Genomic DNA, 288,358 nt, shown 5'->3' on the forward strand with positions numbered 1-288,358 from the left:
TTTTCTCATTTGGACTGACCATCGCAATCTGGAATACATCTGGGCGGCGAGGAGACTGAACCCTCACCAGGCAAGGTGGGCTATGTTCTTTACCCACTTTGTTTTCACTCTATCCTACAGACCAGGTTCCCAGAACGCTAAGGCAGACGCACTGTCCCGTATGTATGACACAGAAGAGCGGTCCATGGATCACACTCCCATACTTTCAGCCTCTTGCCTGGTGGCATCGGGGTGTGGGAGCTGGATGCGGACATCGAGCGGGAGTTACGCACAGAGCCCAATCCCCCCCAGTGTCCAGCTGGGCTCCTGTACTATCTGTCTGCTGTCTGCGACCGTTTGATCTATTGAGCCCATATTTCACCCTTCTCTGGTCATCCTGGGATCGGTCGGACGGTGCGTTGCCTTAATGGGAAGTACTGGTGGTGAGGGTTTATGTTTCCTCCTGCTCGGTGTGCGCCCAGTGCAAGGCTCCCATGCAACTGCCCAGAGGGAAATAACAACCCCTACCCGTTCCACAACGGCCGTGGTCGCACATGTCGGTGGATTGGTCACAACTTGCAGACTTGTTTACGTGTTGCTGTGCGTTTTGTTGCCAATCTTACTTTTTAATTTAATTGTTTAATTACTGTTTATATTTTTAGTTTTTCCCTCACTCAACTTTTTTTCATTCAATTTTTTCATTCCGCTTTATCTGGACATGGCTCGTCAGAACCTCCAACAGCCGAAGCTAAGTAGTAACATTAACATGATGCCTTCTAATTGCAGTCACTGTACTCCTAATAGACAGGAGAACGATCGCCTTACGACGAGGATAGCTGTGCTGCCAAGCCCAGCTTCAGACACAATCGTTAGGCAAGGGTAATTTCAGTGTAGGAAAGGATGAACAGCATCTGTGCCACCAGTAAGTACAGATAGTAACATTAGTATAAATCCCCTCACACGGTCCCCGCAGCCGGACAACTTTCTCATGGCTTCTGGAGGGAAATGCTGTAGGAATGCTCAACCGGTTTTCCCCATTAAGCAGCAAGTCTGAGGCCGAGCCTTCTCTTGTCTCTACTCCTCCCGTTACGGGGTCTGAGACGTCGAAGCTTCCCACCATTAGCTCTGACAAATTGAAAACCCTAGTCATTGGCGACTCCATTACCCGCAGTATTAGACTTAAAACGAATCATCCAGCGATCATACACTGTTTACCAGGGGACAGGGCTACCAACGTTAAGGCTAATCTGCTGGCTAAAGCTAAAACTGGCTAGTGTATCGAGTATAGAGATATTGTTATCCACGTCGGCACCAACAATGTTAGGATGAAACAGTCAGAGGTCACGAAGCGCAACTTAGCTTCAACGTGTAAATCAGCTAGAAAGATGTGTCGGCATCGAGTAATTGTCTCTGGCCCCCTCCCAGTTAGGGGGAGTGAGGAGCTCTACAGCAGAGTCTCACGACTCAATCGCTGGTTGAAAACTGTTTTCTGCTGTAGGTAATTGGCAATCTTTCTGGGATCTCACCCACAAAAAGGACCAAGCCTGGCCTGCTGTGGAGTGACGGACTCCATCCTAGCTGGAGGGGTGCTCTCATTTTATCTACAAACATAGACAGGGCTCTAACTCCTCTAGCGCCACAAAGAAATAGGGTGCAGGCCAGGCCAGGGTGCAGGCCAAGACCTCCTCCATTCCTGCCATTATTGAAAGAGATTGTGATACCTCACACCTCAAGGTAGGGCTACTTAATATTAGATCCCTCATTTCAAAGGCAGTTATAGTCAATGAACTAATCACTGATCATAATCTTGATGTGATTTGCCTGACTGAAACATGGCTTAAGCCTGATGATTTTACTGTGTTAAATGAGGCCTCACCTCCTGGTTACACTAGTAACCATATCCCCCGTGCATCCCGCAAAGGCGGAGGTGTTGCTAACATTTACGCTAGCAAATTTCAATTTACAAAAAAAAAATGACGTTTTCGTCTTTTGAGCTTCTAGTCATGAAATCAATGCAGCCTACTCAATCACTTTTTTATAGCTACTGTTTACAGGCCTCCTTGGCCATATACAGCGCTCCTCACTGAGTTCCCTGAATTCCTATCGGACCTTGTAGTCATAGCAGATAATATTATAATTTTTGGTGATTTTAATATTCACATGGAAAAGTCCACAGACCCACTCCAAAAGGCTTTCGGAGCCATCATCGACCCAGTGGGTTTTGTCCAACATGTCTCTGGACCTACTCATTGTCACAGTCATACTCTGGACCTAGTTTTGTCCCATGGAATGAATGTTGTGGATCTTAATGTTTTTCCTCATAATCCTGGACTATCGAACCACCATTTTTTTACGTTTGCAATCGCAACAAATAATCTGCTCAGACCCCAACCAAGGAGCATCAAAAGTCGTGCTATAAATTCTCAGGCAACACAAAGATTCCTTGATGCCCTTCCAGACTCCCTCTGCCTACCCAAGGATGTCAGAGGACAAAAATCAGTTAACCACCTAACTGAGGAACTCAATTTAACCTTGCGCAATACCCTAGATGCAGTTGCACCCCTAAAAACTAAAAACATTTGTCATAAGATACTAGCTCCCTGGTATACAGAAAATACCTGAGCTCTGAAGCAAGCTTCCAGAAAATTGGAACGGAAATGGCGCCACACCAAACTGGAAGTCTTCCGACTAGCTTGGAAAGACAGTACCGTGCAGTATCGAAGAGCCCTCACTGCTGCTCGATCATCCTATTTTTCCAACTTAATTGAGGAAAATAAGAACAATCCGAAATGTATTTTTGATACTGTCGCAAAGCTAACTAAAAAGCAGCAGTCCCCAAGTGAGGATGGCTTTCACTTCAGCAGTAATAAATTCATGAACTTCTTTGAGGAAAAGATCATGATCATTAGAAAGCATATTACGAACTCCTCTTTAAATCAGCGTATTCCTCCAAAGCTCAGTTGTCCTGAGAGCACAACTCTGTCAAGACCTAGGATCAAGAGAGACATTCAAGTGTTTTAATACTATATCTCTTGACACAAAATAATCATGGCCTCTAAACCTTCAAGCTGCATACTGGACCCTATTCCAACTAAACTACTGAAAGAGCTGCTTCCTGTGCTTGGCCCTCCTATGTTGAACATAATAAACAGCTCTCTATCCACCGGATGTGTACCAAACTCACTAAAAGTGGCAGTAATAAAGCCTCTCTTGAAAAAGCCAAACCTTGACCCAGAAAATATAAAAAACTATTGGACTATATTGAATCTTCCATTCCTCTCAAAGATTTTAGAAAAGCTGTTGCGCAGCAACTCACTGCCTTCCTGAAGACAAACAATGTTTACGAAATGCTTCAGTCTGGTTTTAGACCCCATCATAGCACTGAGACTGCACTTGTGAAGGTGGTAAATGACCTTTTAATGGCGTCAGAACAAGGCTCTGCATCTGTCCTCGTGCTCCTAGACCTTAGTGCTGCGTTTGATACCATCGATCACCACATTCTTTTGGAGAGATTGGAAACCCAAATTGGTCTACATGGACAAGTTCTGGCCTGGTTTAGATCTTATCTGTCGGAAAGATATTAGTTTTTCTCTGTGAATGGTTTGTCCTCTGACAAATCAACTGTACATTTTGGTGTTCCTCAAGGTTCTGTTTTAGGACCACTATTGTTTTCACTATATATTTTACATCTTGGGGATGTCATTCGAAAACATAATGTTAACTTACACTGCTATGCGGATGACACAGAGCTGTACATTTCAATGAAACATGGTGAAGGCCCACATTGCACTCGCTAGAAGCCTGTGTTTCAGACATAAGGAAGTGGATGGCTGCAAACTTTCTACTTATAAACTTGAGCAAAACAGAGATTCTTGTTCTAGGTCCCAAGAAGCAAAGATATCTTCTGTTGAATCTGACAATTAATCTTGATGGTTGTACAGTCGTCTCAAATAAAACTGGGAAGGACCTCTGCGTTACTCTGGACCCTGATCTCTCTTTTGAAGAACATATCAAGACTGTTTCAAGGATAGCTTTCTTCCATCTACGTAACATTGCAAAAATCAGAAACTTTCTGTCCAAAAATGATGCAGAAAAATTAATCCATGCTTTTGTCACTTCTAGGTTAGACTACTGCAATGGTCTAAATAAACTTCAGTTAGTGCTAAATACGGCTGCTAGAATCCTGACTAGAACCAAACAATTTGATCATATTACTCCAGTGCTAGCCTCCCTACACTGGCTTCCTTTCAAGGCAAGGGCTGATTTCAAGGTTTTACTGCTAACCTACAAAGCATTACATGGGCTTGCTCCTACCTATCTCTCTGATTTGGTCCTGCCGTACATACCTACACATACGCTACGGTCACAAGACGCAGGCCTCCTAATTGTCCCTAGAATTTCTAAGCAAACAGCTGGAGGCAGGGCTTTCTCCTATAGAGCTCCATTTTTATGGAATGGTCTGCCTACCCATGTGAGAGACGCAAACTCGGTCTCAACCTTTAAGTCCTTACTGAAGACTCATCTCTTCAGTGGGTCATATGATTGAGTGTAGTCAGTTTGTTATATCTGGAGTACTTCTCCTGTCCTATCCGGTGTCCTGTGTGAATTAAAGTATGCTCTCTCTAATTCTCTCTCTTTATTTCTCTCTCTCGGAGGACCTGAGCCCTAGGACCATGCCTCAGGACTACCGGGTATGATGACTCCTTGCTGTCCCCAGTCCACCTGGCTGTGCTGCTGCTCCAGTTTCAACTGGTCTGCCTGTGATTATTTTTATTTGACCATGCTGGTCATTTATGAACATTTGAACATCTTGGCCATGTTCTGTTACAATCTCCACCCGGCACAGCCAGAAGAGGACTGGCCACCCCACATAGCCTGGTTCCTCTCTAGGTTTCTTCCTAGGTTTTGGCCTTTCTAGGGAGTTTTTCCTAGCCACCGTGCTTCTACACCTGCATTGCTTGCTGTTTGGGGTTTTAGGCTGGGTTTCTGTACAGCACTTTGAGATATCAGCTGATGTACGAAGGGCTATATAAATACATTTGATTTGATTTGATTTGAGAAGGACTAAGGTACGAGACCTTAAACAAATAATCTGGAATAACCATTTCTGCAACGAGGTCAATAAATCCAAGTCACAGATTCAAATAGTTTAGAAATATGTATGCCATTTATATATGCATTGCTTAAGATTAATTAATTGATTAATGTACCTGCGAAAACATAGATATTGGAACAAACAATTCTAAAACTCAACATGTAATAGAGCATGCTGGGAAATATGATAATGATGGGCATGTTTTTGGTTGAACTTGTAACACAGGTTATTTTACACCACTGAATGTTAATTTAACTACAGTGTTAATTTAACTCTTGACTCAACACTAGAAATGTGACACTGAAAAATCAACACTAGTTAACGCTGGCCAATTTTCTGTGTGCTATGAAGGTGAAACATCTGCAGGTTTTCATACATTGCAATAACATTTTAAAAATCTGAAGCACCATAGATGTCATGTCAAGAACCCCACACTTAACTCAAATGTTCTTTATCAGGAAAAGCTATCCAAGGAACCTTAAAACCTCTACAGGATCGGTGTACCCCCGCAGGATGGTTGAGCTAAAATGTGCTAACGTGACTAGCATGACGTTGTAAGTAACAAGAAAATTTCCCAGGGCATAGACATATTTGATATGGGCAGAAAACTGACATTCTTGTTAGTCTAACTGCACTGTCCAATTTACAGTAGCTATTACAGTGAAAGAATGCCATGCTATTGTTTGAGGAAAGTGCACAGTTATGTACTTGAAAATGTATCAATAAACCAATTAGGCATATTTGGGCAGACTTGATACAACATGTTAAACAGTAATGCAATGGTTCATTGGATCAGGATAAATCTTTACACATATACTGCTGACATATAGTGGCCAAACTCTAAATTGCATCTAAACTGGAATAATACATTGTGGCCTTGCTCTTGCATTTCAAAGCTGACAAAAAAACCCGTTTTTTTCTTTGTGTTATCTTTAACCAGATATAATGTGTTATATTCTTCTACATTAATTTCACATTTCCACAAACGTCAAAGTGTTTATTTTCAAATGGTATCAAGACTATGCATATCCTTGTTTCAGGTCCTGAGTTACAGGCAGTTAGATTTGGGTAGGTCATTTTAGGCTGAAGAAGAACCATTTAACTACCTTTTTTTCAGTGCACAGAGAGCGCGTCATGTGGGCTCCGTCTGTTCCAATATAAATATTGAAGTGTTGTTGTATTGAAATAAGCTCAATGATCGGACGAACGCGGGCCAATCAGAAGCCCTCAGATCAGTACACCTTCTTTTCAGAAATCATTCATAATACCGATGCGTCAAACGTTTTTACGAGGACCCTGGTATAAATATGGCTGGAGTAGTTAGTCATTTTTTCAAAATGAAAGGATAGAGACTAAGGAACAGAAACGAATCCTGGTTATGTGTCCTTTACCTAACCTTTGATAACTACTTTTATTCCTTGTTCTATATTTAGTCTACCAGACTCTCCGTGTACAATGAGTGGATTATTTCTGAAAAATGTATTGGTGTCAGCAGCGGTATGTTGCTCGGTGCTGGTCACTGCGGTACTGGGGTCTCTGTTGGGGTCCGCGGTGTTAGCTCAAGAGCCGATCCGATGCGCCCCGTGCGCGCCGGAGAAGCTGAGCGAGTGTCCAGTGGTGGCGCACGGCTGTATGGAGGTTCTGAGTGAGCCGGGTTGCGGATGCTGCCTTGTCTGCGCCCTGATGACGGGGGAACTGTGCGGAATCTACACGGCGCCGTGCGGGTATGGACTGAGGTGCACCCCAATACCCGGCGACCTCCAGCCGTTGCACTCCCTTATTCGCAGCCAGGCGGTGTGTATGGCGAACCCCGAGCCCGAAAGGAGCCCAATTCCCCCAAACCCAGGTATTCAAACCCATATTGCAGAATGCTTATACATTGCATATATGTCATATATCTGTAATAGACCTATGATAATAATAGCCAATGTGTTTTATCGTTTTAATAGTTGATTGATAATGATAGGCTAATAATAATTAGATTGCATATTATTCATAATTTACAAATGTATTTGTGCAGAAGTGCAATACTGTGATTTCTGCTTTTCCCCTTCTTGACACTCTCATTCCCTCTTTTCTCTATCTGCCGCAGTGTCAATCGCCTGCTTCACGATCAGATATCCTGTCATCAGAAAGGCCTTCGATCCCCCGTCTGCCGCGGACGCGCAGGAGAGCATGAAAGCCAAAGTTAGCGCAATCAGGAAGAAACTGGCGGAGCAGGTGAGCGGTCATGGAACATTTATTAGCCGTTTTGCAACTATAATTCAACATGCTTAAAACTTTTGTAGTCAAAGCATGTTTGGCTGGTGGGTATTAAGCGTCATACCGCAAGGGGGCGTTCGAGTGCCTTTAAAGTTTGTGTGTGTGTGTGTGCACGCGCGTGCGTGCGTGCGTATGTGTGTTCTTCAGCCTACCTATGACCTATCATGGAAATATTTGACTAAATAGGCTACCAGTGTTTTGCCACAACAGGCCTTGACTGTGTGGGTTGATAGGATAGAACAGCAGCTCTAGATGACTAGTGAGATACTCTATCTAGTATGTCACCCATGTAGCCTGTTCAGAGTCACATTTAGAAGCGAATGAACATAGATAAAACACCTAAAATAAACAAAGTCCCCAAATATACAGAAAGTCCCCATCTCAAGTAAGTGACCCTCCTTCTCTCTCCTCCCAGGCTCCCTGTCAAGTGGAGTTGCAGAGAGCTCTGGAGAAGATCGCTGAGTCACAGCAGAAGCTAGGAGACAATCTGACCAGGTTCTACCTGCCAAACTGTAACAAACACGGGCTCTACAAAGCCAAACAGGTAGAGATATACCTTATCTGTGTGTGTGTGCACTTGGCATTGGTGCGCAATTCATGATTCCTGTCAGTGTGAAATAATCTCACCTGGTTGTGTGTGTGTGTGTGTGTGTGTGTGTGTGTGTGTGTGTGTGTGTGTGTGTGTAGCCAATATTGTGCCAACTACAGCTCAGATTTGTATAGCAGTGTTTACACCTTTGAGCACATTCAGCTATATTCGCGTTGATGTCATTGCCTTGGCGCAGCGTGACTATACACGTGTGTCTCTCTGTGTGTGCTCCTGTACATTCGTGTCTTAGAGTTGTTGTGTGCTTACCTCGTACTGTAGGTTGAGGCTGCACACAGATGAGGGTCATAGCACATCTGAACAGGTGGTTAGGTGGAGGTGTGTTAAATTGTGTAAAAAATACCCAGGGATTCTAATCTCTTTCTCTCGCTCTTGCTCTCTCTCTCTTTCCTTTTCTCTCACCAGTGTGAGTCGTCTCTTGATGGACAGAGAGGCAGGTGTTGGTGTGTGTCCTCCTGGAATGGAAAGAAGATTCCAGGATCCACTGATCTGTCTGGAGATGCAGAATGTTCTGAAGAGATCAACCACTGATGCAGAACACACACACACACACACTAACACACACACACGCACGCACGCACGCACGCACGCACACACACACACACACACACACACACACACACACACACACACACACACAGTAAACCACTGATTTTCTTTAGATACTTGTTATTTATTAATTGTCCATGGCGGTGTTTGATATTCAGGTACACACTATCACTGTGGAACTGATGTCCCCTGACCCTCAGCCCCGGACCCCTGACCCCCAATCCATGAATCCTGACCTCGTCCCTCCCCAACAAAGAGAAAATCAATTTTTTTCGGAAAAGGAGATTTTTATATTTTAATACATTTTAACTCTACAGCCTTACTTATTTCACATTATGTACTGTATGTATTCATTTGTAATTGTATTTTAATATTTATATAATTTAGCCTTATTTTCATTATTATTTTTATCGTTATTATTATGTGTGCATTATTATCAGTGTATAAAGTGTATATATGTATCGACGCCCTGAGTTACTCCATGTTGCTCTGGGCCCGGTTTTCCAAAAGCATTTTAAGGCTAAGTTCATCTTCAAAACATTCATAGGAGCATCGTTACATTTCTGCACTGTTTCTCAAAACTATCATTACTAAAGTTGCACTTGAAAAAACACTCATTATTTACCGACTGCCTCAGACCACTCATAGAACATCGTTGGATGTGTTTTTCACTTTATACACAGAAGAGCTCTGCTAAACATAGAATCAAGATGTTTATCTGTCTCTCTGTGACCGTCGATAACTTCACAACGAAGTTGACTACAAATAGAAAGTTGCCAATGTCTTTGCCATTGTTACAAACAAGCAAGCGATTTAAAGATCCTTCAAATGAAAACCCGAGATGACTGCGTTAAAAGATAAATAGCCTTCCTACAGTATATTCTACATAGGCCTATATTTCAATGATATTGAAATCTATTGCATGTTCATTCAATTGAGTTTTGCTTTGCTATTTGGTACTTTTTGCCTCAATATATCTCATGATAAGTAGCCTAACATGTGATCTGCCAAATCTTGACAGTGCATTATTAAGGGAAAGGGGAATAGTGAGTCAGTTGTACAACTGAATGCCTTCAACTGAAATGTGTCTTCCACATTTAACCCAACCCCTCTGAATCAGAGAGGTGCGGGGGGGGCTGCCTTAATCAACATCCACGGGAACAGTGGGTTAACTGCCTTGCTCAGGGGCAGAACGACAGATTTTTACCATGTCAGCTCGGGGATTCAATCCAGCAACCTTTCGGTTACTTTATAGGGTAAGAATTAGAATGAGCCACTAGGAGCTGATCCGTTGTCAGTATTTTGGAATAATTATAATGACCTTGGTCATTGCAGGAAAGATGCATCCTTAAAACTCTCATAAGCCTAAATTCCATCGCTATCTGGAAACTGGGTCCAGGTCTTTTGGAGTTTGTCTGGTGGTTTACTTTTGAAACGAACCAAACATAAACAAAAGCACTGTGTGACCCAAATTCCTTTTTGAAGGATTTCTAAATATCATGTGACTTTTAATAGTTTTTTATGTTCACTGACATGGTTTTGTTTGTTTTTATTTCTGATATGATTCATACATGATGACACTCGGCTACATCAGTGAATGCAGAAAATGACTAATTTGGACATTCTTACCTTTCAAGAAACTTAGTGTGGGTTTTGCAGAATTGCATGATGGGTAATGCTCCTGCATTGTCCCTTGTTCTGACGGGTGTCTACCTTGACCTACCTCTCTTTACTGACTGCCATCACTGTTCTTTATATAACATGAACGCATTATGAGAGAGCGAGAGAGCAATTATTCCAAAGTGACTGACTGCTCACTCATGTATATACACTTTTGTAATTGAGATGTGTAAAAAAAAAATGTATTTAATTAAAATGTTTAACCTCAAATATGTTATTTTGGTCATTGTGTTGCCAAACAAGACTACAATGAAAATAAGCCTTCTGGCTTTGTGTTTTTATCCTCAATCATTAATGTATGTAATGTTGTCTTTGGCTGGAGCAGCCTACTATTTCTAATGATCAAAGACATTCAATCAATAATCAATCAGTCTTTATGCTCCCTTACCAGAAGCCCTGTTTATACCTGCCGTTAACATGCGTCCTTTGTCCTGATTTTGTCCTGATCTTGACATGATCTTGTCTGTTTACACTTCTAAGATCTGATCACAATCAGATCACAATGCATCTTTTAATCATCTACTGACAAAAATGAGGACACAATCAGTGTGGACAAGATCCGTAAAAAAGGCTGCATGCTTGAACCAGGTATAAATAGGGCCAAAGAGTCATAGCTCAGCCCTGCCCGTCCGCGCTCTCTCTCTCTCCTCTCTCTCGGCCTTTTGACCCGCTCTCTGTTTGTCTTGGTTGAATGCAGGTTGAATGGTTGAATGCATTTTGTCTTGGTTGAATGCATTTCCCTCAACGTCCCCAACGTGCCCACTGCCAGCCTGCCTGGCACCACCACATTCATTTAAGTTTTTTACAAATTGACCTATCGCTTTGTCTATCGTTGTTGCCACATTCCAGGGCTGAAGGAGAGAGAGAGAGAGAGAGAGAGAGAGAGAGAGAGAGAGAGAGAGAGAGAGAGAGAGAGAGAGAGAGAGAGAGAGAGAGAGAGAGAGAGAGAGAGAGAGAGAGAGAGACGAGAGAGAGAGGGCGAGAGACAGGGATTTGATGAGAAAAACAGAACCTCTGAACCTTTTCATCAACTATCAAAAAAAATTCCTCTGGTCATCTTTTTGGTTGCCAACTGTTTCCCCATCTGCTTGAACATGTGATGTACACACTTTATTTAATGTAGGCCTACATACTATAACTCTGAATTAGACCGTATTGAGTGCTGAATGTACTACTCAGCTCTCTGAGGTAATATAGCCTGACTCGTAAAAACGCCCTCAAGCCATTCAACAGTAAATACAAATTGTGTTAATTTTTTATTTAAAAAATACATTCAATATACATTATATTTGAACAAAATAATTTTCCATTCTCAAATGAAAGAATAGCTGTGTGATTTTCTAGTTTAGTAACATGAGAAGCTTTTATTCTTTAAAGAATCAAAACTCTTTAAATGATACAATTTGAATAAATAAATACATTTTTAAAAAAAAGTACAATTACCCGTGAACAACAGAGATTCTTATGTGACCAGTGGACCCAGACTGAGACAGAATGGCATGGCGTGCACGTTGGCGTGCACAGAGAGAAGTAGTGGAGTTGTGACCGACTGACTGACAGAGTTCCACTGGATGACAGACCCATAGGAAAACACAACAGGATTGGGTTTAGTTAGCCACATTGTCAATTCAGGAAGTTAACATTTTGAAATGAACATTTTGCTCATTAAGAACTTTAGAATACTGTATTGAGTGCATTGAAACAATAATGACCCCAACTCTGTTATACACCTATTAGACAGACCTGAGTGCCTGAGTGACTGACTGATAGTTACCGTGGGCAACAGACCCAGAGATATATGGAGTTTACAAAATAATGATACTGCTGAGAAACAGAAGAGATAGTGTTAATTAAAATATAAACATTAATTAGTAATTATACACTGAATCAACTTCCACCTTGTGGTAGGGGAGAGTGGGGTAAGTTGAGCCATTTTTTTTTTTCATTCACTTGAATGTAATCACACATTAAGGTAAATATATAGTATTATTTCTTACAAAGCTATCTACATATATTTCAGGATGAAATTCATTTGACTTGGTAAAAATCTGTTTTTTTGGACGTAACTTGCTCACCACTTTTTCCATGTGGTTTCTTCCTTCACAGACTCCATGATCACCTCTTCCTAAATATTTGTTCAAATTATTAATTTTGTGTATATTTTCCTAGAAACTAGGGTGGTTCAACTTACCCTTTGGCTAGTCTTACCCCAATCTCCCCTACTATTCGAAAGTCACTGAATCCTTTATAAGAAAATAAAACGTAGTTTGGATCAGCATTTAATTATTTATTAGATAAATTACTTCTTTATTTACTTTATTTTATGTACAGTACATACAGTGCCTTCGGAAAGGATTCAGATCCTTTGACTGCTTTCACATTTTGTTAAGTTACAGCCTTATTCTAAAATTGATTAAATGCAACCATTTTTTCAGCAATCTACAGACAATACCCCATAATGTCAAAGCGAAAAAAGGTTTTTAGAATTTTAGCTAATTTATTTTTAATACATGTACATAAGTATTCAGACACTTTGCTATGAGACTCGAAATTGAGCTCAGATGCATCCTGTTTCCATTGATCGTCCTTGAGATGTTTCTACAACTTGATTGGAGTCCACCTGTGGTAATTTACATTGATTGGACATGATTTGGAAAGGCACAAACCTATCTATGTAAGGTCCCACGGTCCCAGCAAAACCCAAGCCATGAGGTCGAAGGAATTGTCCGTAGAGCTCCGAGACAGGATTGTGTCGAGGCACAGATCTGGGGAAGGGTACCAAGAAATTTCTGCAGCATTGAAGGTCCCCAAGAACACAGTGGCCTCCATCATTCTTAAATGGAAGAAATGTGGAACCGCCAAGACTCTTCCTAAAGCTGTCTGCCCGGCCAAACTGAGCAATCGAGGGATAAGGGTGGTGACCAAGAACCTGATGGTCACTCTGACAGAGGTCTAGAGTTCCTCTGTGGAGATGGGTTAACCTTCCAGAAGGACAACCAGCTCTGCAGCACTCCACCAATCAGGCCTTTATGGTAGAGTGGCCAGACGGATGCCACTCCTCAGTAAAAGGCACGTGACAGCCTGCTTGGAGTTTGCCAAAAGGCACCTAAAGATTCTCAGACCATGAAGAACAACAATATTCTCTGGTCTGATGAATCCAAGATTCAACTCTTTGGCCAGAATGGCAAGCATCACATCTGGAGGAAACCTGGCACCATCCCTACGGTGAAGCACTGTGGTAGCAGCATTATGCTGTGGGGGTGATTTTCTGCGGCAACGACTGGGAGACTAGTCAAGATTGAGACAAAGATGAACGGAGCAAAGTACAGAGAGACCCTTGATGAAAACCTGCTCCAGAGCCCTCAGAACCTCAGACTAGGGTTAAGGTTCACCTTCCAACAGGACAACAACCCTAAGCACACAGCCAAGACAACGCAGGAGTGGCTTCGGGACAAGTCTCTGAATGTCCTTGAGTGGCCCAGCCTGAGCCCGAACTTGAACCCAATCGAACATCTCTGGAGACCTGAAAATAGCTTTGCAGCAACGCTCCCCAGCCAACCTGACAGAGCTTGAAAATGGAGACTGCAGAAAATGGGTGAAACTCACCAAATACAGGCGTGCCAAGCTTGTAGCGTCATACCCAAGAAGTCTCAATGCTGTAATTGCTGCCAAAGGTGCTTCAACAAAGTACTGAGTAAAGGGTCTGACTACTTATGTAAATGTGATATCTGTTTTTTTTGCAAAATGTTCTAAAAACCTGTTTTTGCTTCGTCATTATGGGGTATTGTGTGTAGATTGATGAGGGAAAAAAGTATTTAATCAATCTTAGAATAACCTAACAAAATGTGGAAAAAGTTAAGGGGTTTGAATACTTTCTGAAGGCACTGTACGTCTATTCAGACACATAGCTTCCTCACCGTTAAATGAAGTGCTCTGACAAAATGTCATATAGTACCAGCGGGTAGGTTGGTTTGAAGTTGTTGTTGTTGTTTTTTTAAAGTTACTTTGTAGCTGATTCAGTGCAACCAAGCTACTGGGCTAGCATTCCTTCTTATGCACTCTCCACTGTTAAAGTCTGCACCTGAAATGCCATCCAAATATGGTGCCATTTTGGACACAGGATATGTGAAAGCGCAATAGAGGAAGCAGGAAGCATCTCTATGAGAACCACGCCCCTTTCCTCAGACCCCCCTGTCTGCTTCTTGAGTGCGTATTTGGTGCTGTGTCCATCTTGTGGAGTTGTTGGCATAAGATCATACAAGCATCTCCAAGAACAATATAAATTAAAAGAAAACACCCTTTGAATTGAATGTAAATTCTGAGGAGTGCCGTTTGTTTATTAGGCTGAGTAAGATCACTGTCTGAAGTCCTGGTGTAGCATATATATATATATATTTTGTTGTTGTTGATTGTAGTTCTTGTTGTTTTGTTCTACAGTGCTATAAACCTTGTCAAATGTTGCCTCTATGGAAAAGGTACTGCATTATTGCTATGCTATGGGAGGCAGGTAGTCTAGCGGTTAGAGCTTTGTGGTAGTTTGAAAGGCTGGTAGCTTGAATCCCCAAGCTGACAAGGTGAAAATTCTGTTGATGTAAACAAGGCACTTAACTAATTGATCCGGGGTTGCCATTGATAATGGAAGACCTGGCATTGACCTCACACTCCGAGGGTGTCTCAGGTGGAGTAGGGATATGCAAAAAAACACATTTCTAATTTCACGTGTATAATACACACTTGTATAATAAACAGGACAAACATAAGCACCCACCTAATTATTTATAATTGGTCCAAATTGGTTGGTTGGATGCAGCTGAAGTGCTTTAAGTGATTGTGCTTGGGCTCGAAGAATGGGGACCTATTGAAGAGAGAGCAATCCAGTCTCACCGAGCATGCCCAGTCTAAAGGACCCTACAACCAGCCATACTCACCATAAACAGGAAGAGGACTGCAGATAGAGGGACCAAGTTGTTATGACAACAATGCTGGCCCTATTTCCTGACTGGAGGAGTGACGGTTTGGCAGCTAAGCTAGGCTCGGCTAACCCACCAGCTAACTAACCAGACCAGACTCCAGGGCTGAATGGTGGTAAAACTATGTGAGCACCTATGAGGACTGCAGAAGGCAAAGGAAGGACTATGGGAAAGGGGGGGATATGGGTTAGGGATGGGGGAGAGAGGGCGGAGAGGGTGAGGGGGGCAGTGTGGGGTTTTAAGGCACTGTTATTGGGCACTGTCTCCATTCGTTCCCCCCTAAACCTGTAAATGTGATGCAGCACATTGGGTTGGACAGCTGGGTGCTTTGGAGACAGTGGGGAAGGCCAGTGTTGTCCAAGATGGCATGAAAGAGATCAGAGGCTGGCCAAACCATAAGCCTTCACTTCATAATGATGGACCCTGAGAAAGAGGAGGAGTTTCAGCATGACAGGATGGAAGGGAGCTGGATTTGGGTTTGGGTGTTCTAACATCTCTAAACTGATCTTAGTGAAAGACAGCATTTACACACGCATACACACACAAACACACATACACACATTGAGTTGGGTCACAGTCACTCACACTTTAAATACAGTGGAAAAGTCCCTCCATCTCTCTCTAAAAGAATAGTGGAGATGATTAGTTTCTCTCTCTTGTTTTCATACAAGGTGAAGAGGTTCCCATAGCACAGAGCAGATAGCTATAGACGATGGACAGAAGGCTTGGCCTATAGGCTGTGCTCCACCAGTCTTCTCACTCCCTCCCCCCTCTGCCCCCCCCCCCCCCCCCCTCCCTATCCGGCAGTCATGTGACCTGAGGTCAACGCTCTTTTGACTGTGCTTTTGTGAAGGGCCGGAGTGAAAACAAGTCTCTCTCCTATTCCTCTCTCCTCCTTGCTTCGTTCTTTCTCTCCATCCATCCACTCTCTCTCTGCTTCTCATTTGTTCTCCAGGTTGTTGCACTGGGATTCTCCTCTCTCCTTTCCATCGTAGCTGGGGAGAGGCTGACCGTACTTATCCACACACCAGCAGTAACCTCGCTTCCTCCCTTTGGATGGACGGCACTGCAGAGAGAGAGATAGAAATAGAGTGAGAAATAAAGAAAGATAGAGTTACATTTAATTCAATATAACAACCAACATTCTATCATATAAAACGACCTTTCAACTTTGACAGACTAGAAAGGGAGTTTTTTTCTGTCAGATGTGTGCAGCCTTCAGCAAGCTGTATCTCATAGGCAGGTAACACCCGTATGGGAAGGACTAACACACTAACACCATTCAACTAGCCCTGGCAGCCTAGAAACACTCCAAGGGTGAAAGAGGAGAGAGGTATAGAGAGAGAGAGAGAGAGAGAGAGAGAGAGTAACCTCCTGCCAAATGTATGACCATATTAGAGACACATATTTCCCTCAGATTACACAAATCCACAAAGAATTGGAAAACAAACCCAACGTTGATAAACTCCCATATCTACTGGGTGAAATACCCCAGTGTGCCATCACAGCGGCAATATTTGTGACCTGTTGCCACACGAAAAGGGCAACCAGTGAAGAACAAACACCATTGTAACACAACCCATATTTATGTTTATTTATTTTCCCTTTTGTACCTCAACCATTTGCACATCGCTACAACACTGTATATAATATGACATTACAAATGTCTTTATTCTTTTGGAACTTCTGTGAGTGTAATGTTTACTGTTCATTTTTATAGTTTATTTCACTTTTGTTTATTATCTATTTCACTTGCTTTGGCAATGTTAACATGTGTTTCCCATGCCAATAAATCCCTTGAATTGAGAGAGAGAGAGAACCTTTAGAGAGAGGGGGAGACCGGCAGACAGGGTAAAGGGTAGAAAGACACAGGGGATAGGGGGAGAGAGGGACGAAGTAAAGGGGGTGAGGACAGAGAGAGGGTAAGAGGACAGAGAGGGGAAAAAGGACAGAGAGGGGTTGAAGTAAGAGGACAGAAAGGGGAAGGATGACAAAGAGAGGAAAGGACATCGATTTGAAACAGATTAGCGTTTTCACGGAAAGCACATCAATTGTTGATCCAACACAAGGTGTCAGAAAAAAAGGATGCGCCCCCCCTCAACGTAAAACATATTTTCACATGACCCTCATGGTAATGACTGGAGCGGAATCAGTAGAATGGTATCAAATACATCAAACACGCCGTTTCCATTCCATTTGCTCCGTTCCTGCCATTATTATGAGCCGTTCTCCCCTCAGCAGCCGCCACTGACTACATGACCATGTGGACACCTGTTCGTGGAACATCTCATTACAAAATCCTGGGCATTAATATGGAGTTAATCAACACTTTGCTGCTATAACAGCCTCTGCTCTTCTGGGAAGCCTTTCCACTCGATGTTGGAACATTGCTGCGGGGACTTGCTTCCATTCAGCCACAAGAGCATTATTGTGGTTGGTCACTGATGTTGGGGGATTAGGCCCCCAACATCCCAAAGGTGTTGTTCGATGGGGTTGAGGTCAGGGCTCTGCGCAGGCCAATCAAGTTCTTCCACACCGATCTTGACAAACCATTTCTTTAATGACCTCGCTTTGTGCACGGGGGAATTGTCATGCTGAAACAGGAAAGGACCTTCCCCAAACTGTTGCCACAAGGTTGGAAGCACAGAATAGTCTACAAAGTCATTGTATGCTGTAGCATTAAGATTTCCCTTCACTGGAACTAAGGGGCCTAGGGTAAACCATGAAAAACAGCCCCAGACTATTATTCCTCCTCCACCAAATTTTGCAGTTGGCACTATGCATTCAGGCACCATGCATTTGGCCAGGTAACATTCCCCCAAACCCAGATTCGTCCGTCGGACTCCCAGATGGTAAAGCAGTGATTCATCACTCTAGAGAATGCGTTTCCACCGCTCCAGAGTTAAATGGCAACAAGCTTTACACCACTCCAGCTGATGCTTGGCATTGAGCATGGTGATCTTAAGCTTCTGTGTGGCTGCTCGGCCATTGAAACCCATTTCATGAAGCTCCCGACTAACAGTTATTGTGTGGATGTTGCTTTCAGAGGCCGTTTGGACCTTGGTAGTGAGTGTTGCAACCGAGGACAGACAATCTTTACCCGCTACGCGCTTCAGCATTCGGCGGTCCTGTTCTATGAGCTTGTGTGGCCTACCACTTCGCGGCTGAGCAGACCTGCTTATGAGCAGACCTACATAATTGTCAAATGGCAGCCATGGATCGATCATCATGTCACCAGACTAAGACCCTTGATATTTATTGAAAAGAGCATCAACCTCATGTGATGTTCATCATAACTTAATCTGTAGCCTAATAAACTGCAAGCTTTCCCATGATGTGGTGTGATACATTTTATCAGACATGTAGGCTACTTGACTCGCATGAAAAGGCTGGATGGAAACCTGGTACATTTTTTGAGGATGCTGGAATTATATTTTGGACGAACGTGTGCATGCCTACAGGAGACTTTTGAAGTAGCCTGATCAAAATAAAATATGTTTATGCCACACATAAAAGGTAATTTAAAAAAAAGTTTTAAAAAATGTAAAAGCTAAATATTTAGGCTATATTGTAGCGGTAGGTTCTAGGTGCATGAGGAACAGCTGCTCGGATTGTTCCGGATGACTGTGTGATAACGATATCGGTAGCCGATGTGAGCAAGATCTTTAAACAGGTCAACATTCCCAAAGCAGCGGCGCCAGACGGATTACCAAGATGTCTACTCAAAGCATACGCGGACCGACTGGCAAGTGTCTTCACTGACATTCTCAACCTCTCCCTGACCGAGTCTGTAATACCTACATGTTTCAAGCAGACCACCATAGTCCCTGTGCCCAAGGAAGCAAAGGTAACCTGCATAAATGATTACCGCCTGTAGCACTCACGTCAGTAGCCATGAAGTGGTTTGAAACGCTGGTCATGGCTCACATCAACAGCATCATCCCGGATACCCTAGATCCACTCCAACAGATGACATAATCTCAATCGCTCTCCACACTGCCCTTTCCCACCTGGACAAAAGGAACACCTATGGGAGAATGCTGTTCATTGACTACAGCTCAGAGTTCAACACCATAGCGCCTACAAAGCTCATCACTAAGCTAAGGACCCTGGGACTAAACACCTCCCTCTGCAACTGGATCCTGGACTTCCAGATGGGTCAACCCCAGGTGGTAAGGGTAAGCAACAACACATCTGCCACGCTGATCCTCAACACTGTACTCCCTGTTCACCCATGACTGCGTGGCCAAGCGCGACTCCAACACGATCATTAAGTTGGCTGACAACACAACATTGGTAGGCCTGATCACCGACAACAACGAGACAGCCTATAAAGAGCAGGTCAGAGACCTGGCCATGTGGTGCCAGGACAACAACCTCTCCCTCAATGTGATCAAGACGAAGGAGATGATTGTGGACTACAGGAAAAAGAGGACAGAGCACGCCCCCATTTTCATCGACGGGGTTGCAGTTGGGCAGGTTGAGAGTTTCAAGTTCTTTGGTGTCCACATCACCAACAAAACTAACATGGTCCAAGCACACCAAGACAGTTGTGAAGAGGGCACGACAAAGTTTACTCCCCCTCAGAAGACTGAAAATATTTGGCATGGGTCCTCAGATTCTCAAAAGGTTATACAGCTGCACCATCGAGAGCTGGTTGCATCACTGTCTGGTACGGCAACTGCTCAGCCTCCGACCACAAGGCACTACAGAGTGTAGAGCGAATGGCCCAGTACATCACTGGGGTCAAGCTTCCTGCCATCCAGTACCTCTATACCAGGCGGTGTCAGAGGAAGGCCCAAAAATTGTCAAAGACTCCAGCCACCCTAGTCATAGACTGTTCTCTCTGTTACCGCACGGAAAGCAGTAACGGAACGCCAAGTCTAGGTCCAAGAGGCATCTAAACAGCTTCTACCTCCAAGCCATAAGACTCCTGAACATCTAATCAAATGGCTACCTAGGGGTTAGGGTTATTTACACCGCTGCTACTCTCTGTTGTTATCATCTATGTATAGTCACTTAACTATACCTACATGTATATATTACCTCAACTGACCGGTGCCTCCACACATTGACTCTGTACCGATACCCCCCTGTATATAGTCTCGCTATTGTTATTTTACTGCTGCTCTTTAATTACTTGTGACTTTTATTTCTTATTCTTATCCATATATTTTTTAACTGCATTGTTGGTTAGGGGCTCGCAATTTCACTGTAAGGTCTACATCTGTTGTATTCAGCGCATGCGACTAATAAAAATCTGATTTGATTTGATTATCGCATATTGAGCAACAGCTGTCCTGGTTTAGGGACACCAATCCCGTAGAAGTTAACTCTGTCTTGAACTGCATTGTTTGTTAAGGGCTTGTAAGTAAGCATTTCACGGTAAGGTCGCATTCGGCCCAAGTGACAAATACGGTTGATTTGATTTGATCTGAGAGCGTGTGTTAAGCTTTCCTGAATAACTGGGCCGGCTGGGAGGATATGTGGCCACATTATTGTAGGACGACTTGGGAGAATGATGATTTGCAACATTCAGTATCAGAAGTTAAAATACCGCCAGACTGGCCCGCTATTGCGCCCATCTAGACCGTACGAACTGTAGAGAGTCGACCCACGGCTGATCCAAATCGACTGAAACATTGAAATCAAAAAGCTTTTGCGTCGTTATTCATATGACACTTTCACTGCAGCCTAGAATGTTGTGCTCACATGAAAACAATAATGCAATCATGTGTTGCATTTTGCTGTTGCAGGCTACTATAGTCCAGGTAGGAGAATTGTATAGTGCCTTAAACAAGATCAATAGGGGAGCTTTTTGAACTGTGTGTTTAATGTCTTCTCTGTACATTAATGCGCAAATACGCACCTGGCGTGTCCGCAGCCTATCAGCTATTCCTATTTGTTCCTGTTGATTCATGTTAAAAAAATGTACGCAGCTTTGAATATTGGTATGTGTGGTATGACTGCTAGTTAGTCTACTGCAGATCTGGACCAACAATCCACCTACCACTATTGTCACTATGAGGGCAGGATAGACCACTGGCAGACTGTACTGACCTGTGGTATAGTAAAAGTTAGCACATTGAAAAGCGTAGTACATAAGGGAAGTACCAAACCACATTGATATAGGAGAGGAGCATGCAAGCTGATGAGGACATTTGGCTAGGATGGAAGAAATTAACCAGGGAAAAAATGCACAACCCTCCCCTGTGCCCAATGAAAAAAACACACAACCCTCCCCAAAGCAAAACAAAAAAGTTTGACAACCCTCCCTATTTTTGACCAACTCTCTCCCCCAGTAAATTGCGATCTGTCCCTAATGTAATAATAACACCTTTTCTCCACAGCCACCTGCCAGACTGTGTGTGTCCTATTGCTCCACTCCTTTCTTCCCCTGTTTGCTGACCTCAATTTATCTCTCTCCTCTCCACCCACCCTTATTTTCTCTCTCTCTCTCTTGCCTTTCTCAACTTGGATGTTATTCAGAATCGTGTGCAAGCCAGGCTTCAGCAGAACTCAAACATCACGTTCACGAACAAGAATGTGTGTGTACATGTGCGTGCGTGTGTGTCTCTATTTTTCTCTGAAAGGATCTGTGTATCAGGCTTGCAGGGTGCTACAGTAAGGGTTTTATTCAATCTGTAAAGCTGAAGAGTGGCAGATTCTGCGATACAAATGTAAAAGTAATTTTCGATTTAGCGGACATATAGAGCGAGGAGAGGATACGGCGTGAGCGACTGAGAGTGAAATAGTGTGATGGTAAACATGGAGTTGCTATAATATTTGTGAGGGTCAGTTGGAGGGCCGTGGGGAAAGGAGCACTGCTATTTTGGGCATCTGGCACAAGCTCAAAATCATCTGGAGCTGATTATGGCCCCCCCACACAAACACAAACACACCCACACACACACACAGGTACTTAGCCAGCCAGCCAGCCATTCAGCAAACCAGCCAGCCAGCCACCCAGTCAGTCAGTCAACTACCAGCCACCCACTATCCAATCATCCAGCCACCCACCCATTCGTCAAGCCCTCCAGTAAGCAAGCCAGCCAGTCAAACAGCGAGTCAGACACCAGCCAGCCAGCCAGCCAGCTGAGCACTAGGATCAAAGACTGGAAAACAAATTAAAATACCTGCACCAACTACAGGACTCTGTCTGCTTCTGAAATTGCACCCTATGCCCTGTATTGTGCATTACTTTAGACCAAGGCACTATAAAGGGAATAGGGTAACCCCATACTCTCAGTACTGTCATCTCGGCCCACAGAATGTCCTTCCTTCCCATCATTCCTTTCCCTCTTTTTCTCTTTCACCACAGCTCTTCCTCCCCTTCTTCCCTGCCTTGCTCCTCTCCTCTCCTCTGGGGCAGGTCCTATTTCTTCTATGACCAGCGGACGAGACAGGGGAAGAGAGCTTAACATTGTGTTCCTGAGATGGTTAATGATGATGGAGTCCTGGGAATGTGTGTGTGCGTGCGTGCGTGCGTGTGCATGCTTATGTGTGTGTAGTTGTGTATGTGTGTGAGTGCGTTTCTGTGTGTGCATGCATGCATGTATGTGTAGGGGGAGGATTGTGTCACCCCCCTCCCCCCAAAAATATACTATAGTATACTATGATATAAATACTATAGTATTCACTGTAGTGTTTTTGTGGACTTTACTGTCTAGTCCAAAATACTACAATGAATACTGTAGTATACTTCAGTATACTGTTTATACTTTAGTATTTACAGTTAAATATAGTATAAATAATGTAGTGTTTTGGTAGATTGTAGTATACTGTAGTATTTACTGTAGTGTTTTGCAGACATTACTGTAGTATTTACCATAGTGTTTTTGTTTTATTATCTTTGACATAGAAGTGGAGGCTTTCTCCTTCAGTATAAATACTAAAAGAGTAAAATTTCGATAAACGATAAGTAGGTAGGATAGTACAAGCACTTCCGCTCTTTTTCATAACCTGTAGGGAATACAATATATGGTATATACTGTACATGGCATGTAGATTTCTCAGGTATGGGTGGCTCAAATTTCAATATGGGGAGGGGAATGGGTAGGGTACATGTAAATAATATACTGCAGTATTTACTATAGTAAAAGTGAGTGTAGTGTTTTTGCGGACTGTAGTGTTTTGCTGATATTGCTGTTGTATTTACTACAGTGTTTTTTTGTGTGGAAAATACTGTAGTATTTACTGTAGTATTTTACAGTATAGTAAAACATTATATAGCAAGTACTATACATGCTTAAGGGATAATACAGTGTGTAGTATAGTATTCTACAGTATACAACACTTTACCATAGAATTCTATGGTAAGTACTGTAGTATTCGTTCATGTGGCTCAGTATGTGGGAAAGAGAAAGAAGGAAAGAGAACGAGAGTAAGCGAGTGTGCACGTGTGCATTCCCTACTTGCTTGGCTACCTGTGAGTTTCCATTCAGTCTCTGTTTCATCTGTGAACTATTAGCAGAGTCATCTCCACTAGCTAGCATGTAGACTTTCTCTCTTTCTTAGTATCTTCTACCTAAACCTCCCTAGCCCAGCTTGATCCCAAATGGTACCCTATTCCCTATTAAGTGAACTACTTTTGACCAGGGCCAATAGGGATCTGATCAAAAGTAGTGTACTATATAGGGAATATGTTTCCATTAGGGACAAACTCCCTATATGAAACAGACTGAGGGAAGAGGAGGAACTTTAACAATGAAAAGGCCAAAAAAGGAATCACTTTATTTTCCCTTGGAGGAAAGATGCTGGCATGTTTCAGTTCTTCAGCCTAAAGACTAAACTTATTTATTGGCACTGCCTGTGAAAGAGCCTGCCTGTCTCCCTCCTTTCCCCATAATGAGTCTGACCCTGAGTGGGGATTCATAGACACTAAACCCTAGCACCTAAGCCCTAAATGCTAAACTCTACTCCCCTGAGCCCTAGCCACTGAGACCTAGCCCCTGAGCCCTAACGGTGTACACATGGCCGATGCTAACAGAGCACACTTCATCCACCCCACACATTCATAATGCTGCATTTATAGATGTGTGTGTGCATGCGTGTGTGCGCGGTCATAATGCTTCCTTTATGGGCGTGTGAGTGTGTTCTGTGCGTATATGAGTGTGTGCACTTATAATGCCCTTTTTTGGGCTAATAGCAGCGCCACCGAGCGTCACGGACATTAAAAAGAGCCTGGCTGACCACAGGGTAAACACAGGCTCGTAAAACATGTGTGTGTGTATGTGTGGGTGTGTGTGTATATATATATATATACAGATATATATATATATATAGATATAGATATAGATATATGTATATATATATATATAGATATATGTATATGCGTGTGTGTGTGTGTGTGCATGTGTGTGTGCATGTATGTGTGTGTGAGTAACTCCCTGGCCCGCAAATGGCTGCAGGATATTGCTTTTCTAAATAAAGCTGGGCTAATGAGAGCCTCAGTGCAGCTACTCTGAAATGAGCACAGAGCACAGGCATACATTCACAAGTAAAGGACTCACTTGCCACAACCAAATCTGCCTATTTCTCCAACACCATAAGGAATGAACAAGGAAACCCAAGAGTGCTCTTCTAAACACCTCTCTCACAATCACCACCGACCTCTGTGACAGTTTTCTAGCCTTATTGGGGGACCAAAAAAAGCTGATACCGATTAATCAGACGATAAAAAATAAAAAATAAAGTATTTGTAATAATGACAATTACAACAATACTGAATGAACACTTATTTTAACTTAATATAATACATCAATAAAATTAATTTAGCCTCAAATAAAATTAAACATGTTCAATTTGGTTTAAATAATGCAAAAACAAAGTGTTGGAGAAGAAAGTAAAAGTGCAATATGTGCCATGTAAAGAACGTTTAAGTTCCTTGCTCAGAACATGAGAACATATGAAAGCTGGTGGTTCCTTTTATGAGTCTTCAATATTCTCAGGTAAGAAGTTTTAGGTTGTAGTTCTTATAGGAATTATAAAAGGTATTTGTATTTCATATACCTTTGACTATTGGATGTTCTTATAGGCACTTTAGTATTGTCAGTGTAACAGTATAGCTTCCGTCCCTCTCCTCACCCCTACCTGGGCTCGAACCAGGAACACATCGACAACAGCCACCCTCAAAGCAGCGTTACCCATCGCTCCTCAAAAGCCACGGCCCTTGCAGAGCAAGGGGAACAACCACTCCAAGTCTCAGAGCGAGTGACGTTTGAACGCTATTAGCGTGCACCCCGCTAACTAGCTAGCCATTTCACATCGGTTACACCAGCCTAATCTCGGGAGTTGATAGGCTTGAAGTCATAAACAGCTCAATACTTGAAGCACAGCGACGAGCTGCTAGCAAAACGCACGAAAGTGCTGTTTGAATGAATGCTTACGAGCTTGCTGGTGCCTACCATCGCTCAGTCAGACTGCTCTATCAAATCATAGACTTAATTACAACATAATAACACACAGAAATACGAGCCTTGGATCATTAATATGGTCGAATCCGGAAACTATCATCTCGAAAACAAAACGTTTATTCTTTCAGTGAAATACGGAGCCATTCCGTATTTTATCTAACGGGTGGCATCCATAAGACTAAATATTCCTGTTACATTGCACAACCTTCAATGTTATGTCATAATTACATAAAATTCTGGCAAATTAGGCGGCCCAAACTGTTGCATATACACTGACTCTGCGTGCAATGAACACAAGAGAAGTGACACAATTTCACCTGGTTAATATTGCCTGCTAACCTGGACTTCTTTTAGCAAAATATGCAGGTTTACAAATATATACTTCTGTGTATTGATTTTAAGAAAGGCATTGATGTTTATGGTTAGGTACAGTCGTGCAACGATTGTGTTTTTTTCGCAAATGCGCTTTTGTTAAATCATCCCCCGTTTGGCAAAGTTGGCTGTCTTTGTTAGGAAGAAATAGTCTTCACAGAGTTCGCAATGAGCCAGGTTAGCAGGCAATATTAACTAAATATGCAGTTTTAAAAATATATACTTGTGTATTGATTTTAAGAAAAGCATTGATGTTTATGGTTAGGTACACATTGGAGCAAGACAGTCCTTTTTCGTGAATACGCACCGCATCGATTATATGCAACGCAAGACACGCTAGATAAACTAGTGATATCATCAACCATGTGTAGTTAACTAGTGATTATGATTGATTGATTTTTTATGAGATACGTTTAATGCTAGCTAGCAACTTACCTTGGCTTCTTACTGCATTCGCGTAACAGGCAGTCTCCTCGTGGAGTGCAATGTAATCAGGTGGTTAGAGCGTTGGACTAGTTAACTGTAAGGTTGCAAGATTGAATCCCCGAGCTGACAAGGGAAAATTCTGTCATTCTGCCCCTAAACAAGGCAGTTAACCCACCGTTCCAAGTTATGAAAACTTGGAATCGGCCCTAATTAATCGGCCATTCCGATTAATCGGTCAACCTATACTATCTACCAACAGCTGCAACAGTCTGCCCCTTCATCTGCTCCCCCCGACAGGACTACCTGACTCACCTCCTGTGAAAAGACTTAATGCATTCTCCCTTGTCAATGAAACCACCATTACTCTTTTCTAAATCCAAAACCACAACCTGCTCCCTTGACCCCATGCCCTCTGCCTTAGATAAGGAATGCCGCCCTGTTCTCTGCCCCCTGGTGGTCAAGATTGTGAATGCATCCCTCACATCTGGCATTGTTCCTACTCTGAAAACAAAGGCTATAACTCCCATTCTGAAAAAACAGGGCCTGGACCCTGAGATCCTCACCAACTACCGGCATAACTCAAACCTCCCCTTTCTCGCCAAAGTGCTTTGAGAGAGTGGTAGCATCACAAATCCAACAACACATGGCCTCTCATAAACGCACACTCTTAAAGGGAGTGCTCCTAAACTCTGTTTGTTACCTGTATAAAAGACACCTGTCCACAGAAGCAATCAATCAATCAGATTCCAAACTCTCCACCATGGCCAAGACCAAAGAGCTCTCCAAGGATGTCAGGGACAAGATTGTAGACCGACACAAGGCTGGAATGGGCTACAAGACCATTGCCAAGCAGCTTGGTGAGAAGGTGACAACAGTTGGTGCGATTATTCGCAAATGGAACAAACAAAAGAACTGTCAATCTCCTTCGGCCTGAGGCTCCATGCAAGATCTCACCTCGTGGAGTTGCAATGATCATGAGAACGGTGAGCAATCAGACCAGAACTACACGGGAGGATCTTGTCAATGATCTCAAGGAAGCTGGGACCATAGTCACCAAGAAAACAATTGGTAACACACTACGCCGTGAAGGACTGAAATCCTGCAGCGCCCGCAAGGTCCCCTTGCTCAAGAAAGCACATATACATGCCCGTCTGAAGTTTGCCAATGAACATCTGAATGATTCAGAGGACAATTGGGTGAAAGTGTTGTGGTCAGATGAGACCAAAATGGAGCTCTTTGTCATCAACTCAACTCGCCGTGTTTGGAGGAGGAATGCTGCCTATGTCCCCAAGAACACCATCCCCACCGTCAAACATGGAGGTGGAAACATTATGCTTTGGGGGTGTTTTTCTGCTAAGGGGACTGGACAACTTCACCGCATCAAAGGGATGATGGACGAGGCCATGTACCGTCAAATCTTGGGTGAGCACCTCCTTCCCTCAGCCAGGGCATTGAAAATGGGTCATGGATGGGTATGCCAGCATGACAATGACCCAAAACACACGGCCAATGCAACAAAGGAGTGGCTCAAGAAGAAGCACATTAAGGTCCTGGAGTGGCCTAGTCAGTCTCCAGACCTTAATCCCATAGAAAATCTGTGTAGGGAGCTGAAGGTTCGAGTTGCCAAATGTCAGCCTCGAAACCTTAATGACTTGGAGAAGATCTGCAAAGAGGAGTGGGACAAAATCCCTCCTGAGATGTGTGCAAACCTGGTAGCCAACTACAAGAAACGTCTGACCTCTGTGATTGCCAACAAGGGTTTTGCCACCAAGTACTAAGTCATGTTTTGCAGAGGGGTCAAATACCTATTTCCCTCATTAAAATGCAAATCAATTTCTAACATTTTTGAGATGCGTTTTTCTGGATTTTTTTGTTGTTATTCTGACACTCACTGTTCAAATAAACCTACCATTAAATTTATAGACTGATCAATTCTTTGTCAGTGGGCAAATGTACAAAATCAGCAGGGGATCAAATACTTTTTTCCCTCACTGTAGGTGTTCCTTTTGTACTGGTGGGAAAGGGCAGTGTGGAGATCAATAGCGATTGCATTATCTGTGGATCTGTTGGGGTGGAATGTACATTGAAGTGGGTCTAGAGTTTCTGGGATGAGGGTGTTGATGTTAGCCATGACCAGCCTTTCAAAGCACTTCATGGCTACATACGTAAGTGCTGTGGGACAGTAGTAATTTAGGCAGGTTACCTTGGTGTTCTTGGACACACGGACTATGTTGGTCTGCTTGAAACATGTATGTACTAAACGATCAGGGACAGGTTGAAAATGGCAGTGAAGACACTTGCCAGTTGGTCAGTGCATGTTCGGTGTACACTTCCTGGTAATCCGTCTGGCTCTGCGGCTTTGGGAATATTGACCTTTTTAAAGGTCTTACTCACATCAGCTACAGCGAGCATGATCACACAGTTGTCCTGATCACACAGTTGTCATGCATGCTTCAGTGTTGTTTGCCTCGAAGTGAGCATTGAAGTCATTTAGCTCATCTGGGCAGCTCGTGGCTGGGCTTCCCTTTGTAGTCCATAATAGTTTGCAAGCCCTGCCACATCTGACGAGTATCAGAGCCAGTGTAGTAGGATTATATTTTAGTCCACTTTGCCTGTTTGATGGTTCGTCTGAGGGCATAGCAGGATTTCTTATAAGCGTCCGGGTTAGAGTCCCGCTCCTTGAAAGTGGCAGCTCTACCCTTTAGCTCAGTGTGGATGTTGACTGCAATCCATGCCTTCTGGTTGGGGTATGTACGTACAGTCACTGTGGGGACGACGTCATCGATACACATATTGATGAAGCCGGTGAGTGATGTGGTGTACTCCTCAATGCCATCAGATAATTCCCTGAACATAATCCAGTCTGTGCTAGCAAAACAGTCCTGTAGCTTAACATCTGCAATAGCTGACCATTTATGTATTGGTACTTCTTGCTTTAGTTTTTGCTTGTAAGCAGGAATCAGGAGGATAGACTTATGGTCTGATTTGCCAAATTTGCTGGCAAGGGAGAGCTTTGTTTGCATCTCTGTGTGTGGAGTAAAGTTTTTTTCTCTGTATTTACATGTGACATGCTGGTTGAAATGAAGTAAAATTTTTGAAAGTTTTCCTATATTAATGTCCCCGGTCTTTTCATGTTTTCTTATGGCCTTATACAGCTGAGTGCAGTCTTAGTGCCAGCTGTCCGGGTGGCTGGTCTCAGACGATCCTGCAGGGGAAGAAGCCGGATGTGGAGGTCCTGGTTGGGCCTGGTTACGCGTAGTCTGCGGTTGTGAGGCCGGTTGGACATACTGCCAAATTCTCACATTTTGTTGAAGACATTTTATGGTACATAAATAAATATTACATTTGCTGGCAACTGCTGTGGTGGACATTCTTGATATGCCACACCTGTCAGTTGGATGAATTACCTTGGCAAAGGAGAAATGCTCACTAACAGGGATGTAAACAAATTTGTGCCCAAAATTTGAGAGAAATAAGCTTTTTGTGTAAATGGAAAACTTCAGAGATCTTTTATTTCAGGTCATGAAACATGGGACCAACATGTTACCTGTTGTGTTTATATTTTTGTTCAGTATACTTTTCAGATTCAAATGTTGTAGGGTCGTCCCAAGGATCCCGGATAGCATGGAGCTTTACATTTTGGCTACAGACGTCTCTGAAATGTCACTTCCTGGTGACCTCTAGGGTCAACAAAAATCGTCAAAAAATGAATTAAACATTTAGTTAACCTTTTGGTTCACTATTTCATGACTGACATTGTACATTTGCACATGTAAAATAACACAAATAGCTATTAAGAAGCCAGAAGAACACTTGGCTGTCACCCAGAAGTGATGTCAGACTAACCTCTCACCTCTTCTCTGCAGTCAAAATGAAAGCAACTGGTTTCTGTCTGTTAATTTGTTGTGTTTTAAAAGGTCTCTAACGTGCCAATGTAAATACAATGTACTGTAGATCACATGGCAAACTGCACAGTTAATTACCATAAAGTACTTAGCTATAAATGCTTTCTAAATATATTAGACTTTACTTTGACTGCATATAATTCATACATAGACCCTTCATGTGTGCGTTATAGACCAGTATGACCAATTTACCCCTAATTGGTATGTGGAGGAGGGCTGTTGATGATTTCCTAAAGAATTAGGATATGACCCTCAACTACACGATTTGATAGGTAAAATTTACCCTGAGGATTCAACCCTGTGGAGATCTTCATGCACCATCGACCTCAGTGAGAAGGAGAAAGTAAGTCACAGGCTTATTTCAGGCAATGGGGGAAATGGGGCTAGTATGCTACAGTGCATTCGGAAAGTATTCAGACCCCTTACCATTTTAAACATTTTGTTACGTTACAGCCTTATTCTAAACTGTATTACATAAAAACATTTTGTCATCAATCTACACACAATACCCCACAATGACAAAGAAAAAACTGGTTTTTAGAAAACAGAAATACCTTATTTACATAAGTATTCAGACCTTTTGCTATGAGACACGAAATTGAGCTCAGGTGCATACTGTTTCCATTGATCATCCTTGAGATGTTTCTACAACTTGATGGAGTCCACACAGGGGCGAAGGTTCACCTTCCAACAGGACAATAACCCTAAGCACACAGCCAAGACAACATAAGAGTGGCTTCGGGACAAGTTTCTGAATGTCCTTGAGTGGCCCAGGCAGAGCCCGGACTTGAATTCGATCAAACATCTCTGGAGACACCAGACAATAGCTGTGCAGCAACGCTCCCCATCCAACCTGACAGACCTTGAGAGGATCTGCAGAGAATAATGGGATAAACTGCCCAAATACAGATGTGTCAAGCTTGTAGCATCATACCCAAGAAGACTCAAGGCTTTAATTGCTGCCAAAGGTGCTTCAACAAAGTACTGAGTAAAGGGTCTGAATACTTATGTAAATTATATGATTTCTGTTTTTTTTTTATATATACATTTGCTAACATTTCTAAAAAACAGTTTTTCCTTTGTCATTATGGGGTATTGTGTGTAGATTGATGAAGAAAAACCCCCCAATTTAATAAATTTTAGAATAAGTCTATAACGTAAAAACATTTAGAAAATGTCAAGGGGTCTGAATACTTTTCCGAATGCACTGTATATCAGTATCATTTTGTAAACGTGTTTTGGCCTTTTGCCATATTCACTAACACTGGTATGACAGAAGCAGACTTTTGAGAATAGTCATAATGATGACACCGCTGTCATTGTAATGATGCATCCATTAAGATACCTACATATGAGCACTTGTATAGCATGACATTAATGTGCTATAGATGTGCTATGGATATATTTGGTTCATCTTTAATAATGCAGTTGGGACCTGTTATAACACATTCCTGAAATGCTTACAGATGTGTAATAAATATGTTATCGATATGCTGTCAAATGAAATCGTTGCCTGTTTCTCTCACATATTTTGCAATCTGTCGATGTCCTTTTGCTATGTATCTCTCTCTATCACAAATGCTTTTTTCTCCTGGTCCTTTCCTACCCCACCTGTTGAATGATTCCCTGTGCCTCAGAATGCATGGCCAAGGGGTGGCAGCTCTCTCTCTCTCTCTCTCTCTCTCTCTCTCTCTCTCTCTCTCTCTCTCTCTCTCTCTCTCTCTGTTAATTGTAATAATAATAATAGATTTTATTTAAGCGCTTTTCATGTCACTTTACATACAGAAGAAAATCAGTAGGATGAAAAACAATACAATCACACATTAAAATAAGTAACTATATAAAAATACACTAAACGTAAGCACAGACTAACCAAGGAGACCACTACACATTATGACAGACTAACCAAGGAGACCACTACACATTATGACAGGTTAACCAAGGAGACCACTACACATTATGACAGGTTAACCATGGAGACCACTACACATGATGACAGGCTAACCAAGGAGACCACTACACATTATGACAGACTAACCAAGGAGACCACTACACATTATGACAGGCTAACCATGGAGACCACTACACATTATGACAGGCTAACCAAGGAGACCACTACACATTATGACAGGCTAACCAAGGAGACCACTACACATTATGACAGGCTAACCATGGAGACCACTACACATTATGACAGGCTAACCAAGGAGACCACTACACATTATGACAGGCTAACCATGGAGACCACTACACATTATGACAGGCTAACCAAGGAGACCACTACACATTATGACAGGCTAACCAAGGAGACCACTACACATTATGACAGGCTAACCATGGAGACCACTACACATTATGACAGGCTAACCATGGAGACCACTACACATTATGACAGGCTAACCATGGAGACCACTACACATTATGACAGGCTAACCAAGGAGACCACTACACATTATGACAGGCTAACCATGGAGACCACTACACATTATGACAGGCTAACCATGGAGACCACTACACATTATGACAGGCTAACCAAGGAGACCACTACACATTATGACAGGCTAACCAAGGAGACCACTACACATTATGACAGGCTAACCATGGAGACCACTACACATTATGACAGGCTAACCAAGGAGACCACTACACATTATGACAGGCTAACCAAGGAGACCACTACACATTATGACAGGCTAACCAAGGAGACCACTACACATTATGACAGGCTAACCAAGGAGACCACTACACATTATGACAGGCTAACCAAGGAGACCACTACACATTATGACAGGCTAACCATGGAGACCACTACACATTATGACAGGCTAACCAAGGAGACCACTACACATTATGACAGGCTAACCAAGGAGACCACTACACATTATGACAGGCTAACCAAGGAGACCACTACACATTATGACAGGCTAACCAAGGAGACCACTACACATTATGACAGGCTAACCAAGGAGACCACTACACATTATGACAGGCTAACCATGGAGACCACTACACATTATGACAGGCTAACCAAGTAGACCACTACACATTATGACAGGCTAACCATGGAGACCACTACACATTATGACAGGCTAACCATGGAGACCACTACACATTATGACAGGCTAACCAAGGAGACCACTACACATTATGACAGGCTAACCATGGAGACCACTACACATGATGACAGGTTAACCATGGAGACCACTACACATGATGACAGGCTAACCATGGAGACCACTACACATTATGACAGGCTAACCATGGAGACCACTACACATGATGACAGGTTAACCATGGAGACCACTACACATGATGACAGGCTAACCATGGAGACCACTACACATGATGACAGGTTAACCATGGAGACCACAAAACACGACGACAGGTTAACCTTGGAGACCACTAAACATGATGTCAGACTAACCAAGTAGACCACTACACATGATGACAGGCTAACCATGGAGACCATTAAACATGATGACAGACTAACTATGGAAAAGAACTACACAGAGAATAAGCTAAGACAACAGTGAATCTGGGTAGGCCTGCGTGAAGAGGTGTCTCTTTAGTGTGGACTTGAATATGTGTATGGATTGTGAGGTTCTAACATGGAGAGGCAGGGAGATCCAGGTCAATAATGTACTGTACAGTTGACCGGGGCAGCTCTAGCAGGGCAGACATTTTACAAACTGACTTGTTGGAAAGGTGGCATCCTACAACAGGTGCCACTTTGAAAGTCATTGACATCGTCAGTAAGGACATTCTACTGACATTGTTTGTCTATGGAGATTGCATGGCTATGTGCTCGATTTAATACACCTGTCACCAAATGGTGTGACTGAAATAGCCGAAACCACTCACTTGAAGGGGTGTCCAAATACTTTTGTATATATAGTGTATCATTCTTGTGCAATTTATATCTATAGACTACCTTGAGGTATTTTAGGCTATCTGGCATTAGTGTGTAAGCTTAAGGGCCTAACTGTACACGCACCAAATAGCCTACACACCAATCGCCAAATGCTTTTGTGAACAGGCAGAAAACGTTAGCGTCATCCACGTAGGCAAAAAAGATAACGTCAGAGTATAATTCAAGAAGAGAAAAGCTGCGAAACGGAGAGTTGAAAATAAAGCTAAGGGAGAAAAGTAATTCCAGAAAAGTAATGTTCAGGAAAGATTTGGTGAAGTGGTAAAAGAGGATAATGGTAGTGTCGGCTGTGTTATGTGTGATGAATGTGAGACGCTATACAAATTCGACAGTCACAAGACTTGGACTTCAAATAGGGACGTTCAAGGGAACTGTAGCCTTCTGTTCAGATGGGTTAAATGGAAACTGAAATCTGACTGTAGGTCTATAACCTCTCACATAGACTTAACATTAACTCCTACAGAATTAAGCATTTCTTGCAGTAAAATGATACGCCAAATGTTAGCAAAATGTTGACTGGAGAACAGAAGTGGAAAGATATGATTTCTTTCTTTCAGCATCTTGAGAGAATGCGAACGCTCAGTTAGATACCGTCTGTAGAGGTGCAATCTTATCAGCATCACAAACGCTGATTGTATTTCAACCACTTAAAATAAGCCTCCAAGCCAAACTGCAATCTTATCAGAAACATGTTAGGTCGTTTTCACAGCTTTCTATTTCCTTACAACTCGTGGACATTTTTCAGAGACAATCTTTGACTTTTTTTTTTATGTTATTGCATTTTCTCCCCAGTCCCAAACATCTGCTCTGCGAAAGACGATAACAGATAAAATTTACTGATGTCAACTACATTGAAACATTCATTCTTTTCATCTGGTGAGCAAGGGTTTATTTAGTCTTCTAGGGCAACATATAATGACAGAAGAGAAGCGGCACATATCTAATTATAGACAAGTTGACTAACAAATAGCCTACAAAAATGTTGAAAATTAAAAGCAAAAACTAAATTGGGCAAAATAAATCCTGCACCCCCTGTCAAAAAATTGTTCCGCAGTCTTTGACTGTACCCTACTGCACATTTTCTATATTAGCGGGTTTGGGTTGGGTGCGGGCCTCAGATTTTCACTTCATCACATACTGTGCATTTGGAAAGAAAGCAGACAACTAGACTTTTCCACATGTTGTTATGTTACAGCCGTATTCTAAAATGGATTCAATTGTGTTTATTTCCTCATCGATTTACACACAATACCCCATAATGACAAAGAAAAAACAGTTTTATTGCAAGTTTAAAAACTGAAATATCACATTTACATAAGTATTCAGACCCTTTATTCAGTACTTTGTTGAAGCACCTTTGGCAGCGATTACAGACTTGAGCGTTCTTGACGCTACAAGCTTGGCACACCTGTATTTGGGGAATTTCACCCATTCTTCTCTGCAGATCCTCTCAAGTGCTGTCAGGTTGGATGGGGAGCATCGCTGCACAGCTATTTTCAGGTCTCTCCAGAGATGTTAGATCAGGTTCAAGTTCGGGGTCTGGCTGTGCCACTCAAGGACATTCATAGACTTGTCCCGAAGACAATTTTGCGTTGTCTTGGCTGTGTGCTTAGGGTCGTTTTCCTGTTGGGAGGTGAATCTTCACCCCAGTCTGAGGTCCTGAGCGCACTGGAGCAGGTTTTCATCAAGGATCTCTCTGTACATTGCGCCACATATCTTTCCCCCGATCCTGCCTAGTCTCCCAGTCCATGAAAAAGATCCCCACAGCATGACTTCATGCTTCACCGTAGGGATGGTGCCAGGTTTCCTCCAGATGTGATGCTTGGCATTCAGGCCAAAGTGTTCAATCTTAGTTTCATTAGACCAGAGAATCTTGTTTCTCGTGGTCTGAGAGTCTTTAGGTGCCTTTTGGCAAACTCCAAGCAGGCTGTCATGTGCCTTTTACTGAGGAGTGGCATCCGTCTGGCCATTCTACCATAAAGGCCTGGTTGGTGGAGTGCTGCAGAGCTGGTTGTCCTTCTGGAAGGTTCTCCCATCTCCACAGAGGAACTCTGGAGGTCTGTCAAGAGTGACCATCAGGTTCTTTGTAACCTAACCAAGGCCCTTCCTCACAATATCTCAGTTTGGTCGGGCGATCAGCTCTAGGAAGAGTCAAGGAAGAGTCTGGTTCCAAACTTCTTCCTTTTAAGAATGATGGAGGCCAATGTGTTCTTGTGGATCTTTAATGCTGCAGAAATGTTTTGGTAGCCTTCCCCAGATCCCTACCTTGATACAATCTTGTCTCTGACCTCTACATACAGTTCCTTCGACCTAATGGATTTTTGCTCTGACATGCATTGTCAACTGTGAGACCTTAATACTACTTTTAAAAATCCATCTTTCCAGAAACAAGTCTCTCACTGTTGCCGCTTGCTATATGCCACCCTCTGCCCCCAGCTGTGCCCTGGACACCATATGTGAATTGATTGTCCCCCGCCATCTATCCTCAGAGCTCGTGCTGCTAGGTGACTGCTAGGTAAAGAGTGACTTGCTTCACACCCCGGCCATCCTACAATCTAAGCTTGATGACCTCAATCTCACACAAATGATCAATGAACCCACCAGGTAAAACGCCAAATCCGTAAATACGGGCACCCTCATAGATATCATCCTGACCAACTTGCCCTCTAAATACACCTCTGTTGTTTTCAACCAAGATCTCAACGATCACTGCCTCATTGCCTGCATCCGTAAAGGGTCTGCAGTCAAACGACCACCCCTCATCACTGTCAAACGCTTCCTAAAACACTTCAGCGAGCAGACCTTTCTAATCGACCTGGCCTGGCATGCTCTTCAACCGATCGCTTCCCGCACCTGCCCGCCCGTCCAGCATCACTACTCTGGATGGTTCTGACTTAGAATATGTGGACAACTACAAATACCAAGGTGTCTGGTTAGACTGTAAACTCTCCTTCCAGTTTCACATTAAACATCTCCAATCCAAAATAAATCTATAATCGGCTTCCTATTTCACAACAAAGCATCCTTCACTCATGCTGCCAAACATACCTTTGTAAAACTGGCCATCCTACCGATCCTCGACGATATCATTTACAAAATAGCCTCCAACACTCTACTCAACAAATTGGATGCAGTCTACCACAGTGCCATCCGTTTTGTCACCAAAGTCCCATATACTACCCACCACTGCGACCTGTACGCTCTCATTGGCTGGCCATCGCTTCATACTCGTCGCCAAACCCACTGGCTCCAGGTCATCTACAAGTCTCTGCTAGGTAAAGCCCCGCCTTATCTCAGCTCACTGGTCACCATAGCACCACCCACCCATAGCACGCGGTCCAGCAGGTATATCTCACTGGTCACTCCCAAAGCCAATTCTTCCTTTGGCCACCTTTCCGGTTTGAGAAACAGTCGCCTCACAAGTCCTCAACTGGCAGCTTCATTAAATATTACCCGCAAAACACCAGTCTCAACGTCAACAGTGAAGAGGCGACTCCGGGATGCTGGCCTTCTAGGCAGAGTTGCAAAGAAAAAGCCATATCTCATACTGGCCAATAAAAATAAGATATTAAGATGGGCAAAAGAACACACACACGGGACAGAGGAAGTCTGCCTAGAATGCCAGCATCCTGGAGTCGCCTCTTCGCTGTTGACGTTGAGACTGATGTTTTGCGGGTACTATTTAATGAAGCTGCCAGTTGAGGACTTGTGAGGCGACTGTTTCTCAAACTAGACACTCTAATGTGCGTGTCCTCTTGCTCAGTTGTGCACCGGGGCCTCCCACTCCTCTTTCAATTCTGGTTAGAGACAGTTTGAGCTGTTCTGTGAATGGAGTAGTACACAGCGTTGCACCAGATCTTCAGTTTCTTGGCAATTTCTCACATGGAATAGCCTAAATTTCTCAGAACAAGAATAGACTGACGAGTTTCAGAAGAAAGGTCTTTGTTTCTGGACATTTTGAGCCTGCAATCGAACCCACAAATGCTGATGCTCCAGATACTCAACTAGTCTAAAGAAGGCCAGTTTTATTACTTTTTTAATCAGTACAACAGTTTTCAGCTGTGCTAACATAATTGCAAAAGGGTTTTCTAATGATCAATTAGCCTTTTAAAATGATAAACTTGGATCAGCTAACACAACGTGCCATTGGAACACAATAGTGATGGTTGCTGTTAATGGGCCTTTGTATGCCTATTTAGATATTCCATTAGAAATCAGCCGTTTCCAAAACATTTATTTAATCAATATTAAAATAAGGCTGTAACGTAACAAAATGTGGAAAAAGTCAAGGTGTCTGAATACTTTCCGAATGCACTGTATAGTCAGGTGGTTGCAGATGGGTTATTAGCAATTGCGGTCGGGTGCTGGTGAACAAACAGCTGACCCTCTCACACACACACACACACACACACACACACACACACACACACACACACACACACACACACACACACACACACACACACACACACACACACACACACACACACACACACACACACACACACACACACACTTCCATGACTCTACTCCCTCCCTCCTTCCTTCTTTCCATTCCTCTCTTCCCATTATTTCTAAACCCCCCCTCCTTTCTCCTTCTCTCAGTATTGTCACTCCAGTCTAGACTGTTCACACGGTCTCCTCTTCACTGTATTTTCCGGTCTTAAATGTCTGGAACACACCATGACCGCACATTCCCCTCGATTGGTATACCACAACACCCCTGCCGGCTCGCCCGTGCCTTTAGCACTACCCCCTAATCCCTACTCCCCTCTATCTATCCACACTGAGGGGGGCAGGAGCTGGAGCTTGACTTAACATTTACAGATTCATATAAACTCCCACCCAGTCATCTGAGGGACACATGTTTCTAAGAGAACATCTTAGTAGGACAAAGGTTAACAGACAGAGAGGCCAGGCTATAGAAGCTACAGAGAGACCATGGGAGACAGAGAGAGGCCAGGCCACATAGTACTCTTAGCAGGGCTCTACAGTAAGACTATTTTACACGCTTATGCACCTAAAATATACCTGTTTGAACTGAGAAAGTAAAGTTAGAGCACGTGCGAGTGGTGATTTATAGCAAAAACAATTGCAATTAGATATTTTCAAAGTATTTCTGCCATTTTGCTTCATAGGTGTTAGCTAATCACACAAAGAACTACGATTCCAATATAGCTATCCCACCTCGAGCAGCAACAGTTCCTGGGGGGCTTTGCGCACCGTGAGTGAAGTGCTGAAAGATTTATTTTTAGAAGCGCACAGGCATAGAAGTTGGTCAAATTTATACGAAAGTCTACTCGAGTGTGAATTTGTCCTCTTGACTATGTACATTGTTTTGTTAACACGCTAGGTGGTTTTTCAATGTTAGTTTGAGCTTGCTCAACTGCTAACGGAGAGAGACATTGGAGAATCTCATCTCTCACAGTCAGTAGTGATGTGAAGTTCGTGAACGATTTGATCTTTTCAATTACTATTTTTACTGACTAGAGTGTTATGATTCGTTTTTCTAAGTGACTCGTTTATTTTAGTTGTACAGCAGGATTGCTGCTCCAGAGACGTGCTCCGACTGTCTGTCATATATGCCCGCAGGAAAACAGATCACGCTGCAGACAGCATAGAGAAGAGAAATACATGTTTAGAACTGATAATTCATCTCATGGTGCAAGAATGAATGCAATTCATTGATTATTGAATGTTAAGATGGACATAGTTTTGTATAACCAAAACATAAACAGCCTCTGCTCAATAAACTCAAACTTAAGAATGAATCATTTGGGGGGCTGAAGTTAGTGAACTATATTTTGCTTATCACCCTCATGGCAGTCAAGCAATGCATTCTTCCAACAGTCGTTCACAATATAGTCCAGTTGCGGCCACAACTAGACCTCCTTTCAAATATATCAAGAAATAATCGTATTTGTATGCCTAGCAATCAACAAATGTGGCCTACATTGTTTAAAGCACACTTTTACACTTGTCTCAGTCACAAATGACAGCTCTAATAAGCCCCCTATAATGAACAACGTGAACGAGAGGCTTGTAGAATCATGACTCTATAGAGTTTTCAGATCATCATTCGCTGATGGGGGGGTCCTGCGTGCTCTGGGCATTACTAACTCAAATGAACAAAATGAGTCGAAAGGTTTGTTCTATTGACTAAACGAGTCGAAAACTGAACGAGTTAGTAAAAAGAGTCAAACTTCACATCACTAACAGACAGACATGCGAGTCCCACCGTTACCATGGTAACGGCCCGCCCATTAAAGTGGCAGCTAAACATTTTTGTCTCACGTAAGTGACTCAAATATTTAGTATATTGAGCAGTCTTCCTCAAATACTTTCATTGTGCTCCCAAATTTATGTATGTGCTCCTTACTTTTTCAAATTAGGAACGCAAGCTCCTTGTAAAAAAAATCAGCATGGATCCCTGACTAGTAGGTTACTGCCATAGTGGCTACAGCCCCAATCTAACCACACTCTCTCCAACCAAACCAGATATATACTGAGCATCGAAATCAATTCACATATCCAACTGTTATACATGTCACTGCATGTACTGTGTGTGTGTGTGTGTGTGTGTGTGTGTGTGTGTGTGTTTATGTGTGTGTGTGTGTGTGTGTGTATGCCCTTATACATCTATATATGTGAGCGCATGTGTACAGTCATGGCCAAAAGTTTTGAGAATGACATATATTAATTTTCACAAAGTCTGCTGCCTCAGTTTGTATGATGGCAATTTGCATATACTCCAGAATGTTATGAAGAGTGATCAGATGGATTGCAATTAATTGCAAAGTCCTTCTTTGCCATGCAAATGAACTGAATCCCCAAAACACATTTCCACTGCATTTCAGCACTGTCACAAAAGGACCAGCTGACATCATGTCAGTGATTCTCTCGTGTGTGAGTATTGACGAGGACAAGGCTGGAGATCACTCTGTCATGCTGATTGAGTCCGAATAACAGACGGTAAGCTTCAAAAGGAGGGTAGTGCTTGGAATCATTGTTCTTCCTCTATCAACCATGGTTACCTGCAAGGAATCACGTGCCGTCATCATTGCTTTGCACAAAAAGGGCTTCACAGGCAAGGATATTCCTGCCAGTAAGATTGCACCTAAATCAACCATTAATCGGATCATCAAGAACTACAATGGGAGGGGTTCAATTGTTGTGAAGAAGGCTTCAGGACGCCCAAGTAAGTTCAGCAAGCGCCAGGACATCTCCTAAAGTTGATTCAGCTGCGGGATTAGGGCACCACCAGTACAGAGCTTGCTCAGGAATCGCAGCAGGCAGGTGTGAGTGCATCTGCACACACAGTGAGGCAAAAACTTTTGGAGGATGGCCTGGTTGACAAGGTGAGCGCTACCATCAGTCCAGTGTCATGCCAACAGTAAAGCATCCTGAGACCATTCATGTGTGGGGTTGCTTCCCACCAAGGGAGTGGGCTCACTCATAATTTTGCCTAAGAACACAGCCAAGAATAAAGAATGGTACCAACACATTCTCCGAGAGCAACTTCTCCCAACCATCCAGGAACAGTTTGGTGACGAACAATGCCTTTTCCAGCATGATGGAGCACCTTGCCATAAGGCAAAAGTGATAACTAAGTGGCTCGGGGAACAAAACATAAATATTTTGGGTCTATGGCCAGGAAACCCTCAGACCATAATCCCATTGAGAACTTGTGGTCATTCCTCAAGACGTGGTTGGACAAACAAAAACCAGCAAATTCTGACAAACTCCAAACATTGATTATGCAAGAATGGGCTGCCATCAGTCAGGATGTGGCCCAGAAGTTAATTGACAGCATGTCAGGGCGGATTGCAGAGGTCTTGAAAAAGAAGGGTCAACACTACAAATATTGACTCTTTGCATCAACTTCATGTAATTGTCAATACAAGCATTTGACACTCATGACACTCATAACTCCATAGTAACATCTGACAAAAATATCTAAAGACACTGAGGCAGCAGACTTTGTGAAAATTATATTTGTGTCAGTCTCAAAACTTTTGGCCACAACTATATGTGCGTGTGTGTGTGGTGCGTTCCAATGGTGATGTTAAAGGGGGTTATAATATGACTCATTCCATTTCTCAGAATCCATTTGTCAGACCTTCTGCCCCTGGGAAGTGGGATGATAGGGGTATTTACTGGGTTGGATGGTGTGTGTGTGTGTGTGGACCACCCCCCTCCCTCCGTCCAGTAGGCTGTTGCATCATATCCTCTCCGTATGGATAATACATTATGTTATAATATGTATTGTCATTAAATGTAATGTATTTACAATTGATATGAAGCATATTGTATGCCCAACACAGACCCAGCATTCTGCAAATATTGGATGTATTTCTACTCCCTCTATTCTCCGTCGGTGTATAGACCATGGGTGGCCGACGTCTGTCCCGCCACAGACATTAAGAACAACACCAGTGGTAGTCTCTGTGTTTTCTCTAGTGAGACCTCCCATCGCCCTCACCAAAATACTTGCTTTCTTTGCTCTCCACCAGATGCATGCCAGCCATACTCCTCCTCCACCACATCTAGTGTCACACACAGGCTCAGACCACACTCACATCCTCTCTCTCAAACACACACTCACTTCAAGGGACATTTCTAGAATGTTCTACCTAATATTCATCATCTCAGCACCACCCCAACATCAACATACTGTATGTGAGAAATGGTTTCTATGTTTTGTAGTAAAAAAAGATGGAGGAAAATAAGTGTTCCAATTGACATCATCAAACAATTAGTAGACAATTAGTAGGCAACGCCTACTCATAATGAATTTGTCATGTATTGTCATGTTGTGTCTTGTCTCTGTCCTTTCCCTTCACCCTGTCTCCCTCTGCTGGTCGTTGTTAGGTTACCTTTTCTCCCCCGCTTTCCCCCAGCTGTTCCTTGTCTCCTCTAACTACCCATTCACCCCGTTTCCCACCTGTTCCCTTTTTCCCTCTGATTAGGTCCCTATATCTCTCTCTGTTTTTGTTCCTGTCCTTGTCGGATTCTTGTTTGTTTGTGTCATTCATGCCTGAACCAGACTGTCGTCATGTTTGCTGTAACCTTGTCCTGTCCTGTCGGAATCTGCCGGTCCATCTGAGCCTACCTATGTTTGGTAATTAAAGAAGCTCTGTGTAAGTTGATTCGCTTTTGGGTCCTCATTCACGCACCATAACAGAAGAATCCGACCAAGAATGGACCCAGCGACTTCGGATCCTCTCCACTCAGCCGTCGGGATCCAGGGAGCGATGCTAGGCAGACACGAGCAGGAATTGTCTGCTGCTCGACATGCCGTTGAGACCCTGGCCACCCAAGTCTCCAACCTCACAGAACAGGTTCACCATCTCCGCCTCGATCCACCGGCCACTTCCAGGGCTTTCGAATCTCCGGAGCCCAGAATCAATAACCCGCCGTGTTACTCTGGGGAGCCCACTGAATGCCGCTCGTTCCTCACCCAGTGTGATATTGTGTTTTCTCTCCAGCCCTACACTTTCTCCAGGAGCACTGCTCGTGTCGCCTACGTCATATCTCTCCTTATTGGACGGGCTCGTGAGTGGGGCACGGCAATCTGGGGGGCAAGGGCTGAGTGTACTAACCAGTATCAGGACTTTAAGGAGGAGATGATACGGGTTTTTGATCGATCTGTTTTTGGGGAGGAGGCTTCCAGGGCCCTGTCTTCCCTATGTCAAGGCAATCGATCCATAACTGACTACTCTATTGAGTTTCGCACTCTTGCTTCCTCCAGTGGCTGGAACGAGCCGGCCTTGCTCGCTCGTCTTCTGGAGGGTCTCCGCGTAGAGGTAAAGGATGAGATTCTCTCCCGGGAGGTTCCTTCCAGCGTGGATTCCTTGATTGAACTCGCTATTCGCATTGAGCGACGGGTTGATCTTCGTCACCGAGCTCGTGGAAAGGAGCTCGCGCTCTCCGATGCCCCCCTCTCCGCATCACTACCATCTTCCTCTGCCGGCTCGGGAGCTGAGCCTATGCAGCTGGGAGGTATCCGCATCTCGACTAAGGAGAGGGAACGGAGAATCACCAACCGCCTCTGTCTCTATTGCGGTTCTGCTGGTCATTTTGTCACTTCATGTCCAGTAAAAGCCAGAGCTCATCAGTAAGCGGAGGGCTACTGGTGAGCGCTACTACTCCTGTCTCTCCTTCAAGATCCTGCACTACCTTGTCGGTCCATCTACGCTGGACCGGTTCGTCAGCTTCCTGCAGTGCCTTAATAGACTCTGGGGCGGAGGGCTGTTTTATGGACGAGACCTGGGCTCGGGAACATGACATTCCTCTCAGACAGTTAAAGAAGCCCACGGCCTTGTTCGCCCTGGATGGTAGTCCTCTCCCCAGGATTCAGCGTGAGACGCTACCTTTAACCCTCACTGTTTCTGGTAATCATAGTGAAACCATTTCTTTTTTGATTTTTCGTTCACCTTTTACACCTGTTGTTTTGGGCCATCCCTGGCTAGTTTGTCATAATCCTTCCATTAATTGGTCTAGTAATTCTATCCTCTCCTGGAACGTCTCTTGTCATGTGAAATGTTTAATGTCTGCTATCCCTCCTGTTTCCTCTGTCTCTTCTTCACAGGAGGAGCCTGGTGATTTGACAGGGGTGCCGGAGGAATATCACGATCTGCGCACGGTGTTCAGTCGGTCCAGGGCCACCTCTCTTCCTCCACACCGGTCGTATGATTGTAGTATTGATCTCCTTCCGGGAACCACCCCCCCCCGGGGTAGACTATACTCTCTGTCGGCTCCCGAACGTAAGGCTCTCGAAGATTATTTGTCTGTAGCTCTTGACGCCGGTACCATAGTCCCCTCCTCCTCTCCCGCCGGAGCGGGGTTTTTTTTTGTCAAGAAGAAGGACGGGTCTCTGCGCCCCTGCATAGATTATCGAGGGCTGAATGACATAACAGTGAAGAATCGTTATCCGCTTCCTCTTATGTCTTCAGCCTTCGAGATCCTGCAGGGAGCCAGGTTTTTCACTAAGTTGGACCTTCGTAACGCTTACCATCTCGTGCGCATCAGGGAGGGGGACGAGTGGAAGACGGCGTTTAACACTCCGTTAGGGCACTTTGAATACCGGGTTCTTCCTTTCGGCCTCGCTAACGCTCCAGCTGTCTTTCAGGCATTAGTCAATGATGTCCTGAGAGACATGCTGAACATCTTTGTTTTCGTTTACCTTGACGATATCCTGATTTTTTCACCGTCACTCCAGATTCATGTTCAGCACGTTCGACGTGTCCTCCAGCGCCTTTTAGAGAATTGTCTTTTTGTGAAGGCTGAGAAGTGCACTTTTCATGCCTCCTCCGTCACATTTCTCGGTTCAGTTATTTCCGCTGAAGGCATTAAGATGGATCCCGCTAAGGTCCAAGCTGTCATTGATTGGCCCGTCCCTAAGTCACGCGTCGAGCTGCAGCGCTTTCTCGGCTTCGCGAACTTCTATCGTCGTTTCATCCGTAATTTCGGTCAGGTGGCAGCTCCTCTCACAGCCCTTACTTCTGTCAAGACGTGCTTTAAGTGGTCCGTTTCCGCCCAGGGAGCTTTTGATCTCCTCAAGAATCGTTTTACATCCGCTCCTATCCTTGTTACACCTGACGTCTCTAGACAGTTCGTTGTCGAGGTTGACGCGTCAGAGGTGGGAGTGGGAGCCATCCTTTCTCAGCGCTCCCTCTCTGACGACAAGGTCCACCCATGCGCGTATTTTTCTCATCGCCTGTCGCCGTCGGAACGTAACTATGATGTGGGTAACCGCGAACTGCTCGCCATCCGGTTAGCCCTAGGCGAATGGCGACAGTGGTTGGAGGGGGCGACCGTTCCTTTTGTCGTTTGGACTGACCATAGGAACCTTGAGTACATCCGTTCTGCCAAACGACTTAATGCGCGTCAGGCGCGTTGGGCGCTGTTTTTCGCTCGTTTCGAGTTCGTGATTTCTTATCGTCCGGGCTCTAAGAACACCAAGCCTGATGCTTTGTCTCGTCTCTTCAGTTCTTCAGTAGCCTCCACTGACCCCGAGGGGATTCTCCCTGAGGGGCGTGTTGTCGGGTTGACTGTCTGGGGAATTGAGAGGCAGGTAAAGCAAGCACTCACTCAAACTCCGTCGCCGCGCGCTTGTCCTAGGAACCTTCTTTTCGTTCCCGTTCCTACTCGTCTGGCCGTTCTTCAGTGGGCTCACTCTGCCAAGTTAGCCGGCCACCCTGGCGTTCGGGGTACGCTTGCTTCCATTCGCCAGCGTTTCTGGTGGCCCACCCGGGAGCATGACACGCGTCGTTTCGTGGCTGCTTGTTCGGTCTGCGCGCAGACTAAGTCCGGTAACTCTCCTCCTGCCGGCCGTCTCAGGCCGCTTCCTATTCCCTCTCGACCGTGGTCTCACATCGCCTTAGATTTTGTCACCGGACTGCCTTCGTCAGCGGGGAAGACTGTTATTCTTACGGTTGTCGATAGGTTCTCTAAGGCGGCTCATTTCATTCCCCTTGCTAAGCTTCCTTCTGCTAAAGAGACGGCACAAATCATCATCGAGAATGTTTTCAGAATTCATGGCCTTCCGTCAGACGTCGTTTCGGACAGAGGTCCGCAATTCACGTCTCAATTTTGGAGGGAGTTTTGCCGTTTGATTGGGGCTTCCGTCAGTCTCTCTTCCGGCTTTCACCCCCAGTCTAACGGTCAAGCAGAACGGGCCAATCAGACTATTGGTCGCATCTTACGCAGTCTTTCTTTTCGCAACCCTGCGTCTTGGTCAGAACAGCTCCCCTGGGCAGAATACGCCCACAACTCGCTTCCTTCGTCTGCGACCGGGCTATCTCCTTTTCAGAGTAGCCTCGGGTACCAGCCTCCGTTGTTCTCATCTCAGTTCGCCGAGTCCAGCGTCCCCTCCGCTCAGGCTTTTGTCCAACGTTGCGAGCGCACCTGGAAGAGGGTCAGGTCTGCACTTTGCCGTTATAGGGCGCAGACTGTGAGAGCTGCTAATAAGCGTAGAACTAAGAGCCCTAGATATTGTCGCGGTCAGAGAGTTTGGCTCTCCACTCAGAACCTTCCCCTTAAGACGGCTTCTCGCAAGTTGACCCCGCGGTTCATTGGTCCATTCCGTATCTCTCAGGTCATTAATCCTGTCGCAGTGCGACTTCTTCTTCCGCGATATCTTCGTCGCGTCCACCCGGTCTTCCATGTCTCCTGTGTTAAGCCCGTTCTTCGCGCCCCCGCTCGTCTTCCCCCCCCCCCCCATCCTTGTCGAGGGCGCACCTATCTACAGGGTCCGTAAAATCTTGGACATGCGTCCTCGGGGCCGTGGTCATCAGTACCTAGTTGACTGGGAGGGGTACGGTCCTGAGGAGAGGAGTTGGGTTCCCTCTCGGGACGTGCTGGACCGTGCGCTGATTGATGATTTCCTCCGTTGCCGCCAGGTTTCCTCCTCGAGTGCGCCAGGAGGCGCTCGGTGAGTGGGGGGGTACTGTCATGTATTGTCATGTTGTGTCTTGTCTCTGTCCTTTCCCTTCACCCTGTCTCCCTCTGCTGGTCGTTGTTAGGTTACCTTTTCTCCCCCGCTTTCCCCCAGCTGTTCCTTGTCTCCTCTAACTACCCATTCACCCCGTTTCCCACCTGTTCCCTTTTTCCCTCTGATTAGGTCCCTATATCTCTCTCTGTTTTTGTTCCTGTCCTTGTCGGATTCTTGTTTGTTTGTGTCATTCATGCCTGAACCAGACTGTCGTCATGTTTGCTGTAACCTTGTCCTGTCCTGTCGGAATCTGCCGGTCCATCTGAGCCTACCTATGTTTGGTAATTAAAGAAGCTCTGTGTAAGTTGATTCGCTTTTGGGTCCTCATTCACGCACCATAACAGAATTAAAATCACGATGCATACCAATGATGTCATTGGAAACACATCTTCCTGTATCTTTTTACTACAAAACATAGAATATCGCCATTTTCACATATTATGTTGATGTTGGGGTGGTGCTGAAAACGATAGATATCAAGTTGACATTTTTGAAAATGTTCTTTAACAAATTAATTTGCTGTTCCTACACTCTAAAAAATGCTTGGTTGTTTGCTTGACCCAACTGCTGGGTTGCAGGCGTTGGGTCATTAGCTGCTGGGTTGTTTTCTTGAAAAACTTTTGGGTTATTGGTGCTGGGTTATTGAGATATGATCCAATGGGTCAGATCAAAAGACTGGAGGCGTAGTTTAGTTGGGGCGTGGCCTTTAGATAGCCACCCATGAGCGTAAATGGGGGGCGGCAGGGTAGCCTAGTGGTTAGAGAGTTGGACTAGTAACCGAAAGGTTGCAAGTTCAAATCCCCGAGCTGACAAGGTACAAATCTGTCGTTCTGCCCCTGAACAGGCAGTTAACCCACTGTTCCTAGGCCGTCATTGAAAATAAGAATTTGTTCTTCACTGACTTGCCTAGTTAAATAAAGAATAAAGAATTTTAAAAAATGTCATTCCTGTTAAGCTGTTCTGCTGTATAGTCATCACATATTAAGATCAAATGTGTATAACCCCGCTGCTAAGGCAACCCAACATAACAGTACAAAAAAACAACAACTGATGGTTAAATCACCCATGTTTGGCTAATCACCCATGGTTGGGTTATTCACCCAACTGTCTGGGTCAAAATAACTAAGCGTGTGTTCTGGCCAATATTTACTCAGTGCTAGGTTAACCAAATAATAAGATGTTTTTAAACCCAGAATTGGTAAGAGTGTAGTGAATCAGCAGTGTGCAGTTGTCGCTGTAATACCTGGTTATTATTTATGTTGATAATACTATTGATGTTTCTGTTTCTGTCAAGGTACTGTCAAAGAATGCATTGGGGGCCTGGGCGAGGTTTCTTTTTGAAGCCTGTATAGTGAATGTGTGTGTGTGTGTGTGTATAATACTTAAAGCAGAGCGAGACTCACTTGTTTTTTCTTGTAGAAGCCTTTTTTGTCACAGTTGGGGATGCGGACGCCTCTGGGGATGAGCACATTGGAGATTTTAAGACTGTTCAGAATGCTCTCCATCTCTCTCCTGCATGGGCCCTGCATACACAGCACACAACACCTCAATAGAACTGTACTATAACCATACTAACACTGTACTAACAGTACATAACACCTCTATAAAACTGTACTACCACTGTACTAACAGCACACACCACCTCTATAAAACTGTATTAACACTGTACAAACACTGTAGCAACACAGCACTAACACAGTACTAACACTGTACTAATGCAGTACGAACACAGTACGCACACAGTACTAACACTGTAGCAACACAGTACTAACACTGTAGCAACACAGTACTAGCACAGCACTAACCCAGTACTAACACAGTACAAACACTGTAGTAACACAGTACTAACACAGTACTAACATGAGTGTGTGTCAGTAAAGTATGGGTGTGTGTCAGTAAACAGATGAGGGGAGGGGGTGGGTCTGTGTGTCAGTAAACAGGTGGGTCTCTGTATGGTATGTGAGAAATAGGTGTGGTAGGTATTAGTTAAGTATCTATATCCATGCTGCTAGACAGAGTCATTACTTACATATTCGGTCTCCCTCTTGTCCTCCAGAGAAAACCTGGGAATGTTGGCTTTGACTCCTCCAGATGCTGACTCCATTTTGTAGCTCTGGCTCTTCTTATTCTGCTCCTTCTTGATCACATCCAGCTTGGGTTGCAGCGGCGGTTTGGCCTCTATCGCCACTCGGTGTTTGCCGCCTCCGCCTCCGCCTTCAACAACAACCACACCCACCACCATGGTAGTCATCACAGTGACATTGGTATGCCACTCTTCCCCCGCCACCACCTGCTCCCTGCCTGCGTTCTCTGTCAAAACAACAGGACATGATGTCATAGTTTCGAAATTAAGTCCAAAAAGCTTGATGGATAATTTGTGTTGTTAGATTGTCATAGAATATGACCTTTGTACTGGTAAGAAGATGGAACACCATTATATTAGGAAAAGTTTTACTGAGATTATGGTGCTTTCGGATGCTATCAGAGTTTTCACATATACAATTGAAGTTGGAAGTTTACATACACTTTCATTAAAACTAGTTTTTCAACCACACCACACATTTCTTGTTAATTAACAAACTATAGTTTTAGAAAGTCGGTTATTTCATTAATTTTGATTTATTTAACTTTTATTTAACCAGGTAGGCTAGTTGAGAACAGGTTCTGATTTGCAACTGCGACCTGGCCAAGATAAAGCAAAGCAGATCGACACATACAACAACACAGAGTTGAACTAACATACAATCAATAATACAGTAGAAAAATATATATACAGCATGTACAAATGAGGTAGGATAAGAGAGGTAAGGCAATAAATAGGCCATGGTGGCGAAGTAATTACAGTATAGCTGTCACGCCCTGACCTTAGAGAGCCTTTTTAATTCTCTATTTGGTTACGTCAGGGTGTGATTTGGGTGTGCATTCTAGTTTGTCTATTTCTTTGTTGGCCGGGTATGGTTCCCAATCAGAGGCACCTGTCATTCGTTGTCTCTGATTGGGGATCATACTTAGGCATCTCTTTTTCCCACCTTAAGTTGTGGAATCTTGTTTGTGTGTAGTTGCGTTCTGCACTGCATATAGCTTTATGTTCGTTTTCTTATTTAGTTATTTTTTGGTGTCATTTTAAATAAATAAAAAATGTAAGCTTACCACGCTGCACCTTGGTCTCATTCTAATGACGGACGTAACAATAGCAAATAACTTGTTATGGCTGGGGGCAGTATTGAGTAGAGTGGATGAATAAGGTGCCCAGAGTAAACTGCCTGCTACTCAGGCCCAGTTGCTAATATATGCATATTATTAGTAGATTTGGATAGAAAACACACTGAAGTTTCTAAAACTGTTTGCATGATGTCTGTGAGTATAATAGAACTCATATGGCAGGCAAAAACCTGAGAAAAAATCCAACCAGGAAGTGGGAAATCTGAGGTTTGTAGTTTTTCAACTATTTGCCTATCGAATATACAGTGTCTATGGGGTCAATTGCACTTCCTAAGGCTTCCACTAGATGTCAACAGTCTTTAGAACCTTGTTTGATGCTTCTACTGTGAAGGAGGGGGGAATGGGAGCTGGATGAGTCAGTGGTCTAGCAGAGTGCCACGTGAGAGTTAGCTTGAGTTCCATTGTATTTCTGAAGACAAAGGAATTCTCCGGTTGGAACGTTATTGAAGATTTATGATAAAATCATCCTAAAGATTGATTCTATACATTGTTTGACATGTTTCTATGAACTGTAATATAACTTTTTGGACTTTTCGTCTGAACTAAGCGATCGCGCATTGAGCATTTGGATTACTGGGCCAAACGAGCAAACAAAAAGGAGGCATTTGGACATAAATTATGGACTTTATCGAACAAATCAAACATTTATTGTAGAACTGGGATTCCTGGGAGTGCATTCTGATGAAGATGATCAAAGATAAGTGTTTCTAATGTTATTTCTGACTTCTGTTGACTCCACAACATGGCGGATATCTGTACGGCTTGATTTGTTGTCTGAGCGCTGTACTCAGATTATTGCATGGTGTGCTTTTTCGGTAAAGCTTTTTTGAAATCTGACACAGCGGTTGCATTAAGGAGAAGTGTATCTATAATTCCATGCATAATAGTTGAATCTTTTATCAATGTTTATTATGAGTATTTCTGTAAATTGATGTGGCTCTCTGCAAAATCACTGGATGCTTTGGAACTACTAAACATAACGCGCCAATGTAAACTCAGATTTTTGTATATAAATATGAACTTTATCGAACAAAACATATGTATTGTGTAACATGAAGTCTTATGAGTGTCATCTGATGAAGATCATCAAAGGTTAGTGATTAATTTTATCTATATTTCTGCTTTTTGTGACTCCTTTCTTTGGCTGGAAAAATGGCTGTGTTTTTCTGTGACTAGGTGCAGACCTAACATAATCGTTTGGTGTGCTTTCGACGTAAATACTTTTTGAAATCAGACACTGTGGTAGGATTAACAACAAGTTTATCTTTAAAATAGTGTAAAACACTTCTATGTTTGAGGAATTTTAATTAGGAGATTTATGTTGTTTTGAATTTGGCGCCCTGCACTTTCACTGGCTGTTGTCATATTGATCCCGTTAGCGGGATTCAAGCCATAAGACACTGGAATGGTAGGGTGTGCAGAAGATGAATGCGCAAGTAGAGATACTGGGGTGCAAAGGAGCAAGATAAATAAATAAATACAGTATGGGGATGAGGTAGATAGGATGGGCTATTTACAGATGAGCTGTGTACAGGTGCAGTGATCTGGTTAGGACATCTACTTTGTGCATGACACAAGTAATTTTTCCAACAATTGCTTACAGACAGATTATTTCACTTATAATTCACTGTATCACAATTACAGTGGGTCAGAAGATTACATACACTAAGTTGACTGTGCCTTTAAACAGCTTGGGAAATTCCAGAAAATGATGTCATGGCTTTAGAAGCTTCTGATAGGCTAATTGACATTATTTGAGTGCTTCTTTGCTGACATCATGGGAAAATCTGAAGAAATCAGCCAATACCTCCAATTGTAGACCTCCACAAGTCTGGTTCACCCTTGGGAGCAATTTCCAAAATCCTGAAGGTACCACGTTCATCTGCACAAACAATAGTACGCAAGTATAAACACCATGGGACCACACAGCCGGGGTGGCAGGTAGCCTAGTGGTTAGAGCATTGGACTAGTAACCAAAAGGTTGCAAGATCAAATCCCTGAGCTGGCAAGGTAAAAATCTGTTGTTCTACTCCTAAAAAAAAAGCAGTTAACCCACTGTTCCTAGGCCATCACTGAAAATAAGAATTTGTTCTTAACTGACTTGCCTAGTTAAATTAAGCTAAAAATAAAATATTGCTCAGGAGCTAGACATGTTCTGTCTCTTAGAGATTAATGTACTTTGGTGCGAAAAGCGCAAATCAATCCCAGTAACAACAGCAAAGACCTTGTGAAGATGCTGGAGGAAATAGGTAGTATCTAAAGGAAGTATCTAAATCCACAGTAAAATGAGCCCTATATTGACATAACCTGAAAGGCCGCTCAGCAAGGAAGAAGCCACTGCTCCAAAACCGCCATAAAAAAGCCAGACTACGGTTTGAACCTGCACATGAGGACAAAGATTGTACTTTTTGGAGAAATGTCCTGTGGTCTGATGAAACAAAAATAGAACTCTTTGGCCAAAATGACCATCGTTATGTTTGGAGCAAAAATGGGGAGGCTTGCAAGCCGAAGAACACCATCCCAACCGTGAAGGACGGGGTTGGCAGCATCATGTTGTTGGGGTGCTTTGGTGTAGGAAGGACTGGTGCACTTCACAAAATAGATGGCATCATGAGGATGGAAAATGACGTGCATATATTGAAGCAACATCTCAAGACATCAGTCAGTGAGTTAAAGCATGGTCGCAAATGGGTCTTCCAAATGGACAATGACCTCAAGCATACTTCCAAAGTTGTGGCAAAATGGCCTAAGGACAACAAAGTTCAGTTTTGGAGTGGCCATCAAAAAGCCCTGACCTCAATCCTATAGAAAATTTGTGGGCAGAACTGAAAAAGTATGTGCGAGCAAGGAGGCCTAAAAACCTGACTCAGACTAGCTCTGGAAAGCTTGTGGAAGGCTACCCGAAACATTCGACCCAAGTTAAACAATTTAAAGGCAATGCTACCAAATACTATTTGAGTGTTTGCAAACTTCTGACCCACTGGGAATGTGATGAAAGAAATAAAAGCTGAAATAAATCATTTTCTCTACTATTATTCTGGCATTTCACATTCTTAAAATAAAGTGGTGATCCTAACTGACAGGGAGTTTTCACTAGGATTAGGAATTGTGAAAAACTGAGTTTAAATGTATTTGGCTGAGGTGTATGTTCTCTTCCGACTTCAACTGTACATCTACAATCATCTATAGAACATAGCAGGCTCACAGCAAGAGAGAGAGAGACAGAGAGAGAGAGAGAGAGAGAGAGAAACTGAAACAGAAAGTGAGAGAGAGTTAGGGAGAGGTAGAGTAACGTCAAGGGGCAGAGAGAGTGAGAGAGCAAGACAGAAGGGGAAGCAGAGTGAGAGGTAGAGGTTGAGCGAGAGAAAGAGAGGAACTCAGTCGCTTATATTTATAGACCATGTCTCTGGCAAAGATTCCTGACAAATCGTTAAAGACAGAGCAGAGGAGAGCCCAGACCACCTGTCTTGACCAGAAGGGGAGAGAGTAGGGGTAGAGGAGGTGGGAGGGGGGTATAAACACCGGTCTCTAATCCACCACATGACCAGGGTCAGCCATCAACCACAGGACTTCACAGTCGCAGGACCCCACTAATCAACCGTTGAGTTCTATATTTCTCTCTAAATTTCTGCGTACGCCATTTCTTAATCTGCGTATGTACAAAAAAATTGAGATTTATAAACTTGGATCACGCCATACATGTGCATGTTTCCAGTTATAAATCAGACTGTCACGTTCTGACCTGTATTTCCTTTGTTTTGTATTTATTTAGTATGGTCAGGGCGTGAGTTGGGTGGGCAGTCTATGTTTGTTTTTCTATGTTTTGGGTTATTTCTATGTTTCGGCCTAGTATGGTTCTCAATCAGAGGCAGGTGTCATTAGTTGTCTCTGATTGAGAATCATACTTAGGTAGCCTGGGTTTCACTGTGTGTTTGTGGGTGATTGTTCCTGTCTCTGTGTTTGCACCAGATAGGGCTGTTTAGGTTTTCGCACATTTATTGTTTTGGTAGTTATTTCATGTATAGTGTCTTTATAAATTAAAGAACATGAATAACCACCACGCTGCATTTTGGTCCGCTTCTCCTTCACAACAGGAAAACCGTTACACAGACCTGTTGTAAAACTGTGCACGTGTGAACCAGCATTAAAACAATGGAAAACACCCTCCATTCACCTTTTATGGTGACAATAATGGCCTTTATTTGATGTATAGGGCTAATTTGGAACTATCGGGTTTCTACAGTGCCTTGCAAAAGTATTCGGCCCCCTTGAACTTTGCGACCTTTTGCCACATTTCAGGCTTCAAACATAAAGATATAAAACTGTATTTTGTTGTGAAGAATCAACAACAAGTGGGACACAATCATGAAGTGGAACAACATTTATTGCATATTTCAAACTTTTTAACAAATCAAAAACTTAAAAATTGGGCGTGCAAAATTATTCAGCCCCCTTAAGTTAATACTTTGTAGCGCCACCTTTTGCTGCGATTACAGCTGTAAGTCGCTTGGGGTATGTCTCTATCAGTTTTGCACATCGAGAGACTGAATTTTTTTCCCATTCCTCCTTGCAAAACAGCTCGAGCTCAGTGAGGTTGGATGGAGAGCATTTGTGAACAGCAATTTTCAGTTCTTTCCACAGATTCTCGATTGGATTCAGGTCTGGACTTTGACTTGGCCATTCTAACACCTGGATATGTTTATTTTTGAACCATTCCATTGTAGATTTTGCTTTATATTTTGGATCTTTGTCTTTTTGGAAGACAAATCTCCGTCCCAGTCTCAGGTCTTTTGCAGACTCCATCAGGTTTTCTTCCAGAATGGTCCTGTATTTGGCTCCATCCATCTTCCCATCAATTTTAACCATCTTCCCTGTCCCTGCTGAAGAAAAGCAGGCCCAAACCATGATGCTGCCACCACCATGTTTGACAGTGGGGATGGTGTGTTCAGCTGTGTTGCTTTTACGCCAAACCTAACGTTTTGCATTGTTGCCAAAAAGTTCAATTTTGGTTTCATCTGACCAGAGCACCTTCTTCCACATGTTTGGTGTGTCTCCTAGGTGGCTTGTGGCAAACTTTAAACAACACTTTTTATGGATATCTTTAAGAAATAGCTTTCTTCTTGCCACTCTTCCATAAAGGCCAGATTTGTGCAATATACGACTGATTGTTGTCCTATGGACAGAGTCTCCCACCTCAGCTGTAGATCTCTGCAGTTCATCCAGAGTGATCATGGGCCTCTTGGCTGCATCTCTGATCAGTCTTCTCCTTGTATGAACTGAAAGTTTAGAGGGACGGCCAGGTCTTGGTAGATTTGCAGTGGTCTGATACTCCTTCCATTTCAATATTATCGCTTGCACAGTGCTCCTTGGGATGTTTAAAGCTTGGGAAATCTTTTTGTATCCAAATCCGGCTTTAAACTTCTTCACAACAGTATCTCGGACCTGCCTGGTGTGTTCCTTGTTCTTCATGATGCTCTCTGCGCTTTTAACGGACCTGAGACTATCACAGTACAGGTGCATTTATACGGAGACTTGATTACACACAGGTGGATTGTATTTATCATCATTAGTCATTTAGGTCAACATTGGATCATTCAGAGATCCTCACTGAACTTCTGGAGAGAGTTTGCTGCACTGAAAGTAAAGGGGCTGAATAATTTTGCACGCCCAATTTTTCAGTTTTTGATTTGTTAAAAAAGTTTGAAATATCCAATAAATGTCGTTCCACTTCATGATTGTGTCCCACTTGTTGTTGATTCGTCACAAAAAAATACAGTTTTATATCTTTATGTTTGAAGCCTGAAATGTGGAAAAAGGTCGCAAAGTTCAAGGGGGCCGAATACTTTCGCAAGGCACTGTATGTCCTGCCTTGATATAGGTTCTGAGATTTAATAATCAATGATGTCATGCTCCTATCGCAGAGCAATACTGTGTCTACCCATACTATCAAATATTTAACATAATATTTGACATATTTTGTTATCATTTATTCCTCTTAAGGGGGTATTTTACTGTCTTAATGTTTGAATCTTTAGCAGTAAATTATGCTGGATCTGAAATGGGGATGGTCAGTTTCTGAAAGAGAAAACAATGGCAAATTGTTGTGGACTTGTCAGCAGAACATTTTTAATTCAACAATGTTTTGCGTCGACTTTTCCCTCAACCTAAATATGATGGACTGCAAATTCTGAAATATCTTATAGGGCAGGCTACATTTTTGTTTATTACTGTCACGCCCTGACCTTAGTTATCTTTTTTTCTTTATTATTTGGTTAGGTCAGGATGTGACAAGGGTGGTTTGTTTAGTTTTGTGTTGTCTAGGGGTTTTTGTATGTCTAGGGGTTTTCTAGTCTGGGTGTATATGTCTATGGTTGCCTAGATTGGTTCTCAATCAGAGGCAGCTGTTTATCGTTGTCTCTGATTGGGAACCATATTTAGGTAGCCATATTCCTTGGTTATTTTGTGGGTTGTTATTTTATGTTTAGGTGCCTGTCTGCACTAGCCATATTGCGTCACGGTTCGGTTTGTTAAGTTCTGTTCAGTGTTCTCTCTTTAATTAAAGAGTTATGTTCGCTTACCACGCTGCGCCTTGGTTTCCTCTTTATGACGACTGTTACAGAACAACCCACCAAAAAAGGACCAAGCAGTGTGCTAAAGAGGAGTGGACATCTTGGACCCGGGAGAGAGAGGAGTGGGGGACATCATTGACCTGGGAGGAGGTAATGGCAGGGGACAAGACCCTGCCACGGAAGCAGATGGAGATAGCACAGGAGGATCGGCGACGATATGAGGGTACACGGAAGCCCGAGAGGCAGCCCCAAGATTTTTTTTTGGGGGGGGGGGGACACACGAGGAGATTGCATGAGTCAGGTCGGAGACCTGAGCCAACTCCTCGTGCTAACTGTGGGGAGCGTGTTACTGGTCAGGCACCATGTTATGCGGTGGAGTGCACGGTGTCTCCAGTGCGCTATTCTAGCCCGGTGCACTCTATTCCAGCTCCTCACATTGGCCGGGCTAGAATGGGCATCCAGCCAGGAAGGAGGGTTCCGGCTCAGCGCTCCTGGTCTCCAGTGTACCTCCTTGGACCAGGATATCCTGCGCCGGCTTTGCGTACTGTGTCGCCGGTGAGTCTGCACAGACCAGTGCGTCCTGTGCCAGCGCCCTGCATTTACAGGGCGAAAATAAACATCCAGCCAGGACGGGTTGTGTCAGCTCTACACTCCAGACCTCCAGTATGCCTCTACAGTCCAGTACGTCCTGTTCCTCCTCCTCGCACTCGCCCTGAAGTGCGTGTCCCCAGCCCGGTACCACCAGTTCCGGCACCAGGCCTCCAGTGCGTCTCCAGGGTCCAGTACGCCCTGTTCCTTCTCCTCGCACTCGCCCTGAGGTTCGTGTCCCCAGCCCGGTACCACTAGTTTCGGCACCACGCACCAGGCCTACAGTATGCCTCGGCAGTCCAGAGCGTCCGGGGTCTCCAGCGACGGTCCCCAGCCCGGGGTCCCCAATCCAGAACATCCGGCGATAATCCACGCAGCGAGGGTCCCCAGCCCGGGGCCTACAGCAAGGATCCGCAGTTCAGAGCCTCCGGCGATGATCCATGGGTCAGTGCTACAAGAGCGGACTCAGTGTAATGGGGGGGAGGGGGGCGGCGTCCAGAACCAGAGCCGCCACCAAGGTTAGATGCCCACCCAGACACTCCCATATAGGTTTAGGTTTACGGCCGGGAGTCCGCAACTTTGTGTGGGGGGGGGGGGGGGGGTACTGTCACGCCCTGACCTTAGTTATCTTTGTTTTCTTTATTATTTGGTTAGGTCAGGGTGTGACAAGGGTGGTTTGTTTAGTTTTTGTATTGTCTAGTGGTTTTTCTAGTCTAGGTGTATGTCTATGGTTGCCTAGATTGGTTCTCAATCAGAGGCAGCTGTTTATCGTTGTCTCTGATTGGGAACCATATTTAGGTAGCCATATTCCTTGGTTATTTTGTCGGTTGTTATTCTATGTTTAGTTGCCTGTCTGCACTAGCCATATTGCTTCACGGTTTGTTTTGTTTAGTTCTGTTCAGTGTTCTCTCTTTAATTAGAGTTATGTTCGCTTACCACGCTGTGCCTTGGTCTCCTCTTTATGATGACCGTGACAATTACAGTGCTTACAGTAGCATACATATGCCAACTTCAACATGAAAGTTGTCGACATTTCAGCTGTTCGACTGTATAACAGTGTTTTAAATTATATGGCAAAACTTGAAATGCATAAATATAGCCTATTTACTACCCTACTAGGCCCAATTAAATGAGAGATGGACATGGAAATGTGTTGTCTGGCCCCTTTGGAAATGTGAACCTATCACGGACAGAAAAGGTGAGAAATTTATTCTGCAACGGTTATTAAAATAAATAAGAAAATATTCCTATGTCTAATTATTTTTAGATTAAACAAATAAAAGGCAGAGATTTTCCCCATCTGTACAAACAACTTAGGTCTACTTGCCAGCTTGCAGTACAATATTTCAACCACTAGCAGATGTGCTTGCAAATGGTCTAAAGTTTGCGGGGAGGTTAGCGCATTCTCATGTGAAGTACATTTTATATAAACGCCAACTTTCGTGTGAAAACTGGCACACACACATTTTGGGGTAGATTTTGTACGTATTCAGTTTATAAATGAGGCACGGGACCTGGCGACACATACTGTATACACGCGCGCACACACACAAACTCTCCCTCTGCACATCTAGTCTAGAGCCCCTTGCCTGTGCAGTAATCAACACAACAGAAAATAATCACGTGACAAAATTGGATAAATTAATACATTTACATACAAATGTATGTTATGCATTAAAATAGATTTTAAAATGCATAAAAAATAAATTTATACATCTCAAATGACTCTCTATTACCTAGGGCACTACTTTTGAGCAGAGCCCTATGAGCCTGTTTGCTAGGCTGGACAGTATGGTTCCGTCCAAAATGGCATCCTATTCCCTATATAGTGCACTACTCTTTACCAGGGCCCATAGGGCATAGGGTGCCATTAGCACACAGGCCCTGTGCAGATAACCATCTGATGGCACACAGGGAAATAATGACAACATTGGATCTGAACCTGGGATCCAAGGTCAACCCTGAAGCTAGCAGTGGACTGAACACATTCAACTGGTTTTGGCAAAGATATATACATACACACACACACACCCATGTGCACGTGCACACACAACCATACGCAGGGTTGGGGAGATGCATGTAATCTGATACCACAAACAATGTAACTGTCATCAGTTACATTACCAGCAAAGGTAACACTTCTAATTGTAAAAGGGTTTGTAATTACGTTAACGGTTATTTAATCATGTGTAAATACATTATAGACCATTAAATGGGTCATAACAAATTGTTCAAATAGTGTGCCACTATTTCCCTCTAGCTATTAACCATTTATAAATGCACCTATAAATACATTTAATGTTGAACCCTTATATATTAGCATGCAACCTTATTTTCAATGCTTGCACAGATAAACAATAGTTATTTTCTCACATTTGGGTGTGATGCATTGTTGCTCTGTCCCAGGAACCGAAATGGTTGGCTTTCAGACCAATGGACAACTCCCATGATGTGTCTTGCCCCAACTTTGAAACCCTGATGATGTATTGGGACACGTATTTATTCCAGGAATGAAGGCCTCATCTCAAGATCTCAATACATATTATTGGTGTGGTTCGCTGGTTTCTGAAAAAAATCCCCTGACTTTGTGAGATCTGCCCATCTGTGAATCGTGCTTGAAATATAGGCGACCTGGAATGTGCCCAGAATGCGTTGACACTGACATCATGTGACAGTGCCTAGTGAAGAATTCTGATGAACGTGGCTATGAGAAGTGAGCAAAGACCAGACATAAAAGATTACGCAAAATAAACATTGTTCACAATGTAAAAATGTTGACAGAGGAAAGATACATCTCTATGCAATTTGTTTAACTTTTGAATACATCAATTCTGCTGGATGATTTAGCATTCTGCTCAGCTAGCTAAGTAGCTGTTTCAGTATGATATGTTGGATAAAGGAATAAAGACAGACACCAATGTCAGGTTCAATAGCCTTGTTTGTGCATTGTACAAATCCCTACACATGGAGTCCGGCGAACAGTCCAGCTAGTCAAATACCTATCAACTAGACTCCGTAACATCATCCTTTTCAATAGAAAGTGCAAACATAAAGGCATAACATTAAGTTCTTAACAGTCAGGTCATAACAATAGAAAAAACATGACATTTTCTTTTTACTTCAGTTGTCATCTTCCTTTTTTAATGTAATTTAATTATTTAAGAAAATATATAGATTTTAATTAACCGAGGGCAAGTTAACAGTCCCTTGCTTACAGAGTAAGCCTGTCCGGTGGCTTGCACAGCCGACCCACCCGTGAGTAAGTATTGGCTCTGACAGGGGTAGGATTAGGGGCACGAGCTGGAGAGCTTGGTGGGGTAGAAGCCTCACCTTCAGTTGGCCCATGTCTCAATTCTGCGCCCCTTACCCTTAGGCCTGGACTGTGATCCAGCTCATCTAGGTGAGTGTATGGCGTGTTCTGGTTTGTCTGCTCTGCTACGCGCAGATCCACCCGATTGCGACGATAGAGGGAGCCACCAACATCCACCAGGTAAGAACGTGGTGCAACTCTCTGCAGGCATGTGCCCAGCCTCGAAAGTCCTGTGTGGTCTCCCGGCAGTGGTTTCATCCTTATCATTTCACCCATCTCCAGCTCTGGTAGGTCTCGAGCAGTCCGGTCGTAGAAGCACTTAGCGAGCTGCTTTCTGTGACGAAGTTTGTCCGTGACGCCAACCATGATGCAGGGCTCAAGTAGCTTGTTAGCTACGGGGATGGTAGTCTTCAGACGTCTGGACAGAAGGCGTTGTGTTGGGCTGCTGTCCATGTTTTCGGTGGGTGTGTTCCTCCACTGTAAGATCGCTTTCCATGGGTCGTTGCTGTCGCGCAAGGCCCTGCTTAACAGGTTTTTTGCAATCTTGACAGCTGATTCTGCCTTGCCATTTGCTTTTGGGTGTCTTGGAGAGGAGGTCACGTGGTCAAACTTCCATTCTGAGGCGAAACGCTTGAACTGTGCAGTGAATTGTGGGCCATTGTCCGTGATTAACTTGTCAGGCTGACCTTGCCTTGCAAACTGCGCCTTGCAGCGCTTTATGACCGTCTCTGCAGACAATTCAGGGAGCAGTTCAATTTCCCAAAAGTCAGAGTAGTGATCTCCTGACCCCTCCTGTCTCAGCCTCCAGTATTTATGCTGCAGCAGTTTATGTGTCGGGGGGCTAGGGTCAGTTTGTTATATCTGGAGTACTTCTCCTGTCCTATTAGGTGTCCTGTGTGAATTTAAGTGTGCTCTCTCTAATTCTCTCTTTCTCCCTTTCTCTCTCTCGGAGGACCTGAGCCCTAGGACCATGCCTCAGGACTACCTGACATGATGACTCCTTGCTGTCCCCAGTCCACCTGGCCGTGCTGCTGCTCCAGTTTCAACTGTTCTGCCTTATTATTATTCGACCATGCTGGTCATTTATGAACATTTGAACATCTTGGCCATGTTCTGTTATAATCTCCACCCGGCACAGCCAGAAGAGGACTGGCCACCCCACATAGCCTGGTTCCTCTCTAGGTTTCTTCCTAGGTTTTGGCCTTTCTAGGGAGTTTTTCCTAGCCACCGCGCTTCTACACCTGCATTGCTTGCTGTTTGGGGTTTTAGGCTGGGTTTCTGTACAGCACTTTGAGATATCAGCTGATGTACGAAGGGCTATATAAATAAATTTGATTTGATTTGATCAACGATGAGAAGATAGTCCTTTTGTCTGTGGCTGAATAAGTCCATGCTGACGATTTGCCAGGCCCTTGTGGGCAGTTCATGTGACATCATGGTTTCCTTTTGCTGTTCATGAGCGTACTCGTTGCATGTGGTACAGTTGCTGACAAAGTCTTTAATTTCTGCTTGCATGTTTGGCCAGTATAATGTTTCACGAGCCTGGCGGTAGCATGCGTCACCTCCAACGTGACTGGAGTGTATGCGGGTAAGCATCTCTGGACGTAGTGATTTGGGAATACCTCTGACCTCTGAACAAGACGCCATTTTGCACGCTGATCTCATCTCGAAAGTCCAGTATTCTCTCACTGTGAAAGATGTCTCCTCTTTCAGGTATGGCCAACCTGCGAGAGCCATGGACTTCAGTGACTGTAGGTGTTCGTCCTTGTCAGTGTGTTGCCTTATCTGGGCTAGGCGGTGATCTGTGACGTTGAAGTAGTCTGCCTGATTGATCTGTTGAACATCTTGTTGTTCCTGCTGTAGCGAACAGATGGCCTGCTGCTGATAGACAGTGCCTCTGCCTGTACATTGTGTTGTTGCCCTGCTCAGTGTGTCGCTGATGTACATCTCTGGTCCTGGCTTATAAATGACCTTCAGGCTGTAGTTTTCCGGCTTCAGGCCTTTTGCCGAGAGAATATGGCCATGGAAGTGGACGTCTTTCACCTTGAACTGCAGCTTCTTCAGGCCAAGGCAAAGCTTAACTGATCGGCAGCGCTCCATCAGTGCCAGGAGCTTCACATCGTGGTCGCGTTCTGATGGGTTCAATGCCATTGAGCCAAACCAGTAACTCGTGCTGCTTGCGTTGGTATATTTCAGGCTCCACTGAGACACCAAACGGGAGCTTGAGCCAGCGTTTCCGACCCCAGGGGGTCCAGAAGGTAGTCATGAAGCTGCTTTCTTCGTCCAGCTTGCATTGAAGGAATGCATCTTGGGCATCCAGCAAGGTGAAAATCCTGGCCTTGGGAAGCTTATAGAGGACATCCTCTAGTGTCGGCATGATCAGAAGTGGCTCGGAAAACACACGTTTGTTATTTTTGTAGCTAAGTACAGTATAGGCGCAGTTACGTTCCATATGCGAACACACGCCGTTTCCTACTCACAACACTGATCACCTCGTTGTTAGCTGGCTAGCTAGCATCACTACCTACTTCGATGACTGAAGGCAAAGAAATCTCATATTCCATTGCTATGGCAGCGAACATTCCGCCACCAAATCCCATGGTTCTCACAGGGGACTGGAATACTAATTGGGATAACTTCAGGGATGAATTCGAGGACTATGCGCTGGCAACCGGTCTACATGAGAAACCCAACGAGGTACAAGCTGCAACTCTGAGGAGTTTAATGGGCAGCGAATGCTGGCATATCTATCGGCACAATCTCACCCTCACAGCACTACAACAGTGTGATGCAAAGGCTATATTGGATGCATTGGAGAATTACTTCAACCCCGCCAGAAACGGCATTTACGAGCGGTTCGTTTTCGGAAGCTGCAAACAGGAAGAGGGTGAGTCAGTACACAACTTTGTAACCCGTTTGAGAGAGAAATCCGCCACTTGTGAATATGGGGGATTGAAAGATGAATTGATTCGTGACAAAATAGTACTGGGAATTGCAAATGAGGATACACGCCGGCGTCTACTGAGAGAGAGAGGCTTAACATTAGTAACTGCCATTGAAATGTGCCGCACTGCTGAAGTCACTGACATGAGAATGAGAGCAATGGAAATTGAAACCCCACGCTCCGACGTTGATACTGTTCACGCTGTTGCTAGGCAGACATTCAGACTAAACCAATCGAGGCAGAGCAATTCACCACGAACGGTGAACACAGAGAGCCACGTAGCATGTAAATACTGTGGGAATACACACACACGTGGCAAAGAGCACTGCCCTGCCTACGGAAAACCATGCAGAGCTTGTGGAACTAATAATCATTTTGAAAAAGTGTGTCTCAAAAGCAAAAGAAGGGTGAGTGAGGGCAAGATTCACTGTGTTGATGATGTCACTCAGTGTTCAGAGCTGAACAGTGAAAGTGACATTTACATGCATGAATCCATTGGGGCTGTACACTCAAGAGGGAAGAAATGGTTTGTGACAATACGATTACACAACAAGCAACAACAATGTCAACTGGATTCCGGTGCTACATGCAAAGTAATGAGCTACAAAGACAAAATCAATCTGGCACCTGACACACATCTATTGCCCAGCGATACTAGACTAAAGCTGTACTCAGGAGAGCTAATGAGCTCTATGTGCACCTTTGAGACCGAACGTGTTATTCAGGGACGCAAACACAAGCTCGAGTTTGAGATTGTAAAAAACAGTCAACATCCTCTCCTCTCAGGCTCTACATGCGAACGCCTGTGACTGATGCAGTTCACTGTACCAAATGAACTGCACATTGTGGATCATGTCCAGCATGGACCCGTGTCCAAAGAACAACTACTCAGCAGATATGACGATGTATTCAACATGCCCGTTGAATCTGTGCCTGGGGAGGTACACTTTGAAGTGGATGAGAGCATCACTCCAGTCCAGTGTGCTCCTCGCAATGTGCACATTGCAATGAAAGTGGCTGTGAAGGCCCAGCTGGACAAGTATGAGGCCGATGGCCACATGACATCTGTGACTGAACCAACTGACTGGATCAGCAATATGGTCATAGTGAAAAAAACAGAGAAGCTGAGGGTCTGCATCGACCCAAAGCATCTGAACCAAGCACTGAAACGATCCCACTTCTGACACCATGTTTCAGTATGATATGTTGGATAAAGGAATAAAGACAGACACCAATGTCAGGTTCAATAGCCTTGTTTGTGCATTGTACAAATCCCTACACATGGAGTCCGGGGAACAGTCCGGCTACTTGAATACCTATCAACTAGACTCCGTAACAGTAGCTATCTAGCTAGATAATGTTTTCCAGCACATCTGTCCTACCTAGCTCGCTAGGAAACGTTTGCTAGCGAGCTAGCTAGCATTAGGTAAAATCTAAAACGTATTTCTGGATATAGACATTCTGCTAGATGATTTAACACAAGATAATCACTGGCATGATATAGCTAACTAGGTCACATTTACTTGCTAGCTCTGCTAGCTAGCAAACGTAGCTGCCAGTTAGCTAGCTAACATCGACATGACTGAGATTCCATGCAATTTGTTTAGCTAGCTGTTTTGGATTAGCACGCTAGCTAGCAAGTTATCTTACTTTGAACTCCGGTACAGTCTCTATCCTTTGTCAGCACACTAACAGGAGTGGTTCCAATTTTAAGACTAACTTACTAGCTATAGCTATCTAATTAGCAAAAATGTTAACTAGCTAACCCCTTCCATCTGTGGTAGCTAGCTATTAACGTTATTGTTACCAAGTGCTATTGTCACGTCCTGATCTGTTTCACCTGTCATTGTGCTTGTCTCCACACCCTCCAGGTGTCGCCCATCTTCCCCACTTATCCTCTGGGTATTTATACCTGTGTTTTCTGTCTGTCTGTGCCAGTTCGTCTTGTTTGTTCAAGCCTACCAGCGTTTTTTGTCTCAGCGCCAGCAGCAGTCTCTCTTTTCTCTCCCTCCTGGTTTCGACCCCAGTCTGTCCCGACTCTGAGCCCGCCTGCCTGACTACTCTGCATGCACTTGACCCTGGGCCTGCTTGCCGTTTTGAACCTTGGCCCCACCACTCTGGATTATCGACCCCTGCCTGCTTTGACCTGTCATTTGCCTGCAACTGTTGTTCCAATAAACATTGTTACTTCTACACAGTCTGCACTTGAGTCTTACCTGAAACCTGATAGTTATAATTATTACTATTATTATACGCTAGCAGTGGATAACATAACTAGCTAATCCTAAATGGTAGAAATCATGATAATGATGATAGTAGAATAGCTAGTGTCTATGCTAAATTGTAATAAATAGTGAATCTGTTATCAATTTCTATTCTGATTTGTAATATAAAAAGGGGAGAAAAAGACACCCCTTGTTTGTTTATCTGAATTAGCTAGGCTACTCACTATACCAATGATAGGCTATCGATTTGAGTCACTGCAATTACAATTGTTACAATGTATCCTTCCATTAAATTAAATATTGTTCAATATATCTATTGAATGTGTTAGGATATTATATACTATTATAAATGTTTGTAACTTAATTAACAAATATAAATGGCCAGCATTTTTCCACTTTAAAGTTAATTTGTTGAATTAATTTCCTTAATGTGTTTGAACCAGTCAGTTGTGTTGTGACAAGGTAGGGGTGGTATACAGAAGATAACCCTATTTGGTAAAAGATCAAGTCCATATTATGACAAGAACAGCTCAAATAAGCAAAGAGAAATGACAGTCGATCATTACTTTAAGACATGAAGGTCAGGCAATCTAGAAAATTTCAAGAACCTTTCAAAAGTTTCTTCAAGTGCAGTCGCAAAAAACATCAAGCTCTATGATGAAACTGGCTCTCATGAGGATTGCCACTGGAAAGGAAGACCCAGAGTTACCTCTGATGCAGAGGATAAGTTCATTAGAGTTACCAGCCTCAGAAATTGCAGCCCAAATAAATTCACACAAACAGACAATATGGACTGTTTAGAGGAGACAACGTGACTCAGGCCTTCCTGGTCGAATTGCTGCAAAGAAACCACTACTAAAGGACACCAATAAGAATAATAGACTTGCTTGGTTAAGAAACACAAGCAATGGACATTAGACTGGTGGAAATCTGTCCTCTGGTCTGATGAGTCCAAATTTTAGATTTTTGATTCCAACCGCCGTGTCTTTGTGAGACACAGTGTAGATGAACAGATGACCTCTGCATGTGTGGTTCCCACTGTGACACAGGGAGGAGGAGGTGTGATAGTGTGGGGGTGCTTTGCTGGTGACACTTTCTGTGATTTATTTTGAACTCAAGGCACACTTAACCAGCATGGACTATCATTTGTTTTTCAACAGGACAATGATCCAACACACCTCCAGGCTGCGTAAGGGCTATTTGACCAAGAAGGAGAGTGATGGAGTGCTGCATCAGATGACCTGCCCTCCATAATTACCTGACCCCAACCCAATTGATGGTTTGGGATGAGTTGGACCGCAGAGTGAAGGAAAAGCAGTCAACAAGTGCTCAGCATATGTGGGAACTCCTTCAAGACTGTTGGAAAAGCAATCCAGGTGAAGCTGGTTGAGAGAATGCCAAGAGCGTTTAGAACAAACTTCCTTTAGATTTTTTTGGGGGACTATCTGTTGTTCCATGTAATGAATATGTTATTCAATGCATTTGTATGGGCTAATGGCAGTGAGGCCCCAATTGTTTTTTCACCAAAGCTATATTTTTTATACATCAAGGGGTCTTAAAATTCCAAATCAAATAGCGAAATGATCCTTCATAGGATCTTCTTAAAACAATTCCATATAGCTTAGTAGAATCCCCCCCAAACATCACAATAAGAATATGCACTGAATAAACGCCTTCTGAAAATAACCTATTGATTACATCAAAAAAAGACCCAACTTTTAGTCCATAGATTTTCCGGTTCACGTGGCATGCATTAAATGTGTGGCTTTATTGTGGCTTTCTTTTACAAACTTACTATGAATTAACAGACTCAACAACAACAAAAAACACCATATTAAGGTATGAGATGTTCATTGTATGACAAGAAAAAACTAACAGGTCTATTTCACCCCAGCATAGTCTGGCCATCCACAATTCACTAGCGGGAACATGGCGGCTCTCAACACCAGACAACATAAAGAGCTTGAAGTTACTATCCAAGAGATTGTTTGTGAGGAGATTACGTCTGCCCTCGACTTGCAATTAAAACCGTTAAATGAATCCCTCGCATTGCTCACTTCTAAAAGAGAAGACCTAAACTGAAGTGGAAATGTCTCTCGCTGTATAATTGGACGAATGCACAGATTTGAAGTCAAACTGTGAATTGTTTGCCTTGCTGACCCTGGGTCAGAGCCAGTGGGAAAAAAATTGCTTGTTATTTCTTGTCATATAATGAACCTTAATGTGTTTAAAAAATAATAATCTGTTAATTCGTAGTAATGACAGAGAGAATGGCGCTGGAGGAGATTGCTGCCGTTTTACGGGCTCCAAACCAATTGTGCTATTGTGTGTGTTTTTTCGCGTTGTTTGTAACTTATTTTGTACATAATGTTTCTGCCACTGCCTCTTAAGGCCGAAAAGAGCTTCTGGATATCAGGACAGTGATTACTCACCTTGTACTGGACAAAGATGTTTTCTTTAACGAGTCAGACGTGAAGGATTTACTTCAGACACCCGACAAGGTCCAAAATCCCCGTAATTTGCATGAAGAAGAGATGGAGATATTGGGGACGTAGGTCGGGGTGCCTTGTAGGGATCGGACGGCGAGTGAGTAATCCGCCTCTACCATCAGTCATATTAGCCAACGTGCAATCATTGGATAATAAAATGTATGAGTTCCGATCAAGACTATCCTACCAATGGGACATTAAAAACTGTAATATCTTATGTTTCACAGAGTCGTGGCTGAATGACAACATGGAAAAAAGCAGCTGGCTGGGTTTTCGGTCCATCAGCAAGATAGAACAGCTGCCTGCCTCTATTTGTAAATAACAACCGGTGCACAAAGTCTAATATTAAAAAGTCTGGAGGTTTTGGTCAGTATAACAGAGTATACTGAGTATAACACAATAAGCTGTAGACCACACTATTTACCAAGAGAGTTTTCATCTATATTTTTTCAAGCTGTCTATTTACCAACACAAACCAATGATGGCACTAAGACAGCACTCAATGAGCTGTATAAGGCCATAAGCAAACAAGAACATGTTGGTCTAGAGGAGGCGCTCCTAGTGGCCAGGGACTTAAAATTAAATCAGTTTTACTTCATTTCTACCAGCATGTTACATGTGCAACCAGAGGAAGAAAAAATCAAGACCACCTTTACTCCACACACAGAGACACGTACAAAGCTGTCCCTCGCCCTCCATTTGGCAAATCTGACCATAACTCTATTCTTCTGATTCCAAGTAAAAACTAAAGCAGGAAGTACCAGTGACTCGCTCAATAAGGAAGTGGTCAGATGACGCAAATTATAAGATACAGGACTGTTTTGCTAGCACAGACTGGAATATATTCCAGGATTCTTCCGGTGGCATTGAGGAGTACACCACATCAGACACTGGATTCATCAATATGTGAATCGATGAGGTCATCCCCACAGTGACCGTACATACATACCCCAACCAGAAGCCATGGATAACAGGCAACATCTGCACTGAGCTAAAGGGTAGAGCTACCGCTTTCAAGTAGCAAAACTCTAACCAGGACACTTAGAAGGAATTCCGCTTTGCCCTCTGACGAACCATCAAACAGGCAAAGTGTCAATACAGGACTAAGATTGAATCGTACTACACCGGCTCCAATGCTCATCAGATGTGGCTGGGCTTGCAAACTATTACGGACTACTTATTTTTATTTTATTTTACCGTTATTTTACCAGGTAAGTTGACTGAGAAAACATTCTCATTTACAGCAACAACCAGGGGAATAATTACAGGGGAGAGGAGGGGGATGAATGAGGCTATAAGCTATAAAGGGAAGCATAGCTGCGAGCTGCCCAGTGACATGAGCCTATAAGACGAGCTAAATAACTTCTATGCTCACTTCGAGGCAAGCAACACTGAAGCATGCATGGGAGCATCAGCTGTTCCAGACGACTGTGTGATCAGGCTCTCTGTAGCCGATGTGAGTAAGAACTTTAAACAAGTCAACATTCACAAGGCCGCAGGGCCAGACGGATTACCTGGACGTGTTCTCCGAGCATGCGCTGACCAACTGGCAAGTGTCTTCACTGACATTTTCAACCTGTCAACTGACATTTTCAACCATTTTCCATGAGCAAGTCTGTTATAACAACATGTTTCAAGCAGACCACCATGGTCCCTGTGCCCAAGAACACCAAGGTTACCTGCCTAATTGACTATCAACCTGAAGCTCTCACGTCTGCAGCCATGAAGTGCTTTTAAAGGCTGGTCATTGCTCACATCAACACCTTTATCCCAGGAACCCTAGACCCACGTCAATTTGCATACCGCCCCAACAGAGCCACAGATGATGCAATGACTATTGCACTCCACACTGCGCTTTCCCATTTGCTTGGGGTCATTGTCTATTTGGAAGACCCATTTGCGACCAAGCTTTAACTGATGTCATGAGATGTTGTTTCAATATGTCCATGTAATTTTCCTTCCCTCATGATGCCATCTATTTTGTAAAGTGCACCACTTCCTCCTGCAGCAAAGCACCTCCACAACATGATGCTTCCACCCCTGTGCTTCACGGTTGGGATGGTGTTCTTCGGCTTGCAATCCTCCCCCTTTTTCCTCCAAACTTAACAATGGTAATTATGGCCAAACAGTTCTATCTTTGTTTCATCAGACCAAAAGTACGATCTTTGTCCCCATGTGCAGCTGCAAATTGTAGCCTGGCTTTTCTATGGCGGTTTTGGAGCAGTGGCTTCTTCCTTGCTGAGCAGCCTTTCAGGTTATGTCGATATAGGACTCGTTTTACTGTGGATATAGATATTTTTGTACCTGTTTCCTCCAGCATCTTCATAAGGTCTTTTACTGTTATTCTGGGATTGATTTGCACTTTTCCCACCAAAGTACATTAATCTCTAGGAGACGGAACGCGTCTCCTTCTTGAGCGGAATGACGGCTGCGTGGTCCCATGGTGTTTATACTTGCGTACTATTGTTTGTACAGATGAACGTGATACCTTCAGACGTTTGGAAATTGCTCCCAAGGATGAACCAGACTTGTGGAGCTCTACAAAAAAAATTCTGAGGTCTTGGCTGATTTCTTTAGATTTTTCCATGAAAAGAGGCACTGGGTTTGAAGGTAGAAAAACAAGAAACTTGTGGAGTGATTGACAAACGAGTTTTAATGACTCCAACCTAAGTGAATGTAAACTTCCGACTTCAACTGTACATATGATATGAGTAATGTAAGATATGTAAACATTATTAAAGTGACATTTATTTAAATTGGCATTCTATAAAGTGACTGTGATCCATTTTTTAGTGGCCAGTGATTGGGTCTCTATGTGGGCAGCATCATCTCTGAGTTAGTGATTGCTGTTTAGCAGTCTGATGGCCTTGAGATAGAAGCTGTTTTTCAGTCTCTCCGTCCCAGCATTGATGCACCTGTACTGACCTCGCCATTTGGATGATAGCGGTGTGAACAGGCACTGGCTCGGGTGGTTGTTGTCCTTGATGATCTTTTTGGCATTCCTGTTACATCAGGTGCTGTAGGTGTTATGGAGGGCAGGTAGCTTGCCCCCAGTGATGTGTTGTGCAGACCGCACCACCCTCTGGAAAGCTTTGCGGTTGAGGCCGGTGCAGTTGCCTTACCAGGCTGTGATACACCCCGACAGGATGCTTTCGAATGTGCATCTGTAAAAGTTTGTCAGGGTTTTGAGTGAATCGCCAAATTTCTTCAGCCTCCTGAGGTTGAAGATACGCTGTTGCGCCTTCTTCACCACACTCTGTGTGGTTGGACCATTGCAGCTTGTCTGTGACGTGTACGCCAAGGAACATAGAACTTTCCACCTTCTCCACTGCTGTCCTTTCGATGTAAATGTAGGGAAAATGGCACGCATGGCTTAAAGAAACAGTCGCTTTCAAACTAGGGATTTTGTGGCTAATTGAGGTAAAACAGTAATTCTTCTCACGTGCATGTATGAACTACACATTGACACATCCAGACCAAAAAGGTAGGGTTAAAAAAGACTTACTAGTCTCCAAAGTACCAGAGAATGTCTTTAAAAGAAACATAGGCTATTTCTGTCACGACTTCCGCCGAGGTTGGCTCTCCTGCCTGTTCGGGCGGTGCTCGGCGGTCGTCGTCACCGTCCTACTAGCCACCACCGATCCCTTTTTCGTTTGTCTGTTGGTTTTGTCTTATTAGTTTCACCTGTGTGTATTTTAGTTTAATTGACGTCCTTATATGTAGTAGGTTGTCCCGCCCTTGTTTTGTGCGGGATTGTTTTGGATTCATGTATTTTGGGTTAATACGTGTGTGTTATTTTCTCCGATAATATTTTGATCCTGTGTTGGATTATTTCACCCTGTATATTTGGGTTGACCGTGTTTGGTTTCCGGAGAATAAAAAACTATCGACTCACTGTAACCTGCTCTCTGCGCCTGATGCCACCCACCTTGATATTACGTGACAGAATCCCGCACCACCCATGGAATCAGCAGGAGCAGCCGCGTCTCCTCTCCCATCGATGGAGGAGAGAGTCCTCCACCACACCAGCGTGCTTCATCGGATTGGTTCTGCCATGGACCAAATGATGGAGAGGATGGATCGATGGGAGAGGAGTGGTCTTCCCACATCATCGCTAGCACCCCCTTCTCCAGCACCTCCTGTTCCTGCGACTACATCGGGCTCCGGGGCTCTTCGGTTGACACTCCCACGGGAGTATGACGGAACGGCGGCTGGGTGCCAGGGTTTCCTCCTTCAACTGGAACTATACCTGGCTACCGTGCGTCCTGCTCCTTCTGGAGAGGAGAGTGTGAGCGCCCTCGTCTCCTGCTTGACTGGGCGAGCCCTCGAGTGGGCCAACGCAGTGTGGAATGGTCCGGACTCGGCGAGGGATAATTACCCAGAGTTCACCCGCCGATTCCGAGCTGTTTTTGACCATCCACCAGAGGGTCGGGCGGCGGGTGAACGGCTGTTCCACCTGCGGCAGGAGACGAGGAGCGCACAGGACTTCGCTCTGGAGTTCAGGACCTTGGCCGCAGGAGCAGGATGGAACGACAGGGCCTTGGTCGATCATTTCAGATGCAGTCTCAGGGAGGACGTCCGCAGGGAGCTGGCATGTCGGGACACCACCTGCACACTGGATGAGCTCATTGACTTGGCTATCCGTCTCGACAATCTGCTGGCTGCCCGCGGGCGTTCGGATCAGGCCCTGTCGTTTCCACTTCCCAGCCCTCCTGCCCCTATCCCTATGGAATTAGGAAGGGCAGCTTCGAGGGGGACCGGAGGAGGAGTGTCCTCCTGCACCAGTTGTGGTCGACGAGGGCACACGTCAGACCGGTGCTGGGAGTCGGGATGGCAGGCGGAGCACTGCTCGATCACCCCAGGTGAGTAAGCACCAGACTCACCCAGAGCCTCCTGTCGGTCATGTGTATGTATTGACTTCTTTCCCTGGGTTTTTTCCCTCTCTACAGCATAAGGCACTAGTCGATTCAGGCGCAGCTGGGAATTTCATGGATCGTGGGATTGCGTTAAGGCTAGGGATTCCCCTGGTGTCGTTAGACCAACCCTTCCCCGTGCACTCCTTAGATAGCCGACCATTAGGGTCAGGAGTGATTAGGGAGGCTACGGTGCCACTGGACATGGTAACGCAGGGGGATCATAAGGAGCAGATTAGTCTGTTCCTTATAGATTCACCTGCGTTTCCAGTGGTGTTGGGGGTTCCCTGGTTAGCTCAACACAATCCGGTGATTTCCTGGCGACAGGGGGCTCTTAAGGGGTGGTCAGAGGAGTGTTCAGGTAGGTGTAGAGGAGTTGCCGTTGGTGCGACTACGGTGGAGAGTCCAGACCAAGTCTCCACCGTGCGCATTCCCTCTGAATATGCCGATTTGGCTATCGCCTTCAGTAAAAGGAAGGCGACCCAATTACCACCTCATCGTCGAGAGGACTGCGTGATAAACCTTCTGGAGAACGTTGCACTTCCTAGGAGTCACGTGTATCCATTGTCCCAGGAGGAGACGGTAGCGATGGAAACATACGTTGCTGAATCGCTGAGACAGGGGTACATTCGGCCCTCCGCATCACCCGTCTCCTCAAGCTTCTTTTTTGTGAAGAAGAGGATGGAGGTCTGCGTCCGTGCATTGATTATAGAGGTCAAAATTCCATCACAGTGGGGTTTAGTTACCCACTACCTCTCATCACTACGGCGGTGGAATCATTTCACGGGACGCGCTTCTTCACAAAACTGGACCTGAGGAGCGCGTATAATCTGGTGCGTATCCGGGGAGGAGATGAGTGGAAAACTGCATTTAGTACTACATCTGGTCATTATGAGTACCGCGTCATGCCATACGGGTTGAAGAATGCTCCAGCCGTCTTCCAATCCTTCGTAGACGAAATTCTCCGAGACCTGCTCGGGCAGGGAGTGGTAGTGTACATCGATGACATCTTGATCTATTCTGCCACACGCGCGGCGCATGTGTCTCTGGTGCGTAAGGTACTTGGGCGACTGCTGGAGCATGACCTGTATTGCAAGGCGGAGAAATGTGAGTTTTTCAAGCAGTCCGTTTCCTTCCTGGGATATAGTATTTCCACCTCTGGGGTGGTGATGGAGGATGACCGCGTTACAGCCGTGCGTAATTGGCCGACTCCGACCACGGTGAAAGAGGTGCAGCGGTTTTTAGGGTTTGCCAATTACTACCGGAGGTTTATCCGGGGTTTTGGTCAGGTGGCTGCTCCCATCACCTCGCTGCTGAAGGGAGGACCGATGCGCTTGCGCTGGTCAGCAGAGGCGGGCAGAGCATTCACTCGTTTGAAGGAGCTGTTCACCAATGCGCCCGTGTTGGCGCATCCGGACCCCTCTTTAGCGTTCATAGTGGAGGTGGATGCGTCCGAGGCTGGGGTCGGAGCCGTGCTGTCCCAACGCTCGGGCGTGCCACCCAAGCTTCGCCCTTGTGCTTTCTTTTCGAGCAAGCTCAGCCCAGCGGAGCGAAACTATGATGTGGGGGACCGGGAGTTGTTAGCTGTAGTCAAGGCTCTGAAGGTGTGGAGACATTGGCTTGAGGGGGCTAAACACCCCTTTCTCATCTGGACTGACCATCGTAATCTCGAGTATATCCGGGCAGCGAAGAGACTAAATCCACGTCAGGCTAGATGGGCCATGTTTTTTACCAGGTTCCGGTTTACCCTCTCGTACCGGCCAGGCTCCCAAAACACCAAAGCCGACGCGCTGTCCCGCCTCTATGATACCGAGGAGCGGCCCGTTGAGCCAGCTCCCATCATTTCACCGTCATGTCTCGTGGCACCGGTGGTATGGGAGGTGGACGCGGAGATAGAGGAGGCCTCACGGTCAGAGCCGGCCCCTCCCAACTGTCCAGTGGGAACTCAGTACGTACCGAGGGGGGTCCGGGACAAGCTGATTCGGTGGGCTCATACTCTCCCCTCCTCGGGTCATCCTGGCATCGAGAGGACAGTGCGGAGTCTGAGAGGGAGATACTGGTGGCCCATGCTAGCTAAAGACGTGAGATTTTATGTCTCCTCCTGCTCAGTGTGTGCTCAGAGCAAGGCTCCTCGGCACCTGCCTAGAGGGAAATTACAACCCCTCCCCGTTCCACAACGGCCGTGGACACACTTATCGGTGGACTTTCTTACCGACCTTCCCCCGTCCCAGGGAAGTACTACGATCCTGGTCGTTGTGGACCGGTTTTCTAAGTCCTGTCGTCTCATCCCGTTGCCCGGTCTCCCTACGGCCCTGCAGACTGCTGAGGCCTTGTTTACCCATGTCTTCCGGCACTATGGGGTGCCTGAGGACATCGTTTCTGATCGGGGTCCCCAATTCACGTCCAGAGTATGGAGGGCGTTTATGGAGAGACTGGGGGTCTCGGTCAGCTTAACCTCAGGTTTTCACCCCGAGAGTAATGGGCAGGTGGAGCGCGTAAACCAAGATGTGGGCAGGTTTCTGCGGTCCTATTGCCGGGACCGGCCTGGTGAGTGGGCAAGGTATGTTCCCTGGGCTGAACTAGCTCAGAACTCCCTACGCCACTCCTCAACTAACTTGTCTCCTTTTGAGTGTGTGTTAGGTTACCAGCCGGTCCTGGCCCCATGGCATCAGAGCCAGACCGAGGCTCCTGCGGTGGAGGAATGGGTACAGCGCTCCAAGGACACCTGGAAGGCCGTTCAGGACTCACTACGGTTAGCGGGCGAACGGCAGAAGAGGAGCGCTGACCAGCACCGCAGTGAGGCCCCCGTGTTTGCACCGGGGGACAGGGTCTGGCTCTCGACCCGAAACCTGTCCCTCCGCCTGCCCTGTCGGAAGCTGGGGCCGCAGTGTGTGGGGCCGTTCAAAGTCCTGAGGAGAATAAACGAGGTGTGTTACAGGTTACAACTTCCTAGGTATTATCGTATTAACCCCTCGTTTCATGTGTCTCTCCTCAGGCCGGTGGTGGCTGGTCCCCTGCAAGAAGGTGAGGTGCCTGAGGTCCCTCCGCCCCCCCTGGACATCGAGGGGTCCCCGGCGTACACAGTTCGGGGCATTCTGGATTCGAGACGCCGGGTGGGGGGCCTACAGTACCTCGTGGACTGGGAGGGGTACGGTCCGGAGGAGAGATGCTGGGTTCCGGTGAGGGATATTTTGGACCCTTCTCTCCTGAGAGATTTCCACCGCCTCCACCCGGATCGCCCAGCACCTCGTCCTCCGGGTCGTCCTCGAGGACGGTGGCGGCGCGCTGCGGGGGCCGCGCGTCAGGGGGGGGGTACTGTCACGACTTCCGCCGAGGTTGGCTCTCCTGCCTGTTCGGGCGGTGCTCGGCGGTCGTCGTCACCGTCCTACTAGCCACCACCGATCCCTTTTTCGTTTGTCTGTTGGTTTTGTCTTATTAGTTTCACCTGTGTGTATTTTAGTTTAATTGACGTCCTTATATGTAGTAGGTTGTCCCGCCCTTGTTTTGTGCGGGATTGTTTTGGATTCATGTATTTTGGGTTAATACGTGTGTGTTATTTTCTTCGATAATATTTTGATCCTGTGTTGGATTATTTCACCCTGTATATTTGGGTTGACCGTGTTTGGTTTCCGGAGAATAAAAAACTATCGACTCACTGTAACCTGCTCTCTGCGCCTGATTCCACCCACCTTGATATTACGTGACAATTTCAATCATATTGAAATGAATTTCATGTTCAATCCATTGAGTTATATTTTGCGACTAGGCTTCTATCTGTCATTTTTGCCTTATTGTGGTTCATGATGTGTGACAACATGTGCGCAATGATGTGCCCAATCTTTGATTTAGTGCATTATTATTGGGTAAGCATAATAAGCCGCCCCAAAAGCCTATTTGCAGCCATAGGTAGTAATATTTCTCTCGGAGCTGATCTGTCGTCAGTATTGTGGAAAAATTCTAATGTTAAGGTAAGATGTGAATGGAGAAAGCCTATCCATATCGACATATGGTCAAATGACTCACTTAGGGAACATTCTCTCTACATGATCATTTGGGAAACACTTAAAAAGTTGGCTCGTAAATAACGATGCATCTGGTGCGATCATTGTAATGTATCAGTTACATCGCAACTGGGAAACAAGACCTCGATCATCAGACTGGAAGCGTCACTTAGGGGAGAGGCTTTCAGATAGTTATTTTGGCCACTTGTGAGAGTAAACATCCTTCTTGTTAATCTGTTCTGTTGAATTCTTATCACATGTTAATCGTCTTGAGCCAATTTCCACATCCCTGCGCGAAATGTAATTAGCATTGTATATTTGTTTGATAAAAATATTTATGTTAAAGCTAGATACAGTGGGGCAAAAAAGTATTTAGTCAGCCACCAATTGTGCAAGTTCTCCCACTTAAAAAGATGAGAGAGGCCTGTAATTTTCATCATAGGTACACTTCAACTATGACAGACAAAATTAGAAAAAAATCCAGAAAATCACATTGTAGGATTTTTAATGAATTTATTTGCAAATTATGATGGAAAATAAGTATTTGGCCACCTACAAACAAGCAAGATTTCTGGCTCTCACAGACCTGTAACTTCTTCTTTAAGAGGCTCCTCTGCCTTCCACTCGTTACCTGTATTAATGGCACCTGTTTGAACTTGTTATCAGTATAAAAGACACCTGTCCACAACCTCAAACAGTCCCACTCCAAACTCCACTATGGCCAAGACCAAAGAGCTGTCAAAGGACACCAGAAACAAAATTGTAGACCTGCACCAGGCTGGGAAGACTGAATCTGCAATAGGTAAGCAGCTTGGTTTGAAGAAATCAACTGTGGGAGCAATTATTTGGAAATGGAAGACATACAAGACCACTGATGATCTCCCTTGATCTGGGGCTCCACGCAAGATCTCACCCTGTGGGGTCAAAATGATCACAAGAACGGTGAGCAAAAATCCCAGAACCACACGGGGGGACCTAGTGAATGACCTGCAGAGAGCTGGGACCAAAGTAACAAAGCCTACCATCAGTAACACACTACGCCGCCAGGGACTTAAATCCTGCAGTGCCAGACGTGTCCCCCTGCTTAAGCCAGTAGATGTCCAGGCCTGTCTGAAGTTTGCTAGAGAGCATTTGGACGATCCAGAAGAAGATTGGGAGAATGTCATATACAGTACCAGTCAAAAGTATGGACACAGGTACTCATTCAAGGGTTTTTCTTTATTTTTTATATTTTCTGCATTGTAGAATAATACTGGAGACATCAAAACTATGAAATAGCACATATGAAATCATGTAGTAACCAAAAAACCTTTTAACAAATCAAAATATAGTTAATATTTGAGATTCCTCAAAGTAGCCACCCTTGGCCATGATGACAGCTTTGCACACTCTTGGCATTTTCTCAACCCGCTTCACCTGAAATGCTTTTCCAAAAGTCTTGTAGTCCTTACACAGCCTGGAGGTGTGTTGGGTCGTTGTCCTGTTGAAAAACAAATGATAGTGCCAGTAAGCGCAAACCAGATGGGATGATGTGGTAGCCATGCTGGTTAAGTGTGCCTTGAATTCTAAATAAATCACAGAGAGTGTCACCAACAATGCACCCCCACACCATCACACCTCCTCCTCCATGCTTCATGGTGGGAACCACACATACGGAGATCCGTTCACCTACTCTGCGTCTCACAAAGACACAGCGGCTGGAACCAAAAATCTCAAATTTAGACTCATCAGACCAAAGGATAGATATCCACCGGTTTAATGTCCATTGCTTGCGTTTCATGGCCCAAGCAAGTCTCTTCTTATTATTGGTGTCCTTTAGTAGTGGTTTCTTTGCAGCAATTCACACAGTCTCCTCTGAACAGTTGATGTTGAGATGTGTCTGTTACTTGAACTCTGTGAAGCATTTATTTGGGCTGCAATTTCTGAGGCTGGTAACTCTAATGAGCTTATCCTCTGCTGCAGAGGTAATTCTGAGTCTTTCTTTAGTGTGGCAGTCCTTATGAGAGTTTCATCATAGTGCTTGATGGCTTTTGCGACTGTTCTTGAAATTTTCCACATTGACTGACCTTCATGTCTTAAAGTAATGATGGACTGTTGTTTCTCTTTGCTTATTTGAGCTGTTCTTGCCAAATTGGTCTATCTTTTGTATACCACCTCTACCTTGTCACAACACAACTGATTGTTTCAAAGCAAATTAATTTTTAACAAGGCACGCCTCTTAATTGAAATGCATTCCAGGTAACTACCTCATGAAGCTGGTTGAGAGAAAGCCAAGAGTGTGCAAAACTGTCATCAAGGCAAAGGGTGGCTACTTTGAAGAACTTCAAATATAACATGTTTTTATTTGTTTAACACTTTTTTGATTACTACATGATTCCATATGTGTTATTTCATAGTTTTGATGTCTTCATTATTATTCTACAATGTAGAAAATAGTACAAATAAAGAAAAACCTTTGAATGAGTAGGTGTGTCCAAATGTTTGACTGGTACTGTATATGTCAGAAGTTTTTCTCTACGACCCCGACAAGCGTCAAGGGACTCATCTGAATTCAGTAACGCTGATCGGCCAACTTCCATCTGTAGTGTTCAAACGGTTTGGGCTACACATATGATCCCTCTATGGAAAGACTCTAGAGCAGGGGTAGTCGACTCTTACCATATAAAATCTGGAGCCCGCTGGTTTTCTGTTCTACCTGATAATTAATTGCACCCATCTAGTGACCCAGATTTAAATCAGTTCATCATTAGAAGGGAACACTGAAAATATGCAGTGGAACTGAGGTCCAGACTATATTTGTAGCTTTAATGAGACAACTGTAGTTCCTTATGAGCCTATGCAAATCCCAAATTTGGGATGCTTACCACATTACTACAATACGTAAATACTAATGTTACTAATATTATATTAAAACATGTAATGTGCAAACCTATTTATTGCACATTTATATTTGCATTGTACCAACTTATCAGCAAAAATTAACTATCTGAAAGCCACACTCGCAATAAGCCACATCTCCTGAAAATAACCCACATTAAAAAAGACACAGCTGTTGGTTCAACCCAGCATGAACGTGAATATAACCTAATTGATGGTTAAATTACAACACAACATGTTTGGTTATTCACCCAACCCAACTGGCTTGGTCAAAATAACCCAGTGTGTTTTCAGTCCAATATTTACCCAGTGCTGGGTTACCAAATAACCCAAAAGTGTAGTAACTGTTACAGCTTACATTTACAAATTCACTTACCCAACCTTGCACATACTACGTGCACACACATACAGTACGCATGCATGCAACAACACAAACAAACAAACAAACACACATACAAGCAGTCATGTATTCAAATACACACACGACCACAAAAGGGCACACACACACACACACACACACACACACACACACACACACACACACACACACACACACACACACACACACAAGCAGTTACGCATACAAATTCACACACATGCACACACAAACAAGTTGTAAGGATTAAGTAGAACCAGATTTTGTATTGCAGAGCCGTGAACAGGGATGGGTGGGTGGCACCCCACCCTTTCCTGACAACATGATCAATTAGTAACCATGGTAACCACTCAGCACACGCTCCCACATGGGTCAAATTGTTTCCCACATCAACGTAACTGTTAATAGCGCCATGGCGACAACAACATAAAAATAGAATAGATATAGATGCTCTGTCCGTCACCTTCACCCAGAAATAAGGCAAATCGCTTCGACTAACTCCTTAAAAAAACTGAAAAAAGTGTAAAGAATCCAAGGGGAGAGACCAGTCTATTTTTGGATTTATGAAGAACATCACAATTTATTTGCAATGCAATTTTTTTCTGTATAATATCTTACGCAATTTGTTTTTCCAATGGCAGTGGGATAAACAGCAGAGAGAGAGAGAGAGAGAGAGAGAGAGAGAGAGAGAGAGAGAGAGAGAGAGAGAGACATAATCCCTGTCCCAAATGACATTCTATTGTATTTCAGTTCTGTGTGCTCTGGTCAAAGTAGTGTACTGTATATAGAATAGGGTGCCATTTGGGATTCTAGCATACAGTATGGGTATATACCTCTATTCAACAGGCATTTAATCTATATTGCCTGTCAGCAAACACACCTGAACACTACCCCTCAGAGGAAGAGATCCCAATCATGGCTGCCTTTACATTATCATTTTGGCTATAGAATGATCTGAATCTGTAACCTTCACATTTAGTAACACATAATGGCTTGTACTTACTCCTCTTTCACCCCAGCTGCCAAACTAACCCTGATTCAGATGACCATCCTGCCCATGCTAGATTATCGAGACGTAATTTATAGATCGGCAGGTCAGGGTGCTCTCGAGCGGCAAGATGTTCTTTACCATTCGGCTATCAGATTTGCCACCAATGCTCCTTATAGGACACATCACTGCACTCTATACTCTTTGTATACCTGTCACAAGAGCCACTGGTTGATGCTTATTTATAAAACCCTCTTAGGCCTCACTCCCCCCATAAGAGATTTCCACTGCAGCCCTCATCCTCCACATACAAGACCCGTTCTGCCAGTCACATTCTGTTAAAGGCCACAAAAGCACATACATCCCTGGGTAGCTCCTCTTTTCAGTTCGCTGCAGCTAGCGACTGGAATGAGCTGCAACAAACACTCAAACTGGACAGTTTTATCTTAATATTTTCATTCAAAGACACTCATACTGACAGTTGTAGCTGCACTGAATGATGTTTTGTTGTCTCTACCTTCTTGCCCTTTCTGCTGTTGTCTGTGCCCAATAATGTTTGTACCCTGTTTTGTGCTGCTACCATGTTGTGCTGCTGCCATGTTATGTTGCTACCATGTTGTTGTCATGTGTTGCTGCCATGCTATGTTGTTGTCTTAGGTCTCTCTTTATGTAGTGTTGTGTTGTCTCTCTTGTCGTGATGTGTGTCCTATATTTTTATTTAATTTATTTGTATTTTTAATCCCAGCCCCCGTCCCCGCAGGAGGTTCTTTTGCCTTTTGGTATGCCATCATTGTAAATAAGAATTTGTTCTTAACTGACTTGCCTAGTTATATAAAGGTACAATATATATATATATATAATATATACACTGCTCAAAAAAATAAAGGGAGCACTTCAATAACACAATGTAACTCCAAGTCAATCACACTTCTGTGAAATCAAACTGTCCACTTAGGAAGCAACACTGATTGACAATCAATTTCACATGCTGTTGTGCAAATGGAATAGGCAACAGGTGGGATTATAGGCAATTAGCAAGACACCCCCAATAAAGGAGTGGTTCTGCAGGTGGTGACCACAGACCACTTCTCAGTTCCTATGCTTCCTGGCTGATGTTTTGGTCACTTTTGAATGCTGGCAGTGCTTTCACTCTAGTGGTAGCATGAGACGGAGTCTACAACCCACACAAGTGTCTCAGGTAGTGCAGCTCATCCAGGATGGCACATCAATGCGAGCTGTGGCAAGAAGGTTTGCTGTGTCTGTCAGCGTAGTGTCCAGAGCATGGAGGCGCTACCAGGAGACAGGCCAGTACATCAGGAGACGTGGAGGAGGCCGTAGGAGGGCAACAACCCAGCAGCAGGACCGCTCCGCCGCCTTTGTGCAAGGAGGAGCAGGAGGAGCACTGCCAGAGCCCTGCAAAATGACCTCCAGCAGGCCACAAATGTGCATGTGTCTGCTCAAACGGTCAGAAACAGACTCTATGAGGGTGGAATGAGGGCCCGACGTCCACAGGTGGGACACAACACCGTGCAGGACGTTTGGCATTTGCCAGAGAATACCAAGATTGGCAAATTCGCCACTGGCGCCCTGTGCTCTTCACAGATGAAAGCAGGTTCACACTGAGCACATGTGACAGACGTGACAGAGTCTGGAGACGCCGTGGAGAACGTTCTGCTGCCTGCAACATCCTCCAGCATGACCGGTTTGGCGGTGGGTCAGTCATGGTGTGGGGTGGCATTTCTTTGGGGGGCCGCACAGCCCTCCATGTGCTCGCCAGAGGTAGCCTGATTGCCATTAGGTCCCGAGATGAGATCCTCAGACCCCTTGTGAGACCATATGCTGGTGCGGTTGGCCCTGGGTTCCTCCTAATGCAAGACAATGCTAGACCTCATGTGGCTGGAGTGTGTCAGCAGTTCCTGCAAGAGGAAGGCATTGATGCTATGGACTGGCCTGACCGTTCCCCAGACCTGAATCCAATTGAGCACATCTGGGACATCATGTCTCGCTCCATCCACCAACGCCACATTGCACCACAGACTGTCCAGGAGTTGGCGGATGCTTTAGTCCAGGTCTGGGAGGAGATCCCTCAGGGGACCATCCGCCATCTCATCAGGAGCATGCCCAGGCGTTGTAGGGAGGTCATACAGGCACGTGGAGGCCACACACACTACTGAGCCTCATTTTGACTTGTTTTAAGGACATTACATCAAAGTTGGATCAGCCTGTAGTGTGGTTTTCCACTTTAATTTTGAGTGTGACTCCAAATCCAGACCTCCGTGGGTTGATAAATTTGATTTCCATTGATCATTTTTGTGTGATTTTGTTGTCAGCACATTAAACTATGGAAAGAAAAAAGTATTTAATAAGAATATTTCATTCATTCAGATCTAGGATGTGTTATTTTAGTGTTCCCTTTATTTTTTTGAGCAGTGTATATATATATAAAAGACAGGCTGCCCAATTCTGATCTTATTCTCACTTATTGGTCTTTTGACCAATGACATAAGATCTTTTCAAATCAAATATTTTTCAGAGCTGATCTGATTGGTCAAAAGTATCAGAATTGGGCTGCCTGTTTAAATGCAGCCAATGCTTCCCTGATGGTATCCTATTTCCCAAATAGTGTACTACTTTTGACCAGAGTAAAGCACTTTATATGGAATAAGGGACCCATTTGGGACCCATTTCCACTCACACCTTAACACTTTACCCATCTCAACCATGATAAACATAGAGCACAACAGGAAGATAGAGACAGGTATGTGGGCCTAGAGGCTGTTCTAGGGTCAGTTTGGGCCATAATTGTTATGGTCATGGACAATGGGCTATAGCTAGCAGTCAACAGACAAACCCACTGTCTCCCTGCTCTGAGTTTGTTACATTATGACTAATGTTATGACTAATTTGTATTCCAAATGACACCCTATTCCCTACATAGTGCAGTACTTTTGACCAAGGTGCACTGTATAGGGAATAGGGTGCCATTTGGGATCCATCCTTGTATTTTATTTCACCTTTTTTTAACTAGGCAAATATACCCTTTTCCTCATGATAATGCAAGGTGGAGAAAGTATTGGTTCACATGGATGTGATATGTGTGCCAAGTCTATATTAGTATGTGTGCGTCAGCTACTATAAGGCCCCTAAGCCTTCTGCATGGGTTCCCACCCTCCCTGGTTCCTACCGCCTTGTTCTGCTGCTAATAACCGTGCGCACCCGTCGTCCCTCCCCGATTCACACCGCATCATTAAGAAGAACTTTTTATGCCACAATAACTACCGCCCTGTAGCACTCACATCTGTGAAGTGCTTTGAAAGGCTGGTTATGGCACACATCAACTCCATCATTCTAGACACCCTAGACGAGGGGTCTCCAACCTTTTCTTACATGACAGCTACTTTTAAAAATGAAACATGTCACAAGCTACTAATCTTTTCCTAGCTATCGAATAGGCACATTCTTCTCTTCTCCGTTCACCTGCAACTCTTCTCCAGGTACAAGATAATGTAGTGCACTGTGTCTTCTGTCAATATACCTGTTAAAATAATGGTTCATAAAAACTCTAAGGGGGCCCTATAAAATCTGGGATTTTTCTCCCCAGATTATGTTTTATATTTACCTAAATTACGAATCAAATCACATTTTATTGGTCACATACACGTGTTTAGCAGATGTTATTTCGTGTGTAGCGAAATGCTTGTGTTTCTAGCTCCGATAGCGCAGTAATATCTAACAAGTAATATCTAATAACATATACCCAATACACACAACTATAAGTAAAGGAATGGAGTTAAGAATACCTAAATATATGGACGAGCAATGTCAGAGCGGCATAGACTAAGATACAGTAGAATATAATAGAATACAGTATATACATATGAGATGAGTAATGCAAAATATGTCAACATTATTAAAGTGGCCAGTGATTTTAAGTCTATGCATATAGGCAGCAGCCTCTAATGTGCTAGTGATCAACTGCTAGTGATGGGCATTCCGAGTCTTTTCTGTGAGTGGGGTCTTCATTCAGTAATGCTTAGAAATTGAACTAAAATCTAATTTAAAGCCTAAGTCAAATGTGAGTTCAAATACATTTTAACCTGACCAAAATATTAGATGGCCTGCAAAAAGAATAATGACAAAATGTAACACACTGAAAAAATGTTGTATGGACCAGAATGAGGCTCTCTCCTCACTATATTGTTCCTGCAGTGATAAATTACCATCTTCAGAGAATGTTTTTATAAATTATCTGCAGATAATTTATGTCTGGAGCTAAAAAAACAGTAGTAACAATATAAAAATGTTCAACCACTCCACACATTTCTTGTTGTGTGGAGTATGTGAACTACAGTTTTGATAAGTCGGTTAGGACATCTACTTTGTGCATGACACAAGTCATTTTTCCAACAATCATTTACAGACAGATTATTTCACTTACAATTCACTGTATCACAATTCCAGTGGATCAGAAGTTTACATACACTAAGTTCAATGTGCCTTTAAACAGCTTGGAAAATGCCAGATAATGATGTCATGGCTTTAGAAGCTTCTGATTTACATACTTTACATACTTTACATACTATGAGTCAATTGGATGGATTTCAAGGCCTACCTTCAAGCTCAGCGCGTCTTTGCTTGACATCATGGGAAAATCAAAAGAAATCAGCCAAGACCTCAGAAAAACAATTGTAGACCTCCCCAAGTCTGGTTCATCCTTGGGAGCAATTTCTGAATGCTTGAAGGTACCACGTTCATCTGTACAAACAATAGTACGCAAGTATAAACACCATGGGACCACGCAGCCGTCATACTGCTCAGGAAGGAAACGCGTTCTGTCTCCTAGAGATAAACGTAATTTCTTGCGAAAAGTGCAAATCAATCCCAGAACAACAGCTAAGGACCTTATGAAGATGCTGGAGGAAACAGGTACAACAATATCTATATCCACAGTAAAACAAGTCCTATATCGACATAACCTGAAAGGCAACTCAGCAAGGAAGAAGCCACTGCTCCAAAACCGCCATAGAAAAGCCAGACTACGGGTTGCAACTGCACATGTGGACAAAGATTGCACTTTTTGGAAAAATGACCTCTGGTCTGATGAAACAAAAATAGAACTTTTTGGCCATAATGACCATCGTTATGTTTGGAGGAAAAAGGGGGAGGCTTGCAAGCCGAAGAACACCATCTCAACCGTGAAGCATGGGAGTGGCAGCATCATGTTGTGGGGGTGCTTTGCTGCAGGAGGGACTGGTGCACATCACAAAATAGATGGCATTGAAGGAAGGAAAATTATGTGGATATATTGAAGCAACATCTCAAGACATCAATCAGGAAGTTAAAGCTTGGTCACAAATGGGTCTTCCAAATGGACAATGACCCCAAGGATACTTCCAAAGTTGTGCAAAATGGCTTAAGGACAACAAAGTCAATGTATTGGAGTGGCCATCACAAAGCCCTGACCTCATTCCCATAGAATGTGTGGGCAGAACTGAAAAAGCATGAGCAAGCAAGGAGGCCTATAAACCTGACCCCGTTACACCAGCCTTGTCAGGAGGAATGGGGCAAAATTCACCCAACTTATTGTGTGAAGCTTGTGGAAGGCTACCCAACATGTTTGACCCAAGTAAAACAATTTAAAGGCAATGCTAACAAATACCAATTGAGTGTATGTCAACTTCTGACCCACTGGGAATGTGATGAAAGAAATAAAAGCTGAAATAAATAATTCTCTCTACTATTATTCTGACATTTCATATTATATTATTTCTTTACATTTCATATAAAATAAAGTAGTGATCCTAACTGACCTAAAACAGGGAATATTTATTAGGATTAAATGTCAGGGCTTGTGAAGAACTGAGTTTAAATGTATTTGGCTAAGGTATATGTAAACTTCCGACTTCAACTGTAGTAGCTGGGAGCTTGCGATGTGTTATACTTGTGAGATTTGTTTATGACAGTTTGTGGTGGAACACATGAAAATTGCATGTGGGCCTACTTTCAGAATTGTTTGGCGAGCTACTTACTCATAGGTGGTCTGCGAGCTACCAGTAGCTCGCAATCGACCTGCTGGAGACCCTACCCAAGACCCACTCCAATCTGCATACCGCCCAAACAGATCCGAGGGCGACGCAATCTCAACTGCACTCTACACTGCCCTCACTCAGCTAGATAAAAGGAATACCTATGTGAGAATGCTATTCATTGACTACAGATCAGCGTTCAACACCATTGTCTCCTCCAAGTTCCTCACCAAGCTTTGGATCCTGGGACTGAACAACTCCCTTTGCAACTGGATCATGGACTTCCTTAAGGGCCGACCCCAGGTGGTGAGGGTAGGAAATATTACCTCCGCCACGCTGACCCTTAACGCGGGGGCCCCACATGGGTTGTGCTAAGTCCCATCCTCTACTCCCCCGACACGACAGTGATCATGACGATGATAAGTATTCAGACCCTTTAGGCAGTACTTTGTTGAAGCACCTTTGGCAGCGATGACAGGATTGAGTCTTATTGACACTACAAGCTTGGCACACCTGTATTTGGGGACTTCCTCCCATTCTTTGCAGATCCTCTCAAGCTCTGTCAGGTTGGATAGGGAGCATTGCTGCACAGCTATTTTCAGGTCTCTCCAGAGATGTTAGATCGGGTTCAAGTCTGGGCTCTGGCTGGGCCACTCATGGACATTCAGAGACTTGTCCCAAAGCCACTCTTGCATTGTCCTGGCTGTTGCTACTCTCTTTTTATCATATATGCATAGTCACTTTACCTATACATTAATGTACATTCTACCTCAATTAGCCCGACTAACCGCACATTGGCTACCCGGACTATCTGCATTGTGTCCCACCACCCAACCCCTCTTTACGCTACTGCTACTCTCTGTTGATCATATACACGTAGTCACTTTAACCATACCTACATGTACTACCTCAATCAGCCCGACACTGTCTTTTTTAATGTTGTTTTTATTTCTTTACTTATCTATTGTTCACCTAATACCTTTTTTTTACTTAAAAAATGCACTGTTGTTTAGATCCTGTAAGTAAGTATTTCACTGTAAGGTCTACCTACACCTGTTGTATTCGTTGGACGTGACAAATAAACTTTGATTTGATGGTGGCAGGTTTCCTCCGGACTTGACGCTTGGCATTCAGGCCAAAGAGTTGAATCTTGGTTTCATCAGACCAGAGAATCTTGTTTCTCATGGCCTGAGAGGTCTTTAGATGCCTTTTGGGCAACTCCAAGTGGGCTGTCATGTGCCTTTTACTGAGGAGTGGCTTCCGTTTTTCCACTCTACCATAAAGTCCTGATTGGTGGAGAGCTGCAGAGATGGTTGTCCTTCTGGAAGCTTCTCCCATCTCCACAGAGGAACTCTAGAATTCTGTCAGAGTGACCATCGGGTTATTGGTCAACTCCCTGACCAAGGCCCTTCTCCCCCGATTGCTCAGTTTGGCCGGGCGGCCTGCTCTAGGAAGAGTCTTGGGGGTTCCAAACTTAATCTATTTAAGAATGATGGAGGCCACTGTGTTCTTGGGGACCTTCAATGCTGCAGACAGTTGTTTGTACCTTTCCCCAGATCTGTGCCTCGACACAATCCTGTCTCGGAGCCCTACAGACAATTCCTTCAACCTCATGGCTTTGTTTCTGATCTGTCAACTGTGGGGACCTTATATAGACAGGTGTGAGCCGTTCCAAATCATGTCCAATCAATTGAATTTACCACAGGCAGACTCCAATCAAGTTGTAGAAACATCTCAAGGATGATCAATGGAAACAGGATGCACCCGAGCTCAATTTTGAGGCTGTAATGTAAGAAAATGTGGAAAAAGTAAAGGAGTCTGAATACTTTCCGAAGGCACTATATACAAATACCTAGCAGCCAACCTGCTTGCACTAATCCCATCTAATTAAACAAATATGCTGTAACACACCAGCACGCTGTCAGCAACATTTACTTCCACACAAAACATACAGCTAAAGTAAAAGTATTGTTCTGTGTCATTGCACTGCATTTTCCAGTAACCTCAAATAAGCTGGCAGCAAGTCACTATCAACATTATAGTGACATACTTTACACTAACTAACTCATTATATAACTTCATTCAAAAGGTATTTTACTAATAACAAGAGGTATCATGAAGACCAATGTATGGTTAACTACAACATCATTCCCTGTAACGGTTACAGATACTTAGACAGCTACTACTTGCTATGACTGTGTTTTTTAAATCAACCACAGCTGAATGCACTGACTATGCTCTGGACAAGAGCATCTGCTAAATTATTAAAATGTAAATGTCTAACGAAAACTTGCAAAGCACACTGCTGGGTATTATTCCAGTGAGCTCCGCCCTCAAACTGTTTGTATTCTGATCAAATGTGCCCTTGTTTGGGGACTAAGGTCATTAGAATAATAACCAGCAGTGTGTTTTACAAGTGTTCATTTTTACATTTACATTTTGATCATTTAGCAGACACTTACAGTCAGTGTATTACAGTCAGTGTATTAAACTAAGGTAAACAATAATATACCACAGTCATAGCAAGTAAAAAGAGGATGTTACCATTACCGAGAATGTTGTCGTTAAGCGGACTACTTACACATTTAGACTAAGTAAACAGACTATTAATAACACCTTCTTAGTATTGAATGAATTGAACCATGCGTTGCAATTTGCAACAGTCACCCGAACCTGACAGAGGGGTGTGCAGGGCTACTGCACAGCACTCATGGAAAGCGGGTCACAAGGCAGTCACAGTCCGCTGAGTAGCTAGATACTACCGATTGCCATGAGTTAATAGGTAATGTAACTTAAGTGCGCTAATGTTGATAGAAAGAAGTGCCCTGCTATACGCACCAACACCAAACTGCAGGCTATAGTCCTATAGGGATACAGTAAAGGTTCTCTAATAGAAACACACCTACCCAGCTCCCAGCTCAGTCCCTTCACAGAAAGAGAGACACATAGAACGCACCGTTCTTACCTTGTTTCTCTGTGGGGAGCAGAATGGGGCTGAGTGTTTTGGACGCGACGCTGGAGCACGCTCCCCGTCCCTCTAGCAGGGCTTGCAGTGGTCGGGTCTCCCCGGGTTGGTGCTGACAAGTCAGCCCGGAGCCACAGCGCCCGGTGTACACTCCACACGCCTGACCCTCCGCAAGGGCGCACGTCAGACAACACCCACAGCCAGGCTCCCTTACCCTGTCGGCGCAGTCATTTGCCAGAGGCTTGCACTGCATGAGAGCCACGGTGTCACACGGCTCGCATCGGACCACCGTCCCCACGGTCTCCGCGAACCGTGTGAATGCAGCGAGCACGGCAGTGAGACAAAACAAGCATAGACCGGGCATTCTGCCGAAAAGCTGGTCACAAAGGGACAGTAGGCGAGTTGTCAACTAGGCTTACGGGAACTCTCGGTGTCAAAGAGTGCCGGATAGCCTTCTCCATCTATTTTATTTTACGTGAACTTGTTGTTTTATACAGGCTGAAAAAAACAGCCAACAAGTCACACCCTTCGTATGAATAATGTAAACGGAGAGCCCGGATCTCGAGGTACCACGGACATCGACACACAGGCTCCTGTAACCTATAACTCCTAAGTGTTTATTTATGTGTTTATTTACACATTGTCTGTCCTGCTTAGAGTGCATTTACTCATTAGAAATTGATGTGACTGTCCATGCCTTTTATTCAGATCAGTGTTAGGAATGTCTGTCACCTTACCTACATTTCAGCACAAGTGAAGGACATTTGAGTCAATAAACATGTTCCATCATGGTGTTGTTGTTACTTTGTTGAGTTAATTTCTGCTATGTCTTTCAAAGTTAAAAAGATGGGGAGGTGCACCGTTATATTTCCCAATATGCTTTTTTTTGCAGGTAGAATTATTAGAATAGCTTGATTTAATTGATTGATTAATTGATCTTATACTATACAAATATAAATAATTTATCAGTAAATAACTTACTGATTATAACTTACTGATTATCCAATCAGTAAGGGGTTGGATTTATTACACCCATTACTGAGGTGTTAGTCCAGTTTACATGGCATAGGTAGTCTTATTAGTTAAAAATATTGAACAATAATTAAGATTTCCTTGTAAAATTGCTTGTTAAATTACTCTAATATCACTCATATGGGTTTGGGGATATAGAAATGCTCAGATTTTGAGTGAACATACTTTTTCTTGTGGCCAACTACCAGGAAGTTTGCAAAGACAGATTGATCAGTGCTGCCATGTTCGTGGTTTTCCTGCAAAAAAATTGGGCTACTTTGAAAATGATGTGGAGGGGGAAAATGTATTGGTCACGGGTTTTGGGTTTTCGGGCTATTTCTAAGTTGCATTACTCTTAAATGCATTACTCTTAAAAATAAATATATTTCCATGTGACCTGCTCCTGAGTGAGACAGGCTGTTGCTGAGTGAGTGAGTGAGTGAGTAGTAGTAGTAGTAGGAGGAGGAGTAGAGAGAGAGAGAGAGAGAGAGAGAGAGAGAGAGAGAGAGAGAGAGAGAGAGAGAGAGAGAAAAGAGAGAGAGAGAGAGAGAGAGAGAGAGAGAGAGAGAGAGAGAGAGAGAGTTGAGAGGCCGCAGTAGGCAGACATGGCTCTCAAGAGAAGACAGGTTATGTGCACACTGCCCACAAAATGAGGTGGAAACTGAGCTGCACTTCCTAACCTCCTGCCCAATGTATGACCATATTAGAGACACATATTTTCCCCAGATTACACACAAAGAATTCGAAAACAAACCCAAACTCCCATATCTACTGGGTGAAATACCACAGTGTGCCATCACAGCAGCAAGATGTGTGACCTGTTGCCACAAAAAAAGGGAAACCAGTGAAGAACAAACACTATTGTAAATACAACCCACATTTATGCTTATTTATTTTCCCTTGTGTACTTTAACCATTTGTCCATTGTTACAACACTGTATATATACATAATATGACATTTGTAATGTCTTTATTGTTTTGAAACTTCTGTATGTGTAATGTTTACTGTTCATTTTTATTGTTTATTTCACTTTGGTATATTATCTACCTCACTTGCTTTGGCAATGTTAACACATGTTTCCCATGCCAATAAAGCCCCTTGAATTGAAATTGAATTTAATTAAAAGAGAGAGCATTACAGTACAGTTATTGGCTGAGTCAGTGAGCGAGATGAGAGAGAGCAGCACGTTCGCACGTTGTGTCAACTTTTTACCAGTTGTAGGAAGGCTATTTAGATCGTCTTTATGGAGACACCTATTTCCAAACCTTTTTCCATGAAACATATTAATACTATATAACTGATGCACATCAATAAATAATGGAGACAAAGCACTGGAAAACTACTTTGGGCACACTAGAGCGCAACGCACTGGAAAACGACTTTGGGCACACTAGAGCGCAAAGCACTGGAAAACGACTTTGGGCACACTAGAGCGCAAAGCACTGGAAAACGACTTTGGGCACACTAGAGCGCATTACATAAATCTGCTCGGAGGTGGTTTAAGCTGCATTCTAATGATGAATGCTTAAATAAATCGGTATCAAGCGAAGTGTTTTATGTGTGCTCATTTCTTGGGTCTTGGGGGCTGCTGGAGTGGAAATTTGAAATGGAAGTTTTGGAACTCCCTTACGTGGTTCTTTTTGTATGGGGAAAAGTCCTCAATAAACGGACAGGCTAAATATGGAGAATAATACATTTGCCTCTGTTGTCCATCAAGTAGCCTATTAAGGTAAATGCCATTGTATGCTACCATTTGATACAATACATATGTTGAAATTACGATATCACTAGAGTTGCAAATCAATTTGTGCCACTTCTGCAGCCTACCTGGAGCTGGCAAATCAATTGAATACATAGCCTATAACTTCAGTTTATTGTTGTTGTAGCCTTGTGTTATTATGAACGCATTCGATTGATGGTAACAGTAGTCTGATTAAGCTACACGTAAAACACATCTAAAAAAATAAACACTGGCTGTTGTTTAAGCATATTCAGTTCATATACATATAATTAATATTTGATTCAGTGATTGAAATTATGACCCCATCCTCAGTAGCCTATTCCAGCAGGCTATTGGGGAAACAAGCACTTCTTACTGCGAAATAGCCTCGCTATTCATGTTGAATAAATTATTATGTTCATTTGAACTAAGCAAGCTGCTAAATCGTTCAGTTTACATCTTGCCTACATCTTGTCTAGGCTACTGTAGACTATTTGAAATGAGATATAGGCCTATCAGGGGATGTGGGCTACTTGTCTTTATCTAAACAAACTATAGCAACATTTTATAAGAATTATAAACCCAGATTTTAGACTGTAGCCTATGCCTATTGAATTGACAAGTCAATCTCGCAAATGGGCTATTTTTAACGGTTTGTAGTCTTCACATCTGACACATAATGACAGCACAATTGCCAGCAAATAGCCTAACATTCGTTTTTTTTTATGTTAATCCAAATGTTTCTTGCTCAGAGATTTCGAGATCCTCTGTCCAACTTCCATCACTCTCCTGTATGATTTAGCTATAGTCAAGCACTTGCTCAAAGGGGATGTATTTACAACTATAAACCTGGTTCGCGCCCTGAATGCTGATTGTCTCAAAGCTGTGGTATATCAGACCATATACCACAAGTATGACAAACCATTACTTTTTACTGTTGTAATTGCGTTGGTAACCAGTTTATAATAGCATAAGGCACCCTGAGGGTTTGTGGTATATGGCTAATATACCACGGCTAATGGCTGTATCCAGGCATTCCTCATTGCATCATGCTTAAGAACAGCCCTTAGCCGTGGTATATTGGGCATCTACCATACCCCCTTGTGCCTCATTGTTTAACCATTCATTGATGGGAAATGATCTGGCAGGTTTAATAAGACAAATTATCTTTGCTCTTGTCACATATTCAAATTCATTTATTACATCATGTCATTGCTTCAATATTTATAATTTTGAGGAAACCCGAACACTGCTTCTAACATCGTTAAATGGTTTATTGAATACAGTGCATTCGGAAAGTATTCAGACCCCTTGACTCTTTCCACATTTTGTTACGTTACAGCCTTATTCCAAAGTTGATTAAATAAAAAAATGCACTAATAAAAACAGAAAAACCCTTTACTATGAGACTCGAAATTGAGCTCAGGTGCATCCTGCTTCCATTGATCATCTTTGAGATGTTTTTACAACTTGATTGGAGTCCACCTGTGGTAAATTTATTTGATTGGACATGATTTGGAAAGGCACACATTTGTCTATATAAGGTCCCACCGTTGACAGGGTACGTCAGAGCAAAAGGTCCCCAAGAACAAAGGTCCAAAGTCCATCATTCTTAAATGGAAGAAGTTCGGAACCACCAAGACTCTTCCTAGAGCTGACCGCCTGGCCAAACTGAGCAATGGGGGGGAAGGGCCTTGGTCAGGGAGGTGACCAAGAACCCAGTGGTCACTCTGACAGAGCTCTAGAGTTCCTCTGTGGAGATGGGAGAACATTCCAGAAGGACAACCATTTCTGCAGCACTCCACCAATCAGGCCTTTATGGTAGAAGAGAGCGCACTTGGAGTTTGTCAGAAGGAACCTAAAGGACTCTCAGACCATGAGAAACATGATTCTCTAGTCTGATGAAACCAAGATTGAACTCTTTGGCTTGAATGCCAAGCATCACGTATGGAGGAGACCTGGCACCATCAGCGGCAGGGACTGGGAGACTAGTCAGGATCAAAGGAAAGATGAACGAAGCAAAGTACCGAGAGATCCTTGATGAAAACCTGCTCCAGAGTGCTCATGTCCTCAGACTGGGGCAAAGGTTCACCTTCCAACAGGATAAGCACATAGCCAAGACAATGCGTTAATGGCTTCTGGACGAGTTTCAGATTTTTTACATTTATTTTATTTCACCTTTATTTAACCAGGTAGGCCAGGGGGCAGTTGTTGTTGGGAGTGGGGAATCAGGGACAGTAAAGGGCAGGGAGGAGCGATCAGAGGGAGTAATGGACGGGTGGATGGTATGGTGAGGGGTCTGGGAGAGAGATGGATTCTCTCAGGGGATAGGGGATTTGGAAGGTCTTGTTTCCAAAAATGAAATAAAATCTAAATAAAATGTTATGTCACATGTGCCGAATACAACAGGTATAACAGGTAAACCTTACCATGAAATGCTTACTTAACCAATAATGCAGTTTAAGAAAAACAAGAGTTAAGAATATATTTACAAAATTTAAGTAGAAAAAGTAACACAATAAAATAACAATAACGAGGCTACAGTGCCTTACGAAAGTATTCGGCCCCCTTGAACTTTGCGACCTTTTGCCACATTTCAGGCTTCAAACATAAAGATATAAAACTGTATTTTTTTGTGAAGAATCAACAACAAGTGGGACACAATCATGAAGTGGAACGACATTTATTGGATATTTCAAACTTTTTTAACAAATCAAAAACTGAAAAATTGGGCGTGCAAAATTATTCAGCCCCCTTAAATTAATACTTTGTAGCGCCACCTTTTACTGCGATTACAGCTGTAAGTCGCTTGGGGTATGTCTCTATCAGTTTTGCACATCGAGAGACTGACATTTTTTCCCATTCCTCTTGCAAAACATTTTATTAATATTTTTTGTCTTACTGAGATTCACTGTCAGGGCCCAAGTCTGACAGAATCTGTGCAGAAGATCTACAGTAGGTGCTGCTGCAGGCCCTCCTTGGTTGGGAACGGAAGCGCCAGATCATCAGCGAACAGTAGACATTTGACTTCAGAGTCCATTAGGATGAGGCTGGTTGCAGCAGACTGTTGTAGTGTCCTTGACAATTCATAGATATACAGTATACATTAAAGAGGGCGATGCTCAAGTCTTTATCTCGTTTTCTCTCTGACTGTAGGAGAGTGTGGTGGACTGTCGGCTCTCAGACCTTCATGTGGTCGCTGTCCCCACGGTGCAGATGCTGTCCCCAAAGTGACAAGGACAGGCAGGGACTGGACAGACTGGACAACATGCTCCCGAGGCTGCAGAAAGGGCCGAGGGACAAATACACCATCACAGGACACACCCTCACCTTCCAGGTGAGCACAATATGATAAGGCAGGGTAACAGGACACACCCTCACCGCCCAGGTGAGCACAATATGATAAGGCAGGGTAACAGGACACACCCTCACCGCCCAGGTGAGCACAATATGATAAGGCAGGGTAACAGGACACACACTAACCGATACACATGACCGGCAGGTGAACATTGGCTGGCAGAGAATCAACATTTGGCTAGCCTGGTGCCAGATCGATCCGATTATGCTGTCTTGCCAACTCCCATTGTATGAGTGTTTTCATGCCATGTTACCTTAGAAGTTGGCTATTCATAGGAGTTGGTCATATGGCGCAATCTGATAGAAGACCACGCTAACATTTTTCAGAACAGAAAGAGTGAAACTTTAAGGTACTGGAGGACTACTCTAGAAATCGTAAGCGTTGTTTTTCAGGAAAGATGGAAAGGAGAATAGTAAGTGGTTTGTTTGTGTAGCACCTGAATGCGAGGGCAAGGGGACTGAAATCCCCTACATCGTAGGGGACCGAAATAGATTTAGGTTGTGGCAGTCTAGTTAGTGTGAATCATTGTGGACATAGGTACCAGTAAAGGTAACTATCAAAGATGTCTACACTGACACCCCGTCTAAGGAATAGGGTTCCATTTGGAACGCAACCCAAACATTGAAAGATTATCAACTATTGTTCCTCCTGTGCAGTTCGAACCTGGAGTTGGCCTACACTGAGCTGACAGAGGAGCTGGGTCATGTGAGAGGTCTGGCTATAAAGACAGACTGTTTTTACGGATGATTGTGTGATCTCGCTCTCCGTTGCATATGTGAGCAAAACGATGAAACAGGTTAACAATCATAAGGCTGCCAGGCCAGATGGAATACCAGGACACATTCTGAAAGCATTTACAGACCAGCTGGCATGGGTCTTCAAAGACATTTTCAATCTATCCTTGTCCCAGTGTAATCCTAAAAATGTTCAACCTGACCACCATTGTTTCTGTACCCAAGAGCTCCAAGGTAACCTAAGTATTCAGTAATTTGTTGAAGCACTTTTGGCAGTGATTACAGTCTAGAGTCTTCTTGGGTGTGACGCTACAAGCTTTTGGGGAGTTTCTCTCATTCTTCTCTTGAATGGAGAGGTTTGCTGCACAGCTATTTTCAAGTCTCTCCAGAGATGTTTAATCGGGTTCAAGTCCGGGATCTGGCTGGGCCCCTCAAGGACATTGAGACCTATCCCGAAGCCACTCCTGCGTTGTCTTGGCTGTGTGCTTAGGGTTATTGTCCTGTTGGAAGGTGAACCTTCACATGAAATACACCCCAACAGCAATGTGCTACACCACCATGCTTCACCGTAGGGATGGTACCAGGTTTCCTCCAGACGTGGCACTTGGCATTCAGGCCAAAGTGTTCAATCTTGGTTTCATCAGACCAGAGAATCTTGTTCTCATGGTCTGAGAGTCTTTAGAAGTATTTTGGCAAACTCCAAGCGGGCTGTAATGTGCCTTTTACTGAGGAGTGAATTCCGTCTAGCCACTCTACCATAAAGGCCTGATTGGTGGAGGGATCCAGAGACGGTTGTCCTTCTGGTAGCTTCTCCCATCTCCACAATGGAACTCTAGAGCTCTGTTAGAGTGACCATCGGGTTCTTGGTCCCATCCCTGACCAAGGCCCTTCTCCCCTGATTGCTCAGTTTGGCCGGGCGGCCAGCTCTAGGAAGAGTCTTGGTGGTTCCAAACTTCTTCCGTTTAAGAATGATGGTGGTCACTGTGTTCTTGGGGACCTTCAGCACTGCGGACATTTTTTGGTACCCTTCCCCAGATCTGTGCCTCGACACAATCCTGTCTCGTAGCTCTACGGACAATTCCTTTGACCTCATGGCTTGGTTTTTGCTCTGACATGTACTGTCAACTGTGGGACCTTATATAGACAGGTGTGTGCCTTTCCAAATCATGTTCAATCAATGGAATTTCCCACAGGTGGACTCCAATCAAGTTGTAGAAACATCTCAAGGATGATTTAATGGAGCTCAACTTTGATTCTCATAGCAAAGGGTCTGAATACTTATGTAAATAAGGTTTTAAAATTTTCGATTTTTAATACATTCACAAAAAAAAATCTAAAAACCTGTTTTCACTTTTCATTATGGGCTATTTTTATTTATTCCATTTTTATTTATTCCATTTTAGAATAAGGCTGTAACGTAAAAAAATGTCAAAAAAGTCAATGGGTCTGAATACTTTCCAAATGCAATGTATCTCACGAGGCCTTATTGTGAGGCCTAATTTTACCCTAATACAGTATGCCACAGAGACTTTGAATACCGTATGTGAAAATGTCAATGTGACTAACTTTCCAGTTTTGGAAAGTTGGAAACAGGATGCACCTGAACTAAATTGTTTGTGTCTCAGAGCAAAGAGTCTGAATACTTATGTAAATAAGGTTTTTCTGTTTGTGTTTTTAATACATAGCAACAAAAAAAAAACGTTTTTTGCTGTGTCTTTATGGGGTATTGTGTGTTTAAAAGAAAAAGATTTTAGAATAAGGCTGTGACGTAATTTTTTTTGGGGAAAAGTCAAGGGGTCTGAATACTTTCCGAAGGCACTGTATATTATCCATGTTCTTGTTCCACCAGGACTCTAAGAAACACAAGGTATTACAGTTCTTCAGGTCCCGTTGATAGGATCGTCTCCAACGGAACTCGTGATTGTACATTCGCCAATAGAACAGAGGGTGGAGGAGGTTTATTTATGTAGTTTCGTCAGGGTGCCCGCGTGTCGGCCTCACTTTCTCTTTTCCCAAATCTCAGGGATTAAGGGCTGGTCCGGGTGAGCAGTATGTCTTGAGCTGCCGACTCGTTGAAGTGTAAATCATAATCAAAATCGAGGTTAGTGATTGCTGTTCTGATGTCCAAGAAGCTCTTTTCGGTCATAGGAAACGATGGCGGAAACACAAAATAGCAGAATTGGTCAGACTGGCATTCCTCTCCTGAAGGCTAAGTCAAAGACCCACACACTGACAGTTATACAAATACTGTACCACACACACAGAAACAACATCCTACAATTGTTTATTTTGTGATTGATCTGTGCCATCTACTGGAAAAAATACTCTAATTGACATTTTCATATGGCTGCGGCCACACAGAGATGCATGAGCGCAGATGAAACCTTATATGCATTCATCAGTTTTCTGTTTTTGTCCATCAAAATTTAACTCAATGAAACTATCTTAGGACAAGTTGCATGTGTAAAAAGACAAGACGACTTGTGCAGTTTTTGTCTGACAATAATCAACGGAAAATGCAAAAGCATTTGCTCAATCCGGAAGTTTTGGACACAACATATCTATGTGGCTGTAGCCTAAATGACAAAAGTAGGAATGTAATATATGAGTTCTAGTTCTATTTTCCATATGTGAGTGAAGTAACATGAATTTACAAATTCTTAAAATAGAGCAGTGGAGGCTGCTGAGGGGAGGACAGCCTTGCGGTAATGGCTGGAATGAAGTAAACAGAATGGCGTCAGACACATGGAAACCATGTGTTGGATGTGTTTGATACAATTCCACTCCAGCCATTACCAGTAGCCCATCGTCCCCAATTAAAAGGTGCCACCAACCTCATGTGCAATAGAGTACTCAAGTTATGCTCTTGGGCCAGAGAACTCAGGAAAACACAGAGGTAGGAGACACGGATCACAGAAACATGTGAGTATGGAAAACAGTTCCCTGAGCCCATCGGCTCTCCAACAATACGACAAGGAAGAGACTTCGGTGTACATCCCAAATGGGAGCTTATTTCCAATATAGTGCACTACGTTTGACCAGAGGTACACTACTGTTCCTCACACAGTTACCAGTGCTACACCATGCCATTGTCAAGAACAAGACAGTAATCATAGTACTCCTTACAACAATATGTTGCACTGTTTCATATCTCCTCAGAGTTATTCATCTTTCAAACCTAATGCATCATGTTAAATATACAGACAATTATGTGTTCAAAGACATAAGTATTTATAAAAACATATGCACATCAATTATAAATATTTCAGCCAATGTATAAAACCCACATCTTTTAAAATCTGTTAATATCTGTTGAAAGGGACACCAGATATAGGCTTTTGTCTAATATACGCAGAAGATGCCTGCTGGGTGTCGACGAACGGAGACGATTCAACATGTAGTATTGTCAGGAGATGAATAAAAAATAGCAGACGATACTCTGTTGTCATATGCAATAGAACGGTCACTCGCTAATTTTAACCGATCAGCGTGGTCTGATTTGTCTAAGACATCAGTGCTCTAGCTTTAATCTTAAACTCTATGATATGGTGCTACTCCATGGTGGGGCTTAACTATTAAGTTGATGCTAAACAAACCCAGTCGATTGTAGCAGTGCTTGACTGAAATCCTTTTGGGTGTCGGTACTCATTTTAGGTGCCGGTACAGTTTATATTGGTGTGTTCCGGCTCAAGTCAAGCACGGGATTGTAGAGTATCCTATGTTTCACTGATGATATGAGTTCAAAAGGATTGGCTGAAGTGATTGAAAGTGACCCTATTCATTGTTGAAAGCCTTTTACTCGGCATGGCAGGTAAAGCCAGACTAGTAATGCTGTGTGATTATAGGGTAATATCATATAGAATACAGTTAAACAAATAAAGTTGTTGGAAAAAATGTCCTAAAAATACTAACATACATGACAGATTCCCTCCCTTTACAATGACATCCAGATCATATACATAAATATCAGTGGTGGCTGGTGGGCGTCAATATAGGAGGGCGGGACCATGTGTTTGATACCGTACATTCCAGCCATCACAATGGTCTCTGCCCATCAGCCTCATCTGATAAGCAGACTTCGTTAATATAAGCATTGGTTTTCTTGAGAAGATTAAGTCCTCGGTGCACTTCAGGGTCAAGTTTCCTCTAGGAACAGATCTATGATCAGTTCAGATTTCCCCTCACCTAATCTTAACCATAAATGGGGGAAATGCAAAATCTGACCAGCGTCAAGGTGAATGTCACCCTACAACCCTGGTGGCAGGATAAAGATGTTGCTACTGTGCTCCCCTCTGCTGGTAGTTTGCCATAATGCAACACATTAGTCTTCTCTACATCGGCATTTAAGTGCAGTATGTACCAGCAGGACTAACTGTATGTGTGTGGTGTGTGTGTGAGTGTGTGTGTGTGTGTGTGTGTGTGTGGTGTGAGTGTGTGTCTGTGTGTGTGTCCAAGTCTTATTTCTTCAGTGATCCAATCATCACCTTGGAGACGAAGTTGACGATGGCACTGGCAGGTTGTTCGGGGTCGTGTTCAGCAAACAGGTGACACACATTCTCCGTCCCACTCATCGACTTTCTCGCCACAAAACCAAAGATCCTGACAGGAGGAGAAACAGCAGAGAAGCTCAGTAAGCCTTCAGCTTCAACAGCCAAACAGGAGAATCGAGGGTCATATTCACTAGGAATACAACAGAAACATAAGGGACAAAATGGAGAGGGACCTTCCTGAATTCTTCAAAAAATAAACTATTGTTTTCCATGCAAAACATTTCCTCTTGCTATTCAGCAAATACAGTGCCTTGCGAAAGTATTCGGCCCCCTTGAACTTTGCGACCTTTTGCCAAATTTCAGGCTTCAAACATAAAGATATAAAACTGTATTTTTTTGTGAAGAATCAACAACAAGTGGGACACAATCATGAAGTGGAACGACATTTATTGGATATTTCAAACTTTTTTAACAAATCAAAAACTGAAAAATTGGGCGTGCAAAATTATTCAGCCCCTTTACTTTCAGTGCAGCAAACTCTCTCCAGAAGTTCAGTGAGGATCTCTGAATGATCCAATGTTGACCTAAATGACTAATGATGATAAATACAATCCACCTGTGTGTAATCAAGTCTCCGTATAAATGCACCTGCACTGTGATAGTCTCAGAGGTCCGTTAAAAGCGCAGAGAGCATCATGAAGAACAAGGAACACACCAGGCAGGTCCGAGATACTGTTGTGAAGAAGTTTAAAGCCGGATTTGGATACAAAAAGATTTCCCAAGCTTTAAACATCCCAAGGAGCACTGTGCAAGCGATAATATTGAAATGGAAGGAGTATCAGACCACTGCAAATCTACCAAGAACTGGCCGTCCCTCTAAACTTTCAGCTCATACAAGGAGAAGACTGATGAGATCTGCAGCCAAGAGGCCCATGATCACTCTGGATGAACTGCAGAGATCTACAGCTGAGGTGGGAGACTCTGTCCATAGGACAACAATCGGTCGTATATTGCACAAATCTGGCTTTTATGGAAGAGTGGCAAGAAGAAAGCCATTTCTTAAAGATATCCATAAAAAGTGTCATTTAAAGTTTGCCACAAGCCACCTGGGAGACACACCAAACATGTGGAAGAAGGTGCTCTGGTCAGATAAAACCAAAATTGAACTTTTTGGCAACAATGCAAAACGTTATGTTTGGCGTAAAAGCAACACAGCTCATCACCCTGAACACACCATCCCCACTGTCAAACATGGTGGTGGCAGCATCATGGTTTGGGCCTGCTTTTCTTCAGCAGGGACAGGGAAGATGGTTAAAATTAATGGGAAGATGGATGGAGCCAAATACAGGACCATTCTGGAAGAAAACCTGATGGAGTCTGCAAAAGACCTGAGACTGGGACGGAGATTTGTCTTCCAACAAGACAATGATCCAAAACATAAAGCAAAATCTACAATGGAATGGTTCAAAAATAAACATATCCAGGTGTTAGAATGGCCAAGTCAAAGTCCAGACCTGAATCCAATCGAGAATCTGTGGAAAGAACTGAAAACTGCTGTTCACAAATGCTCTCCATCCAACCTCACTGAGATCGAGCTGTTTTGCAAGGAGGAATGGGAAAAAAATGTCAGTCTCTCGATGTGAAAAACTGATAGAGACATACCCCAAGCGACTTACAGCTGTAATCGCAGCAAAAGGTGGCGCTACAAAGTATTAACTTAAGGGGGCTGAATAATTTTGCACGCCCAATTTTTCAGTTTTTGATTTGTTAAAAAAGTTTGAAATATCCAACAAATGTCGTTCCACTTCATGATTGTGTCCCACTTGTTGTTGATTCTTCACAAAAAAATACAGTTTTATATCTTTATGTTTGAAGCCTGAAATGTGGCAAAAGGTCGCAAAGTTCAAGGGGGCCGAATACTTTCGCAAGGCACTGTACTTCAGAAAATACAAGTTATATCTCTCTGTGGGATAGAGAGAGATTTGTAAAGATAGAAAGACAACATGTGAGACACAATGAGAAAGGGGGATCGAGAGGAAGAAAGTGCATAAGAGAGAGAAAAATAATGACAGGAGCTGAAGTGAGGGAATGACTTACTTAGCAGAGGAGCAGCCATCTCTTGTCCACCTTGTGAGGAGAGAATAGTTAGTTGCCGTGCATGATTATCTGAGACACACACACCCACACAGGAGTGCACAGTACTCACTTGCGGTCCTGTGGGTCAAGGGCACAGAAAATGACGGTATTGACGGTGTAGTGTCTCCTGAAGAACAGCCTACAGACAGAGAGAGACAGTGAGGGGTGAGTACACTGTAGTGTAGGTATACAATATCTGTCGTAAATATACTGCTGGAAAAAAGGTTTAGATATTTTATTTTTTATTTTTTTATTTCACCTTTATTTAAGCAAGTTCTCATTTACAACTGCGATCTGGCCAAGATAAAGCAAAGCAGTGCGACAGAAACAACAACACAGAGTTACACATGGAATAAACAAGCGTACAGTCAATAACACAGTAGAAAAAAAAGAAAGTCTATATACAGTGTGTGCAAAAGGCATGAGGAGGTAGGCAATAAATAGGCCATAGTAGCAAAGTAATTACAATTTAGCAGATTAACACTAGAGTGATAGATGAGCAGATGATGATGAGCAGATGATGGTGTGTAAGTAGTGATACTGGTGTGCAAAAGATCAGCAAAGTAAATAAAAACAATATGGGGATGAAGAGGGGGATGACCGCGGCAGCTTTCCAATCTTTAGGGATCTCGGACGAAACGAAAGAGATGTTGAACAGATTGGTAATAGGGGTTGCAACAATGGCCGCGGATAATATTAGAAAGAGAGGGTCCAGATTGTCTAGCCCAGCTGATTTGTACGGGTCCAGGATTTGCAGCTCTTTCAGAACATCTGGGATCTGGATTTGGGTGAAGGAGAAGCTGGGGAGGCTCGGGCAAGTAGCTGCGAGGGGTGAGGAGCTGTTGGCCAGGGTTGGGGTAGCCAGGAGGAACGCATGTTCCTAAAGGGCTACCAACGCTTGTTAATGGGGTGGTACTATGTAAGGTAGTCCTTTGAACCTTTAGTTACAGGTGCATAATTCTACCCCAGTTCATTCCTCAGATACAATACGATATACTTTCATTTTCCATGGAAATTCATTTTGTGACGCCAGCATACAAATACAATAATCACAACACGATATATTACATGCAGCACATAAAACTGGAAAGTTAGTCACATTTACATTTTAACATACGGTATTCAAAGTCTCTGTGGCATACTGTATTAGGGTAAAATTAGGCCTCACAATAAGGCCTCGTGAGATACATTGCATTTGGAAAGTATTCAGACCCATTGACTTTTTCGACATTTTGCTACTTTATAGCCTTATTCTAAAATGGAATAAATGAAAATAGCCCATAATGAAAAGTGAAAACAGGTTTTAATAATTTTTTTGTGTGAATGTATTAAAAAGAAAAAATTGAAATACCTTATTTACATAAGTATTCAGACCCTTTGTTATGAGAATCAAAATTGAGCTCAGGTGTACACTGTTTCCATTAAATCATCCTTGAGATGTTTCTACAACTTGATTGGAGTCCACCTGTGGGAAATTCCATTGATTGGACATGATTTGGAAAGGCACACACCTGTCTATATAAGGTCCCACAGTTGACATTGATTGTCAGAGAAAAAAACTAGCCATGAGGTCAAAGGAATTGTCTGTAGAGCTCCGAGACAGGATTGTGTCGAGGCACAGATCTGGGGAAGGGTACCAAAAAATGTCTGCAGCATTGAAGGTCCCCAAGAACACAATGGCCGCAATCATTCTTAAATGGAATAAGTTTGGAACCACCAAGACTTTTCCTAGAGCTGGCCGCCTGGCCAAACTGAGCAATCGGGGGAGAAGGGCCACGGCCAGGGAGGTAACCAAGAACCCAATGGTCACTATGACAGAGCTCCGGAGTTCCTCTGTAGCGATAGGAGAACCTTCCAGAAGGACAACCATCTCTGCAGCACTCCATCAATCAGGCCTTTATGGTGGAGTGGCCAGACAGAATAAACTCCTCAGTAAAAGGCAGATGACAGCCCGCTTGGAGTTTGTCAAAAGACACCTAAAGACGCTCAGACCATGTGAAACAGGATTCTCTGGTCTGATGAAACCAAGATTGAACTCTTAGGCCTGAATACCAAGCATCACGTCTGGAGGAAACTAGAACCATAAGCATGGGGGTGGCAGCATCATGCTGTGGATATGTTTTTCATGAGCAGGGACTGGGAGACTAGTAAGGATCAAAGGAAGATGAACAGAGCAAAGTACAGAGAGATCCTTGATGAAAACCTGCTCCGGAGCTCTCAGGACCTCAGACTGAGACGAAAGTTCACCTTCCAACAGGACTTCAACCCTAAGCACACAGCCAAGACAACGCAGAAGTGGCTTTGGGACAAGTCTCTGAATGTCCTTGAGTGGCCCAGCAAGAGTTTGGACTTGAACCCATGGGGGAACTGCAAGGAAATATGATAATCAGTGGTGGAAAAAGTACCCGATAAGTGCCATGGGATCTTTAATGACCCCAGAGAGTCAGGACACCCGTTTAACGTCCCATCCAAAAGACGGCACCCTATACAGAGAATCACTGCCCTGGGGAATTGGGATATTTTTTAGACCAGAGGAAAGAGTGCCTCCTACACCACTTCCAGCAGAATCTGGTCTATCATTCAGGGACTGACCAGGGCCAACCCTGCTTAGCTTCAGAAGCAAGGCAGCAGTGGTATGCAGGGTGGTATGCTGCTGGTGAAAGTCAACCAGTAAAATAAAAGTGAAAGTCAACCAGTAAAATACTACTGAGTAAAAGTCTAAAAGTATTTGGTTTTAAATATACTTAAGTATCAAAAGTAAATGTAATTGCTAACATTTCATTAATTATCAAAAGTAAAAGTATAAATAATTTCAAATACCTCATATTAAGCAAACCAGACGGCACCATTTTCTTTTATTTCTGGGGGAGCTAGGGGCACGCTCCAACACAGACATATTTACAAACAAAGCATGTGTGTTTAGTGAGTCTGCCAGATCAGAGGCAGTAGGGATGTTCTCTTGATAAGTGCATGAATTTGACCATTTTCCTGTCCTGCTAAGCATTCAAAATGTAACGAGTACCTTTGGGTGTCAGGGAAAATGAATGGGGTTCAAGCATTTTGCTAATCCCGCAATAACATCTGCTAAACACGTGTATGTGACCAATAACATTTGATTTGAGTTAAAATAACATTATTTTCTTTTGGAATGTAGTGAAGTAAAAGTAGACAAAATTATAAATAGTGAAGTACAGATACCCCCAAAAACGACTTAAGTACTTTACGCCACTTATGATAATGAAGACGGCACAAATGTGCCTTTTTTAATGTACCACCCCAGTGACAGAGCCGTTAGTTCCTTTTAGGTGTCATAAATTAATCATTGCGCCTTATGGTGGGTACAAATATGTACCTTCGTTCAATACATTGCTTTTCTGCAACGTATTGGGAAACCGGAATGTACCTTCAACGTACGTTGAGAACTAGAGTGTGACGATTGTATCTTAATATTCAAAATATTGGGTACAAAAATGGACCCTCGTACTCTTTATCCGCACATGTACCAAAAGGGTAACGAACAATACCATGTGTTATCATTATCTGTACCTCTGAAGGTACATTATCTGTATTTGGGTATATTTGTTCCCCAGGGAACAATACCATACCCTTATTTTGTAGGAGGTTCTTTATTTTATATGTGTGTGCATGCATACGTATGCATGCTCAAGCGTGTGTGTGTGTGTGTGTGTGTGTGTGTGTGTGTGCTCACATGAATGCATGGCATGCCGCGTGCATGTGTGATCATGCAAGTGTGCGTATGACTCACTTCCTCTGATTGTCGGTGAGAGTGATGCCCTGTGTTGAGACTTTGAAATTAACCACAGTGGAGGTTGGAGGAGGGTCCATGGCCAGAGTCAGACTGGCTGCCTTTTGTACAGCCTGGTACCCTGTCAAAGACTCCAGCTCTACTGAGCCCAAGAACCACACACTGCAAGCTAGGGAGAGAGACACACACCAGTTACACATTGTAACACACACACACACACGTTATACACTGTAACACACATACAGACTGGTACCCAGTCAGAGACTGCAGCTCTACTGAGCCAATGAACTACACGGAGAAGCATACATTTTACACAATGAAAGATGACACACACACAAACACACACACAATGTCAGAGAAGAGGAGAGCTGAGACTATAAAGTACCTGCTCCCTGTTTGAGTAGCTCAGCAGCAGAGTTGGTTACTGACTGTGTTGAGGGATCACTTGTCTCTTCCAGAGGGTTTGACAACACAGGAAGAAAAGGGAAGTTTAGTTGGAACTGATATAATTGTATTTATAAAAACACAAGGAAAGACACACACACACACACACACACATTCTTACCTCTTTCGGGGATGATGAGTTTACAGGGCAGGGCCAAAGGGGTAATGGAATGTTGACAGATCAACGCAGTCAGACTTCCTGTGAGGAACAGAATACACTGTCTCAGATGCTTCAATATACCTTTCCATCTAGTCATTGGTCAACCAAAAATATTTTTGGGACCAGATTTTGTGGACCTGTTTAGCTGCACTACTGAGTATGTCCACCAGAGGAATACATTGTATTACTTCACAAAACTGAACATATGCACCCACACAGTACACATATGCATAGAACCCAACACAAAACACCATAAAAGAACAGAACAGAACACGCATACGTAGGCACATAGCACAACACACATGAATATGTCCTCACCAAAGTAGGGTTCATTGGGACAGCCCTTAAGCTGCACCCCTTTCTGTGTGCACTCAATCAGGAAGTGCCTAACCAGTTCATTGGATAGGTCGCCACCCACTATGGAGATAGGAAGTGACATCAGAGAGGATTGGGGAAATGGCAAGTGCCCTAGGTACAGATCGAGGATCAGCTTCCCCTACCCTAATCCTAACCTTAAATATTTGTGGAAAAAAATGCTAAAATGACACAGGATCAGCATCTAGCGGCAACTTCACTCTACACCGCCCTGGACTGACAGAAATATCTCATTAGAAGAAAGTCAGAAGTGACATATAATAGTAAAATGTTATGACATATTCGAATGAGACCATGTTGGAACTTATGGACCTCTCTGAGTCTGCGTCCCAAATGGCACCCTATTCCCATAGGGCTCTGGTCAAATGAAGTGCACTTTATATTTGTGGCCTATCACACCCACCTTTCTTGCTCTGTGTCAGGACAGAGGGAGGGGGTGTGGCCACCTTTATAGCCAATCCGTAGGCTCCGCGGAATGAGTGACTGTCCCTGACGATGAAGGATCCAGGTTCTTTGTCCTTCAGCACACCGATGGCTACAGAGCACCACAGGAGTCAAAAAACAAAGTTTAACACAGTCACAACACCCATGTCATAGTCAGTAGCAACTGTGATGCCCTTTTCAGACTACTGAGACAAACAGAGCCAAGCCAAGCCGAAATGTGCTGCTCTGGCCTGGTTGCACAATGTGTAATGCACATCTAGCATAATGGCTGGAACTGTGCTGGAAAACACAGTGTGAAAAGAAAATATCAAAGGCAACACACACATACACACACACAACCACACACACAAAGAGAGAAAGAGTTCTTGCAGCACCCATCTAATTTCCGGAAACAATATTTACCTTGATCTCTGGAGATGTCAGGCTTGTACCAGAATTTGGAAGTGTCCTGAACAAACTTCACATTGTCCTGCTTACTGGAAAACGGGTCTGCAACACAACACAACACACAGACAGAGACAGTCACTTGGTGTGAAGAGAGAGAAAGAGAGAAATAGAGCACTATAGCATATAAACATATTTTTTGAGACACAGTGAACATTGTGTACGACAGTATGATTGAGTGTGAATTCAGGCATGCCATTGTCTTTTAATGTACGAGTGAGAGCCAACGTATAGCTGTCTATACATGTTTACAACATGGGACAGACATTTTTCACATGCACAAGTACATTGAAATGCTTAACTTGCAAAAAAACAACTACATTTCAGATAAATGTCAGCTACTGTATATACAGGGTCAGTACCAGCACCAAATGTACAATAGGGAGGGATAGTGGAGTATTTGAAGTAGATATGTACATGTAGGCAGTGATTAGGAGAAAGTGACTGGTAGGAAGCTAAATGATAATAATAATAATAATATTAAACAGTATGGCTGCGGCAGAAGTGGTGGGTTGATGTCTGTGTGGTGGTGAATGTGTGATTGCAAATGTAAATGTGTGGGTGTGGGTGTGGGCCAGAGTATCCGTGTATGCGTGATTGGAAGATGTACATGGAAACAGGGCTGAAAAGTGACTGGTAGCAGAAATACTTATGGTTATATAGTAATGGTAATATATCGAGTGAAACAAATCAAAGCACATTTTATTTGTCTCATGCGCCGAATACAACAACCTTCCAGTTAAATATTTACTTACAAGCCCTTAACCAACAATGCAGTTTTAAGAAAATACCTAAAAAAAGGTCAGATAAAAATAACAAATCATTAAAGAGCAGCAGTAAAATAACAATAGCGGGGATATATACAGGGGGTACCGGTACAGAGTCAATGGGCGGGGGCACCGGTGTCAAGGTAATTGAGGAAATATGTACATGCAGGTACAGTTATTAAAGTGACTGTGCATAGATAATAACATAGAGTAGCAGCAGCGTAGAAGTGTGTGTGTGTGTGGTGGGGGGGGGGGGGGGGGGGATGCAAATAGTCTGGGTAGCCATTTGATTAGATGTTCAGGAGTCTTATGGCTTGGGGGTAGAAGCTGTTTAGAAGCCTCTTCCACCTAGACTTGGCACTCCGGTACTGCTTGCCATGTGGTAGCAGAGAGAACACTCTATGACTAGGGTGGCTGAAGTCTTTGACAATTTTTAGGGCAGTTGCCATACCGAGCAGTTGCCATACCAGACAGTGATGCAACTCGTCAGGATGCTCTCAATGTTGCAGCTGTAAAACCTTTTGAGGATCTGAGGACCCATGCCAAATCTTTTCAGTCTCCTGAGGGGGAATAGGTTTTGTTGTGCCCTCTTCACAACTGTCTTGGTGTGCTTGGACCATGTTAGTTTGTTGGTGATGTGGACGCCAAGGAACTTGAAGCTGTCAACCTGCTCAGTCCTCCTTTTCCTGTAGTCCACAATCATCTCCTTTGTCTTGATCACATTGAGGGAGAGGTTGTTGTCCTTGCACCACACAGTCAGGTCTCTGACCTCCTCTCTATAGGCTGTCTCATCATTGTTGGTGATCAGGCCTACCACTGTTGTGTCATCAACACATGATGGTGTTGAAGTCGTGCCTGGCCGTGCAGTCATGAGTGAACAGGGAGTACAGGATAGTACTGAGCACGCACACCTGCGGGGTCCCCGTGTTGAGGATCAGCGTGGCGAATGTGTTGTTACCTACCCTTACCACCTGGGGGCGGCACGTCAGGAAGTCCAGGAGCCAGTTGCAGAGGGAGGTGTTTAGTCCCAGGGTCCTTAGCTTAGTGATGAGCTTTGAGGGCACTATGGTGTTGAATGCTGAACTGTAGTCAATTAATAGCATTCTCATATAGATGAGTACCAGTCAAAAGTTTGGACACACCTACTCATTCCAGGGTTTTTATTTATTTTTACTATTTTCCACATTGTAAAAAACATAGTTTAGACATAAGAACTATGAGTAAACATGTGGAATCATGTAGTAACCAAAAAGGTGTTAAACAAATCAAAATATATTCTTCAAATCAGCCACCCTTTGCCTTGATGACAGCTTTGCACACTCTTGTCATTCTCTAAACCAGCTTCACCTAGAATGCTTTTCCAACAGTCTTGAAGGAGTTTCCACATATGCTGAGCACTTATTGGCTGCCTTTCCTTCACTCTGTAGTCCAGCTCATCCCAAACCATCTCAAACCATCTCATCTCAGCTGTGACCAAATATCTCACGGCCATTTTAGGCATGTTGACGCTCTTCTTGTTCTAGTCTGTCTGCATGCTCATCTGGTCTTTCCCTGTGCTCCACCTCTAATTTCTGTTGTTCCGATTTTGCCATTAGTTCTATCTCCCTCAGTTGCAAGTCTATGGGAATTGACCTACTACCCACAGGACCCTTTTCACCAACATCCCTCTACGTAAGGATTTCCTCCTCCAGCAGAGCAGCACCGATCAACTCTTTGACTGCTGATTTTGGATGGCCAGACACCACCTTGATGTCATAATGCTTTGCAGTGACGAGCAGATTCGCCTTTGTACATTTATCTCCCATGTAGGATTTTCCACAAATGTTTCCAACTTAAGGCCCATGGCTTTTTTTATTACCCTGTGTGTTTATGAAACTTTAAAAAATATTTCCACCAATCAGTGACGGAAACTCTACCCAAAAGTGTTATCTGAACACTCAAATATCTGGGCACAGCAAAGCTTCAGAGTAGGTGATTAGAGCAACTACCATACTCATGGGACACTAGATCCCGGACGAACCCCCATTTTGTTACGTTTCCACAAGACAAACTCAAAAAGTCACTCACAACAAAAGGAACTAACAAAGAAAATCACTGACAACCAAACAAAACAGAAAGGGGTTCAAAAGGGGTTCTGAAAAGCACCCATGTGGGTGCCCACTGAAAGTTGGAAAAGCCACTAGTAAGGGGTTCTAAAAGACACCCACCATGGATGCCCACTAGGTTTGCCTCCAAAAAGACAAACTAAAAGAAAAACCCACAACAACTTAGGATAGGGAGTTAAAAGATGGAGCCAAACAAACAGGGGAAACACCAAAACACAAACAGGTTGAGCTCGAAATCGCACCACAGATAAGGTGAAGTGTAGCTCTCCCCAACATCTCTCAAGCTCCACTGGAGCACTGGGCCAGCCACGCCTAAATAGCACCTGGGTCAACACAGGTCAAACACCTTCCCAGTAATGAGTTGGCAACCAGCACACGTGTAACACACACGGACTGACGAGGTGACACCAATCAGTGCACCCTACGTGTTAACAAGCTATACGTGCTAAAGTCCATCCTCAAAACATAAATGGAAAACCAAAGCCAGTAACAGAGGACGGATGATTTTTACGCGCTACACTTTTCAGCACTCGGCGGTCCCGGTCTGTGATCTTATGTGGCCTACCACTTCTCTGGTGAGGCGTGGTGCAACTAGACGTTTCCACTTCACAATAACAGCCCTTACAGTTGCCTGGGGCAGCTCCAGTAGGGCAGAAATTTTACTGACTGACTTGTTGGAAAGGTGGCATCCTATGACGGTGCCACATTGAAAGTCACCGAGCTCTCCAGAAAGGCAATTCTTCAGCCAATGTTTGTCTATGGAGATTGCATGCCTGTGTGCTCGATTTTATACACCTGTCAGCAACTGAAATAGCTGAATCCACTAATTTGAAGTGGTGTCCACATACTTTTGTATATATAGTGTACATGTAAATAGGAGTAATAGCAGGAGAAATAAATAGATACTAATGATAATGGCAATCAATAATTAATTAACAGCAGCGTAGTGATAGTAATACATCTAATCAATAATCATTTTAGAAGCAGTGTAGTTGTGAGGTCGTGTGTGCCGTTGGGTGTAAGAGTATGGCTTCAATAATGAGTGTGTGAGTGAGCATGTGGTGCCTGGAGAAGTGGGTATACTCAAATTTTGCCAAAATGTTTCCAAATGGCCCTCCCAGCTAAGGAAAGGCACCCCGTGTGAAAGATTCTATGAGAAACAGTGACACACTCAATGACCTAAATAATAAAATCCCAAATTGGTCTTTCACATTCAGGCTACCTAAGTTGTACTGTGCAGTAGGCTAATAGTAGGGCTACAAATGTTTTCAGGTTTTCGTCCAAAACAATGCTTAATCCACATCAGGAGACCACTTTTGAGGTCTGGAAAAATCTAAGAAATGTAGGTTTTTGAGAGTAGTTACCCTTTAATTCAAGTGTGCAGGCTGTTAGCACTATTGTCTGATTAACAGTGTTTCTGTTGCACATGAGATGGAGTTTACATTGGAATGGGCACTGGATTGACACCATTGCTCATGATATCATTCTGACAGGTAGGTATATACCTAACAGGTGGCTATATATACTTAGCTATTTAACATTTAATAGAGAAGGTTTTTGGGAAAGCATTTCCGTCTACCTAAAGACAGTTAAGCCTATAATTAGTGTTGCTATATTTTTCCTGTTCCTTAATAGTTTGAATCCTTCATTTTTTGAGGCATGTCTTACCTTGTTTCAAAGTAGCCTATTGACAAATTCCGACCTTTTGTTTGGGCAATTATTTTTTATAAAGACTAACTCTTATGCATTCTCCTGTTCTATCGGTTTTCTTTCAGCTTTCTTTCATTGTCTAGCAGCCGAAGGCTTTATCCTAATCATATTAGCAACCCATGATAGTTGTTGCATCTTTAAATCCCCCCTTTTTCGAACTGATATTTCCATCTCTGTCCACCAAACCGCTCCCATGTGCGGTGTGCATTTTAGAAGAGTGGTTTCCCGCAAATGGCATGTTGCAACATTCACACATAGGCGTACTGCCGTGTGTATTTTGCTGTGCCTAAAATGTGAAGAAATAATAGTTGATCTGCATTTTAATATAAACATTCCTATCTGTTCCATCAGCCCTATTAATTGATACGGCATATAACTCCAAAGCACTACTTTGATAAGTATCAATCGGGATTAAGAAGAGAGTATAAGCAATGTCCACCACACCACTGTGTGTGTAAGTAAGACAGTGAAGGTGTATATGTCTGAGTGGGTGGAGTCCTGTGGATGGGCATAGAGTCAGTGTGGGTAGTCTGTGGGAGAAGGAGAGCAGTAGTTGTTAGCCATTTAACAGTCTTATAGCCAGGGGATAGAAGCTGTATAGGAGTCTGTTGGTCTGAGCCTTGATGCACTGGTACCGCCTGCTGGACAGCAGCATGGCTGTAGTCTTTTGCAATTTTTCTGTCCCTTCTCAGACACTGCCTGGCATGTACATCCTGGATTGACAGAGCTCACCCCGAGTAATGTGCTGGGCCGTCCATAATATCACCCTCTGTAGGGCCTTTTGTTCAAGGGCGGTGCAGTTGCCATGCCAGACGGTGATACAGCCAGTCAGGATGCTCTCAATGCTGCAGCTATAAGTTCCTAAGGATCTGAGGGGCTATGCCAAACCATGCCTACTTCACAACTGTTGTGGTGTGAGAGTACCATGTTAAGTCCTTAGTGATGTGGACACCAAGGAACTTGAATCTCTGGACCGTCTCCACTATGGCCCAATCGATGTGGATGGGGGTGTGCACCCGCCCTTGTTTTCTGTAGTCAGCTCCTTGGTCTTGCTGAAGTTGAGGGAGAGACTGTAGACTGTCTCATAGTCAGTCGTTGGTGAGGTTGAAGAGGGCAGTGTGGAGTGGAATAGAGAATGCGTCATCTGTGGATCTGTTGGGGAGGTATGCAAATTGGAGTGGGTCGAAGATGTCTGGGAGGATGGAATTGATGTGTGCGATGACCAGCCTTTCAAAGCACTTCATTATTACAGGTCGGTAGTAATCGTAGCAGGATGCCTTAGAGTTTTTTGGGAACAGGAATGATGGTGTGTGTGTGTCTGCCTGTGTGTGTATCTGCATGCATGTGTACCTGATACAGGCAAAGGGGCTCCACCACCACCAGGGCTGAGTCCTCTGAAAGGGGCTGGGGTCATGGCTGAGGGGAAGGGGATGCTGAGACTACTACCACTGTGGGGGCTGGATAATCCACTGAGAGAGGGGGAGCGGGACCCAGCCAGCCCTGGTACCCTCTTCTCAGGCAGCACGGGTGGCAGTCCTGTCAGTCCATCCTCTCCAAGCCCCAGGCCTAGATCCAGGCCCCCCAGCCCCTCCACAGCTTCCAACAGGCTGTCCTCCAGACCAAGATGTCCATTCCCCAGCAGCAGAGAGACTATATCCCCCTGGCTTTGGGCATCCTGGTTCCTCTCACACCGGCTCTGGCCCCCAGACCACTCCAGGTCCCTCTGGGCCCCCAGGGGAGATCTGTGTGCATTGAGGAGGCTGAGGGGAGAAAGAGAGGAAGAGGAAGGGGGGAGGAATGGGGAGGACAGGGACATAGGAGTCCTGTCCAGCCACACTGGAGGTGGGGTTTGGCTGAGGAGAGAGAGAGAGAAGGGGATGATCAAGTATAAGCACAAATGTGTAAGGACAGCAGCTGGGAGACGAGAAGCAAGTACTGGGAGTGAAAATTGAATGCATAAACAGACATGAAACAAACAAGGACAGCGTCTGAACAAGGGACAACAATAATGCTGACACAGGGAACAAACTGAGGAACAGACAGATATAGAAGGGGCAATCAACAAAGTGACCAGGTGAGTCCAATGAAGCGCTGATGTGCGTAATGATGTTGACAGGTGTGCGTAATGATGGACAGCCGGGCATCCTCGAGCGCCAGAGAGGGGGAGCGGGAGCAGGCGTGACAAAATGTAGCTACAGTTAACACACAAAAACATTGCAGTGTGAAAGAAAGACAGTACCTGTTTGTGTGTGGGAGGGTGCTCCTTGACGGTACAGAGTGCATGGATCCGAACATTCTCTGACAGGTGGCGGGAGTGAAGGACACTTCCGAGCAGAAAAGCTCTCCATTTGACGAGGCTGGAGTTTGGTTCATACTACCGTCCAGGAAACTTCGGGAATCTGCAAGAAAATAAAAACAACAGCATCCCTTTAAGACTGTGGCATGGCTTCCCTTTTAACATTACAGATAGGTGCATACTAGTCTACGAGAGAGCTCATCTCTTATCTTTGAGACTCTGAATAGCTGCCCATGCTAAAACATGCTTTGGATCAAATGCGCCCTCTATCCAACTCTATGGTGCATTTGAGTGCAGTATGTGACTGGAGGTTTGTATGAAGGTCATCCTTTAACATAATCTGTTCAGTTCCCCACTTCCAAAATACGTTTGCTTCTAATTTATCTTACTGTAGCAAGTCTCAGATTAACAGTCCCTGAGATATTTTCTTACACACTGCTCTTTGTGAGTTCTCACCAAATCCTCTGTATTGGCTCTGTACTCCAGCCATATGTTCTGTCAAGAGAGAGAGAGCAACAGACATGCTCAGCATGAGCTCCTGATTTATCTGTTTTTTGTTTTTAAAATGAGATGAACATCTCCAATCTAAAAATAATTCAAGACAAGACATGATGAACAACTCTATTAATTCTGAATATATTTTTTAAAACTTTGCGCCTCAAATTAAGTCGTTTTTACTCTCCTTAACTAGCTACACAACAAAAACATAGCCAGCAAGCAAAAAATTGAGCTAGAACAAACCTAGCAAGTGCAGCTAACACAACTACATCAAACGACCAAACTGAGTGAATAAACCAAAAAGCAACATGGACTCTAACCTTAAACATATATTTTTTTGTGTGTGTAAAGATTTTTCACTATTTAAGATTTTTTAAGCTAAATTAGAGTAAGCTAGCAACATAAGCAGACAAACAAAAATGGTTGCCATGGCAACGGGGCAGCAGAACAGGGCAGCAGAGCCCACAGGCACCATGTGTTCCCTCAGCGCTGAGTCCATTCTCTACCCTCCAGAGACCAAAAAATGACACAAGGAAAGCTTTTCAACAGAAACTACTAAAGGGGAGGCCAGAAACCCTTTTCACAGACCTGTACAAAAATGGTGATGTGAGTAATTTCATCTCTCTCACTGACCAGCCAAATGTATGGCGCTCAGCAGTCTGCTCTCACTATGGGTGAAAGTAAAAGAGACCGACAACCCTGACAGCACCATGATAACAATCAACCTGACTGGGACTGTCATGGTGCAAGCTAACCTATTTCATTTAAAGACTGAACATTTGATGTCATTCTCCAAAGATCCTACAAACAAGCCCCTTCAGGCAGGAGAAGCAGTGTGAGTAATGAAGAAAAAATGTATCCATCATAAAGACCTCCTTGTATCCACTACAGCCCCCTCCCACTCTCCCCACCTCTCTCTCTCTGTCTCTCTTGAGCTCTCTCTCTTTATTCCTTCTCTCCTTTTCTTTCATCCCATCTCACTCTCCCTCTTCTCCATTGACTTTATGTTGAGGAATTTAGGCTGAATTAAACCCTCTCTTGTCATCTCCATTATTAGATCACTTACTTACACAAACACACACACACACACACAGGTCAAAAGTAGTGCATTATATAGGGAATAGGATGGCATTTGGGATGCAAACTTTCTATATGTTAATGGTGACCTTACTCTACACTTTCAATGTAAACTAAAAGCTGGTGCCAATCTGGCCTGGGGAGGTGAGAGAATGCATGTACAGTTGAAGTCGGAAGTTTACATGCACCTTAGCCAAACACATTTAAACTCAGTTTTTCACAATTCCTGACATTTAATCCAAGTAAAAATTACCTGTCGTAGGTCAGTTACGATCACCACTTTATTTTAAGAATGTGAAATGTCAGAATAATAGCAGAGAGAATTATTAATTTCAGCTTTTATTTCTTTCATCACATTCCCAGTGGGTCAGAAGTTTAGATACACTCAATTAGTATTTGTTAGCATTGCCTTTAAATGGTTTAACTTGGGTCAAACGTTTCAGTTAGCCTTCCACAAGCTTTCCACAATAAGTTGGCAGAATTGTCCCATTCCTCCTGACAGAGCTGGTGTAACTGAGTCAGGTTTGTACATGCTTATTTCAGTTCTGCCCACAAATGTTCTATAAGATTGAGGTCAGGGCTTTGTGATGGCCACTCCAATACCTTGACTTTGTTGTCCTTAGGCCATTTTGTCACAACTTTGGAAGTATGCTTGGGGTCATTGTTCGTTTGGAAGACCCATTGGCAACCAAGCTTTAACTTCCTGACTGATGTCTTGAGATGTTGCTTCAATATATCCACATAATTTTCCCTCCTCATGATGCCATCCATTTTGTGAAGTGCACCAGTCCCTCCTGTAGCAAAGCACCCCCACAGCATGATGCTGCTACCCCTGTGCTTCACAGTTGGGGTGGTGTTCTTAGGCTTGCAAGCCTCCCCCTTTTTCCTCCAAACATAACAATGGTCATTATGACCAAACAGTTCTATTTTTGTTTCATCAGACCAGAGGGCATTTCTCCAAAAAGTACGATCTTTGTCCCCATGTGCAGTTTCAAACCGTAGTCCGGCTTTTTTATGGTGGTTTTGGAGCAGTGGCTTCTTCCTTGCTGTGGCCTTTCAAGTTATGTCGATATAGGACTCGTTTTACTGTGGATATAGATACTTTTGTACCTGTTTCGTCCAGCATCTTCACAAGGTCCTTTGCTGCTGTTCTGAGACTGATTTGCACTTTTCGCACCAAAGTACGTTCATCTCTAGGAGACAGAACGCGTCTCTTTACTGAGCGGTCTGACGGCTGCGTGGTCCCATGGTGTTTATACTTGTGTACTATTGTTTGTACAGATGAACGTGATACATTCAGGCATTTGGAAATTGCTCCCAAGGATGAACCAGACTTGGCTGATTTCTTTTGATTTCACCATGATGTCAAGCAATGATGCACTAAGTTTGAAGGTATTTCTTGAAATACATCCACAGGTACACCTCCAATTGACTCGAATTATGTCAATTAGCCTATCAGAAGCTTCTATAGCCGTGATATAATTTTCTGGAATTTTCCAAGCCGTTTAAAGGCACAGTCAACTTAGTGTATGTTAACTTCTGACCTACTGGAATAGTGTGATACAGTGAATTATAAGTGAAATAATCTGTCTGTAAACAATTGTTGGAAAAATGACTTGTGTCAAGAAATTTGTGAAGTGGTTGAAAAACAACTTTTAAGGACTACAACCTAAGTGTATGTAAACCTCCGACTTCAACTGTATGTCGATGGGTGCGTGTTTATGTGTGCGTCCCACTTATTCCTAGGATGGTTAACATGTTAAAGGAGAACTCCTTTTGAGATAAGCAAAACTGATGATGCAACCTAATATCACATCCATCCATCTCTCTACCTTTATCCCCTCTTTCTGTCTGGAGTATTGGGGAAGGAGCCACTGCCGCTACCACACTGTCCAACCAAATTGCATTAATTAAGGAACAAATTGAAGTGAAAAGGAATTACAACAACTCTTGGAGGGCAGTGGAAGTTGATAAAAGTGCTTCTTTATTGTTAAAAGTAAGAGCAACACGTTTCGGCCCTTAGACTTGTGTAGACCGTTGACCCCGTGCTGATCCCTCTGAGATTGAAGAGGATCAGACACAGGCCTTAAACTTTAGAGGTTAATGGTCAACAGTCAAGAGGAGCTGATGTCACTGCCATTCTCGAATTACAGCAATTACACGTTCCATGATGCAGTCACACACACGAGGACACACACAAACAGCCACACACACACACAGGCACATACACACACACACACTAGATCTGGGCGGCAATGTTTTTTTTATGCTGGTCTGCCTCTAATGACTCGATCTCGGTCTTCAAAGTTTGAATCTGATCCATGTGCATCTTCATCAGATGAGCAGAATGGTACCACCCTGAGCCCCATCGATTACAGTGGTCTGTGATAGAAATGGTAGATCAATTAAGAATTAAAAGTGACTCCAACACACATATGCTGCATACACATTTTAAGAATCTAGCAAAACTAACCGCTTTCTTGGCAACCATGCGTTTTTTACGGTGCGGCCCGTTGTCCAGCCCTTTCTCCACTGATCTCCACGGATGGTTGTCGGCATGGTTGTATGCTCTGCAAAAACACATTCACGTTTTTAGTAAACAATAATTTGTATTGTGTATTTATATTTAACTTTTTATTTAATTATCAATTTTATTACACAGTATGCCTACATATTGATAGGCTATATAAACATTTTTTTAAAGAAAATGCACTGAAACCAAAATACCTTTAGTTTTGGTGATCAGCTCTGCCTCATTGTAAAGTCCTCTCGTGGTTACGGTCCTAACCCTAGAACAGGTAGCGCCATAGAAAGAAGCTGGCTTGATGAAAACGATGTCCATTTCGTCTGTCCTCTTTTTTTTTTTTTTTTAGATAAACAGCTCGTTTTTGAATGGTAACTGTGTTAAGGGTGGAGTTTGTGGTGGGGTGAGTACTGGACAGGTGTGACTTTCAGCTTACAATAGGCCGTAAGTATACAGCATATCGCCGATTGTCTTCACTTTGATTATGCTGCTAATCAGGCTAAAAGTGTTTGAAAACCTGTTTTCAAAATGCCACCAGCTTTTAAAAAAATGCCACCAGTAAGTAAAAACACAGCATATTGTTTACATCTTATTTACATTCTTTATTGTAACCACAATGTCACATAATTTGTATCTACCTTTCAAATTATGTTTATAAATGTGTGCTTTTCATTTATTTTTGACTGACGCTTTTAGTGAGAGGTCTAGTGCTTTAATATTTAATAATATCTGTCCTCCGAATTAATATCAAAGAGACATTTTTCACGCCATTATTAATTGCATTGTTTTAGTTTGAACATGCAAACTGGCACTAACAGCGGGAACGTTTCCCTAGTCAGCGCCATTATTAGTGCAATGCCCCTTAAAGTGTTGCTCTGTGCTACCCAGTGGGGTGGGGTAGCACCCCCCCCCCCCCTTCCTCCTCCTCCATTCCCCATGGGCTAGGTCCATCTTCTGTGCGCGGCTCTGCCTTGCCCTCATGTCTTGAACCTCGTGCGCCCACCACTATTTCAGTGGATACAGCTGGAGAACTGCAAAGGAAATCCCATTGTGCGCCACACGGGAGCCATGACCAGTATGACCAATATATATTGTCCTGCTAATAACAGGGTTAAAAATATGTCTGTGAGAATATCCAAGGGGCTTTTATATAATTCTAAATTAATAATAATAATAATAGCATTGTTTAAAAAATAACAATACATTTTGGAGAATATTTTGTTTTCAAATAACGTAAAATGAGCAAGAAAAGGCCATTCTTGAACATGGGGTGAGACATAGTTACTAATTTGTAAATACAGCCAGTTTGTTATTTTGAATGATTTATTTATCTTTTTAAAGGGAGAGAAACCAAAAACCTACAATCATCTCTTGGGTCTCCCAGTTGAGGCCGGCACAGGTATTGAACCAGAATCTGTAGTGACACAGTATGCACTGTGATGCAGTGTCTTAGACCGCTGCGCCACTGAGGCAGTACTACAGTAAGAGCAAAAACATTTCCACACTCTAAGCGTGGTCTAAGTTTCTCTTAGAATAAAAACCTTAGTGTAACAGTTGAGTAAATAATACTGAAGTCGTGAACAATTATCAATTTCTATTTAGGTTTATGTCTCCCATTCATTGTCAGTTAGAGACACAGTAGTGCCTTGGGACCCAAAAGCATAATCAGTGCTCTAACTCCCTCTTGCCCTGGTCTGGAGCAGTGAAGTGGTGACGCAGGGTGCAGTACTAAACCACAAACTACCTCTAAGTGCCGCAGCACAATCACTAAACTTTTAGTGGAGCAACCACTGTATTTCCCTTTTTCTTTGCTGTTACAGACAAACTAGGACCTCTGACTTTATCAGAAACTTGCCCATACTGGTATAAAAAGTTATCAACATAATACCAACCAACCGCTTTTGACCTTGTGGGGTTTATTTATTTAATGCATTATACTGCCATTGTGCTACGGTAACGCACAAATAATAAAGATGGTACCATATGATCATTTTTGGTACCATTTAGCATGATTGTACTTTAACATGGTAGAATGTATACTGGAGGTTGACGCAATGGTATTTCCATGATCCACATCTATACCACTGTATAAGTGAAAGTACTCTAGTAGTACCATGGTATAAATGTAATTATAAACTGTGTGTTTTGAGCCCTATATGCTGGTTGGCTGACAGCCGTGGTATACCACTGATATGACAAAACATTTATTTTTACTGCTCTAATTATGTTGGTAACCAGTTTATAATAGCAATAAGACACCTGTATATGGCCAATATACCATGGCTAATATACCATGGCTAATGTCACGCCCTGACCATAGTTTGCTTTGTATGTTTCTATGTTTTGTTTGGTCAGGGTGTGATCTGAGTGGGCATTCTATGTTGGATGTCTAGTTTGTCTGTTTCTGTGTTTGGCCTGATATGGTTCTCAATCAGAGGCAGGTGTTAGTCGTTGTCTCTGATTGGGAACCATATTTAGGTAGCCTGTTTTGTCATTGTGGGTTGTGGGTGATTGTCTATGTTAGTTGCTTATGTCAGCACAGTTCTTACTATAGCGTCACGGTCGTTATTCGTTTATTGTTTTGTACAGTTTACTTCGTGTTTTTTCGTCATCTATTAAAATGATGCATTCACACCACGCTGCGCTTTGGTCCGCTTCTTACAAAGATCGTGACAGCTAAGGGCTGTATCCAGCAACACCGCATTGCGTCATGCGTAAGAACAGCCCTTAGACGGGGTATATTGGTTATATACAGTACCACACTCCCTCATGTCCTATTGCTTAATTATAAACTGGGTGGTTCCAGCCCAGAATACTGATTGACTGACAGCCGTGGTATATGAGACCGTATACCATGGGTATGACAAAACATTTGCTTTTACTGCTCTAGTTTCTAATAGCAATAAAGCACCTCAGGGGTTTGTGGTACATAGCCAATATACCACGGCTAATGGCTGTATCCAGGCACTCCGCGATGTGTCGTGCATAAGAACAGCCCTTAGCCATGGTATATTGGCCATAGTCCAACCCCCCTCGGGCCTTATTGCTTAAGTAACATAGTAGTACCATGGTACATTTTGTAAGGGCTGTGTCACTCTCTCACACTCACAGTAACCAACACACACAGCCCAGCACGTGCTAGAGCGTCACCTCGCTCTACCTCTACCTCACACTTTATCAGCTACAGTTAATAAAGTAGCTTTAAAAAATTAAGTAGCGGTTCCAAATGTTTGGTATACTCAGCGTATGTTCTTGGCAACAAATAAATATCTGGTGGCACTGCTGAGACATTAATGAGCTCCAGACCAAACGGTTGAATGTTCAAATCCCAAGAGCATTTATGCACACTCAATCAAGTACCCCCTGAGCACTGCTACTTTTTCGTTGGTGTTGTCAGATAATCGTAGAATTATTGACTTAATTCTGAGCCACGTTTAGCAGTGGATAAATGTATTCTTGCCAATAACTACATTTGACGTGTGAAACCACTTGTTTTTGGAACACTTCACATGACATTTCAGAAGTGAAAAACGTGTATTTGGAACACTTCAAATCAAATCAAATTTCACATGTGAAAACATTTGTGTTTTTGCTAAATGCTTTAGTCACTCGAAAGGCTATTTTACATGGGAATCAGAATGATTGTTCGGGACCTTTAAAACCACCATGCCATTTTATTACTTTACATATAATGGTTTGGGATGGTTTAGGACTATCTGGGATCATCACATGACATCCTGATGACTGTAAATCTGAGACAGTTTACTAACCAATATCCTTCCAGTAATGCATTGTAAATTCAGCATGTTGCTGTAGTTAGGTGTTCAAGTAATAAGCTGTAAATGTGTGTTATAGTAAAGGTCCTGAAACTCTACGGTAATTTACTGGCTTCTGTGCTGCCAGTAATTTACAGGAATTTTTTTACAATGTAGCTAGCCAGTTGTTAGCTACCACCAGTATATAGTTATAGCGCTGACGTAATCCACTGAAAACTTCTGATGGCGCATGAAGCCGGAAGCATTTGAATTTGAAGCACGCGATATTGGTGAATGGGGGCTGAGTGGCACCAAAAAATTGCTAAAGATTATGGTGAAAGTGGCCGTAACTAGCAAAGGATTACGGTCAATGTAGTCACTTTCATCCTTGCTGAGAGTCAACAGGGAACCTCCGATCCTAGCCTGCTGGACAGACAAACGACCAATGTAGTAGTCAGAATAGATCACTATTTAATTACATGTATTTATTTGTAGCAAACTTTAAAATAATTCACTGTGGGGATTGAACTTGATCAAAATAAATATCCCAAAATATTGTCGTACATAGGCTTTCTAGGGCAGACCAGAGCTTTTTCCAGCCGAGCTTGTGACTTCAATCTCCAGACCAGACACTGGGGGCCTGCACCAAACCAGACGAAAGCGGAAACATTCAGGTATCTTTGCCTTAGATGAATAATGGAAACCACAAATTACAGTGCCTTGCGAAAGTATTCGGCCCCCTTGAACTTTGAAAAGAACTGAAAACTGCTGTTCACAAATGCTCTCCATCCAACCTCACTGAGCTCGAGCTGTTTTGCAAGGAGGAATGGGAAAAAATGTCAGTCTCTCGATGTGCAAAACTGATAGAGACATACCCCAAGCGACTTACAGCTGTAATCGCAGCAAAAGTTGGCGCTACAAAGTATTAACTTAAGAAGGCTGAATAATTTTGCACGCCCAATTTTTCAGTTTTTGATTTGTTAAAAAAGTTTGAAATATCCAATAAATGTCGTTCCACTTCATGATTGTGTCCCACTTGTTGTTGATTCTTCACAAAAAATACAGTTTTATATCTTTATGTTTGAAGCCTGAAATGTGGCAAAAGGTCGCAAAGTTCAAGGGGGACGAATACTTTCGCAAGGCACTGTATATTTGCTGACACGGTGCAGTCAAATTTTGGAACAACTAGACTACCTAGCAATGTAAACCTCTCCCTTCCATGAACCCACCGTCTGTGATATTGGTTACAAGGCGATACTTATTTAAATTAGGTAAAATAATAAGATGTTACCATTGGTGTATTCAAATCAAGTTTTTTTTAGGGACTACTTAGCCCAGGACTAGTTTTAATCTCTGTCTGGGAAACTGTTCGTCTGTTCCTCTCCTCTTTTCTCTTCTCTTAGTATTTTACTCTCCTTTTTCCCCTGGCGTGTTTTCCTCCTCTCTCTCTGCTGTCTGTCCCTGACAGTCTGACACACAGAAGACAAAGACTCCTCAGTTAGGACAGAACCATGTAGTACCACTTCTAGATGGCAACGAACCATGGGCATGATTCTTGCCGAACCCCAAACACACACACACACACACACACACGCATGTATGTATACACATTCCTGCACGCATACACACATATTCAGGCAAGCCTACATACACTAAAAAGCAAGCAAACATTCACACATACCTCTCTCTCTCCCTCTCTCAAACATACATTCACACTATGCAGGAACGAAGGCACTAGCATCCACAAAACTCCCTATTGACCACAGGAATGTGCTCTCGCTCGCTCCCCTACACACACACACACACACACACACACACACTTAGAGGCCCAGTCTGACAGCTATACACTGGATCACACAGAGACACAGAGAGAGACCTCACTTGCACACACAATCTCATTATTCTCATCCTATCTGGAAGTTATTCATCAAAATTAATAGTGCACAATACCCCCATTAACACCTCCTCCCCCATTGTTCCTCTCAGGACCTCTCAGGGGCTAGCTAGACTCTAAAGCATTCACCTGCACAGAAGACAAACTAGCAGGCTCGTCCCTTTAAATCAACTTCACCTATCCTCTTCTCTGTTGTGTTTTAAATCAGCTTCCCCTGTCCCCCTCTGTTTTATTTGGCCTGAAAGCTTTCCCTACTCACTGGAATTTGAGAAACCAGAGAGAGTTATGGGCAGATTGAAGAGTAGAGTAGATAATAACACTAACGCAAACAGGAGAGAGTAACACACAGAGAGGGAGCGAGAGAGAGGGAGAGTAACAGAGAGATAGAGTAACAGAGAGGGAGCGAGAGAGAGAGTAACAGAGAGAGGGAGCGAGAGAGAGAGTAACAGAGAGAGGGAGCGAGAGAGAGAGTAACAGAGAGAGGGAGCGAGAGAGAGAGTAACAGAAAGAGGGAGAGAGAGAGAGAGAGAGAGTAACAGAGAGAGGGAGCGAGAGAGAGAGAGAGTAACAGAGAGAGGGAGCGAGAGAGAGAGTAACAGAGAGGGAACGAGAGAGAGAGAGTAACAGAGAGAGGGAGCGAGAGAGAGAGTAACAGAGAGAGGGAGCGAGAGAGAGAGTAACAGAGAGAGGGAGCGAGAGAGAGTAACAGAGAGGGAGTGAGAGAGAAGGAAAAAAAGAGAGAGGGAGAAGGCAGCGAGAGAGAGAAAGGCCAACCACACAAGAAACATTCCAGAAGCCATGTGTAAATACCAGGGGTCTGCAAGAGAGAGGGGGAGAGAAGGGTGCTCTCACAGAACCTCAGAATGGAGGGAGATAACACAATATAAGCACAGAGAGAAGGAACGGGAAAAGAAAGACAGAAAAAGAGAGAATAAAAACAGAAAAACTACAGAAACCAAAAGACAGAAAAAGACAGCGCAGATAAACACATATTTACAACAACATTTACTGGCACACACACACACGAGATATACTGTTAGCACTGAGGTGGTTTGGCCCAGTAAGTAGGAAGTCTACTGTGTGCAGCTCACCCTGCACTATCAGCTCAAGCATACAATACCAGTCAAAAGTTTGGACACACCTACTCATTCCAGGGTTTTTCTTTATTTGTATGTTCTACATTGTAGAATAATAGTGAAGACCTCAAAACTACGAAATAACACATATGGAATCATGTAGTAATCAAAAAAGTGTTAAACAAACCAATATATTGTATATTTGAGATTCTTCAAAGTAGCCACCCTTTGCCTTGATAACAGCTTTGAACGCTCTTGGCATTCTCTCAACCATCTTCATGAGGTAAGGGAAAGGGGGATACCTAGTAAGTTGTATAACTGAATGCATTCAAATGAAATGTGTATTCCGCGTTTTACCCAACCCCTCTGAATCAGAGAGGTGTGTAGGTATGCCATAATTGGCATCCATGGCATCGGTGCCCGGGGAACAGTGGGTTAACTGCCTTGCTTAGGGGCAGAAGGACAGATTTTTACCTTGTCAGGTTGGGTCAGAGATTCGATCCAGTAAACCTTCGGTTACTGGCACAACGCTCCTACCCGCAAGGCTACCTGCCGCACCAGTTACCTTGAATGCATTTCAATTAACAGGTGTGTCTTGTTAAATTAATTTGTGGAATTTGTTTCCTTCTTAATGCGTTTGAGCCAATCAGTTGTGTTGTGACAAGGTAGGGGTGGTATACAAAAGATAGCCCTATTTGGTGAAAGACCAAGTCTATATTATGGCAAGAGCAGCTCAAATAAGCAAAGAGAAAAAACAGTCCATCATTACTTTAAGACATGAAGGTCATTACTTTAAGACATGAAGGTCAGTCAATCCGGAAAATTTGAAGAACTTTGAAAGTTTTTTTCAAGTGCAGTGGCAACAATCATCAAGCGCTATGATGAAACTGGCTCTCATGAGGATCGCCACAGGAAAGGAAGACCCAGAGTTACCTCTGTGCAGCATATGTTCATTATTTACCAGCTTCAGAAATTGCAGCCCAAATAGATTCTTCACAGAGCTCAAGTAACAGACACATCTCAACATCAACTGTTCAGGAGAATGCTTGAATCAGGCCTCCATGGTCGAATTGCTGCAAAGAAACCACTACGCCCTCTTCCAAGATAGCGTAGCAGTGGGGATGTCTGTTTTGATTGTCTTGTCCCATCCCTTGTGTATATATTGTTTTTCTTTGTATATATTTCGTATGTATATATATAAAAAACATCTCATTTTCCATCTACTGACTGAACATACTCTCCTGCAACCCGCCTTACCCAATGTGGTATGGATCTGCTATTTTTACACTTTTGAACTGGAACCCCCTTCAGCAGCTAGCCAGCTAACTAGCTAGTAGTTAGCTTGGAGCTAGCCTCGAACTAGGCCCATCTCCCAGCTAGCCGAAGAGATTCCATCAAGCAATCCCCGGGCTTCAATTACCTCTTTTGCCAATTGGCCTGGACCCTTTGCTGCCGACACGGAGCCAAGCCGATCCATCACGAATGGTCTACCGACATAACCGTCCGAGGGGGTTTCTGTCCCGAAGCAAGCACCAGTTAACCTGGAGCTAGCCTCGAGCTAGGCACTTCTCCTGGCTAGCCGAAGAATTCTATCAGATAATTCCTGGGCTTTAATACCCCTTCTGCCAATTAGCCTAGAGCTTTTGCCGCCGACAAGGAGCCCCGCCGATCCATCACGACTGGTCTGTCGACGTAACCGGGTGTTTCAACAGACTCTCCCGTTGCGAAGTCCCCCTGAGGCCCATCTGCTAGCCTGCTTCGAGCCCCGGCCTGCTAGCTGTCTTAATTGCCATGCCTCCAGCTCACCTAGCTACTCACTGGACCCTATTATCACTCAGCTACATATGCCTCTCCCTAATGTCAATATGCCTTGTCTATTACTGTTTTGGTTAGTACTTTTTCTCTTATTTCACTGTAGAGCCTCCAGCCCTCATCAATATGCCTAGCCCTTGTGTTCCATTCCCCACACATGCAGTGACCGCACCTGGCTTAAATGGTGCCTCTAGAGACAAAACCTCTCATCATCACTCAACGCCTAGGCTTACCTCCACTGTACTCACATCCTACATACCCTTGTTTGTACATTAAGGATAAGCATATTCTTGATACTGTTTGAAAGGAAACACTTTGAAGTTTGTGTAAATGTGAAATGAATGTAGGAGAAAATGACACATTAGATCTGGTAAAGAAAATACAAAGAAAAACATAAATGTATTTTTTGTTTGTTTGTACCATCATCTTTGAAATGCAAGAGAAATGCCATAATGCATTATTCCAGCCCAGGCACAATTTAGATTCTGGCCACTAGATGGCAGCAGTGTATGTGCAAATTTCTTAGACTGATCCGATGAACCTATGCATATCTTTTCAAAATGTTGTATCAAGACTGCCCAAATGTGCCAAATTGGTTAATTAATACATTCAAGTTCATAATTGTGCACTCTCCTCAAACAATAGCATGGTATTCTTTCACTGTAATAGCTACTGTAAATTGGACAGTGCAGTTAGATTAACAAGAATATAAGCTTTCTGCCCATATACGATATGTCTATGTCCTGGGATTTCTTTTTTGTTACTTACAACGTGATGCTAATCACATTAAACAGGTCAACATTCATAAAGCCGCGGGGCCAGACGGATTACCAGGACATGTGCTCAAAGCATGCATGGACCAACTGGCAAGTGTTATCACAAACATTTTCAACCTCTCCCTGACCAAGTCTGTAATACCTACATGTTTCAAGCAGACCACCACAGTCCCTGTGCCCAAGAAAGCGAAGGTAACCTGACTTAATAACTACCACCCCGTAGTACTCACTTCGGTAGCCATAAAGTGTTTAAAAGTTTGGTCATGACTCACATCAACCCCGTCAACCCGGAAACCCTAGACCCACTTCAATTTGCATACAGCCTCAACAGATGAAGCAATCTCAACTCCACTCCACACTGCCATTTCACACCTGGACAAAAGGAACACCTATTTGAGAACGCAGCTCAGCGTTCACCATCACAGTGCCCACAAAGCTCATCACTAAGCTAAGGACCCAAGGACTAAACACCTCCCTCTGCAACTGGATCCTGGACTTCCAGACAGCCACCCCCAGGTGGTAAGGGTAGGCACCAACACATCTGCAATGCTGATCCTCAACACTGGTTCCCCTCAGGGGTGCATGCTTAGTCCCCTCCTGTACTCAAAGTTCACCCACAACTGCGTGGCCATCACTAAGTTTGGGAGGAGATCAGAGACCTGGCAATGTGGTGCCAGGAAAACAACCTCTCCCTCAATGTGAGCAAGACAGAGGAGCTAATCATGGACTATAGGAAAAGGAAGGCCCGAATAGGCCCCCATTAACATTGAAGTGGAGCGAGTTGAGAGTTTGAAGTTCCTTGGTGTCCACATATCCAACTAAATATCATGGTCCAAACACACCAAGACAGTTGAAAAGAGGGCACAACAGCACCTGCTCCCTCTCAGGAGACTGAAAAGATTTTGCATGGGACCCCAGATCCTCAAAAAGTTATATGACTGCACCACTGAGACCATCCTGACAGGTTGCACCACTGCCTGGTATGGCAACTGCTCGGCATCTGACCGAACGTCGCTACGGAGTTTTTTGCGTTGTTTGTAACTTATTTTGTACGTAATGTTGCTGCTTACACCGTCTCTTATGAGCGAAAAGAGCTTGTGGACATCAGAACAACGACTACTCACCACGAACTGGCAGAAGCTTGTTCCTTTAACGAGTCCGACGTGAAGAAGATACTGCTTTCCCGGGAACAGGCCCAAATCCCCAAAATGTGCGTGAAGAGAGAAAGAGGGTTGAGGTCGGGCTGCCTTCTGAGAATTCGTAGGCGAGCGAGTAAACCCCGACAGCCATCCGTTCTATTGGCCAATGTTCACTCTTTGAATAATTCAATCGATGACTTACAAGCAAGATTAAACTACCAACGGAACATTAAAAACTGTAATAACTTATGTTTTGCTATTGTTATTTTACTGCTGCTATTTAATCATTTGTTACTTTTATTTATTATTCACATTTTAGTTTTTTTTTTTTTTTTAACTGCATTGTTGGTTAAGTGCTTGTAAGTAAGCATTTCACTGAAAGGTCTACACCGGTTGTATTCGGCGCATGTGACAAATACAAATGTATTTGATTTGATTTTTAGTGCGTACTGCCCAGTACATCACTGGGGACAAGCTTCTTGACATCCAAATCAAGTAAAATTGTATTTTATTATATCACATACACATGGTTAGCAGATGTTAATGCGAGTGTAGCGAAATGCTTGTGCTTCTAGTTCCGACAATGCCACAATATCTAACAAGTAATCTAACCAATTCACAACAACTACCTTATTCACAAATGTAAAGGGATGAATAAGTATATGTACATATACATATATGGATGAGTGATGGTCGTGCAGCATAGGCAAGATGCAGTAGATGGTATAGAATACAGTATATACATGTAAGATGAGTAATGTAGGATATGTAATCATTATTAAAGCGCTGATATTTAAAGTGACTAGTGATACCTGTATTAAGTCCATGTATTAAAGTGCCCAGAGATTTGAGTCTGTATGTTGGCAGCAGCCTCTATGTTAGTGATGGCTGTTTAACAGTGATGGCCTTGAGATATGTTTTTCAGTTTCTCTCCACAGGCAGTGGCTAGGGTGGTTCATGTCCTTGATGATCTGTTTGGCCTTTCTATGACATTGGGTGCTGTAGGTGTCCTGGGGGGCAGGCAGTATGCCCCCGGTGATGCGTTGTGCAGACTGCACCACCCTCTGGAGAGCCCTATAGTTGCGGGCGGTGCAGGTACCATACCAGGCAGCGAATCAGCCCAAAAGGATGCTCTCAATTGTGCACCTGTAAAAGTGTATGGGGGTCTTAGGGGCCATGCCACATTTCTTCAGCCTACTGAGTTTGAAGAGGCGCTGTTGCACCTTCTTACCCGCTATCTGTGTGGGTGGACCATTTCAGACTGTCAATGACATGTACGCCGAGGAATTTAAGCTTTTTACCTTCTCCACTGAGGTCCCATCAATGTGGATAGGGGCATGCTCCCTCTGCTGTCCACGGTCAGCTCCTTTGTTTTTTTGACGTTGAGTTTATTTTCATGGCACCACTCCACCAGGGCCCCCACCTCCTCCCGGTAGGCTGTCTTGTCATTGTTGGTAATCAGGCCTACTACTATTGAGTCATCTGCAAACTTGATGATTGAGTTGGAGGCGTGAAAGGGTGGGTGAACTGGGAGTACAGGAGGGGGTTGAGCACGCACCCTTGTGGGGCCCCTGTGTTGAGGATAAACAAAGTAGCGGTGTTGTTTCCTAACGTCACCACCTGGAGCAGCCTGTCAGAAAGTCCAGGACCCAGTTGCACAGGGCGGGTTTCAGACCCAGGGCCCCGAGCTTAATGATGAGCTTGAAGTGTACTCTGCTGTTGAGCGATAGTCAATGAACAGCATTCTTACATAGGTATTCCTCTTGTCCAGGTGGGATAGGCCACTGTGCAGTGCAATGGCGAATGCATCGTCTGTGGATCTATTGGTTCGGTAAGCAAGTTGCAGTTTGTCTAGGGTGTCAGATAAGGTAGAGGTGACACTTAAATGTCTTACTCACGTCAGCCACAGAGAACGAGAGCCCACAGTCCTTGTGAGCTGGCTGCGTTAGTGGCACTGTGTTATCCTCAAAGCGTGAAAAGGTGTTTAACTTGTCTGGGAGGAAGACGTCAATGTTCACAACATGGCTGGTTTTCCCTTTGTAATCCGTGGTTGTCTGTAGACCCTGCCACATACGTCTCATGTCTGAGCCACTGAATTGTGACTCCACTTTGTCTCTGTACTGACAGTTTGCCTGTTTGATTGCCTTACGGAGGAATAACTACACTGTTTGTATTCATCCATAATCCCAGTCACCTTGCCATGGTTAAATGTGGTTGTTCGAGCTTTCAGGTTTGCACAAATGCTGCCATCTATCCCATGGTTTCTGGTTTGGGTAGGTTTTAATATTCACAGCGGGAACAACATCCCCTATACACTTCCCTATGGACTAGGTCACTGTGTCCGTGTATACGTCTCAGAGGCTACCCGGAACATATCCCAGTCCGCGTGATCTAAACAATCTTGAAGCTTGGATTCCGATTGGTCAGACCAGCATTGAATAGATCTTAACACGGGTACTTCCTGTTTGAGATTCTGCCTATTGGAGTCGTGATTTGATTTGCCAAAGGGAGGGCGGGGGATGGCCTTGTAGGCATCCCGGAAGAGGGAGTAACAGTGGTTGAGCATTTTAGCAGCTCGAGAACTACAGACAATGTGTTGGTATAACTTCAGTAGCGTTTTCCTCAAATTTGCTTTGTTAAAATACCCAGCTACACTAAATGCGACCTCAGGATATATGTTTTCCAGTTTGCACAAAGTCCGGTATAGTTCCTTGAGGACTGTCATGGTATCGGCTTGAGGGGCAATATACGTGGCTGTGACTATTACCGAAGAGAATTCTCTTGGGAGATAATACGGTAGGCATTTGATTATGAGGTATTCTAGGTTGGGGGAACAAAATTACTTGTACGTTATCAGAATCAAACCATAAGTAGTTAATCATGAAACATACACCACCACGTTTCTTTGTCCCGTAGAGTTCTTTATTCCTGTCTGCGTGATGTACCGAGAACCCAGCTGGCTGTATGGATGGGGACAGTATATCTGGAGAGAGTCTTTGTGGCAACCGTTTGGGGAAGGCCCTTTCCTGTTTCAGCATGACAATTTCCCTGTGCACAAAGAAAGGTCCATACAAAAATGCTGTGTCGAGATCAGTGTGGAAGAACTTGACTGGCCTGCACAGATCCCTGACCTCAACCCCATCGAAAACCTTTGGGATGAACTGGAACGCTGACTGCGAGCCAGGCCTAATTGCCCAACATCAGTGCTCGACCTCACTAATGGTCTTGTGGCTAAATGGTAGAAGTCACCGCTGCAAAGTTCCAACATCTAGTGGAAAGCCTTCACAGAAGAATGGAGTCTGTTATAGCAGCAAAGGGGGCACCAAATCCATATTAATAGTGTATGTGGTAGTGGAGTAGTGGCCTGAGGGCACACACTTCACACTTTGTGAAATCTGTTGTGAATTGTAATATAATGTTTTTTTTATTGTATATAATGTGGAAGGACCACCAGAGGGCAGGCTGGGCTCATGGATGGTAGCCCAACAAGGCATGGGAGACAAGGTAACCAGAGGCAATTAAGCACAGCTGACGGTACTAATGACATACTCTCCTTCCCCTATAAGAGAGAGAATGAAACCAGCAGACAGGGGGAAACTATCTCTGGAAGATGGCCACCGAGAGAGAGGAGCTATCCAGGAAGAACCACTAAGACGGTGACAATCCCGTGACTTTTTGTTGTAGTTTAAAGATAATCCTATTATGTTCTTGTTTCATCTGGAGAAGAAGATGTATGTTTTTCCTTGGAAGATTTTCATTGATTATGTTGGAGTGTTTGTGTTGACCCAATGCCCTCAATAGAGAACTGTGTTCAATCAAGAAAACTTCCTCCTGACTCGGTTATTCCACCTTCCCGCTTTAGAGTGACGCCCAATTAGTTGGTCCGCTCACATTGGTGGAGAATGCAGGTATTAGGTGGACGAGTGACAAGGATAAGTGAGTAAATCAAGATTCTTCCAGTAGACCCGGAGGAACCATTCAAGAACGATGGATAACGCCCTACTACAACAATTGATCACGGCACAGCAGACAACCATAGAACTCCTGCAACAACAGCTGAGCCGACGAGAAGAACCTAGAGTTAAGCCAAGAGCGGCTGCTCACGCCATCTTACCTCGTCTTTCCAAGGAGGATGATATTGAGGCCTTTCTCATGACCTTCGAAAGGACGGCCACCTTGGAAGAGTGGCCGCCCACAGAATGGGCGAGCGCATTAGCCCCTCTTTTGACCGGGGTGGCTCAGGAAGCATATTTTGACCTGGATTCCCGCGAAGCTGCGGACTATGGGCGACTAAAAACCGAGATCCTGTCCCGGTACCAGCTGACTGCCAGAGATAGGGCTGTAAAATTCCATCAATGGACCTATACAGCTGATCAACCCGTCCGTGCCCAGATCTTCGCATTAATACGACTGACGAAACAGTGGCTAGAACCTGGAAAGGGAGTAGGACATGTGATAGAGACTCTCGTAGTGGACAAGATATTGAGAGAATTACCCAGTGACTTAAAAAGGGTTGTGGGGCAAGCCAACCCGTTGTCAGCCGACGACATAGCCCAGGCGGTAGAAACATATCGGTCTACAGGGGAGTTGTTAAAAAGTGACAAGGAGGAACGGAAGGAGTCTTCCAATCCCGTACCACGACTCACCCCGGCGCGCCCGCCACCGAAATGTCCAAACCCCCCCCCGGAGGTGGGAGAAGTCTGCCACCACACAGCAGGGTCGGTGTTATAAATGTCAGTCTCCCAACCATTATGCCCCACAATGTCCTAGCAAGGATGAGCCCATGGTCACGGAGTCATCACTGCCTATCCCCACACATCCCGTTTTGAGGGGGCAGGATCAACACTGTTGGTTAGCAGAGATAGCCCCAGCCTCAGAGATTCCAGTGCGAGTCGAAGGACAAGATGTGGTAGCTATTCTCGACTCGGGAAGTATGGTTACGTTAGTAGAGGAGCGGATGGTGACCTCCGCAGCACTGCTACCAGACAAAGTAGCCGTATCCTGTATCCATGGAGACACCCACTATTACCCCACTGTGAATCTGCCTATTCTCACTCCAAAAGGAAGGTGTACAGTCAGGGCAGGGAAAGTGCCCCAGCTGAAGGTGCCATTATTGATCGGGAGAGACTGTCCCCTATATAAGGAGCTTCGGCAGATGACGTTATGTACGGGAAGAAGAGGGACAGGAAAGAAGAGAAAATCCAAGCCCGAGGTAGTAGTCCTACAAGGAGACATAGCCGCGTCCTCGTCCTCTGCAGCAGAGGAAGAAATAGCGACCCAACGTTTACGGCAGATATTCCAGGAAACCACCGATGAAGACACATGTGAAGGGTTATACACAACGCAGGAAGAAAGGAGCAACCAGGCGCTAAGGGATATATTTGAAGCTCCATCCGAGGAGGGAACCTGGAAGGGATTCTCCTCGGTCACCCCTGATGGGGATGTGGAACATCCTCCACATCCCTCTACCGAGGTCGACCTGCCCCAGGAATTAAAGGGACAGTTCGGCACCTCGCAGCATAGAGACCCAGACCTAAGGGAGGCCATGAGGAAGGTGAAGGTGATCGACGGGAGGAACGTCGACGGATCAGGTGAGCCCCCTCTTCCTTACTATGCAATCAGGCGGGGTCTCTTATACTGGGTCGTACGACGAAGGGGGGAAAACCAGGAATTACTAATGGTGCCTAGGCCATACAGGGATACAGTTCTACAGTTAGCCCATTCCCACGTCCTAGGAGGACACCTGGCACGAGACAAGACTATTGACAGAATCATGCAGAGATTCTATTGGCCCCGGGTCACCCGGGATGTGGCCAGGTATTGTAGGACGTGTGATCAATGTCAACGTACAGTCCCACGGCCACACCTACGTAACCCTTTGATTCCTCTCCCCATCATAGAGACTCCCTTTGAACGCATAGCTATGGACCTCGTAGGACCCCTCCCAAAATCCGCCAGAGGACACGAGTACATCCTAGTGGTTATAGATTACGCTACCAAGTTCCCGGAGGCCATACCCCTGCGTAACATGTCGTCAAAGGGAATTGCCAAGGAGTTATTCCTGATGTTCTCTCGTGTGGGCCTCCCCAAGACTATCTTAACCGATCAAGGAACCCCGTTCATGTCCCGGTTGATGAAGGACTTGTGTCGGTTATATCAGGTTCAACAGATACGTACAAGCATATTCCACCCTCAAACAGACGGGTTGTGTGAACGCTTGAACAAAACGATTAAAAGCATGTTGAGAAGAGTGGTGTCCCGAGACGGGAAAAACTGGGACATGCTTCTCCCACACTTAATGTTTGCCCTGCGAGAAGTACCCCAGGCATCCACTGGATTCTCTCCATTTGAATTGCTCTATGGCAGACCCTGTCGAGGAATCCTCGACTTAGCCAAGGAGACCTGGGAGACCCAACCATGCCCCTTTCGATCCACAATAGAGCACGTTACCCTGATGAGAGACCGCCTGTCAGCAGTGTGGCCCATAGTCAAGGAGCATATGGAGAAGGCCCAAAGGACCCAAGGCCGGGCCTATGATAAGTCCGCGACCCCCCGTGAGTTCACCGTGGGAGAGAAAGTGATGGTGCTTGTGCCCACGGCCGAACATCGCTTGCTGGCGCAGTGGAGGGGGCCCTACGAGGTAATGAAAAGGGTCTCACCGGTCAATTACCTCATCAAGCAACCTGACAGGAGGAAGAAGGTCCAACTCTATCACATAAACCTGCTGAAGACGTACCATGGACGAGAGGAGGAGGTGGCTTTGATGGCCCTGGAGGGCAAAGGAAAAGAGGAGGCTCTACCACAGGTGCGCCGTGGCCAAACTCTCCTACCGGAGCAGTCAAGACAGCTAGACAAGCTGATTATGAACTTCGGTCGAATATTCTCTCCATTCCCAGGACAAACAGATGTCCTGTTCCACCATATCCACACTGAACCCGGCAAGAAGGTGCATATCCGCCCTTACAGGATTCCTGAGGCTCGCCGAGTCATCGCTAAGAAAGAGGTGAGGGAAATGTTGAGGATGGGCGTGATCGAGCCCTCGACGAGTGAGTGGTCCAGTCCCATAGTCCTGGTCCCCAAATCCGATGGTAGTATGAGACTCTGCAACGACTTTAGGGGCGTGAATGCCATCTCTACATTCGATGCGTATCCCATGCCCCGCGTGGATGAACTCTTGGAGCGCTTAGGAAAGGCCAAGTTCATCACTACCCTGGATTTGACGAAGGGATATTGGCAAGTGCCGGTGGCTCCGGAGGATCGCCCAAAGACTGCCTTCGCCACCCCAGAGGGGCTTTTCCAGTACGTGAGGATGCCCTTCGGACTGCACGGTGCCGCTGCAACTTTCCAACGCCTCATGGATGCCATTCTACGGCCCCATCAAGAGTATGCAGCGGCGTACATAGACGATGTGGTCATCCACAGCGAGGACTGGGATAGTCATCTCTTGCGATTACGGGCGGTGCTCGTGAGTTTGGAAGCCACAGGGTTGACAGCCAATCCAAATAAATGCTGCCTGGCCCTGTCCGAAGCGGAATACCTGGGGTACACCGTGGGGAATGGGAAAATACGCCCACAGGCAGAGAAGACAAGGGCCATTCGGGACTGGCCTCGACCCCGGACCAAGCGAGACGTTCGGGCCTTCTTAGGGATAACAGGATATTATCGCCGTTTTATCCCGGGATATGCAACCATTGCCAACCCCCTCACAAACCTCATCAGGAAAAACCTGCCAAACCAGGTAGAGTGGAAAGACGAGACGGAAGAGGCCTTTCAATTGCTAAAAGATGGCCTGTGTTCTGATCCCGTTCTACAGGCTCCGGACTTCTCACAAGAGTTCATTGTGCAGGTCGACGCCTCGGATACAGGGCTCGGGGCCGTACTAGCTCAGGGTAAAGGTGAAGAAGAAAAGCCGATTCTCTTCATTAGTAGGAAGCTCAGCGATCGGGAACAGAGGTATGCGACCGTAGAGAAAGAGGCCTTAGCCATCAAGTGGGCCCTCGATTATCTCCGGTACTACCTACTGGGTCGGAGGTTTGCATTAGTTACTGACCATGCGCCCCTCACGTGGATGGCTGGGCCGGATCGAGGAACGGGAATGCAGACGCGCTGTCCCGACGCGACCAAGACGGTGCGTCTGGCGCCCGACCCTCCGGTTCGGTCCTGGGGGGGAAGGTATGTGGAAGGACCACCAGAGGGCAGGCTGGGCTCATGGATGGTAGCCCAACAAGGCATGGGAGACAAGGTAACCAGAGGCAATTAAGCACAGCTGACGGTACTAATGACATACTCTCCTTCCCCTATAAGAGAGAGAATGAAACCAGCAGACAGGGGGAAACTATCTCTGGAAGATGGCCACCGAGAGAGAGGAGCTATCCAGGAAGAACCACTAAGACGGTGACAATCCCGTGACTTTTTGTTGTAGTTTAAAGATAATCCTATTATGTTCTTGTTTCATCTGGAGAAGAAGATGTATGTTTTTCCTTGGAAGATTTTCATTGATTATGTTGGAGTGTTTGTGTTGACCCAATGCCCTCAATAGAGAACTGTGTTCAATCAAGAAAACTTCCTCCTGACTCGGTTATTCCACCTTCCCGCTTTAGAGTGACGCCCAATTAGTTGGTCCGCTCACAATAACTGCCTTCATTTTGCCGGACCCCAGGAGGAGAAGCTACTGCCTTGGCAGCTAACAGGGATCCATAATAAAAACAAATACACACACACACACACTGTGTCCAGTAACAGTACATACCGAGAGAAGCAGTCATGATGGAGAGATGTTCAGAGGACTATCCCACTGTGTCTATCTGGAGGAAACTGGAGCTGCACACTGCCACAGCTCTGTCAGCTAAACAGATCTCCTCTCTCTTGCTCTCACTCCTCTCTCTCCCCTCTCTCCTCTGCCGCTTTCTCTCTCTAAAACTCTGAACTTTTCTCTTTTTCTTTTCTGAATTCTCTATCACTCTTTTCCTTTCTGTCTCTCCTTCTGGCTCAGCTGGTCTTTTCCATGGGGCTGAAGAATGTTTGTCTGCCCCCCCGGCACAAATAAGGGAGTAATTAAAATGAGAGAACTGTCTGTTCTCTCCCTCTCCTCCCACTTTCACTTGCTCACTGCCCCTCTGTCCCTTTTCACTCACTCTCTCCTCTACATTTCATCTCTCTGACTATTAACTCTGTTGTAAGGCAGCAGTGTGTTCTCTGGTTAAACTTCTGTGGTCGTGAGGGAAGTCATTTAGGAACTGGAACAGAACACAGAGACAAACCGTGTCCCATTCCTATGCTACACTGCACTCCCCTCCACTCCTCATTGGAAAATAGTTATTTGTTCGCTACTGACTTGGTGTGACACTGCTTGAGTACGCATTTTATAGAGGGGGGGGCCGATAGAGCGAGAGAGAGAGAGAGAGTATTCCCTCTGTCTAGATAGAGTAGGCCCCCCTCCCCTTCCTCTCACTGACCACTCTGCATTGTCTTCTACAGAGCCTCTGCAATCTGTTTCCTCCAATGCATTCTTGAAGGTCAGGGGTCGCATATTTACTTTTATGGCCATCGAGGGGGTCCAGCTAAGGGTTCTATGAATAATGAATACAAATGAAGAGTAAAATAACATGGCTGTATATGGGGAGTAGAAAATAACATGGCTATAAACAGGGAGTACTAGTATCGAGTCGATGTGCAGGGGTACAAGGTCTTTGAGGTAGCTATGTACTGTACATATACAGTAGGTAGGGTTAAACTGACTAGCAGCAGCGTATGTGGTGTGTGTGTGTGTGTGTGTGTGTGTGTGCGCAGAGAGAACAGTCTGTGGCTTGGGTGGCTGGAGTCTTTGACAATTTGTTGGTCTTTCCTCTGACACCGCATGGTATAGAGGTCGTGGATGGCAGGGAGATCAGTCCCAGTGATGTACTGGGCTGTACATACTACACTCTGTAGCGCCTTGCGGTCAGATGCCAAGCAGTTGCCATACCAAGCAGTGATGCAGCCAGTCAAGATGCTCTCGATGGTGCAGCTGTTGAACTTTTTTACTCTTTTCAGCCTGTTGAGGGGGAAGAGGCGTTGTTGTGCCATCTTCACGATTGTGTTGATGTGTTTGGATGTGATAGATCCTTAGTGAAGGAACTTCAACATTTCGAACCGCTCCACTACAGCCCCATTTATGTGAATTGGGGCGTGCTCAGCCCTCTGTTTCCTGTGGTCCAAGATCAGCTCCTTTGTCTTACCGACATTGAGGGAGAGGTTGTTGTCCTGGTACTACAATGCCAGGTCTCTGACCTCCTCCCTATATGATGTCTAATTGTCGTCGGTGATCAGGCCCACCACCGTTGTGCTGTCGGCAAACTTAATGATGTTGTTGGAGTCATGCGTGGCCACTGAACTGTAGTTTTTTTGTATGTGGGCATCCTGCCAACAGAAGTCACTTCATCTCTGTACAGTGGGTTAATTATACCATGATTTACAGTATCAGCTGGACTGGCTTCTGTCAATGGGATAGAATGAGAATGATCTCTTTATTTACCCATTACCTCTGGTTTGTCCCAAACTAAAACATCCTAAACAGGACAATGAATACCAATGCATCTCACAAAACTCCTATCTACAGTAACATTTTTGTAATTTAGCAGAAACTCTTACTCTTGACCAGAGTGACTTACAGGAACAATTAGGGTTAAGTGCCTCAAGGGCACATCAACAGATTGTTCACATAGTCGGCTCGGGGAGTCAAACCAGCAACCTTTTGTGTACTAACCCAACGCTCTTAAACGCTAGGCTACCAGAGCCCTACGGGTCAGTGACCCTAGACAAATCCCTCATGCCCATCCTTCGGTATTACAAAATGCAACCATGTGCACATCAGCAGTGGAGAGGCCAGGTTCGGAGGGCAAAGTGGGAGCATAATAATGAAAGTATAATGGATTATGCGAACCACTTAAGGATTCCACCCTGCCTCTGAACTCTGTCCAGCATTAATCACAACTCAAAGGTTTGGGTTTACACTGGGCGTTCTTTAATACCAAGCAGGAACATCTTTCTCTCTTCTCTCTCGCTCACTCACACATACACACACACAAAAAGCATACAAATACAAACACACATAGTAACAGAGTATAAATGTACCTTGTGATGTTCTGCTCATCTCCCACTGTCCCTTGCTATGCCTCAAGTAAGAGACAACTGGACAACTTTTCACTGGGGAAGAGAGAAGATGTCTGATCAGATATGATATAATAACACACACACACACCTTAACTGTTTTATTCGCTGTCTCTTACCATAGGGCGTTGGAGGAGAAACAGGAAATGCTGGTGTGGGTGGGACGATGTCACAGCTCTCTGTCACTGGAGTCTGTCCTTCATAGTCCTCCATCCTGTAGAGACGGCCATGCTGTAAACACACACACATGCCGGGCAGACTTGTGATCTGTGTGTGACTGTTCTTGCTATTCATGCTGCCCTGCCATGAGAATAGGTGTGAGAGTTGCATCCCAAATTGCACCTTATTCCTATTATAGTGCACTGCTTTTCCCAGGGACTGCAGAGGGCTCTGGTTAAAATAGCGCACTTTATATGGAGCAGGGTGCCAGTTGGGACACAAACCATGAATCTCAGCGATTCAGACAAAACAGCCTGACCACCACAGTTCTTCTGCTTCACACCAACACAAACATGAACTACTGTAGTTTGAATGGAATTCAACATAGTGTCACGTTCATCATATGAAGGAGACCAAGGTGCAGCATTCTTCTTTATTTAAGAATGAACACTGAATAAACGAACAACATACCAAAACAAACCGTGAAGCTAATATGAGTAGTGCAGACAGGCAACTAAACATAGAACAAGAACCCACAACCACAAAATGGGAAATGGCTACCTAAATATGATCCCCAATCAGAGACAACGATAAACAGCTGCCTCTGATTGGGAACCATATCAGGCCACCATAGACATACATATTACCTAGACCTACAAAACCCCTAGACATACAAAACCCTAGACAATACAAAAACTAGCATGCCCATCCTCGTTACACCCTGACCTAACCAAAAAATATAAAGAAAACAGAGATATTTAAGGTCAGAGCGTGACACATAGATTAACCATGGACATAGCCAGGTGTTTTTACTAACCGCTTGATCATGACCAAGGAAAATAACTCCTAGCATACCCATGACTATTGCGTATTATGGTGTATAGCAGGTGTGTAACCAGTAAGGGGGTGGTGTGTTTAACTGGGAGGTGGGTAGTTGAGGTGTTGTGTGTGTGTATACCTGGGAGGGAAGAAGGTTGGGCCTGAAGATCAGAGAGTTCTGGAACGTCTGGGCTCCGCTCCAACCCGGACTATGGAACCCTGGGTAATCTGTGACATCACTGGCCTGTCTGTGCTTCCAGCCTGAAGACAGAAAGACGAGACAGAAAGATAGAGACAGACACAGAGAGAGAGAAACAGAGATAATAGATCATGTGTGTTTTTGCTTGCAGCCTTTTTATGAACATTCCAGGGTTTTTCTTAAATTTGTACCATTTTCTACATTGTAGAATAATAGTGAAGACATCTAAACTATGAAATAACACACAGTAACCAAAGAAATGTTAAACAAATCAAATATATATATTTTAGATTTGAGATTCTTTAAAGTAGCCACCCTTAGCCTTGATGACAGCTTTGCACACTCTTGGCATTCTCTCAACCAGCTTCATGATGTAGTCACCCACAATTCTTTTCAATTAAACAGGTGTGTCTTGTTAAAAGTTAATTTGTGGAATTTCTTGTTGTGTTGTGTTCTGACAAGGTAAGGGTGGTTTACAGAAGATAGTCATATTTGGTAAAATACCAAGTCCATATTATGTCAAGAACAGCTCAAATAAGCAAAGAGAAGCGACAGTCCATTATTACTTTAAGACATGAAGGTCAGTCAATACGGAACATTTCTAAAACTTTGAAAGTTTCTTCAAGTGCAGTCGCAGAGACCATCAAGCGCTATGATGAAACTAGCTCTCGTGAGGACCGCCACAGTAAAGGAAGCCCAGAGTTATCTCTGCTGCAGAAGATAAATTCATTAGTCACCAGCCTTAGAAATTACATTCAAAATAAATGCTTCACAGAGATCAAGTAACAGACATATCTCAACATCAACTGTTCAGAGGAGACTGCATGAATCAGGCCTTCATGGTCCAATTGCTGTAAAGAAAGAACTACTAAAGGACACCAATAAGAAAAATATACTTGATTGGGCCAAGAAACACAAGCAATGACCCGTGGAAATGGGTCCGTTGGTCTGATGAGTCCAAATTTGAGATTTTTGGTTCCAACCTCCATATAAGTGAACGGATGATCTCTCCATGTGTGGTTCCCACCGTGAAGCATGAAGGAGGAAGGACGATGGTCTGGGGGTGCTTTGCTGGTGACACTGTCAGTGATTTATTTAGAATTCAAGGCACACTTAACCTGTATTCTGCAGCGATATGGTTTGGTCCCATCTGGTTTTTGATTAGTGGGACTAACATTTATTGTTCAACAGGACAATGACCCAACACACCTCCAGGCCGTGTAAGGGATATTTGACCAAGAAGGAGAGTGATGGATTGCTGCATCAGATAACCTGGCCTCCACAATCACCCAATCTCAACCCAATTGAGATGGTTTGGGATGAGTTGGACCGCAGAGTGAAGGAAAAGCAGCCAACAAGTGCTAAGCATATGTGGGAACTCTTTCAAGACTTTTGGAAAACCATTCCATGTGAAGCTGGTTGAGAGAATGCCAAGAGTGTGCAAAGCTGTCATCAAGGCAAAGGGTGGCTATTTTGAAAATTCTAAAATCAAAAATAGATTTGGATTTGTTTAACACTTTTTTGGTTTCTACATGATTCCATATGTTTTATTTCATAGTTTTGATGTCTTCACTATTATTCTACAATGTATAATAAAAATATGAATGAGTAGGTGTGTCCAAACTTTTGACTGGTATTGCACAAATGTTTTATGTATTTCCTTCTTTATTTTCCCCCCCAACCCTATCATCCCTCTCTGATTGGAGTGAATTAATGGACAACACCACTTAGGCTTCTACTTCAGGCTTATACATACTATATTCATTTTATTTACAGTATATTTGACATTAGTTATATTGTTTTTTGTTAGTTTTAGTCCCCCATATATTGTTAAATTGTGTTTTAAAATGTATATTCTCATAGTTTCTACAGATTGTATATAAAAAAAAATTGCTAAGAGTATTATTTTGTTATTGATCGATTGACTAAGACTATCACCCAGCAGTGCTATTTGCAGAGTTATCTCCAAGTAAATGTTACAATTCTTCAACCATTCCTGAACCTGCGACCAAAAACAAACTACATATGGGTGATCTAGTGATCTAATGTAATCTAATGATTCCGTCCCTTAGAAGAAAAAATCTGCAGAGCTGGGATGGTTGTATCCCCCATATATATGACATTATATTTGTTTTAATCATTTTGTATAATCATTTAAATGTAAAAAATCTAAGCTTTGAATCCAGCGTCATTTTGTGTTTCAGTTCCTAAACCATTTGCCATAGAATCGGTACAATGTAAATCTCTCCCAACTATTTTGCAACCTGCATGGCACAGCTGTCATATAATTTTAAAAACAAGTTGTTAGGTGTAGGCGGGGCCATAAGCAACTTGGTAAACTAGTGTATGACTAAAGAGTTAATCAGGGTGATTTTTCCACAAACAGACAGGTATTTTTCTTTCCATGATGGTATCAACATGTTATCTATTTTTGCTAACTTTCTATTCAAATGTATTGTAGTGAGAATGTATTTCTTTAGGATATAAATACCTAGTTGGTCCACTTCACCGTCAGACCATTTTATTGGTAAACTACATGGTAATGTAAAAGTTGTATTTCTTTGGGATCCATTAAGTAATGTAGTACACTTACACATTTGGATAAAATGATCGTTAATTAATATCATCACCCCTTTCGTGTTTCTTTGCCCGTTGGAGTAGATGTTATATTCCTTCTCTTTTAGCCAGGTAAATACTGATCGTGTTTTTTTTAATTATCTGCAAAGCCATTACAATTACAACTGGCTATACAAATTCCATCATTTGCCTTAATGAGATACAAGCTTCAATTCCATTTATCATAATATATGTTTGTAAACTTACCATTAAAAAGTACCATGGTGATTGAGTGTCCATATAGCTAGCTGTAACATGATATTTTCACTGCGACTGAGTAAACCTCCAATTCTTCTCCACTACCCGCTAAAACCTCCCCGCATCCCAAGTTGGGTTGTCTTCCAAATTGACTGGCAGACCACCCCTGCCCACCTGGATACCAGGGCCCCCCAGAGACTGGGACACATTCTTTGAAAAAGAGCACACTATGCAAGCTAGAGAAAAGAAGCAGATCAATAGCCAAAAGCATTTTCCAATACCCACACCTTGATTATGCTGTATGTAGTTATAAAAACGATATATATATATATCATGTAGAAAATGATTGCATATCTTAGTTTGTTTCCACAATTAACGAATAGTATGTGTAATAATGTAGGACCTTCCCATGAAGGATTGTTACCAATAACTAGAAATGACATTACAAAAATTACATTTTCGGCAAGCAATTATTATTTTGTCAAACAATTATTGTGAATCATCCTACCCTGTCCCTAACATCATTGCCCCATAGCAACATATGTGGGATACATACGCACACTCTCTCCACCCCTCCCCCACAAACAACCAAAAGCTCAGATGTTCAACAGTTGTTCCAACCCCAAGCCCAACTCAAGAGGAGACTTGATTGATGTGTGAATGTGTATACAGTTGTAGCTGTTTGAGAAGGCATGCCAAATTGAGCAAAAATTGGGAGATTTGATTAACCAATGTCTTGTCCTAGCTTATGGAACTCGGACACACCCCTTTCCTCCGACAAACACTCACATTGGTCCCCCGTTGTGACCATTTTTCCAATCACCCCAGTGCAGTCAGACCACTCTATGATTTTGTGATCCCAGGGCCACAATAATTTGCCCCCTCTCTATTTGTCCGAGTGCGACCTCATCCCCAAGGGTTATTGCAGCTTCTGTAGTGTTGCCAGCACTGCCACTGGGTGGGGGTACTCCACCAGAATCCCCACCGGCGAGGTACAAGGTCATCAAGGTTCTCATCAGTGGCTTTGAGCGATATTATGCTCACCCATCTGGGGGCTTTGGCTTTATAGGACCAACCCTGCCAGGCAGGCTCAGACACTTGAGTGGGCGGTGCTGCTTTAGTGGGTCTCTGACTGTGTTAATCTTTCTGTCTTGGCTGCATATAGGCTACTTGCAGTAGGCCTATAAAACAGATAAGGACTCCTTCTTAGTGTGTTGGTGTCTAGGATATAGGATTGGGGATCGTTCTATCATGATAGGACAATAAATATGTAAACTATATTTGGAATTTATTTTAAAATGTATATCGCATATCTAAAACTCTCTCTCTTTCACAACTCCTGCCCGCAGACACAAATTGGTTCTGGCTTTTGCAACCAATTTCCCTTTTCACTCATTTAACTCATCACACCAGAACCAACACAACTTCCAGCCCCAACACCAGCACCAACCCTGGACATAGCACCGACCAACCACAACTGTCACCTTCATCCAGCAACTGCCAGCTCAGACTCCACCCCTTCCCCTCCCCCAACACAAAGAAACATTGTGGACTGAGTGACTGATGGATTCTGTTTGAATTATTTATTATTTAGAATTTTCAATTAATGATGACTGAACTTGAACTTATTTGACCTTTTACATGTAAAGATTTTTGGAAACCACAAACAACAATACATTACATGTCTCATAAGGTCTTATTTTGATGCCTAGTTTTACCCTAATACAGGTGCCAGAAAAAGGCCTACAAAGTAGGGTTGCAAAATTCAGGTACCTAAGGCAGGAGAGACACACACACACACACACACACACACACACACACACACACACACACACACACACACACACACACACACACACACACACACACACACACACACACACACACAGTTCACATCTAGTTAATTGTCATTACACCAGTTTGTTTGTCACATTATCCCCTTGTCCTGATACATACAGTACAGTTCCAACTGCAACGAATACAGCTATGTTTTCTTAGGCACTGCTACATATAATCCTAGCTGTGAAGACATTTCTTCCAGTCACTTCAAAAGATTAGTTTAAGTCAAGTTACTGTACTGTACCTATGAAAACCTGGTTTTACAGTGCTTATATAAAAGTTCCAGTTACTGGTTTAAGTCAAACTTTTACACCCACTCAAGCAAACATAGAGGACAAAGGCGAATAAAGCATGTCTGTGTTGGAAGTAGTGAACTCGGCTAGGAGAACATACCCAAACCAAACCAAACTATGATTAACTCAACTACCTGCGGTTCAGCTCTCTGTCTAAACAGCTGAAAGCTGGCACAGCTTTATTTTCTTCAGCCTGGCCTCTGGCATCATGTCAGAGTCCTCATGCCAGACAGACAGTCAGAGGACTGTTGTACAGTATGTTTCTGAGGGATTCCAATGTGAATATGTACTGTAACTGAAGAGCTGTACTGTCAGGGTTTGGGAGTAACGGATTACATGTAATCTGTTACATAAAACTGTAACTGTAATCCGTTACGTTACCAGCAAAAATATAGTAATTTGATTACAGATACTACTGAAAAACTAGATGAACACTTCTAGGATTTCTTATAAATTAAAAAAGGATGTTTGAGAAAATAATTTGGGGACACAATTCTGTTTTCTCAATGACATTCAAATCAGCATTGAAAACAGTTGCAAGTTTAAGTTTGTTCCACCTGAGCGAGTCTAAACACAAGTCAGAGACCACTACGATGACACACCAAATGCGTTGGCTGGATCGTGGGAAACGAGCAGGAATAGGTTTTTGTAGAAAACAGTCCAAGCTGTCTTCCAACGGTGTGACTGTTATCGGCATCCAAAGATTATACATCCAACTTGAGTAAACACTTGGAGGTAAGGACAACAGCAGTGGTGTAGTCTAAGGGCGATACGGATATCACTTAATATTAATATCTATATAGCGTATTTATGTGAACATGTTTTCTATTTTTCTCTTTATTGATGGGAAGGGCCCATAAGGAAGCATTTTGTTTAAAAAAGGTATAATCTTTGTAAATTATATCATAAATAGGATTGGTGGAGTTATGTCGCACATGCAGCTAACAAAAATATATGGAAATGACTGCTCTACACAAAATTACAACCAACTAATTGCAGCATTAACATAAAAATGGAAGAGGCAAGTGGAAGAGGGGAAAAGTAAGGAACTAGTCTGTCGCCCTTGCATTAAAGAACAAAATTCATAAAGAAATTTGTGATGAATAAAAAAATATATCAGTTTGATTTAAAACTTCTTAGGGCTGCAATCCCGTTAACGGGATGATATGACAACAGCCAGTGAAAGTGCAGGGTGCCAAATTCAAAACAACAGAAATATCATAATTAAAATTCCTCAAACATACATGTATCTTATACCGTTTTAAAGGTAATCTTGTTGTTAATCCCACCACAGTGTCCAATTTCAAATAGGCTTTACAGCGAAAGCACCACAAATGATTATGATAGGTCACCACCAAGTCACAGAAAAACACAGCCATTTTTCCAGCCAAAGTGAGGAGTCACAAAATGCACAAATAGAGATAAAATGAATCACTAACCTTTGATGATCTTTATCAGATGACACTCATACAACTTCATGTTACACAATACATGTATGTTTTGTTTGATAAAGTTCATATTTTTGTTAAAAGAATCAGAGTTTACATTGGCACGTTACGTTCACTAGTTCCAAAAACATCCAGTGATTTTGCATAGCCACATCGATTCAACAGAAATACTCATCATAAATGTAGATGATACTACAAGTTATACACATGGAATTATAGATATATCTCTCTTTAACCAGTTGAGTCTATGGGGGCGCTATTTCATTATTGGATAAAAAACGTTCCCGTTTTAAGCGCAATATTTTGTCACGAAAAGATGCTCGACTATGCATATTATTGACCGTTTTGGAAAGAAAACACTCTGAAGTTTTAGAATCTGCAAAGATATTGTCTGTGAGTGCCCCAGAACTCATTCTACAGGCGAAACCAAGATGAAACGTCAAACAGGAAATGAGCAGAATTTCTGAAGCTCTGTTTTCTAATGTCTCCTTATATGGCTGTGAATACGACAGGAATAAGCTTAGACCTTCTGCCGTTCCCCCAAGATGTCGGCAGCATTGTGACGTATTTGTAGGCATATCATTGGAAGATTGACCATAAGAGACTACATTTTCCAAGTGTCCGCCTGGTGTCCTGTGTCGAAATTGGTGCGCAACGCCTGGTGCAAGTATTTTTCCATTTGATAGAGAGGAGAAACCAGGCTTCCACGAACGATATATCATCGAAGAGATATGTGAAAAACAACTTGAGGATTGATTCTAAACAACATTTGTCATGTTTTCAGTCGATATTATGGAGTTAATTTGGAAAAAAGTTCGCGTTTTGAGGACTGAATTTTCGGGTTTTTTTGGTAGCCAAATGTGATGTACAAAACGGAGCTATTTCTAATACACAAAGAATCTTTTTGGAAAAACTGAGCATTTGCTATCTAACTGAGAGTCTCCTCATTGAAAACGTCCGAAGTTCTTCAAAGGTAAATTATTTTATTTGAAGGCTTTTCTTGTTTTTTGTTGAAATGTTGCCTGCTGGATGCTAACGCTAATGCTAATGCTAAATGCTACGCTAGCTAGCTACTGTTACACAAATGATTGTTTTCCTATGGTTGAGAAGCATATTTTGAAAATCTGAGAAGACAGTGTTGTTTACAAAAGGCTAAGCTTGAGAGATGGCATATTTATTTCATTTCATTTGCGATTTTCATGAATAGTTAACGTTGCGTTATGTTAATGAGCTTGAGTCTGTATTCACGCTCCCGGATCCGGGATGGCTAAGTGCTAGAGGTTAATGCAACCGCTGTGTCAGATTTCAAAAAAACTTTACGGGAAAAGCAACCCATGCAATAATCTGGGATGGCACTCAGAAAAATAATCAAATTAGCTGTCAACAGAAACCAGAAATCACATTATAAATATTCCCTTACCTTTGATGAGCTTCATCAGAATGCACTCCCAGGAATTGCAGTTCCACAATAAATGCTTGATTTGTTCGATAATGTCAGTTATTTATGTCCAAGTAGCTACTTTTGTTAGCGTTAGGTACACATATACCCAAACGCTCGTGCATTACTTCGGACAAAAAATTCAAAAAGTTATATTACAGGTCGAAGAAACATTTCAAACTAAGTACAGAATCAATCATTAGGATGTTTTTATCATAAATCTTCAATAAAGTTCCAACCGGAGAATTCTAGAGAATTCTTGTGTCTAGAGGAGCAACGGAACGCAGGACGATATAATGTGGAATGCGCGTAACCAGGAAATGGCTCTCTGCCAGTAACCTGACTCATTCAGCTCTTATTCAGTCCCACAACACAGTAGAAGCCTCATTAAAGTTTCTAAAGACGGTTGACATCTAGTGGAAGCCCTAGGAAGTGCAACTTCATTCATATCCCAATGTGAATTCAATAGGGCCTGGGTTGAAAATATACTATCCTCAGATTTTTCACTTCCTGTTTTGATTTCTTCTCAGGTGTTTGCCTGCCATATGAGTTCTGTTATACTCACAGACATCATTCAAACAGTTTTAGAAACTTCAGAGTGTTTTCTATCCAATACTAATAATAATATGCATATATTAGCAACTGAGAATGAGGAGCAGGCCGTTTACTCTGGGCACCTTTCATCCAAGCTACTCAATACTGCCACTGCAGCCATAAGAAGTTTAATACGGACCAAAAAATTGACAGATGTGCCATATACAATACCAGTCCAAAGTTTGGACACACCTACTCATTCTAGGGTTTTTCTTAATTTGTACTTTTTTATACATTGAAGAATAATAGTGAAGACATCAAAACAATGAAATAACACATATGGAATCATGTAGTAAACAATAAAGTGTTAAACAAATAAACATTTATTTTATATTTGAGATTCTTCAAAGTAGCCACCCTTTGCCTTGATGACAGCTTTGCACACTCTTGGCATTCTCTCAACCAGCTTCATGAGGAATGCTTTTCCAACAGTCTTGAAGGAGTTCCCACATATGCTGAGCACTTGTTGGTTTGTTTTCCTTCATTCTATGGTCTAACTCATCCCAAACCATCTCAATAGGGGTGAGGTCTGGTGATTGAAGAGGCCAGGTTGTCTAATAAAGCACTCCATCTCTCTCCTTGATCAATAAGCTTTTACACAGCCTGGAGGTGTGTTGGGTCATTGTCCTGTTGAAAAACAAATGATAGTCCCACTAAGCGCAAACCAGATGGGATGGAGTGTCGTTGTAGAATGCTGAGGTAGCTATGCTGGTTAAGTGCGCCTTGAACACTAAATAAATCACAGACAGTGTCACCAGCAAAGCACCCTAACACCATCACACCTCCTCCTCTATGCTTCACGGTGGGAACCACACATGCGGAGATCATCCGTTTACCTACTCTGCGTCTCAGAAAGACACGGCAGTTGGAACCAAAAATCTCAAATTTGGACTCATCAGACCAAAGGACAGATTTCCACCGATCTAATGTCCATTGCTCATGTTTCTTGGCCCAAGCAAGTCTCTTCTTCTTATTGGTGTCCTTTAGTGGTGGTTTATTTTCAGCAATTGGACCATGAAGGCCTACCAGATGAGCTCAATGGCTTTTATCCTCGCTTCGAGGCGAGCAACACTGAAGCATGCACGAGAGCACCAGATATTCTGGACGATTGGGTGCCCACGCTCTTCATAGCCAATTCGAGCAAGATTTTTAATCAGGTCAACATTTACAAAGCCGCGGGGCCAGACGAATTACCAGGACGTGTACTCAACTGGCAAGTGTCTTCACTTCTCAGTCGCGCTCCACACTGCGCTTTCCCACCTGGACAAAAGGAATTCCTACATGAGAATTTTGTTCATTGAATAGAGCTCAGCATTCAACACCACAATGCACATCACTAAGCTAAGGACCCTGGGACTACACACCTCCCTCTGCAACTGGATCCTGGACTTCCTGATGGGCTGCACCCAGGTGGTGAGGGTAGGCAACAACACATCTGCCATGCTGATTCTCAACACTGGGGCCCCTCAGGGGTGCATGTTTAGTGCCCTGTTCACTCATGACTGCGTGGCAAAGCATGACTCCAACACCATCATTATGTTTGCTGACGACACAACAGTGGTAGGCCTCATCACCGACAATGATGAGACTATAGTGAAGAGGTCAGAAACCTGCCAGGACAACAACGTCTCCCGCGATGTGATCAAGACAAAGGAGCTGATTGTGGACTATAGGAAAAGACGGGCCAAACAGACCCCAATTAACATCGATGGGCTGAAGTGGAGTGGTTTGAGGGTTTCAAGTTCCTTGGTGTCCACATCACCAATGAACTTTCATGGTCAAAACACACCAAGACAGTCGTGGAGAGTGCACAACAAAACCTTTTCACCCTCAGGAGACAAAGGATTTGGCATGGGTCCCGAGATCCTCAAAATGTTCTACAGCTGCACCATCAAGAGCATCCTGCCCGGATGCATCACAGCCTGGTATGGCAACTGCTCGGCATATGACCATAAGGCGCTACAGAGGGTAGTGCGTACGGCCCAGTACATCTCTGGGGCCAAGCTTCCTGACACCCAGGGCCTATATGCTAGGAGGGGTCAGAGGAAGGCCCAAAAATAGGTCAAAGACTACATCCAGTCACCCAAGTCATAGACTGTTCTATCTGCTACCACATGGCAAGCTGTACCAGAACGCCCAGTCTAGGACCAGATTAATAGCTTCTGCCCCCAAGCCATAAGACTGCTGAACAATTAATCGATCCGGACTATTTACATTGAAACCCCCTTTGTTTTTACACTGCTGCTACTCGCTGTTTATTATCCATGTATAGTCACTTTACACATTTCCTTAACTAACCTGTATCCACGCACATTGACTTTGGACTGGTAGCCCCTGTATATACAGTAGACTCATTATTGTTATGTATTTTTCAGGTGTTACTTTTTGATTTTATTTATTTAGTAAATATTTTCTTAACTCTATTTCTTGAACTGCATTGTTAGTTAAGGGCTTTAAGTAAACATTTCACGGTAAGGTCTACACCTAAAATCTTATTTAATTAGAATTTGATTCACATAATCTGCTCTCTGATTCCATATGTGTTATTTCATAGTTTCGATGTCTTCACAATTATTATGCAATGTAGAAAATAGTACAAATTAACTTCTTATGGACCCCTTCTCTCACCAATCCCTTTAGCGGGATCGATTTGACAACACCCAGTGAAATTGCAGCCGCCAAATTCAAAAACAGAAATACTCATAATAAGAATTCCTAAAGCAAACAAGGGTTATACATCGGTTTAAAGATTAATTTATTGTTAATCCAGCCGCAGTTTGAAAATAAAATAAAAGAGAGCCGCACACTCTAGGAGCTCAGATGCAAAAATTTAATACCAACGTTTCGACAGCCAAGTTGTCTTCATCAGGGTATAATCACAAACACTGCGGGACGACTCGTTTATATAGTGTCAAAAGACACAGGTGTCTGTAATCATGGCCAGGAGTGGCCTAATATCATTGGTTAATAATCAAATATTCAAATGTCATACAAAGAACAGCATACAAACAAATGGATAGCATACGATCATAATTACGTAAATTTCTGGCAAATTAGGCGGCCCAAACTGTTGCATATACACTGACTCTGCGTGCAATGAACACAAGAGAAGTGACACAATTTCACCTGGTTAATATTGCCTGCTAACCTGGATTTCTTTTAGCTAAATATGCAGGTTTAAAAATATATAATTATGTGTATTGATTTTAAGAAAGGCATTGATGTTTATGGTTAGGTACACATTGGAGAAATGATACGCACCGCATCGATTATATGCAACGCAGGACACGCTAGATAAATTAGTAATATCATCAACCAATGTGAGGTTAACTAGTGATTATGATTGATTGATAGTTTTTTATGAGATAAGTTTAATGCTAGCTAGCAACTTACCTTGGCTTACTGCATTCGCGTAACAGGCAGTCTCCTCGTGGAGTGCAATGTAATCAGGTGGTTAGAGCCTTGGACTAGTTAACGGTAAGGTTGCAAGATTGAATCCCCCGAGCTGACAAGGTAAAAATCTGTCGTTCTGCCCCTGAACGAGGCAGTTAACCCACCGTTCCTAGGCCATCATTGAAAGTAAGAATGTGTTCTTAACTGACTTGCCTAGTTAAATAAAGATTAAATAAAGGTGTAAAATAATAATAATAATAATAATAATAATAAATTGGCCAAATCGGTGTCCAAAAATACCGATTTACGATTGTTATGAAAACTTGAAATCGGCCCTAATTAATCGGCCATTCCGATTAATCGGTCGACCTCTAGTGAAAATACTGCCCCCTAGCCCAAAGTGGTTTAAGAAAAACCCTTGAATGAGTGTCCAATCTTTTGACTGGTACTGTGTATAAATGCCCAAACTGTGCATGAACTGTAGCCAACTCGGCCATCTGGCCGCAGCCTGCACAGCCATCATCTGTAAGAGCTGTAAACACAACCTTCCCACTTTGGACTGCACCCTGTAACCGGTGCAGGAACGGCAGCCACTTCTTCAGAACCTGCCCCAGTTCCCACACAGGCAGGGTAAGAGCCAAAAAACCCAACCCCACTAACCCCCACCCCATCCACCAGACAACAACAATGAAGAAGCCAGAACAAGTCCCAGACCCAGAACTTTCCACATTCAACGCCCAACCCACCACCCAAAATGTCCCAGAAGCAGCACCCACCATCACCCAAGTCATCCCAGAAACCATGACCCTGACATTACCATCAGAACAGAAATAAACACTCCAGATGGCTGTTCACGGTTGCCTCCCCACTAGGGAATTCATCCATAGACGGCAGAGGATGCAACCACAACTGTCGCCTCCATCCAGCAATTGCCAGCCCAGACCCCACCCCTCCCCCAACACACAGACTGACTGTGGATTGACTGACAGATTGACTGACAGACTAATTATTCTGATTATTTTTTGATTGCTTTTATTTTATTTATTTTTTGATTGGATGACCATTTGGTTATTGTTTGAATTTTTTATTCTTTAGAATTTTTTATTGACGATGGATTGAGTGATTGATTCTCATTTTAACTGATTGAATGTTTTACCTGTAAGAATTTAGGGAAAAAATGAATAAAATCACCTTCTAATATGCATTTTTAAGATGAATATTGAAATACCATAACTGTAACAGAGGGACAGAGCCTTTCCCTGTGATTCTATTGTGACAATCAGATGTTCAATTTGAAGTCATTGCTAGCTCATCAGGATGATGTTATTTGAATGAGAAGGATGGAAGCCCGCTCTGGTTAACATGGTCTCACCTGATTGGCTGGTGTTGGCGTCGGTTGTTGTTTGCCTTATCCCATTGGTGTGGAGGGAGGCGGAGCGGGACAGGGGGAGGGCGGGATGTCGGGTGGGGACAGGTATGAAGGTGGGGTCTAGGTCAAGGATCAACCGGTTGAGCTGCTCGATGGACTCATCCATGTCTGTTACTAACGAGGCAAGCTCCTCCTGCCCACAGGGTTCCCCTGAGGGTAAGGGTGTGTGTGTGGCATGTGGACTGTGTTGGACATATGTGGTGTGTGTGGAATGTTTGTCGCTGTCCATCTGCACAGGCGACCTCTCAACCCCCACCCCACCCTCCACTCGTCTCTGCACCGCCTCTCTTCTGCTGGTCCCTGTATTGGGCATGTCTGGAACTGACAGGGTGTCTGGACCAATCAGAGGAGGTGTATCCACAGGGCTGTCCCACCCCTGGTCTGTTTGCTCCTCCCCCTCTGGGGCGTCGACTGCCTGCTGCTGCTGCACCCATGATTGGGTGGTGTAGGTGGAGGGGGTGGAGTATCCACTTCCACTCTGGACCAATTGCTGGGCTTCAGGCAGGCTCTCAGAGGACAATGAGCCAATGCTAGCCAAGCTATGCCTGTCCAAGGCAGGGCTAGCCTCAGGGATAAACTCGTCATCATCCAGGATGTCTGTCTCCCTCTCGCTGGGCAAGGCCTCCTCGTTGACAGGCTGCCCTGAGCCTTCCTTGTCCCCATCCATCTTCCCCTCTCCATTACTGGAGGCTGGAAGCTTTGTCATGTCTTCCAGAGGAGGCTGAGGCTTCTCCAGGCCAACCCCAGATAGAAGCCTCCTTTGCTGGGTACGTTCATCCTCACTGGGCCCTCTCCCGGGGCTCACTGCAGTAATAACCCCTGTCCACTGGGAGGCAATAGAGAAGCCTGAATCACTACTGGCTGACAGGGCAAGGTCACTGGGGATAGGGCCGCTGGTTGCCTGGGGAAACATATCACCTCCTTTGTTCTACTCCTCTTCCTCACTCTGGCGTAGAGGCTGCCATTGGCAGGGCCAGGGCTATGAGGCAGAGCTGAGGAAGAGGCAGAGAAGATGTGTAAAACAGGCAGCGGTAACTCAGAGTACTTAGACACACAGACACAAAAAGTATGACACGCTTAACAACCTAGAACCCTCAACCTCTTTTAATCATCCTTCGACACACAAACAGAGGCCTGGTGCACTGGACACACACACACAGTGCCAAATGTAGGTCCAAAAGGCTTCTTAACAGCTTCTACCCCTAGGTCTTGCATTGACCCCACCTTTTTTACGCTGGTCTTACTCGCTGTTCATTATCTATGCATAGCCACTTTACCCCTACCTACATGTACATGTTACCTGAATTACCTCAATTAACCTCTGTCTATAGACTCGGTACTTGTACCCCCTGTGTATAGCCTTGTTATTGTTATTACATTTCTATCTCAGTTGAACCTCCCCTCCCCTTTGGCCTCAGAACAGCCTCAATTCATCAGGGCATGGACTCTACAAGGTGTGGAAAAAGTTCCACAGGGATGCTGGCCCATGTTGACTCCAAATGCTTCCCACAGTTGTGTCAAGTTGGCTTGATGTCCTTTGGGTGGTGGACCATTCTTGATACACACGGGAAACTGTTGAGCTTGAAAAACCCAGCAGTGGTGCCGTTCTTGACAGAAACCGGTGTGCCTGGCACCTACTACCCCGTTGAAAGGCACTTACATCATTTGTCTTGCCCCTTCACCCTCTGAATGGCACTCATACACAATCCATGTCTCAATTGTCTCAAGGCTTAAAAATCCTTCTTTAACCTGTCTCCTCCCCTTCATCTACACTGATTTGAAGTGGATTTAGCAAGTGACGTCAATAAGGGATCATAGCTTTCACCTGGATTCACCTAGTCTGTCTGTATCATGGAAAGAGTGTCCTTAATGTTTTGTGCAGTCAGTGTAGTTTTAACAGAGAGGAACAGGCTAAGCAAGAGGGTTCACTCGCCAAAATCTGTCCATTGTTTTTCTATGGGAATAATATGCAGACCTAAGTTTGTCGACCGCCTTCCCATCTTTGGGACAGAGACTCCCGTTGTTAGGGCGGAGACATGAGCATCTCATCATTATATCAGATCTTTGGCTTCAGCCTCTTGCAAATAGGAAAGGAAAGTGCACAGTGCACTCTTAGGATGCCCTAATGTAAATTGAAATTTCAGCAAAATTATATAATTACTCCTGTCTAAATAAAATAATTTAAAATACTTCACCAGGGTGCATGACTTAGCCACAGAGGATCATTAGATTTTTTAATATATATATAGCTGTGGATTTTTTCAAATTATACAATGGGTGGTTCTAATCCTGGATGCTGATTGGTTTAAACTGCATTTGAGCTGGTGTCTATTCCACAAGTTATCACCAAATCTATGACATTCAAATGCCTAATTGCTCTGTTCCATCTGACTCCTCACACCATTGTCTCATCAGCTCAGCCAGGTAATTTATATACTAGATCTACACTGTAAAAAGCATTTAGACATTATCTCCCATTTCTTTTAGACTAGCATTTGGTTTTCCACAGCGGAGATTTGTAATAACCTTGCTGTCTCTCCGAGATTTGAAACATTGTTTCAGTAGTGAAATCCGATCTCCAGCTGTCCTGTGGTTAAAAAAAATGTGTTGAGAGTCGGGATTAGAGAGTCAGGCTCAGCTTTTCTCAGCCAGTCGAAATAATGAATCAGTATCATTTTTATGGATATATACAAAAAAATGTCAATAGTAAACATGAAATTGCAACTAGTTTGCTGTCATTATCAGCTTCAGTTTGAAGTGATTGTGTTAGCTGTGTAGTTGGCTATCTCTTCTGAACAGTGGCCTAGCGAGAGAGCAAATGTTATATGCCAGGCGAAATCGCACATCATTAGCTCATTGTTATGGATGTATGCCCAAAAAATCACTAGAAAACATATTAAACAAATGCAAATGCGGCAACTTTGCTGTTATTCTGGCTGCACAGTTTGAAGTGACTGTGTTAGCCAAAGGTGGAAAGCTAGAGCTTCTTAGGAATAGGACCCTTTTTTCTCCATTTCCTGTCTGAATGATGTGCCCAAAGTAAACTGTTTGTAGCTCAGGCCCTGAAGCCAGGTTGTGCATATAATTGGTACCATTTGAAAGAAAACACTTTGAAGTTTGTAGAAATGTTAAAATAATGTAGGAATATAACACAATAGATATGGTTGGAGAAAATCCAAAGAAAATCCAACCGGACATTTTTTTATTTGAGAGACCATCCTCTTAGAAATGCAAGAGAAATGTCATATTGAAAATGAGCTCCCTGGATGCAATTCCTATGGCTTCCACAAGGTGTCAGCAGTCTATGTTCAAGGCTTCAGGCTTTTAACTTAAAAAAAAAAAAAAGAAATCTCAGTTTCAGTAAAAGGACACAGTCTTGGAAATTTGTGTTTGCTCGCACCATGAAGACATTACTGCTAAAATAGGTTTCCTATTGAATATACTTCTTTCTGAAAGAAATGTTATAGTTTGATTGCATTTTAGGGTATCTGCGGAATAAATAGAAATGTACTTTGACTTGTTGAAACAAAGTTTAGGGGTAGGTTTTTGGATCCCTTTCTCTGCAAGTTGAACGAGTGGATTACTCAAATCGATGGCACCAACTAAACAGACCTTTTGGGATATAAAGATGGATTTTATCTAACAAAACTACACTACATGTTATAGCTGGGACCCTTTGGATGACAAATCAGAGGAAGATTTTCAAAAAGTAAGTGAATATTTAATCGTTAAATGTGAATGTATGAAACCTGTGCCGGTGGAAAAATATTTTGATGTGGGGCGCCGTCCTCAAACAATTGCATGGCATGTTTTCTCTGTGATAGCTACTGTAAATCGGGCAGTGCAGTTATATTAACAGGAATGTACACTTTCAGACAATATAAGACACTTATATGTACCTAAATGTTTAAAATCCATAATATTTATGATTATTTATTTGAATTGCGCGCCCTCCAGTTTCACCAGAAGTTGTCCCGTTAGCGGGACACCGATCCTTAAGACAAGCAAGCAAGGGATAAGAACATTCACAGCCATCATGGTAATGGCACATTTAGAATGAACGACTGTTCTTTTTGAGTATCCATAGATTTAGAACAAAAAGACTTAACGACTGGGTCACAACTCCGGCAACCAAACCGATAGGACGAACGACCAGCGGGCTTGGGTAGCAACCCTAGATTTGTGTAAGGACTATATCTCGTGGAAGGATGAAATAGTATGAGTTAATTCATAAAAATAATGTTTTTAATTAAAATATGTAAATAATTATTTGAATATGTTGGTAACCGTTGTATAAAAGTGATAATTCCTTCAAAGCCAGTGTTTTGAGGATATATTGGCACAGTTTGCCGGCCCTCAACTTTGTCTCGGCCCTAACATCACCTATGCAATATATGCTCCAAACACCAACTTTTCGGGCATTATCACTTATTCACAAGTGTGTAGGCCTATAAAAGCCTGCAATTTGGGTAGTGGGACTAGCAATACTGCCCTACCAAGCATAAAGGTAGTAACTGCTCATAGAGTGGAACTGGGAGAAATTGCTTTTATTTACCTGCATTTTCTCCAAAACACAACATATATTTTTAAATGTTTTACATTTTATTTCACCTTTGTTTAACCAGGTAGGCTAGTAGAGAACAAGTTCTAATTTACAACTGTGACCTGGCCAAGAATAAAGCAAAGCAGTTTGACACATACAACAACACAGAGTTACACATGGAATACACAAACATACAGTCAATTATACAGTAACGAAAATACACATACAGTTTGTGCAAATGAGGTAAGATAAAGGAGCAATAAATACGGCATGGTGGCAAAGTAGTGACAATATACCAATTAAACACTGAAGTGATTGACGAGCAGAAGATGAATGTGCAAGTAGAGATACTGCGGTGCAAAGGAACACGATGAATAAATGAATACAGTATGGGGAAGAGGTAGTTGGATGGGCAATATTACAGATGGGCTATGTACAGGTGCAGTGATCTGAGAGCTGCTCTGATAGCTGGTACTTAAAGCTAGTGAGGGAGAATCTATAAGTCTCCAGGTTCAGTGATTTTTGAAGTTCGTTCCAGTTGTAGGCAGCAGAGAACTGGAAGGAAAGGCGACCAAAGGAGAAATTGGCTTTGGGGGTGACTAGTGAGATACACCTGTTGGAGAGCGTGCTACGGGTGGGTGCTGCTATTGTAACCAGTGACCTGAGATAACGCGAGGCTTTACCTAGCAGAGACTTGTAGATGACCTGGAGCCAGTGGGTTTGGTGATGAGCATGAAGCGAGTGCCAGCCAACGAGAGTGTACAGGTCGCAATGGTGGGTAGTATATGGGGCTTTGGTGACAAAATGGATGGCACTGTGATAGACTGCATCCAATTTGCTGAGTAGAGTGTTGCAGGATATTTTGTAAATGACATCGCCAAAATCGAGGATCGGTAGGATGCACAGTTTTACGAGGGTATGTTTGGCAGCATGAGTGAAGGATGCTTTGTTGTGAAATAGAAGGCCGATTCAAGATTTAATTTTTGGATTGGAGATGCTTATTGTGAGTCTGGAAGGAGAGTTTACAGTCTAACCAGGCACCTAGGTATTTGTAGTTGTCCACATAAGTCAGAACCATCCAGAGTGTTGATGCTTGATGGGCGGGCAGGTGCGGGCAGCAATCGGTTGAAGAGCATGCATTTAGTTTTACTTGCATTGAAGAGCAGTTGGAGGCCACGGAAGGAGAGTTGTATGGCATTGAAGCTCGTCTGGAGGTTAGTTAACACAGTTTCCAAAGAAGGGCCAGAGGTATACAGAATGGTGTCGTCTGCATAGAGGTGCATCAGAGAATCACCAGCAGCAAGAGCGACATCATTGATGTATACAGAGAAGAGAGTCGACCCGAGAATTTAACCCTGTGGCACCTAAATAGAGACTGCCAGAGGTCCAGACAACAGGCCCTCCGATTGACACACTGAACTCTATCAGAGCAGTAGTTGGCAGTCATTTGAGAAACCAAGGCTGTTTAGTCTGCCGATAAGAATCTGGTGATTGACAGAGTCAAAAGCCTTGGCCAGGTCGATGAATAAGACTGCACAGTAATGTCTCTTATCGATGGCGGTTATGATATCATTTAGGATCTTGGGCATGGCTGAGGTGCACCCATGACCAGCTCTGAAACCAGATTGCATAGTGGAGAAGGTACGGTGGGATTCGAAATGGTCGGTAATCTGTTTGTTAACTTGCCTATCGAAGACCTCAGAAAGGCAGGCAGGGTAGGATAGATATAGGTCTGTAGCAGTTTGAGTCTAGAGTGTCTCCCCCTTTGAAGAAGGGGATGATCGCGGCAGTTTTCCAATCTTTGGGAATCTCAGACGATACGAAAGAGATGTTGAACAGGCTAGTAATAGGGGTTGCAACAATTTCGGCAGATCATTTTAGAAAGAGAGGGTCCAGATTGTATAGCCCGGCTGATTTGTAGGGGTCCAGATTTTGCAGCTCTTTCAGAACATCAGCTATCTGGATTTGGGTGGAGAAATGGGGAGGCTTGGGCGAGTTACTGTGGGGAGTGCCGGGCAGTTGACCGGGGTAGGGGTAGGGATAGCCAGGTGGAAAGCATGGCCAGCTGTGGAAAAATGCTTATTGAAATTCTCAATTATAGTGGACTTATTGGTGGTGACAGTGTTTCCTAGCCTCAGTGCAGTGGGCAGCTGGGAGGAGGTGCTCTTGTTCTCCATGAACTTTGCAGTGTCCCATAATGTTTTTGAGTTTGTGCTACAGGATGCAAATTTCTGTTTGAAAAAGCTAGCCTTAGCTTTCCTAAATGCCTGTGTATATTGGTTCCTAACTTCCCGGGGGCTATTCGATGCTAACGGCCCGCCCCCTCGAGTTTCTTTTTTGTGAAGAAGAAGGATGGATGTCTGCGTCCGTGCATTGATCATAGAGGTCTCAATCAAATCACGGTGAGGTACAGTTACCCCGCTACCTCTTATCTGCACGGTAATTGAGTCAATGTACGGGGTACTCTTCTTCACTAAACTGGATCTCAGGTATGCGTACAATCTGGTGCGTATTTGAGAGGGAGACGAGTGGAAGGCGGCATTTAGTACCACCTCAAGGCATTATGAGTACCTCGTCATGCCGTTTTTGTTGATGAATGCTCCCTCAGTCTTCAAATCCTTCGTAGACAAGATTTTCAGGGACCTGCACGGGCAGGGTGCAGTGGTGTATATCGAAGACATTCTGATATACTCCACTACACGCGCCGAGCATGTGTCCTTGGTGCGCAAGGTACTTGGAAGACTATTGGAGCATGACCTGTACGTCAAGGCTGAGAAATGCCTGTTCTTTCAACAGTCCGCCTCCTTCCTAGGGTATCACATTTCCACATCAGGGGTGGAGATGGAGAGTGACCGCTTTTCAGCCTTGTATAATTGTCCGACTCCCTACACAGTAAAGGAGGTGCGGCAATTTTTAGGGTTTGCCAATTACTACCGGAGATTTATCCGGGGTTTTGGCCAGGTGGCTGCTCCCATTACCTCACTGCTGAAGGGGGGTCCTGACGTCTGCAGTGGTCGGTTGAGGCGGACGGGGCTTTTGGGCAGCTGAGAGCTCTGTTTACCTCGGCTCCGGTGGTGGCCCATCCGGATTCCTCTTTGGCATTCATAGTGGAGGTGGACACGTCAGAGGCTGGGATTGGAGCCGTGCTCTCTCAGCGCTCGGGCACGCCACCGAAGCTCCGCCCCTGTGCTTTCTTCTCGAAGAAGCTCAGCCCGGCGGAGTGGAACTATGATGTGGGAGACCGGGAGCTGTTACCTGTGGTTAAGGCTTTGAAGTCATGGAGACATTGGCTTAAGGGGGCTAAACACCCTTTCCTCATCTGGACTGACCACCGCAACCTGGAGTACATCCGGGCAGCTAGTAGACTTAATCCTCATCAGGCAAGGTGGGCCATGTTCTTTACCCGTTTTGTGTTTACCCAGTCCTACAGACCAGGTTCCCAGAATGTGAAGGCAGACGCACTGTTCCAACTGTATGACACAGAGGAGCGGCCCATGGATCAGACTCCTATCCTCCCGGCCTCCTGCTTGGTAGCGCCGGTCGTGTGGGAGCTGGACGCGGACATTGAGCGGGCGTTGGTTACTGAACCCGCTCCACTCCAGTGTCCCGTCAGACAACAACAAAGTCAAGGTATTGGAGTGGCCATCACAAAGCCCTGACCTCAAACCTATACAGAATTTGTGGGCAGAACTGAAAAATAACGTGTCGAGTAAGGAGGCCTGCAGTCCTGACTCATTTACACCAGCTCTGTCAGGAGGAATGGGCCAAAATTCACCCAACTTATTGTGGGAAGCTTGTGGATGGCTTCCCAAAACGTTTGACCCAAGTTAAACAATTTTAAGGCAATGCTACCAAATACTATTTGAGTGTATGTAAACTTCTGACCCACTGGGAATGTGTTGAAAGAAATAACAGCTGAAATAAATAATTCTCTCTTCTATTATTCTGACGTTTCACATTCTTAAAATAAAGTGGTGATCCTAGCTGACCTAAGACAGGACATTTTTACTAGGATTAAATATCAGGAATTGGGAAAAACTGAGTTTAAATGTATTTGTCTAAGGTGTATGTAAACCTCCGACTTCAACTGTATGAAAGTGCCCATCTGTCTGATTTTTTAACCACGTACACAACAAGTAAGCTGAGCTTCTCAGTTATTTTTTGTTTACCTCACACAAGTCAACAAAGTCTGTTTTTTAACATTGCTTGCGAACAATAGTTCCTCAGTACTTTAAAAAATCTATCCAACACTCCCAGCCTCGATAATCACCAACGCTTTGGTGTGGAAGAGCCAAATATCATGATCTGATGATCCCATATATCGAGTAGAAACATCACTAGAGCAGGAAACTCTGAGAGCCCGGAATAGGCTAGTTGATACAATGTTGTAAGTTCACTAGCTACAGCTTCAGGCTGGACCCAGTGATGATGTGATACAATGTTGCATTTCACTAGCAATAGATCAAGTCAAGATAGATAGAAAGGGAGGCAGAGTAGAGAAAACCGGAATGTTTTCTACTGTTATATTTGTTGGCTTTAGACCTATGTATTTTACTTAGTTGACGATGGAAGTTATAGGCTTACTTCTGAATTGTCCTAAAGGCTATCTTAGAGTTCTATGCTCTTATTTCTTTAGCCGCCAATGGATCACAGTTTACCAATGTGTCCATATGGCAGAGGCTGGTCCTCTTGCCATAGTTGAATTTTAACTTTAAGATTTTTATCATTTTACTTCAGATTTTTATGATTAACCATCTGACAATGATTTATTATTGAAAGGAAACTGTTCCATGACAATTTGCATATAAAAATAATCATAACTGGCACGCAGATTGGTATAAATGGTAAGATAAATCATAAGCTTCCCCAAACTTGAAACTCACAAGCTTCCTATGTTTTCTACTATTGCACCTGGTAAGAAATTGAAGGTGAAAAAACGTGCCCACCTATGGAAATCAAAGGCCCCTCCAACTGATTTGTTCTGGCGCCAGCCCTGCTGTGACAGGACACAGATGGCAAGCTCTCTCTCTCACACACACACATGCACACCACACACAAAGTGACCTCTAATATCAGAGTAAACCAGGAAAGACAAAAAGGATTGTAGAATGAACTAGAGAGTGGTTCCAGCTGACTATCCACTCAGTTCTACAAAAGTCCAATAATTGCACCAGATGTTGATATTAGATAACACACAAATTCCTCTATCTGATGGAAGCTGTTTAAAGAGAGATTTTCATCTTGAAGAGCAATAATAACGTACTCTTACTGTAACAACGCATGCATAACATGCACAGTATATACCTACCGTAACCATAAAGTTTGTGCCACACAAATGTATTAGATATTGATGTTAGGTATGACATTCCATAAAAATATCTTAGCTAATGATCTAGAACATTTGGGTTCTCCTTCCATCCAGACTTTTCATAAATGAAACAGTGTGTGCATCCCAAATGACACCCTATTCCGTATATAAAGCCTTACTTTTGACCAGAGCCATATGGGGCACTATATTTCGTACTATATTGGGAATATGGTGCCATTTAGGATTCACATCTTGTCTCGTTCATAAAACAGTCTCAGCAGCCAGACTGCTGAACTAACAGAGCATTAAAATAAACATATTCTAGATTCATATAGCTACCAGTATGAAACACTAACCTGAAACATTGTGTGGGTGCCCTTATAGAAAAACCACATGATTTCACATGAAATTTCACATGTGAATTAATGGGAAAACATGTGGTTGGGAACACTTCACATGTGGAAACAAGGTTCTGGAGCACTGCACATGTGAAAACAAAAATGTGTCGTTATGATACACACAGTGCTTTTAACAAACAATGTTTTCAGCTTACATATTTGACACACTTTCACATACATGACTACATTTTGTATGTTTCTTTTTTCAGTAATTATTATTCAACATGTTGTCACCAGGGATTTAAACTCACAACCTCTTGGTTCATGGCATTCGGATCTTTCTTCTACTCCCCCACACCACTGTTAATAATTGATTTCACCTGTACTCTTTCTTACACTTTGGAGTGCAATGTTAATCTCAGCTTTGTTAAAAGTCAACTTGTGAAAAACTATTATATTTATCATAGTGATTCAGGAGTAACGTTGAACTATACAGAAAACCCTCAAATCGCTAAAATAAGTCAATGAAATCAATAATGAGAGAATCGTCACAATAACTGATAACTCAAAAAGCAACGAAGATGGCAGTCTTTTGCTAAGTGCAGAGATGTATTATAGGTAATGAAATGAATGTGTATGGGAATGCTACAGACTTTGTGGCACAGCATAAAAAATTGTGCGCCCCAAAAGTGATGAGTTCAAATCCCATACTTAGGCTGAACAGCGTACCACTGACTTTAAAACTACCATTTCATTACAGTCATTTATTACAAGGGTTTGGGATGGTTTAAAACCATATTGGACCATCATGTCATGTCCTGATAACTGGTAAAACAAATGTCTTGAGAAACTTTTACAAACATCCTACAACACAAGAATACATTTCTGCACTGCTAAATGTTGCCCAGGTTTGTGTCCCTGAGCACTGCTACTTTTTCGTTCGTGTAATTGCACAGTCATTGACTTGATTCTGGCAACTTTTAGCAGTGCAGAAATGTATTCTTGCCAATAAATCCGTAGCCGATCTCTGTCATGGACACAGACCTGGTGGTGCAGAAGGAAATTCAGATTGCTGGCATCAATCACCCTTACGGAAAAAAAAACACATTATTGCTCTCCGGATTTGAACTTGTGGTCTGGAGTGCATTAAAGGTTGCCTTTGGGCAACAATAACATATTTAAACTGTATGCCTGATCAATGCACCATCATACCAGCAGAAACATTGCACCATCATGCAATCAGTGAAATCTGACTTAAAAATACACCTTATGGAACAGCGGGGACTGTGATGAGACACACACACACACACACAAGTAAAGACACACACATGATAACATATGCACTATACAAACACATACACATGAATGTTGTGTTGTAGATATGTGGGAGTAGAGTAGTAGCCTGAGTGTATTTGGGATTTGGGATTTTATTAGGATCCCCATTAGCTGTTGCAAAAGCAGCAGCTACTCTTCCTGGGGTCCACACAAAACATGAAACATAATACAGAATGACATACTACAGAACATCATTAGACAAGAACAGCTCAAGGACAGAGCTACATACATTTTTAAAAAGGCACACGTCGCCTACATACCAATGCATACACACAAACTATCTAGGTCAAATAAGGAAGGGCACACACTTAATGTGTTGTGAAATCTGTTGTATATAACTGTCTTAGTTTTGCTGGACCCCAGGAAGAGTAGCTGCTGTCTTGGCAGGTTTGGTGAATTAGCATGGCAGGATAGTAGACTGAGGTTAAGTTTAGGAAAAGGATTAAGGTTAGGCTTAGCTACAATGCAACAGTTGTCAACAACTGTTGTTCCAGACGCAAATGAACCTGCCACGGACCAATGGCAAGCATCAATGGATGTAACTTCATATCAAGAAACGCCTCTACCAGAAAACACCTCTAATTGTGGTCTGCACTTACACCATTCTCAATAAGTATGAACCTGGTGGCACTGCAGAAACACCGATGCACTCAAGAGGTTGCAACTTCAAATCCTCGAAGCAGTCATGTTGGTTTTATGTTGATGTAACGTTAGTGGTGATAATTGGACCATTATTGACTTGAATCTCGGCAGCTTTCAGCAAAGTGCAGGAATGTATTCTGGTGGTGTAGCAGATCATGTTATCACGTGTTGACATTTTGAATCCCAATGTTGTCACATTTATTTCACATGAGATCATGTTTTCACATGTGCTCACATGTTGCCGCATGCTATCACATGAACTTCACATAAAATCACGTGGTCACATGAGATCATGCAAGATCACACACTTCATGTGTTTTTTCCGTAATGGTGGTTTTGAACCCAGTATCATATCCAGATGGACAAAAATCCATCCTAACAAAACTACATGCATACGCACAAATGCGCACAAATACGCACAAATGCAAAAACGCACACATACATGCACGCACACAAATACTCACGCATACACACGAAATGGTAAATACCCAGTGTAGCCTCCTCAGTCCAGCGAGACCATGAAACTCAAAACCAGACTGGCATAGTAAAGCCTCTCTCAACCTCAAGTCACACACACACACACACACACACACACACACACACACACACACACACACACACACACACACACACACACACACACACACCCCTCTACTCCACTCCCTCCCACAGAGCATACACACAAACACACACACCAGCACGCAAACATCCCTTCCCACTCATCAATGTAGCACACATATTGAACAAGCTGCAACACAGACAAAAACAATACCCTTGTAACTTACACCAACTCCTCTCCCACCAAAAACACTCACTACCATCACTAACACCACATGAATTCACTAATACAAATAGTACTACAACAACTTACAGAAACAACGTCATCCCTATAGCAACTGTAACACAGCTTACATCATCACTACATCTGGAAACAACATGCAACGCCTCATTCCACAAGTCGGAGAGAACCCAGATGACAAACACATGAGTGAAACAAGAAAGATAAATAAAATAATAAATTAAAAGTAGAGGGTAAGAAGAGAAGAGTAGGAGAGGAGAAAGAGAAGGAAAAGAGTGGTAACCGTTCAGACCAGGTTTTGCGTAGATCTCCTCTCCTCTCCTGTCGTCTCTCTTTCTCTCAGGCGGCTAAAGGATGACTAGCAGAGAGTAACATTCTTTCTCTCTTACTCTATAGGTGCTAACTGCCCCCCTGGGTCCCCCCACACCCTCTCTCTGTCTCTGCTCTCTCACACTCTCCTTCTCAATTCAATTTCAATTTAAGGGGCTTTATTGGCATGGGAAACATATGTTTACATTACCAAAACAAGTGAAATAGATAAGTAGATAATAAAGAAAAGTGAAATAAACAATAAAAAATGAATAGTTAACATTACACTCACAAAAGTTCCAAAAGAATAAAGGCATTTCAAAGTCATATCATTTCTATATACAGTGTTGTAATGATGTTCAAATAGTTAAAGTATAAAAGGGAAAATAAATAAACATAAATATAGGTTGTATTTACAATGGTGTTTGTTCTTCACTGGTTGCCCTTTTCTTCTGGCAACAGGTCACAAATCTTGCTGCTGTGATTGCAAACTGGTATTTCACCCAATAGTTTTGGGAATTTATCAAAATTGGATTTGTTTTCTAATTCTTTGTGGGTCTGTGTAATCTGAGAGAAATACTGTATGTGTCTCTGTTATGGCCATACATTTGGCAGGAGGTTAGGAAGTGCAGCTCATTTTTTTTGAGGGCAGTGTGCACATAGCATGTCTTCTTTTGAGAGACAGATCTGCCGTCGGCAGCCCTTCTCAATAACAAGGCTATGCTCACTGAGTCTGTACATAGTCAAAGACGTCCTTGATTTTGGGTCAGTCACAGTGGTTAGATATTCTGCCACTGTGTACTCTCTGTTAAGGGAAAAATACCATTCTAGTGTGCTCTGATTTTTTTGTAAATTCCTTCCAATGTGTCAAGTAATTATCATTTTGTTTTCTCATGATTTGGTTAGGTCTAAATGTGATGCTGTCCTGGGTCTCTGCGGGGTCAGTTTGTGTTTGTGAACAGAGCCCCAGGAACAGCTTGCTTAGTTGGCTCTTCTCCAGGTTAATTTATCTGTAGGTAATGGCTTTCTTATGGAAGGTTTGGGAATTGCTTCCTTCTAGGTGGTTGTAGAATTTAGCAGCTCTTTTCTGGATGTTGGCCTAATTCTGCTCTGCATGCATTATTTGGCGTTTTACATTATACACATATGATATTTCTGGAGAATTGTGCATGCAGAGTCTCAATTTGGTGTTTGTCCCATTTTGTGAATTCTTGGTTGGTGAGTAGACCTCAGACCTCACAACCATAAAGGACAATGGGTTCTATAACCGATTCAAGTATTTTTAGCCAGATCCTAATTGGTATGTTGAGTTTTGTGTTCCTTTTGATGGCATAGATTGCCCTTCTTGCCTTGTCTCTCAGATTGTTCACAGCTTTGTGGAAGTTACCTGTGGTGCTGATGTTTAGGCCGAGGTATGTATAATTTTTTGTGTGCTCTAAGATTACGGTGTCTAGATGGAATTTGTATTCGTGGTCCTGGCAACTGAACCTTTTTTTGGAACACCATTATTTTGTCTTACTGAGATTAACTATCAGGGCCCAGGTCTGACAGAATCTGTGCAGAAGATATAGCTGCTGCTGTAGGCCCTCCTTGGTTGGGGACAGAAAGCCCCTGTCAGGACCCGGTTACGAACCCGGGTCTCCGGAGTGAGAAACAGTCACTTAACCTACTGAGCCACGAATAGTCGGCAGAACCCAGAAGATGAGGCAGACACAGCAGTACTTGAGACGGTGTATTTAATGAAGTAAAAAGTCCTTCAGGAAAACATGTAACTTCACAACCTCAAAAGGAATTCCACAAGAACAAAGGTAATCCTCCAAGACAAAAAGGTAAATCCACAAGGTGGTAGGAATAGCATAAAAAGCCTCAAAAGATACTCAAAAATAAATAAACAAGAACAAAAACAGAATTCCACAAGAGAGTCCACCGGGATCAACAAGAGTTCACAGAATACTAGGGCTGGGTGCTAACATACAAACACAGAGCAAAGAACTGAGGAAAACTAAGGGTTTAAATACAATCAGGGGAAACGAGGCACAGGTGCAAATAATAATGGGGATCAAGGGAAAACAAAAGGTCAAAAAGCACAATGGGGGCATCTAGTGACCAAAAACCGGAACAACCCTGGCCAAATCCTGACAGAATCCCCCCCCTAGGAACGGCTCCTGACGTTCCTACCAGCTCTCTCGGGGTGGAGGGCCCTGAACCGACGAATGAGGTCAGGGTCCAGTATGTCTTTGGCAGGAACCCAGGAGCGCTCCTCGGGACCGTAGCCTTCCCAGTCCACCAGATACTGCCAGGACCGCTGCACCCGGCGGGAATCCAGTATCCGATGGACGGTATAAGCCGGCTGGCCTCCAATGACACGAGGCGGAGGGGGAGGTCTGTCTGCCGGGACAAGGGGAGAAAAAACAACAGGTTTTAATAAGGAAATGTGAAACGTGGGATTAATCTTAAGGGATCTGGGTAAGTGTAGGCGATAAGAAACTGGGTTAACTCTCCTGGCAACCTTAAAGGGACCGATGTATTTTTGGGACAGCTTGCGAGACTCCACCCGTAGTGGTAAGTCTCTTGTGGAGAGCCAGACTCTCTGGCCGGGGCGCAGGGTAGGTCCGGGACGGCGACGTCTGTTGGCTTGTTGTTGGTACCTCAGTGAGGAACGCATAAGATTAAGACGGGTCTTCCTCCACATAAGCCGACAGCGTCTGACGAACTTCAAGGCTGAAGGCACTCTGACTTCTGCCTCCTGGTCCGGGAACAATGGAGGGGCATAGCCAAACTGACACTCGTGCGGGGACATACCAGTGGAGGAGGAGCGCAAGGTGTTGTGCGCGTATTCGGCCCAAACAATGAAGGACGACCATGTGGACGGGTTGTTACGAGTCATACATCGGAGGGTGGTTTCCAGCTCTTGATTCATCCTCTCTGTTTGACCGTTGGACTCCGGATGGTACCCTGAAGATAGACTGGCAGAAGCCCCCATGAGTTGGCAGAAGGCCTTCCAAAACCTTGAGGCGAACTGGGGACCTCTGTCAGAAACCATATCTTGAGGAATGCCGAAGACTCGGAACACATGATTAATTACCAACTCAGCAGTTTCCTTGGCAGAAGGTAACTTAGTCAGAGGGACGAACCTGGCCGCCTTAGAAAACCTGTCGATTATGACTAGGATAGTAGTATTGCCATGGGATGGAGGAAGGCCAGTAATAAAGTCCAACGAGATATGGGACCAGGGTCTGTGGGGAACAGGTAAAGGGTGAAGGAGTCCTTGAGGGCGGAGGTGAGAAGATTTGCCCTGGCAGCACACAGGGCAGGCATTGACGAAAGTGGCAACGTCTTCTCTTATGGTAGGCCACCAGAACTTACGCTGGATGAACTCCAAGGTGCGACCTACGCCCGGGTGACAGGTGAGGCGAGAGGAGTGCCCCCACAGAAGGACCTGAGTCCTCACTGCCTTGGGGACAAACAACCGATTGGCAGGGCCTCCTTTCGGGTCCGGTTCGATAGCTTGAGCTCGTCTCACGGTATCCTCAACTTGCCACGAGATCGGAGCCACGATCTTAGCAGCAGGAAGGACAGGCATGTCCGTGTCATCTCGAATGGCAGGAGCGTAGACTCGGGACAGGGCATCCGGTTTGAGATTCTTCGACCCGGGCCGATAGGTGAGGATAAACTGGAATCGATTGAAGAAAAGAGACCATCTAGCTTGTCTAGAGTTCAACCGCTTCGCCTGCTGGATATACTCCAGATTTTTGTGGTCCGTAAGCACTTGAAACGGGTGAGAAGCCCCCTCGAGCCAGTGTCTCCATTCCTTCAATGCCATCTTAACCGCTAGGAGTTCACGATCCCCCACATCGTAGTTCCTCTCAGCCGGGGTAAGCCGGTGTGAGAAGAAAGCGCACGGATGAAGCTTCTTGTCTTCACCCCTCTGAGACAGGACAGCTCCAACACCAACCTCTGAGGCGTCTACCTCCACCACAAACGGTTCATCCGTAGTCGGTAGTATCAGGATGGGAGCAGAGAGGACGCGCTGCTTGAGTCCTTGGAAGGCCGTCTCAGCTTCTCTTCCCCACAAAAACCTTGCATTGCCACCCTTGGTTAAAGCTGAGAGAGGGGCTGCCACCAAGCTGAAGTTCTTGATGAACTTGCGGTAAAAGTTTGTGAAGCCCAGGAAACGCTGAACTTCCTTAACGGATTTGGGGGTGGGCCAATCCGCTACCGCCCCTACCTTCCTGGGGTCCATTTGGACTCGACCGGGTTCCACTACAAATCCCAGGAATTGTACTCGGGATGAATGGAATTCACATTTTTCCGGCTTAACGTACAGATGGCTGTCTAGGAGGCGTTTGAGTACTTGTCTGACATGCTTTGTGTGTTCTTGAAGAGAGCTCGAAAAGATGAGGATGTCATCCAAGTAAACGAACACAAATATGTTAAGCATATCCCTAAGCACATCGTTTATGAGCGCTTGGAACACCGCTGGGGCGTTGGTCAGGCCGAAGGGCATCACCAAGTATTCATAGTGACCAGTAGGCGTGTTGAAAGCGGTCTTCCACTCGTCACCAGGTCTGATCCGCACAAGATGGTATGTGTTCCGCAGGTCAAGCTTAGTGAAAACAACTGCTTCCTGGAGCAGCTCGAAGGCTGTGGCCATAAGGGGTAGCGGGTAACGGTTACGGACGGTTATGGCATTGAGTCCCCGGTAGTCGATGCAAGGACGTAATCCACCGTCTTTCTTGGCCACAAAGAAAAACCCTGCTCCCGCCGGGGAGGTGGATGGACGCATGAGGCCTGCTTCCAGAGCGTCCTTGATGTAGGTATCCATAGCAGCTCGTTCGGGTGGAGATAGGGAAAAGATCCGACCCCTGGGGGGGCAAGTGCCCGGAAACAGTTCGATGGGGCAATCATAAGGTCTATGGGGTGGTAGCATGGTGGCCCTCTGTTTGCTAAATACCAGTTTGAGGTCATGGTAACACTCGGGAACTCGGGTCAGGTCGATGGATTCTAAAGACTCGGGAGTAGAACTCGGGGAATTCGAGAAAATACAAGTAGCTTGGCACGTAGGACCCCACTGCTTGATAGTGCCCACAGACCAGTCGATGTGAGGGTTATGGCTGTGAAGCCAGGGGTATCCAAGGACGAGAGGGAACTCGGAACAGGAGATCAAATGAAAGTTTGTCAATTCCTGGTGTTGTGAAACTGAAAGTCGCAAGGAGGTAGTGACATGAGTGACAAGTCCAGATCCCAAAGGGCTTCCATCCAATGTAGTAACCCTCATGGGGTCACTTAGAGGTTCAGAGGGAACGCCATTCTCCTTCGCCCAGACACCATCCATAAAGCTACCTGCGGCTCCAGAGTCTACCAAGGCTTGAAGGTGAAGCTTGTGGTTGTCCCAGGAAAGGGTGACTGGAATGAGCAGACGGGAGTTGGACGGATGGGAGGAGGTTATGTTTCCCGTTACAGTTCCCCCCGGTCTGTACGGGACAGAGCGTTTCCCTGGAGCCCGGGACACGTGGAACGGAAATGGCCCGGTTTGCCGCAATATAGACAGCGTCGCTCCCTCATCCGGCGGTCTCTCTCAGCCTGGGAGATACGTCCAATCTGCATGGGTTCCGGTGGAGCCAGCGAGGATAAAGGTGGGGACTCGGAGCTGGGACTGATAGGAGCTAGAGGTCTACGGTTGAGTTCTCTCTCTCTCAGACGCTGGTCAATGCGTGAGGCCAACTTGATCAGGGCCTCGAGATTGTCCGGTGGTTCCTGAGTGGCCAGTTCATCTTGGATAGTGTCGGAAAGGCCTTTCAGAAAGCACACCGTGAGCGCCTCGTTGTTCCAGCCACTCGCTGCTGCTACCGTGCGGAACTGGATGGCATAGTCCGTCACGCTGCGCCGACCTTGGTGGAGAGTCAGGAGCTGTTTGGCTGAGTCAGGACCACTGCTTGGGCCTTGAAACACTTGTTTGAATTCCTCAGCAAAGGCAGAGTAGCTGGCACAGCAGGAATTATGGGCATCCCACACAGCAGTAGCCCAGGCCAGGGCTTTTTCCGACAGCAGGGTGATGATATATGCGATCTTAGACCGGTCGGTGGGGAACGACGAGGGTTGCAGCTTGAAGGAGAGAGAACATTGGGTGAGAAACCCTTTACAAGCACTTGGATCACCTGAGAACCGTTGGGGAGGTGGAAGACGAGGTTCAGCCAGGGGGTTAACTGCCATGGGTACGTGCATCTGAGGTACTGGGACAGGAACTGTTGCCGGGGTAAGTCGATCAGATATCTGCTTTATGGAAGTCAGCATCTCCGACAGAAGATGAGAATGTCTAGCCATTAAGGCCTCTTGCTGAACCAGGGCGGCTTCGTGGCGTTGGACAGTCTCCTGGTGGTGGGACAGCATGGCAACAAGGTCCTGGGAACTGGCTGCCTCTGGGTTCATCTTTGGCTCTGTGTTTCTGTCAGGACCCGGTTACGAACCCGGGTCTCCGGAGTGAGAAACAGTCACTTAACCTACTGAGCCACGAATAGTCGGCAGAACCCAGAAGATGAGGCAGACACAGCAGTACTTGAGACGGTGTATTTAATGAAGTAAAAAGTCCTTCAGGAAAACATGTAACTTCACAACCTCAAAAGGAATTCCACAAGAACAAAGGTAATCCTCCAAGACAAAAAGGTAAATCCACAAGGTGGTAGGAATAGCATAAAAAGCCTCAAAAGATACTCAAAAATAAATAAACAAGAACAAAAACAGAATTCCACAAGAGAGTCCACCGGGATCAACAAGAGTTCACAGAATACTAGGGCTGGGTGCTAACATACAAACACAGAGCAAAGAACTGAGGAAAACTAAGGGTTTAAATACAATCAGGGGAAACGAGGCACAGGTGCAAATAATAATGGGGATCAAGGGAAAACAAAAGGTCAAAAAGCACAATGGGGGCATCTAGTGACCAAAAACCGGAACAACCCTGGCCAAATCCTGACAGCCCCAGATCCTCAGCAAACAGTAGACATCTGACTTCAGATTCTAATAGGGTGAGGCCGGGTGCTGCAGAATGTTATAGTATATATGATATATATGTTGAAGAGGGTGGGACTTAAGCTTCATCCCTGTCTCACCCCCCGGCCCTGTGTAAAGAAATGTGTGTGTTTTTAGCCTATTTTAAACGCACACTTGTTGTTTGTGTACATGGATTTTATAATGTCGTATGTTTTCCCCCCGTCACCACTTTCCATCACTTTGTATAGCAGTCCCTCATGCCAAATTAAGTCAAAAGCTTTTTTGAAATCAACAAAGCATGAGAAGACTTTGCCTTTGTTTTGCTTTGTTTGTTTGTCAATGAGGAGGTGCAGAGTGAATACATAGTCGGTCATACAGTAATTTGGTAAAAAGCCAATTTGACATTTGCTCAGTACATTGTTTTCACTGAGGAGTCTGCTGTTAATAATAATGCAAAGGATTTCCCTGAGGTTTCTCCACTTTTGTGGATTGGGGGGGGATCAGTCCTTGGTTCTAAATATTTGGGAATATGCCAGAGCTGAGGATGATGTTAAAGAGTTTAAGTATAGCCAGTTGGAATTTGTGGTCTGTATATTTTATCATTTAATTTGGGATTCCATAAATCTCACAGGCCTTTTTGGGTTGGAGGGTTTGTATTTTGTCCTGTAGCTCATTCAAGGTAATTGGAGAATCCAGTGGGTTCTGGTTGTCTTTAATAGTTGATTGTAAGATTTGTATTTGATCATGTATATGTTTTTACTATTTATTCTTTGTTATAGAGACAAAAAGACTGGAGAAGTGGTTTATCCATACATCTCCATTATGGATAGATAACTTCGTGTTGTTGTTTGTTCAGAGTTTTCCAATGTTTCCAGAAGTGGTTCGATTCTGTGGATTCTTCAATTACAATGAGCAGATTTCTGACGTGCTGTTACTACTTTTTCCGTAGTGTATTTCTGTATTGTTTTAGTGATTCACCATAGGCTCAGGTTTTCTGGGTCTCTATGTTTTTGCTTGAATGGGTTCTTTCTTCGGTTTTTGCATTTTTAATCAAACAATTTGTCATTGTTCTTCATTTTCTTAGGTTGTCTGCTTGAAATGTTTAGATTTGATAGGGAAGCTGAGAGGTCAAATATACTATAGGTTTTCAACTGATAAGTTTTCACCTTCGCTATTACAGTGACACATTTTGTCCAGGAAATTGTCTAGAAGTGATTTAATTTGTTGTTGCATAATGGTTTTTTTGGTATATTTCCACACTGCTTTCCTTCTATCTATAGCATTTCTTAATATTATTCACTTCCTGTTGAGATAATTTTCTACATCATTTCTAGCCAGATGTACAATGTTCCTGTTATGACCAATTTAATAGAGTGGGTTTGGTCTGCTCTATACCAAATTAGCATACCCCCCCTAGTCTCTTACTGATTATTGCACCGTACTCCCCACTGTACTACTCTGTTGCTCCAAAAGTTCTCCTCTCTCCTCTCTCCTCTCTCCCTCCATCTGCTGCTCTCTCAGTACCTCCAGACCCAGGTAACAGTGTTGCTTATCTTCATGTGTATCTGTGGTGAAAGGGTGAAGGAGGGATCATTCTACTGCTAGCATCCATAAACACACACAAGATTAAGATGTGTATTCTTTACACACACACACACACACACCAACATGCACATGCACATAAAACTTTGAGCTACCCAAATATGGCGAGTGGAATGTAAACATGGGGGTGGGGTCTCAATGGGGTTGTGTGTGTTGGAGAGGGGGGTGGGGGGCAGTGGGTAGATCAACGGATGGAAACCTGCAACCTGAACCTGACAAAGTAGAGAGGGGGGAGAGGAGAGAGAGGGAGAGAAGGGAGAGGTAGAATGGAAAGGTAGAGAAAAAGAGAGGTGATACGTAGAGAGAAGAAGAGCTGTGAAATGTAGAGAGAGAGAGAGAGAGAGAGAGAGAGAGAGAGAGAGAGAGAGTAAGATATAACGGAGAAAGAAGAGGAGTTAAAAAATCTGCAGCTGAAAAAAACATTATTTTGATTGCGTGAGCGTGTGTTTACTTGTTAATGTATGGTGTGTGTGTGTGCGTGTGCATGTGTGTGTGTGTTTGAATATACTTGTATAACTGTTTGCATGGTGCTTTGCCACATTGCTTTCCCAACGCGCGGTCTGTCTAATTTACACGGCTGCCCAACTGTGCCAATTTAGACCTGGTGTGTGTGTGTGCTTGTATTTCGATCCATTCTAAATGAAAAACCTCTTGAAAAGATGCAGCTTTAAATACCTTGCTGTGGAATGTCTGACCTCTCTACTACGACCATCCATTCCCTGGAAACACTAAAATGCTCATTTAACTCCAGAACTCCAGCCATTCTTCATATACATCATCATCTCAGTATCGTCAGAAAACAAGAAGTGTATCAACCAAAACAACAAGCAGTCATAGATCAGCCAAAGACAGTAGTGGTCATAGAGTGGTCATAAAGTGGTTATTAGAAGGTCATTGGGTAGATATTGGGGTCAAGGTTAAGCGTTAGATCCAGAGAATTACCAGGGTCTCCCAGAACTTTCAAACCTAACCTGTTACACCATTTCTAATAATTAAGTGCTATGCAAACAGAGACAAAGAGAGAGGGAGCCAGTTACCCCAAAACAATTACATTTCCTTAGTATGACTGGCGAGAAGCTGCATACATGCTCTTGCAGTGAGCTGCTTCCTCAAATGCTAACTTTCTCTCTGAGTAAGTCTGACCTTAATTGAATGGGTCATGTTACAATACCTAGTCTAGCTGGAGAGATGTCCTCATAGGAGTCCCATCAAACTAGGGGGTCCAATGAATCATTGTCCAGATGACAGAGAGTCAATTTTGCCAACCAGGACTCAGGGGTAGACATATTTTATTTATTTATTTCACCTTTATTTAACCAGGTAGGCTAGTTGAGAACAAGTTCTCATTTGCAACTGCGACCTGGCCAAGATAAAGCGTAGCAATTCGACACATACAACAACACAGAGTTACACATGGAATAAACAAAACATACAGTCAATAATACAGTAGAACAAAAGAAAACAAAAAGTATATTTACAGTGAGTGCAAATGAGGTAAGTTAAGGAAATAAATAGGCCATGGGGGCGAAGTAATTACAATATAGCAATTAAACACTGGAATGGTAGGTCGGCAGAAGATGAATGTGTGGGTAGCGATACTGGGGTACAAAGGAGCAAAATAAATAAATAAATACCAGTATGGGGATGAGGTAGGTAGATAGATGGGCTGTTTACCGATGGGCTATGCACAGGTGAAGTGATCTGTAAGCTGCTCTGACAGCTGGTGCTTAAAGCTAGTGAGGGAGATGTGAGTCTCCAGCTTCAGAGATTTTTGCAATTCGTTCCAGTCATGGGCAGCAGAGAACTGGAAGGAAAGACGACCAAAGGAGGAATTAGCTTTGGGGGTCTTCAGTGAGATATACCTACTGGAGCGCGTGCTACGAGTGGGTGCTGCTATGGTGACCAGTGAGCTGAGATAAGGCGGGGCTTTACCTAGCAGAGACTTGTCGATAACCTGTAGCCAGTGGGTTTGGCGACGAGTATGAAGCGAGGGCCAACCAACGAGAGCGTACAGGTCGCAATGATGGGTAGTGTATGGGGCTTTGGTGACAAAACGGATGGCACTGTGATAGACTGCATCCAGTTTGTTGAGTAGAGTGTTGGAGGCTATTTTGTAAACGACATCACCGAAGTCGACGATCGGTAGGATGGTCAGATTTACGAGGGTATGTTTGGCAGCATGAGTGAAGGATGCTTTGTTGCGATATAGGAAGCCGATTCTAGATTTAATTTTGGATTGGAGATGCTTGATGTGAGTCTGGAAGGAGAGTTTACAGTCTAACCAGACACCCAGGTATTTGTAGTTGTCCACGTATTCAGAGTCAGAGCCGTCCAGAGTAGTGATGCAGGACGGGCGGGCAGGTGCGGGCAGTGATCGTTTGAATAGCATGCATTTAGTTTTACTTGCATTTAAGAGCAGTTGGGGGCCACGGAAGGAGAGTTGTATGGCATTGAAGCTCGTCTGGAGGTTAGTTAACACAGTGTCCAAGGAGGGGCCAGAAGTATACAGAATGATGTCGTCTGCGTAGAGGTGGATCAGAGAATCACCAGCAGCAAAAGCAACATCATTGATGTATACAGAAAAGAGAGTCGGCCTGAAAATAATTGAACCCTGTGACACACCCATAGAGACTGTCAGAGGTCCGGACAACAGGCCCTCCGATTTGACACACTGAACTCTATCAGAGAAGTAGTGGGTAAATCAGGCAAGGCAATCAGTTGAGAAACCAAGGCTGTCGAGTCTGCCAATAAGAATGTTATGATTGACAGAGTCGAAAGCCTTGGCCAGGTCGATGAATACGGCTGCACAGTAATGTCTCCTATCGATGGCGGTTATGATGTCGTTTAGATCCTTGAGCGTGGCTGAGGTGCACCCATGACCAGCTCTGAAACCAGATTGCATAGCGGAGAAGGTATGGTGGGATTCGAAATGGTCAGTAATCTGTTTGTTAACTTGGCTTTCGAAGACCTTAGAATGACAGGGTAGGATAGATATAAGTTTGTAGCAGTTTGGGTCTAGTGTGTCACCCCCTTTGAAAAGGGGGATGACCGCGGCAGCTTTCCAATCTTTGGGAATCTCAGACGATACGAAAGAGAGGTTGAACAGGCTAGTAATAGGGGTTGCAACAATTTCGGCAGACAATTTTAGAAAGAGAGGGTCCAGATTGTCTAGCCCGACTGATTTGTAGGGGTCCAGATTTTGCCGCTCTTTCAGAACATCAGCTATCTGGATTTGGGTAAAGGAGAAATGGTGGGGGCTTTGGTGTTGCTGTGGAGGGTGCCGGGCAGTTGACCGGGGTAGGGGTAGCCATGTGGAAAGCATGGCCAGCCGTATAGAAATGCTTCTTGAAATGTTCAAGTATAGTGGATTTATCGGTGGTGACAGTGCCTCAGAGCAGTGGGCAGCTGGGAGGAGGTGCTCTTATTCCCCATGGACTTTACAGTGTCCCAGAACTTTTTTGAGTTAGTACTACAGGATGCAAATTTCTGTTTGAAAAAGCTTGCCTTAGCTTTTCTAACTGACTGTGTATATTTGTTCTTAACTTCCCTGAAGAGTTGCATGTCACGGGGGCTATTTGATGCTAATACAGAACGCCACAGGATGTTTTTGTGCTGGTCAAGGGCAGACAGGTCTGGAGTGAACCAAGGACTATATCTACTCCTAGTTCTAAAGTTTTTGAGAGGGGCATGCTTATTTAAGATGGTGACGAAGGCACTTTTAAAGAATAGCCAGGCATCATCTACTGACGGGATGAGGTCAATGTCATTCCAGGATACCCCGACCAGGTCCATTAGAAAGACCTGCTTGCAGAAGTGTTTCAGAGAGCGTTTGACAGTGATGAGGGGTGGTCGTTTGGTCGCAGACCCATTACGGATGCAGGCAATGAGACAGTGATCGCTGAGATCTTGATTGAAAACAGCAGAGGTGTATTTGGAGGGCGAATTAGTTAGGATGACATCTATGAGGGTGCCCGTGTTTACTGATTTGGGGTTGTACCTGGTAGGTTTATTGATAATTTGTGTGAGATTGAGGGCATCAAGCTTAGTTTGTAGGATGGCCGGGGTGTTAAGCATGTCCCAGTTTAGGTCACCTAGTAGCACGAGCTCAGAAGATAGATGGGGGGCAATCAATTCACATATGGTATTGAGGGCACAGCTGGGGGCAGAGGGAGGTCTATAGCAAGCGGCAACAGTGAGAGACTTGTTTCTGGAACGATGCATTTTTAGAAGTAGAAGCTCAAATTGTTTGGGTACAGACTTAGATAGTAATACAGAACTCTGCAGGCTATCTTTGCAGTAGATTGCAACACCGCCCCATTTGGCAGTTCTATCTTGGCGGAAAACGTTATAGTTAGCAATGGAGATTTCAGGGGTTTTGTTGGTTTTCCTAAGCCAGGATTCAGACACGGCTAAGACATCTGGGTTGGCAGAGTAGGCTTCAAACTTAGGGAGTAGGCTTCTAATATTAACATGCATGAAACCAAGGCTTTTACGTTTACAGAAGTCAACAAATGAGAGCACCTGGGGGTGGGAGTGGAGCTAGGCACTGCAGGACCTGGATTAACCTCCACATCACCAGAGGAACAGAGGAGAAGTAGGATAAGGGTACGGCTAAAGGAGCAGGTTTCTGGGCACGATAGCATAGATTCAAGGCATAGTGTACAGACAAAGGTAAGGTAGGATGTGAGTACATTGGAGGTAAACCTAGGCATTGAGTAATGAAGAGAGAGATATAGTCTCTAGAGATGTTTAAACCAAGTAATGTCATCGCATATGTAAGAGGTGTAACAACATGGTTGGTTAAGGCATATTGAGCAGGGCTAGAGGCTCTACAGTGAAATAAGACAGTAATCACTAACCAGGACAGTAATGGACAAGGCATATTGATATTAGAGACAGGCATGCGTAGCCAAGTGAATATATGGGTCCAGTGAGTGGTTGGGCTGGCTGGGGACACGGCGATTCAGATAGTTAGCAGGCCAATGCTAACAAGCTAACAGTTAGTAGGCCGGGGCTAAACAAGCTAGCAGCTAGTAGACCGGGGCAAGCTAGCAGTTAGCAGGCCAGGTTAGCAAGCAAGCAGTTAGCATAGGCTAGCAGTTACAGACCGGGCAGGTAAGCTAGCAGTTATTAGGCCGGCAGCTAGCAGTTAGTAGACCGGGGCAAACTAGTAACTGGCCGGGTTAGCAAGCAGTTAGCAGGGGCTAGCAGTTAGCAGACTGGGTTAGCAAGCAAGCAGTTAGCAAGGGCTAGCAGTTAGCAGACCGGGCAGGCAAGCTAGCAGTTAGCAGACCGGGCCCGGCAAGCTAGCAGTTAGCATACCGGGTCAGCAAGCAAGCAGATAGCAGGGGCTAGAAAGTTAGCCTTTGGGGGACGTCGCGGTGGGGGTAAGTCTGTTTTTGCCTCTTCGTGTGGTGACGTCGATAGACCAGTCGTGGAATTAGTAGGGTTCCAAGTAGCTCTAGGTAGCTAGCAGGCCTAGCTGGTTAGCATAATGGGCCTTCAGCGGGCGTCGTGCCTGAGGGGCCTGTTGGAGTCCTCCGGCAGATTATGTTGGTATTCCAGTCGATCTGCGGGGTTCCATGCCCCGTACCGGCTGTAGAAGGGGTCCGGATATTGTAGCCCGGGAGTATACTTCGGTGGTAGCACAGGAGCCCTGGCCGGGCTAGCTTCAAGCTAATTGGTGCTTGCTCTGGTATGGAAATGTTAGCCAGGAGTAGTCATCCGGTATTGCTGTTAGCTAGTTGTGAAGATCCAGATAAAATGTTCAGTTTGTGGTAGGAATTCGGAGATAAAAATAACAGGTCCGTTATGCTCTGGTTAGAGTCATGTTGTTCGAACTGACGAGAGCTTTCCGAACTGAAGGTTAGCTGATGACCACTGGCAATAGTTTGCTGACTGATAGCTGGTAGTTAGCTGGCTAATTTCAGTTGAGGGATTCCAGATCCGAAGTAAATATAAATACTTTAGAGAAAAAAAGCAGATCCATGCCACATTGGGTGAGGCGGGTTGCAGGAGAGTATTTAGATGTTGAGGTTTAGCAAAATATTTTAAAGGATATGCGACGAAAAGATGTAAAACGATATATACAAGGGACACGACAGGACAATGACCTCTGACTGCTACGCCATCTTGGATTATTAAAAATTATTACTACATAACATAGTAAGTGAAAATTATTATTTGTTACGTTTGGCATGTATTAATCTGAGTCTGTCCATAATATATCTGGTATGATATGTTACAAATTCCATTTTTGTGGTTAACGTTAGCAAGGTGGCTGGGTGGCTAATGCTAACATTAGCTAGTTGGCTAACGTTAGCTAGGATAGGGTTTAGGGGTTAAGTTCAGGGTTACGTGTTAACCATTTAACCTAAGGTTAGGGTTAGGGAAAAGGTTAGCTAACATGCTAAGTACTCGTTTGGTATGTAACCATACCAAACGTAACATATCATATTCATTTTAGTGTCCCGGATTTTCATTTACTATGTTACGTCTAGCCGATGAGACCAGCCTGGTTTTGCAAGTGGCCGCTGCCTTCACATGACAACAATCATATAGAGCACACGAGAAAGAGAGACAAGTAAGACAGAGGCAGTGTCGGTCATGAGTTTGTTTCACAACAGCCCAGCATTGTCAAGGAAAACACACATACAGTGCCTTGCAAAAGTATTCATCCACCTTTGCATTTTTCCTATTTTGGTGCATTACAACCTGTAATTTACATGGATTTTTATTTGGATTTCATGCAATGGACATACACAAAATTGTCCAAATTGGTGAAGTGAAATTGGTAAAGTCCGTTATTACTCATCCTCTGTGTCCTGCGCCTGACTCCGTCCCACCTGCTGCACATCGACCCTTGACATTGTGTGTGTGTTACAGTGCAATATATATACAGTGCCTTTGGAATGTATTCAGACCCCTTGACCTTTTCCACATTTTGTTGCGTTACAGCCTTATTCTAAAATTGATTAAATATTGTAACTATTTTAGCAATCTACACAAAATACCCCATATTTCCAAAGTGAATACAGGTTTTAGAATTTTTTGCAAATGTATTTAAAATCAAAAACAGAAATACCTTAAGGTAATAAGACCCTTTGCTATGAGACTCAAAATTGATCTCAGGTGCATCCTGTTTTCATTGATCACACATGAGATGTTTCTGCAACTTGATTGGAGCCCAGCTGTGGTAAAATTAATGTATTGGACATGATTTGGAAAGGCACACACCTGTCTATATAAAAGGTCCCACAGTTGACAGTGGATGTCAGAGCAAAAACCAAGCCATGAGGTCGAAGGAATTGTCCGTAGAGCTCCGAGACAGGATTGTGTCGAGGCACAGATCTGGGGAAGGGTACCAAAACATTTCTGGATCATTGAAGGTACCAAATAACACAGAAGAAGTTTGGAACTGTCAAGATTCTTCCTAGAGCTGGCCGCCCAGCCAAGCTGAGCAATCGGGGGAGAAGAGCCTTGATCAGAGAGATGACCAGGAACCCGATGGTCACATTGACAGAGCTTTAGTGTTCCTCTGTGGAGTTGGGAGAACCTTTCAGATGGACAACCATCTCTACTGCACTCCACCAATCAGGCCTTCATGGTAGAGTGTCCAGACGGAAGCCACTCCTCAGTGAATGGCACATGACAGCCAAAAGGCACCCAATGACTCTCAGACCATGATAAACAAGATTCTCTGGTCTGATGAAACCAAGATTGAACTCTTTGGCCTGAATGCCTAGCATCACGTTTGGAGAAAACCTGACACCATCCCTACGGTGAAACATGGTGGTGGCAGCTTCATGCTGTGGGGATGTTTTTCTGCGACAAGGATTGGTAGACTAGTCAGGATTGAGGCAAAGATGAACGGAGCAAAGTACAGAGAGATTCTTGAATAAAATCTGCTCAAGAGTGCTCAGAACCTCAGACTGGGGCGAAGGTTCACCTTCCAACAAGTCGATGACCCTCAGCACGCTACCAAGACTATGTACGAGTCTCTGAATGTCCTTGAGTGGCCCAGCCAGAGCCTGGACTTGAACCCAGTCAAACATCCGTGGAGAGACCTGAAAATAGCTGTGCGGCAATGCTCCCCATCCAACCTGACAGAGCTTGAGAGAATATGCAAAAAAATAAATAATCCCTCATCAATCTATACACAATAGCCCATAATGACAAAGCAAAAACAGGAAAACAAATGTGCAAATGTAGTAAAAATACAAAAAATGAAATATCACATTTACATAAGTATTCAGACCCTGTACTCAGTACTTTGTTGAAGGCACTTTGGCAGCAATTACAGCCTCGAGTCTTCTTGGGTATGACGCTTGGCACACCTGTATTTGGGGAGTTTCTCCCATTCCTCTCTGCATATCAAATCAAATCAAATCATATGTATTTATAAAGGAATGACCCTGCTGGTCATCTATGAACATTTGAACATCTTGGCCATGTTCTGTTATAATCTCCACCCGGCACAGCCAGAAGAGGACTGGCCACCCCTCATAGCCTGGTTCCTCTCTAGGTTTCTTCCTAGGTTCTGGCCCTTCTAGGGAGTTTTTTCCTAGCCACCATGCTTCTACACCTGCATTGCTTGCTGTTTGGGGTTTTAGACTGGGTTTCTGTACAGCACTTTGAGATATCAGCTGATGTAAGAAGGGCTTTATAAATACATTTGATTTTCTTTGATATGCAGAGAGGAATGGGAGAAGCTCCCCAAATACAGGTGTGCCAAGCTTGTAGCGTCATACCCAAGAAGACTTGAGTGTAACGCTCGTCGGAAGAAGTGGACCAAGGTGCAGCATGGTACGTGTTCATGATTCTTTATTTAATCCGAACACCAAACAAAACAACAAAAGAACAATGAATGTCATGTTATGTAAGCTACGCAGAGCTAACAAAAAACAACATCCCACAACCTAAGGTGGCAAAACAGGCTGCCTAAGTATGATTCCCAATCAGAGACAACGATAGACAGCTGTCTCTGATTGAGAACCATACCCGGCCAAAACACAGAAAAACAAAACCTAGAAATAAAGAACATAGAATGCCCACCCAAATCACACCCTGACCAAACCAAATAGAGACATAAAAAGGCTCTCTAAGGTCAGGGCATGACATGAGGCTGTAATTGCTGCCAAAGTACTGAGTAAAGGGTCTGAATACTTATGTAAATGTGATATTTCAGTTTTTTTTAATTTTTTTTATAAATAAATAAATACATTTCTTAAAACCTGTTTTTGTTTTGTCATTATGGGTTATTGTGTAAGATTGATCGCAAAAAATTGTTTTATTCAATTGGAGAATAAGGCTGTAATGTAACAAAGTCAAGGGGTCTGAATACTTTCCAAATGCACTGTATACAAGCTCCCAGCACATCAGATTCTGCTGCCTATAGACATAGATTAGGAATCACTGGCCACTTTAAGGAAATGAAACACTAGCCACTTTGATCATGTCTCCGTATCTTTCATTACTCATCTCATATATATAAACTGTACTCTATACTATTCTACGGTATCTTAGTCACTTTAATTGTATGTTAATATTGCCTCACCCATCTCATATGTATATTCTGTATTCTATACTATGCAGCTCTGATATATATGTATATATATTCTTAATCCATTCCTTACTTAGATTTACGTGTATTTTGGGTATATGTGAAACTGTTAGATATTACTTGTTAGATATTACTGCACTGTCGGAGGTAGAAGTACAAGCATTTCGCAACACCCGCAATAACATCTGCTAAACACATGTATGTGACCAATAAAATGTTATTTTATTTGATTCAATTCAGAACCTTTCAGGCTCTGCATTCTGCTGAATACTGTCCCCTTCTGGCTAGAGCAAGGAGGCACAGGTAGGCTGGACTCTTCACTTTGGTCAATCAGGCCCAGAATAAATCAAACCTTTTTGCACAATTTCTGCTCAAACACATGTATTGTGAAAACAGATGTGCCTGTGTATCTGTTCAGACTCTGACTGAACAGGTGAACAATTCTGATGCACTGGTCCCAGAAGGAATTATTTGATTTGTGACAGAGTCATGATGTGTGTCACCTCTGCTCTGCTCTGCTTGGCCTGACAGATACAACAAAGCAGGTTGAATGTCTGTGACGGCGACTGACAGGATGTGTGACTGCATGGTGACCGGGGTTGGTAGGGGCTATTAGTCAGCCACACCAGCTGTAGTGGTGGTCGAGGTGTGTGTTCGTTGGACCATGGTGGTTTGAGGGGGTTTGAGAGTTCAGGATTATGCCTAAATACGATGATGGCTGGGAATTACCCGGCATCTTCTCAGGACTCTCAGAGAACATCAACGCAACCTTCCCATGACAATATTTACAGAGAGAGAGCAAGAAAGCCGGGAGGGTGTGTATGTGTGAGAGAAAGAGAGCGAGCGAGAAAGTAAGAGAGAGAGGTGGGTGTGTGTGAGAGAGGGAGAGTAGTTCATTTAATTAGGCTTCACAGTAGGCATACTGCTGTACCTGTATTGGCTGTGTCAAGGTCTACCTTGGAAAAGGAGGGGCTGTCTGTGGATAATGCCCGTGTGAAATTGGAGCCTGAAGACGACCTCTCGGCTGGCTGGCTGAGAATTTTTATAATGCACTCTACCGACAGTAGAGACAGACATTTACCTCACCTAGCTGTCTATACAGGTTCATAGAATCATCCCAGTCCACTAATGTTTGTACAACATTACATGTCCCATGTGGGTTTCAGGATTTCAGAGTTCAAAAGTTTCGGGAGAATGCGAATTGTATTGTTACATTTGGGGAGGATTAATTGCACATTTCTTTCAACATTTTTATGGGCCTAATAGTAAAATATGTATTTTAATGGTACAAATGCATTTCCTTTTAATGTGTCATGAACACAACCAGTCATTAAGTTTTCATTTAAATGCCAAACAAATCACTTCAAATAGTAGGCTACCTGCACACTCATCCAAAGAGTGCACTATGCACCCGCCATTTGGGCTGGACACAGTCAATGCAATGTTGCAAGTTCACTAGCGAAAGCTCAAGACAGAGAGAGCGAGGCAGACAGGCGAAGTAGAGAGATGAATGATTGGAAAAACCTTACCATTGTTGTCACGACTTACGCCAAAGTCGGTTTCTCTCCTTGTTCGGGCGGCGTTCGGCTGTCGACGTCACCGGTCTTCTAGCCACCGCCCATCCACCTTTCATTTACCATTTGTTTTGTCTTGTTTTCCCACACACCTGGTTTACATTTCCCTACATTTCCCCCATTACTTGTCATGTATTTAACCCTCTGTTACCCCCATGTCTGTGTGTGTAATTGTCCGTTGTCGGGTTGGCACACTTTCGGCTGGTTTGCGCCGGGTTCTGTTTTATACCCGTGCTTTGTGGCAGCCGGTGCTTTGTACTTTGTTTGTGGTACTTTGTGCTGCCTCACTTGTTCTTTGGGCATTTGTTTTTGTGACGCAATTGCGTTCTGTTAAAATGATTGCCTCAGTAAAGTGCTTTGTCCACTCATCTCTGCTCTCCTGTGCCTGACTTCTATGCACCAGCTACACCCACCGTTGACAATTGTGTCCCCCTTCAGCAGTTGAGCTGATTGCAGTACAAAGTAAACCCTGTCTGTCTTTACTGGTTGCACGTGACTGTGACAGATACAAACAGACAAAGTAAACACACATATCATTTTATTACCATTGCTGGTTTTCCATCATTATACTAGTGTACAAAACATTAGGAACACTTGCTCTTTCCATGACATACACTGACCTTGTGAATCCAGGTGAAAGTTGATGATCCCTAATTGATGTCACCTGTTAAATCCACTTCAATCAGTGTAGATGAAGGGGAGGAGACAGGTTAAAGAAGGACTTTTAAGCCTTGAGACAATTGAGACATGGATTGCGTATGTGTGCCATTCAGAGGGTGAATGGGCAAAACTAAATATTTAAGTGCCTTTGAACTGGATATGGTGGTAGGTGCCAGGGGCACCGGTTTGAGTGTGTCAAGAACTGCAGCACTGCTGGGTTTTTCACACTCAACAGTTTTGCGTGAATGGTCCACCACCCAGAAGACATCCAGCCAACTTGACACAACTGTGGGAAGCATTGGAGTCAACATGGGCCAGCATCTCTATGGAATGCTTTCAACACCTTGTAGAGTCCATGTCCCGACAAATTGAGCCTGTTCTTAGGGCAAAGGGGGTGCAACTTAATATTAGGAAGGTTGTTCCTAATGCTTTGTACACTCAGTGTATATAATATAAATGTATAATAGCTGAAGTATTATATCTCACTATACTGCTGAGGTGCAGACAGCCTGCAGGCTCTGGTACACTCGGGAATAGACGACATCCTGCACACAACACAAAAATGAAATATGCAGCGCAAATTCAGCAGTGCATCATAAATTGTATATCTGAGAACAATGTGTATCATTTTGATGTGAGATGTGTAGTGGGGTGTTTCTGTCAGTATTTCTAACTTCCCTCAGGCTTGATGTTGAGCATGCCTTGAAGAACAACACAGAGGAGGAAGAGAGGGATTCCTCTTCATCGCTCCCTTTAGCGGACTGCTGAACATCCACATATACCTGATGTGGGGAGAGAGAGGGGGAGAGGAGAAAGAGAGAGAAAGAGGGAGGATAGAGAGGGAGGGGATAAAGAGAGAGTGGGACAGAGAGCGAGAGAGAGGGAGGGAGCGAGAGAGAGAAAGAGACAGAGAGATAGAGTTGAGACAGAGAAGGGGATAGAGAGAGAAAGCAAGAGAAAGAAAGTCACATCTGCTCCTGCCACACCCTCTAATGCTCATCATGTGTCTCCTTGACCTGCCACCACTCCCCCAGTGCTCTCTCCCTCTGTGTGTGTGTGTGTGTGTGTGTGTGTGTGTGTGTGTGTGTGTGTGTGTGTGTGTGTGTGTGTGTGTGTGTGTGTGTGTGTGTGTGTGTGTGTGTGTGTGTGAGAGACAGGTGTGCTGGAGTCAGAGCAGATCCCCACCAGCTGCAACCTGTTCCATAATCAAGACCTCTACAAATACTCAGTCCTGCAACTTCCACACTGCCTGATCATAATCTCTGCTCTGTCAGTCCATTTTTCTAGCTGTTTGTTCCTGTTGTCCTGTTTTCCCTTGCCTGACGCTGTTTTCCTCTCCGCTACAGATCTACCCGCTCTGATTCTGGTCGTTGTCTCCAGTCCGACTTCTCGTCAGTCCAGCTACTCTGTCCTGGATTCCCCACTCTACGCTCCCTTGGATTCCCCTCCCAACCTTCTTACCCTGTCCCAACACCTCTCGCTCCAGCCTCAGCCTCCGCATTTGGTTTCCGGCAACCCGCCCGAGCTTTCCCTGGCCTGCACTCAATCTTCCCCCCGTGTTTCAATAAATACCTTGGTTACCTCATCCCACTCTCCTAGTCTGAGTCTTCTTTTGGGTTCACCTGTTCCGCTCCGTGTGACAAGAAGTATGTCAAGTGATTGACCTCCCAAGTCTGACCCCTGACCGTGTAATCTCAGGTAAAACTTCAGAACAAGGAAGCTCTCAACCAGAAAACATCTGAATCGCACTGTTGACCTGAGAGTTGACCTTTGAAATATATTGACCTGTTGTGCAGAGGAGCTTTTGCAGATCGAAGTCAACCAACCAGATTCCTGCTGTTTCTGTGAGGGAGTCATTAACGAAGACACTTTGTCGTTGGAAAAACATTCTCATGGCAAAAGCGTCTAGAGCCAGGTCTGCAATGAGGGAGACACACACATATTCAGTCTAGACACAGGTCTGCACTGAGCTAGGCACACATATTTAGTCTAGACCCAGGCCTTCACTGAGAGAGACACACACACACATTTCAACACCCCAGCTATGGCCCAATCACAGGCCAGCCCACAGCCCGGCCTCTCTTTTATCAACACTCAAAGCGAATGGTTTTATTGTCTTCTCATGAATTCAACCTTCTTGGGTTTGTGCTCCAAACCCCTGATTCTGTCACACATCTGTGAAGCAGAGGTGCAGTTCTCTTTACATCCTGAAGGTCTGATATCTGATTGGAGGTTAACTTTACAGTACGGGTCAACAACTCAGACTTTGAATCCAAACAAGTCAGATAGGTGGTGCGTCGAGAAAGCTATCTGCTTTAGTTTCAGAGAGGATTGATCTCTGTTGAGGGAGAAGCAGTATTTTTTTTTACATATTGTGTATATGTATTTCTTCTGAAGACATTTCCGTTTATTGGCAATATTAATTTTTGCAATTTTTTTCCAAATACTTACTTTTACATTCGCTAGCTGGACAGGCAAACGGCGTTGAGTACTAAACTGTAAACCATTCAAAACTTGTGTACTATCACGGTACCATCTCTGATGATCACGTCAGCCAATCAAGTTCTCCGGATCTAAGGTACTAAACACAGCTGGTGACAGCTCAAGAGAGATCTCTATCTCTCTAGCTTGCTAGTTAGCTTGCTAGTTACAACAAGTAGATATGTTGCTAGCTAGCAGGAGCAGATCGCTTTAATCACTACCTAACATGTCATTCCGGGACAAGCAGTGTTTTAGGTATCAGTTTATTACAAGTAATAATTTAACTCTTTAAAACCCATAGCAGCCATCGACAGCCTTCCTTTAAATTACAATAGCGACCGCGAACAGCCTTGTTTTTCTACAAGATTATCTGTGTCAATATTGCAACATTTACTTGCTAACAACCTGTTGTAGTATTCACATGGCTGTTGTCATCAACCAGAAACCGGAAACAGGGTATGTTGTCATTTGACTTTTCCCCCCAAAATTGACTTCATTACTCAAAATGACAGCGCCGAAGTAGACACAACTTTTCACTGTGAAAGAGGCTTTATCTATGTTAGTTGGTGATACGGATCCGCACACATCCTTGCACTTTGAAAAGCGATGATGTCGAGGTGAGTGAAATACGTAAACAGCAGATAAGGCAGTTAACCCACTGTTCCCCGGTAGGCCGTCATTGCAAATAAGAATTTGTTCTTAACTGAATTGCCTAGTTAAATAAAGGTTCAATAAAAAATTAAATAAACATATATGTTTAGTGTTGTCAATGTTTGATGCTGTGAAACTTGGGGTGTAGTTTATAGATTAACAAGTTCTGTCATGTCATGATGACTTGGTTGGTACAGTCGAGCACATCAGCTGTAGAGCTCAAATGATTGCTCCCTTTACCATGGAAATTGTTGCAGTGTTTATTTGTATATAGTCTGTTTCTACCGATCCAATTCATTTGGAAACCGTCACAGCTTCGTAACTAATCAGCTGACATTGGCAAACTCTGTAGACAGTCTGTCAGGCAAGAAAACAATTGATTGCAGGAGACAGAGAGAGAGAGAGAGAGAGAGAGACAGTGTGTGTGTGGAATGGGAGCTGTGCAACTGTATCACACAATCTATTATGGAAACCTCTTATTAGGAAGAGAGTATGTGTATGGTTGAGAAAAAGAAAGAGCGGAAGGAAGGAAGAGAAAGACTGTGTGAGAAGGAGAGAGGGAGATGTTCCTGACTACAATTGTATCCTATTTGTTGCTCCTCTCCCTAAGTTACTATTTTCCTCTAGGTCAGTGAAAGTGAAGGAAGTGATGTGGAGAGTCAGGGCTCAGCAGCAAAAGGCACGGAGGAAGAGGAGTTAGAGATGATTGGAGGGATAGAGATGTGGAGCAAGGAGGAAGAGGAGTGTGTCTGCTCTAAGTCCCAACATTCACCCTTGGACCACACTGCCTGGGCCTAAAGTGACAGTGTCAGGGGTGTGGTATCCCAGGAGGTCTACCCCGGGGGATGGTAATAGATGGGAGGTACGTGAGGCGACGTTGGCTCCCTCTGCTGGGAATACGGGAGCTGGGCACCCCGACACAGACAGCTCTAAGAGGAGGTAATTAGAGGAAAGTGTCAAACAGCCGTGGAGGCCAAATAAAAGGAGCACGGTGGCACACTGTGGAAGAGACCGACACCAAGCCATAGAAGAGAAGAAGGACTGAGCTAAACCTTTGTGATTGTCTTTGTTATGTTTATTTTCTGTCCTAGTAAAGTTGTTTTTGCAGACTAAAGCCTCCCTGTCTCTGAGTCAATCTCTGCACGCTCAACCCAACACCCCACGGTTTGCCACAGGTTTTTTTTTTATGTGGTAAGAACTTAGATCTGTTCCAGAGCTTGTAATGGATCACAACAAGAAAACGGGTGCAGTTGACCATCTTGACCAATGAAGGGGCTATTATAATGTTGTACACACAGGCAGAAAATACGGGAGGTATGTGTTTTGGAAGATGCTCAACATTCCTGTCAATAGTTGTAGTAGGATGATTGCAGGGCACCCTGCCTCCGACGGTTGAGATGTTCATTTTCTAGCTCACAAACTACATTCCTGTGATTTATTTTATTAATTGTCTCTCACCTTTGTATTCCATGATCTTTTCAGCTCCCCTGTGTCCTGCTCCCAGCGATCAACCAAGTGCTACTCATTAAGCATGAGCTGATTCAATCACCTATGAGGAGAACCATCCTACTGCATTGTGAACTAGCCCTGCCGCCTCTATTTGGACAGTGGGACCACTAGGCATTTACATGTTGTCTCTTCTTTGTGGATTTTGTCTTACAGAGCTAAGTGCATTTTAGAGTTGAAAAACACCCATTTCTGATACACGTGCTTGTTTAACATCTTCATTCATTATTGTCTCCCATGATCTATTCACCAAGTCCTGCAGTTTGAACTAGCCCTGCTGTTACTATTAGACAATCAGACCATAAACTCTATGCATTTTGCTCATAGAGAAGGGGGAATACTGAAGCACGTGTTGATGACAGTTCTAAAGTCTGCATCAGATGCCCAGGCTTTTGGCATAGATGGTAAAGCTAGTATAGAACAAGAAGGCCCGCACACTGTTAAAGCTCCCAATTCACCACTTTATTGACGACGTTCGTCAGATCAAACACACTGAGTGTTCGTTCACATCCCAAAATAAAGACATTTCACCTCACATGACCATTGTGGACATGACGCATGGTGGCTGCAACAAACGTTTGTACGTCTCTAATAATTAAATAACAAGGAGATGGGTGCATGTAATGGTTCCAAAACATAGCATATATTTACATAATGGCCAAGTGGGTAACCTGGAAGGCAAGACAAATCAAAGTCAAGTAAGATATTCAGGTAAGAAATGGACTGATATTAAACTCTTGATTTTGACCTCTAGGAGACACGGCACACAAACGGGGAATACAATACAATTATCTTCTCTATAATATATTATCAGTATCTCTGCCCCTCCTGTGAGTCTTAACATGTTCCGTGCCAATGTAGCTCTAAGAGCTAATGTTGTGACGAGTCTCCATGAAATACGCAGCCACAGGGTTTCTCTGGTCAAGGGCCCTGATATTACTCCTGTGTTCTGCTATCCTTGTTTTCAGAGCTCATTTTGGTTTTTCCTACATAGCATAGACCACAAATACATTTGATCAGGTACAGTATATACATTTTTTTGTGGAACATGTAATGATGCCCTTAATCTTAATGGCCTTGCCCGTAATAAGGTGATTGAACATTGTGCATTTGTTCGTGAAGTTACACTGGGTGCATCCGCCACATCTATAGTTTCTGTACGGCACATTGTCTAGAAAAGTACTGCGTGGCACTGGTTGAAGATCAAACCTCACCACTAGACTGATGTTGGGGGCACATCTGAAGACTACCCGCGGGGGTTCTTTAATCGTCTTTTCCAGTTGTGGATCAGTGCTCAGGATGTACCGGTGTTTTTTTTATGATGTGGTCGAACTGTTTACCAAGTGGGGAGTACTGAAGGAAGCTTTGGGGTTTTGGACAACATGTCTCCAGACCTACTCACTGCCACAGTCATATTCTGGACCTATTCCAGTGGAATAAATGTTGTGGATCTTCATGTTTTTCCTCATGATCCTGGACTATCGGACCACCATTTTATTACGTTTGCAATCGCAACAAATAATCTACTGAGACCCCGAACCAAGGATCATCAAAAGCCGTGCTATAAATTCTCAGATGACCCAAAGATTCCTAGATGCCCTTCCAGAATCCCTCCACCTACCCTACAAAATCAGTTAACCACCTAAATGCAGTCGCACCCCTAAAAACAAAAAACATTTTTCATAAGAAACTAGCTCCCTGGTATACAGAAAATACCTGAGCTCTGAAGCGAGCTTCCAGAAAATTGGAACAGAAATGGCGCTACACCAAACTGGAAGTCACAGTACCGTGCAGTATCGAAGAGCCCTCACTGCTGCTCGATCATCCTATTTTTCCAACTTATTAATTGAGAAAAATAAGAACAATTGTAAATGTATTTTTGATACTGTCACAAAGCTAACTAAAAAGCAGCATTCCCCATGAGAGGATGGCTTTCACTTCAGCAGTGATAAATTCATGAACTTCTTTGATGAAAAGATCATGATCATTAGGGGTGGCAGTATTTATTGATACATAATAATAATCATGGCCTCTAAACCTTCAAGCTGCATACTGGACCCTATTCCAACTAAACTACTGAAAGAGCTGCTTCCTGTGCTTGGCCCTCCTATGTTGAACATAATAAACGGTTCTCTATCCACCGGATATGTACCAAACTCACTAAAAGTGGCAGTAATAAAGCCTCTCTTGAAAAAGCCAAACCTTGACCCAGAAAATATTTAAAAAACTATATCGAATCTCCCATTCCTCTCAAAACATTTTGAAAAAGCTGTTGCGCAGCAACTCACTGCCTTCCTGAAGACAAACAATGTATACGAAATGCATCAGTCTGGTTTTAGACCCCATCATATCACTGAGACTGTACTTGTGAAGGTGGTAAATGACCTTAAATGGCGTCAGACCGAGGCTTTGCGTCGATCCTTGTGCTCCTAGACCTTAGTGCTGCTTTTGGAGAGATTGAAAACCCAAATTGGTCTACACTGACAAGTTCTGGCCTGGTTTAGATCTTATCTGTCGGAAAGATATCAGTTTGTCTCTGTAGATGGTTTGTCCTCTGACAAATCAACTGTCAATGTTGGTGTTCCTCATGGCTCTGTTTTAGGACCACTATTGTTTTCACTATATATTTTACCTCTTGGTGATGTAATTCGGAAACATAATGTTAACTTTCACTGCTATGCGGACGACACACAGCTGTACATTTCAATGAAACACGGTGAAGCCCCAAAATTGACCTCCCTGGAAGCCTGTGTTTCAGACATAAGGAAGTGGATGGTGGCAAATGTTCTATTTTTAAATTCAAACAAAATAGAGATGGTAGTTCTAGGTCCCAAGAAACAAAGAGATGTTCTGTTGAATGTGACAATTCATCTTGATGTTTGCTCAGTCGTCTCAAATAAAACTGTGAAGGACCTCTGCATTACCCTGGACCCTGATCTCTCTTTTGACTAACATATCAAGATTGTTTCAAGGACAGCTTTTTGCCATCTACACAACATTGAAAAAATCAGAAACATTCTGGCCAAAAATGTATCCATGCTTTTGTCACTTCTAGGTTAGACTACTGCATTGCTCTACTTTCCTGGCTACCCGTATAAAGCGCTAAATAAACTTCAGTTAGTGCTAATGCTAAACACAGCTGCTAGAATCTTGACTAGAACCAAAAAATGTGATCATATTACTCCCGTGCTAGCCTCTTTACACTGGCTTCCTGTTAAGGCTAGGGCTGATTTCAAGGTTTTACTGCTAACCCACAAAGCATTACATGGGCTTTCTCATACCTATCTTTTCCACTTCTCACACCTATCTGATCCCGCCGTACATACCTACATGTATGCTATGGTCCCAAGACGCAGGCCTCCTTACTGTCCCTAGAATTTCAAAGCAAACAGCTGGAGGCAGAGCAGCTCCTATCGAGCTCCGTTTTTATGGTCTGCCTATCCATGTGAGAGACGCAGACTCGGTCTCAACCTTTAAGTCTTTATTGAAGACTCATCTCTTCAGTAGGTCCTATGATTGAGTATAGTCTGGTCCAGGAGTGTGAAGGTGAACGGAAAGGCAATGGAGCAACAAACTGCCATGGCTGTCTCTGCCTGGCCGGTTCCCCTCTCTCCACTGCGATTCTCTGCCTCAAACCCTATTACAGGGTCTGAGTCACTGGCTTACTGGTGTTCTTCCATGCCATCCCTAGGATGGGTGCGTCACTTGAGTGGGTTGAGTCACTGATGTGATCTTCCTGTCAGGGTTGGCACCCCCCATTGGGTTCGTGCCATGGGGGAGATCTTCGTGGGCCATGCTCAGCCGTCTCAGGATAGTAATTTGGTGGTTGAAGATATCCCTCTAGTGGTGTGGGGGATGTGTTTTGGCAAAGTGGGTGGGGTTATAGTGCAATAGTTTATGTGTCAGGGGGCTAGGGTCAGTCTATTATATCTGGAGTATTTCTCCTGTCTTACCCGGTGTCCTATGTGAATTTAAGTATGCTCTCTCTAATTCTCTTCCTCTCATATATATATATATATTTCTCTCGGAGGACCTGAGCCCTAGGACCGTGCCTCAGGACCACCTGGCCTCAGGACTACCTGGCCTGATGACTCCTTGCTGTCTCCAGTCTGCCTGGTCATGCTGCTGCTCCAGTTTCAACTTTTCTGCCTGTGACTATGGAACCCTGACCTGTGCACGGAACATGCTACCTGTTCCAGACCTGCTGTTTTCAACTATCTAGAGACAGCAGGAACGGTAGAGATATTCTGAATGATCGGCTATGAAAAGTCAACTGACATTTACTCCTGAGGTTCTGACCTGTTGCACCCTCTACAACCACTGGGATTTTTATTATTTTACCCTGCTGCTCTATGAACATTTGAACATCTTGCTTCTACACCTGCATTGCTTGCTGTTAGGGGTTTTAGGCTGGGTTTCTGTACAGCACTTTGTGACATCAGCTGAGGTAAGAAGGGCTTTATAAATACATTTGATTGATTGATTGATTGATTGATTGAATGTGTTGGTCCAGGACAACAACCTCTCCCTCAATGTGAGCAAGACAAAGGAGCTGATTATGAACTACAGGAAAAGGCGGGCCGAACAGGCCAACATTAAAATCGACGGGGCTGTAGTGGAGCTGGTCGAAAGTTAAGTTCCTTACAGTCCACATCACCAACGAATTATCATGGTCCAAACAAACCAAGTCAGTCGTGAAGAGCGTACGACAAAACCTTTTTCCCCTCAGGAGACTGAAAAGATTTGGCATGGATCCCGAGATCCATGCTCCAATGCACCATCGATCCTGAGATCCATGATTCTCTGCACCATCGAGAGCATCCTGATCAGTTGCATCACCGCCTGTTATGCCAACTGCTGGGCATCTGACCATAAGGCGCTGCAGAGGGTAATGCGTACAGCCCAGTACATCACTGGGGCCAAGCTACCTGCCATCCAGGACCTTTATAATAGGCGATGTCAGAGAAAAGCCCATAAAATTGTCAGAGGCTACAATCATCTAAGTCATAGACTGTTTTCTCTGCTACCGCACGGCAAGTGGTACCAGAGCGCCAAGTCTTGGACCAAAAGGCTTCTTTAACAGCTTTTACCCCAAGCCATAAGACTGCGTAGCAATTAATCAAATTGCCACCAGAATATTTACATTGACCCCCCATCCCTCCATTTGTTTTGTACATTGCTGATACACAATGTTTATTATCCATGCATAGTCACTTCACCCCCCCCTACCTGCCCCACACACTGACTTGGTACCGGTACCCTCTATTTAGCCTCATTATTGTTATGTTATTGTGTTACTTTTTATTATTTTTTACTTTAGTTTATTTGGTAAATATTTTCCTAACTCTTCTTGAACTGCACTGTTGGTTAATAAGGGCTTGTAAGTGAGCATTTCACGGTAATGTCTACACTTGTTGTATTCGGCACGTGACAAGTAAAGTTTGATTTGATTTGACATCTCAGTAGAAGAGGCGTCACTACAGACCCTAGTTCGATTCCAGGGTATATCACAACCGACTGTGATTTGGAGTCACATAGGGTGGAGCACAATTGGCCCAGCGTTGTCTGGCTTATGGTTTGGCCGGCGTAGGCAGTCATTGTTAATAAGAATTTGATCTTAAGCCATTTTGCCACAACTTGTGGAAGTATGCTTGGAGTCATTGTCCATTTGGACGACCCATTTGCGACCAAGCTTTAACTTCATGACTGATGTCTTGAGATGTTGTTTCAATATTTCCACATAAATGTCCCTCCTTGCGATGCCATCTATTTTGTGAAGTGCACCAGTCCCTCCTGCAGCAAAGCACCTCCGCAACATGATGCTGCCACCCCCGTGCTTCACGGCTGGGATGGTGTTCTTCAGCTTGCAAGCCTCCCCCTTTTTCCTCCAAACATAAGTATGGTCTCCATGGCGAAACAGTTCTATTTTTGTTTCATCAGACCAGAGGATGTTTCTCCAAAAAGTAGGATCTTTGTTCCCATATGCAGTTGCAAACCGTAGTCTGACTTTTTTATGGCAGTTTTGTAGTAGTGGCTGAGCAGCCTTTCAGGTTATGTCGATATAGGACTCGTTTTACTGTGGATATAGATACTTTTGTACCTGTTTCCTCCAGCATCTTCACAGGGTCCTTTGCTGTTGTTCTGGGACTGACTTGTACTTCTCGCACCAAAGTAAATTCTTCTCTAGGAGACAGAACGTGTCTCCTTCCTGAGTGGTAGGACAGCTGTGTGGTCCTATGGTGTTTATACTTGCGTATTATTGTTTGTACAGATGAACGTGGCGTTTGGAAATTGCTCCCAAGGATGAATCAGACTTGTGGAGGTCTACAAAAAAAATTCTGAGGTCTTGACTCATTTCTTTTGATTTTCCCATGATGTCAAGCAAAGAAGCACTGAGTTTGAAGGTAGGTCTTGAAATACATCCATTGACTCAAATTATTATTTCCAAATGTCTGTGTTAATTGCAATTGTGACAAAACTCCACCAGTCCTATTTATGATATAATTTACAAAGCTGAAACAACTTTCGAATCAAGGTGGTCAGTCACACATGGATTAAATAATTTTGTTCCCTTGTCAATCTACACACAATGCTCCATAATGACAAAGCAAAAAAGTTTTTATTTTAGCAAATTTAGCAAAAATAAAAAACAGAAACACCTTATTTACTAAAGTCTTCACATCCTTTGCTATGAGACTCGAAATTGAGCTCAGGTGCATCCTGTTTCCATTGATCATCCTTGAGTGGAGGCCACCTGTGGTAAATTTCAATTGATTGGACATGATTTGGAAAGGCACACATCTGTCTATATAAGGTCCCACAGTTGACAGTGCATGTGAGAGCAGTCAAGCTGTAGCAACAGCTCAAGGATGATCAATGGAAACAGGATGCCCCTGAGCTCAATTTCGAGTCTCATAGCAAAGTGTCTGAATACTTATATAAATAAGGTTTTCTATTTACATAAATATTTGCATTTCACATTTATTGTACTTTTTCATCCTTTGATGATAACGAAATCTGAAAATACTCTGGATACATTCAGGAACATGACAGGACATTTCCTGGAAATTGTGGGAAAGGTGGGATAAGACCAGAAAATTACAAGGGTTTGAGTAAGAGGACCAATACTGGTGTCTCCAAGTGGCCACACCAAATAAAAGCATTGTATTCGGGACAAATCATTCACTGAACTCTAAACCTCAACTAAATCTTGTAATGAATCACATGGAAATAGAGAAAGTTGAGAAGACTAAACTGCTTGCTGTAACCCTGGATTGTAAACTGTCATGGTCAAAACATACTAATGTAATTAAGCACTAATCTCCTTTCTTGACATTTCTATCAACAAAACAAGTCATATAGGCCCTAGTTTTGTTGCACCTGGACTACTGCCCAGTCATGTGCAACAAAGAAGGACATAGGCAAATTAGAGTTGGCCCAAATCAGAGCAGTACGGCTGGCCCTTAAATACACGTCTCCCGTGGCTCAAAGTGAAGGAGAGATTGACTGCATCACTACTTGTCTTTGTGAAAGGTATTGCCATGTTGAAAGCACCGAGCTGTCTGTTCAAACAACTAGCACACAACTCAGACACCCATGCGTACCCTTCAAAACATGCCACTAGGGGTCTCTTAACAGTCCAAGTCCACAACAGATTTTAGAAAACGCACAGTACTACAGAATCATGACTACATGGAACTCTATTTCACATCAAGTAACTCATGCAAGCAGTAAAATCTGATTTTAAAAAACCCCAGATGAAACTACACTTTATCAATGCGAACTGTGATGAGACACACACACAATCAAATAATAATCAGTGGTTGTAGGGAGGGAAACAGGTCAATACCTCAAGAGTATATGTCAGTTGGCTTTTCATAGCCGAGCATTGAATGAGTGAGTGAGTGAGTGAGTGAGTGAGTGAGTGAGTGAGTGAGTGAGTGAGTGACTAAAACAGCAGGTCCAGGACAAGGTAGCATGTCCGGTGAAAAGATCAGGGTTCCCTAGCCGCAAGCAGAACAGTTGAAACTGGAGCAGCAGCACGATCAGGTGGACTGGGGACAGTCAAGAGTCATCAGGCCAGGTAGTCCTGAGGTCCTAGCCCCCCGGCACATAGACTATTACAGCATAGTTGGGAGACTGAGGCAGGGGTGGGTCTGGGGACAGTGTGGCCCGGTCCGACGATACCACCAGACAGGGCCAACCAGGCAGGATATAACCCCACCCACATTGCCAAAGCACAGCCTCTATACCACTAGAGGCATATCAACAGACCCCCAACTTACTACCCTGAGACAAGGCTGAGTATAGCCCACAACAATCTCCTCCACCTCACAAGCCTGAGAGAGCGCAAAACCAGACAGGAAGATTACGTCTGTGATTCAACCCACTCAAGTGACACACCCCTCCTAGGAACGGCATGGAAGATTACCACTAAGCCAGTGACTCAGCCCCTGTAATAGGGTCAGAGGCAGAGAATCCCAATAGAGAGAGGGGAACCGGCCAGGCAGAGACAGCAAGGGCAGTTCGTCGCTCCAGTGCCTTACTGTTCACCTTCACACCCCTGGGCCAAACTACACTCAATCAAAGGACCTACTAATGACTTAAAGGTTGATACCAAGTCTGTCTCTCGAACATGGATAGGCAGACCATTCCATAAAAATTGAGCTCTATAGGAGAAATCCCTGAAACCAGCTGTTTACTTCCAAATTCTAAGGACTATAAGGAGGCCTGCGTCTTGTGACCGTAGCGTACGTGTAGGTATGTGCGACAGGACATGTCATGTATAGCAGGACATGCACATGTTGACATACAACAGCACTTGCACCTTACACGCGTATGTATGATGGTATTATAAATATTGTATTTTAGATATGTTGTGGTCTCATATTATATGTGCCGTTTTATTTAATCAAATGTTTTGCCTTAATTTGTTTGGACCCCAGGAAGAATAGCCGCTGCCTTGACAGCGGCTAACGGGGATCCTTAATAAACACAAATAAAAATACACATCTCCAAAGTAATTGCAATGTACTTTTATGACTCAAAGAAGACTCATCAACTATAAGGGGCTTTTTTGAGCTCTCCTATCTGTGTCGTTGAGTAACTACAGAAAGCACACATTGTACGTTGTTTTGTTTGGAACACAACCCTGCATCCCCGCCATAACGCAATTACTGTTATTGTTTACGCAATGCGTGTGCCGCAGTAAATTTTCTTCACAATAGACAAACATAGGCTCATTCTGTTCAATACAACCCAGGGTATGACGTTGTGTCATCTTGTAACTGTACATCAAACATGGTGATCCTAAACTTTGACACTGTAATGGAATTGTGAAGTGCACATTTGGACTGGTGTTTGGCTTGCTTGTGTGACATCAAAGCAGTATTTATTATAATCCTCAAGGTCTCATCTTTCAAAATACATAGAGCCCTCTTAATAGGAAATAGGATGCCATTTGGGAAGCAACAAGGTCTATCTATGACTGACAGGAACTACTAATAGACCACTCTTTAACCTGCTACACAATTCCACAATTACAGATCCTACCCACCAAGCTGTCCTTAACCACAGATCTGGGGTTAAGTTTTGCTGGCATTTCTAATCACAGGCGGTGATAAAACTGACTTCTGATCTGCTGTTTGGGGCGACTGCTACCCATGCATGGCTACACACACAGCAAATATGCAAATGTTCAAATTTCAGTTTTGGAGGTTAAAAGTGTGTCCTATATCTGTGTTGATTTGAGTGGGGTTAAAGGTCCTGGACAGTCATCCTGAAAAGTACTTTCTCTCTCATAGCTAACTACCAGGAAGTTTGAAAAGACAGGGGAAGTGGGCGGGGAGTTTATATTTATGAGCTCGCCTTGACTGACAGCTCTTTGAAATCCCTGTGTCAAGCAACTTGGATGCAGTGAACAATGTTGCAGGGAAATCATCAAGCAAATTTGGTGAAACACAAAGCAACTTGAAAATGCATCAATTCTATATAAAAAAAATTATATACACATCTCTTCTTGGCATGTCTCTTGTGCTACAGTTCACAGCAGCACTGATTGATGTGTTGACATGACAACTGCATCAGAATTTTGAAAGACCCTTCCCCCTCCCTTTGTTCAATGCTGGCTGAAGACCTAGCTACCCAGTAACTAACTAACACCAGGCAAAGATGAAAGATGAGACATATAAGTATACAGTGCATTCGGAAAGTATTCAGACCCCTTGACTTTTTCCACATTTTCTTATGTTACAGTCTTTTTCTAAAATGGATTAAATAGATTTTTTTATTTATCTACACAATACTCCATAATGACACAGTGAAAACAGTTTTTTTTAGCCATTTTTGCAAATGTATTAAAAATAAACAACAAAAATACCTTAATTACATAACTTTATGGACCCTTTGCTATGAGAATCAAATTGAGCTCAGGTGCATCCTCTTTCCATTGAACATCCTTGAGATGTTTCTACAACTTGAGTGGTGCCCACATGTGGGAAAGTCAATTGATTGGACATAATTTGAAAAGGCACACACGTCTATATCAGGTCCCACAGTTGACAGTGCATGTCAGAGAAAAAAAACAAGCCACGAGGTCGAAGGAATTGTCCTTAGAGCTCAGAGACAGGATTTTGTCGAGGCACAGATCTAGGGAAGGGTAACAAAAAATGTCTGCAGCATTGAAGGTCCAAAAGAACACAATGGCCTACATCATACTGAAATGGAAGAAGTTTGGAACCACCAAGACTCTTCCTAGAGCTGGTCGCAGCACCAAACTTAGCAATCGCAGGAGAGGGCCTTGGTCAGGGAGGTGAACAAGAACCCCATGGTCACACGATCTCAAAAGTTCCTTTGTGGAGGTGGGATAACCTTCCAGAAGGACAACTATCTCTGCATCACTCCACCAATCAGGCTTTTATGGTAGAGTGGCCAGACGGAAGCCTCTCCTCAGAAAAAGTCACATGACAGCCCGCTTGGAGTATGCCAAAAGGCACCTAAAGACTCTCAGATCATGAGAAACAAGATTCTCTGGTCTGATCAAACGAAGATTGAACCTGGCATCATCCCTACAGTGAAGTAACGTGGTGGCAGCATCATGCTGATGGGATGTTTTTCAGCGGCAGGTACAGGGAGACTAGTCAAGATCGAAGGAAAGATGAACAGAACAAAGCACAGAGAGATCCTTCAAACTTGCTCCAGAGAGCTCAGGACATCAGACTGGGGTGAAGGTTCACTTTCCAACATGATAGAGATTGAGAGGATTTACAGAGAAGAGTGGGAGTAACTCCCCAAATACAGGTGAGCCAAGCTTGTAACGTCATACCCAAGAAGACTTGAGGCTGTTATCGCTGCCAAAGGTGCTTCAACAAAGTACTAAGTAAGGGGTTTGAATACTTATGTAAATATGATATTTTTATTTTATTTATTTATTCATTTGCAAAAACTATATATGTTTTGCTTTGTCATCATGGGGTATTGTGTAGATCTATGAGGGGGGAAACTATTTAATTATCCATTTTAGAATAAGACTGTAACATATTAAAATGTGTAAAAAGGCAACGGGTCTGGATAATTCCCAAATGCACTGTGTGTGTGTGTGTGTATCACATAATATACAGTTGAAGTCGGAAGTTTACATACACCTTAGTCAAATACATTTAAACTCAGTTTTTCACAATTCCTGATGTTTAATCCTAGTAAAAATTCCCTGTCTTAGGTCAGTTAGGATCACCACTTAATTTTAAGAATGTGAAATGTCAGAATAATAGTAGAGAGAATGACTTATTTCAACTTTTATTTATTTCATCACATTCCCAGTGGGTCAGAAGTCTACACACACTCAATTAGAATTTGGTAGCATTGCCTTTAAATTGTTAAACTTGGGTCAAACCTTTTCGGGTAGCCTTCCACAAGCTATAGTTGGGTGAAGTTTGGCCCATTCCTCCTGACAGAGCAGGTGTAAATGAGTCAGGTTTGTAGGCCTCCTTGCTCACACACGCTTTTTCAGTTCTGCCCACACATTTTCTATGGGATTGAGGTCAGCGCATTGTGATGGCCACTCCAATACCTTGACTTTGTTGTCCTTAAGCCATTTTGCCACAACGTTGGAGGGATGCTTGGGGTCATTGTCCATTTGGAAGACCCATTTGCGACCAAGCAGATCATTGGGACGCTAGCGTCCCACCTCGACAACATCCGGTGAAATTCAGATTACAGAAATCGTCATATTAAACAATCATGAAAATACAAGTGTCATACATAATTTAAAAACTTAACTTCTTGTTAATCCAGCTACGTTGTTAGATTTCAAATAGCTTTAAGGCGAAAGCACGCCATGCGATTATCTGAGGACAGTGCCCCGCACACAAAAGCATTACAAACATTTTCCAACAAAGCAGATGCGTCACGAAAGTCAGAAATAGCGATAAAATAAATCACTTACCTTTGAAGATCTTCATCTGGTTGCAATCACAAGGGTCCCAGCTACATAACAAATGGTCATTTTGTTCGATAAAGTCCTTCTTTATATCCCACAAAAGTACGTTTCAATGGCGCGCTTGACTCAGTAATCCACCGGTTTCCCTCCTTCAAAATGCATATAAAAGGAATCCCGTCAGTTACCAATTAACTTCTTCTAAACAAGTCAAACAACGTTCCTAATCAATCCTCAGGTATCCTATTATGTAAATAAACAATCAAATTTAAGACGGAGAATAACAGAGACCATTACCGGAGATAAATAACGAAGTACGCTACAAACACTACAGACAAAATGGCAGCCACGTAGAAAAACAAATTCTAGCTCATTTTTCAAAAAACAAGCCTCATTCATCCAAACTTCCAAATACTGCCCCCTAGCCCGAAGAAGTTAACTTCCTGACTGATGTCTTGAGATGTTGCTTCAATATAGCCACATCATTTTCCTACCTCATGATGCCATCTATTTTGTGAAGTGCACCAGTCCCTTCTGGTGCAAAGCACCCCCACAACATGATGCTGCCACCCCCGTGCATCACGGGTTGGGATGTGTTCTTCGGCTTGCGAGCCTTCCCCTTTTTCCTCCAAACATAACGATGGTCTGTATGGCCAAACAGTTCTAATTTCGTCTCATCAGACCAGAGGACATTTCTCAAAAAATTAAGATCTTTGTCCCCATAGCTTTTTTATGGCGGTTTTGGAGCAGTGGCTTCTTCCTTGCTGAGCGGCCTTTCAGGTTGAGTCCATATAGGACTCGTTTTACTTTGGAAATAGAAACTGTTGTACCCGTTTCCTCCAGCATCTTCACAAGGTCCTTTCCTGTTGTTCTGGGATTGATTTGCACTTTTTGCACCAAAGTACGTTAATCTCTAGGAGACAGAACGCGTCTCCATCCTGAGCGGTATGACGGCTGCGTGGTCGCATGATGTTTATTAATGCGTACTATTGTTTGTACAGATGAACGTGGTACCCTCAGGCGTTTGAAAATTGCTCCCAAGGATGAACCAGACTTGTGGAGGTCTACAAACGTTTTTCTGAGGTCTTGGCTGATTTCTTTTGATTTTCCCATGATGTCAAGCAAAGAGGCACTGAGTTTGAAGGTAGGCCTTGAAATACATCCACAGATATACCTCCAATTGACTCAAATGATGTCAATTAGCCAGATGGAATCAGAGAGCAGATTATGTGAATCAGAAGCTTCTAAAGCCGTGACATCATTTTCTGGAATTTTCAAAGCTGTTTAAAGGCACAGTCAACTTAGTGTATGTAAACGTCTGACCCACTGGATTTGTGGTACATTGAATTAAAAGTAAAATAATCTGTCTGTAAACAATTATTGGAAAAATTACCTGTGTCATGCACACAGTACATATCCTAACCGACTTGCCAGAACTATAGTTTGTATACAAGAAATGTGTGGAGTGGTTGAAAACGAGTTTTCAATCACTCACCTAAGTGTATGTGAACTTCCAACTTCAACTGTATACAGTACCAGTCAAAACCTGACACACCTTTATTTTCACTATTTTCTGCTTTGTAGAATAATAGTGTAGACATCGAAACTATGTAACAACACATATTGAGTCATTTAATAACCAGAAAAAAACATATTTAGATGGTAGATTCTTCAAAGTAGCCACCCTTTGCCTTGATGACAGCTTTACACAGTTTTGGCATTCTCTCCACCAGCTTCACCTGGAATGCTTTTTCAACAGTCTTGAAAGAGTTCACACATAATATGGTTGGCTGCAGTTCAACTCATCCCAAACCATATCAATTGGGTTGAGGTCGGGTGATTGTGGAGACCATGTCATCTGATGCAGCACTCCATCACTCTCATTCTTGGTCAAATAGCCCTTACACAGTTTAAGGTTTGTTGGGTTATTGTCCTGTTGAAAAACAAATGATAGTCCCACTAAGCACAAACCAGATGGGATGTCGTATGGCTGCATAATGCTGTTGTGGCCATGCTGGTTAAGTGTGCCTTGTATTCTAAATAAATCACGGACAGTGTCATCCGCAAAGCACCCCCACACCATCACACCTCCTCCTCTATGCTTCATGGTGGGAACCACACATGCGGAGATCATCCGTTCACGTACTCTGTGTCTCACAAAGACACGGCGGTTTGAATCAAAAATCTCAAATATCCATTGCTTGTGTTTCTTGGCCCAATCAAGTCTCTTATTCTTATTGGTGTCCTTTAGTAGAGGTTTCTTTGCAGCAATTTGACCATGAAGGCCTGATTCACGCAGTCTCCTCTGAACAGTTGATGTTGAGATGTGTCTGTTACTTGAACTCTGTGAAGCATTTATTTGGGCTGCAATCTGAGGTGCAGTTAACTCTAATGACCTTATCCTCTGCAGTCTTTCTTTCCTGTGGCTGTCCTCATAAGAGCCAGTTTCATCATAGCGCTTGATGGTTTTTGCAACTGCACTTGAAGAATACTTCAATTGAAATTTTCCAGATTGACTGACCTTCAGGTCTTAAAATAATGATGGACTGTAATTTCTCTTTACTTATTTCGAGCTGTTCATAATATGGACTTGGTCTTTTACTGAATATAGATATCTTCTGCATACCACCCCTACCTTGTCACAACACAACTGATTGGCTCAAATGTATTAAGAAGGAAAGAAATTCCACAAATGAACTTTTAACAAGGCACAGCTGTTAATTGAAATGCATTCCAGGTGAGTACCTCATGAAGCTGGTTAAGAGTGTGCAAAGCTGTCATCAAGGCAAAGGGTGGCTACTTTTAAGAATCTAAAATAAAAATAAAAACGTTGATTCGTTTAACACTTTTTTGTTTCATAGATGATTCCATACGTGTTAATTCATAATTTGATTTACGGTATATAGGAAAGCCTGGAATGACTACGTGTGCCCAAACTTTTGACTGGTACTGTATATATTGATAAAAAAAATATGTTGGGGATTTGAAATGATGCAGACAAATACATTAATGGAAGCTAGAATATTAAATCTGATCCACCCCCCCAAAAACAACCTGTGCTTAGTCTAATACAGTGACAACTAAAAGATACCCAAAATATTTTTTTATAATCAATGTTACCAAATATGATGTGGCTGTCTATGGTTCTGATTTATGTGTGTGTGCGTGTGTGAAATGGATAGCTCGTTAGCGGGGTGCGCGCTAATAGCGTATCAATCGCTGATGTCACTCACTCTGAGACCTTGAAGTAGTTGTTTTTTTTTCTCCGTTTTTGTGGACCGATGGGTAACGATGCTTCGTGGGAGGAAGTTGTAGATGTGTGCAGAGGGTCCCTGGTTCAAGCCCAGGTAGGGGCGAGGAGAGGGACAGAAGCTATACTGTTACGTGTGTGTGCGTGCGTGCGCATTTATATGTGTTCATACAAGTAGAAAAAACATGTTGACTCAATGTACTTGTAGAGAAACGTCAATGCCACCCTCCTCTCTTTCATGTTACGATCTATGACTCTGTCATACAGTACACATTTATTTTTTGTTGTCGTAGGCTACCTGGCTAAAATGCTTGCTCTCTAGCCTAACTTCCTTTCATGAGTAACGTTAGCTCACCTTCTTCAACATTAGCCTTCTGCATCTAGCTACATATTGAACTTCCATCTTCTTAGGCAAGGGGCACAATGTTTGAATTTGGTTACGGTTGGATCACAATTGCCGTTATAATCATTGGCCAGTATGGAGAATTAAGTAAAGTCCAAATCCATATCTCCATCCATGGCTAATTTACAAAAGGGCCAATATTAATTAACAAGCTAGCTAGCCACGAGAGGACAATGAGGTGCAGCAATTGAAGTTGTTTCTGTCAATGACGTATCGGTCTCGATGTGATTGGAGGGAAGCCAAATCCAAACTGGCTTCCCTTGACACTTTTTTTTGGTGCGCCAGGACCATTCATATTGATGCAGTAGTAGCTGAGATGGCGAGAAGTCTGTCTATAATAAAGAAAAGCGGTGCGACACAAACAACAACACAGAGTTACACATGGAATAAACAAACATACAGTCAATAACACAATAGAGAAAAATGTCTTTATACAGTGTGTACAAATGAGGTAAGATAAGGGAGGTAAGGCAATAAATAGGCCATAGTGGAGAAATAATTACAATTTAGCAATTAAACACTGGAGTGATAGATGTGCAGAATATGAATATGCAAGTAGAGATATTGGGGTGCAAAGGAGCAACAAAAAAAATAACAGTATGGGGATGAGGTAGTTGGATGGGCTATTTACAGATGGGCTATGTGGAGTGATCTTTGGGCTGCTCTGACAGCTGGAGCTTAAGGTTAGTGAGGGAGATATGGGTCTGCAGCTTCAGTGATTTTTGCAATTCATTCCATTCATTAGCAGCTCAGAACTGGAAGGAAAGGCGGCCTTTGTAGGAATTGGCTTTGGGGGAGACCAGTGAAATGTACCTGCTGGAGCACGTGCTATGGGTGGGTGCTGCTATGGTGACCAGTGAGCTGAGATAAGGCGGGGCTTTACCTAGGAAAGCCGTATAGATGACCTGGAGCCAGTGGGTTTGGCGACAAATATAAAGCGAGCCAACGAGAGCGTACAGGTCGCAGTGGTGGGTAGTATATGGGGCTTTGGTGACAAAACAGATGGCACTGTGATAGGCTGGATCCAATTTGCTGAGTAGAGTGTTGGAGGCTATTTTGTAAATGACATCGCTGAAGTCAAGGATCGGTAGGATTGTCAGTTTTACAAGGGTATGTTTGGCAGCATGAGTGAAGGATGCTTTGTTGCGAAATAGGAAGCCGATTCTAGATTTAATTTTGGATTGGAGATGCTTAATGTGAGTCTGGAAGGAGAGTTCACAGTCTAACCAGACACCTACGTATTTGTAGATGTCCAGATATTCTAAGTCAGAACCGTCCAGATTAGTGATGCTAGGCAGGCAGGCAGCGATCGGTTGAAGAGCATGCATTTAGTTATACTTGCATTTAAAAGCAGTTGGAGGCCATGGAAGGAGAGTTGTATGCCATTGAAGCTCGTCTGGAGGTTAGTTAACACAGTGTCCAAAGAAGGGCCAGAAGGATACAGAATAGTGTCGTCTGCGTAGAGGTGGATCAGAGAATCACCAGCAGCAAGAGCGACATCATTGATATATACAGAGAAGAGAGTCGGCCCGAGAATTTAACCCTGTGTCACCCCCATAGAGACTGCCAGAGGTCCGGACAACGATTTGACACACTGAACTCTGTCTGAGAAGTAGTTGGTGAACCAGGTGAGGCAGTCATTTGAGAAATCAAGGCTGTTGAGTCCGCCGATAAGAATGTGGTGATTGACAGAGTCAAAAGCCTTGGCCAGGTCGATGAATACAGCTGCACATTATTGTCTCTTATCGATGGCAGTTATGATATCGTTTAGGACCTTGAGCGTGGTTGAGATGCACCCATGACCAGCTCTGAAACCAGATTGCATAGCGGAGAAGATAAGGTGGGATTCGAAATGGTCGGTGATCTGTTTGTTAACTTGGCTTTTGAAGACCTTAGAAAGGCAGGGTAGGATAGATATAGGTCTGTAGCAGTTTGGGTCTAGAGTGTATCCCCCCTTTGAAGAGGGGGATGACCGTGGCAGCTTTCCAATCTTTGGGGATCTCAGACGATACGAAAGCAAGTTTGAACAGGCTAGTAATAGGTGTTGCAACATTTTGGTCTGATCATTTTAGAAAGAGAGGGTCCAGATTGTCTAGCCCTGCTGATTTGTAGGGGTCCAGATTTTGCAGGTCTTTCAGAACATCAGCAATCTGGCTTTGGGAGAAGGAGAAATGGGGAGGCTTGGGCAAGTTGCTGTTGGTGGTGCAGGGCTGTTGACCAGGGTAGGGGTGGCCAGGTGGAAAGCGTGGCCAGCCGTAGAAAAATGCTTATTGAAATTCTCAATTATTGTGGATTTATTATTGGTGAAAGTGTTTCCTAGCCTCAGTGCAGTCGACAGCTGGGAGGAGGTGCTCTTATTCTCGGTGGACTTTACAGTGTTCCAGACCTTTTTGGAGTTTGTGCTGCAGGATGCAAATTTCTGTTTGAAAAAGCTAGCCTTTGCTTTCCTAACTGCCTGTGTATATTGGTTCCTAATTTCCCTGAAAAGTTGCATATCGCGGGGGCTATTCAATGCTAATGCCGTTAGCCAAAAGGAAGTTTTTGTGCTGGTCAAGGACAGTCAGGTCTGGAGTGAACAACAGGCTATATCTATACTTATGATTGTATTTGTTAGTGACAGAGACATGATTGTTGCATTCATCCATTTTCAGTCCTATGGACTTCACCAAGTGAAATCCTAAGGGAATAAGTTGTCATTATAATTCATTTTTAACACAATACTATACATATTTCAGGCCTTATTTTGAGGGCCTAGTTTTACCCTAATACAGGGGCCTGAAACTCATCACATAACTTTGAACCAAAACCACACCCATTATTAATCATATTTACCAACATGCTTTATTGCAGGTTGATTTTTACAATTGCTTATTTCAATATCTATGTTTGTGCTGGGTTGGGCCCAGTGTACTGGGTTGGGCCCAGTGGTAGGGGCTTCTATGCAAAGCTCGCCAATGTTCTATATCTCCCTGCATCTATGCTGAATGTCCAGTATTAATAGTCTTCTCTGCTATTAGAATCTTGTGTAAGTTTCCATTTTTAAAATCAAGAAAATAAAGCGGTCAGCACTCATTATCTGCTGTATTCTTTTTCTTCTTCAAATGCCTTATTATAACTTTTGAAACCTCTTTTAGGTTTGCAGAATGGACAAAGCCTTGGTGGTGGTTTGGTTGAAGATATAAAAAGGAATTTGAAGAAGAAAAAAATACAACAAATGATGAGGAGCTACCTGAAACTGCTATATGTGAAGTATTGAAACTTACGCATGATTTTAGAGTAGAGTAATAATACTGGACATCCAGCACGGATGCAGGTAGAAATAAAACATTGGCTAGCTTTGCATAGAAGCCTCTACCACTGGGCCCCAAGAACGGCTCCTTGTTTTGGGTGGAGTGTCATAGTTTTTACATCTAATACAACTCACCACAGTAATTCATAATTTCAAGCATCCTAGTCTTAACCATGGTCCTAACCAACCAAATCAATCCCTAACTTTTGAGACCTGTTTAAGGTTTGCAGAATGGACGAAGCCTTGGCGATTGTTTAGTTTAGTTCAGTTCAAGATAGATAGATTTGGTTGGTTAGGACCATGGTTAAGACTAGGATGCTTGAAATTATGGTGATTTGTATTAGTTGCAAAAACTATGACACTCCTTTACCCAAAACAAGGAGGCATCCCTACAGTGTAAAAAATAAGAAAAAACTATCCAATGTCATTGTGCGAAATATATTTTATTTTGTTTTTGTATTGTTAAAGTAATATTATTTGATGGACTATACTGTTTTTATTTTTTAGGCAATATATAGTTAATCTTTGGTTTAGGTCCCTAAATTACGAAATTTCCAAAACCTATCCATATCCTTTCGTGGCCCCTCGTGATTCCATTCAGTGAATTCTTTCAGAGTTGCTTACTACTCCAGGCTTTCCTTTCCTCTATGGCTCGGCGTTGTTATGGGCAACTATAATTCCAAAATGTTGTCACCGCCCATGGGATTCACAATTGGACAGTGTTAGTTGTCATCAAGATAAATATAATATTCCGATTCGTCGACATTAACGTCAATCAATAGGAGTGCTATTGTCATTGGCTATTTTTCATGTATATGTACCGCCTCCTGGAATAGGACCACGCCGCAAGTTTTTTCTCTTCAAGGGTTTGGTGAGTAGAGGTGAACGATCTTGCGGAACAGATAGTAGTTGTTTTGCTCTGGTTATTTTTCTCACTACCCATCCACCGCAAGAGACCTTGGCCTGTGGACATTTGTAATTACAAAAGTATTGGTTCAACAAGTTGCCTACTAGCATCCTGGCTTGATGAGGATGGCAGAAGAACCTGCGACAAGGCAAGTGTGCATATTTGATGTCTAGTTGTGTGGTACAATGTCTGGTGAGTTAATGCTAAACAAACTGCTAACCAGAACGAGCTCATCCATTCAGTCCCAGTTCACTTATTTCTAGTTTCAATGTAGTTCAAACACGGTATGCTCGCTAAATAAATACCGTGGCAATAACTGGTAGTAGGTGTGGCTAGGGTAGAACGGGAAAAGTGCTGTTTTTTTTATTCTGTTTAAATGAACGGCCTTTGGGGATTCCTATTATAGAGAGCCGGAGATGTCTGACGCTGGCTCGGACGAAGAGCTGGAGCTTCCCGCACCGATGATGGAGCAGGGGAGTCACGACGGGAGTATCAGAAAGGTGAGCAGTACGCAGTTGTGGCTAGAAAAACACGATACTGTACCAACACACGTTTATATTGAAGTACATGTTCCATTGGGACGTGTATCTGTTATGAACAGGACAATACTATTTTGGCCTAATTGTCAGTTTCATATTGCATACAGCTTAGGTGTTCCACATTATCAATACCATATGAAATGCACCGTAAAGTTATTTAGAATTGACACGCATTACATACACGAAGTTTAATTACTGAACTGATTACATATTCATTGAGGGCTGTATTGGTCCTGCATTGAGTTGCCATTATGGGGGGGTAGATTGTAGCAGGATGCTGTCCAGGGGGAGATATTGTACTGATGGGATGTTGCTGGGAGAGCCAGGTTACTCCGTTCCACCACCTGCTGTCCCCTGGCTGGGGGTACACTTATAAAATATGTTATTTAGCACATCCCTGTGTCTTGTTAGGGATGGCACATGTGAACTTTTAACACAATCACTGTGTTGGCACAACATGATTTGTGTAATTTTCTTTCAACTCGTTTTGTGTCAGGTCATGCAATTAATGTGTTAAAAGCTGAAAACCATACAACACACCCTAGATGTATTTGATTATTGAAGGATCGCATTGCTGCTCTGAAGTCATCATGCATCTAGGAGAGCTGGGTCTGAGCTAAGGCTGGAGCTAGGGGGTTGTAGCATGACTATGGCTGAGCTGGATACCGGAGGCAGGGGGTTGAAGCATGGCTAGGCTAGCACCTTAATCCCTACAAGCACTCTGAGGATTACTGAGCGCACACTCACAGAACAAACATCTCACTAAGAGAGAGGGATGAAGGGAGGGGGAGAGTGAAGTAGAGGAGAGGGAAATAAGGTGAGGGAAAAGGGAGAAGGTTGGCTTGCCTGTGAGAGGAAGAGAGAAAAAGGGAGGAATAAGGAGAGTTTCTCATTATGGCCTTTCCTTCCATGTTGTGGTCTGTTTCTTCCTTGTTTCTTTGTACTGTATGAGTAAGAGCCTAGTCAGATGGCTTTAAGGACAAACACACCATGCAGATGACCAGTTAAAAGCAGCGTGTGGCTGTCCTATCGCCTCTGACCACAGAACATCAGCCGTAATTGTATTTTAATTTCCTGACAATTGTTGGCCTACATGTTGACGACGTGTACAGTGCATTCAGAAAGTGTTCAGACCTCTTGACTTTTCCCACATTTTGTTATGTTACAACTGGGGATGCACAATATATAGGAATCAGCCGATATTAGCTAAAAATGCCAACATCGGTATCGGCCCGATGTTTAGTTTAACGCCGATGTGCAAAACAGTAATAAGCTTCACAACATACTATGGAACGCCATTTTGGTCTTGGCGTGTCAAAAAGATACACGTCAAATATAATTTTGACAATAACACTGTTGGACGAGTTAAATAATATTTTAATTTCACACGTCAAATAATTATATTATTTAATGTTGTGTGTTCTGAATTTGCACATGCAAGCCAAGCGCCACCACTACTATAAGTTGCAATGTCAAAGCTGTACAAAAAAAAATCGCAAACAAGCAAACACCGGCCACGAACGATGTGTTTACAATACCGCGTTGGTAATAAAACATTATTTGTTCGACCGCAACTTCTGGGGTAGCTAGCTAGCTAAAGCTTGGTACCTAGCTAGCACCAATACAACCAGCCTGAAAACAATGACCAGTAGAAACTGCAGTCATTGTCCTTATTCTTAGCAATGATTTAGGAATCCTTGTGTGTAAGTACTAGCTAGGTAGCCACTTGTTGTTCCCCTATTGAAATCGAACTTCAGTTAATGAAAATAAATTGCTAGCCAGCTACTTAACCCTGTTGCCCAAAGCTAACGTTATAAGCGGCCAGCTAGCTTCATCTGGCTAGTGATGCTCGACCAGACCGAGTTATGTGGTGAGAAGCTAGCCACAATAAGTATTAGGCGCATTAGTGGAATTTGCTGTTTGGCTTCAAAATAAAATTACCTATTTGAAAGTGATGCAGAAGGTTACAATTGGTGGAATCATGCCATATTTAGACTAGAGAATGTTATACAAGGTTGGAATATGAAATGTGGTATCAGTCTACTCGGTGACACCCACAGAATGCAACTGTGAAGAGTTTACGCAAATATTAGCGTTGTAGCTCTTATCGCGGGACTGACTGTGAAATCACCTCCCCAGTCAGCCTATTGTGTGTATTGACATTCATATTGCACTGTACAGCTTTACCTAAGGATTGGGGATCAATGAAATGGGGTATCAGTCTACTCAATACCCAATATATTTTATCCCACTGTCTTCCTGAGAGTTATCAGACTCAAACATCCACTCTGTATTGTTTTTCCTCTGGAATAGTGTTCAATACACATAGGTTGACAGTAAATGTGGCTCAATTCAGTTGTTTCAGAGTCCCGCAATAAGAACTATGATGCTAATGTTCTCTGGGTGTCACTGAGTAAACTGATACCCCATGTCATTGATCCACAATCCATAGGTAAGGCTGTACAGTGAAATAAGTATGCAATTCTAAAGTGTAATCCATCCAGTGTGATTTCAGATTTGTCAAATTAACACTTTTTGTTGATTTTATATAACATTCCAACCTCGTTTAGTATGATCTATTCAATAATGGCATAATTCTACTATTTGTATTAATTTGCATCAGTCAATGACACTTATTTTGAAGGCTAACCTCAAAGTCCATTATTGTGGCTAATCCTTATTGTGGCTAGCTTCACATAGATGTGTCCGACCACCATTAATCAACTAAGAACTGTCTTATAAATTACTGTTATTTTAGATGACACCTAGTTATATATTTAGCTAGCTAACTATAGCTACTGGAACAGATGTCATTTTTCTATGTTTTTTTTGGGAAGAACATTGTTTGCATCCCTGAGCCAGATAGTTCTTTTTTTTTTTTTTGACCAGCACTGTAGGTACAAGAGACATCTTTACCAGCATCATAGCATACGTATCGATGATTCGTTGTGATATGAAATACGAATGATAGTGTAATCAATGTGTAATAACTATGTAAAAAATATAATAAATGCGTTAAATAATTATGTGACGTGCAGTAGGGATGAAACGGTTACCGGTTTCACGATAAACCATGGTAAAATACCCGACGGTTAATATTAGGTTCAAATTTTAATTTATCATGAAAACTCATGGTAAATACTGTCCAGCATCAACCAAAGTTAGCAACAGTCTGACGCAGGTGCAGCATGCAATGCAGGTTTTGCTTTGTGTGAAAACATGGCAGAAGGCAGTGACAGCGCTCAGGAGATTTTCTTTTCAGAATTTTAAGAGGACCAAATCTGAAGTGTGGTCGTATTTTAGGTTTTACAAGAGTGGTGAGGGAAACTTAATCGAAGATGGTTACCCTGTCTTAGATATACAGTGCCTTGCGAAAGTATTCGGCCCCCTTGAACTTTGCGACCTTTTGCCACATTTCAGGCTTCAAACATAAAGATATAAAACTGTATTTTTTTGTGAAGAATCAACAACAAGTGGGACACAATCATGAAGTGGAACGACATTTATTGGATATTTCAAACTTTTTTAACAAATCAAAAACTGAAAAATTGGGCGTGCAAAATTATTCAGCCCCTTTACTTTCAGTGCAGCAAACTCTCTCCAGAAGTTCAGTGAGGATCTCTGAATGATCCAATGTTGACCTAAATGACTAATGATGATAAATACAATCCACCTGTGTGTAATCAAGTCTCCGTATAAATGCACCTTCACTGTGATAGTCTCAGAGGTCCGTTAAAAGCGCAGAGAGCATCATGAAGAACAAGCAACACACCAGGCAGGTCCGAGATACTGTTGTGAAGAAGTTTAAAGCCGGATTTGGATACAAAAAGATTTCCCAAGCTTTAAACATCCCAAGGAGCACTGTGCAAGCGATAATATATAAATGGAAGGAGTATCAGACCACTGCAAATCTACCAAGACCTGGCCGTCCCTCTAAACTTTCAGCTCATACAAGGAGAAGACTGATCAGAGATGCAGCCAAGAGGCCCATGATCACTCTGGATGAACTGCAGAGATCTACAGCTGAGGTGGGAGACTCTGTCCATAGGACAACAATCAGTCGTATATTGCACAAATCTGGCCTTTATGGAAGAGTGGCAAGAAGAAAGCCATTTCTTAAAGATATCCATAAAAAGTGTTGTTTAAAGTTTGCCACAAGCCACCTGAGAGACACCAAACATGTGGAAGAAGATGCTCTGGTCAGATGAAACCAAAATTGAACTTTTTGGCAACAATGCAAAACGTTATGTTTGGCGTAAAAGCAACACAGCTCATCACCCTGAACACACCATCCCCACTGTCAAACATGGTGGTGGCAGCATCATGGCTTGGGCCTGCTTTTCTTTAGCAGGGACAGGGAAGATGGTTAAAATTGATGGGAAAATGGATGGAGCCAAATACAGGACCATTCTGGAAGAAAACCTGATGGAGTCTGCAAAAGACCTGAGACTGGGACGGAGATTTGTCTTCCAACAAGACAATGATCCAAAACATAAAGCAAAATCTACAATGGAATGGTTCAAAAATAAACATATCCAGGTGTTAGAATGGCCAAGTCAAAGTCCAGACCTGAATCCAATCGAGAATCTGTGGAAAGAACTGAAAACTGCTCTTCACAAATGCTCTCCATCCAACCTCACTGAGCTCGAGCTGTTTTGCAAGGAGGAATGGGAAAAAATTTCAGTCTCTCGATGTGCAAAACTGATAGAGACATACCCCAAGCGACTTACAGCTGTAATCACAGCAAAAGGTGGCGCTACAAAGTATTAACTTAAGGGGGCTGAATAATTTTGCACGCCCAATTTTTCAGTTTTTGATTTGTTAAAAAAGTTTGAAATATCCAATAAATGTCGTTCCACTTCATGATTGTGTCCCACTTGTTGTTGATTCTTCACAAAAAAATACAGTTTTATATCTTTATGTTTGAAGCCTGAAATGTGGCAAAAGGTCGCAAAGTTCAAGGGGGCCGAATACTTTCGCAAGGCACTGTATATATATATATATATATATATATATATATCGCTGCGAAAGGGGGCATCACTTCAAATCTCTTGAGTCATCTTCATGACCACCACCCACTACTTTATAACGAATGCAATCTAAGTTTACTTTTAGCTCAATGCATGATGTGGGTACTTCGAAATGGGGGACAATTTCATGGTTTGTCTGTCTAACTTGCTAATAGCTTGTAAATAATTTAAACTGAAGCTTTGTATTACATACTCTTGTTAAAACACTACACGTTCTGCTGCTGTATGCGTCGTGTGCAGACTCTTCGCCCATTGCACACAATAACACGTTATGCAGTTTAGTCACCCAACCAGCATTATTTTGTTTATTTAAAATACGTCAGTCGTCGACTTGGTTGTAAAAGTGTTCCAACAGGAGAAACACTATATATGCATATACAAGACTCCGGTATTTATGTCAATTATTTGGCTCGTTGCAATTACTATCACTGTCTTAAGACTCATTTGTATTTATGTAAATTGTGCATGGGGTCATTGCATATACTCAAACGCAACACAGAATATTGTGTGTGTGATGTAGTAGTAAATAATACATTTGCTATTCCCTTGTTTACAGAGTGGGTGTGCAGCAGGCAAACCTAGTAATGCTACTGGTCACTTACAGTTGTGACACACTCGAGCAATCATTTAAAAGGCAGTCTACTTATGCACCCACATCAAAAACCTCACTGCAGCCATTTTATATTACATTGCAAAGGACATGATGCCATTTCAAAATGTTGAGGGCCTGGCTTTTTGAGACTGATGAAGGTTGCCATGCCTCACAACAAAGTGCCATCGCAATTTTTTTTTTCCAAGAATGAAATCCCAAACCTGTACAACCAAGTTAAAGCTACATCAGCTTCACTATCCATTACCTCACCCCAGACTGGCAACTGGAATAAAACTGCCTGGAAACTGTTCTTCCCAGACGATTACTCTGCTCACAAGAGTTTTTTGAGAATGTGGGGGATCAACAAGAAATGAATGGTCTGTATAACCAGACAACGCAACAAACATGATCAAGGCTTTTGACGAGTTCCCAGATCTGTGGCTTGGGTGCTTGGGCCATAATCTGAACCTGGCCATCTCAAAGGTTCTTAAAATTCAGAGAGTTGACAGCAGTCAAGGCCTGCCATCTGGTCCAAGGCTTCTCACGGAGCTGGAAGAGGGGAGAACTGAGAGAAGCAAGCTGCCCTCAACATGCCACAGAAGGCTGTAATCCATGATGCGGTGACCCTATGGGGATCTACACACAAGATGCTTTAGCGTTTCATCAGCCAGGCTGTGCGACACTGGCTGGAGAAAGGGGAACATGGCATCTGATGCCGACAAGTGTCATGGAGCAGCTGTGCCAGCTCCTTGAACCTCTGAGTAAGTTTACAGATGCACTTGCCTCAGAGACATGAGTGACACTGTCGGCCATCAAGCCTGTCCTGGACCACATCACCCGTGATGTTCTGGTGGAAAAGGATATGGAGCCATCCCTGACCAAGGAGACGAAAAGGGTAATGAGAGAAGACCTTAATAGATACAGAAAAAGCAAAGAGAGTCGTGCACATTACTTGTTTCATTGACCCCCCCACTTCAAAATGAGCTTTTTAGATGAGCCTGAGGCTGCAAAAGTTGACACTGACAGCTGTGTCCAGGAGGCCTTGAAGCTGGCAGCTGCACAAGTCAGGGAAGGACCATAAAGCACGAGCACCACCAACACCCCCACAGCAGCATCGGAAGGGAAAGGCCTGGCTGGGTTGCTGCAAAAGATTACCTCAAGGCAGCAGAGAGGTGAAGAGGGTCAGATGCTGACCACCCCAGAAGACCGAGTGAAAGAAGAGAACAAGGATCCACTGGTGTGGTGGTTGGGGCCATGAATCAGACCTGCCTCACCTTGCCAGGATGCTTTTGTGCATCCCAGCAACCAACGTGCCATCGGAGAGAGTGTTCAGTACCAGTGGGCACATTTTAACAATACTGCGATAATACTGATCACGTGATAATTTTGGTCATTATGATCGTGATATTACATTTTCATACCGTTTCATCTCTAATGAGCAGTCATATTCGGGTCCTGGTTGGTCACATCAAATAGTGTTATTTGACGTGCATCTTTTTTGACACGCAAAGACCCAAACGGTGTTAACGACTGAACAAATGAACAATTAAACGGCACAGCAAGTAAGTGAAAGAAATAGGTTTTCGATGTATGTTTTACTGGTAATGGGAACATGCGTAAATGGCAACAAAATAACTTTGGTCAGTGTGGTGTGTGTGTTATTTATAATGACGGCCTACCCTGGCCAAACCCGGACTACGCTGGGCTAATTGTGCGCCGCCCTATGGGACTCCCAATCACGGTCAGATAGACCTTAGACAGCTGTGTCAGTGTGTGGGTGTGTAAACTATTTAACTGTACTAGAATGCTTAAATGGCAGCAACATTTTTTTATATCGGTATTGTTTTTTTGGGGCAAGGAACGTATTGGCCAGAAATGTAATGATGGTGCATCACTAGTTACAACCTTATTGTAAAATGTATTACATTGTTTCCCCCCTCATCAATCTACAGTCGGTACACCATAATGACAAAGCAAAAACAGGTTTTTGGAATTTTTTGCAAATGTCTTAAAAATAAGACTGAAATAACACAGACATAAGTATTCAAACTTTACTCAGAACTTTGTTGAAGCATCTTTTTTAGCAATTACAGCCTCGAGTCTTCTTCGGTATGACTTTACAAGCTTGGCACACCTGTATTTGGAAGTTTCTCCCATTCTTCTCTGCAGATCCTCTCAAGCTCTGTCAGGTTGTATGGGGAGCGTCACTGCACAGCTATTTTCAGGTCTTTCCAGAGATGTTCGATCGGGTTCAAGTCCGGGCTCTGGCTCGGCCACTCAACGACATTCAGAGACTTGTCTTGAAGCCACTCCTGTATTGTCATGGCTTTGTGCTTAGGGTCGTTGTCCTATTGGAAGGTGTACTTTCGCCGCAGTCTATGGTCCTGAGCACTCTGGAGCAGGTTTTCATCAAGGATGATCAATGGAAACAAGCAAAGGGTCTGAATACTTATGTAAATAAGCTATTTATTTTTAATACATTTGCAAAAACTGTCATTATGGGGTATTGTGTGTAGATTGATGAGGAAAAATATGTATTTAATACATTTTAGAATAAGGCTGTAATGCAACAATGTGGGAAAAGTCAAGGGGTCTGAATACTTTGAATGCAAGTCTTGTACTTCAGTTATCAGACTCCAGTGGAATCAATGTCTAACTGTACCTGTAGCATTGGCATATGCAGTGGTGGAAAATGTACACAATTGTCATACTTGCGTAAAAGTAAAGATACCTCAATAGAAAATGACTCAAGTGAAAGTCACCCAGTAAAATAGTACTTGAGTAAAAGTCTAAAAGTATTTGGTTTTAAATATACTGTACTTAAGTATCAAAAGTAAATGTAATTGCAAAAATATACTTAAGTATCGAAGGTAAAAGTATAAATCACTTTAAATTGCTTATATTATCCTCTTTGGGCTGAGATCCCGTTAACAGGATCCATATGACAACAGCCAGTGAAAGTGCAGGGCGCCAAATTCAAAACAACAGAAATTTCATCATTAAAATTCCTCAAACATACAAGTTTTTCACACCATTTTCAAAGATACTCTTCTTGTTAATCCAAACCACAGTGTCCGATTTCAAATAGGCTTTACGGCAAAAGCACCACAAACGATTGTTAGGTCAGAGCCAAGTCACAGAAAAACACAGCCATTTTTCCAGCCTAAGAGAGCATGAAGGCTGTTGGTCTAAAGTGGAGGAGTCCTATCCTCACAATCACACCCATTGGCTGTGCTGCTCATTCATTGAATCTGCTTCTCAAGGACGACATGGCACTAAAAACAGTGGATACACTCTACAAGAGAGCCAAGGAAATGGTTAGGTATGTGAAGGGTCATCAAGTTATAGCAGTGTTATGTTCTTATTTTTCAGAGTAAATAACTCATGGACACTAGAGAAGCTTAACCAAGTTGAATTCTTCCCAAAGGGTCGTTACAGCTGTAATTCAGACAAAGACATGGCTCCCCCGTGGTGGTATTCATACCCCACTTTCCTCCTTATCTCTAAACATTGCATCATTCTTGCTACGCAGGGAACTAAGTGATATGAGCCATCAACGGTTTCTCCCCTTATCAATACTGTCACATGCAATTGTTTCCCCTGCACTCCCCCCTCTTGTCTCTTGTGTAACTAATGTTCCTATACTCTGAGTATAACAATGTTCAAAGTTTGCTGCTGTTGGATTCTGGGAGTAATCTACCTCACCAAGCAAAGTGAGAAGAATAAAGAGCACCACATTGAAGCAGCCCAGCAACACCCATTGAGGTGGTGTTGCCATCATGTTTGACAGTCTCCTGGAAGGGAAGGGGTCTCTCCAAGAAATGGCCATATCAGTCTGCCGATATGGACAACCCATCAAGAGGATCCTTCTGGATTATGTATTTTGGGAGAGAGTGGTAAGCATCCTGAAACTCCTGAAACCTATAGCAGTAGGATTGAGGGAGACAATGCCATCCTGTCTGATGTTCAGACTCTGCTTGCAGATGTAATAATAAATCCATACTGCCCTTCCCACTTCACTGTTGCTCCAAGCAGAGGAAACTGCAGTTCTGAAGCCCATACACGCCACATCGTACATGTTGGACCCCAAGTATGCTGGCAAGAGCATCCTGTCTGGTGCAGGGATCAACAAGGCCTATGGTGTCATCACCACCGTGTCTCGCCACCTTGGCCTGGATGAGGGCACAGTTCTTGGCAGCCTGGCGAAGTACACTTCCAAGCAAGGGCTTTGGGAGGGAGATGCAATATGGCAGTCGTGCCAACATATCTCAGCCACTTGGTGGAAGGGACTTTGGAGATCTGAGGCTCTTTCCCCTGTTGCCTCCATAATCTTCCAAATCCCGTCTCCGAGCGTAACTGGTCTTTGTTTGGGAACGCACTCACCAAAGCACGCAACAGGCTGACCAATAGAAGGGTTGAAAAATGTGTGGCCAACTGGGCAAATTTGAGGCTTTTTGAGCCTGACAACAAGCCATCCTCAACAAGGTTGGAAAGTGACAGTGAAGATGATGTTCAAGAGGTGGACATTTAGGAGGTCCAGGGAGAAGACAGTCTAGAAACTAAAGCTTTGGTTATCATTTTACAGATATTTGTTAATGTTTTTGGGAGATGTGATGGATCATTCAATATTCCCTTTTGTTTAGTGGAGAGTCAAAATCATTTAATTAAAGTTAAATTTGTAACTAAAGTGTTTTTTTTCTATTGGAAGGATTTAATCATTTGCATTTATGTCTACTTATAAGGTAAAAGGTTTGTCTCCATATGATAGTGGTTAGGATTCGGCGCTCTCATCGCCGCAGCCCGGGTTCGATTCCCGGTCAGGGAACTGCTCTTTTGGGGCGGCAGGGTAGCCTAGTGGTTAGAGCTTTGGACTAGTAACCGGAAGGTTGCAAGTTCAGACCCCCTGAACAGGCAGTTAACCCACTGTTCCTAGGCTGTCATTGAAAATAAGAATTTGTTCTTAACTGACTTGCCTAGTTAAATAAATATGGTAAATATATCCAATGCAAAAAACAACCACATTTTAAATGGTATTAATAGGCATATTTCCATTTATTCCCGTTAATTCCCACGGAAAGTTTCCACCTCCTGAATATTTCCCAAAATGTGTAATCCTAGTCACTAGTACAGTCCTGATCTAGGTCTAAACTTGATCTCATAGCAGCACCCCATAACCAGTGATCGCACACTTTTTTTAATTAAATTTTTTTAAACTCTTCCCAGCTTCATGTGTCTTCTAAGCTGTGATCTCAGAGCCCTTTTGAGCCTTTCCATTAGTGTGCTCTGCATAATCATGGATCATATGGTCTACTCCTTTCCTCAGTTCCAGATCATATGTGAAGGTGTAGGGCTTGTAACTGAATACCACCTGTAGAGGCACAGAGCCACACCTTGAGTTGATCACATGACATGGTGGGGTGACGAAGTTACACTATTAAAAAGAGCATTGGTAACTTTTGGTGTGTGTGTGGTAGGCAAAGGTCAGGTGTAAGAGGTCTTCAAGTCTCCTCTGTTCTGTAGACCATGACGTCTAAGGACTTATCTCACAGCAGGCTACCGACCGAGATCTTCTGGGGCTTGGTCTCCTGGCAACCATCACCACAGAGAGCCAACTACATTGACAACAGGATATTTGATCCTAACTGTGATGGAGGCAGGTGGTCTTAGTCACCCATACTTAATCAGGGAGGGAAGCTAACCAGGTGCTAAGGTGTATGTCTCCCTCAGTCAGGTGTATCTGTGACAGGTTTGTGTAATGTACTGAATAGTCCGTCAACCCCTACCTGTTCGGCTTGGAATACTCTTCTTTACGTACAGTTTGTTTATTATACACTAATATTCAAAGGCATGTGAACTACACATAGGGTTTAGACACAAGCAAGAGGAGATGGACATATGTTGTGTTCTAGCATGTTACACATTAACCACAATCTCTCTTACAATCCCACTCTTTCTCTCCAGGGTTGTGATCCCTGTTCCCAGACCCAACGCAGTAAGCTGCAGCACCGTAGAGCTCGTATCAACCAGCAGATAAACAAGGAGATGAGGATGAGGGCCGGGGCTGAAAACCTCTTCAGGTGAGCTGGGGTGGGGGTGGGGGCAGGGTCAGGGGTGAGGGAAGGGACAGGTCATTGTACAAGTGGTCGAATACTGTCTCTGCTCCTGTGTGTACACAGCTCTGCGGGGCATCCACTCCCTCCCCTCCCCTGTGGTGGAAATGGGAACCCCAAGCCCTACTACCTGTGGAAACGTTGAGCTCTATCATATACAAACACTAGCAGATGGAAATACACAACTATTTTAGGGTATATTGGGAGCACCTCCAAACCCCACACCATCCTGTTTTTATCACTATTTATCCCATGGTGTGTGGGTTTTGTGTATTGCCATTCCACAGGTTTGATGCCTGTTATTTTCCACCTTCATTTTTCAAGTGTATTTTGTCAGAAGTGTAAATCTCACACACACACACTTTGACCTGTGCTGAACTTGAACAGTTATAATACAGCCTGTTATCGTTCTCTCCTTTTAAAGTAATTTGGGTTTTTTTTTTCCCAGAAAAGTAGCTGGTGGCAGGACATCAAAGCTGAGCTAGGTTTTTAAAGTGCATCAAACCAAACCATCTCAAGAGCATTAGCATAATTTTGATCCTCTCCCTCTCTGCCTTTTCTTCTCTCCCCCAACTCTTATTTCATCAAGTTTATCCTACACTTATTAGTAATGTTTGAGCCACTGAAGGACATGGTGTATTGGATTGGTCTGAGTGGTATAATAGGACACTGTCTCTCTTTTAACATATATATTCATCTGAGAGGAGGAGATGATGATGAGTAGGACGTACTTATAGCAGTGTGCTTTATTCTTTAGTCATTATCTAATAAGATAAACACCTAGAACAACATCAAGCTAGTTGAAAGAACCATTTCTCCCCTGTTTGTGTGTCAACCCTCCCTCTTACTATTTTTCTTTCTTGCCTGACGTAATTAGGTTTTGAGAAAGATGGCAAGTAAGATTAAGATTAGTCATCGAATGAGTAGATATTTCATGCACCCTGTATCCTGTTCACCAGCGTTTTCATGGTCGAGTCATGGTCAACAGGGTTGATTCAGGCTAGGACATGAATCACATTGTCGTACTTGTGAATATGCAGCTTGACTTGAGAGAGAGAACCATTAAAAAAGGGAGTACTAGGGGATGGGGGTAATAACACCCACCAGCAACACCCAGCCCTTCCCCCATTTTTGGGACTAGGTCACAGAGACAAATAGACCCCCAGTCAGCCACCAATCAACAGGCTTTGTGTCCCGCTGCTGCATCTTTCCCTTTCCATTCCCAGGCAGAAAGAAGGATTCCCAGGGAGGGCAGCTGTTGTAGGAATCTCATTGCTGATTGTAAGACCAGGCTTTAGTTCAGTGGGTTAACACATAGTATTTTGGCATCATGCAGGAAACTACGGTTCAATGCCAGTCGGACAAACGTGTGTGTCGGGATATCCCAGACATAAAAAAAAAAAAAAAAAACTGTTGAACTAAAGTCATCTGTCCTTTCGACCAATTTATTTTTCCATATATAATCAACTATATGCAAATATATACATATTTTTCCATACATAATCAACTAAATATGCATTGAGCTTGTCTGATGCTTTAAGTTCACTGTTTTGATGAAATAAGACCCAAATGACTCAAGGGAGCCAGAGATCAAGATACCATCCTCATCCTGCTCCAACTGGCTTTTGCCATTACTCTCCTGAAGTTGCCGGTAATAGGCTACACAAGGAGCCAATGTAGCTTACCATTTCTACTGATCTTCGTCCCAGTTATGGTTTTCATTTGCACATTTTCATGGAACCGTTTAATTTAATTTATAATAATGTCTTCTCAAAATCATTGTCGTGGTTAATCAAAATTCTATCCAAATCTAAATGATAAACCTGAAAAGTAACTTTATTTCCATTGCCAACTATGTAAAAATACCCTATAAAACCAACAAATAAAAACATTGCTGCCTGCAGGTAGAACATATCCTGAAAAAAATGAAATATCCTATGTATGGTTTGTCTGCAACAAACTTGAAACATTGTATAAAATATTAACTTCAGTCTGACCTGAAGCTCCTTGCAACATTGTATAACATATTCTGGGCCCCAGAGTTTCCATGCCAGTGAGTGAGTAGGCCTATTTTATGACATTTCCACTGGATCAGAGCATGACATTTTTCCCTTTCACGCTGAGTGGTTATCGAAAGGGAGAGAGCTGGAAAGATTTTTCGAATGCATTGAGGAATTGTCATTCACAATGGATTTAAAAACAGGCTTGCTGTTTGAGGTGAAGAAAACATTACTTTGAGAAGTTCCACAGCTTATCAGTGGTGGTGCATTAAGTCAATCAGAAATACTATCAGATCCCCAAATGGGCATTTATAGGCCTACTTCTATGCGTGCGTGTCCTTACTCAACATTGACAGGAGCGCTCCAAACAAAAGACTACTAAATTAACAAAACTCGTAAATGAAATAAACCAAGTCTAGCATAAGTTGTGCGCTCTGAAAACATGTATTATTTTACCTTTTTTTTTTTACATTCTAGAATATTAGCGATGACAACAAAACTATGAAATAACACATGGGAATCATGTAGTAACCAAAAAGTGCTAAACAAAATCTAAATATATTTGAGATTCTTCAAAGTAGCAACCCTTTGCCTTGATGAGCTTTGCACACTCTTGGCATTCTCTCAATCAGCTTCATGAGGTAGTCAGTCACCTGTAATGCATTTCGATTAACAGGTGTGCCTTGTTAAAAGTTAATTTGTGGAATTTATTTCCTTAATGCATTTGAGCCAATCAGTTGTGGTGACAAGGTAGGGGTTGTATACAGAAGATCAAGTCCATATTGTGGCAAGAACAGCTCAAATAAGCAAAGAGAAATGACAGTCCATTACTTTGAGACATGAAGGTCAGTCAGTATGGAAAATGTCAAGAACTTTGAACGTTTCTTCAAGTGCAGTCACAAAAACAATTAAGCGCTATGATGAAACTGACTCATGAGGACAGCCACAGGAAAGGAAGACTGCAGAGGATAAGTTCATTCGAGTTAACTACACCTCAGATTGCAGCCCAGATAAATGTTTCAGAGTTCAAGTAACAGACATCTCAACATCAACTGTTCAGAGAAGACTGCGTGAATCGGGCCTTCATGGTCGAGGTGTGTGGGTGCTTTGTTGGTGGCACTTTCTGTGATTTATTTAGAATTCAAGGCACACTTAACCAGCATGGCTACCACATCATTCTGCAGTGATACGTCATCCCATATGGTTTGCGTTTAGTGGGACTATCACTTATTTATTTTTTGGTTACTACATGATTCCATATGTGCTATTTCATGGTTTTGATGTCTTCACTATTATTCTACGATGTAGAAAATAAGAAATCCTTGAATGGGTGTGTCAACTTTTGACTGGTACTTTATGGCACACGACACACCCCTCTTAAACAGTGCATTTGGAAAGTTCAGACCCCTTGACTCTTTCCACATTTTGTTAAGTTACAGCCTTAATCTAAAATGTATTAAATAAAATAATCAATCTACACACTATACCCCATAATTAAAAATCAAGAACAGGTTTAGACATTTTTGCAAATGTATTACAAATAAAAAAAATACATTTACATAAGTATTCAGACACGTTGCTATGAGACTAAATTGAGCTCCGGTGCATCCTGTTACCATTAATCAATTGATTGGACTTGTGTGCCTTTCCAAATCAACTGTCCATGTAAGGTCCCATAGTTGACAGCAAAACCCAAGCCATGAGGTTGAAGGAATTGTCCGTAGAGCTCCGAGACAGGATTGTCGGCAGATCTGGGGAAGGTACCAAAACATTTCTGCAGCATTGAATGTCCCCAAGAACAATGACCGCCATCATTCTTAAATGGAAGACGTTTGGAACCACCAAGACTCTTCCTAGAGCTGGCCACCCGGCCGAACTGAGCAATCGGGGGAGAAGGGCCTTGGTCAGGGGGATGATCGAGAACCCAATGTTCACTCTGACAGCACTCCATAGTTCCTCTGTGGAGATGGGAGAACCTTCCAGAAGGACAACCATCTCTGGAGCACTCCATCAATCAGGCTCTTATGGTGGAGTGGCCAGACAGAAGCCAATCCTCAGTAAAAGGCTCATGACAGCTGCTTGAGGTTTGCCAAAGGCACCTAAAGGACTCTCAGACCATGAGAAACAGGATTCCATGGTCTGATAATCTTAATTTCAACTTTTTTGGTCTGAATGGCAAGCGTCATGTCTGGACAAAACCTGGCGCCATCCCTACAGTGAAGAATGGTGTGGCAGCATCATGCTGTGGAGATGTTTTTTAGCGGCAGGTACTGGGAGACTAGTCCGGATCAAGGAAAAGATTAACGGCGCAAAGTACATGATAACATGCTCAGGGCCTCAGACTGGGGCTTCCAACAGGACAACAACGACCCTAACAACACAGCCACAGGAGTGGCTTCGGGACAAGTGTCAATGTCCTTTTGTGGCCCAGAAAGTGCCCGGATTTGAACCCGATCGAACATCTCTGGAGAGACCTGAAAATAGCTGTGCAGCGACGCTCCCCATCCAACCTGACAGAGTTTTTTTATTTTACCTTTATTTAACCAGGCAAGTCAGTTTAAGAATAAATTCTTATTTTCAATGACGGCCTAGGAACAGTGGGTTAACTGCCTGTTCAGGGGCAGAACGACAGATTTGTACCTTGTCAGCTCGGGGGTTTGAACTTGCAATCTTCCGGTTACTAGTCCAACGCTCTAGGCTACCCTGCCGTTTGAGAGGATCTGCAGAGAAGAATGGGATGAACTCTCCAAATACAGGTGTGCCAAGCTTGTAAAGTCATACCCAAGAAGACTCGAGGCTGTAATTGCTGCCAAAGGTGCTTCAACAATGTACTGAGTAAAGTGTCTGAATACTTATGTAAATCTGATATTTCAGTTTTATTTTTAATAAATGTGCAGATTGAGGGAAAAAAAGTAAGAATCAATTTTAGAACAAGGGTAATGTTACAAAATGTGGAACAATTCAAGGGGTCTGAACACTTTCCGAATTGGGGGGGGGGGGGTGTATTTTATTAATTTATTTGCTACTGCTCGACTAAAAACCATCTTGGTCGACCAACAGCCTGTAGACCAGTCGAATAATTGGGGTCAGCTCTAATCTCATTAGAGCTTCATATTATGTGCTGTCATGCTAACAGGCCAGTGTGTTATCTACTTTGGGAAAGGAATTCTAGTGAGGAAGACTGCGAGTCTAATCCTATAGGGGATGACATCACTCAGTTCGTTACTGGAAGTCCGAGCAGTACAGGGGATTTTACTGGGGGTGGTGTGACCGTGACTTAACTGAAGTGATGAGCACACACAGGCCCTTATATTTTTTTCTAGAGTAAAACAACAGTTATGTGACTCACTCAACACAGACACACATTATACACTGGTGGTATCAGACAGTTTAGCAGCAATACTTGGTTGTTTCTGTTGTAGATCATGCGTGGAAGCGTGTGTGTGTGTGTGTGAGAGAGAGAGAGAAGTGGGATACATGGCAAGCCACTAAAGCTAACCATAATCAGATTGAAACTGGCTTGTCCTGGAGAGAGAGAGACGTGCATGTTTTTGGGGTGGGGTGAGGAGGGTAGGAGGTCTGATGTGGGATTAGCCTGTGGGGGGCAGGGGGAAAGAGAGTCACAGATGCGTGCTTCAAGGTGTGTGTGTAAGGACGGGTTGTTTAAATGTTATTGATAACCTTATAATTAGGGGACAAGTCACCTGCAGTAGGTATGTTTGACTCGCTCTTGTTGATTCCTAATACTCTTTTGGAAAAGGGAATAGCTATCTCCCCAAGTTATTACAGAATTGGGTTGAGTGGGTTCCTCTTGACTGTGTGTATTGGGCGTAATAGTAAAAAATCAAGTATGTGTACTGTAATTGGGTTGTGTGCTGTGTTATGTCCCAATATGCTTGGGGCCCCAGAAAGGGAAGTAGAAGGAGGCCCTTTTCTCAGTAAATACAGGATGTATGAGCTACTGTACATCCATTCAGAACTATGTCGAACCGGATTGAGCTGGATAAAGATCACAAGGTGACGATGAAGAGCGACTCGTGGTCTCGTTAGTACATCCTATTTCAGGTAGGGTGTCTCATATGAATGTATTTGTGTGTTGCAGAGCCACCACTAACAACAAAGTGAAGGAGACTGTGGCTCTAGAGCTGAGCTTTGTCAACTCCAACCTGCAGCTACTGAAGGAAGAACTAGAGGAGCTCAACAGCAGTATGGAGGTCTATCAGACAGAGAGGTAACACACACTGAGGTGGAGGGTGTGAACACTCAATGCGCCGATGTCCTATTTGCTTTAATTATAGCCTAATGAGAGTGGCCTGGTATGCTAGTAATGAGGCGCTAGTAATCCAGCCCAGCTGAAGCTCAGGGTCACAAGTGGTGCAAATCCTTTGATTTAGACTCATTACAGTTTTTGTTCAGTCGCTTTGGTGCAAAACTCAAAACAGATCATCAAAAAGGTAGTCGTTTCAAAACTAAGCACATTTTCAATTGACTAAGTACAACACACAATCAGTCACTTTTTCACCAAACGTAAGTGTTTCATCAAGGAATACATGTTTCGCATTGCAATAGATGTTCATATAAAGTAATTGCCTTTCACAATACATTGCTCACATTATATTTTTCTATTCTTAAGACATTTTACTATTTCTTAATCCGACTGCTATTAATTGCTGTTCAATTGAACGTTAGAATGGGAAAAACAAGTGACTTTGAGCATGGTATGTCTTGCCTAGTTAAATAAAGGTTAAACTATATATATATATATATTTTATGATTGTTGGTGCTAGGCACGCCGGTTCCAGTGTCTCAAAAGGCCTGCCTCCTAAGATTTTCACGCACAACAGTGTCTAGAGAACGGCGCGACAAACTAAAAACATCCCATCAGCGATAGTCCTGTGGGCAAAAACAGCTAGTTGATGAGGGGTCGAAGGAGAATGGCAAGAATCATGCAAGCTAACAGGCGGGCCCCAAACAGGCAACATAACGACACAGTACAACAGTGGTGTGCAGAACGGCATCTCGGGAACACAAGTTGTTGGTCCTTGTCAAGGATGGGCTGTTGCAGGAGATGACTACAATGAGTTCCACTCGTATCATCTAAAAACAAGAAGAAGCGGCTCCGGTGCGCACGCGATCACTAACACTGGACAATTGAGTTGAAAAACATTCCCTGGACCGACAAATCATGGTTCCTGTTACATCATGATGCCAGAGTCAGGATTTGGCGTTAGCAGCATTAGTCCATTGCCCCATCATGCCTGGTGTCAACGGTACAGGCTGGTTGCGGTGGTGTTGGGAATGTTTTCCTGGCACAAGTTAGGTCCCTTGATACCAGTTGAGGAAAGTTTCAATGCCACACCTTAGAATACATGCCCTGAAGAATTCCGGCTGTTCTGGAGGCAAAGGGGTTTGTCCCGGTACTAAACTCAGCAAAAAAAGAAACGTCCCTTTTTCAGGACCCTGTCTTTCAAAGATAATTGGTAAAAATCCAAATAACGTCAGATCTTCATTGTAAAGGGTTTAAACACTGTTTCCCATGCTAGTTCAATGAACCATAAACAATTAACTTTAGGGCTATGGGATTGATATGACAACAGCCAGTGAAAGTGCAGAGCACCAAATTCAAACAACAGAAATCTCATAATTAAAATTCCTCAAACATACATGTATCATATACCATTTTTAAAGGTAATCTTGTTGTTAATCCCACCAAAGTGTCCAATTTCAAATATGCTTTACAGCGAAAGCACCACAAACGATTGTTAGGTCACCGCCAAGTCACAGAAAAATTCAGCCATTTTTCCAGCCAAAGAGAAGAGTCACAAAGAGCAAATATAGATAAAATGAATCACTAACCTTTGATTTTCATCAGATGACAGTCATAGAACTTCATGTTACACAATACATATGTTCGATAAAGTGCATATTTATATAAAATAAATCTCAGTATACATTGGCGCGTAATGTTCACTAGTTCCAAAAACATTGCAGAGAGTCACATCATTTTACAGAAGTACTCATTATAAATGTCGACGATAAATACAATTGTTAGACATGGAAATATAGATGCACTTCTCCTTAAAGGACAATAACACCCCCCAAAAAAATTATTTTTCCAAAACCTTAAAAATTATCTGTGGTTTAAGCATTGTTGTGTTTAGAACATAACATCTATTTATACAAATAAATGTTAAAAAATAAAAGTGAATTTGAAAGTGAAAATCTCTAGGAAAACTCATAAATGCCTTTCATTCAGGCGGCCATTTTGGGAATTCTTGGCAAAATTTGAGTATACTCACTTCTCCAGACACCACTGGATAGGGCCGATTTGAAAGACAGCAGTCACACACAGCATGATGTTAAAGGATAAGCAATCCATTCAGTGGGCATAAGTCAACAAGTCCCAATCATATGAATACAAAAACACAGCCATTAGTCTAAGCATTTCCAAATCGAAATGTACAATTTATTACTTCCCATTGCATAGAACATTTCACATTTAGCACACACAGTAACCGGTGGTCTAAAGTTTAAATACAACACTGTTTCAGGTATTTTGAAAGAGATATCTAACAGCAAGCAAGCTGCAATAACAAACACAGTTCCACTCACCAGATCATTTGAAACGTCTTGTTGAAAGTTATTCTTTAAAAGGGAGAAACTAACAAATTTAGCAACAACATCCTCTTCGATAACACCTTCTGCAAATTAGCCTAAAACAAAAGTTGTTGCACAGTGACCTGTTGGCCTTCTAGAAGGCAGAAGTTTTTGTAAAAACGGTCCCACTTATTACAAGTCAAAATGTGATTGGTTGATTCTACTGTCACTCCAATTTTTTTGCCCTAATATAGTTGAATGGCAGAGGCCTTCCATCTAGCTTCTGATGGTCGAGCCAATGGCTGACTTGGCTAGCTAGATTTATCTCCCCAGAGACCACCAAAGAAAAATCCTGATTGGATATTTATTTTCTCTGCAGCGTTAACTCTTTCCTTTCCAACAAAAACTGAAGCTATTTAAAAAAAACAACAACATGTAATCGCTATCATTGAAAATAAGAATAGATTTAGAATTATTATAATGATTTTATAATTCCTTAGCCCTTCTCTGAAGGCATAGAAGGCCCGCATTGTTCCCCACTGTTTTGGTGGGTAATAATTTGTAGATTGGCTCTATTTGCCCACCGCATGTATTTTGCCCACCGCATGTATGTATAAAGAATCCATATTATCTTCTGAAATAAGAACACGGAAATACTGGATATTTTGCTCTTATTATGGTGGCGAATTGACAAAATTACAATCATGGTATCATTGGACTTGCATTTTTCTGGTCTTGGACTCTCTCGTCACGCTCTTAGTCTTGAATTGGTCTCACTTTAGGCGGTCTCGAACACAGCACTGTTATTGCCTAATGTGATAACAGCGTAATGTACTGTGGCATAATACATTCACAGTGCAATTTTTAAATATGTATCTTAAATGTCTTGCTATTGGATTAACTGGTTCTTAGGATAACTAAATTGAGAAGATGAAATTTGTTGTGTTTTGGTGATTTAAACCAATGTACTCAGTGTATACCAATGTATATTTCACAGTAAACTTACATTTTTGATCAATGGTTTTGTGATGAAAGATGTCTACGAACAAAATGTATGCACAATTAAAAGCTATGAATGTAAGAGTGGCTGCGTTACAGTAGTGCTGAGCGACTAGTACTTTTTGAGGCCGATTCGGTTCCATTAGTAAAAAAAAACAATCATGGTTTTCGGTTTCAATTAAAAACATTTGAAATGCATTATGAAAAATTGACAGTCAAATTATTTTAGAGCTTTTTAATAGGAATTCCAAAGCCAACATTCGATTGCTAAAACATTGAAAATTATTCCATTGTCTCTGTCAGGTCCACATTTTGTAAACCTCAACAGAAAAATGGGAAATTACTATGAAAAAAATACTATTTCAATTGTGTATAGTTGACTTTTATTATTTTTATTTTCATCGCATCTCTGCTGAGGCAGTAGCAGCTAGCCAACCAGACAATGTTATCTGTGCTCACCATACTGTACAGTCTTTAGTCATGCTTTTTAGCTACGCTAGCCTGCCTAAGTATGCTGCAGAGCTGTCTGACGAAATAATTTGACTAGTTTTTCAAAGTACAATATATACAAAGTATGTGGACGCCCCCTCAAATTTGTGGATTCGGATATTTCAGCCACATCCGTTGCTGACAAGTGTATAAAATCGAGCACACAGCCATGCAATCTCCATAGACAAACATTAGCTGTAGAATGGCCTTACTGAAGAGCTCAGTGACTTTCAAAGTCAGACCGTCATAGGATGCCACCTTTCCAAAAAGTCAGTTTGTCAAATGTCTGCCCTGCAACTGTAAGTGCTGTTATTTTGAAGTGGAAATGTCTAGGAGCAACAACGGCTCCGCTGTAAAGTGGTAGGCCACACAAGCTCACATAATGGGGCCACTGTGTGCTGAAGCACGTAAAAATCATCTGCCCTCGGTTGCAACACTCACTACCAAGTTTCAAACTGCCTCTGGAAGCAACCTCAGCACAAGAACTGTTCGTCGGAAGCTTAATGAAATGGGTTTCCATGGCCGAGCAGCCACAGACGAGCCTAAGATCAGCATGCACAGGGCCAAGCGTCTGCTGGGGTGGTGTAAAGCTCTCCGCCATTGGACTCTGGAGCAGTAGAAACACGTTCTCTGGAGTGATGAATCACGCTCCGCTCCATTCCATTTACAAGTATTACCAGTTCTGAGTATTGTAATTAATTTTTTATTTTTTTATTCACCATATACTTGTGAAAATAGTACCAAAGTGATAATAACGACGAATTACCAGGGAGGGAGGTGGAACAGTTAGGAGGGGTGAGGGGTTACTGTCATAATAGGGATGGTGTGAAGGGAGGCAGATTTGGGTTTGTCTGTGGAGGTATGTGATGTGTCTTTTCACACACATATTGATCTCTCTTCTCTCTCCTTCAGTGAAGCCATCAATGTTCCCATGATCCCACTGGGTCTGAAGGAGACCAAGGAAGTGGACCTCACTGTTCCTCTCAAGGTGAGGAGAAAAATATGCCTCTTGCTCGCTCTCTCGGTCTCTGTATGTGTGTGTTGAAGTGACTGATCTCTCTGTTGAAGTGACTGTCCTCTGCCCTTCTCTCTCAGGAATATATCTGTGAGCACTACAGGGAGGACAGCTCTCTGTTTGAGAAAGAAATCAAGGAGTTTATGGAGCTCAGACAGGTTAGAACAGAAGTCAACCGCTCTTGGAAAGCACTGCCACCTAGTGGCTTTAGCTATATCACTAACAATATAAACTGGCCGGCTAAATGTTTGATAATTCTGAGTATCATATCATTTATACACTGTGGGTGTGTAAACAATATTATACACTGTTTTGTGAATAAACAATTGTTTTAGTTGGTAAATGTGTTCACATATTAATGTTGTTGACATAGCTTGTAAATGTGTTGTTATACATCATATGTGTCATTGAGCGTGTGTGTTCTAAAATGAGTGTGTGTGCTAATATATGCCCCTGTGTGATCATCAGGCCATGCGTACCCCCAGTCGTAACGAGGCAGGTTTGGAGCTCCTGGTAGAGTATTATAACCAGCTGTACTATCTGGACCAGAGGTTCTTCCCCCCACACAGAACACTAGGAGTCCACTTCCACTGGTCAGACTCTTAGTCTCACACAAACTCTTCACTTACAGTGCCTTCAAAAAGGACACACACACACACACACACAGAAATGTTTATGGGTTCCCCCTCTCCTTTATTCATACCCTTGACTTATTCCACATTTTGATGTTATTGATAAAATATATTATTTTCTCACACTACCCCATAATGACAACGTGAGAACATGTTTTTAGTAAAGTTTGCTAATTTATTGAAAATTACATACAGACATATCTAATTTCAGATAAGTATTCACACCCCTGAGTCAATACATGTTACAATCACATCTTTCTGGGTGTCTCTAAGAGCTTTGCACACCTGGATTGTACAAGTTGGTTGTTGATTGCTAGACAGCCATTTTCAAGTCTTGCCATAGATTTTCAAGGCAATTTTAATTAAGAACTGTCACTAGGCCACTCAGGAACATTCAATATTGTCTTGGTAAGGTAACTACAGTGTATATTTTGGCCTTGTGTTTTAGGTTATTGTCCTGCTGAAAGATGAATTTGTCTCCCAGTGTCTGTTGGGAAGCAGACTGAACCAGGTTTTCCTCTAGAATTATGCCTGTGCTTAGCTCCATTCCATTTCCTTTTTATCCTAAAATACTCCCTAGTCCTTGCCAATGACAAGCATACCCATAACATGATTCAGCCACCACCATGCTTGAAAATATGAAGTTGTACTTCGTGATATGTTGCGTTGGATTTTCCCCAAACATAACACTTTTTATTCAGGACACAAAGTTATTTTCTTTGCCACATTTTTTGTTGTTTTACTTTAGTACCTTATTGCAAACACATTTTTATTCTGTACTCTTTTCACTCTGTAGTTTAGGTTAGTATTGTGGATTAACTACAATGTTGATCCATCCTCAGTTTTCTCTTATCATAGTCATTCAACTCGAACATGCTGACCAGACTGGACACGTCGCGTGCGCAAGCGTCCCAAAATAAATGTAGAAATCCATGTTATTCAATTATTGCACAAAAACTACTCGCGCGCGCCAATGAGCATCTGCGATGCCAAGGGCTAAAATAGAACTCCTTTCTATTTCTGACGCAAATCGTGCTTAAAGTCCTGCCGATCCCATCTCCTCATTGGTTTATAGAAGCAGGTACCCACGTGCCATCATTGCTTATACCCTTGTGGCTGATTGAAAGACAAACTGTTTTACCTGTAGTCGTGGTAATACTATGAAAGTTTAGATGCCATATCACCATGTAAGTTCAAAGATGAAAAAGCCTGGAAGGAGGAGAGATGACTTGAAACACTTCGGTTGGCTGTTTTATGTGTGGATTAATTGGCGGAGTAGAGGAACTTGTGCATTTCAGGTAAAATAACAACTCAATGTTTATATCCCAGGACAAATCCTCTCCGGCAACTGAATTCAAAATGATACACCATCCAAATTGTAATGAATAACTTCATCATGCTAAAAGGGATATTCAATCTCTGCTTTTTTTTCTTCTTTTTTCTCTACCAATAGGTGCCCTTCTTTGCGAGACACAAGAACTTGTGTTATTGTTAAGCACATTTTTACTCCTGAACTTATTTAGGCTTGCCATAACAAAGGCGTTGAATACTTATTGACTCAAGACATTTCAGCCTTTCATTTGTAAATAATAATTCTAAAAGCATAATTCTACTTTGACATTATCGGGTATTGTGTTAAGGCCAGTGACACAATCTAAATGTAATCTATTTTAAATTCCGGCTGTAGCACAACAAAATGTGGAAAAATAAAAGGGTTGTGAATACTTTCTGAAGGCACACCCACTCAACCTTTTATTTTCTTACACAATGACCTTGGAGGTTAGGAATGACTGGTGAGACAATCTTCGCTCTTGTTTTTTAAGTTTAGAATTACTCTAAACACCTCTCTCTCTCTCTCATGCCCCCCCCCCCAACTGTCTCTAGGTATGACTCTCTGACAGGTGTGCCGTCATGCCAGCGTGCGTTGGCATTTGAGAAGGGAAGTGTGCTGTTCAATGTGGGAGCTCTCTACACACAGATAGGAGCCAGACAGGACCGCTCTGCTGCAGCTGGCATAGACAGGGCTATAAACGCTTTCCAGAGAGCTGCAGGTAGGCCTAAACGCGCGTGCACACACACACACACACACACACACACACACACACACACACACACATATGGCAGGCACACACACACACACACACACACACACACACACACACACACACTACTATTACAGGACCACAATCACAAGGGGCCCTGGTGAGGAAATACCATTGCCTGAGATTCTACACATTAACACACCACAGTTGGAGTTCACACACAACTGCAGATCATACATTTCATATGCAACTGTCATCTTCTCTTTGTATGATTTTTTTTTTTCAGCGTTTCTAGTTTTTTGTATAAAACTGTAAACTATAAAAGTGTATAAAATCTGGATGTGTCTAGGTGCATTTAACTTCCTGAAGGAGAACTTTTCCAACGCTCCCAGTCTGGATATGAGCGGCCCGTCGCTATGCATGCTGGTCCGGCTGATGATCGCCCAAGTGCAGGAGTGTGTGTTCGAAAGGGTCACACTCACCACGCAGGACACACACTTCACCTCCCAGCTACAAGTGGCTCAAGAGGCTGCACGAGTGAGGGGACCTGTGTGTGTGTGTGTGTGTGTGTAGATAGCCAACATGTTCTTTTCACTGGTGCTCATGACCTTGATCCAGTGCCCTTGTTAAAGAGTTTTCTTCTGTTCACCTCACTCTCTTTCTCTGTCCCCCTCTCTCTGTCTGTGTGTGCCTACATGCACGTGTGTAGGTAACAGATGTGTATAGATTGGTGCTCCAGACCATGTCCCAAACCCTGGTTAAGGACTATGTTTCGCTCGCTCACTCACTCACTCTCAGACTTAATTCACATGGCAAGTTAAATTACTTACATTGTCAAAGGACATGCTGTATAACAACAATGGTCAGACTAACAGTAATAGTAGGCCTAGTACTCGTAGTAGTGGTAATGATATTAACTACAACAATAGTAATGAGAACAACATTAAATAAAAGTAATTGTGGTAGGCTAGTTTTACATGACTGAAAAGCCATATGGCATGGTATACTACATGACCGAAAGTATGTGGACACCTACTCGTCGACTCTCTCATTTCTAAATCATGGGAATTAATATGGAGTTGGTCCCCCCCTTTGCTGCTATTACAGCTTTCACTCTTCTGGGAAGGCTTTCCACTAGATGTTCGAACATTGTTGCGGGGACTTGCTTCCATTCAGCCACGAGTATTAGTGAGGTCGGGCACCGATGTTGGTCGATGAGACCTGGCTCGCAGTCGGCATTCCAATTCATCCCAAAGAGTTTGATGGCGTTGAGGTCAGGGCTCTGTGCAGGTCAGTCAAGTTCTTCCACACCAATCTTGATAAACCATTTCTGTATGGACCTCGCTTTGTGCACGGGAGCTTTATCATGCTGAAACAGGAAAGGGCCTTCCCCAAACTGTTGCCACAAACTTGGAAGCACAGAATCATCTAGAATATCATTGTATGCTGTAGCATTAAGATTTCCCTTCACTGGATCTAAGGGACCTAGCCCGAACCATGAAAAACAGCCCCAGACAATTATTCCTACTCAATGCTTTACACATCTCCAGTTGACTCTTGGCATTGCGTATGGTGATCTTAGGCTTGCGTGCTGCTTCTCGGCCATGGAAACCAATTTCACGAAGCTCCCAACGAACAGTTCTTGTGCTAACTTTGCTTCCAGAGACATTTTGGAACTTGGTAGTGAGTGTTGCAACCAATGAGACTATTTTTATGCTCTTCAGCACTCGGCGGTCCCGTTATGTGAGTTTGTGTGGCCTACCACATCGCTGTTGAGCCGTTGTTGCTCCTAGACGTTTCCATTTCACAATAACAGCACCTACAGTTGACCTGGGCAGCTCGATCAGGGCAGAAATTTGACAAACTGACTTGTTGGAAAGGTGACGTCCTATGCCAGTGCCACGTTGAAAGTCACTGAGCTCTTCCGTAAGGCCATTCGACTGCCAATGTTTGTCTATGGCGATTGCATGGCTGTGCTCGATTTTTATACACCTGTCAGCAACGGGTGTGGCTGAAATAGCAGAATTCACTGATTTGAAGGGGTGTCCACATGCTTTTTTTGTATGTATAGTGTACGAAAGCCAAAACCAAAACAAAATTGCAAATACTATTGTTGCATTGTACTTTTCACTGGCTGGCCCTCTGGTTGTGGCAGGAGGCCACATACTGTCCTTGTCTGCCCAAACTAGACATTTTGGTTTTTCATCCAATAAATATATTTTTTAATAGTTTTTGGAAAAAAGATTATCATTCATTGCAACGAATTTGAAACTATAAAATAAAACAATCTTAGGTCTAAGTATTTTTCACAGTGTAATAGGAAATCCAGCTCTTTCTCTACCTTTCCCCGGGAGCAAAGTTAGCATAGCCTGTCCTGTGTCGTCTTTCACTCTCTCTCTGTAGGTATAAGACCTATATACTGCAAAACTTAAATGAATAGCCTGGGCATTTATTTGCTTAAATCACTGAACTCAACAGTCACTTATTACAGACTGGCTTCTATTTGAGTTAGGCGTCTATTTAATGCACAGCTTTTGCTGATTTGCATAGTTAATTGTTTAATTTCAGCATTCATCACTTCCAGCATTTTAATACATTTCTCCCTTTTCTGCACTGTTATCATTTGCACACTGTCACATTTCTCTCTCGCTCTCTCTCTCATATATATATATATATATATATATATATATGACTCTCTTTTCCTTGACAGAATAATATTATTCTCCTTTTTAACTGTGCATTTGTCAGTTCTTACTTTTGCCATTAGATGGCACACTGCTGATTTTCTAAGGGTATGTACCCCTGAAGTTGTTTACTGTTTTTGTGCTTGCCAGCTAGCGGTTCTCAGCTGTTTCTTACTGGCGATTTAAAAACGGATGATCGCCATTTATTTTTTGGAGTCATTACTGAATTATTTAATGTAACAAATCAAACATTAAACCTTGTAAACAATTCATGGTGACCTCGTAAATGATTCATTTAGACCTAGAGTTTATTTGAAACAGTGTTTATTTGCTGAAGTGTGTGCCGTTGACCGGCTATTAAAAGGGACAGGTGGCTATTTGAGACTGTGTTTAATTGTAACTTGGTGCTCCAGACCATGTCTCAGCCCCCAGTGAAAGCCTATGTTCCATTCTCCTGTCTCTCTTCATCCGTCTTTTACTCTCTCTCTCGCTATAGGTATCAGATGTGTATAGCTTGGTGCTCCAGACCATGTCTCAGCCCTTAGTGAAGGACTATGTCCCATTCTCCTGGGCCTCCATGGTTCAGGTGAAAGCAGAACACTTCAGAGCTCTCTCACACTACTATGCTGCTGTCGCTCTCTGTGACCGCACACGTAAGTTCCACCGTGCGGTGTGAGGTGGGTTTATGTTGAGTCTGATATTGATGATTACAGGAATGACGATTGTGGTGGTTCGGAAATTGTCCTGTTTGTGTATGTTTTAGTATGAGTGTGTGTATTCCAGTAAATGTGTGTCTATCTGCCAGTGTGTGTTGTGTCCCGTAGAGTCCATTGATGAAGAAGAGTGTGATGAAGAGGGAGAGAAGGCTCTCCTCCAGCTCCATGTCAGTAATCCTGCTGGACCCCCACTCAGCCAGGTGCTCAGAGACCCCGAGGAGAGACGCAAACTGGGTGAGAACGCTCTCACTCACCACACACACACAAACGCATACAGTTGAAGTCGAAAGTTTACATACACCTTAGCCAAATACATTTCAACTCAGTTTTTCACAATTCCTGACATTTAATCCTAGTAAAAATCCCCTGTTTTAGGTCAATTAGGATCACCACTTTATTTTAAGAATGTGAAATGTCAGAATAATAGTAGTGATTTATTTCAGCTTTTATTTCTTTCATCACATTCCCAGTGGGTCAGAAGAGTACATACGGTCAATTAGTATTTTCTAGCATTGCCTTTAAATTGTTTAACTTGGTTCAAACATTTCAGGTAGCCTTCCACAAGCTTCCCACAATAAGTTGGGTGAATTTTGGCCCATTCCTCCTGACAGAGCTGGTGTAACTGAGTCAGGTTTTTATGCCTCCTTGCTCGCACATGCTTTTTCAGTTCTGCCCACAAATTTTCTATGGTATTGAGGTCAGGGCTTTGTGATGGCCACTCCAATACCTTGACTTTGTTGTCCTTAAGCCATTTTGCCACAACTTTGGAAGTATGCTTGGTCATTGTCCATTTGGAAGACCCATTTGCGACCAAGCTTTAACTTCCTGACTGATGTCTTGAGATGTTGCTTCAATATATCCACATACTTTTCTTGCCTCGTGATGCCATCTATTTTGTGAAGTGAACCAGTCCCTCCTGCAGCAAAGCACCCCCACAACATGATGCTGCCACCCCCGTGCTTCACGGTTGGGATGGTGTTCTTCGGCTTGCAAGCCTCCACACTTTTTCCTCCAAACATAACAATGGTCAATATGGCCAAACTATTTTTGTTTCATCAGACCAGAAGACATTTCTCCAAAAAGTACAATCTTTGTCCCCATGTGCAGTTGCAAATCGTAGTCTGGCTTTTTTATGGCGGTTTTGGAGCAGTGGCTTCTTCCTTGCTGAGCAGCCTTTCAGGTTATGTCGATATAGGACTCGTTTTACTGTGGATATAGATACTTTTGTATCCGTTTCCTCCAGCATCTTCACAAGGTCCTTTGCTGCTGTTCTGGTATTGATTTGCTCTTTTCGCACCAAAATACGTTAATCTCTAGGAGACAGAACACGTCTCCTTCCTGAGTGGTATGACGGCTGCGTGGTCCCACGGTGTTTATACTTGTGTACTATTGTTTGTACAGATCAACGTGGTACCTTCAGGCGTTTGGAAATTGCTCCCAATGATGACCCACACTTGTGGAGGTCTACAAATTTGTTTCTGAAGTCTTGGCTGATTTTCTTTTGATTTTCCCATGATGTCAAGCAAAGAGGCACTGGGTTTGAAGGTAGGCCTTGAAATACATCCACAGGGACACCTCCAATTGACTCAAATGATGTCAATTAGCCTATCAGAAGCTTCTAAAGCCATGACATCATTTTCTGGAATTTTCCAAACTGGTTAATGGCACAGTCAACTTCGTGTATGTAAACTTCTGACCCACTGGAAATGTGATACAGTGAAATAATCTGTCTTTTAATAACTGTTGGAAAAATGAATTGTCATGCCAAAAGTAGGTGTCCTAATCAACTTGCAAAAACTATAGTTTGTTGCCAAGACATTTTTGGAGTGGTTGAAACACTTAGTTTGGAGTCATTAAAACTAGTTTATGTGAACTTCTGACTTCAACTGTATCTATATTTGATGCGCAAGCATGGCCTTTGTGAGATCCTACTAAAGCTTTTCCTGTGTGTCTGTCTTTGCGTGAGTGATCTAGGTAAGGCCCACCTGCGTCGTGCGTTGATCAGACATGAGGAAGCTATGAGAGTACATGGTCTGTGTAAGATCTTAAGGAAGATGGATATTCTACAGGAGGTGCTCTCCTTCGTGCACAAACGCTCTTTGGACAAATACTCTGAGATGGACCGAGAGGACGACTTCGACGAGACAGCAGAGGCTCCCGAGATACACTGTGAGTGTGTTTTGTAAGTGTGAGCACCAGTAATTAGACTGTGTGAGTGCCGTTGTGTGAGTGAGTTTTTCAGTAAAGTGATGTGTATGTGTAGAGATACAGATATCTGTCAAAAATAAAGGAAACACCATCAAAGTGTCTTAATAGGGCGTTTGGTAACCACAAGCCGCCTGAACAGCTTCAATGCGCATTGGCATAGATTCTACATGTGTCTGGAACTCTATTGGAGGGATGCATCACACAGCAAAATCAATGGTGTACATTAAACTGGGAATGTGTTAAATGTGCAATTTCAGAGACATATGAGTCCCACTGAACTGGTGTTATAATAAGACTTTTGGAAGTGTTCAAAATGTAGCTCTATTGCGGTGTTCACCATTCAACTCTTAGTGTTCTTGATTGTGGTTATTATTTAGTGGGAAGGTGGTAGATCAGCTTTACTATTACACCTAGATTGTAGGTTCTATCAATTTAATTGTTTTAATTTATTTTCGTTTTTTTCTATACTTTTTCCTCCCCTACCATCCCTACCCTAATTGGAGTAAACTAACGGACGACAATACTTCCACTGCTATTTCGCGGTCGTCTACGGTACCTGTAGTTAAATAATTATACATATATTTCTAACTTCCTCTTTCTTCAAGTGCTGGATTTTCACCCAGAGTGGCCAATTCACCATTCATTCTGAGCTTAACTCCAACACTCCACAGATTAACCCATCTTTCCCCGTAGAATACCATTTTTCTATTTCCTTTTGCAATGAGGGTCCTGAACCTTCATATTTGTAAAATGTCTACTGATATTGCCCTAAAAATAATGTACCCAAGAGTATAATGATACACTATATATAGTGTATTCAGAAAATATTCAGACCTTTTGACTTTTCCCACATTTTGTTACGTTACAGCCTTATTCTAAAAGTGATTGATGACAATGTTTTTATTTAATCAACACACAATAGCCCATAATGACCAAGTGAAAACAGGTTTTTAGAAATATTTGCAAATTTATAAATTAAACTTATTTACATAAGTATTCAGACCCTTTGCTATGAGACTCAAAATTTCCATTGATCATCCTTGATGTTTCTACAACTTGATTGGAGTCCACCTGTGGTACATTCAATTGATTGGACATGATTTGGAAAGGCACACGCCTGTCTATATAAGGTCCCACAGTTGACAGTGCATGTCAGAGATTAAACCAGGCTATGAGGTCTACGGAATTGTCCGTATTGCTCCGAGACTGGATTGTGTCGAAGGCACATATCTGGGGAAGGGTACCAAAAAATGTCTGCAGCATTGAAGGTCCCAAAAGAACACAGTGGCCACCATCATTCTTAAATCAAAGAAGTTTAGAACCACCAAAGCCCCTTCCTAGAGCTGGCCGCCCGGCCAAACTGAGCAATCTGGGTAGAAGGGCCTTGGTCAGGTAGGTGACCAAGAACCCAGCGGTCAAACTTACAGAGCTCCAGAGTTCCTCTTTTGAGATGGGAGAACCTTCCAGAAGGACAACCATCTCTGCAGCAGTCCACCAACAGGCCGTTATGGTTAAGTGGCCAGACGGAAGGCACATGACAGCCCGCTTGGAATTTGCCCAAAGGCACCACAGGACTCTGACCAAGAAAAACAAGATTCTCATATTTGATGAAACCAAGATTGACTCTTTGGCCTGAATGCGTCTGGTGGAAACCTGGCACCATCCCTACGGTGAAGCATTGTGTTGGCAACATGCTGATGGGATGTATTTCAGTGGCATGGACTGGGAGACTAGTCAGGATCGAGGGAAAGGGGAACTGAGCAAAGTACAGAGATCCTTGATGAAAACCTGCTACACAGCGCTCAGGACCTCTGGCTGGGGCTTAGGTTCACCTTCCAACAGTACAACGACCCCAAGCACACAGCGAAGACAATGTAGGAGTGGCTTCGAGGCAAGTCTCTGAATGTCCTTGAGTGGCCTAGCCAGAGCCCGGACTTGAAACCGATCGAACATCTCTGGAGAGACCTGAAAATAGCTGTGCTGTGACGCTCCCCATCCAACCTGACAGAGCTTGAGAGGATCTGCAGAGAAGAATGGAAGAAACTCCCCAAATACAGGTGTGCCTAGCCTGATACCCAAGAATACTCTAGGCTGTATTCACTGCCAAAGGTGCTTCAACAAAGCACTGACTAAAGGGTCTGAATAGTTAAGTATATGTGATATTTCATTTTTATATATATATACAGTTGAAGTCGGAAGTTTACATACACTTAGGTTGACTAGTTTTTCAACCACTCCACACATTTTTTGCTAACAAACTATAGTTTTGGAAAGTCTGTTAGGACATCTACTTTGTGCATGACACAAGTCATTTTTTCAACAATTGTTTACAGACAGATTATTTCACTGTATCCCAATTCCAGTGGGTCAGAAGTTTGCATACACTAAGTTGACTGTGCCTTTAAAAAGTTTGGAAAATTCCAGAAAATTAGGTAATGGCTTTAGAAGCATATGATAGACAATTTGACATAATTTGAGTCAATTGGAGGTGTACCTGTGGATGTATTTCAAGGCCTACCTTCAAACTCAGTGTCTCTTTGCTTGACATCATGGGAAAATCAAAAGAAATCAGCCAAGACCTCAGAAACAAATTTGTAGACCTCCAAGTCTGATTCATCCTTGGGAGCAATTTCCAAATGCCTGAAGGTACCACGTTCATCTGTACAAATACTAGTATGGAAGTATGCCAGGTCGCAATTGTAAATGAGAACTTGTTCTCAACTTGCCTACCTGGTTAAATAAAGGTAAAATAAAATAAATAAATAAATAAACTCCATGGGACCAAGCAGCCGTCATACCGCTCAGGAAGGAGATGCGTTCGGTCTCCTAGAGATTAACGTATGTTGTTGCGAAAAGTGCAAATCAATCCCAGAACAACAGCAAGGACCTTGTGAAGATGCTGGAGGAAACAGGTACAGAAGTATCTATATCCACAGTAAAACAAGTCATATGAATTAGAAGTGAAATAATCTGTCTGTAAACAATTGTTGGGGAAAATGACTTGTGTCATGCACGAAGTAGATGTCCTAACCGACTTGCCAAAACTATAGTTTGTTAACAAGAAATTTGTGGAGTGGTTGAAAAACTAGTTTTAATGACTCCAACCTAAGTATATGTAAACTTCCGATTGAAACTGTATGTACAATTTCAGTACAAATTAGGCATTTAAGAGAGAGGCTTAATGCCTTAATATTTAAGTTTTAATTATATAATTATTATTTATAATATTATTATATAAATATGCTTATTTAACTTGATCTGGTTTGCCATTCCAAATAAAGTGAAGAAAAAAAATCTCACATTTTAAAAGGTTGTCAACCAATTTCGAATGTGAGATTGTCTTACCTGATGACATGAGAGAACCTCGCTGCTTCCAGAGGGTTCCAAAAGCATGTACCACGCCAAATGCATATCTACTGTCAGTGTAAATGGTAACTGTTTGCCCTTTAGCCAAAATGCAAGCTCTCATAAGAGCAAACAACTCAGCAGCTTGAGCTGAGGTGTGAGGGCAATTTAGCACTTTCAAGTGTGGTAGATGCTGTTACAGCATAAGCCACAAGTGGCTCTCCCTTGTCAGACCTCTGAGCTGAACCATCCACACATTTTTCCAAATCAGCATTCTGTATTGGTACATCAGTTAAGTCTGACCTTGGTTTGGATACCATCTTCAACAAGGGCTGTGCAGTCATGAGGTTCTCCGTCATCAGGGGTCGGCAACAGTGTAGCTGGATTGGGCACAGTGCACCTCTTCAGGGTCACATGAGACATTGTGAGCAGCACATTCAGATTCTCCCTGGAGTCAGGTGTGCTCTCTTTGCCTGTGAAATAAGAGCATGGACCGCATGTAGGACGTGAACAGTTAACTGGCACATAGCCACAATATCTGCACACTCTAACACAATTTCAGTAGCAGCAGCCACTGCCCTTTAAACAACACACCAAACCTCTCGCCACACTGTCCAATTGTTTAGGATTGTAACCCACTGGTCTCTACTTTCCTCATGTTCCTGTGTCAAAACAGAAGACCCCAAACCATTTTTCTCACACACCAACAGATGAAATGGTTTAGAGTGGTTAGGGAGCCCCAAGCATGGAGTCATGAGTTGTTTCAGTTTTGTCATTCATTCATAGCCATTTTGTGACCATAAGTGAGATCAGGGAGAGGCTGGACAACCTCAGCATAGTCAGGCAGCCACGCTGTACAATAACCTGCAATACCAGTCAGTGACATGTGTTGCTTGGTAACAGGCTGTGGGACCGAGAGAATGGCTTGCACTCTCTGTGCCCAGCTGGGAGTGATATCATGACCCAGATATTGAACCATTTGGGAGATTAGTTGCAACTTCTCTTTTGATACTTTGGCCATTCTCTGACAGAGCTCTTGTGTCAGTTTCACAGGACTGGAGAGTCTCAGAGCATAGCAATAAGTCATCCACGTACTGTATTAGAGTGCTCCCCTCCGGGGGAAGGAAACCCTCAATTTTGTGCCAATGCGGTTGAAAAAATTGCGGGGGGGAGTCCGTGTACCCCATGGGGACCATCGGTCCAAGTAAATCTCTTGCCAAGGAACGTAAAAGCAAACCAGCACTGAAGATCTGTTGCCACGGGGATGCAAAAAAAAAACGCATTAGCCAAATCAATAACTGAAAACCAATTTGCTGTTGTTAGAACTGCAGACAACAGTGTCGTAGGATTGGGAACCACATAGGTCAGGGGTGTCAAAGTCAAATGGACGGAGGGCCAAATAAAAAAATCAGCTACAAGACGAGGGCCGGACTGTTCGAATGTTCATTGAAAAATTTTTAAATGACGCATATAGTCTAGTGAACCTAATTGTACTGAAAACCTAACAAATCAATATGATCAGATAAATAAAGCAATATTTTCTTATGGCTCTGTCAGTAATCTTTAATTTTCAACAGACACAAAAGACAAATTTCCTTTATATAAATATCCCCATAACATGAACATTAAATGAAAGAAACCGGTATTCAAGGCACCATGTAGACTATATTTTCTATTTTAGAAAAGTGGGCTAAATTTACTTCAAAGAAAAAACAATAATAGCAATTTTCTATCATCCACTCAACTGAAATATTTTTAAAATATAATTGGATTGAAATACAAAAAAATAAAGTGCAAAAATCTATTAATCAAAAACAACACTTTGTTTAAGGAGAAGTAACATGCAGTGAAAACAAATATTAAATTTTAACTTTTAAACTTGAACTGAGTAAAAACTCTAAATATGTGATTGCACAGTAATGTTCACTTGAGGTTGAGGGTGATACTTGGTGGTGTCCCATCTTTTCCACAAGTTCATCAATGCGGGGTAAGGCTCTGAGCTGAAGAAATCCTCAGAATTGAGTGGAGGTGTTCAGCAGTAAGTCGAGTGTGATGTTTTGTTCAATCAAAGAAAACAGTTGTTCACACAGGTAGTGCTGCCAAACATAGACAACGTTTGAGCAGCCTGGATGCGCAGCTGGGGCATTGTGCCGGGGAGGAAACGGGCAAACTCATTGGAGGTCAATCAACTCCATTTGGAGGTTTGGTGGTGAGCTTTCCACGTCAACAGCAAATGGGTTACCGAGCAGTTCCAACCTGCTTTTTTGTGCTTCAAAGTCAGCAAATCGGCGTCGAAAGTCAGTGGTAAGCATACCTATTTTATCAGCCAACTGTGTGCTCGGGAACGCACTGGTAGAGAGCTTCTCTTTCATGGTCTGGCAGCTGGGAAAGTGGCTCAAATTTTCTTTCCGCATCTGCGTCTCCCACAGAGTCAGTTTGGTTTTAAATGCCTTCACTGTACTGTACATATAAGAGATGACACGATCCCGACCCTGCAGCTGCAAGTTTATTGCATTCAGATGACTCGTAATGTCACACAGAAAAGCCATTTCACACAGAAACATTTCGTCTCGGAGTTGTGTTGTGTCTTTCCCTTTGCTGTCCAAGAATAGACAAATCTCCTCACGAAGCTCGAAACATCTTTGAAGCACCTTTCCCTGGCTTAGCCATCGCACCTCTGTGTGATAAGGCAAATCACCATGCTCCGTTTCTAACTCCGTCAGAAATGCCTTGAACTGGCGGTGATTCAAACCTTTGGCTCTGATAAAGTTAACTGTGCGCGTGATGATGCTCATTACATGCTCCATTTTCAAGGCTTTACCGCACAACGCTTCCTGGTGTATGATACAATGATAAGCTGTCAGCTCACCTGTCGCGTTTTCCTCTTGCATCTTTTCCCGTATCTTCGCCACCAGTCCGCTCCTGTGTCCACACATCGCAGGTGCTCCGTCGGTTGTCAAACCCACGAGGGCAGCTCCATCTCATTTACACATCTTGACACCTCTTCATACAAATCATGCCCCGTAGTTGTGCCATGCATAGGACGTAAAGCCAAAAACTCCTCTGTCACGCTTAGGTTGGAGTCCACTCCGCGGATGAAAATTGACAACTGGGCAATGTCAGAAATGTCGGTGCTCTCATCCACAGCCAAGGAATATGCAATAAAATCTTTTCCCTTTTTCACAAGCTGCTCTTTTAGATTGATGGACAACTGGTCTACTCTCTCGGCAATGGTGTTTCTGCTCAGACTCACATTTAAAAAGAGTTGCCTTTTTTCTGAAACTTCGTCACAAACTTTAATCATGCAGTTTTTGCCCCCTCCGTTGATTAGATCTCTTCTGCCAAAATAAAACTGGCCTTGACAGCAGCCTGGCCTTGTGATTTGGCTTTTTTGAACAGAGCCTGTCGAGATTTGAGGCCTCGTTTTAATTCCTCTGCCTTTTGTAGCCTTTGTTCCATGTCCATATTCTTGTTTTTGTCCGCGTGTTTCGTTTCATAATGTCGTCTCAGATTATACTCTTTCAGTACCGCCACACTGAAGACACACAGGTTTTCCAGCTACCTTCGTGAACATATACTCCGACTCCCACCTTGTTTGAAACCCCCGGTTCTCAGTATCCACCTTCCGTTTTGCCATTTTTGATGGGTATCTGAGGTGATGCTGACGACTGCTGTGCCAATAAATATTGAAATGAAGCAGCCTACTGCTCGGTGCGTCAGCATTGTGGGAAATGGTATTGGTGCGTGTAAAAGATCTGCGGGCTGCCGGCTTGCTGCGGGCCGGTTCTAATAATAAATCAAGATCATCCCAGGGGCCGTAAAAAACCTTCTTGCGGGCCGGATGTGGCCCGCGGGCCTTGACTCTGACATATGTGACACAGGACTAACGCTCCGTGTTCTAACAGTGAGGCATGTACATGTGTGATACCTGCAATTAGCATCTTTACTAAGTGGATACTGTGCTCTGGAAGGGCGCCTGGTATCTTTGGGAGTGACTACAAGGGGCTCAGCCCCCTTCATCCTGCCAAAATCATACTTATCCCTTGCCCGTAGTCAATCTCTATGTTCCAAGATGGCATAGCAGTCGGACGTGTGATATTGTCTTGTCTTGTATATATTTTAATATCACTTTCCATCTACGGACTGAATATACTCTCCTGCAACCCGCCTCACCCAAGTGGTACGGATTTGCTATTTTATACTTAAGAATCCGGATCCCCCATCAAAAGCTAGCCAGCTAACTTGCTACCAGCTAACTGTCTACTAGCAAACTACGGCCCGCTACTGTCTAGAACACATCGGACTGTCAGCTAAAGAGGCCCATCGGACAAATTCTTTGGCCACTGTACCTTGTTTACCAATTGGCCTGGTTTCACCACGCGGAACCCTGCTGATCCGTCTTCTGAACCATAACTCTAACAGAAGCTAGCCAGCTACTAGCTAGTAGTCAGCTAGCCACTGCTAGCAGTCATCAGCTACCTCTAGCGCGGAAAACTCTCGCCAGTCTGCACAGCGCAACCCAAACCAGAGAAAATCTGACATTTTTCTCCGGATTCCTACCTCAAGCTCCGACCTTTTTTTCCACCTGGATCATCGCAGCTAGCTAGCTGATATCCGAGTGGCCACTCCTGGCTAATGTCTCTGTCCCGAAGCAAGAACCAATTAGCCTGGCGCTAGCCTTGCTAGGCCCACGGCTCTGCCGTCGCGTTCTCCCCTGAATGCCCATCCACTAGCATATTAGCCGTGGCCTGCTAGCTATCCAGAGCACATCGGACTGTTGGCTTAAGAGGCCCATCGGACAAATTCTTTGGCCACTACACCTATTATTTTTTTTGCCCATTGGCCTGGTTTACCACACGGAGCCCTGCTGATCCGTCTGCTGACGTAATAGCACGAGGGGCCCACAACAAACTTTCTTCTGTCGCGACATCCCTCCAAGGCCCTTTTGCTAGCCCCGGCTGCTTGCTGCCTGAAGCCACTCACTGGACTCCTATGTTCACTCGGCTACGCATGCCTGTTGCTAACGTCAATATGCCTTGTTCATTGTGATTTTGGTTAGTAATTATTGCCTTATTTCACTGTAGAGCCTCTAGCTGCTCAATACGCCTTATTTAACACTTTAGTTCTACCTACCACACATGCGGTGACATCACCTGGCTTGAATTACATTTCTAGAGACTATCTCTTTCATCATCACTCTATGCACAGGTTTACCCTCACTGTGCTTGCATCCTATCATACGTTATGCCTTTAATCTCTTCTACCATGCCCAGAAATCTGCTCCTTTTACTCTGTTCTGAACGTACTAGGCGACCAGTTATTTTAGCCTTTAGTCGTACCCTCATCCTACTCCTTTCCTCTGGTGATGTGGAGGTGAATCCAGGCCCTGCAGTGCCTAGCTCCACTCCCATTCCCCAGGCGCTATCATTTGTTGACTTCTGTTACCGTAATAGCCTAGGTTTCATGCATGTTAACATTAGAAGCCCCAGCACACTCTGCCAATCCAGATGTCCTGGCTGTGTCTGAATCCTGACTCAGGAAGACCACGTAAAACCCAGACATTTCCATCCCTCACTAACATTTTCCGACAAGATAGAATTGCCAAAGGGGGCAGTGTTGCAATCTACTGCAGAGAGAGCCTGCAGAGTTCTGTCTTACTATCCAGGTCTGTGCCCAAACAGTTCAACCTTCTACTTTTAAAAATCCACCTTTCCAGAAACAAGTCTCTCTCCGTTGCCGCTTGCTATAGACCACCCTCTGCCCCCAGCTGTGCCCTGGACACCATATGTGAACTGATTGCCACCCCATCCATCTTCAGAGCTCGTGCTGCTAGGGTTCAATTCTCGGGCCGATTCTCTTCTCTGTATACATCAATGATGTCGCTCTTGCTGCTGGTGATTCTCTGATCCACCTCTACGCAGACAACAACATTCTGTATCCTTCTGGCCCTTCTTTGAACACTGTGTTAACTAACCTCCAGACGAGCTTCGATGCCATACAACTCCCCATTCCGTGGCCTCCAACTGCTCTTAAATGCAAGTAAAACTAAATGCATGCTCTTCAACCGATCGCTGCCATCACCTGTCTGCCCGTCCAACATCACTACCCTGGACAGTTCTGATTTAGAATATGTGGACAACTACAAATACCTAGGTGTCTGGTTAGACTGTAAACTCTCCTTCCAGACTCACATTAAGCATCTCCAATCCAAAATTAAATCTAGAATCTGCTTCCTATTTCGCAACAAAGCATCCTTCACTCATGCTGCCAAACATGCCCTCGTAAAACTGACCGTCCTGCCGATCCTCGACTTCGGGGATGTAATTTTATAAAATAGCCTCCAACACTACTCAACAAATTGGATGCAGTCTATCACAGTGCCATCCGTTTGGTCACCAAATCCCCATATACTGAATGGGAGGCCTGAAGCCCCTACAGTTTTGACTGTTTCACTAGACATGGGAGATTTTGTCATAGCTTTACAGTTAATCACAGACATTGCAGCTCACGTATCAGTAGAAATATTATTGACTCACCATTGACGCAAGCCTCCACTGTTGGCTAAATTCGAGGAAGGGTATGGTTCTTTAAAAACACTTTTCTGGTTGCTCTGACGATTCTAACTCAATTACTACCTCCTTCGCCCGTCAATATTCTCCCTCGGTTGGTTGGTTGCTGCCATGGTTGTTGTTGTTGTTGGGCAGGGGGATACCACAGACCTTGTCCTCCTAGTGGACCTCTTCCTTGAGGGGGGGGGGGGGGGGCCTTGGGGCTCCTCTGCCTCCTCTGCCCCTGTCGGTCCTTCTGGGCAGCTAGCCGCAAAATGGCCTGGTTGACCACAGTTGTAGCAATTTTTTCCTCCAGCCGTGCCTTGATCCGCCGCCCCTTGGTAGAACGTCAGCTGAGCCTTCCTGAGTTCAGTACTCTTCAGGTTCTCCCTCTTGACCTGTGCCTTCACCTGGGTGCACTGCTGTCTATCAGTGTGCTTAGTGTTGCACCACAGTCACCAGTGGCTTAGTCTCCCAACTGATGCACGTTGTTCTCGCCAGGTCAGGTGCCAGGCCCCTCACTAGGAAGTCCTTCAACATGTCTCCATAGGCCGCAAAGAGGACCCAAGAAACAGGGGAGGAGGCGCAGTGGAGGAAGGGGGGTCTGAGTCAACTGGCGGGGTGTAGTTGAATGGTAGTTGGCCCCTCCCCCGGCTGCGGCCACTGGTGCTGGCAGCACTGGGTAGAGATTGGGAGGAAAAGAGTGGGGGGATCTCTCATCCTCTTTTTTGTTCTTTCTCACTGTCTTGTCTTGTCTTTATCGGTTTTCCCTTCCTCCTCAGTCTGCACTACCATATTCTGATGGGGCTGTCCCCTAAATGGATCCTGTCGTTGTGCATGCCTTTCTGCCTCTCTTTCCCATTTTCAATATTTAACCCAGTTTAACCCATACACTCTCCCTGACTTTGTCTAACATTGTTAAACTCAGTGTCCCTGTCAAGGGAAACCACCTTCCCTATGCCATAATTGCACCTGGTCCAGAATGTCCCTTCCCCAACTAATCTGCCATGACCTTCTGGGCCCCCGTGGGGGGGATCTGGAATACCGTGTCCCATGGTGCCTGTTCCACTTGCACACCACACACAGACAGACCGACACAGAGGGGTAGACAAACAAAGAAAACCATTTAGCGCTGTTTATACTTTAGACTCTTTCCAAAAACACAGGAAAACCCATACTATTATCAAAATATTGTACATTCGATGGGCCTAGGGCAGGGTGTTGCCTCTACACCAGAATTGTACCTACTGCAATAATGGTGGTATAGATCCTTTTTTGTCTATCCAGATATGCAAAACTACCTACAGAATACCCGTGTTGCCTATCTAATTGTGTAACATGGTCCCAAAAATCCAATCTAACTTTGTATTTTCTAACCTCCACTTGTGGTGAAGTGTCAGGTATTACAAAACTCTCACAATAACATTTAACAATTTTAACCCAGGGCATGCCTGTCTATTCTAATGCCCAATTTAATCTATTTAAGTGTCTCACCCCGACTCAAAACGTGACACACAGACTCAGCTGGCTCTGGTCCCTCACCTAACTGACCTCACTGGTCTGCTGGGGATCAATCTAACCAACCAGACTTTTGGTTACTCTAAACTGGTTCCACCAGCAATCAATCCCAGAGGACACTTACTCTGAAATAATTCCTCTGAGATATTGCCTGGTTTAGCCAATTCTGTCAGTTACCCCAGCTGTGACCCCTTAAGGGAGTCTCTGCTTCTGGGAGTACCCTCACAGGAGCATCTTAACCTATTGGTGGTTTATTCTGCTCACCTCTCTCAATACTATGTCCGGGATGTGGTATCCACCCTCACCCGCTTCCTCTCAGATCTTGGGCGAGTCCAGCTGCTCCTTTCAAGGAGTGCGGCTTCCCTGAGACCCCAATTTGGAATCTCCCGTGCATGGTTTACCCGGGTCTTCAGGAGCGGTCACCAGGTGAAGTTTCACATCCCATCCTCATCGTCAAGAATGTGGTAGATATTCTGATTTAAAACCTGTTAAGCCTACCCCCTCCTTTTTCGAACATTCTGTTAAAAATCGCGCAACTTTTCAGCGTCCTGCTACTCATGCCAGGAATATAGTATATGCATATGATTAGTATGTGTGGATAGAAAACACTCTGAAGTTTCTAAAACTGGTTAAATCACGGCTGTGACTATAACAGATCGTGTGTTTCATCGAAAAGCGCAAGAAAAACTGCTCACTGAAAGCTAAAAATAATATCCATGCGTCACTTTCATGGATTGTTAAAAGGGCACAAAATTAATTATGGACCTGCATGCAATTCCTACAGATTCCACACGATGTCGCCATTGTCGTCATTATCCGGGGAGTTTTTTGTTGGTAAATCCAACTAACTGGATTCCATTTATTCCGGTCTCCGCCAGGATGTTTTGAAGTGCACATTGTCAGCAATAGATTTGAAGACGAGGAGCTATTGAATACACATCGCCCTGTAATCATTTTTATAGATTATAAACGTTTACTAATACCTAAAGTTGGATTACAAAAGTATTTCGAAGTGTTTTGTGAAAGTTTATCGTCGACTTTTTTAATTTAAAAAAATGACGCTGTGTTTTAAAACAATGTTTTTTTCTGAATTACACAGCTTCCATAGATGGCTATTTTGGGTATATATGGACCGATTTAATCGAAAAAAAGACCCAATAGTGATGTTTATGGGGCATATAGGAGTGCCAAGAAAGAAGCTCGTCAAAGGTAATGAATGTTTTATATTTTATTTCTGCGTTTGTGTATCGCCGGCTACGCTAAATCTTTTGTTTACGTCGCATTCAGGCATTTTGGGGTGTTGCATGCTATCAGATAATAGCTTCTCATGCTTTCGCCGAAAAGCATTTTAAAAATCTGACTTGTTGGCTAGATTCACAACGAGTGTAGCTTTAATTCTATACCCTGCATGTGTATTTTGATGAACGTTTGAGTTTTAACGAGTACATTTAGCATTTAGCGTAGCGCATTTGCATTTCCAGGTGCCTAGTTGAGACATCTGCGTCTCAAGTAGGATCAAGAAGTTAACAAATGAGGAGAGCCAGAACCAATCACCAAATCTGGTTATACTTGATCAAAAACCTTTATTGTACTTATTAATAAGGGAACCGTCACAACATGCACACAGAGTGAATATAATGAGAGTTCAATGATTTTGAGTTGGGGCTTGCATTATGTAGCCCAACTTTGTTACATTTCCTTAATCCACCATGACTGTCCCAATGTGTCGAACCTAACTGATATCTACTGGATGAGGTGGCCAAATTCTGTCCCCTGTGTTACCTCGTGAATACTAAGAATGGTTTGTTCTTAGAATAGAGGTTAAGGAACGGTACCTCGTTCCGAACATGCAAGATTCAGAGTACAGAGGGTGGGGGAAAGACCACAAGCTGTGGTGTATTAGGCACAGAGTTAGGTGAAAACGGCACTTTACACAACCAGAGTACAGGATTGATACCTATCATTTCAAGTACTGCTAATACAAATGTTTTGCCCCCGACATGATATCACAAAACTTTTCATCAAGTGAGATTGGAGGAACTTGACGAACATTTTTTATATTTTACATCCTCATTCAAATTCACTTTTGCTGAGAGAAGGATTTCTACATCGATTGTGACTGACTATTTTTTGTAGGTTCTTTTTGGACATGTTTCTATATTCAAGATTTAGGAAAAACTTGGCGCATTCTTCGCTGTTTTCCATCCAATTTTCTCAATTTTTTAAATAAATGAAACCTGATCCTTCCTGAATAAGTTCCTCAAACTCCTTTTGTTTTGCATTGAGTTTATTCAATGCTTCTGCATTACATTGATCTACATAATTGATGTGTAGTGTTAGATTTTATATTTCTGCTTTAAGTTTTTTTCTCTGACTGATACTGTTTTTGTGATGAACATTGAATTGAATGGCCTTTAAAGACATCCCATGATGAGTGGTCTGCTGAACCTGTACTTTGCCCCCCCCCCCCCCCCCCCCCCAAAAGTATGTTATTAATTCCTTTGTTTTTGTTAAAGTAGTGTCCGTCCATAAACCCTGGTTAAATTTCCAATATCCCCGCCCGCCTGGAAAGTCTGTCATAGTTACATGGAGGCCAATAAGCTGATGGTCTGATCACATTTTGGCACAATAGAAAGGATACCAGATAATCAATCCGACCAGCTTGATTAAGCCTCCCAAGTATATCTTATGAGATCCAGGTGTTTTAAGCCTTCAAATATCCATAAATTCTAACACGTCCATAATATTGGATATTTTTGTGCACCAGAGGGTGATAGTTGGTAGTATGATTGCCTTTCTGGTCCACTGATGTACCTAAACTGTGTTGTAGTCCCCTACCATTATACACTGCTCAAAAAAATAAAGGGAACACTAAAATGACACATCTTAGATCTGAATATTCTTATTAAATACTTTTTTCTTTACATAGTTGAATGTGCTGACAACAAAATCACACAAAAATTATCAATTGAAATCAAATGTATCAACCCATAGAGGTCTGGATTTGGAGTCACACCCAAAATTAAAGTGGAAAACCACACTACAGGCTGATCCAACTTGTAATGTCCTTAAAACAAGTCAAAATGAGGCTCAGTAGTGTGTGTGTGGCCTCCACGTGCATGTATGACCTCCCTACAACGCCTGGGCATGCTCCTGATGAGGTGGCGGATGGTCTCCTGAGGGATCTCCTCCCTGACCTGGACTAAAGCATTCGCCAACTCCTGGACAGTCTGTGGTGCAACGTGGCGTTGGTGGATAAAGCGACACATGATGTCCCAGATGTGCTCAATTGGATTTGGGTCTGGGGAACGGGCGGGCCAGTCCATAGCATCAATGCCTTCCTCTTGCAGGAACTGCTGACACACTCCAGCCACATGAGGTCTAGCATTGTCTTGCATTAGGAGGAACCCAGGGCCAACCGCACCAGCATATGGTCTCACATGGGGTCTGAGGATCTCAACTCGGTACCTAATGGCAGTCAGGCTACCTCTGGCGAGCACATGGAGGAATGAAAAAAGAAATGCCACCCCCACACCATGACTGACCCACCGCCAAACCAGTCATGCTGAAGGATGTTGCAGGCAGCAGAACGTTCTCCGCGGCATCTCCAGACTGTCACATGTGCTCAGTGTGAACCTGCTTTCATCTGTGAAGAGCACAGGGCACCAGTGGCGAATTTGCCAATCTTGGTGTTCTCTGGCAAATTCCAAACTTCCTGCACGGTGTTGGGCTGTAACCTGTGGACGTCGGGCCCTCATACCACCCTCATGGAGTCTGTTTCTGACCGTTTGAGCAGACACATGCACATTTGTGGCCTGCTAGAGGTCATTTTGCAGGGCTCTGGCAGTGCTCCTCCTGCTCCTCCTTGCACAAAGGCGGAGGTAGCGGTCCTGCTGCTGGGTTGTTGCCCTCCTACGGCCTCCTCCACGTCTCCTGATGTACTGGCCTTTCTCCTGGTAGCGCCTCCATGCATGCTCTTGACACTACGCTGACAGACACAGCAAACCTTCTTGCCACAGCTCGCATTGATGTGCCATCCTGGATGAGCTGCACTACCTAAGCCACTTGTGTGGGTTGTAGACTCCGTCTCATGCTACCACTAGAGTGAAAGCACCGCCAGCATTCAAAAGTGACCAAAACATCAGCCAGGAAGCATAGGAACTGAGAAGTGGTCTGTGGTCACCACCTGCAGAACCACTCCTTTATTGGGGGTGTCTTGCTAATTGCCTATAATTTCCACTTGTTGTCTATTCCATTTGCACAACAGCATGTGACATTTATTGTTAATCAGTGTTGCCTCCTAAGTGGACAGTTTGATTTCACAGAAGTGTGATTGACTCTGAGTTACATTGTGTTGTTTAAGTGTTCCCTTTATTTTTTTTGAGCAGTGTATTATAATTATGTGTAACTTGGAGACAAATTTGATGTATAATAAATGTTTTCAAAGAAGTTTGGATCGTCATTATTCAGTCTATATAGATTTATGAGCCATAACTGTTCATCATCAAGTAGTATATTCAAGGCAATCTGTTTTCTTTGACCATCTACTTTAACGGATTGTACCTCCCATTATCCATTTTTTTATAGGATCATAACACCTTTTGAATTTCTTAACTTCTTTGGGCTCATTGGAACGCTAGTGTCCCACATCGACAACATCCGGTGAAATTGCAGAACGCCAAATTCAAATGACAAAAATAGTAATAATAAACATTCATGAAAATACAAGTGTTTTACATCGGTTAAAAGATTAAGGAAGATTGTGGATTTATTGAAGCAACATCTCAAGACCTTAGTCAGGAAGTTAAGGACAACAAAGTCAATGTATTGGAGTGGCCATCACAAAGCCCTGACCTCAATCCTATAGAAAATGTGTGGGCAGAACTGAAAAAGCGTGTGCGAGCAAGGAGGCCTACAAACCTGACTTAGTTACACCAGCTCGGTCAGGAGGAATGGGCCAACATTCACCCAACTTATTGTGGGAAGCTTGTGGAACGCTACCCGAAACGTTTGACCCAAGTTAAACAATTTCAAGGCAATGCTACCAAATACTACCAAATAGTGTATGTAAACGTCTGACCCACTGGGAATGTGATGAAGGAAATAAAAGCTGAAAAATTCACTCTACTATTATTCTGACATTTCACATTCTTAAAATAAAGTGGTGATCCTAACTGACCTAAGGCAGGGAATTTTTACTAGGATTAAATGTCAGGAATTGTGAAAAACTGAGTTGAAATGTAGTTGGCTAAGGTGTATGTAAACTTCCGACTTCAACTGTGTGTAATTATTGGCTGAGAGTCACGTTATGTTTTTCGATATACTGTAGGCCTACCTTAGGCGACATGAGTCTCACTAGTGTTCAGTAATGTCCTGTTAAAAGTGGTGTAGGCCTTAGTTTTTTAAAGAGCTTATTGAAGTTAGAAGCAAAAGCCTACAACTTTTTTAGCACTATTTTGCGCTGCTCTGAGACCAGCATGGGGTCTGGTCTTGATAATTGATTTTTATTTTAATCTCCCTTTGGGTATTGGTTAGACTAGAATTAGAAAATGATGGTGCAGAAATGTTATGCTTTTAGTGTAACCTTTATTAAACTAGGCAGGTCAGTTAAGAACACATTCTTATTTACAAGGACAGCCTACTCCTTCCTCCCCGTCGGGAAATTGAACCCCGGTCTCCCGCATGTCCGCATTGTCTAGTACAGCCATTATTGAAGACTATCAAACGGTAGTCGGTAGCGTCCCACCTGGCCAACATCCGGTGAAATTGCACGCCGCGAATTTCAAATTACAGAAATGTAAATATAATAAATATAAAGCTTAACTTCTTGTTAATCCAGCCGCTCTGTCAGATTTCAAAATGGCTTTATGGTGAATGCACACCATGCGATTATCTGAGGACAGCGCCCCGCAAACAAAAACATGAACAAAAAAAATTCAACCAGGCAGGTGCGACACAAAAGTCAGAAATGGCGATATAATAAATGCCTTACTTTTGAAGAACACTCCAAATGTCCCAGTTACATCACAAATGGTCCTTTTTGTTCGATAAAGTCCTTCTTTATATCCATAACTCAGTTTAGCTGGTGCGCTTCATTCAATAATCCACCGGTTTCCCTCCTTCAAAATGCATACAAAATGAATCCCAAACGTTACCAATAAACTTATCCAAACAAGTCAAACAACGTTTATAATCAAACCTCAGGTACCCTATTACGTAAAAAAACAATAAAATGTAAGACTGTATGTTCATTACCGGAGATAAATAACAAAGAACACGCTTTCACCCACGCGCATGGAAACACTACAGCCACTTAGGAAAAACTACAACTTCTAGCTCATTTTTCCAAAAACAAGCCTGAAACTCTTTCTAAAGACTGTTGACATCTAGTGGAAGCCCTAGGAACTGCAATCTGGGAGGTCTTTGCCTCATAATAAACATGAAAGCCATTGGAAACAGTGGAGGGCTGAATTATTATTGTTATTATTATTATTTATTTTTTATGGTTTGTCCTCAGGGTTTCGCCTACCATATCAGTTCTGTTATACTCATAGACATAATTTTAACAGTTGTAGAAACTTTAGAGTTTTCTATCCAAATCTACCAATTATATGCATATCCTAGCTTCTGGGCCTGAGTAACAGGCAGTTTACTTTGGGCATGCTTTTCATTCGGACTTGAAAATACTTCCCCCTACCCAAGAGAGGTTAAATAAAAAACCACTGTAGCTCTTTGAAGAGTTCCAAACGTCTTTGATTTAAGAATGTTGGAGGCCACTGTGTTCTTGGGGACCTTCAAATGCTGCAGACTTGTTTTTGGTACCCTTCCCCAGATCTGTGCCTCGACACAATCCTGTCTTGGAACTTTACAGACAATTCCTTTGACCTCATGGCTTGCTTTTTTTCCTCTGACTGTGTGGGACCTTTTTTTCCTCTTTCCTCTCAACTGTGGGACCTTTTTATATAGACAGGTGTGTGCCTTTCCAAATCATGTCCTATCAATTGATCAAGTTGTAGAAACATCTCAAGGATGATCAATGGAAACAGGGTGCACCTGAGCTCAATTTTGAGTCTCGTCGCAAAGGGACTGAAAACTTAAAAACCTGTTTTCGCTTTGCCATTATAGGGTATTGTGTGTAGATTTCATGAGGAATTTTTTTTTTAAATCCATTTTAGAATTTGGCTGTAACTGTGGAATGTGTAAATAGTGAAGGGGTCTGAATAATTTCTGAATGCACTGTATAGTATTGGCCAGACTTAAATGCGCTCTTGTCAAACTTGTCTTATTTTAAATACAGAGTCCAGGCAAAGGTTTTGACACACCTACTCATTCAAGGGTTTTTCTTGAATTTTTACTGTTTTCTACATTGTAGAGTAATAGTGAAGACATCAAAACTATGAAATAACACATGGAATCATGTGGTAACCAAAAAAGTGTTAAACAAATCAAAATATTTCAGATTTCAGATTCTTCAAAGTAGCCACCCTTTGCCCTGATGACACAGTGCTTTCTCAGTGTATGAAATTAACACCTTTTAGTGTTACAGTAAATAATTTTTTGGTGTTTTAAAACTATAAGGTGTAAAGCCTAATTATCATATATTCCTGGTTGCTTTTTCTTTTTGGGTGAATTGTAGAGTTACCACCCATGACAGTATTTGTTAGTGACAGAGACATGGTTGTTTAATTATTTCATTCTAAAGGCCTGTGGCTTTCACTGAGTGAGTACCAAGGCAAATGTTACCATTATAATCTATGACTATGCAATACTTATATCATAAGGCCTTACTTTGATTGCCTAGTTTTACCCTAACACAGTGGCGTTATGAAACTCCTGGTTTACAGGCCACATCAGGCCTGTAAATCACATTATGCAAAGTGATGTGTAATTCTTATTGGAATCCAGCCAGTTAGGATATCCAACCGAGAGTTTTTATTCACCCACACCTGCATTCAGAATGAGAATGATAAGAGTATCTATACCATTTAAACTCTAACAACCATTTCAGTAACCGGTGCAATAAATGTAAGTGACTGATTTGGATCAGTTTAGATTTTTGTTGTTTATCTTTGTGAAGCATAAGATTAATCAATGTACATGCAAAAACACATATACTAAAAACAATCCTAAAGTATCAACCTGCAGTAGTGCATGCTGGTAAATATGAAAATGATGGGTGTGGTTTTGATGTAACTGTTTTACTCTCCACAGTGTAAAACAATAGCTGGTTATTAACACTAACACTGGGGGTTATTTTATACCACTGTAACTGAGTGTTAAATTCACTCTGCAAGGGGTGTATTAACTCCTGAATCAACACTAGAAATGTTACACTGAAAAATAAACATTGGCCAATGTGTTGTGCACAAATCTTCCACAAGAAATTCAATAATTTGATGTTTTGTTGATTGTGTTGGAAAAAGCTGTCAGTGTTCAATTGGGTTGAGATCTGACTGAGACACACGCACACACAATTTAAACCCTCTATGCTCCTTTGAGACCCCTCTTTCAAAGTCACTGAGATCTCTTTTTTTTCTTTTGCCAAAATAATGGGCATCTGGGCATTTTTATATATGACCCTAAGCACCTGCTTTGAAAATACGTTGTATCCCTCATTTACTCACATGTTTCCTTTTATTTTTACAGATTATCTGTGAGAAACAGTAATTGATCATTTGTATCTCCTCTTCTTCCTCAGCTCAAACCCAGCAGAAGCCTGATATAATTCCACCCAATTTCTCCACTGTCCAAGTCACTGACATCTTCCGAAGGCTGGTAAGTCTTTTTTATTTTATATTATTTTTTGGTGGTCCACAAGAGAGCAGAGAGAGAGATCATGAGCAGATGGGCTCCCACATTTTTCAGCATGTTTTTACAGAAAGATGGATTTAGATAAACTTTGATTTTTCCGGAAGGACATATACAGAATTCTACATTCCACAACATAACCTTCACTCCAAATCAAAACTCCAAACCTACAACCTGATTTTGGACAAAACCTGAAAACACCATCCAACCTGGAACTGAGTGAGTAATGTTTAGTCTAAAGCTACTTTTAAAGCCAAGAACAAAATGTATAGGGACTGAATGCTAAGTTAAGGCTACCTACCGTGCTAGGACAGAACAGATCAGACAATTAGCACTGAGGTGTGAAGTGAAAGATGTCAAAGCCCTTGACACCAACAATGGCAGGGGAGTTTCACAGCCTTCCCCACCCAAATGCAGAGGCCTTTGAAGCCCCCTCCATCTGTGCAGAGGGCATTACAATACAGTACCCCCTGGATTCACCTCAATTTTGAACTGATATGCAGCCATGACACTTACATTGTAAATTAAATTAATTAATTGTTGCTTTGATCACATCAGGAGATGAATTCAAATACAACGGCCACAGGACAACTTTGTTTAAATGTCATAAAGGACCATTCATCGAAACTGAAGAGATATAGCTAGCTAACGACCTCCCTTTCCATGTGGGGAAAAAAAACGGACAGAGACTTGCTAGTTAGGCAAAACATTTCTTCAAGGAATCTGCCTCCCAAAAAAAGCTTCTCCCAAGTGGGTGTGACACCTACTCCCGTTGCCTGCTGGACTGCTGCTTGGATTCCACCTAGCTTTCTGTTCACTGTCTGCCCTGGCCTGTCTCTCCCTGTCTGGTACAGGTACCCCCACCACACTCCCCCCTCTCTCCCAATATTTCACTCGCCTCCAGCACACACGCACTGTTGGGGCGAGTGACTCTGAACTTACAATGGCTAGCCCCAAGTCAATATTTTTTTTCTTGTGCTTTATGCTATTTGCCTCATGACTCCTGCTTGCTTTGTTGACTATGAACTTGCTTGTTTACCCAACCTTGGGATAGACTGTTCCCACACTCAGGACTCTGACTCTCTATTGGTTACACAGACTTTTGGCCTCCCATCCTATTCTAACCACCTCTTTGTATTCATGTTACCCTGATGAAATTGCTGTACAATATGATCTTGTTGCCATCTAATGCACATTCAAGTGTCAGAAATCAACACTGTAGAGATCTGCCTGTCATCTGACATGCCCTGATTGTATTACTACTGATGATATCTGGAAATGTGCATGTACACCCTTGCTAGCTCCAATTCTGATTTCTGCTCTGATATTTGCTTCACTGATTTCTGCTCTCGTAAAAGCCTGGGTTTTCTGCACGTTACCACTAGAAGCTTATTACCTAAAATGGATAAATTGAAAGTGTGGGTTCACAGCTCCAATCCAGATGTGTTGGTCATTACTGAGACGTGATTAAGAAAGTTTGTTTTGAACACTGATGTTAACCTTTCTGGTTATAATCTTTTTCTGCAAGACAGATCTTCCAAAGGTGGTGGAGTGGCAATCTTTTACCAAGGAACACATTCATTGCTCGGTTGTCTCCACCAAGTCTGTCCCCCAACAATTTGATATGATGGTTTTAAGCGTTAAACTTTCAAATAGCTCTTTGTTGACTGTTGCTGAGTGTTATCGTCCACCATCAGCACCGGCCTGTACCCTAAATGCCCTAAGCTCTCTTCTGGCCCATTTAACCTCTTGATACTATCCATCCCGGGTCCGGGAGCATAATCATCAACTGACACTAATGCAACGGACATAAATATTACTAGAAAATATTCCTATTCATGAAATCACAAGTGAAATATATTGAAACACAGCTTAGCCTTTTAATCACCCTGTCATCTCAGATTTTGAAAATATGCTTTACAGCCAAAGCAAGACAAGCATTTGTGTAAGTTTATTGATAGCCTAGCATAGCATTATGACTAGCTAGCAGCAGGCAACCTGGTCACGAAAATCAGAAAAGCAATCAAATTAAATTGTTTACCTTTGACGAGCTTCGGATGTTTTCACTCCCAGTTAGATAGCAAATGTTCCTTTTTTCCAGAAATATTATTTTTGTAGGCGAAATAGCTCCGTTTGTTCTTCACGTTTGGCTGAGAAATCGACGGGAAATTGCGGTCACTACATCGGCAAAAAATATTCCAAATGTCAGGACAGGATGCTAGAATATGCATAATTGACAGCTTAGGATAAACACTCTAAAGTTTCCAAAACTGTAAAAATATTGTCTGTGAGTATAACAGAATTGATATTGCAGGCGAAAGCCTGAGAAAAATCCAATCAGGAAGGGACTCTTATTTAGAAAGCTCTACGTTCCTATGCGTCCCTATTGAGCAGTGAATGGGATATCAACCAGATTCCTTTTTCTATGGCTTCCCTAATGTGTCTAGTGTCACAATACATAGTTTCAGGCTTTTATTTTGAAAAATGAGCCTGAACGACAACATTGCATCAGTGGTCAGCTGGAGGCTCTCAAAGTGTTTTGTGCGTAATAGACAAATGCGGCCATTGTTTCTCTCTTTCCTACTAAGAAGCCACCTGTCCCGGTTGATATATTATCGAATAGATATTTGAAAAACACCTTGAAGGTTGATTATAAAAAAACGTTTGCCATGTTTCTGTCGATATTATGGATCTAATTTGGAATATTTTTCGGCGTTGTCGTGACCGCAGTTTCTTGTGGATTTCTCAACTAAACGTGAAGTACAAACTGAGGTATTTCGGCTATAAAAAATGATCTTTATGGGACAAAATGAACATTTGCTGTCTAACTGGGAGTCTTGTGAGTGAAAACATCCAAAGCTCATCAAAGGTAAACGATTTAATTTGATTGCTTTTCGGATTTTCGTGACCAAGCTGCCTGCCTGCTGCTAGCTAGGCATAATACTATGCTAGGCTATCGATAAACTTACACAAATGCTTGTCTTGCTTTGGCTGTAAAGCATAATTTCAAAATCTGATGACAGGGTGATTAACAAAAGGCTAAGCTGTGTTTCAATATATTTCACTTGTCATTTCATGAATATGAATATTTTCTAGTAATATTTTTTGTCCGTTGCGTTATGCTAATTAGTGTCAGTTGATGACAATTCTCCTGGATCTGGGAGAGGGAGTTCCAAGATTAAGGCGCAGTTCTCTCTGTGCGTCTAACCCCAAGAAGTTCTGGAAAACTATTAAAGACCTCACAACTACCCATGTCCCTTAATATTGATGTGGTTGTTACTGACATGGCTGAGCTCTTTATTCACCACTTCGTTAAATCAGGATTCCTAATCCGCTTAGCCATGCCTTCTTGCCCATCCATATTTTCCTCATCTACCACCCCTTCTAATGTGACTAGCCCCGATGCTCCTCCCTCTTTTTCCCCTACCCCACTACAAAGTTTCTCCCAGCAGGCATTCACTGAGTCAGAGGTGCTAAAGGAGCTCCTTAAATTTGACTCCAAAAAAACATCTGGGTCAGATGGTTTAGACCCTTTCTTCTTTAAGGTTGCTGCCCGATCATTGCCAAGCCTATCTCTGACCTTTCTAACCTGTCTCTCCTCTCTGGGGAGCTTCCCATTGCTTGGAAGGCAGCCATGGTGCGTCCTTTATTTAAAGAGTGAGATCAAGCTAATCCTAACTGTTATAGGCCAATTTCTATTTTGCCCTGTTTATCAAAAGTGTTAAACTTGTCAATATTCAACTGACTGGCTTTCTTGCCGTCTGTATTATTCTCTCTCGTATGCAATCTGGTTTCCACTCAGGTTATGGATGTGTCACTGATGATGTCACCATTGCTCTTGATTCTAAGCAATGTTGTGCTGCTATTTTTATTGACTTGGCCAACGCTTTTATACGGTAGACCATTCCATACTTGTGGGCCGGCTAAGGAGTATTGGTGTCTCTGAGGGGTCTTTGGCCTGGTTTGCTAACTACCTCTCTCAAAGAGTGCAGTGTATAAAGTCAGAACATCTGCTGTCTCAGCCACTGCCTGTCACCAAGGGAGTACCCAAAGCTCAATCCTAGGCCCCACGCTTTTCTCAATTTTCATCAACAACATAGCCCAGGCAGTAAGAAGCTCTCTCATCCATTTATATGCAGATGATAGTCTTGTACTCAGCTGGCCCCTCCCCGGATTTTGTGTTAAACCCTCTACAACAAAGCTTTCTTCGTGTCCAACAAGCTTTCTCTGCCCTTAACCTTGTTCTGAACACCTCCAAAACAAAGGTCATGTGGTTTGGTAAGAAGAATGACCGTCTCCCCACAGGTGTGATTACTAACTTTGAGGGTTTAGAGCTTGAGGTAGTCACCTAATACAAGTACTGCTTGGGAGTATGCCTAAACGATACACTGTCCTTCTCTCAGCACATATCATAGCTACAGGCTAAGGTTAAATTTAGACTTGGTTTCCTCTATCGTAATCGCTCCTCTTTCACCCCAGCTGCCGAACTAACCCTGATTTCAGATTACTGAGATGTAATTTATAGATCGACAGGCAAGGATGCTCTCGAGCGGTTCTTTACCATTCGGCCATCAGATTTTCCACCAATGCTCCTTATAGGACAGATCACTACACTCTATACTCCTCTGTAATCTGCTCATCTCTGTATACCCGTCGCAAGACCCACTGGTTGATGCTTATTTATAAAACCCTCTAGGCCTCATCCTCCACATACAACACTGTTCTGCCAGTAACATTATGTTAAAGGTCCCCAAACCACACACATCCCTCCTCTTTTCAGTTCGCTGCAGCTAGCAACTGGAACGAGCTGCAAAAAACTCTCAAACTGTCCAGTTTTATCTCAATCTCTTCATTCAAAGACTCAATCATGGACACTCTCTTACTGACAGTTGTGGCTGCTTCGCGTGATGTATTGTTGTCTCTACCTTCTTGCCCTTTGTGCTGTTGTCTGTGCCCAATAATGTTTGTACCGTGTTTTGTGCTGTTACCCTGTTGTGTTGCTGCTATGTTGTTGTTGTTGTCTTTAGGTCTCTCTTTATGTAGTGTTGTGGTGTTTCTCTTGTCGTGGTGTTTTTTTTGTCGTATATTTTTATTTTATTTTCTTAAATCCCAGCCCCCGTCCCCACAGGAGGCCTTTTGCCTTTTGGCAGACCGTCATTGTAAATAAGAATTTGTTCTTAACTGACTTGCCTAGTTAAATAAATAAAATGCAAATGGTAAGACTGATGATGGTGACAATGATGATGATGTTCATTCCACCTATTTGTCTTAAGATGACTGCACTAACTGTAGGTCGCTCTGGATAAGAGCGTCTGCTAAATGAGTTAAATGTAAATGATGGCGCCGATGACTGACTGATTTTGATGGTGATGTTTCTTTAAATGAATGATGAGTCGTATAATGAAGATGGTCTCTCGCTGTGTCCCCGGCAGGGTCCCTTGTCAGTGTTCTGTGCCCGGGCGCGCTGGGGGCCGGTGCGTTTGGTGTGTCTCCAGCGAGGGGAGGGGGGTCTGGGGCTAACTCTCAGAGGAGACTCTCCTGTTCTGGTGGCTGGAGTAGTGCCGGGGGGTTGTGCTGAGGTGAGAGTAGTACCCTGTCTCTCGTCTTAACCCTCTTTGCATTCCTATTATTCCTATTTCCTCAAACTGAAAATGTACAGTATTTCATGCACCACTGGAATGTACTGTGTGTGTTCTCAGGAGGCAGGTCTGAGAGAGGGGGACTACATAGTGGCGGTGGATGGAGAGAACTGTAAGTGGGCTAAACATGGAGAGGTGGTCCACAGCCTGAAGAGCTGCAGTGACCGAGGAGTGGAGCTCAGCGTCATCACACTGCACACACACGACACACAGGTATGTTTCATAGCACTGCACACACACGAAACACAGGTAGTTTTGTGTGTGTACGTTCGAGTGATTTGTCTATGTGTATGTATTACTGTGTCTGCATGTGTGTTTGAGTGCTTTGGTGCATCAGTAATGTGTGTTGTGTGTGTGTGTTTGTTCAGGTGGAGAGGAGGTCAGTGATGCTCTCCCCCAGAGGAGACAAAGAGAACGCTTGCCAACGGCCCATGGGTGGGGCTAAGGCCCAGAGCTCCGTCTCCTTACTCAACTGGAACAGGAAGAAAAACAGGGAAGGGGGAGGAGTCACCAAGAGACTGGGCAGCACCTTCAGTCTGCCATTTGGAAACCTGGGAGACGGTGAATCCATGTACTGAGATAGATAGAGGGCAAGCTGAAATGGTGCTCGATTCCATACAGTGCACTTCCAGCCAAAAGTAGTGCACTAGGGAGGAGGGTGCCATTTCAGACTGTGCTGTAGACAGACAAACCACTCAGGGAATGGCAAAGGGACATGTTCCAATACAAGGATGAGTTGTATATGACTGGATACTCCTAGATATTGTAATGCATTATTGCAGCAATTGCAAGGAACATTCCGAATAGGAGAATTGTACGAAGAGAAGAGGAGGGGGATGCTATGTCCAGATGCCCAGGGAAACTACAGTGGTTTTAGAAAGCACCTAACTGCAGGTATATGTCACTGAAGGGGTTAAGAGCATCATGTAAATTGTCTTAAAATAGACTAATAGTTGTGGCCCAGTATTATTGTAGCTGATTTACTATACAGCTAAAGGTCTTTAGAGAGTTGAAAGAAGATAAACTGGACTTACTGTCAAACTACAGCCTCTGGTCTTAAGACAATGTCATCATGTTGTTTTAATGTTGAAAACATGTTGTTTTACTTTACTGTTTACTGTATCCCAGAGTCTTGCTTTTCCACTCCGGTCTTAATGAGGTTACTCTCAACAGTAAAAACAACAATCACACCTACATCCATTCAGTACCTGAGCTTAGCTCTTACTTTCTCAAGCTAGAGCATTGTGAATCTTCTTTTTTGTTGTTGTAAGATTTAATTGTATTTGATGTTTAACAAAGCACACAAATGACATCACACAAACATCAACTACATCACACCTGCCCAGACTTATTAGCACACACCCCCATCTCCAGTGCCCGCATAATCTTCCGCCACATGGCCTCAAACTGCATTAAAAAAATTCTCTCCGTAGCCCACTCAAATTACAATAAATCATTTGATTTTTCCATTGTGTTAATGATGCCGGATGAATTGATTTCCACATTTTTAATATACGTTTTTGCAAAGTGATTGATGAGAAAAGAATCGTCCAGCCCATTGGGTATCTCACAACACCCCTATATTCCATGTCTTGAAATATGCATACTTATAGATTAAGAGTAACATCGTAATACTTCTGACAGCCCACTTTCTAGCTCCGCCCACAAAAAAGACTGGATTATTGAGTCATTGGATGCGTTTGTAAATTCACTCTGGATATCTACTCCGATTTCAGAGCTCTCTGGACTGAGTGCGCCAGAGTGCAGAATAACTGATGAATTTACGAACACCCATTTGAATATGAACGGTGTCAGTAAACATTAGCAAAAAAAAAAGTTATTTAATTGTTGCCAGCAGCACAGTTACAGTCACCAACGCTCTAGACAACATGAAAACACCCTAACCAGCTCTGCCAGGGTGAATAAAATGGTCAGAATGAGGTGTTCTCTCATTTATGTCTGGAAGTACAGTAGCTAGCAAGCTAGCCAACTTTAGCCAGTTAGCTTGAGTGCTTGACAGCCGTAGTGAGGTCAGAACATTTGGATGAACTTTACTCCTCAGCCAGAGCGTCCAGTGTGCACTCTGAACGCTCCGAGAGCGAAACACTCTGAATTTGCCATTAACAATGGACAATCTGATATCCGGTCTGAATATTACGAACGCCCAGAGCGCACTCTGAGCTCACTCTCTGGCACTCCAGAGTGAATTCATGAACACACCCATTATAGTTTTACACTTGGGACATGACTGCTGTTGTGCTGTATAATTGGTGAATTCTGTGTCTTGTACTGTATCATCAATTCCATAGATAAGTTTATACTGGGTTAAGCATACATTTTTGTTAACTGTAATTTCATGAGTTATGCTCCAACTTTCCCTCCATCTTGTGCCAACATCAGTTCTTTTTAGGTTTGATATGCTGCTGGCAAGCTTTTGTATATCGTCCCTATCATATGAACATCCTTATCTGACTCAAATAAAATTCCTTCAAGGTTGCTCTGATGTCCAAAAGATGTGTAACTTTTTAAAATGACATGTATTTGAAACTATATTGTTCAGTCCAAAATTACTTCAATACTGTCATGGAAATAAATGTATTCCCCGTTGCCAAGTCATTTACAGGTTTCTATGAATTTAGTTTTCCAATTTATCTGTGAACTCTGAAAAGCTATCCAAGGATTGATCCATAAAGTTGTGTTTTTATGGAGTGATATTGGTTCTTGTAGAATGTTTCAGTTTATTCCATGTTGTTGTAGTGTTCTTAACTATGAAGTTGTCAATGTTCTTAGCTTAATGCTTTGAAAATAGACACGTGGGCAGCTTCTTGAAGCACACAGAGAGTTTACAGCGGTAGCCATGTTACTGCATTCTGTGCTCCTACCAGTGTTTTTGATGTGAATGTTTTTCTTTGTTTCTCTTTTGTCATCTTGATTGTTGGGTACAAATGACTACCCACAAGGCACTACAATAGTTATACCACAGGAGGTTGATGGTACCTTAATTGGGAAGGACAGGCTCGTGGTAATGGCTGGAGCGGAATTAGTGGAATGGTATCAAACATATAGTTTCCATGTTCCAGACATTAATATGAGCTGTCCTCCCCTCAGCAGCCTCCTGTGTTATGTGTATTTTTTTAGTTTTTCTTCTGGTGTTTTGTAGTTTTTAATTTTGTACGACATTCTTATGCACCGGGACTTCATAGGAGGAGGAAAAACTAACGCTCTACGTATGTCATGACACTGAAATGGTTAACGTGGTAATATGCACATTAGGGGATTGACTAAAGACTTTTATATGTCGGGTACTTAGTAGAGTTGAATAGGAGAATGGACAGTCTACCATGTAGAAACCAGCTATCAATGTAACCATAGAGGAGAGCTGACACTATTGTTAGACACTTTTTCATTTTTTTTATGTTCACATTTTCAATATTTGGATGCAAACACTATTTTAAATTGTAATCCATTTGTCTTGTTTTTTTTTCAAAATAATGATTGAGATGTGTATTTCAGATTGTGAATTAAGTCTGCCATTGTGATCTGTAGTGTCTTGTTTGAGTGAGTGTAATTGTGTAAAGGGATTTGTATTTCTTTTGTTTATTATCTGAAAGACTGATAATCATGGCTGGCTGCTCATATGATCAACCATCAATTCCTCTTTTGAGGTGTGCTTGTGCGCATGCACGTGAATCCTTTTCGTGTGTGTGTTATTTGTAGAGTATTTGCACAGAATTGTGTTGATGAATTAAAGGAGTGGATCAAATGCATTGTCTCTCTCTCACACTGATTTGTCTCCATTGATGCTAACAGATTCTGGTGGTTCTCAGGGTTATGTTCAGTTGTTACCAGCATCAAAATAGTTACCAGCATAATGTGTGTTTAGTGGTTTCCAGCAGGTGTCACTATATCCAGGCTATTGTGTCAGATGGGGCCAGATAGGTTTGTGAGAGTCTTTTAAAGCAGACAGATGTACACTATATAAGCAAACTTATGTGGACACCCCTTCAAATTTGTAGATTCGGCTATTTCAGCCACACCTGTTGCTGACAGGTCTATAAGATAGATATATAGGTCTATAGGATAGATATACACCGCCATGCAATCTCCATGGACAAACATTGGCAGTCGAATGGCCTTACTGAAGAGCTTAGTGACTTTCAATGTGGCACCATAATAGGATACCACCTTTCCATCAAGTCAGTTCATCAAATTTCTGCCCAGCTAGAGCTGCCCCAGTCAATTGAAGTGCTGCTGTTTTGAAGTGGAAACATCTAGGAGCAACAACGGCTCAGCCGCGAAGTGGTAGGCCACACAAGCTCACAGAACAGGACCACTAAGTGCTGAAGCACGTAAAAATCATCTGTCCTTGATTGCAACACTCATTTCCGAGTTCCAAATTGACTCTGGAAGGAATGTGAGCACAAGTGCTGTTCGTCGGGAGCAGCTTAAGATCACCATGCACAATGCCAAGCGTCGGCTGGAGTGGTGTAAACCTCGCCGCCATTGGACTCTGGAGCAGTGGAAACGGGTTCTCTAGAGTGATGAATCACGCTTTACCATCTGGCAGTCCGACGGACAAATCTGGGTTTGGCGGATGCCAGGAGAATGCTACCTGCCCCAATGCATAGTGCCAACTGTAAAGTTGGTGGAGGAGGAATAATGGTCGGGGGCTGTTTTTCATGGTTTTGGCCAGGTTCCTTAGTTCCAGTGAAGTGAAATCTTAATGCTACAGCATCCAATGTTATTCTAGACGATTATGTGCTTTCAAGCTTGTAGCAACAGTTTGGGGAAGGCCCTTTCCTGTTTCAGCATGACAATGCCCCCTTGCACAGAGCGAGGTCCTATAACCTCTCTTGCATGAATCTACACAGATGTTTCTGCCTCTGTCTCTCACACACACACACACACACACATACACACACACACATTCTCTATCAGTCCAGTTGTAAATCTAAGTGGATCTGTATTCCCCTCTGACCCTTGGGCAGAGTGTTCCTGTGTTTACTCCTCAGACAATCATTTTTCAATCAGTAATCAATGAACAAAGCAGCTGGGAATTATTGACCCAAGCCTAGGCCCAGCACCACACGATGATAACCCAAGGAGGTCTGCAGTGTTTGTTTCCGCACACATCTGTGTGTGTCTGTGTAAGCAATATGCATTTTTAGGTTAAAAAAAATACATTTAGGGTGGACACCAATCATAGAACAAGGAATCACAAACACTTTAATTTACAACTTGTCTTCATGGTGAGTGTGTGTGTGTGATGGTTAAATCCTCTGAGCAGCAGATTATTTATATCTGTCGGTGAGGTGTGTGTGTGAGTATTTTTCAAAAGGTTAAGGTCACATTACGCTACCCTTAGCGAAGGACCTCCACCCTATCTTCCTGTTCAACCCTGACAGCCAATCAGTTGATGTCGAGGTCCAGGGTTCTGCATGTTCTCACCTGACCAATTCTAAATCGATCTGGATTCCATTCCATTCTTTATTAGAGCTGATGCTGTTACACTTTTCAGTGTTAGGGAATTAACACCTGTGGTGTAACACGTTGTTGGGTGTTGTTTTACCATTGTAGGGTGTAAAGCCTTATTTACATATTTATTTTCCAGGTTGCCTTTCGAGTGAATTTTAGAGGTACCTGTACCACCCCTGACTGTGTTTGCTAGTGACAGAGACATGGTTATTGCATTAGTGGATGTCATTCCTGTAGCCTTCACCAAGTGAGTGTCTAAAATAATATTTTATCATAATTTGATTACAATAAAAATGTATTGTTGACAATACCATACTCCGACAGCCTAGTTTTATCCTAATACAGTAGTCTGAAACTACTGCAGTTTCAGGCTACTGCAGTAGTCACATTGGCAAGTAATATTATGCTGGCTTGTAACGTGTTATATAATTCCTATTGGAATCTAGCCGGAGTTTAAAAAAAATATCCAACAATTTGAACTTGGCACCACCCGCAATCTGCAGTTAAAATGACTGCCATTGTAAAGAAGATTGATAGATGACCCTACCTAAACCTTAAACTGGAACAACCAGCTCAATAACAGTTGAAATACGTTTTGTAGATTGGATTGGTTTCGAAAAATGTGTAATTTATCTTTGTGTTGTTTAAGATCAATTCATCAATCAATGTGCATGCAGAAACGTAGCTATTAAAACAAACTATTATAATAGTATGCCGGGAAATAGGATCATCAGACCCCTCCCATGTCTTTTTCACTCCAAGACAGTTAATGGAAATGAACTCAACACAGTTCAGTAATAGCAACACCACCTGGACAACACTTTGTTTATTCACCGCAGGTTTTGTCCATTTCAATCCCACTGGTGTTAACCCCTAAAGAATCAACACTCAGATATAACACTCACAACACTATTTACCTCAAAACTGTGATTTTAACACCCGCAAATTCAGCCTCACCAGCCACCCAATGACACTGTGGCGTCAAAGCAGGGGCCTTGTACACTTCCAGCCCCAGGGGAAGTTGGAGGGTAGTGTAAGGGTCAGGATAGAGGGTGGGGTTGGATGAAGGTGAGGATTGGCAGGGTACCACGTGAGACTCCCAGTTTCAGAGAGTTAGTTTGTGACCTATATCTTCACTGACCCCTTCTTCAATCCACCCACAATCCACTGCTACAAAGAGATAAATATACTTATGTGCTTCCTTTCTACCTAATCCCTCAAACTCCTTTTTCCTTCTCTCTCTACCTCACTGACTGTCTCTCTCACCCTTCCTCTCGTCTCCTCCCTCCACATTCTCTCTCTCTCTCTCTCTTTGTTATCGAGGTCCAGACTAGTAGATGTATATTTTATGGTTGGCTCTGGAGGCTTTTACCATTAATTATACAATACCACTAAGCTCTCCATTTGGCGGACAGATGTTATTTTTTCTTTAGGAGAGAAAGGGGACTGCTACTCCATAATTTAGAGGTACTCCTGTTCACCAAGAATAAATAAATAAACAAAGCAACAAACAAACCAATGTAGGCACACTAGAGCTCGGCTACTGCACACATTTGGAGACATGTAGTGCATTAGCACATGCATAGTAGTGGACAGACCCATTTAGAGTGAGAAGTATTTTTTGTCTTGTGTCAGTAGATTGAAACTATATTCTTGTCGTATTTCTGGTTGTTCTCATAGGGCCTGGTTCACATTTAGTAAATATACACCTTTCCTATGCACTTCTAAATAGTTGGTATTCAGACTTACTTAATGCAGGTGTGTAATGCGCCTTACAGGTGTGTCTAACTTGCGCGCACTGAATAAATGTAATTCAACCACTGAAAACCCTCCCACTTGCTGGCAAACAGATTTTCTCATGAGTTTTCATTCAAGGGGGTTTCAGCACATTTATATTAAGCCATTCCTTTAAATAAGTGTGTACCTTTACTTAAAATTTTGTTGACAGACTTGCTAGAATACATTGTTTCAGAATATAGGGATCAGTGAAAGAAATCCATCAAAATATATGCATATTCGTCTCCGTTTCAAACCCAACTGGTAGATTAAGAAATACTCTGATTTTGTAGATTATTTAGAAACATTTTATGCTTCAGAAAGTATTCACACACCTTGACTTTTTCCACATTATGTTGTGTTACAAAGTGGGATTAAAATGTATTTAGTTGTCATTTTTGGTTAGCAATTGACACAAAATACTCTGTAATGTAAAAGTGGAAGAAAAATTTGAAAATGTATTTAAAAATGACAAATAAAACACAAATATATATATTTTTTGATAACTATTCATCACCCTGAGACAAAATATGTTAGAAACACATTTAGCAGCAATTACAGCTGTGAGTCTATCTGGGTAAAACTCTAAGATCTTTGAAGACCTGGATTGTAAAATATTTGCCCATTATTCTTAAAAAAATTATTCAACTCTGTCAAGTTGGTTGTTGATCATTGTTAGAAAGCCATTTTCAAGTCTTGCCATGGATTTTTCAAGCGGATTTAATTCAAAACTGTAATTAGGCCACTCTGGAACATTCAATGTCGTCTTGGTATGCAACTCCAGTGTAGATTCGGCCTTGTGTTTTAGGTTATTGTTCTGCTTAAAGGTGAATTTGTCTCCCAGTGTCTGTTGTAAAGAAGACTGAACCAGGTTTTCCTCTAGGATTTTGCCTCTGCTGTATTCCGTTTCTTTTTTATCCTAAAAACTCCCCAGTCCTTGCCGGTGGCAAGCATACAGTACCCATAACATGATGCAGCAACCACCAAATATAACACTTGCATTCCTTTTTATTTTTTGCAGTATTACTTTAGTGCCTTGTTGCAAACAAGATGCATGTTTTGGATTTTTTAAATTCTGTACAAGCTTCCTTCTTTTCACTCTGTCATTTAGGTTAGTATTGTGGAGTACCTACAATGTTTTCTCATATCACAACTATTAAACTCTGTAACTGCTTTAAAATGACCAGTGGTCTCATGGTAAAATCCCTGAGCAGTTTCCGTCCTTTCCGGCAAATGAGTTAGCAAGGATGCCTATAACTTTGTTGTGACTGGGTGTATTGATACACCATCCAAAGCCTAATTAATAAACACCATACTCAAAGGGATGTTCAGCATCTGCTGTTATTACATTTTTTTAAATGTACACATCTACCAATCGGTGTCCTTTTTTTGTAAAGCATTGTAAAACCTCTCTGGTCTTTGTGGTTGAATCTATGCTTGAAATGTACTACTTGATTGAGTGAGCTTACAGATAATTTAATGTGTGGGGTACAGAGATGGAGTAGTTACTAAAAAATCATGTTAACCACAGTGACTGTACGTACATACCCCAACCAGAAGTAATGGATTACAGGCAACATCTGCACTGAGTTAAAGGGTAGAGCTGCTGCTTTCAAGGAGCGGGACTCTAACCCGGACACTTATAATACATTCTGTTATGCCCTGCGACGAACAATCAAACAAGCAAAATGTCAATACAGGACTAAGATTGAATCGTACTACACCGGCTACAAAGCTTGTCAAATGTGGCAGGGCTTGCAAACTATTACAGACTACAAAGGGAAGCACAGCTGCGAGCTACCTGTGACACAAGCCATGCCAGACGAGCTAAATAACTTCTATGCTCGCTTCGAGGCAAGCAACACTTAAGCATGCATGAGAACATCAGCTGTTCCAGACGACTGTGTGATCACGCTGTCCGTAGCCGATGTGAGTAAGACCTGTAAACAGGTCAACATTCACTAGGCCCCAGGGCCAGATGGATTACCGGGACATGTACTCCAAGCATGCGCTGACCAACTGGCAAATGTCTTCACTGACATTTTCAACCTGTCCCTGACCGAGTCTTTAATACCAACATGTTTCAAGCAGACCACCATAGTCCCTGTGCCCAAGAACACCAAGGTAACCTGCCTAAATGACTACCGACCCGTAGCACTCACATCTGTAGCCGTGAAGTGTTTTGAAAGGCGGGTCATGGCTCACATTAACACCATTATCCCAGAAACTCTAGACCCATTCCAATTTGCATACCTCCCAAAAGATCCACAGATGATGCAATCTCTATTGCACTTCACACCTGGACAAAAGGAACACATACGTGAGCATGCTATTCATTGACTACAGCTCAGTGTTCAACACCATAGTGCCCATAAAGCTCTAAGCTAAGCTAAGGACCCTGGGACTAAACACCTCCCTCTGCAACTGGATCCTGGAATTCCTGACGAGCTGCCCCCAGGTGGTAAGGGTAGGTAACAACACATCTGCTACACTGATCCTCAGCACAGGGGCCCCTCAAGAGTGCATGCTCAGTCCCTTCCTGTACTCCCTGTTCACCCATGACTGCATGGCCAAGCACAACACAAAAGTCAGAAATAGCGATTAAATTAATCACTTTTCTTTGATGATCTTCATATGGTTGCACTAACAAGACTCCCTGTTACATAATAAATGTTTGTTTTGTTCAATAAAGTCCCTCTTTATGTCCCAAAAACTCTGTTTTGTTGGCGCGTTTTGTTCAGTAATCCACTGGCTCCAGGGCGGTCAAAACATGCAGACGAATACATCCTAATAGTACCGGTAAAGTTCGTTGAAACATGTCAAACGATGTTTATAATTCATCCTCAGGTTGTCTATTGTCTAAATAATCAATCATATTTCAACCGAACAATAGTGTTTTCAATAGAAAGGAAAAACAACAAACAGCACACTATCGGTCATGCGTGCAAAGCAGCTCTGCATTATTCCCCTGTCCTCTGACCAAAAGGTATTTTTACTCATCGTTTTTCAAAATACAAGCCTGAAAGCATGTCTAAAGACTGTTGACATCTAGTGGAAGCCATAGGAACTGCAATCTGGGCCCTAACCCATAACATAGTCAATAGGCATTCAATTGAAAACAACTCACATCATAAAAATCCCACTTCCTGGATGGATTTTCCTCGGATTTTCACCTGCAATATCAGTTCTGTTATACTCACAGACATTATTTAACAGTTTTAGAAACGTCAGAGTGTTTTCTATCCAATACTACCATGCATATGCATATCCTAGCTTCTGGGCCTGAGTAACAGGCAGTTTACTTTGGGCACGTTTGTTAACCAAACTTCAAAATACTGCCCCCTACCCAAGAAAGGATAACAAACTTTCCCTCAACGTGATCAAGACAAAGGAGATCATTGTGGACTATAGAAAAAGGAGGACCAAGCACTCCCCCATTCTCATCAACAGGGCTGGAGTGGAGCAGGTTGAGAGCTTCAAATTCCTTGTTGTCCACATCAGCAACAAATGATCATGGTCCAAATACATCAAGACAGTCGTGAAGAAGGCACGACAATGCCTTTTCCCCCTCAGGAGACTGAAAATATTTTGCATGGGTCCTCAGATCCTTATAAAGTTATACAGCTGCACGGTTGCTCTCGATGGTTGCAACACCGCCTGGTATGTTAACTGCTCTGCCTCCGTCCGCAAGGCACTTCAGAGGGTAGTGCCTATGGCCCAGTACATCACTGAGGCCAAGCTTCCTACCATCCAGTACCTCGATACCAGGCGATGTCAGAGGAAGGCCAAAAAACTGCATTGTTGTTTAAGGGCTTGTATGTTAGAATTTCACTGTAAGTTCTACACCTGTTGTATTTGGCGCATGTGACAAATAAAATTATATTTGATTTGATATTACTGAACACAGAAAGAGTCCATGCCACTCTTTATGTGATTTGTTAAGCACATATTTACACTTATAAACTTACAACTTATTTAAGCTTTATACAACTTATTTAAGCTTGCCATAACAATGGGGTTGAATACTTATTTTTATATATATCTTTTACATTTTCTACAAACAAAATTCCACTCTGACATTATGGGTTATTGCGTGTGGATCAGTGACAAAAAAAATCTACATTTAATCAATTTCAAATTCAGGCTGTAACACAACAGCATCTGGAAAAAGTCAAGGGGTGTGAATACTTGTATATGAATCACTGTATATATGAATCATAAAGAAAACAGCTGTTGTGTATTGATACATAGGGTTTGGTTCATCCTGGAAGTAAGGTTTCCATATTCAATTGCTCAAACCATAAAATATTGGAAGGTGAGAAAAGTTTAACAGTCGTAGGTAGTCTATAAACCTACCCTAATAATCCTCACTAGACATGGAACTGATAACAACTGTCCAGTCGTCGAGAACCATGCGCCATGGCTTCAGGTGTAAACTATTGCTAGCGATCCTCAGGAACAACCACACTAATGTGTCAGTGAAAAGAAAGGTAAGCTAATGATGTAATGGAATGATGCAAAATGTAAGGAAGTTACACAAAAGTGACAGTTGTAAATGTATATCGGTATAACCATAGAGATCCTATTAAATTCATATTAAATTCATATTCCTAATTATATGGGTGTAACTAAAGGTGGCTACAAATAGTGGCTAATATTTTACACGATGCAAATTGCAGAAAAAACACGGAGAAGCTTGGGTCTCCAAGTTTCATCCCTGCTCGCTATAAGGCCAGCATTTACCTCACTGTGGGTGATACGTTGATATGCTTCAGTTTGCTGCCATTAGTTGGTTTCACATTTGTCTCTAGCGATCATAAGGTAAAATAGATAGAAAACAATAGTCATTTATATTTACAATCCTCTAATCCAAACGGCTTACTCCTTTACCTAGCTCTTATCAATTTGTAAATTGCAGTGCATGGTGTTATTTCTACCTTACTCATCGTTTCATCACGCATAAGGGTGAGGGAATTAAATCAAGGTCGGAATATGGCGCGTCTGTAGACACACCGCCACACCTTCATTTATTTGATCTCCACCCCAAAATAATAGCGGGTGAATAGCATGCTGTTATCATGCTTAAGTTAATGGTCAGAATGCATATAGAAAGAACAGAGCATTAAAAGGAAAGTATGTTCCATGTATGCACACTTAACACGGGTTGGAAATTCCCCCATACAGATAATAACCAAAAACCTGTGTTCAAAATGTCTCTTATATCTAGCCCTAAAATGTTACATTTTATATTTTGAATTAAAAACTGGAAATTAGGTTATTACAATAGCTGAACATTTGAAAAATAAAATAGTAGTGGAAATTTGAAATTAATATATGTTTAATATTTATTCATAATAAGGAAAATCACAGTAAGTCAATCAAATGTGATGCATTTAGTACTGTAACAGAGAAGCAGTGTGTTATGTGTTAGGCTAGGTATCCTGATGTCTAGTCTTGGGGTTTGGGGTCTTGGGACCACTCTCCTCGCCTCCCTCAGGCAAGATGAAACGCACCCCAGAGTTAGGCAATGACCACTCGCCCCTAACACACACACACACACACACACACACACACACACACACACACACACACACACACACACACACACACACACACACACACACACGCAGACAGGGATAATAGGAAATGGGTTGGAGGAATCCTTGTGTTTTAGAGAGGAATCCTATTAAATGTGTATGAGTGTGTCTGTCTAGGAATCAAAACACCGCTCTCCTCCTCTTCCTCTTCGATAGCAAGAGGCTCAGCATGGTGTGTGTATGTGTGTGTGTGCATTGGCTTATAACTCATTTATGATGGGTGGTATTAGGTCATCCTGTGGTGGGTGTCACCCTGCTGGACACACGGATACCGTCAAACACATGTACACACGTACACACAAACACAGACACACACACAAACACAGCAGAGACAGCAAAGGGGAGGCAAAGGAGGATGAGGATGTTGATATTGATGAGAGGAAGAGTAGAGGAAGATAGGTGAAAGGGTATTGAGACTAACTCAACTCTACGCTGCAGGGATGAATCTATCATGATATATATTTCAACTACCAACAGCCAAAAGAATAACTCTGAAAGGTGCACATTAAATGGAGAGGCGGCATACCCTAATTCACCAAGTGATAATATCCTAATAGAAATAAGCTTACATGTTCTTGTAGTCTTTGATAAAGGTTTTAAAACTAGAATCATTCATTGAAACAATAACAAAGGGTTTACTCCACCTCTGTTTTGGTAAATAGCTAAGAGAGGGACCTGGAGACATGGAACCACTCTCAGATTGATAGACAGAGCTATGGATGCAAGGACTGACTATCCATGATATCAAGATGACAGTTGTAACCATGTTTTGAGGCGTTTACGTTCCCATTGTTTACAAACATTGGAGTAAACCAAGCTCATATGTTGGGTTCTGATGGGGTACGACAGTTGAACTGAGCTCATGAGGCATTTGTGACTTATATTCTTCAAGAATCAATGGGTATTCATTTCTAAGTACAACAAGGATGTAGAAACTAAGGATACTAGCTTGAATCAAATCATTTTCACATTAGTTGTAGCCTACAATATTTAGGCTAAATGCACTCAGTAATTAAATGCATATTAAAATGATTTTAATAATGTAAGATAAAGTGCTAAAAGACAGAATATAATAGATGACAATATACAGTTGTAGTACAGAAGACAACATGGATCCAAAAGTGTTAAGGAACTATACAAAATTAAAGTGAACATCAAACAAGAAATACAATTATTATAATAACAATAATATTACATTATAATCAATATTGACATTGTTCATTTTAAGCATTAAACATGAATCATTATAATACGGTTTGGTCATTAATCTTAGTGTTTCAAATCGATTATAACTCATTTGCGTATTATTCTATTACTTTAAGCAAAGGATTTTCAGAAATTACTGCTTGACCAAAGTAAATTCAGAAAAAAAGGATGGATGATTCAAACACATATTGTACAAATCTTGGTGGCGTTTCATTTGAAGTTGCTAATGTTGATAAATCTTTTTCATACAAATTAACATTAAATATGTAAATATTGTTAAATGTAACATTTTAATATTCGTGTATAAGCGAATAGCGCTCACCAATACACTAGGTCTACTACACGCAGAACAAGCACATTTCCTCCTCCACTTCCACCCTAACTTTGTCTGTCAGTTTGTTTTGAGTTGGTTTGTTCTCTTAAAATGTAGGATTTTATTAGGATCCCCATTAGCTAGTGCCTGAGCAGCATTCACTCTTTCTGGGATCCACAACTCTTCCTGGTCTCTCTGTCTCTCTCTCCCTCTCGCTCTCTCTCTCTCTCTGGCAGGGACAGTTAAAAGACCCTCGGTTCAGTAGAGATCCAATAGACACCAGGAGGCTGCAATTAACATCCTTACCAAACGGTGGCGCTGCTCGCAAGCAAATCCAACCTGCTGCCATAAAGAGAACGTATGTATACACACCAACAACATGCAGTACCTTAGGACACCATCATAGCCTGCTATAAAAGAGAGTGGACAGTGAGTAGTTTAAGACGTTTTTATTCTAATTACACAAATCATTTTTTGGTTAAGCCTACGGAGGGGGGTAACATCCCAATCAATTCCCCTAATCGATCCTTTATCGTCTTGTCTCCCTTCCGCCTTGTTTCTCATCGTTGTTGGAAACCGGAAGGAATGCAACTTTTTACATATCGGTGATCTGGGTTTCTGTATCCGTTGTGTTAAG

The 288,358-nt window shown here is 43.1% G+C and overlaps 4 protein-coding genes across 4 annotated transcripts; 2 read left to right on the forward strand and 2 right to left on the reverse strand.

The window, feature by feature from the left end:
• The first annotated feature begins 6,237 nt into the window (after positions 1 to 6,237).
• LOC139406770 (insulin-like growth factor-binding protein 1) lies at positions 6,238 to 10,382 on the forward strand. Its single transcript, XM_071149794.1, has 4 exons — positions 6,238 to 6,920; positions 7,167 to 7,294; positions 7,752 to 7,880; positions 8,349 to 10,382. The coding sequence occupies exons 1-4, from the start codon at positions 6,530 to 6,532 to the stop codon at positions 8,472 to 8,474; spliced, it is 774 nt and encodes a 257-aa protein (XP_071005895.1). The 5' UTR covers positions 6,238 to 6,529; the 3' UTR covers positions 8,475 to 10,382.
• A 1,015-nt stretch (positions 10,383 to 11,397) lies between these two features.
• LOC139406783 (insulin-like growth factor-binding protein 3) lies at positions 11,398 to 91,639 on the reverse strand. The gene is made up of 4 exons (XM_071149816.1): positions 91,177 to 91,639; positions 49,713 to 49,993; positions 49,087 to 49,206; positions 11,398 to 16,208 (listed from the first exon to the last, which is right to left on the reverse strand). Exons 1-4 carry the CDS (start codon positions 91,538 to 91,540, stop codon positions 16,083 to 16,085), a joined length of 891 nt encoding a protein of 296 aa, XP_071005917.1. The 5' UTR covers positions 91,541 to 91,639; the 3' UTR covers positions 11,398 to 16,082.
• An 8,628-nt stretch (positions 91,640 to 100,267) lies between these two features.
• Positions 100,268 to 161,822, reverse strand: LOC139407453 (tensin-3-like). Its single transcript, XM_071151248.1, is given in 17 exon segments — positions 100,268 to 102,599; positions 104,588 to 104,617; positions 104,697 to 104,765; positions 108,393 to 108,561; positions 108,778 to 108,843; positions 108,958 to 109,035; positions 109,315 to 109,413; positions 109,775 to 109,906; positions 110,218 to 110,304; positions 116,192 to 116,694; positions 117,081 to 117,240; positions 142,801 to 142,872; positions 142,956 to 143,067; positions 143,954 to 144,075; positions 157,205 to 158,180; positions 158,183 to 158,305; positions 161,817 to 161,822. Coding segments are annotated over 17 exon segments (2,946 nt in total). The 3' UTR covers positions 100,268 to 102,457.
• Positions 161,823 to 215,779: 53,957 nt separating this feature from the next.
• Positions 215,780 to 277,117, forward strand: LOC139406771 (rhophilin-1-like). The gene is made up of 16 exons (XM_071149795.1): positions 215,780 to 215,991; positions 216,250 to 216,343; positions 227,966 to 228,081; positions 234,217 to 234,345; positions 239,112 to 239,187; positions 239,295 to 239,372; positions 239,683 to 239,807; positions 241,731 to 241,897; positions 242,238 to 242,425; positions 245,069 to 245,225; positions 245,397 to 245,522; positions 247,263 to 247,457; positions 267,606 to 267,682; positions 273,148 to 273,294; positions 273,415 to 273,567; positions 273,723 to 277,117. The coding sequence occupies exons 1-16, from the start codon at positions 215,963 to 215,965 to the stop codon at positions 273,930 to 273,932; spliced, it is 2,067 nt and encodes a 688-aa protein (XP_071005896.1). The 5' UTR covers positions 215,780 to 215,962; the 3' UTR covers positions 273,933 to 277,117.
• The last annotated feature ends 11,241 nt before the right edge of the window (positions 277,118 to 288,358 follow it).

Source organism: Oncorhynchus clarkii, chromosome 4, assembly GCF_045791955.1.
Source record: "Oncorhynchus clarkii lewisi isolate Uvic-CL-2024 chromosome 4, UVic_Ocla_1.0, whole genome shotgun sequence".
Lineage (NCBI taxonomy): Eukaryota > Metazoa > Chordata > Actinopteri > Salmoniformes > Salmonidae > Oncorhynchus > Oncorhynchus clarkii.

Coding starts and splice junctions, on each gene's coding strand:
- LOC139406783 (XM_071149816.1), bottom strand. CDS start 91,540: ATGCCCGGTCTATGCTTGTTTTGTCTCACTGCCGTGCTCGCTGCATTC. Junction 49,994..91,176: donor GCTCCCCACAGAGAAACAAG/GTAAGAACGGTG, acceptor TTGTTTTGACAG/AGAACGCAGGCAGGGAGCAG. Junction 16,209..49,086: donor GCTTCTACAAGAAAAAACAA/GTGAGTCTCGCT, acceptor CTCTCTCTGCAG/TGCCGTCCATCCAAAGGGAG.
- LOC139406771 (XM_071149795.1), top strand. CDS start 215,963: ATGAGGATGGCAGAAGAACCTGCGACAAG. Junction 215,992..216,249: donor GCAGAAGAACCTGCGACAAG/GCAAGTGTGCAT, acceptor TTCCTATTATAG/AGAGCCGGAGATGTCTGACG. Junction 273,295..273,414: donor TGCCGGGGGGTTGTGCTGAG/GTGAGAGTAGTA, acceptor GTGTGTTCTCAG/GAGGCAGGTCTGAGAGAGGG.
- LOC139406770 (XM_071149794.1), top strand. CDS start 6,530: ATGAGTGGATTATTTCTGAAAAATGTATTGGTGTCAGCAGCGGTATGT. Junction 6,921..7,166: donor CCCAATTCCCCCAAACCCAG/GTATTCAAACCC, acceptor TATCTGCCGCAG/TGTCAATCGCCTGCTTCACG. Junction 7,295..7,751: donor GGAAGAAACTGGCGGAGCAG/GTGAGCGGTCAT, acceptor CTCTCCTCCCAG/GCTCCCTGTCAAGTGGAGTT.